This window comes from Microcebus murinus, chromosome 1 (assembly GCF_040939455.1).
Source record: "Microcebus murinus isolate Inina chromosome 1, M.murinus_Inina_mat1.0, whole genome shotgun sequence".
NCBI classification, from domain to species: Eukaryota; Metazoa; Chordata; class Mammalia; order Primates; family Cheirogaleidae; genus Microcebus; species Microcebus murinus.
In genome coordinates this window covers 50,240,077-50,528,434 of record NC_134104.1, presented here as the reverse complement: position 1 = coordinate 50,528,434, position 288,358 = coordinate 50,240,077, and the positions used below count along the sequence as shown (strand labels likewise).

Genomic DNA, 288,358 nt, shown 5'->3' with positions numbered 1-288,358 from the left:
CATGGCAAGTGCCTCACCCTGAAAAGAAGCATAATTCTGGATCAAGTGCAGGCTGCACCACCACAAAGTGACTACATCTAAAAACAGGACACAGGAACATAGCTTATATGATTGCTATGAGATATACATGAAAGTGCTTTGTCAACATCCACTATCAATTCATCTACAAAATCAGGACACCTCACAGGATTTCATATAGGCTTGTCAGTCTCTTCTAGGCTAGAGGTTGCATTAAAATTCATTTTATAGGAGTTTCTATAAAACCGCTCTTATGATAAATCAGAATGAGGCTTTCAATTCGAAGTCAGAATGAAAATATTTTAGTAATATTTAGTAAAAAAATATTAAGATAGTCAATGCAAGACTACCTCTACATGATTTTTTATATTTTGTATTTCTTTCTTATAATTCTAGATTCTGAGACATCCTCAGAATATTATTGTTCTTCCATCTGGAAATTCTATTTTCTCCCCTTCCCCCATTTTTAGGATCCATATGATTCATTTTTTATATTTTTTATATTTACTTAGGATACTTAAGTTACTTAATAGAGCAGGATAGTAATACCATATTCCCCTCATTGTTGTGGTAACATATTATAATAAAATTAAAAAGTTATTTAATATCAAAAATCCAAATTCTATAAACAGTTCTGCTAACAATTCTGCAAGCTGCAATTTTGTAATATTTTGTTAAAATAAGGAAATATTATGAACAAGAACCTATTTCATGGCTGTCAGAGGCTATATGACATGTATAAGTTATACCTACAAAATGAATTCAACTGAGTTTACAAAGTCCTACTGTTTCATTTCTTGACATGTCAGACCTCCAAGAGAACAAAGGTTAATAAGATACACTTTGGGCTCTTGGGAAAGTTTCAGTCCAGTGGAGGGGACAGATATACAAACATCTAATGTCAATGCAGAGAGCAGTGGCAGTCTCTGCACACACACCTGGTCTAATAAAACAGATCCAGGAAAGAAGGGATCCAAATTCAAATTAGCTTCTTCCAATGACTATTCCAGACTTCTTAAATGTCTGTTCCCAAGAAATTGCATTACACTTGGGCCCCCAAATTAGAAATGTTAATACCTTAGCAGAACACCATTATTTTCTTATGTGAAGTCTGAAACTGTGCTGGTCCCCTCTCCATTACAGATTACTACTGCCTATTCTCTATTTTAGCTTTCCATTGGCCTTCTCCTCTGGTTTAATATTGATGGGGTGCAGAAAACACTACCCCAAAGTATTAACTTGGGCATACTGAACATACCGAGTATTTTAACCTGAAGGAAATTGAGAAAACTACCATAGCAGGAAGGGTTCTCAAACCTTCTCCAGCACCCTCTCTCCCAAAGAGAACCAAAGAAACTGAAATTTACCTTTCCTCTCTTTCCCCTGAAGAAGGCCATAGAAATTACAATTCCCCTTTCCCCTTCTTCCCCTTTTCCCTTCTGCCCTGAGGCAGGCTGTAAAACCTAGAAAGATCAGTCTCTGAACTTTACCCTCCCTTCTCCCCTGAAGACCCTCATGTGATAGGTGTCCTGTCCTATACCCAGAAGGGAGAAATGTGACACAGAATGATCCGAAAAATCTGAACACACAAGCCTTGCTAAGTTCCCCGATTTATTACCATTAAGTTATACCCTTTTGTCCTCCAATCATACTTCTTCATCCTGTTCACCTGAGTTTCTCCTGAATCTTTGGACCTTTATTTTCTTATAAAGACTCCCAAGTCACATAAAACTTACATAAAATAAATTTGTATGCTTTCCTGTTGTTAATCTGTCTCTAATTAGAGTGGTCTCAGCCATGAAGCTTGTGATGAATGAGGAAAAGAAATATTTTTCCCCTACAGTATCTGGATTTATCATGATCTAAGTTTCCAGATAAGCTCTGGTTACTGATATTATCTCTCTGTGTCAGATTGAGGATTCTCCAGGCTTTAGAAGAGTGAACCAATCCCACCGGTGACTGAAACTATTCTTTTCTCTTCCTCCTGTGCATGCAGCTAAACTAGTTTCGCCACTATTTTTACAGTTATGTATGATCATCTGACTGCGTTCTGGTCAGTAGAATGTGAATGGAAATGATCTGCACCACTTCCAGACCGAATCCTTTAAAAACATCCCATGTGCAATCCTGCGTGCTGTGCTCTTCCATCTTCTGCAGACTGACGGCAAAACAAAGAAAATAAATAAAATAAATGTAAGGCAGAATGGAGGGAAATAGAATAAATTGGTTTTAAGTCTATGAACTTCATGTCATTAGACAAAATAACAATTTTGTTTAAGTTATTGCAATACATGTTAACAGGTAAAGAACATGTTTGTTGTTTAGCTGAAGGGATCTACAAAAATTTACATTTACATCAAGTAGTTGCCTTCAGGCTTAAAGCCAGAATTATACATTGTTACTTGAAATTACTAGTTAATGGTCAGAATAGTTAAGGGATTTAAAAACAAATTTTTTTTTCTCATTTTCTTTCTTAGTTCCATGAGGAATGGAAAAATACAAATTTAACTGCCTTCAGAGTCACCTTATAATTTCATCTGAGTTTTTGTGGCCACAAGGCATTCATTGTAATACCACTGAAATGATGTGAAGGAGAGCAGCTTCTGGTAATTGATGATTTTGTCAGGAATTTTTGGTTATATTTCTAATTCCACCACAGACTTATTAGATTACATTCAGTTAGGCAAGTTGCAGTTTGCTATGTCAGGCGGTTCTGTGGGATGGCATAGGCCTACTAACACTCTTTCAAAATACGTTTTTACTATGATGGGGAAACTACCGGGGACACTTTCAGGACCCAGAATATGTTTATGTGCCCTGTATTTTATCTTTATAGTTGCTGTCTTTCATCCTTTCTGAGTCTTCCAGCTGACTGTCTGTGCTAGATGCTACTCATCTGGCAGTTGTTTGCAGTGAGTTGAACAAGTGTGCAAAAATTCCCTGGCACAGTGGCATTTAATTTGTGTCATCTGTGATAGAAATATCACTATTATGTTAATATAAAGATATCCTTTCTAAAATGTCAAAATGTTTTCAGGCTTTACCAATTTTTAAGTATTACAAATGATGATGGCTCTCCTCTCAAGGGAGTTATTATTTCCCACTTTCTGTAAGAGATAGATACAGTCCATCTTAGGGCTTAAATATTTCAAATAATATGTGTAGAGAAAATAGCTTTAGGAGTTTTTAACATAAATCTAAAATACTTAACAAAAAATGAGTTGATTTTCGTTAGTATAGTGATGAGTATCCCCGCCTGTCACACGGGAGACCGGGGTTCGATTAAAAATAAAAACAATTTTTTTAAAGTATAAAAATTAAATAATAAAAGGAAAAAAAAATGAGCTGACAATGAGCAGTAGCAGACGCTGCCTTTGTCAAAGACAGCGATAGGATACCTAGCTTCCTTCCCTTAACTGCTCATTAGATTGCCAAAACCACAACTTCCATTGACTTGTTAATTAGTGGAGGCTTAAATGTTTAATTTTAACAATTTACTGCTTTTTTTTGCAATAACATTTTACTTTATCATTACATACCACAGCACAATTTCCTTTGAAAAGGCCTATAAAAGTAATTAAAGACAAAATATCCAGAATGCATATTTTTCATAACTTTACTAAGTGATGGGGGAGCACATAAGTAGAGGAAATTGATGATTTGAAGAAACAAAACAGATGGTAGAGCTCTATACACGTGCCAACACACTCCAGCCTGCAGTCTGTTCCAGATTTTGCTAAGGCCAGAAACACAGTGAAAGTAATACCAGGAGCTTGATCCAGCAGAAAAAGCCCGTAGTCCCCTTGGGTCTTTAAAATCAGGCTTCCTGGCTCCAACACAAGTAGCCCTATGTGTAGCAGTATTCCACGGAAGTGCTCTGTTTTCTGACCTTCTGGAAGATTGTATGTTAAAGCATATGGTCCTTTTCAAGGGGAGAAAAGAAAAATCCTCTCTAAACAACTGTCACGGAAATAGATGATATAGATAAATGGATATACAGAGACAATAGTTTTCTTTTCTTCTTGTATGTGACTATCATTTTTTTTTTTACTTTTTTGTAATTAAGAAGCACCTTCCTTTGTTTTTTATTACTATATGGTGGATGCCCTGCTAATCAATCTTTCATAGTTACAGGTGATTAAAATGAGAGTTCTGCTAACAGGTTCATCATCACCACTTCAATCTTCTAGGAAAAGCTTTGAAAGAACACTATCAGGACAGTAAGAATAGCAGGAAAGTGACCCAAAAGGAGAAAGTAAATCAAGGCAATTTTCCTTTGGCTTCTGGATATCCTTTTGGTTGCCAAGACGGTGGCAAATTAATAACTGAACAAGGATATCTCCTGTTCCTAACCAAGGTCGTTTTTGATTAGTGTTCCAATTAGTGCCTTGTGAGTAAAGTACACTTAAGTCATCAATAAAATGAATGTGGAATAAAAGTCAAGTGACAATGAATTTTAATATTTAAACTTTTGCTAAACATTAGTTATAATAGTAAAAATTTAGAAAGAAACTACATGTTCAACACCATGAGACCAGTAAAATAAAGGATGTTATTTTATACTGTGGAGTATTAGGCAGCCAAGGGAGTTATTGTATAGGAATATTAAATAAAATGGATATTTTAGTCCATTTTGTGCTGCTATAACAGAATACCTGAGACTGGGTGATTTATAAAGAACAGAAATTTATTTTCTCACAGTTCTAGAGGCTGGGAAATCCAAGATCAAGGTGCTGCCATTGGGAGAAGACCTCCTTGCTGGGTTCTCTGGAAGGAAGGAACACCATGTCCTCGCATGATGGAAAATGGAGGGTAAAGGGAGACAGACAGAGCAGGCAAACACCCTCCCTCAAGCCCTGTATAAATAATGACACTAATCTTCATCCCTAAACACTTCTCATTAGGCCTCACCTTTCAATGCTGTTGAATTGTGGATTAAGTTTCAACATGAGTTTCGAAGGGGACAAAAATATTTAAACCATGGCATTAGTAAAATACATATGATATGTATTAAGTGAAAGAAACCTAAGTCAATTTAGTATAAACTATTCTGACATTTCTCCATCTTACTTTCTAAGAACAGGCAATAGATTCAAATAATGATTTTAAATAACTATAACTTGAAATCGATCTTAGGAAGGAATGAAACAACAAATCTATTAAGGGGAAAAAATTTACTTTGTTTTTGAGATAGTTTTGCTCTGTCATCCAGGCTGGAATGCAATGAGATCATGATAGCTCACTGCAGCCTAACATTTGTGGGCTCAAACACTGCTCCCACCTTAGCCCCCCAAGTAGCTGGGACTACAGGTACATGCTACCATACTCAGCTAATTATTTTAAATTTTTTGTGGAGATGCAGTCTTGCTATGTTGCCAAGGCTGGTCTTAAACTCCTGGCCTTTCCTCCCTCGTCGGCCCCCCAAATTGCTGGGATTACAGGCATATCATGAAACAGTCTTCTTTTGATGGACAAGATTTTGAGGATGACAGGAGCAAAGGGAGCATTATAAAGGTGCTCATTGGGAGGGGAGGCTATGAGTCACAACTGGTTTTGTCAAATGGTAACTCAGTCAACCAAGCCTTCATGACTTCATCAAACAAATAATTATTTGTGGATCCAGCAGAAATCATGACACTCCCATAGGGGTAATGGACCCAGTACCCACCCATGGCCATACCATGTAGATAACCAGTCCATGGATGTGTCCCTGCATTGGAACCTAAGACCAAATTTGGGATATGGGTGATATATGCCTATAGAAATCTTTTCACTTGTCTGTACACATCACCTTAATAAATCAGTCTTTTCTGCTTTTCCACAGGCCTGGTGGAAAGTATACTTCATTTGGTCAAAATAAACAAGTAAGCTAGGAAAGTTTTGGATATATTAGTTCTTAAAATTCTCAATTTAATCCAGAAGCCATTTTACAACCCATACTATCTACTCTAATAGAATTTATATAATATAATGCATGATCAATTTAACATACTTATTTGAAAAATGAAGAAGCATCATTAGGATATATAAAATTATCAAGAATATGAGAGAAACTATACACAGTATGAAATACAGACTTTACTAATTTTTAAATTAGTCATGTCTGGCCACCTAGTCCCACCAAATCTTAAAGAGTATTTTCCTCCCTTTTCAGAAAATTGGACCTAAAAGGGATGAGAATCTTACATAAGGGATTAATTGCCCTGTCCTAGAACACAGAACAGGAGAGTCAAATAGATGCATTTATGTTTAGTAGCTCAGGATCAGAGTGAAAAATAATGTCTCCCTATTAGCTCACACTTCCTTATAATGAAAAAGTGCTCTTATTGATACCTTATAAAACATCAATAATTCATATCTCACTGCATAACATTACTTTGTTCAGATAATCAGGCCAATACCAAGCATAAACATTTACAAAAGGGAGTCTTCACTGTACACAGGCTGGAGTGAGAAAAAGATGAGAAAGAAAAGAAGAGGCATGAGACTTTTCTGGGAAGGGCAGGTCTATGGTAGGTGCCTGGTGTGAGAATTCGGAATACCAATAGGCAACCAACCAGAATACTCTGAGACTCTGAAGAGTGGAATATAGGTATAGGCTGCAAAGTGGAAGGGAAAAAAAGCCATTTCACTTTTTTTTCTTTACAGCCCAAGGCTAGCTTTCCACTGAACATAATCTTTAATCTTTGGCAAGCTATTAATACCAGGTGTCAAGTAACCACATTTATTAGGATCTGATCACAACAAGAACTCGTAGCAAACAAGGCCTATACTTTATTCATCTTTTTTAGCCCTGGCATGTAGTGCTAAGATAAGTCAAAGACAAACAAAGATGAATAAGATGGTAACTTCCTTCAAGAAACTTACTGCCAAAAAGGAGTCAATTAAACAAAGTAAAGTTGACAACAGGCATGTGTGCTACGCAGTGAAGGGATATACAAAAAAGAGTAGGAGAAATTGTTCAGTTTGCTTGGGGCAGGCAAATTCAAGAGAGACTTGAGTAGGTGATTTTGATGTTCATATTGGGAAGAAAAAGAGCTAAGAATATTCCAGACTAAAGGAGAAGTCATGTAAGCCAAAGCTATGGTCTTCCTTGGATCCACTTATACCTCCAGTTCTATCTCATTCAATTTCAACTCTCAACTACTAAAGCAATTTGTAAAGCGGTCTTACTCCAAAGATAAATGTTGGACATCCATTAGCATATCTATAATGCTTATTCAGCTCTATATTCATAAAGTATCTATCTATCAGATCAAGGCTTATACCATCAATTCACAAATACTATGGATATTTCTGGTATTATGGTCTCTCTTTCACAAGGAAGGGAAAATTAAGAATAAAATGTCCTCCTAGAGATTATAAAATGAGTCTATGACATCTTATGGTTCTCAGTTCAAGTCATGTTTCAACTTAGAAATTTCTTTATATTAAATTATAGATGGCTGTGGCAATAGATTTGCTGTCAGACTCAACGTTTGCGGACCTTAGTTGATGGCTGTTATTTCCTGGCTTTGAAGAGAACTTTATCAACAGTTATACAATCATGCCCAGCAATCTGGCAGGTACTCTACAACACTGATACTTTGAGGAATGGTGGTGACGTCCATTGGCAGACGGGTACTTTAAAGTCAAAAGAGTTTCTGTAAAAGTAACAAACACATTTGTAAGTATGGTGTCGTATGTTTGAAATTTTCTCCACATTCCCAAGTGTTCTTTGGGAACTTACAATATGTGAGTACACATCAAAACTTGTTTTAAAAAAGTCCAAATTAATCTATAAAATGACCTTCTTAAGTCAGTGACATATGAGGATAGAACAACTGTATGTTTGACTTTCTGAAACAGTCTTTGTAAAGTAGAAATCTCTCATTCAGTATGCACACATGATAGTGAAGGCAGCTGTTGTGAAGAGTTCTGTGATTCCATGCCAAACCTAGATGTTGAAGTGATAAGCGTATTTAGAATGTTAAATACTTGACTTTTTTTTTTGAGTACTTGCCTGTGCATGTTTCTAGTCTCTGCCTGGAGAAATCAGACATGCCCCTTAGGTAAAGAAAATGGGTGAAAAGTGAGTAAATAGACCCGGGTCCTTAACCTTTGCCCATCATGCCAGAAACTTGATATAGCTACAGGCTGCAAAAAATTGAAATCTTAGGTGCTTCACAAAAATTACTTTTTACTGAAATTTTTACATAAAGATATGATTTCCTTTAATTGTTAATATAGAGATCAAAAAGACCATTGAATTCAACCACCCATTAAATATGGTGGGAAACGGAAGCCCAAGAAATACTAAGTGGCAGGGCCAAACAGTCGGGATTGGAGACATTTGGATGCCAAATGTGCCAGGGACAGTCAGAAGTCATTTAGACCAGCCATTCACCACCAAGGATTCTATTTATTATTTTAAATGTTAGACCTGAAATTAAAAATAATTGCTTGACCCCAAAATCCTGTATGCATTATATAATAATTAATTTCTCATATTCTTCAAGGTTATATATATATAATCATATATTCATTCTTTTAACAAACATTTATCTAGTTCTTATTATATAAGTCAGGCATTATATTGCAAATAAAAAGCAACGTGGTCTCTGTCCTCGTGGAGCTTAAACACTTTAGATATAATGTAAGATAATTGTATCATATGCTATCATTCAGTTTCAATTTATAATAAATGCTATGAAAATAAAGAACAGATTTCCTCAAGGAATTTGAACTGGAATTGCAAAGATGAATAGTCAGATGGAGAGAAATTGGCTTGGGAGTGGGGATCCCTGGCAAAGGAAATGGCACGTACAGAGTTCTTGGCATGTTGGAGGCACTAAAGGGAGGGCAATGCAAGTGGAGAATGGAGTGTCAGGGACAGAGTGATGAGGTGAAATTTGAGAGGTAGTCAGGGTGGATCACATAAGGCCTTATAGGTGATACCAAGGAGTTAGAATTTCATTCTAAGTGCAAGGGGAAGCTTTTGAAGCATTTTTGGCAAGGATATTAACATGATTAAATTTATAATGTTAAAATGATTAGCATTTCTGATCAACATTTGATAATTACCTGGGTTAACACACAGAGTAAGTTACGATACGTGACAGCGAGAATTACAGACTCTAACTTGTGCTGTCTTGGTGCAGGATATTGCATAACTTCCAGAAATACAGAAGCCCAGCAGCCACAGCAGGAGACCAGGCAAATGCTGAGTTTTCATGAAGAAACCTTGAAAATTCACCATTCGTCTATTGATTCTTGACTTCCAACTTTGTACCCTTGTCACTCTGTTAACTTCCCTTCACTTCACACGTTTGCTCTCTCTCCAGCAACTAAGCTTTGCATTCCTTGTTTGGTTTTCAATCTCATCTCTCCCGTTTTCTGGTATTCTTTAACGCTTATGATTTTGACAGTCTTTAGCATAGAATAGAGCTAACATTTTATGCTTGTTGAAGGAATAAGTGGATGAATGAATATTAATAATAAGAACATGGACTTTGCTATCAACAAAGATGCCAATCATTGCATTGCCTAGTGGTGGGAAAATAAAAACTATAACTTAAGTATTCTTTGTTCACTGTCTCTGATTAACTAGAAGCATTAAGCAAAGTCTTTATATTAATAGTTCTGTCATTCTTTATTCAAAATCTTCATAGTCTTCATCCAATTGAAAATATCATTGCTCAGTAACTGGTTGTACAGCACTTTAAAATCAAACATGAAACATTGTAATGAGCCTATAATTGGATATTTTGTCCATTTCTTTAAGGGGTACTTTAGGGTCTGGTTTCTCCTTTGAGATTTTGATTTGACTTATGACCTCCCTCACTCTTGATTCGACTTTTCTTCCTGGCATAAAAAAAGCTGTCAAAATAGTCATACCATTAAAAGTGTCATGCAACCTAGCCAAGATAGTCTACTACTGTCTTGGAATACTTAAAATTGATGAATATTCATGTATCTGTTTTTCTGAGGTCATTTTAATTCCGTGTATTTGTGGTCTCCCTGCTGGAATTAATTTGACCTTGAGATAATGCACATTACCAGGAAAAGAACACATCTGACACATCTGAACGAGCTATGCTTTTTAAAACAAAAACACACACACACAAAGACCCAAGTTTGAGATGTTTCAGGGCACTATGTTTACTTTCCTAAATTATTGCTATGGCAAATTGACAATCTCATATTACAAACTAATATTTATCTCTAAAGGTCAGAATGGATGCCTGTCTATGTACTGAGCAGATAAAATTTGATGAAACTGTAGATCAGTGCAATTTATTATTTGCTGCCTCATATCCCTTGTTTGGCTCTCTCAGGATTACCTATTGCGTGCCTTCCTATGGGAAAATCTACACTGTAGTCGCTGTCTTAATCCTTTGGGACTGTGTTCTTTGTTATTTGTCACCACTGGATATGGTTTGGTTCAACAAATCCCCTAAGGTGTTACTGATATTGACTCAAAGCATGATCCTCTAGGAATATTTTACTAAGGGATTTGCAAAGAACTAGAAGTCATCGAGAAAGACACTAAGAAATATATCTTAATGGTGGCGTTTCAGATGGGGATTTGTCCTGGAGCTAACCTGGGTCTGAGTAAACCTTCCTTCCTAGTGCTCCTCAAATCAAATCACGTAAAGCTACTCTAGCATCCCAGCCCTGGGGAAGAGAATCAAGGTAAGCTGTCTCTTTCTTGTAGCACAATCATTATCAAAGTAGGGAAAATGTGAGATCTGAAATCAGATAGTTTCATTACCACGTTCTAAACGGCTGACTTAGTCTTCAAAGTGTATGCATGTGTGTCTAGGCTTTATGTAATATCGTACTTAATTATAGTTCTGCACATACTATCTGCATAATCTTCTTCAGGTTACTTATTCTCTATGAAACTCATTATCCTTTAAAATATGCCTAATAACACCATCCTTGATTTAACTTGAATTAATTTAAATAAAATATTTATAGCAACATGTACAGGGCTTGATACCTAGTAGGTAGTCAATAAATATTAGAATCCTTCATGGAATAAAAAGCAATTTAATTTATTTACCTTGTCTCCTTGAAATTAGCATAAGCAAAATTTTATATTTATAAATAAAATGCATAAACATAATTCATTTACAAACTGAAAACAAACTCATTGGTAGAATGTGTGGTATTGTTAAATTGATTTATTGACTTTCTTTAAACAATGCTCACCAACATAAAGAAAGAAATAACATTAAAAATCAGAAATATTTATGTATATTATAAACATATGTCAATTGAAGCTATAGTAGTAACAAAGAAATCATCAAAATTCAACCCAAAAATTGGTGTATAAAAATTTTCCACAGGTTTATAAAATTTTTCTGTAGGTATACAAATTTTCATCTTGAAAGTTGCTGCGGACTTTTATATACTAGATCTTCAGACAGATGAAGAAAATAAATTATTTTATGACAATCTATAAAAGAGAAACACCTTGCTTTCTCTCATCCATGACTAACACCAGGGACTGCTTCGCCAGATGCAGAAAGCAAATTGTCATGTATGTATTTTTTATCCCCACTTCAAGGAAGAAATCTACAATTAATGCCCTCTTTCACAACTTCCCTATCATTGACCTTCTATTTTCAGCTCAAACACTTCCAAGGCAAATTTCTTCTCACCTAGAGAAAATTGATGTCTCTGATGGTTTGTTTATTGTTTATAAACTATACCTTTGTTTATAGTTGTTATAAATTTGTTTATTGTGGTCAGCATAGTAACAGTGACAAACTGGAAATATTGAATAGAATATAAAGGTAGAGGTAACTGGGGCACAGCAAGGAACTTCCTATCACAGCCTGATATTTTAAAGTGTAGCAGAACCAGGACCTTGAATCGTCTGAACTGGTGGATTCCTCAATCCATATCAGCTGCTATAACCACTAAATTTAGGATCTGGCTCCACCAAGAAATAGGGAGACATTAGAGAGAAGTTTCCACACTCATCCTTAGTTTCTGTATGTTGTTTCCAGTGCTTTTTGCTGACTTAATAAGCTGGAGTGAAATTAACCTGGAACAAAATCTAAACCATCAACCTGTGATTCTTTAAGTTAATTAAAAATTCTAATAAATTTTGAGACTTAAGTGTATTTCTAACCTGTTTTTAAGCCTTAAATGAAAATTATAAAAATCAATAATTGCATTCAAACATTTATAACACAAGTTGCTAAAACTATGTAAGTGTGTAGGAAAGTGCAGAAAGTCATGAGAATAGAAAGAGGACAATTTTTGTGTTTCATGTGGGTTTTTGTTCATTTATGTATTCTCAGAAACTAGAACAATGTTTTTAGCACCAAGCAGGAGCTCAATAAATATTTGTTGACTAACCAATTGACTGAAGAAATTAACAAATAGTAAAAGCAGAACATACATAGTACTTTAAAAGAGGAGATATATGTGAGAATGTAGAGAATTCAGGTTTTATTATAGAAACAGTGGTCAAACACAGAATACTATGCAAAGGTATAGAGAAGTGACAAAATGCAGGGCTCTAATGGAAACATAGGAAATAATATCTAGAGAGGGAAGTCTCATCTCACAAATGAGGACAAATTGTATATAGTAGCCCCGCCCCCCCCTTATCCACAGGAAAAACATTCCAAGACCTACAGTGGATGTTTGAAACAGTGAATAGGACTAAACCCAATTGCCATCAATTGGAACACATTCTTATTCATCTTTTAACAACAAAAGTATTACTTTTTCCATCTTAACTAAGCACTTATCACACACCGTGGTCGTAACTCCTACAGTTTGAGGTGCAACAGCAAAACTAGCTTGAATTATTTTTCTTCTTCACAATTTCATGGAGAGAAGATTCGTTCTTATCATCGACCTTAGCAACCTCAACATACAACATTTTTCCTTTCCTTAAATCAAGAACTTTCCCTTTTTCACTTAAAGGAAGCCACTTTCCACCTTTGTTTTGGCATATACAAATTGCTAGCAGCAATACTCCTGTGCTTTAGGGCATCGTTAAGTAAAATGAGGGTTACTTAAACACAAGCACTGCATTGTGGATCTGATAACCAGGAGGGCCACCAAGTGAGTAAGGCGTGGGCAGTGTGTAAAGTGTGGAGACACTGGACAAAAGGGTGATTTACATCCCAGGTGGGCCGGAACAGAATGGTGCAAGATTTCATCAAACTACTCAGAATGACATGATTGAAAACTCATGAATTGATTGTTACTGGAATTTTCCATTTAATATTTTCAAACCACTATTGATTCCAGGTAATTGAAACTGTGGAAAGCAAAACCACAGATATAGGGAACATTGTAGAGTGTATTTGAGTAAAAGTGAAGATTAAGCAAAGGATGTTCACATAGAGCATAGTGGAAGGGCCTAAGGGAAAGGGAGGGCTGAACTTATACAAATGTGAATGTAGACAATCCCGTTTTGTCCTTGGAGAAAAACTTATTAATAACCAAGAAAAAGATTGTTAAGCTGGAAACTTAGTGATAGGGAGATGGAGGGGAAAAGAGAAGGAATGTATAAGAGTTTAACAGGCCACAATGTCCCATGAACCATGCCCGTGTTTCAAAGCTCCTAGGGGCTACAAATTGAAATATTTATAGGGGACAGTTAATAAGTGATTGGGGCCTAATGATAACATGGAAAGTATATACCCTTTTTAAGGCAGCAGCCAACACAGCTACTATTATTGTTTACCATGCAAGAAGAATGCACACCCAAAGAGAAGTCAACAATCTGGATTGTGTGTCAAATCTTCTAATTTTTAAATGTTGGAAACTGATTTAACTTTTATAAAATTTGTTTGTTTTGCATAGCAACATGAATTTATAAAACACAGAGAAAAAATAAATGGATGAGATTTACAACATAATAGTATTTATATAAGTTAAAAACACATTTAAATAAAAAAAATACAAAATATTCTATAAGGTTCCATGTACATTGAATGACATAAATCAAACACATTAAAGTCCTGCCTTGGTTACAGGAGACAAGTCTGACTATGAGAAATGAGAGGGAAATATTAGATTTTTTAAGAAAATCAAGATGAGTCCTACATGGATGCATGATGATAACATGGTATGGACTGAGAAATATGATTATCCAACTTACTATTCACAAGATTCAGAATAAAGGTACAAACAAACAAATGAAAATATGTTATTAGTTAACTTTGGTATGTGAGCCACCAGTTTGAAAATCCTTATCTGCATCTTGTTTCCCAGGAGCTGTCCCCAAATGTGGTTAGAAAATTGGAGAATTTTGAGGAAAATTGGCTAGTAGGATAGTTCAGAGGACATGGCTATGAGCATCAAGTTGCCTTTGCTGCTTCTGCTGCTATGTCATCTGTGAATGCTCCTTCTGATGGTTTTGTGCAATGGAAATGAAAGAGTGAGGAGCAAAAGACAAAGAAAATAGATATCAGGAGTAGCAGACTAAATCTGATCCTGATGACTCTCATCCAAAAATAAATACTTCACAGTACTCTATCTTCATGCAAATCATTTTTAAAGTTCTCTCCTTTATCTCATTAAACATTTATTGCAAACTCTTTTTGCACATATCTGGAGGACATAAGTGATGGTGTTGGGATCGCCACTTACTCCCAAGTACTAATGTCTTCTTTCATGTGAAGATATACCAGTTAACATGAAACTTTTGGCTTCTCTCTACCTTCTTAGTCACTCCTCTCCAAGAATTGGTGGTGCTATGTCTTTGGGAGGAACACAGGGCACAAAATGGCTCACCCTTTTTTCTCCTTTTTGCTTTAGAGGGAAGGCCTGCAGATTCCTGGCACTATCTATGCTTTGGTTGGTATGTTTGACTAATTCTGGACAGCTGCATGCACAAAAATCTACTTGCCTAGCATTAACACACCTGAAACCACATTTTCTAATAGTTATTACCAGTAGCAATAAACTTGATATTTTAATTTTCATCTGCCTTACTTTTTACTCAACTGATTCAGAGCACAAGTAGGGAAGAAGAGACCTATATATAAGGAAGACTTTTAAAACCAACAAGTGTAAATATTTCTAGAAAATGCTTTATTTAAGGTCAAGTGGCTTACATTGAATATTGTGCTTTATCAACTATTGTCAACCAAAATTTACCTACAGAGGAGATGAATATTACAGAACTTATGTCTTATTTCATTATATGACTTTTAAGAAAATATATAAATTGACTAAATTTTCAGGAAATTCTATATAGAATCATTATGCTAAAATATTTAAGGCATTTTTACTTAATTACTTTAAACTTTTAAAATTCTCAAATTGTGTACATCCTTACTGTATGCTTTTGAATTTATCATTCACAAATAACACTTCCATAAAATTGCTTGGTCATTAATTAATTAATTAATTAATTAATTCTTGCATTTAATTTACTATTTGAGCCAGGCATGTTGGCCCGTTATCCTAACATTCTGGGAGGCCGAGATGGGAGGACGCTTGAGGTCAGGAGTTTGAGACCAGCCTCAGCAAGAGCGAGACCTCATCTCTACTAAAAAATAAAAAAAAAGAAATCAATTAGCCAGCCAACTAAAAATAGAAAAATTTATCCAGGGGTGGTGGTGCGTGCCTATAGTCCCAGCTACTTGCAAGGCTGAGGCAGGAGGATGGCTTAAGCCCAGGATTTTGAGGTTGCTGTGAGCTAGGCTTACTCCATGGCATCCTAGTCCAGGCAACAGAGCGAGACTCTGTTTCAAAAATAAAATAAATAAAATAAAATAAAATAAATAAAATAAAATAAAATAAATAAAAAATAATTTGCTGTTTGTCAGTTTCAAGAATTATCCAACTTTAAAGCTGCAAAGCAATTGTACCAGTATCTATTTCAGCACACTTATTTTATAGATGACTTAATTTTGATTCAAGGAAATTTCCTGTCTATCCCAAGGCCACAGAGAATTAGTGGAAGAGCCAAGACAAGAATCCAGGATTTCTGATCTTGCTCCAGTGGTTTTTCTCCTTTATTACATTTCCTCCAAAAATGACCCAAAATTAATGGCTAGAATTTCTTAGTTTTATTCCAAGGGAAATATGTCTAGTCATGTATTCAACAAAGATAGATTGTGATACTAGTTTGTCTCTTATGTTCTACTTGGGATTCAAAGACAAATAAAACATAATTTTGACATCAAGAAATTCACAATCAACTAGAGGAGTATGTGAAACTAAGAATAGCTGGGGGAAAAATAATTATACCGGCATAGACTGTTTATAAAGTTGGCCCAAGAAATAAAATACCCACTCTGCTTAAATAGTCTAAGGAAAGTTCCAAAAGAAGGAGCCTCTTAAATTAAGTCTTGAAGCAGGAATTTCCCAGGGGTTTATGAAAGGTGTGACCTTTCCACAAAACATATTATAGACACTAGAAACTACTTGCTGGACCTTATTGTTTCTGCAATGGGGAGTGGCTGTTGATAAGACAGGTAAGGTATTAAAAATAGGTAAGGCCCACATTCCAGAGGCTTTATGCATACCAGGAAGTTGAGAGTTTATCCTGTAGATACTGAGGAACCATTTCTTCATGAAAACACTGTACCTATTTTTTAATTTTCTACCTCTAGAATAATCTCTTGAGGCATGCAGTCTCTTTTCCATCATTTAACAAACTTGAGGTCTAATGTTAATATAAGCATGATTCTGTGTATATTCATGAAAATATTATTTAAGATATGTATACAGAGATCTTGCTTCATATGAAAGAATTTGTATATGTAGTATAATTTCCAAGCCCTGCTTTATAAATTCAACACATGCTATTCATCAGTCTTCCTCTGTAAATTTGAACCCTCTAAAAGAACGTGGCTAAAAAGAAACCACACATATAGTTTTATTTTTTAAATATTAAAGCTAACATATTGCTATAAATGGACTTGTTCTCAGGATCATGATGAACCCAATATTTCAAAACTTTTAATCAAATTAATGATCATGAACAATGGTCATTTTACTTTTCCCTCAAAGTCTACATTAACCTTTTAAGTTAAGAGTGTGGTATGATTACTCCCTACGGCTAGTACTGTTTAGAATAGTAAATTTCTCTAAATGATATTTTATTCTTTTCACAGTTATTATTTAAATGATCATTCTCTCTAGCAGTGCTTCTGAAAATCAACTTTTATTGAATGATGAATGCAAATGATGAAATCCTAGATTGCAAATATAATTGTATTAAGTACATAGAAAACCAGCTGTAAATTTTTTTAAGTTGAATTAGTAAATGTTTATTCTAATCCTCATTAAAATAGACTTAATTCTTGTATTATTAAAAATTTAGATAATGGATTATGTTTAGTAGTTTTGAGATGCAATATAGCGTTAGTTAAGTTAACTTACTAATTATATGATTTTACTTAACATTACCTCAGTTTTTCATCCATAAAATGGTGAGAAAAAGTATGGCCTACCTCTTCAGCTTATTGTAAGTATGAAATTAGTTACTATATGTAAAGATCTTAGACTATGGTTATAAAATAAATGTCAGCTATAATTATTAGTCACATCTGAAAATCAAATTACCATTTGGAAGGGTGCATTACACTTATTACAAGTATTCCAAAAATATTCATTACATATATTTGGAATTATTAATATATTCCTCATCTGCAAACAAGTGTTAATCATTTATGTAATCATTCAAATTTATAACTAGCAACTTTACAGTGGAAAAGTATTATCTTTACAATTAACCTTAAATCTGTTGTATTATGAATGCTATAGTCTACTATATCATCAAATAAAATGGAAAGTCTCTTTTTGATGACCAATGCTCCCTCCCACAGAAATATGCACATATTTTATATATGCTTTTGCTGGTTAACACTAGGCAAAGGGAATATCGAGAAATATAACTATATAATAGATATTATAGAAAATGTAATAATGACATTTACCCTGGTCTAGGTTCAAGTGGTAATAAAAATCACCATATTTAGAACCTAGGAATTGAAGAGGTCTTTACAAACCAGGAAACAGAAACACAGTATTATAAAAAATATTTTTTCATGCAAAAATATATTAAGGTTGATAGGCGAACACCAGTTTAGAAAAATTGAAATGAAAATGGCAGATAAAAGACAGATAAAAAAAATCTGTAGTGCATAAAGAAATTTTGAATATGCTTACGAAAAGTTTAACAATCTAACAAATACAAAGGAAAAGGAAGTAAAATGTCAATTTGCAGGGAAGCAAATCCAAGGGACTGACAAACATGAAACTATATGTCTTTTGTGATGAGTGTGGGTGGCCAAGTACGCCCCTATATGTGTGTCTATGTGCAAGAGTGGGAAATGTGCGCAGCCCAGACAGCCCTCCTGTGGGTCTCTGCACACTTTCCATTAGTCCTGAGTACCTCACCAAGGGGGGTGTTTCCATGAACTCTTCCTAAGTGGTCTCCTTCACCATGAAGCCCTTTCTCAAAAGGGCTTAAGGGATGGAAATAATAGGATCAAGCAATAAGAAGAAAGGTAGAAAGAAAAAAAGGAAGAAAGAAGAAAGATAGAAAGGAAAGACCTTTTTACTCCATAAAATGAGGTGAAGATAGTGCTTCATGAAGTGAAACCATAGAAATTTATGAAGAAAATTTCCTCCAGTTCGCTCCAACCTAGGACAGAGGAGTAGTAGGATCTTTGGGTTCTGCTTCCTCTTGAGCCACTTGTTCTCATGGAAACAAGTTTTCTTGGTAGATTTAATGACCTTTTCTGTGACTGTGATATTAATTCTGCTATGATGTGTTTAGGTGTTCATTTTATATTCAGTATGCATTTTCAAATACTGCCTCTCCCAGATTCTCTTTTTCTAGAACTTATATTAGACATATACTGGAACTTCTCTTTCCATTTTCATTTCTTTTTCATATTTCCCATCTCCTTATGTTTTTGAGATTTGGTCTGAATCATCCTCAACTTTATATTCTAGTTCAGTAATTCTGTCTTCAGCTGTTTTAATCTATGGCTCACCCAGTTAGCGAATAATAGTAATAATACTAATTTGAATAAATGTTTTTATTTCTAAGTTTTCTAGGTAAGTCTTTTTCAAGTATTCCCATTTCTATTTTGTGGTTTCTATTCCTTCCTGTGTCTCTTTGAAGAATTTGAACATGCTTATTTTAAAGTCTTTTTTATATTTCTCTCCTTGTCTCATCTGTGTACTCATGGAATTATATTTTTGCATATGTTTTCTAATTATCATATGTACTTTCATTTGCAGAGAGAGTATGTTATAGCAGATACTTGTGCATGAGACCTAAAGGCTGCCCCAGTGGGACCACTTCGAAGTTGCCTCTGCCAGGAGCTTACAGAGATCACCAGTGTCAAACGAGGTTTTAAATTAGGTTAGGCTTTCACCAGTATGCAACATAAGTTCTGAGTTACAATTTCTCTTGAATGACTCTTTCCATGTTTGGGGACAGAGAGCTTTCATCAAGGGGACAATTCCCCTACTCTCATTCACAACCGGCAAAGCTCATTCTCAATCCTTGCCTTTTGCTACACAGACAGAGCTATTCCTATCTCCTGCATACTCTAGTCCAGGAACTGAAACCTAAGTCTCCATGCTGCTTGAGAAGCTGTTCACAATGTGATTTGTGAGAAGAGGGAAATATGACATATCTTCTGTCTGTGCCCTTACCCATTTCCACCCCAAATTCCAATATCTAGCAGGAAGTTAAGTGTGGGTGCTCTGGACTAATGAGAGTAGGCAAGATCCCTGTCTTAGAGAAACTGGAGCAGGTTATCAAAGCAGGAACTCAGACACAAAGAAATACAAAACAGGGCCTCTGGGCCTCTGTAACTGGAATTAGAACAGGTATGGTAGCTTATTGAAATTGTGAACTAAAATGACCTTCTGAATATGTATGAGAGTCTGAGGCAAGCTCACCAACAAGTGTAGGCTGAGTTTCCATAATTGTGAGTGGAGACTGAATGCAGAGTAAAAGAGCCAAGCAGGTGGTTTGTTACAGTGCTAACTGCCTTTGGATTAGTGTGTTTTGTTTCATTTAAGGAATGGAAAGAAGCATTGGGAATACTTGTGTAAATTTTTTCACATAATTCTTTGATAATATTTTATGAAATGCAACTTTATAATTCATTGCAATCTGAAAAGATCCAAACCTGTAGTTACAGAGTTCTGGAATGAGAGACTGGGATCAAAAAAAGACCCCAGTGAAAGAGAAGTTTTTTTTTTTCATGTCTTATGAATGATTTTAAAAGAAAAATAAAGCTGTATTATTTAATTATTTTCAGGAGAGAAGCCTCAATTCATAACGACTGTATTAAAAATAGATCAGTAGAGTGACATTAGCAAGACAGTGGAATAGGAGTTCTTCAGGTTCACTCCCTTCCACCAAAAGTCCCACTAGCAACTATCCACAGACAAGAATATCATCCTGAATATCTCAGACCGTGGGAGTGAGGCTGAAACATTTCCTTGGACTGCAGAACTGAGAAAAGCTGAATAGTTTCTTTGACTGTAGTACCCCTTGTCCCAAGCTGGCACAACACCACATGCAAAAAATATTCTCCTCTGGACTCACAGTTTCTACAATGGGAAAAGTGAGACGGAGGTGTACATTCTATTCCCTCACCATTCCAGAACCTCTGTAGGAGGCTCATTCTTGTCTCATCCCATAGGAAACATTGGGAGCACTGGCAGGGCTAGACCACCTGGGGTCAGTTAGAAACAAAGAACAGAGATGAGGCTCACAGAAACCAATGTGTGGATCTTGGTGGTTGCTCTGCATTCCAGCCAACAGAGGTGCAATACCAGAGGAACTAGCCAACAGCATCATGTTGTAGGAAACACAGTCAATAATTGTTTCAGGCTTAAATTCTTAGCCAGCTTCCGCACAGCCTGGGTGCTATATTCAGGTCTTTGCCAGGCCCTATAGAGGAGAAGCAAAGGGGCTAGACAGGCTTGAACCAGGAAGGCAAGCAGTGGCTCCACTTAGCCAAAAGATATATTCTTCTCAAGTGCATATGGAACATTCTCCAGGATAGACCACATGTTAGGGCACAAAGTGAGCCTCAGTAATTTTAAGATTGAAATTATATCAAGTATTTTTTCCAACCACAATGGTATGAAGTTGGAAATCAATAACAGGAAGAATTTCAAAAAATTTACAAATATATGGAAATTAAACAACATGCTCCTGAACAACCAATGGGTTAAGTAAATGTTAAATATGAATAAATTAAAACAGAAATTAAATATATATCTTGAGATAAATGAAAATGAAAACATAGCATACCAAAACTCATGGGATACAGGAAAAGCAGTTCTACAAAAAAACTTTATAGCAGTAAACATATCAAAAAAAAAAAAAAAGGCTGGCCGGGCGCTGTGGCTCACGCCTGTAATCCTAGCTCTTGGGAGGCCGAGGCGGGCGGATTGCTCAAGGTCAGGAGTTCAAAACCAGCCTGAGCAAGAGTGAGACCCCGTCTCTACTATAAATAGAAAGAAATTAATTGGCCAACTGATATATATATATAAAAAATTAGCCGGGCATGGTGGCGCATGCCTGTAGTCCCAGCTACTCGGGAGGCTGAGGCAGGAGGATCGCTTGAGCCCAGGAGTTTGAGGTTGCTGTGAGCTAGGCTGACGCCACGGCACTCACTCTAGCCTGACGCCACGGCACTCACTCTAGCCTGGACAACAAAGTAAGACTCTGTCTCAAAAAAAAAAAAAAAAAGGCTCAAATAAAACACCCTAACTTTATACCTCAAGAAATTAGAGAAGGAAGAACAAACCATGTCCAAAGTTAGCATAAGGAAGTAAATAATAAATATTAGGGCAAAAATAAATAAAACAGAGACTAGAAAAACAAAACAAAGGATCAATAAAACTAAGAATTGGTTTTAAAAAGAAAAAAATTAACAAACCTTTAGCTAGACTAAGAAAAGAAGAGAGAAAACTCAAATAAAATCAAAATGAAAGAAGAGACCTGGCAATTGATACCCTAGAAATATTAATATGAATATCATAAGATACTAATATGAATAATTATATATCAATAAATTGAACAACCTAGAAGAAATTCACATATTCCTAGACAAATATAATCTACCAAGACTGAATCATAAACTAATAGAAATTCTGAACAGACCAATGATTAATAAGAGTGACTCAGTGATTAAAAAAAATATCCCATCAAAGAAAAGCCCAGGTACCTGATGTCTCTGTGACTAAATTCTACCAAACATTTAAAGAACAACTAATATCAATCCTTTTCAAATGCTTTCAAAAAATTGAAGAGGAAGGAAAACTCCCAAACTCTTTTGACAAGACCAGCATTACTTCGAGAGCAAAACCAGACAAAGACATTACAAGAAGAGAAAATTAAGGGCCAATATCCCTAATGAACACAGATGTAAAAATTCTCAACAAATACTAGCAAACCAAATTCAAGAACACATTAAAACGATCATCCATCATGATCAAGTAGGATTTATCCCTGGAATGTAAAGATGGTTCAACATACACAAATCAATAAATATCATATGTCACATTAACAGAATGAAGGACAAAAATCTATATAACTATGTCATTAGATGTAGAAAAAGAATTTTACAAAATTCAACACTATTTTATGATTAAAAAAATTCTTCCATATTATGTATAGAAGGCATGTACTTCAACAATAAAGGCAAATTCTGAGAAGCACACAGCTAACATTGTGCTTAACAGTGAAAAATTGAAAGTCTTTCCTCTAAGATCTGGAGTAAGAGGAGGATACCCATTCTTGCCACTTCTATTCAACATAGTTTTGGAAGTATTTACCAGAGCAATTAGGCAAAAGCAAGAAATTAAAGGCATCTAAATTGGAAAGGAAGAATTATCACTGTTTGATGATTACATGATCTTTTATATACAAAACTCTACAGATGCCACTAAAACACTATTATAACTAATAAACAAATATGGTAAAGTTGCAGTATACAAAATCTACATATAAAAATCAGTTGCATTTTTGTACACTAACAACAGACTATTTGAAAAAGAAATGAACAGAACAATCCCATTCACAATAGCTACTAACAAAACAAAATATGTAGGAATAAATTTAACCAAGGAGGTAAAAGACTTATACACTGAAAACTATAAAACATCAATGAAATAAATTGAAGAGAGATATTTTATGTTCATGCATTGGAATAATTAATATTGTTAAAATGTCCATACTACCCAAAGTACTATTACAGATTTGATGTAATTTCCATCAAAATTCCAACATCATTTTTCATAGAAATAGAAAAAACAATTATAAAATTTATATTGAACCACAAAAAAACCCAAATAGCCAAGGCAATCACGAGCAAAAAGAAGAAAGCTGGAGATGTCACACTACCTGATTTTAAACTATACTATAAAACTATAGTAATTAAAACAACATGGGATTAGCCAAAAAGTAGACACATTGATGAGTGAAACAAAACAGAGACCAGTAATGAACCCATACATGTACATTCGATTGATTTTCCACAAATGAGCTAAGAATAAACAATGGGAAAATGACAATCTCTTCAATAAATGATGTTGAGAAAACTGGATTTCCACATGCAGAAGAATGAATTTGTGATGTTATCTCACACTATCTACAAAAATAAACTTTAAATGGATTTAAAACTTAAACATAAGACCAGAAGCTATAAAACTACTAGAAGAAATGAGGGGGAAAACTATATGAAATTGGTCTGGACCATGATTTTTTTCCATTTGACCCTAAAACATAGGCAACAAAAGCAAACATAGACAAATGAGATTACATCAAACTAAAAAGCTTCTGCATAGCAAAGGAAAAACTTAACAGCATGCAGAGACAGAGACAATCAACAGACTGGGAGAAAATACTTGCCAGACATACATATAATAAGGAATTAATATAAAAAAATACAAGAAACTCAAACAACTCAATAGCAAGGAAATACAGCAATTAAAAATTGGGAAGTCACCATACAATCGCACAAATAAAAGCTGTATGTCAAGAGGTTTTTGCCTATCTGTTTATATTCTTCATGAATCAAACCTGCCTGAGGTGTAAGGTCGTATGTTAGGTCACATCTACATGACCTAATACTACTGCCTTCAAGGAACTTATATATTGAGGAGTCAAGACATAAACCAGAGAAGATTAATTAATAATATAAGACAATATGTGGTAGATAATAAATGGCCTGAGTCTGGGATTAATTCAGAGAAGCAGAGAATACTGTTTCTTTACTTGTTATAGAGTTGTAAGAGGACTTGACCCTATAAATAAAATTTAGTGTTGTTTCATAGCTTTAGGTTACAGATCCAAATTTCAAGAATTTTATTTACTACTTTAAAATATATAATAGTTATACTACCAACAGTTGACAGGTGGAATACCACTCACCTAATCTGAAATGTAAAGCATGGGTTAGACTGGACATTCACTATAGACCATATATTTCCACTGACTTTTTAAAATGAAAACTCTATCAAACTAAACATAATAACATTTCACTGAATCAGTTATTCTTTATCAAACAAGACCTGTAATGAATGGTTAAGGTTCCTGTTAATATCTTTCTCAATAATCTTTTTATTTTAAAATATTCATTTCTAAATATCATACTACACACTTCTAAGAGCAATCTATTTGTAGGAAATTATTTTTCTAATTCTCTTCACCATGAATTCAATTAAGTAATTACATCTTACTTGTAGCTAATAAACAGCCATGTCATTTCCAGATAACCCACAACCAAAATCCCTTGATGTTTTGCTGATCTGCTTGCTTTGGGTACTTCAATGTACTCAAAAGTAAAAATTCTGATATACATTATTTCTGAAATAAACTGACACATGTTTAAATGCTCCTCTCTATGACCCTTCTTTTCTCTTTATTAGTAGTCAAAGTCATAATGGTTAACCTTTATTGAAGACTTACTGTATATTATCAATATTATCTCTTTAAATCCCCACAATAAATGTGAGTTCAATGCTATTACCATCACCTCCATGTTGCAGATAAGAAAATGCAGGTGTAGAAAGGTTAACCAACTTGCTTAGGGGCACACAATTCATAAGTAGAAAAACCAGCCTTTAAAGCCAATCAGCCTAACTTCAGAGCTCAAGTTTTCACTGTTATGTGACACTATACATGAAAGAGAAAGACAGATGGAAAAGACTGAGAATATAAACCCAAGATAACTTGGTCTTCTCCAAAGAGAAGGTACTTATTGTATTTTCTTAAAAGTCTAAAAAGAAGTCTAAAAGTATTTCTCCTCTGCTATTTTCCTACCTAGATTAATCTACAAACATAGGCTAACAGCATTTGAATATTATAGCACCATTTATAGTAATATTTAGCATCAATTTAGCCAACACAAAAGATACACCTTAATTTATCAGGTTTTCAGTGCTCCTACTTTCCCCCTCACCTTCCCCCTCTGCAATTCAATAAGATTAATATTAATGAAGGAGAAGTCTGAGAGTTCCATGCCGAAAGAGAATAAACAATGAATGGGGAAGGAAGAGAAAGGCAGTAGCCATTGGAGCGTGGGTTGTGGAGAGAGTTTGTTTGTTTGTTTGTTTGTTTGTTTGTTTGTTTGTTTGTTTGTTTTTAGGTTTGGAAAGAGGAAGAAGAGAGATACCGGAGGATATTTACAATATTGGGGGGAAGAGAGAGAGAGAATTCTAGGATGGGTTAGTCTATGATATCTAAAGAATTCTGCATCTCAACTCAACCCTCTATTTTGTTACAAATTTTGATGAACTTCATTGAAAATTGACTTTCTTTTCTTCTTTCTCTCTTGCTCTCTCTCTCTCTCTCTCTCTCTCTCACACACACACACACACACACACACACACACACACACTTACATCAGAGTAGTGCTGGTATTTCTTATTTCTTCTGAAGGCTTAACCAAGCAGAACATGGATATCTTTATCTGTGTTACTCTTTCAAAGTTCCTTAACTAAGTATGGAGTTAGTTCTACAACCATGTTTTGTGAAACAACCTGTATCTCTTAAACAAATAAGAAAAAACTAAGACTTTTTTCAACTTTGTGAATGGCACCTTTAACCTAATTTCCCAACAAATACTGTGACTTTTGTTTTTCCTTCTTCACAAACTTCCTATAATCTTAGGTGAATCTCTTAAGAACACACACCACCTGTCTTTGTATTTACTTTAAAAGCAATACTTTTTTTTCTTTTTTACTAAAACAAATTAGATTCAAACTAATGAGAGACAAGCACCCAGAGACATAAGATTACTATAAATGCTGGATAGTATTATGGTCTTGGTCAAATTATGCCTTAGATAGTCATGTTGCATTCAACAATTTTTCTTTAGTTCTAATCCCTGGCCAAAACCTCCTATCGTTTTAGGCCCCTTGCTTGTTTAGTTCCATCTTTTCCTAACAATTTTGATTTCCCTATTCCCTCTCCCCAATCAGCTCCCATTTTCTCTTAGGCTCTCGGGCCTCTGCTAGAATCTCTGCTGTCTTTACTTATCTCCACCTGTATATCTCATTATTTAAATAACTCTTAGTTTATATGCTTCTTCCTCTGCTACCCTCACTCAGAAAACCAAACTGGTATTAATGCTAAAATATGTCTTCTATGGTCGTATACTCCTGGGCATTGAGCAGCTATGCAGAAACCACCAACCCTAGCAAACTGTGGTCATATTTAGTACACAGTGTTGAAGCTCAGCTGGCTCCTCTGTACCAACAGTTACTGTTTTCATTTGTCCTTGGCCATTTCCCTCTTCCATTCCTGTCCAGGTCCTGATCTCTCTTCTTAAATTCCCTGACCAATTCCCATAACCTTCTTTTTCAGCAGAGGACCAATTGCATTGATATTACTGAAGCCTTCAAATATCATCCATCTCAACTACCAGGCTACAAATCTGTTGATATACAAACCCAAGCTCTTTTTCTTTTCCATGGTAACTAAGAATTCATCTCATATGCTCTAAACCAGGGGTAGGGAACCTGTGGCCTTGGGGCCACGTGTGGCCTTCTAGATCCTCGAATGAGGCCTTTGGACTGAATCCAAATTTTACAGAACAAATCCTTTTAATAAAAAGTTTTCTTCTGTGAAGTTTGGATTCAGTCGAGGGGCTGTTAAACCTTTGCCTCCTGATTCCTCTGGAATTTTGCTGTTGTTTTACCATAACTTACCTCTACATTTCCAACCACTCCCTCTCAACTTGCTGTTACCTCTGAATCCATAAATATGCTCAAGTCTTTTATTTATTTATTTATTTTATTTATTTTTTGAGACAGAGCCTTGCTTTGTTGCCCAGGCTAGAGTGTGTGCCGTGGCGTCAGCCTAGCCCACAGTAACCTCAAACTCCTGGGTTCAAGCAATCCTACTGCCTCAGCCTCCCAAGTAGCTGGGACTACAGGCATGCGCCACCATGCCCGGCTAATTTTTTCTATATATATATTAGTTGGCCAATTAATTTCCTTCTATTTGTAGTAGAAACGGGGTCTTGCTCTTGCTCAGGCTGGTTTTGAACTCCTGACTTCAAGCAATCCGCCTGCCTCGGCCTCCCAGAGTGCTAGGATTACAGGCGTGAGCCACCACGCCCGGCCCAAATCTTTTACATTATAAACAAACAAGCAAATTTTTCTTTAATGCAATGTCTCCAAGAACCATCTAATCTTCCTCCGTTCCTATCCAAACTTCTCAAAACATTAGTTTATACTTCTATCTCTACTTTGTCATCCATGTAATCATTTCTCACACATTATAATAAGGATTCTTCCCTATTGCAGCTCTAGAAAAATCACTCACTAAGACACCAATGACTTCTTTATCCTCTATCTATAGGTGAATATATTCTTTACCATTCTGAACTTTTCTGTTGCAATCAAAATTGATAATTGTGCTGTCCATATTTCTAGAAACAAATAGAGACACATAAAACTTCCTACCTAGCAGGCTTTATTGACACTTCATTCTCTAGTCCAAATTTCCTTACATCTTCTAGCCAATCCCATTCTGTCTTTTTATTGGGCTTTCCTCCTCTTGTCAATTAAAACTGTTTCCAAAGACTGTTTTGGTAGGGCATTGATCTCATTCCATAGACTTTCACTGGGAGATCTCGGCCTACTCATTATTTTAACTATTAATACCAACTATTCAAACAATTTCTGAATTGATACTATATACCAGTGTCTGCCAAATACCTTCATTTGGATGATCTAAAGCCCTCCCTAAAATTAAAATGACTCAACTTCAGCTCATTCTCTTCTTTCTAATCCTACTTTTCTGGAATCTTTTATATAAGTTGTGGCTCTCCCATCTACTTTGTCACCCATACTATAAATATTTATTATTATTTTTACTTATCCTCTCATCCTTACCTTTTCTAATTTAATAAACATCCTGTTGATATGATCACCAAAACATTTCTCAGATCTGTCTAGTCCCCTTCTCTTCTCCTAGAACTGCCCAAATTCTTGACATATGTCATCTTTAAAATGGATTATTACAACTGCATCCTAATCAGCTTCAAGCTAACCCCCACAAATTCATTCTATATATGGCTATACCTGCCATAGTAGATGTAGATGTATAATTCTTCAACGTATCCCCCTTACTTATAAGAAGGTCAATATCCCAAACATGACATCCCAGGTCCTCTAAAATCTGGCTTCTATACATCCCTCTAGTAATTCAGTAGTATTATTTGATCTTTTATTTTATGCTTTAGCAACATTAGTGAAGTGCCCTAGATGCCATTTGTCTGTACGTCCCTCAACCTCTATTCCTGGTCTCAAATGTCTACCATTATCTGGCCAATTGCTGCTCATCAATTAAGAAACTTCCTTTAGGAAGATTCCCCTCTTATATTCCCCGTCATCCTGAATCCAACTCAGAGTCTTCTCACAAGTTTTCACTCAGTGTACTCACTTTGCTGTGCTTATCTCCTCATTGGACCATGCCATTTTGAGAGCAATGACCATACCTTTTCATCAGCCTTTCATAATGCATAATATACTCTCAATAAATATTTGCAAAAATGAATGAATGAGTAAATGAATTCTACCAAGAACAATTTTGAAGTACCAAATTTAACCTAAAAATTCTTCTATGAGTATCTTTCTCAAAATCTAGCTGCTACTATATATTTTTGAGGGAAATATCAATATTGGGCTTTCTCCTACTGATGATCATCAAAGTTCATTTTAATAATGTTGAGAGCCCTTATGCTTTCTTTCTAGGAAATCTCCTTGTCACAACATCTGGCAATATAAAATCAGTGACCAAATTGTCTTTTAATTGAAATAACATATGATAAAAATACTCAAGTAATCTATAAGGTCACTAGCCCACTGTAGCTTCCTTCTGTACCCAGCTTCTTATAGAAGAAACAATGTCTGATTCTTACTGTTTATTTTCTTAATTTCCTCTGCCCAATAGTTAGATGGTATATGGACTATTTTAGAGATAATGAAGGAAAGCAAAGAATCAGAAACATTGAAAACAACTTATGAATAATCTCTGGGATGAGTTTACATATTAGATGTGACATGGGAGGATACCCTACTACAAAGCTAATATGGGTAAATCCGGACCATTCATTTCAGTGACAAAACCTTGGATATCTCACATCCTGTGAAACAAAAGGCACATCAGCCAAGAAATCCTTTAATGAAACAAATAATGATTGGTAGTAACAGAACCTGAATTTAAAGATAAATTATGTACTTTGAGTAATGCCAAGGTAAGAGATCCAAAATCAACAAAAATATATTACTTGAATTTATTAGCTGAAGTGAGTGTAAACTCTCAATTCTAATTTCACACATTGGAAGACTCTAGCATCAATGGCAGAAGCACCACTCGCTATCAAGTGGCTCATAATATTTTAAGTAATTAAAATACTGTATTGTATACAGAAATGCAAACTAAATTTTGTATTAACACACATCTCCAAAAATGAGCTCTTACATTCCATTTTATTTATTGCTTTAAAATGGAAAACTGCCTCTAAATTCAAAAATATATGTAAAATGTAATAACATAACAAAAATAAGTAAGAAGGGTGGACCCAATTTCATCAAAACTTCAGTTACAAAAATTATTTCTATGCATTATATAGTAACACTTTCTGGAACTTGACAGAGTCTAAGAAATAAGTTTGAGACAGAATATTCTAGGACTGAAGGATTATTATTGTCACTCTAACCAGGTAACTCTTAAAACATCCTGTATCCTTATTCCAAGTGTGGAGATCTTTAAGGGATCCAGGCATTTGAGTACCTTGAACTTTCAGTGGCATTTAGAACTTCTCTCAGAAGGAACTGGGGTGGTGACTTTCATGTTCGAATGTTTCCAAAGGCTTTCATAATGTCATATGATAAGAGCTCAACAAATCCTTGCAGCAACAGCTTTCCAGCAGCTGGCCTCTGCTTTACAACATTCAAGTACATGAGACCTTAGTCATTAAAAGCCTCTCAATATTTACCAACCACTAATTTCTTTCTATATTTTTCCTTCCAAGTGAATTCCAATATCCTAGGACACCTATTGTCCTTTACTGCTCCACAATGACTTTTTTCTGTTATCAAGAGTTATTAGTGAGGATTTGGCTTTTATCATGAAAGAATAAGGCAGGCAGAGTTACTAGGAGGAGTCCTAACAGTATAATCAAGTCCGATTAATGGGCAGGGTTTCCTGGTGGATTTCTAAAAGAATGTAAGCAAAGAACAGTTTACTCAAGAGATAAATTGAACATTTTACTCTAAAAGTTTACTCTGAATATTGATTGTTTGAAAATTTACATTTTCTCCTATATTTTTGCCAGTTAAAAACCAGCCACACCTTTGTTTAATATTAATATAACTAGAATAAAACAATATTAAAAATATTTATAAAGGTTGACAGTTTTAGAAAAACACAAATACAGGTGTCATAGTGTCATGATAATTGTTTTAAGTTGGAGCAAATTACTGTAAAATGAACTGTTTTCAGTAGCTTTTAACATGACAAATTTTAGATCCAAAATCTCTCTAATGAATTATTTTATAGGATTAAAACCTTTCTGGAAAAGATTATGATGCCTTTAAATTTGACAAAGGAAAATAAAATGTTTGTCAGCAAGTACTTCTGACCTTTTAAGGCTTCGGGAAGTGTGTGGAGGTAAGCGCTTTCCTGGAGTGTCACAGTCTCTGAGGATAAAAAGGGATCCAGTTGCCAAATGACGTTCTAATTCCCATGGTTGGGCCTGTTGTCTGGAAAAAGAGTCATGCTGCCTTTAGTAATTCCAGTGTTGCTTCCTCTTCCTGTAAATGAAAGGTGCGGGAGTGGGGAACATTCATTCACAAAAAAGGAATAGAAACATGTATCCCGTGGGAAGGAGCCATTTATAGAACTGTCTAAAAATATGTTTTTGGACAGGTCAGATGATATTTTGCAATGTTCCTGTGATGACCATTAAGTGTGCACACTGGCTTTGAACATGTGTTCATTTCTGAAACAGGAGTCATTTTGAAGTACTAGGAAAATGGGGTTGCCAATGAGATAAATGGTTATATGGCTAATTTTTGTATCTAATTCAAACTGGCTCCCCCAAGCAGAACTTATGGATATCTGTGAAATTAAAAAAATGTAATAGTCTACTTAGGATTCCTTACTGATGACATTATCCTCATAATATAGCATTACAAGTTATAGTCTTTTTAATTTAGTATATAATTTTATGACCTATTTAATAAGTCATAAAAGTAACTGGCCAAGGGAAAACTGAGACATTGCAGGACAAATTCAGGTCGTAGATCGGGCACAGTTGACTAGAAAAGTGATCATTCCTGGACTCTGCTTGCTGATTTGGGGCATCAAGAGTTTTTCATCACAGTTAATAGGGTCTATTTTAGAATGGGCACAGGATGGAGCATATAAGGGACACAGACTGTAGACACGAGCTCTGGTTTCCACATCCCTACTCCCCATCGCATACATACTATATGATCTCAGAACAAACTTTTAATCTTCTTAAACCTCAGCTTCAAAACTGAGTAAGAATTGAGTAATTTGTAAGACGTTTTTTGGCTCTAGATTTTTTTTTTTTTTTTTTTTTTGAGACAGAGTCTCACTTTGTTGCCCAGGCTAGAGTGAGTGCCGTGGCGTCAGCCTAGCTCACAGCAACCTCAAACTCCTGGGCTCGAGCGATCCTTCTGCCTCAGCCTCCCGGGTAGCTGGGCCTACAGGCATGCGCCACCATGCCCGGCTAATTTTTTATATATATATCAGTTGGCCAATTAATTTCTTTGTATTTATAGTAGAGACGGGGTCTCACTCTTGCTCAGGCTGGTTTTGAACTCCTGACCTTGAGCAATCCGCCCGCCTCGGCCTCCCAAGAGCTAGGATTACAGGCGTGAGCCACAGCGCCCGGCCGGGCTCTAGATTTTGATTTCACGGTTTATTATCTTTGGCTCTCTCTGTTATGAAGGAAGACTGATTTTTGCTTGTGTTCTAGATTAAAGATGTTCATGTTCATTCAGTTTAATATTCCAACTGAAAATTAACCAGTTTTGTTTTCTAAAAGTGTTCATTAGACTTTTTGGCTAGCCTATATTTTTATGCCTATATTTTTATACATGATAAATCATGCCCCATCTTTCAGAGAAAAGCTGCATCTAGCTTAAGGGTCAAAATAAAAAGGGCTGAGGACTCACTCTCCCTGAGATGATGCTCACCTGGGAAGCTGCTTCCTCTCTTGGGCGGGGTCAGATCATTCTACCTCTTTAATACCTTATTACTTTAGCCTCCCCACGACCATCTCACTATATATGTGACTCTATGTGCTTTTATTTATTGAAATGTTGGTACAATTTAAGGTGATAACTAAACAAAAGGAAAGAAAAACTGAAGTTGTACTGTAAGTAGTATCTGCTCAGTTTCCAAAAGGAAAGCACAACAAGAATTGAGTTCTTCGTAAGGGAGTCCAACCCTAGGCACCTCCCTAGGCACTTCCTCAGCTTACCTTCCTCTCCACCCCCACAATTAAATTAATGGCAAGCTCTTCTAGTGCTTCCTTTTCCAAAACGTCTTGGCTAATATTCATAATTTCTTTTCAACAAATTTTAGTTCTATTTTCTGAATATATTCTCCTTCCATAGCACATTTTTCCCAAATATGAGTCAGACATTCTGGATTCTTGAAGAGGAAAAATTTTATTCACATGATGAAGAAATGTAAACTAACTTTTGGAATGACCCTTTCTTCAGATGAAGGGGGAAAATAAATGACCTCATCTCCAATTTAAGGTCCTTATCTTTATCCTAAATCAGAAAAGTGAAGTGAGGATCATGTTCAGATGGAGAGATATTATCCTGTCTTTTTTCATTTTCCTGGTCACGTGGAGGTGTCTAGCCTATGCAAAGGAAGGAGGAGATGTGACAAGAAAGTAGGTCAAGGAAAGAAGAGCTTAGTAAAATCCAGCTTTAGAAATAAAACACAGGAGCCAACTTAACCACCATATAAGCAGGGCCAAGTCTTGATTGCAACGTCAACCACAGACAGTAACTTTGCTGGAATGTCTAAGGGTTTCCAGTGGTCTGGTGGTGAGAGACTCAAGTTGTGCCTAAATTTTGCCAGCTCTGATTTCTGTTTTTTGAGTAGGTTTCTTGGGGATAGAATCTAAGTTTCCTATTTCTATGGATTATCTCCTACTAATTCACTGAAGTAACCCCTAAGTACAGTCCGGTTCCAACATTTAATAGCTCTGGCACCTGAGTAGCCAAAAGATTGCTTTACCACATATAAATATATTCATTTATGAGGTTTATTAAGTGCCATTTGGATTTAAGAGTGTTATTCTCCCTAACACAGACAAATTCTATACCAATTTGGAAATAAACAGAAAGGCTAGATGTAGAAAAAATAAATTACTAATTTATATCTGTGAAATTAAAAAAAACTAGATAAAACTAGACTAGAAATTTTCTATTGTGCTTGAGACAAAAATGAGTTTCTTCATATGTCCAGGCACTGGGACTTACATTTTGTAGATAGCTGGGCCTGCAAAGCACGCACATTCTCCACTAGCTGCCTCACATGCAGCTGCACACAGAAAGCTCAGGACTCTTGGGAGGCCGAGGCGGGCGGATTGCTCAAGGTCAGGAGTTCAAAACCAGCCTGAGCAAGAGTGAGACCCCGTCTCTACTATAAATAGAAAGAAATTAATTGGCCAACTGATATATATATAAAAAATTAGCCGGGCATGGTGGCACATGCCTGTAGTCCCAGCTACTCGGGAGGCTGAGGCAGAAGGATCGCTCGAGCCCAGGAGTTTGAGGTTGCTGTGAGCTAGGCTGACGCCACGGCACTCACTCTAGCCTGGGCAACAAAGCGAGACTCTGTCTCAAAAAAAAAAAAAAAAAGAAAGCTCAGGAGGAATGGCCACACACATGCCCAATAACTTTGAACATATTGATGTTGGCCATTAGAATAAAAAGATGCAAATCAATTTAAGTCATATTCTCTCTATCATACCAATCATACAAATCACTCTTCTTTCCAAAGAAAGAAGCATGTAAGAAGCCAGACAAAGGGAAATGGTCTCTTTGTAAACTTTCTGGAGTATGTAAGTATCTGTTTTATGAACAAAGTAAAATATGGGAAGAGGGATAGGATGGTTTCCCTTACAATCATAAGAAAGCTAGTAACTTTTAGCAGATTAACCTGAATTTATACCATGAACTGAATATTAATTTTTCAAAAATCAGTGATTGTAAAATGTAGATCCTACCTAATCATTGAAAAAGTGCTTCTATTTTCTTTTTTCAGAGCTTATGGCAAATTCATTCCTTTTTTTTATTCCATAAACCTAAAGTTCTTATTTTGTAACAGATACTAGGGATACAATAGGCCCTTGGAGAAAGCAAGATACTTGAGGAAAGAAACAAGTGAGTAAACAGCTTCAATGTACTATGGACAATGTAGCAACAGAGGAGAATGATTGGGGGGTGGGCTTCACAAAGGTAGTGATGCTTATGAAAAAACTCAAAAGATGAATCGGAGTTGAATGGACAGGCAAAGGGAGGGGAAAGCTTTCTAGGCAGAGACAGCAACATGTCTAAAAGTGTGGGAAAGTGGTTTTACTTCAGGGAGCTATAGGTAAAAAGTGTGGTTTGCCTGGAATTTAAGGGACATGGGAAAGGTAGATTTCTTTATCTGCCTCAATTATTATTGTGCCATTTCCTTCTTAGGACAGAACTTCAATCACTCATTGGACCCCCTTTCCCCTTCTGGATCAAGACAATAACACAAAAGGAGCCATATTTTTCTTTAATGGCTGCCTTCTACTTTCACAAAAAGGGAAGTATATTCTAAGGCCATGTTTTATTTCTTTGTAGACTTTTCCTTAATGGCCAACTCAGGGAGAAAAAATTTCTTATATGTTTATATTTTATTGTGCTCAGAGGGTAAGCCCAACTTTTCCCATGTGTATATTTTAAATTATTTACTGTCGGGCCTATTCCTTGGGAATATTTTTAAAAAGTTTTTGCCTAAAACTCTTGTTTGCTCAACTACTCTGTAAATTCCATGAAACTATAAGAGAAGTTATCTCATCAGGAAAACATAGGTAATAAATGTACTATGCCTGAGAATCCAGAATATATATAGAAAACAGTACAAAATTTGGTCATGGAAAATTAGGCAAGTGTCAGCTGAATAAGAGCCTTGAACTCTTCATAAAGAAGTAATTTGGAGGAAGTAATAAGATCATATCTGTATCTTAAGAACATCTGTGGGGGTGGACTTTAAGGAGAAAAACTGAAAACATAGCGACATTATTAAACTGCTGCAATATTCATGGGAATAAATTATCAAAACTCTAAGACAGGGTTAATGGGGAATAAAGGGAGTGGATTTAAGAGATGTTTGGAGGTCAGTTTGACAGGATGACATTTCAAGAAACAGAGAAATTAAGGGAAATGAAGGGTAGAGTTTTCTGCTGAGATCAGAAACACAGCAGAGAAAAGGACTTGATGGGGCAATGAGTGGGAATAAAACTGACTTTAATTTTAAACATTTTTTTAGCATGAGGGCTCTACAGGACAATCAAATCACAATTCTTTTAGGGAGAAAATGTTTTCAAAGCTAATAAAAAAGGCACTGTAGAAGCAGATCTGATTTTTAAAAAACCAACAAAATTACTTTAGAAGTAGAACTGCTATATCAAGTATATTTGGTGTGCAAATGTTCTTTTTTTGTTGTTTTGTTTTCAGACAGTGTGATTATAAGTCAGTCATTTATGTTGTTTTCTATAATCTTACTAACATGTTACTTTTAGCCCACATTGAGGCAACTTAGCATAGACTAAAGACCAATGAAAGATGAAAATCAAAAACATGATTTTTTAAAAGGCTAAAGTCAGAAAATAAAACAAAAAAAATTCTTAGCAGAAAGATGGACTATTTCAGTCAAATATCCTCTGCTTCTCTCTCATTTGTTTACTCAGTGCCAGGCATATTTTTATTCTGTCAGGTCTTAGGTCATGTTCCCAACAAAGCATTGTTTTTTTGACACTTTAACATATATTCCACAATGAAATAAAGTTTGCCTTTAGTTAAGATCCATCTTCTTTTTGTAGACTTTAAGACTTTAAATAATAGAATAGAAATGTGTTCTTAAACATATAAATGCCAAAAATGGCCAATCTCTTAAGATTTTGTGAATAGTCTACTTCCATTGGCTATTATCAAGAATTATTTGAGAATTACTCAGAATATTAAATTGCAATTATCTACATAACTAAAGATGAGGTTTTAAAATGCTATATTTTTCTTCAGGGGATTAAAAATAAGCAACTGAATGCTCTTTACATCTCTCTTGATTCATGTAGTCAAGGTCATCAATTGCTATAGGGAAGCTATTCACATCCAGTAAACATTGCATTTCTGAAAGTAATAAAATTGTATTCACAGTTTTTTTCAAATCAGGCAGATTTCATTTTACAGATGATATTCCCAGGAGATCTCTTTTTTTGGTGGCACAAGAGAAGATGAGTTAAAGTTTATCTAAATGCCCAATAGTCTAAGAAACAGAAAGTAAATAAAGTCTGGCTATACAATATGGAATTCTAACAAAGCTTCAAATTCCTAGATAATACCTCAAGACAGGAGAAATGTTTGCACTGAGAGAATAGATGAATTTTATATATTATTCCCTAAGACAGCATTGTAGTCTCTTATACTCAATTTTTGTAAGTATGTTGTGTGTTGAAAATGGGCAAATAACTTAACCTTAATTTATAGGTTCAATATAAAATAATTACTAGGATATCTCAAAACAATCATTTGCCAAAGAAGTAAGTATTGCATTAAAATAATACCATTTTTAAGACATATGGGGTGATACATTTATTTAAGTCGGTTTTAATAATATTAATAATACATAATAATATCTAGTAAAAATATCAACCAGAAGAAAGCACATTAAATAAAAATTAAGACCTCCTTCCATCCAGCTATCCAGTACCCATTTTCCACAGCCTCCCCAGCTTCTCCTTCCCAATCTGCCAAGAAGAAATTACTCTTTTTGGTTATCAGGTTTTAGTATATTTTATTGAAAAAGTCCTCTAGTGTAAATGTGATCTCTTTACCTATCTACCTAACCATTTATATATCTATATCATTTTCAACACAAATATGAATCCATCATAATCCTATTCTGCAGTTTAATTTTGTTTTCACCTAATACGTCTTCAATATTGTCTCATATTAATGAATAAAGAACTACTTTTCTCTTTTCTATACTGTAAGTATGGTATTTCATTGTATGAATGAACCATAATTTTAGAAATAGCTTTTTCATAAATATTATACAAGTTTGGTTAGAAACCGATTTAGTTTTTAAAGGCTCAAGAGTAGAAAATTCTACTTGCTGTCAGGTCAGTTTCAATTCTATTTCACTTCTCTGAAGAATTTGATATACAAAGGAAGAGTTCCCCCTACCACCCCACCCCCCAAAATGTAGGAGTCTCAGATACTCTGCTCTCCCTCAGAGAGTTTTAATCTTGAGAATACAAACTCACAAAACACTTAGATCCTTGACATGATAAATTGAAAATGTCTACATAATTATAGACGGCTATCTCCTCCATCTTAACACTTAACCTGTACCTTCAAAGTGTTTTATGTTGAACATGTATTAATTCAATACTTAGTTTTTATAAAATTAATGATAAAATAAAGAACTTCAAGAGGACTTGCAAGGTCAGGGAAAATTCTTGGTCAGAGGAAGTTCCTGTATCTGACTGTAGGCCTCTGTTGCTTAATAGAATGGGATTCTTGAGTCAGGACGGAAGTGAATTCCTGGGATAAATAGTCTGTGGGAATTTCTTGTATCCTTCTCAGATTCTTATTTGGAGACCATCAGCGGAAATTATTTACTGTGATAGAACTTAGGGGGAGAATTGATCTCAAACATTTACTCAGTTCCTGGGCTTGTATGTCATGAATCCACAAAGTCAACACCTATTATCAGAACTCACAAACCAATGTAAACAGCAGAGTGTAGAGTCCTGCTCTTCCCCAGCCACCTCTCAGCAGCCCCACAGGCTGCTTCTTCAAGATACATCTTGGTGTAAAAAACAGGCCCCTCTTCTACTTTAAAAAAACTCGGGATTCTCTGTGGTACTTCGTGTTTCTAAGACAATGCCTTTCATTTAGGTTTTCCTCTTTGCTCAGAGACTTTATAATTGAACTGAATTTCACTGAAAATATTACCATAACTTTAGAGTGTGGGACTCTTATTTTAAAGGATTACAGATGGAGAAAAAGAATTTGGTGTATCTGCAAATCACTTCTTTTGAAAGAAAAGAATATCCCTAATTAGATTCCATATAACTGGTGCTTAAAATGTGTCCCATATCCAATAATATAGCATTCCTTAAACTCCATGTTTAAGGAATAAACAGGATATTAGAAATGATTCAGCCTGGGATTCCTCACCTGTTAATTCTACTGAACTCCAATGCATCTCTATCTTGCAGTAAAGGCATACTGAAATCAAAGACTATTGTCCTTTTCCAAGTCTGGACCTGCCTCCAGTACTTTGTGTCCACAGTTCTTCTGCTATGTATAGGAGGTTCTCTTGATGTCCACCACTTGATCGATCTAGAATTATCTGCAGCACTTCCCCACCCACTGGGCTAAACGGCCTGATATCAATGAGCATATTATGTTCATGGGAGCATGCTATACCCATTAGGTATTAATAGTATGCATTGGGCTACCTGCGTATGGGACAGTTCTGTGAGGCAGCATTGGTAGCTAAATGAGTTTGCCCAGCTCTTTCCCCATTTTAAAGATTAGTCTTTGGTAACTGCTTTCATAACAGTTTGCATTGTTCCAGTTATAGAATGTTTCTGAATCTACCTGAGTTCACCAAAATTGTATTTGAGGAAATTCTTCATAACAACTAAGTTTTTCTTTTCTGGCTGGGCAGTCATAACCTGGGCTGGCAGTATTACAGTTGATGAAGCCACGTTCTCTACAAAGCTTTTCTTGAGCCCCTAGGACAAGGACTGACTGCCTCTAATCTTTCTGCATAATATCTTCTATTTATGCCAATAAGTGCTTATCACATGATATTGTAATTGACTGTTAAAAATTGTGTCCTATTTACCATCATAGTTCAGTGTCTAACACTGTGTTTGGCATGCAAATGTATGCAAAAGTATGCAAAAGTGCTCCATACATACATATTTGCCAAAAGAGTACATGAATGAAATTGCAGCTGAAGGAGAAAGAACAATCATAGAGAGGGATACGTGAATAGCAGAGAGCAATAGAGATATGGCATAATCACCACAGATACTTTTTTAAAAGTATGTTTGTGTTAGAAGTTAGTCTGACACATAACCATGAGGAAACCTTTGCAAACCTTCCCATATATGGCAATATGATAAGTGGTAGTGAGTGAGATAGAGTGTGAACCAGAGAACAGGATAATTTTTGAGAGAAAATGTGTTATAAATAACAGTTGGGAAAGGAATATAAATGTACTTTATCACAGATTGTTTCCTAGGCATTAACATGCAAGATGGCAAAATGATATTAAAAGAATATCTAATCCTATGTACCATGTGTGTTTATGTGTGTGTTTCTTTTTGAAGTAATAGCTTTAATGGAAAAAGTATGACACAATGTTAGCTGGAAACTGATAATGCAAAAATGCATAAATGATACAAACAACACCACAACCAAAGGAAAAAAATATATGGGGTAAAATAGAAGGAAAACAACTAAAATATTAATGAAGAATGTGTTTAGTGAAAGATTTATGGGGGACATCTTTTTAACTTTTTAGTATTTTTCAAAATCTTATTTAATAAGTATACATTGCCTTAATCACAAAGCTTCTATCCTTTTCTTGCATAGATTGATTTAATGAACGTAAGAATGTAGTTCCCATAGCAACTGGACAGGTTGCAGATCTGTTTCCCTGAATAAACAACATTAACCATTAACTCTTTCAACACAATAGGGCAGTGAAACTCATCTTAAAAGAATTGTTAGTGCCAAAACCAAACGTGTCACCATGTCCTTAAAATAAGTACTAATTATTTTTATAAATTTTTTGAATGTTTTAAGACACTTGAAGACAGAGATTTGCATTTTTTTATTTCCTTATGACAAATGTCTCCAAGAAGTGTGAGCACCCAAACACGTTGAACAAGAGTCTTTATCTAGCCTTTTCATCTACAAATGCAAAACCATGCAGACATACACATAAATGTGTAATGCAGACACACAAATGGCTAGTGTCATATACAAATCCAGAGCTAGTTTTGAAAAAAGAGAAAGTATATTAATGAGGTTTACTTGGATTTACTTAAGTAAATAAACTATAGAAGCTCTATACCCATATTCTGAATAGGGAACAGAAGGAAGATTAAACAATACATCTGTAGAATATTTATATGTATATGTATGAAAAATATATATATTCTCATACATCTGTATGCCTTTGCATTCAAAGATCTAAATGTATCATAAAATATATCAGATTAATTCTTTCCCTACTTTCATTAAAAATAGTAGAGGCACTAATATTTCTGGTACTATCACAACTTTTACAGTTTAAATTGTATACATTTTACTTTTGAGAATGGAGTTATATTAATAGAAGCTATAAAATCAAATTATAAATATTTGTATAATAAAATAGCTACTATCTCTGGTCTTAATATCATAACTAAACTCACAGATCATCTCATTTCAGGCAAATGTCAATTGAAAGATAGTTCAACTTATGTTAAGAGGATACTGCTCACCCACACAATTACTAGAACATTCTTTTTTTAAATTAGTTTTTAAATTGTAAATTTTCTTATGACCATCATTTGCAAAAAAAAAAAAAAAAAATCTTAAATTATAATAGCTTCTATAATGCATCCCCTGGCTTCAATAATTAAGTTCCAAACCCACAGAAATTAATTGGGTCTTATGAGAGAACTTCATAGAAGTTATTTTTTTTCAAAATATAGAAGAAATAATATAATGAGGTTAAAATTTATGTTTGAGAAAATTAGAAAATATGTGAATATCAGTATATCATAACCAACCCATACAAAAATCAGAATTTTACTTTTATGTGGTAAATATGATATGAATTTTATTAAATCACTTTTATAAAACATTGGATGATTAACAACAAATTAACTACTAAATTCTAGTTTCTTAACATTATAGAAGTTTCTTTCTTACTCATGTAACAATCTGATTCTGATGTTAATTGTCCCTATGTAAGTGACTTTTCTCCCTGTGATGATTCAAGGACCCAGGGTTCTTCCACTTTATGCCACTTCATCTCTTAAGGTCTTGGATACAGTATGTATCACTGGCACTCAACCTTCCACAAACAACAAACCACACAGCCCATAGATTGCAAGAGGAGCTGGGAAATGTAATTGCTAGCTAAATCCACTTCCCAGCAAAAACTCAATACCACAGAAGGAAAACAAAAATTTTTTGGATACCTCATCATATACCTCCCTAGCAATGCTAATAATCTTTTATTAATATTTGCTTACTTTGTGCCGGACATTATTTGATGTGATCAATATACATAAATTAACAACCATATGGAATAAGAAATGTTTTATAGCTATCAGGTCCAGAATATTATTAAGAAAAGGATATAAATTAAATCTTACTCCAATTTTTCATAAGATATAATAAATTTCAGTTACATAAAATACCAAATGTAATGTGTATGTAAACATAGATCACAGAATAAAGATTTTATTTAAAAAAAAATAATATTGGATGTACCATGAAGCAATACCCCAGGCTTCTTTTACAGTCAATCCAACTTTTTTCATATAAAAATTTATTTATTGATTAGTAAATGTTTTTAAATACTGCTCTTAATACAAATACTAGAAATTCAATTGCTATGTCACATGTTTCTATCATGTGAGGAGATCATTATCAAACTAAGTGAAAAGTCAATTTTCTCTATATGCCAGTACTTCTGATTTGATAATTTTAACCTAGGGATATTGACAACTTCTATCACTCTGCTTTAGATTTGAGCAAACTAGCATCGAGTTTACTATCAACTTGATGAATTAACAGCCTAATTTTGAACCGTCAAATATTGTTCTTTTAGAATCACTAAAAATTGCCAAAATTGCTGAAATTATAATTTATGACAGACTAGTTGGAGGATACTTAGAATACACGTATATTATTTCTTTTCCATTTCACATTGTCACCTTTCATTCTGTAATTGATCTTAGCAGTCAAGTAATTAAACGTCAATGTTTATAATATTTGTAATTTTATAGAGCTTTGAATCAGTTGGGTTGTATTTGGTTATATTCAACACAGAACACAATCTTAGAGGGGCTGAATCAGATAGGTTGCCCATGTTTCTACTAGAACAAGTTGTCTGGGTAGCATCTAGACTGGGGCAGCAGCTTCATGATGTTATCAGTTCTCCAGGCTCCTCTTTTTCTGCCCTCACTATCTTAAACATGTAGTCTTTTGCCCTCATGGTTGTATGATTGATTTTATTCTTGCTAGCCATTATATCTATGTTCCAGACAGAAAACATTGGAAAATGCAAATGGCAAAAGTGCTTTGTCTTAGAAAGTTTTTACTCTTTTAATTACGAAGGAACACATTACCAAAGCCTTTCTCCTACATCCCACTGCCTAGTATTGGGTCCCATAGCCACTTGTAGCTGCAAGGGAGTCTGCTTTTAGCTGGACACATTGTTGCCTCAAAGGAAAATCAAAGTTCTCTAAGAAAAAAAGTGTTAAACTAGCAGTCCTGTATTTCATTTCTTAAGAACCACATCTAATTTAACAACTTTTTAAAAAAATTTTACTTTTAAGTAATGATAAAAGCATGCAGCCAAACTTTCCTGAATGAGAATAATTTATTCTCTTGACATGTTTCAGACTTTTTCAAATATACTATGAAGTTACCCTCTAAGATAGCATATGTTTTACAGAAATAATTTTATTGCCATTTTTAAACTTTTTCCTGAAAGAGATAATTTCACTCAGATAGCACTTTGATCCATTAAAAGTTCTGGCCCAGTGAAAACTTAACTTTGATTTCTTAGTAAGTTATTATGTCAATCCTGAAGTGGTTTTATTGCTTTAAATAGTATTTTCAAGTTTTATCAAAATGTTTTGGTAGGTTATATATTTTAGACTATATGTTTTAGAGACTTGCTATGTTGTGAATGCTGATGTTCACTATGTGTTCAAATGTTCATGAAATAGTAAATTAGCATTAAAATAAAAAAATGCATATTATTTTATAATTGCAATTTTATTTTAAATTATATCTTTTTTTGCCTTCTTTTTTCCTACTTTATTTCAGAAATTAAGGAAAAACAAGTTAGTCTCACATTTCATAGAACCATCATGATTATATTATCAAAAGATACAAGTATAGATTCTACTGTGAAAATCTGGAAAACAATACTGGTTGAAGATGTTTCTGGAATATATACTGAAATTTAAGAAGATGCAACTTTGAGATAATCCCTATATTAGAGTATATGCCAAAGCAGTCTTATTATCTTAGCTAATTGAGACCTCAATACACACACAGTAAGCTCAGCCTAATAACCTCTCATATGTGATCAAGAAGCTGGTGCTTCACCTCACTCACCTCTATATTCTTGAGTTAGTCTTTAAGAATGTTTCCTTGAGCAAATACAAAAAATAAAATGGGAAAATAGAATTTATTGGATCAATAAGAGGTATGGTTCCTTTTTTGGGTTATCATTGAGAATTATTTCTTCCTCAAAAGTATACGAATTGGCATTAATTAGCTTCAGGTAAAACCTCAGGAAATACTACTGCAATTATTTTTAATTCATGTTTAATTATTCTTAAAAAATAGGAAAAAGTTGTGTTTTCATAGATTAACAGCTTGTTTTCAGATTTGATTTTTTGTAGATGCTCTCAGAGATTTTTACTGATAGCCAATATTTAATATTCTTTATTAGCTTGGATAAGAATTCTAGAACTATGAGAACATTGGTTATTTCAGTCAACTTAAATTCTCCTTGGTTTATACTGAATATCAATTATTGTGCCTATCTATATAGATAAAAATGTGTACTTGTTATTGTTAGCTAGTTTTCTGACTTCTATTTACATGGACATCATAGAAAGATATTCATACCATTTATTAAGTGTTTTTAATATATCAATTTGTACGAGTTAAGTACATGGATTATCTCATTTAATCCTCATGTCAGTATCATGCAGTACCCTTTTCCAGCTTAAGTAACCAAGGATAAGAGAATTAAAACGACTTGAGCAAAGCCACAGCCTACAAGGAGCAGAGTTAATATTTAAGTACAAGCAGAAAATCAATAAAATTTACATCCAATCAATTGAATTTAATAATAATACTTACATGATGCCAAGAAAGGTGAGTGACAAGAGATGTGGACAATGATTTATAAATGATCTCCATCTTGCTGATATATGAGCTGTTTTGTGAAAGTTTTGTTTAATCTTGAGCTGGTGTCAAGTGGAGAAAAAAAAATAAAGACTTAAAGGGATTGATTATGATAGGGAGAAGAGTGCTTGGTGTTTTAATCATAAAGATAAGTGAGATAATACTATCTCCAATGATTTTTTAGATTTTAATCAAACTTTACATTGAGATGCTTAGATTCTAAGAAAAATCAGGGAAATGTGCATGATAAAAATTGTGTGGCAGGTATGAATGTTCATAAGTATAGATCAATAGGTTTTCTTAATCAGGTGACATTGGGAGTGCTGTCTGGATTCTGGAGGCAGGGTAGGACAAGACGAATAGGAAGTAACATAAGGAGGATCTGTATCAATTTTACAAGCTAAAGAAAAATTGTTTTATTTGCTGATTCTCAGAAATTCAGATATTATCCTAGGAAGTTTTAAGAATAGTCCTAAAACATAAATAATTTGAAAGTAGCCTTGGGGCCTATAATGTGTCTACATGGGATAGGGGGAGTTTTAGGCAACAAGTAGTTGTTTCAGAGTTCTTCATCTTAAGTAGCAGCTTAAGCTGGTATTGAGGCAGCTTGTCTGCCAATAATTTTCATTGCAGACCTTAGCCTGGGGAAACATTTAATTTTGTGAGACTTTGGGTTGTTTACCCTTGTCACCAAGAAAGAGAAAAACCGAAAGCTTTGTGCCTTGGGTTGTTTGCCCAGACTAGGAACTATGACATTAAGCTCAATCCCCTTTTGACTTGAACTGCCTCATCTCTGACTTCTAGTCCTCCAAGTTGTGATTTATTGATCTGTGAACATCATAGCATGACCAGTAAAATACAAAACACACATAAGCAGAAAGACTAGAGACTGAGTTCACATTTTCTATGTGTAGAAAAATAAAGGAGACTCTCAAGAATGTATGCTAAAATACTTTTCCAACATGACTTAAAATGTTTTATTTTTCTATTTTTAGGCAATTTGACAGGAAGTTAAAGTATTATAAACAGAAGTACAACAACTAGGAAAAAAGTCAACATAAAGCAAGAAGTATGAAAAAAATGTTTGAGTTCTGCATTAGAAATGACTGGGTTATTTTGCTTGGAAACTCCAGTTTATATTGAATTAAAGGATTAACTAATGAGGAATAATTAGATTTATTTAAAATTGAGTTCCTATAATTAATTTAGTTCATTTAACAATTTTTCATAAGGTTTTCTTTGTATATTGCTTATGAGGTCAGAATAATAGAGTTCAATATGGCTGTGTTGTCCAGTGTGGTAGCCATTAGCCACGTGTAGCAATTAAATTTGAATTTGAATTAAGTAAAATTAATTACAATTTAAGACACAGTTCCCCAATAGCATTAGCCACCTTTCAACCAAATGTGGCTAGTTACTATCTTATTGGAGAGCCAAGAAGAGAGATCATTTCCATTATTGCTGAAAGTCCAATTGGACTAGAATAGTGAAAATAGCATGAGCTCTAACAGCATAGATGAACCTTGTTTTATTATATCATCAACTATGACACTTACATGAAAATTAATTTATTGGTGCCACAATTTCAATTTTTAATATACAGGAAACATTTTCTGCTTCATGTAATTGTTAAGATTAAATGCTGTGATAATCATAGGTCTGGAAAGCCCAGTTGAGGAAGTCTGCATTGTGGGAGGGTTTAGAAGCATGGCTCTGGAAGCAGAAAAGCCTGAGTTTGAATACAAATCTACTATTTACTAGCTGTGCAATTTGGGCAAACTACTTAATTGTCTAAACATAAATTCCTATAGATTGAGATAATAACCACTACCACATAGAGGTGTTGTAAGACTTAAAGGCTTATCTGAAAAAATTCAAGTAAAATACTTTACATAGTGCATGGTACCCATGCACTATGTAAAGTGCATGGGTACAAACTAAGGTTTTCAAACTTCAAAACTTTTCAAACCTTAAAACTTTCAAAACCTTTCAAACTAAGGTTTTCAAAATGTAAGTTACCTATCATACCCAAGTCAAATTTGTATATTATAAAATAACTTTCATAAATTCCATAAACTAAAAAATAGACACTGCAAAATGCTCCCAAATATAGAAATAAAAATAATAGTAATAATTGTCATTGCTGTTATATTAAAGAAGGAAGTATTCCAATAATTCAATTTGGCCATTACTTTTATAAAACAAAGCCTTTTTCTCAACATTTTACTGATCATCAGTGCTTTAAATGACTTAAATAAGTTACCTTAGTGCCTTTACCTGAGGAGAAATTAATAAATGTGAAATTAACATTAAAATAAACAATAGAATAAAATTTCTTTATTTTAATTTCATTTTTAAGTGAATGAATGTGCCCCTTGCCAAATACTAAGGCATCTTAAGAAATAATAGATTGTTTCCATTCTACACCTCAATTTTGAGAGATGACAGTCAAATCTAGGTTCTATAACTATAAGAGTTAAATTTTAAAATGGTGCAAAGATGGAATTATTTTATTTTTAAACACTTCCATATAAGAACATTAAATCTACTATACAGAAAGGCCTTCAATGGTTTTAAACTCTGGAAAAGCCAAAACTTAAAAAGAAAAGATTTTCATGCATTGGTTGGTTTGTGGTTTTACCACCATATGTGTAGACTCTTTCGAGATGGTATTTAAACTTTATACTTTATACTTTGACGTTCTCATTTTAATCTATAAATCTTTTATACTGTGTGCACTTCATTAACCATACTGAAATGTGTGTGTGCATATGGCTTAAAGCAATGAACTATATAAAAGACATTTAAGGGTAAAAAATAAAAAAACAAAACTGAATATCTGCTTAGAAAAAAAATTATAATACTTATGTGGATTATGTAGAAAGAATACTTAAAATGGAAGATAAAGCTACTTTATTACATAGAAGTGTCTTACTAGAAAATAGGTGCAAATCACTAGGTAGAATATAATTGATAAAAATACTACTTTTTGCTTTAAGGTTAGGATATTTTTCAGAAAAGAAGGAAACATCTGATGTGTTAAGCAATTCAAAGTTACAGTTTCTAGGCTGACTACCACGGAAATGAATACTACAGTAAGTTGTCCTGGTTTAAGATGTCAAGAACACCCATATTTATCATCCTCAAGAAACAGTTGAAAGATAATTTTTTTTTATTTCGGCATATTATGGGGGTACAGATTTTAAGGTTTCAATAAATGCCCTTTCCCCCTGAAAGATAATTATTGTAGTAAAAGCTGCTTAAAGTTTTCTTGGCCTATTATTTTCATCCCCCTCTGCATGTGGCTCTCCAAATTTCCTAGCACCATTTATTGAACATTGGATTTTTTACCCAGTGTATGTTTTTGTCTGCCTTGTCAAAGATCAGTTGGTTGCAGGTATATGGTTTTATTTCTGTGTTCTCTATCCTCTTCCCTTGATCTATATGTCTACGTCTACACCAGTCCCGTGCTGCTTTGGTTACTATAGCCTTGCAGAATAATTTGAAGACACATAATATGATGCCCCAATATTTCTTCTTTTTGCTTAGGACTACTTGGGATATTCAGGCTCTTTTTTGGTTCCATATGAAATTTAGGATTGTTTTTTCTAATTCTGTGAGAAATTACATAGTTACTTTGACAGGGATTGCATTGAATGTGTAGATTGCTCTGAGCAGTATGGACATTTTAACAGTATTGGTTCTTCCGATTCATGGGCATGGGATGTTTTTCTATTTGTTTGTGTCATCGATGATTACTTTACAGTGTTTTTATAGTCCACTTTGTAGAGATTTTTCACCTCCTTGGTTAAGTATATTCCTGAGTATTTTTTATTTTTCAGCTATTGTAAATGGTATTGAGTTATTGATTTCTCAGGTTGACTGCTATTATTTGATTTCTTTGATTTATTTATTATTTGATTTCTCAGGTTGACTGTTATTATGTGTAAAAATGCTACTGATTCGTATACATTAATTTTGTAACCAGAGACTTACTGAATTTATTTTCAATTCTAGGAGTCTTTTGGAAGAATATTTAGGCTTTTCTAGATATAAGACCATATCATTGGCAAACAGGGATAGTTTCACTTCCTCTTTTCCTATATAGATGTCCTTTACTTCTTTCTTTTGACTGATTGCTCTGGCTAGGATTTCTAGTAAGTACTACGTTGAATAGAAGTGGCAAGAGTGGCCATCCTTGGCTTGTTCCAGTTCTTAAAGGGAATCCTTTCAACTTTATGCCATTCAGTATGATATTGGCGGTGGGTTTGTCATATATGGCTGTTGTTAGTTTGAGATATGTTTCTTCCATGCCTAGTTTGTTAAGGGTTTTTATTATGAAGGGTGATGGATTTTATCAAATGCTTTTTATGCAACAAGTGAGATGATCATATGGTTCACATTTTTAATTCTGTTTATGTGGTGAATTACATTTATTGATTTGCCTATGTCAAACCATCCTTGAAGCTATGGGATGAAACCCACTTGATTGTGGTGAATTTTTTTATGGGCTGCTGAATTTGATTTGCTAGTGTTTTGTTGAGAATTTTTGCTTCTGTGTTCATGAGGGATATTGTTCTTTAGTTTTCTTTTTATGTTGTGTTTTTTCATGGCTTTGGTATTAGTGTGATACTGGCTTCATAGAATAGGTTAGGGAGAATTCCCTCCTTCTCCAAGTTATAGAAAACTTTCAGCAGGATAGATACTAGTTCTTTGTAGGTCTGGTAGAATTTGGTTATGAATCCATCTGGTTTGGGGCTTTTTTGGGGGGGGAGGTTTTTATTGGTTTGTTCAGGATTTCTATTCCTTCCTGATTCAAGCTTGGAAGGTTATGTGTTTCCAAAAATGTATCCATTTCCTCTAGATTATGTAATTTGTGTGCATAGTGGTATTTGTAATAGCTTTGGGTGATCTTTTGTATTTCTGTGTTATCAGTTTAATGTCTTCTTTTCCATTTCTGATTGAGTTTATTTGAATCCTCTCTCTTCTTTTCTTGGTTAATCTAGCTAGTGCTCTGTTGATTTTGTTTATCTTTTCAGAAATAAAATCGTTTATCTTTTTTGGTTTCAATTTCATTTAGTTCTGCTCTAATTTTTGTTTTTCTTGTCTTCTGCTGGCTTTGTGTCTGCTTGTTCTTGTTTTTCTAGTTTCCTGAGGTGAGACATCAGATTATTAATTTGTTATCTATCTGTCTTTTTGATGTAGGCATTTAGTGCTGTGAACTTCCCTCTTATTACTGCTTTTACTATATTCCAGGGATTTTGGTAGCTTGTGTTACCATTGTCATTCAATTCAAAATTTTTTTTATTTCCATCTTGTTTTAATCATTGATCCAAAGATCATTTAGCAGCAGATTGCTTAACTTCTACATATTTGTATAGTTTTGAGAGTTTCTTTTGAAATTGATTTCTAGTTTTATTCTACTGTGATCTGAGAAGATACATGGTATGATTTCAGTTTTTTAAAAATTTGCTAAGTACTAATTTTTAACAATTGTTTATGCTCCTTGCTCTCAGATCATAATTAAAATCTTACTCTTATCATTTTGTCTGTTTTGAAGAGATGTAAATAAGACAGACTTCATAAATCTTTATTTTTTGGCTGTCTTTTCAAAAATGATACAGAAAAACTGAAAGGAAAACATAAAATACATAAGAAAATATTTATCCTTCATAGACTAAAGCTGCATAGGAGAAATAAAGAAAGAAATAAAGCAATTCATTAAATATAACCATTTATTGAACATCATTTATGTCCAAAGCTCTGTCATTAAACATTGTACTCTATACACTGATAAATAAGAAAGAGTCCTGGACTGTAAGAAGATAGTCTAGAAAAGGAAATAAGACATGAATTCAAGCTACTACAGGGTGAAAAGTTTTGTAGGGGTTCATTGGAGGGAGATATGTCTGTGTGGAAAAATCAGGAAAGACTGCAGAGGAAGTAGAATTTGTGTTTAAAGGACAAGAAGCTATAGGGAGAAATTATTACAGATAAACTTCTGGAAGTGGTAAATACAAGGCATGCATTTGGTACACAAAATATTTCAGTTTGATTGGTATATAGGATGTGAAATTGAGACTTCAATAAAAATGAGTACTTCTAGTGCTTCTAGGGGTAGTGCTTCCCTCATAAAAATGACTCTTTTTTGGGAAGAGGGGACAGAGTCTCACTCTCTTGCCTGGCCTAGAGTGCCATGGTGTCAGCTTAGATCATAGCAACCTCAAACTCCTGGGCTCAAGCAATCCTCCTGCCTCAGCCTCCTGAGCATCTGGGACAGTAGGCACACACCACCACGCCCAGATAATTTTTCTATTTTTAGTAGAGATGGGGGTTTCACTCTTGCTAAGGCTGGTCTTGAACTCCTGACCTCAAGGAATCCCCCTACCCTGGCCTCCAAGAGTGCTAGGATTATAGGCACGAGCCAATGTTCCCAGCCTCACTAAAATGCCTCTTAAATTAAAATCTGAAATACAAGTAAAGAGAGTCACATAGAAAAAGAGGGCAGGAAAAGACCTTCCAAAACAGAGGTTGTATGAGTGCTATAAAAACAACCACCATCACCACCACAGTACCTGTGGAAAGAAGAAGGAAGATGGCTGTGTAAGAAATGGAAAAGTGGTCATGTGGCTAAAGTAGAGGGTGAGGAAAGTGGAGGTGTGATCCTAGACAAGAGAGGCAAGAAAGAGTTAGACCATGCAGGTCCTTATAGTTGCTGTTAAAGGGTCTATTACCCAAAGAGCAATAGGATATTGAAAAATTTTAAGCATAAAATTATCATAATCAGAGGATGAAGTGGTAATATAGACTAGTGTGGTGGGAAACAGGGGGAAAGTGAACCTGTTTAAGAATATTTCAGAGAGAGAAGACGATTGGAAATTGTACATTAGAGAGAAGGAAGGGCCAGGGTAACTTCTATATTTCTGTATTGCTCAATGGGATAAATGAGATGGGCATCCGTGGAAAGGGTCCACAAGCTATGAGCTGAGTTTTAGACATATGCAATTAAGGTACCAAGAATATTTCCAAATAGACATATCCATAGCTATAAAAATGAAAAATAGATATTTCTGAGGTTGGTAAAAGGTAAAGATAAAGACATGAAAGTCATTGCAGGAAAGCAATAGTTGAAGCCATTAGAACAGATGAAGCACTAAAGCAGAATACAGAATGAGATGAGGGAGATCAAAGACAGAACTTTAAGAGATATCCACATGAGAAAACAGAAGGAAGACATTCCTGAGAAGCCGGCAGGGAAGGAATAATTGCAGAGATAGAAGTAGAATCTGAATAATGAAGCACCTTAAAGTTTTACGAAGACTTAATTGCCCATATTATTTATGTTCAATACCTGTTACTTATTTAATGATATAAACAGCATCGAGATGTACAAACATTGTCTTCAGTTGTCTTCTAGACTTCCTCTCCTACCACTGTTTCACTCACACACACACACACACACACACACACACACACTTCCCCACTATGTTAGGGAACTATGAGTTAAATGGTTTTAAAAGTTATTTTTTATTATCCTCAATAATAGGTATGTATTTAGATCAAGAGTTTCATGCTATATTCTATGGAGAGCTAAAAAATAGAAATATGAGAATTATCTCTAGCATCAAGTGTCAAGAAACTATAGCATTGTTTGTCTGAGGTTAACTGGTTGAGATATTGTGGCATGGAGCCAGTTTAATTCAACAATGGATGGTAGCAGCAACATAACAACAAAGTTGCTGGGCTTACACAAAAACTATAAAAGGATATTTGCTGTATTGTTCTTGCCCTTGGAATGCTCCTTCCTTCCTTTCCTGTTTTGTTGCTGCAATAGGATGTCAGCTTAAATTTACTGTCATTATTGTCACTTGGCCAATGAATATTATGAAATGTGGTAGGCATTTAATGTTATATGAGTCCACGAGCAGGCAATCTGAAGTCTAACTCCTCTAGAGAGCTTATCTGATTGGCTGAATGTTCTTGGAATACAAATGTGGCAGCGAAGTTTTTCTTTTTTCCCTCCAAGTGAAGTGAACGTTTCAGAATTGCTTTGTATCTCACATAAAAGTTATGGACTTTAAGAAATACAATTTGCTTTCTCACAATTTTTCAAAATTAGTCTACAGATTTAGATAGCTTCCTGAAATTCCATGGGAATTTTTCTAAAAATAGTGGCAACAAAGATCTACTTTCATAGGAAACAAGTGCATGATAGAGTTTCTTAACATCAGCACTATTGACATTTTAGACAAGATCATTCTGTGTTGTGAAGGTTTGTCTTGTGCATTGTAGATATTTAGCAGCATCCCTGGCTTCTCTCCTCTAGCTGCTAGTAGTACTCCCCACTTGCACAAGAAGCGATAATCAAAGGTTTCTCCAGACATTGCCAGATGTCCTTTGGGGAGCAAAATCACCCTGGTTGAGAACCACTGGCCTAAGAGAAGTGCCTTAATAGAAAGCAAAAATGAATAGAATTTGTAAAATGTGTACACACACACAAACAAACACAGAGAGACACACACACATTGTAATCATGATTTAAATTTCCCTTTATAGTTTCTGTCATTATGTAATATAATTGTACCTAAAGAATAAATGCAAGTCCTCCGCCCGTGCCCGGGGAGTCTGTTCATGTCTACTAATCAGAGTCCACAAATTTTATGCTCAGATCCTGTCCGGACTGCCCCACCCTCAGCTTCCTAGTCTTTGAAAACACTAAGAATAATGTTCCTGCATCAGTTTTTACTAGAGCCAATCACCTGTCATGCCTAGCACAGGGATCGTGCCAAAATTGCCCTTAGCCCCAATAATCGCGAAGTGCAGCACATCTTTAAGGAGACGGGAGGAGGGGGTGAAAGCTCGTGAACTCAAGGAGCACAAGGCACATCCCGGGTGTTGACTGGGCTCCGAGGAGCGACCGCATCGTCACTGGTGGGGCGGACCGTGATGCCTATGTCTGGAGTCAGAAAGATGGTATCTGGAAGCCAACCCTGGTGACCCTGAGAATTAATAGCACAGCCACTTTTGTGAAGTGGTCCCCACTGAAGAACAAAGTTGCTGTGGGAAGTGGGGCACGACTCATTTGTGTTTGTTACTTCGAGTCTGAAAATGACTGGTGGGTAAGCAAGCACATGAAAAAGCCGATTCGCTCCGCAGTGCTCAGCTTGGATTGGCATCCCAAAAGAGTTTTGCTGGCAGCAGGATCACGTGACTTCAAACGCAGAGCGTTTTCTGCAAGTACTGAAGAAGTGGATGAAGAGCCAGCAGAACACCCTGGGGCAGCAAGATGCCTTTTGGTGGGGTGATGTCGGAGTTTGGGGGCAGTGGCGCAGGCGGCTGGGTCCACGGGGTCAGCTTCTCTGCCGGTGGAGCCGCCGGCCTGGGTCAGGCACCACAGCGCTGTATCGGTTGCTGATGCCTCCAAAAGTGCGCAGGTCTCAACTCTGAAAACAGAGTTCCTGCTGCTCCTGAGTGTATCGTTTGTCTCGGAGAATAGCGTTGTGGCTGCTGGCCATGACTGCTGCCCAATGCACTTTAGTGGCAATGACCATGGCTGCTTGACCTTTGTCTCCGAGTTATACAGTCCAAGACAGAGCTTCCAGCAGCATGTCTGCCAGGGACATTTCCGCAGCGTGGACAGGAGGGCCACGACCGAGGACCACAATGCAGCCTGGGAGACGCTGAGCCAGATTAGCATCACTCAAGTGTTTATTTATGATGTGAACAAGCAAGATTGTCGCAAATTTTGCGCTACCGGCGTCCATGGAGCCATGACAATTTGGGATTTCAAGACCTGAGAGTCTTCTACCCAGGGCCTCCCGATAGCGTGAAGCTGAGCGAGCCTCTGCCATCCAGCATGGCAAACAGTGTGGGTGACTGTAGCCCTGCCATTGGATGGGTGAGGAAAGCCGGTCCCTAGGGAACACTGAAAACACATATCGTGCAAATAGTGTGTGGTTTTGTTTGTATACAATTGGTGAAGTGTTGGTTTTTTAAAAGCAGCGGTAATTTTTTTTTTTTTTTTTTTGCCATTCTTGACCAAGGCGTCTCTTTAGTTTATTATAGAAAATTGTCACACTAATGTAAAGGTAAGGGTGAAGGAGATATGTAAATTGTCCATTAGGAAAAAAAAAAAAAGAATAAAGGTAACCTTTTAAATAGTAAAATCATCTACTTATAATAACAATTTTCTAATCTTTCTTAACCTAATGAAAAATTAGATAAACTCTCTGAAGTGGTGTTTTAAATTTTCTGTAGTATTTTCAATTTTGTATACCAGTTTTATTCATTTATTTTTTCACCCATTCATTCAATAAGTATTTCCCTCCATGCTGCAGGCATTAGGTTCTGAGAATAAAATAATGCATGAAATAAGCAAGGTTGCTGCTGCTCTATTATGGTTTCAATACTAATGAAGGAAAACACAGTGCACAAATAACATTCTGTTAGGCACAGTACCCATACAGTTTGATGTGACTAAGCATGGATTGACAAACAACATTGACCTGTTTTTGCAAATAAAGTTTTATCCGAACACAGCCACACTGATTTACATATCTGTCTATTGCTACTTTCCTGCTGCAACACCAAGATCAATTAGCTTGATGGAAAACATGTGGCCTTACCAAGCCTAAAATATTTGCTATCTAGAACTTTATAATAAAAGTGTGTAGACTTCTGTAGTACAGTAAGATTGGGTGGGTAACTTTTGATCAAGTAATTGGAGAACAACATTCTGCAAAGATGACATCTGAACTGATAGCTAACTAGAATGAATCAGGCTTGAGAACATGAAGGGGAAGAGTAGACAAAGGAGAAGCTGGAACAAAACCCCTATGGCAAGAACAAGCTGATGTGGCTGAGAAATAGGAATGGTCAAAGATGAGATATGAAGGATGCGGGCCAGATCATGTTGGGCTTAGTAGGTAATACTAGAGATGAGGGCTTTTACTTCAAGTGAGATAGGAAGCTGAGTAAGATTTGAAAGTTTTGTGTGATGTGACATAAGTTACATTTTATCATGAATAATATGGCTGTTCTGCTGAGAATGGGATATAAGAAGTCAAGGGAGAACAATTAGGAGGCTAATAGTCAAGCCAAGAGACAATGATCACTTGGGCTAAACTCTTGATACTAAAGTTGGAGAGAGAGAAGGAATTTTAGATAAAATTTGGAAGTAGAATTTACATGATTTGTCATTAAGTAGATGAGAAAGATAAAGAAAAAAAACAAAATCAAGAATAAATCCTAGAGTTTTGTCTTAAGTATTTTCATGGTTTGCAATGCTGTTTACTGATATGGGGGTCATACAGGAGGAACTGGGTTTGAGAGTTTATGATATCAGAAGTTCTGTTTTGGTTCTATTAAACATCCATGTGGAAATGTCAAGTAGACATTTTAGGTGCATGATCCTGGAGTTTCAGGGAGAAGTCAGAGTTGGAGTTAAATATTTAGAATGGATCTATAAATGGTATTTAAGCCCATGAGAGAAGATGAGGTCATTTTGGGCTGGGTGCAGTGGCTCATGCCTGTAATCCTAGCACTCTGGGAGACCAAGGCGGGAGAATCACTCAAGGTCAGGAGTTCTAAACCAGCCTGAGCAAGAGTGAGACCCTGTCTCTAATAAAAATAGAAAGAAATGAACTGGCCAACTAAAAATATATAGAAAAAATTAGCCAGGCATGGTGGTGCATGCCTGTAGTCCCAGCTACTTGGGGGACTAGTCAGGAGGATCAGGAGGATTAGGAGTCAAGAGGATTGCTTGAGCCCAGGGGTTTGAGGTTGCTGTGAGCTAGGTTGATACTCCGGCACTCTAGCCCAGACAATAGAGTGAGACTCTGTTTCAAAAAAAAGAAAAAACAAAAGATGAGGTCATTTAAAGAGATGCCAGGAGAGTAGGTCAATTCCACATTTAGTGCTCAACTCTAAGAGAAGGATTCAGCAGAAGACAACAAGAAGGAGTACTAGTCAAGACATAGTAAAACTAAGAAACTGTGTTTTCTTGGAATTGTCATTTGGTGAACAGAATACTCCATTATCTTGTGAGACCAACTGTTTATGATCCCACTTTACAAGAAACTGAGAGTTAATGAAATTGGGCAACTAACTAAAGGTACAAATCAGTAGAGTGAGGACTAAATTCAGATCTTCTTATTCATCTAACATAAAGAGCTCTTCTAATTATCTGAGGTAGACACACTTGGTTTATGTCTAGTTAGCATCTCTTTGAGGAACTATCTCCTCACTTCATTGTCACTCCATGTGGCTGGAGTGAAGCCCCCTAAGCAGACCTTCAATCTTATGGCTCCAGTAACTGTTTGAGGGATGAATTAATATACAAGCCAAGCTAACCAGCCTTCCTCAGGAGTTTCTTTGAAGTGTTGGGTAGGAGACTCTTTTCATAGGGATAATAAGCCGTGAAAATGAAGAAAGCCTAGAACTGCCCGTGATTAACTTGCTACCACAAGGGGAGAGGCTGCTTAAAAATAGGACCAACATTCAGGCAACGTGGTAGTTGTGGGGGCACCTGGAAACCCAACTGGGCCTGGATAAAAGCACAACTCCCCACAACCCACTCCCGCTCCATTATTTTACTTATGCTGGTACTTATGCTGGGTACTTTTACCACTTGAACCCTCCACATTTCTAGCACAATACCTTGTCTTGTTTATCTGTGTAAACCAGCATACTTCCATTTGTATATAAAAGGTGCTCCATAAATATTCATTAAATAAAATTCAAAAGTGAATATTTAATAATAACATGCCCTGATTTAAAATTAAACCGTATTTAAGATACTGTTAGATAAACTTTTATTTAAGATAAAAGATAAATTTAAAAGATGAACTTTTATTTAAGATAAAAGTATTAAAGGATCTTACAAATTTTTCCTCCTATCACTACTCAAAAACATTTAGTTTTCCGAGAAAAATAATTTCAACCAAGATTGTTGATCTTTTCAAAATACTTAGAGAAGTAAATCATTTAACTATTTTTTTTTTAAATAATTAAAGACCTCTCTCTTACTTTTTCCTCTCCCCTTTATTTTCACAGTTTGGGGAATAGACAAATGAATATTTCAGGAACATGTTCTCCTGGTGGTTTCAGTTGCCTTTCTGTCTCAAGGCTAGAGTATACTATCACATTTACCTTCTTATTACTCTTGCTGCTCTTTGAGTCCCAACTTGATAAATGCATCTTCAGTCTAAGTGCTTAGAATAATTCCTGTGGTATCCCTAAATTGCAAATATACTTTGAAACTCATAAAAACTCAGCTAAAGTAATTAATGACTATTGATATAATCAATGTTGCCATTACTATTATAATTTTTCTCCTCCTGAAAATTCTGTTTCTTTAAACCTGAATTGATATTTTTTGTGAGTGAAGATAATTATTAATAAAAGTACTAGTCTTCCATTGTGTGGGGGGAAAATAGGATTTTCAACTAATCCTCATTTCATTGTAACTGGAATGACATATCTGACTTTTATATTCAACTGTAAATATAATGTTGGTGTTGTTTTCTTTTTCTTTCTGAAATTGACACCGTTACCTGTTTTATTACCAAAGGCAAAGTAATACACTATTTTCTGGGACTACCTTAAGTACAAAGTTAGTAAAATTTTAGCACTCTGATCTTTACTTTTAAGCGCCAACCTCCAAAGTCTGTAACTATTATGATTCTACCTACCACACTCTCTACACCTGTAATGTCTTTAATCAGAAATTGTAATGAATTTGGTTTGTGGCTATAAACAAAGTGTGCTCCACTGAAATGTATGACCACCAATATCTATCATTAACTTTAGTCACTAAATAATTTATTTCCTCTGCTGCTGTGTCTTTTCTCCTTCATCAAAAGTTATTATTTCAAGTTATATTTGTACTTTGTCTGGTCTAATCTGATCCAGCTTTGTTTTTTATATGTCCAGTTATTAATCAAATTTACACGGATATAAAAGTTTCCTTTACTCTCAGCATCCCTCCCCAATTTTTTTTCACTATTTGGATCAAGGTAGCATTAACTGAACATTTATTTTCACACCTTGTGCTTTAATGACTATACTTAACTCCTATTTCTATGTGGATTTTTATGATACAAGCATCACTGAGGTCTCTTTGGAATAAATTCCATCCAGTTTAGTCCATTTCATATTTCAAGTAAACATTTTTGGTTTCACAGTACTAAGCTTCCTTATCAAGTTAAGAATTATATATTAAAAGCTGCTATGTAAGAAAGAATACAAACCTAAAATATATGAGCATAAGAATATTCTCCTCAAATCCCAATTCAGCATGTCCCTTCAATTATGTGTTGTATATGTTGTAAAACTTCCTCTCTTGAATTTCTATTCCTTATTAAAGCTTAACTTTTGATGACACCTCAAGAAAAATATTGAGCCATTCTTAATAGGCTTGCCCATTTCAGGCATTAGCTAAATGTCATCTAATGGCTTGTGTTGTATAAATGTCAAATTTAATCAGTAGGAGAAATTATCTTAAGTGGATTTGAAGACTCTTCCTTTGATTATAGTGAAGAGATCCTTTAAGGTGGACTTGACAAACTTTCTTAGATTTTGGTCTGCTACTATGGTAAGCGGTCCTATACATCTGCAGTCCCCAATCCTCAGGCCACAGACGGGTACCAGTTGGGTCCGTGGCCAGTTACAACCAGACTGCACAGCAGAAGGTGAGTGGAGGTTGAGTAAGCAAAGCTTCATCTGTGTTTATAACCGTTCCCCATCACTGGCATCACTGCCTGAACTCTGCCTCCTGTCAGATCAGTGGTAGCATTAGATTCTTCATTATGGTGAGTTATATAATTATTTTATTACATATTACAATGTAATAATAGAAATAAAATGCACAATAAATTTAATGCGCTTGAATCATCCTAAAATCATCCCCAACCCCCGTCCATGGAAAACTTGTCTTCCACGAAGCTGGTCCCTGGTACTGGAAAGGTTGAGGACTGCTGCTATATATCACTAGGGTGTGTGTGTGTGTGTGTATGTGTGTGTGCCTGTTTTAACTAATGAGTGATGAGAAAGTTACAATTAATGACTTTATTTAAGCAATCAACAAGATGGGTAAAAAAATTAACTGTGTAGTATTTTAGATGAAATACACTTGAGCTTAAACAAATAAATGAGCCAATATACCACATTGGTGGCATAGACATCTGCCTTAATAAACTTGGTAAAATGACCAAGTCCACATATGCCCTATAATGAGACTGTATCTGCAAGAGTATTCATATCTGACCATCATATGTTAAGAGAGCAAATTAGAGTGCTGCCGGAGAAGAAACTCCAAAATGTGAAGAGATAGAAAGAAAATAACTTGAAGACTAGTTTAAGAAACTAATGTATTCTTTAGTAGAAGGTACGGTGAAGTATCATATTAATAATTTATCCTAAAGAATAGAAGGCACAGTAAACTATATCTTGTCATATTAATACACTATGAAGAGGCTGGGCATGGTGGCTCACATCTGTAATCCTTATATTCAGGGAGGCTAAGGCAGAAGGATTGCTTTAGGCCAGGAGTTTGAGACTGGCCTGAGCAAGAGAAAGATCCTGTTTCTACTAAAAATAGAAAAATTAGCTGAGTGTGGTAGTGTATGCCGGTAGTCCAAGCTGCTTGGGAGGCTGAGACAGGAGAATTGCTTCTTCCCAGGAGGTTGCAGTGAGCCTCGATGACACCACTGCACTCTAGTCTGGGTGACAGATCAATACACACACACACACACACACACACTATGAAGAGTTTTCTGCAAAAAGGAAGATTGCATTTTTCCTTATGGCCGCAAGGTGCAGAACTGAGGTCCCTGAAGTATATCCCAGTACATAGAGTTTGCCTTTTGTAAGGAACAGCTTTCTTCTCATAGTCAGAAATACCCAAATGAGAAGGGAATATTCTCTTAGTATATTTAAGCAAAGGCTGTTGTATCACAAACTGGAATTGTATTTGGAGTTGAATCCAGGGATTCTCTATCCTATTTCCCCATCTATCTCAAAGTGATGGTTATTCAACCAGATATTATTAAATATTGTGATATAGAAGGCAGTGAATCTCTATGAAAAAGATTTCTTTATGATTTAATATGGTCTCCAAACTAGGTGTATAAAAATCAACTCATTATAATGTGAATTCTGTTCCTTTCTTTACTTCCCTATTTTTATCAAAGATATGTATATATATACATACACACACACATATATATACACACATATGTAGATAAATATGTTATTTTTACTTGCTTTTTAGACCATATTCAATTAGAATATGGTCACGATTCTCCTTCTTTAAAAAAGTGTGTCTGATACCCATTCTTTTAATTTCCTTTTACCACATTATTCCAGACCCTAAACTGCTCAAACCTAAGTCAGGTCTCTAGCTTCTTAATGAGAGCTCTTATTACTAGTATCTTCATTTCCATATTTTCTTAGGTATTCTGCCATACTAATAATGTGTCCCTCAAATACTGATTTTACTTTATGTTTCCCCTCTTTGGTAATCTTTAAAATTCCCTTTGACTACAGAATTGGTACAAACTCCCTATTATAAAATTCAAAACTTCCCATGATTTACTTTTTACCTCAACTTTTAACCCTCCTCTCTGAACTTATATCTTCTTTACTCAGTATTCTCGAAGGTCTGGCTTACCTATCTCTTGCTAAAGTTAAATGCTCATTTTGTTCTTATGTTTTAGGGGGCACTGCAATTATATGTTTGTGTTAAGTGTTGAAATAGACTAGTAGCACTCACTTTGCAGTGTGTATGAGAGAAACTCCAGACACATAACGTAGCTGTGTTCATTTGTTACCAATAATGTGGTTTAATTGTGCATATGTAATCACAATTCCACAACAACATTTATTTCCTACAACATTAGACCCTTGAAAAATATGTGGCAATTCGCTTTCAATATTCCTAGGTGGGAGGAAATCCTTCTATTAGGTGCTTTAAGGCTGAAGAAACAGAGGACAAGCTATCCACAAAAGAATTTAGAAAAGAAGCTTGCTTGGAGGCTTGATAAGTCAAGGTAGCAACTCAGTTTATTTTTTGCTCTGCTAAGGAATAGCTAATTTCATGCAAGAATTACCTTACACCTGACCCAGAGCAAACATTCTGGCTATTCTTTATATACATTGAAGCAACAGAATTGTTTCATGCTTTAAAAACCAAGTAAGGAAGAACATGAGAAAAAGAAATGAGACTTGTATGGTACTGAACAATTTTGCTTTTCTTTTTCATTTTGGTAGATTTATTTGTTACTGGAAAAAAAAAAGGCTGTCAAGATATTTAGCAACTAGGAAAAATTGAAGTTATTATTTTCCTCAAGAATTTTTGTAAATATTTTTTTCTAATGTTCCTTTAGGAAATTGACTAACTTTAGCAGATGGTAGTTAGATATCTCTGTCTCTGTCTCTATCTCTCTCTCTCTGCTGTTGACATTCAACACAATCTACTCATTTATCATTTTATGTATATTTTTTTAAAAAATCAGTGTTCACGATTTTGATGGCCTTCTCAGCAATCTTCTTGTGATCTGTACGAGTAAGATGAAAATTGAAAATAGATCATTTAGAGAGCAGATGTAGGGAAAGGAGGAGAGTAGGAAATCAATTGTTTCATTGCCCTAGTCTTTTCCCAAGGCTGATTTCAAAATTGCTGCCTTTTATTTTCAAATTCATTTTTCTTCATGTTCAGATGTAACTTAGCTGGTAAGAAAGACTTTGATCTATGTTTCATAGGTAAGAATTAATATTATTCATATGAATACTTCTTCTCACTCTGTAGAAAATAAAAGCTGCACATATCTCCTGACCTCATCCTGCCTCTTGTCTTTGCCTGCTGGTCATGAAATTTTATATATATATGTATATATATATATATATATATATATATATATATATATATATATTTCTTTTCTTTTCTTATTGAGACAGACCGTTGCTCTGTTGGCTGGGATAGAGTATAGTGGCATCATCATAGCTCTCTGCAACCTTGAACTCCTAGGCTCAAGGGATTCTCCTGTCTCAGCCTCCAGAGTAGCTGGGACTACAGGTGAGTGCCACCATTCCCAGCTCATATTTTCCTATTTTTTGTAGAGATGAGGTCTTGCTCTTTTTCAGGCTGGTCTTGAACTCCTGGCCTCAAGTGATCCTCCCGCCTTGACCTCCCTGTGTGCTAGGATTACAGGCATGGGCCACTTTACCCACCCATGAAATAATATTTTAAAACTATATCTGTTTCTTTCTCAATACCAAAGATTAAATAGCAATATAAAGCCTTATTTTATTTTTAATTATTAGGGATACATAATAGTTGTATATCTTTATAGGGTACATATGAGGTTTTGATACAGGATCTTCCCTTTTAATATTGGAAATAGACATTTTCTCCTAGTCAACAGGTGAAACACAAAAACAAGACATGACAAAAATAAAAAATATATAAGAGGACTAAGTGACTCCTGTTAGAGAGGTGTTTGGTTGGGTGGGGGTGCACATAATCAAAATTATCAATCCTACCCAAGCCTAACACTGGCATAAAACATTACTTTTTATGAAGTAATGTTTTTTAATGAAGTAATGAAGTAATCAAGAAGTAATGAAGACATCCTGCTATTCTTGAGTAAAATGTTAACTATTATATTTGTGGAAAGATAATATGTCAAGCTCATATACCTATCATTGTGAGAAAATTTGTCATAATTTTTCAACAGTCAATTGGAGTATAGAGGATGAGGACAGAGAGAGAACAGGAGCTTGCCTAAAAAAAGGTAACACAATCTGAGTAAAATGTGTACAGTGTGGGTGAGCTGACATTAAACAGCATAGAGAGGTAAGTCGTAGAAACTCGAACTTGGTTAAGTAAAGCATGCATGGTCAGATGGGCTTGTTCAGATTTGTGTCTCTAAACATAGAAAGGTACAGTAAAATATATATATATGGTATTTGTAATTTTATGTTATTGTAATAACACTGTCCATAGTTAACAAAAATGGCAGTATGTGGCACATGACTATGTGTGCATGTATTGCTCTTTCTTACTAACAGAGGTCTCCTTTTTTTCCATTCTCATAGGACGAGACGCTCTTTAATCTCTTTCTTTCTAAATTCTCTCTCAATATATACACTCATGCTTAAATTTCTCTCATTCCAAGATTTTGCCTTCCTCTGTCCCTACCTGACCTGCATTTATGCTATAGGTACTGTCTAAATACTCTTCTCCATGCTTATGCAGATATCTTAAAAGACTGATCTCTACATTGTCATGTTTCACTTGTCCTATTCTTTTCAACCCACTTTTCAGTTGACATTGTTCCCACTAAGGTCACAAATGATCTCCCAGTTATTAACTCCTATAGATGTTTTGTAATCATTTTTTAAATTTTTTTATTTCAGCATATTACAGGGGTTCATTAAATATTCAGGTTACATATATTGTTTTTGCCTCACCCAAGTCAGAGCTTCAAGCGTGTCCATCCCCCATTACTGTGTATGTACCCATCCTCCTCCTCCCATCTGCCCAACCCCCGATGAATGTTATTACTATATGTGCACTTAAGTTTTAATCATTTAATGCCAATTTGATGGTGAGTACATGTGGTGCTTGTTTTTCCATTTTGTGATACTTCACTTAGTAGAATAGACTCCAGCTCTATCCAGGATAATACAAGAGGTGTTAGATCACCATTGTTTTCTGTGGCTGAGTAGAACTCCACTATATATAGACATCATATTTTCTTAATCAACTCATATATTGATGGGCACTTGGGTTGACTCCACATTTTTGCAATTGTGAATTGTGCTGCTACAAACATGCTAATGCATATATCTTTTTTATAGAACATCTTTTTTTTCCTTTGGGTGGATGTCCAGTGATGGGATTGCTGAGTCAAATGGTAGTTCTACTTGTAGCTCTTTGAGGTATATCCATATTGCTTTTCACAGAGGTTGCACTAGTTCGCAGTTCCACTACCAGTGTATGGGTGTTCCTATCTCTCTGCATCCATGCCAACATTTATCATTTTGGGACTTTTTGATAAAGGCCATTCTCACTGGAGATATGTGATATCTCACTGTGGTTTTGATTTGCATTTCCCTGATGATTAGAGATGTTGCACATTTTTCATATGTTTCTTGGTCATCAGTCTATCTTCTTTTGAAAAGTTTCTGTTCATGTCCTTTGCCCACTTTTTGATTAGAGTTGTTTGATTTTTTTCTTGCTGGTTTTCCTGAGTTCTGTATAGATTCTAGCTATCAGCCCTTTATTAGATGTATAACATGCAAATATGTTCTCCCATTCTGTAGGTTGCCTGTTTGGTCTCATAATAGTTTCCTTGGCTGTGCAGAAGCTTTTTAAAAACTGGACCCCTCTCTTGAATTTAAAACGGTTGCTTGTTCCGTGGAAATAATGATACTGGAAACTTCCTTAGTTTCCAATATACCATACTCAACTGGTTTCTTTTAGTAATCCTCTATTTTGTCCTCTGTCTTTTGGTGATCCTTTTTCTTCTGCTTTTCTCTGAATGTTGGTCCTTAGGATTCAACTCTCAACTCATTGTTCTTAGGGAAGGGAGATCTTCATGGCTCAATAACTCTCAGGTATCACTCAATCGTCAATGTTACCAAAACCTATGATTATTTATATCTAATCATCTAAAGTGTACTTCTGTGTTTCCATAGATGCATTACATTTTCCATTTTCAAAATTGAATTCATTCTCCCCTTTCCTGAAATAGATTGTTCTTTGATATTCTCTATTCCAGTTGTTGAGGCTTTTACTAAGTAATTAAAACTAGCATATTGGCAGTCATTCTTGATTCCTTTGTCTTCTGCATGTCTCTTATTCCTGTAATTATCAGTGACTACTAAATTAACTAATCAGTGGTTCTCAGCCTCAGGTGCTAACTAGGATCACCTGAAGAGCTTTAAAAATATCTTAGATCAATTAAAACAGAATCTCTGGGAATAGGACCCTGTTATTCTAATATGCAGAAAGAATCAGAAACAACTTTTCTCAGTATTTCTCAAATATGTCATTTGTTTTTTTACCTCTACTATCACTGCCCCATCTCAGGTCCTCATCATCACTTAATACATATCTCTTAATTGGTCACTCTGCCTACAGTGTTATTCATTTCCAATCCACTATCAACATGGCCGTCAGGGTGAACATTCTCAAATATTAATGTTAGACTATCATCTTCCTTGCCTCTTTTGTTTCTATATACTTCCCTCCCACCCTCACTGGGCTTAAAATTCTTCAGTGTGTTCCCATGAAAAAGGATCCAATCCAAGTACTTTAATCGGGCACATGAAGCCCTATTTTAACTTACTCATCACTTGCCTACTTTTTGCCTCTTGTTTGCCATTCTATACTTGCCACAAAATGGAATTGTTTATTCTCTATTCATATATGGATGTTTTATTTCTTTTATGCCTTTGCTCATGAGCTCTCCTTTGACTAGAACAACCTTCTTGTGATTGACTATTAATACTACTTATCTTATATGTCTTGACTTAGTAACCGCTTTCTCCAAACTGGGTCGGGTGCCTTTCTTCCATTTCTCTTAATGATCTCTGGCTATGGAAATCACTGCTTTTACCACTTGAGTTTAAAATGATCTCTTTATGTTCCTGCTTTCTCTTTGGGAATAATGAACAGTGCTTAATCATCTTTGTATTTTCTGATGTTCAGCATAATACTTAGTACATTTTAGATGCTCAAAAGGGCTTATTAAATAAATGAATATGAGAGCAGTTAGAAATCCTAGCTGATTAAAAAATACAGATGACTAATAAAGTTAGTCTCTTAAAACAATAAAAGGATTTTGATCATATTTGTACATTGAGAATGGGAACTTGAAAATCAGTAGGGAAGACTTTCTGTAAATTTAGAATATCTTAGATCTCTATTAGCATTGTTAGAGTTACTTTTGGAGGTAATTTTCTTCTTCTGATTTATATAATACATTTATTTGGGATCGTTGTGCTCTTAATTTGGCTTTTTGAGTAGAAAGATAAATATATAACTGGCCTCTGTTAATATCAGTCTGCTTAACAGTTGATTTCTCACACAATTACATCATACTTATATTACAAATTAATCTCTGGTTAATTTGGGATCATTACCTGTATCTTTTAGGGTCCAATAACTGGATATATTTGCCAATTTCCAGATCTGGCTAAATGAGTGATGTGATCAGTGCCATGATCCTCTTTAGCTTTAAAATTTCTGAATTTATATTTTTTAATGGAAAAATAAAAATTATATTTTCTATTAGTTTAGTATAAATCAAAATGCATGGGGAGTGTAGAAAAATTATGATAAATTCTTTCAAGTTTTATATTTTTCACACAAAATCTTGAGGGAAAAGAAACTTGTCCATATTTTTCTGAATCAAGGCTTGTTAGGGAAACATGAAAAATGCACTGTGAAATACGAAGAATGTTATGGGGATATGAAGGAATATAGAACTGGGACAAAGTAGTAGGTTTACTCCCAGTTTTCCAAGTAGCTAGATTTAGTACTTTGGTATAAACCCTCTTTATTACAAAGAACAACTACCAAATAAATCATTTTCTGGAAAAGAACTAATTTGTAATCAACTGTCTAGGAAAGAATACCACAAAGAAGTGATTTCTGAAGCTTTCATTTATTTTTCAGCAATGTGACTGTTTAATTTGAAATGAACTTGGGAAAATCTATTAGATAAGTTGTTTCCTTAATTTTGCCCATTCTAGACTCTGTGATACTGATTGTTCAGGATTACTGAGCATATGTGCGTAATGAGAACTGTACATAATTTACTATAAATACTTACATACAATAAACAATAAAGGATATATGTGTCTAGTAATAGCAGATGCTAGTTTCTGCTCACTAAGGAAATGATTATAACTTTCAATAAACATGGTTAAGGGAATGATGTTAAGATTACATATGTGTGTGCATATATATATATATATATGCACATTTATACTTTGGATTTCAACTGAATATTTCAAATATTCACTGTCTCAGACAACTTGCAATGGGATCTCTACAGCTTTAAGAAGTTAATTATTAATCATAAATTTAATTCTTAGGATCTGATCATTGTGGTAGGATTTGCCAGTTTCTTGCTACATCTGTTCACCCTTTTCTCTTTAGAAACAAACCAGATTTTTTAGTTGGTTATATTGCTGCCCATAATAAAAAGCATATTGCCTTCCAGATTTTGCAGCTAAATTTGGCTATGGGACTAAGTTCTGATCTTGAGCTGTTTAAGGGAAATATTTGTGGGAGTTCTCTGAAGATTGCTTAAAGGAAACTCAGTCAGGTGGAAGTTCTGTTTGCCCTACCTTTTCTCTTAGCTTTTAGCCTAAAAATCAGTGATAACAGCTGGAGTGCCAACAGCCATCATGGAACATGAGTTGACCCTGAGGGTGGGAAGCAAGATGCCTGGATTGCACATAAGAAATAAAGGAACTTGAGTGCTTGAGAAAATTGTGGAGCCACTGTATTTACCTGTAACTCCTACCTTCAGACTTTTTCTATTTGTGAGAGAAAAGGGGTTTGTATCTTATTTAAGTCATTGTTATTTTTGTTATTGTTGTTAAGCAAGAATTCTAGTGGAACTAAAAGTAGAACTTGGAACCTGGCTATATCCGATGAGCCTATGGATCAGCATTCCTCACTATCAACTATTACTATCTGCTGTTAAAGATGGATGAGAATGTATTTCTCTAAACAAGGAATGACTTAAGCCCACATATGGCTAATTAATATTGTCCTTATTTCTTTCTATCCTGTGAATTTGTGTCCATGTTCTCTCTGGAGATCGCCATTTCAGGTTGTGGTATTCTATTTTTATGGTAGGATGGGCATTATATGTCCATATGGTAGGAAAAATAAAATCTTGTTTGGAATTGTGAATCAAGTGAATTCTCCTTTGTGCATAGACAGGAACCGTGTTAAATTTCCCATGTAAGATTGTTAAACAGTCAATTCATTCATTCAACAAATATTTTTGAGCCATTATGGGTTGAGTAAGTCATGAGAGGCCTTTGTTATTTAGTCAACTCATGTCCAACATCACAGGGTTCGTTTGAGAATTTGGGGAAAGTAAAAAAGAGGAAGAAAAATTGAGCCAAATGACAAGTCTAAATATTTTTTCCTAAACAACTGTCTTTTAAAAATTTTTTCTGTATTTAAAGACAGGACTATAACCTGCATTTTCCCAAATGGCACCAGGCTGTTAGTACACATATTAATGTCAAATATTAAGGCTCAAATTATAAGGGTCCACAGCTGCCTCTACAAAATTTCTTAAATGCTCTTGCCACAAAGTCTCCTACTCTTTTTTGGGAGACCTAGGGGAAGCGTTTCACATATGTATATGGCCAGTTAGCTAGTTTGCTCAGATTATTCACCTACTGGTAGCTCTGGTGCTTGCAAAATCTAAAGGTAGAAGTCCCACCATTCTCTTCTATGTCAGGACCTTCCAGAACACTACTATTTCAATAGGAGGCCATATGAATATTCTCTCTAGGTTATAAATCCTCACACTGCCAAATGATGCTGCATCCACTTTAAAATGCACCATGCTGGAGACTGACTTGTTCTATAGAAATGAGGAGACTATTTCTCTAGCCAATTCTGTCAGCTTAATGTACTACTGCTTACATCCTGAGTATCACAGAGTCTCTTATAAAAACATTTCTTTGTGCTCTTATTCATAGCCCTGCATCAGGTATCTTCTATTGTGCTCTTTCTCTTGTATCTCCATTGGAGGCACCCAGGGAATGAAGTTTTATCCCAGCAGTTCTTTATTCTCCCATGCACATTAACTCATTTTAATAATTGGCAGGGAGGGCTACTGCTCTATCAGTTTATCAGACATAAGCAAACCCTGAATCCTAGTTTGAGCTCAGCTGGGATCCTTGCTTCACAAGAACTTGACATGGCCTCTAGGTTGCTTTGATAACAGAGCTAGTTGAGAATAAAGCTATAATTTATTGATAAAATATACATACATATACATAAACATACATACACACACACAGTTATCCCCTTTTATCCATAGGGGATACATTACAAACCTCCAGTGGCTGTCTGAAACCACAGATAGTACCAAACTCAGGATACACCATGTTTTTTCCTATACATTAGTACCGATGATAAAGTTTAATTTATAGTTCAAATTTAAAGTTAATTTAATATCAGGCACTTAATAAGTTATTAAGTTATATAAAAATAACTAATAAAATGGAAAAATTATAATATACTGTAATAAAAGTTATGTGAATGTGATCTCTCCTTCTCTCTCTCAAAATATTTTGTTGTACTGTACTCACCTATTTTCAAATCATAGTTGACCAGGGATACCTGGAACCAAGGAAAGCAAGACCGTGGATAGGGGGGACTACTATATCTCACATATGTATACATATATGTATAACCATATACCACAAAACTTGTAACTCATATTAACATGCTTATACCATAGTCAGTGCCATTTTCTCATTAAGTCATCTCTTTCAGTTGCAAAACACAGTACTAAAGGAATGGCACATGCAATAACATGTATTTTACTTATTCTGTGCTTATGAAAATTTGAATGAGTAATATATTCAGTTATAATGTTCCCTTAAGCCACTGTTTTGCTACATGCTGGAAAACCTTCCATACATAGTTCTGATACTTTTTGGATTTATTTTAAAGGTGACCCAGTTAGTTTTTCTCTTTTGTAGTCTCTCCCTATAGTAAATGTAGCTACTATGACAATGAGTAAAAGAAATATGGATGGGTAGAGGAGAGATAGAGAAGCCAGTACTTATGCAGATAAACACGATATGAAAACAAGGATCTGCTCTTAAATTATTTACATAGAAATAATAACAAGGAAACAAAATGACTTCCTGAAGCACATTTATCTCCTGACTGGTTGCAAAGAACACATTTTATTTGTTTTTTTAAAATGAAAATCTTAACCATCTAAATTTAGGGCTGTGAAGCATGTTTATAACAACTCAGGAGCCCTCAACAGTAATAATCACAGTACTAAAATGCTTACTTTCTAGAAAGTGGTTAGAACCACTCAAAAACATTTTATCAGAGTAACTGGTTAGAGATATATTAGAAACATACATTTTTAAAATGATGCAAAATATCATGATGTCTGAGAAGTCCAAGTTTATAAACTGTATTCAACACCATCAACTGTAGTGGAAAGAAAGTTTCAAAGCGTGAAAATCCAGAGCAATTGTTAGTAGCATGAGTGGTAGGATTGAAGTAAATAGAAAGAAATGGAAGGCATTTGCTTAATCTATGATCTTGTTGAAAGAAGGGTCCCAGCACAGTAGCTTTTTCCTTTTAAGACTAGCCAGATGTAGGCCCTTTTAAGGGCATAAAGAATGGAGCCACAGAAAGAGATTAAAAATGTTGGGAGAGAATGGCAGAATACAATAAGGTTTTTAAAACGGAGAGACATCTATGTAGAGTAAAGGTGACTCAGGCAAAATACAAAAGCTGTTTCCTTCTCAGTCATTTATGCAAAAACTTGTACTAAATAAAAAGGTGCAAGGCATATATTAGCAATTCCTATTATCTAGTACTTTTATTGACCTGGCATGATTAGCAGAAACTATTTAGGCAGAATTGTCAACTATATGCTTTTTCATCAGCCTGATGTTTGATCTGCAAGCCCTCTAAAACTAATAGCAAAAGTGAAACACTCAGAAATTTAGGAAGTTTTAGTTGGCAATCAGGTGTTAGCCTACTCTGTGAGGTTTATTCTTCATCTTGGAAGCTAGGTGGCTGTTGCTCTTTTTCGATAGCCGCCAAGGAGCAAAGTCTTAGACCTGTTTGGCTGCTGTCGTGCCTAGAAGAGTTTGGCAGCCCTAGGGAGATGAATTTCTTCAGCGTTGGATCCACCCAGAGCCGAGAAGCAACACCCTCCCAGCCACTACTCTGTTGCTATGAAACAAAAGACTAGGGAGGTGAGCGAAGCAGGAAGTCCCGCCTATTAGCCCCTGTCGGCTTTGGCTCCCGCACCCGACGCTCACGCCCACCTGCCACCCCTTATTGGTTAGCTCCCCAGTGCTTTGCATCCCTTCTTCCATTTCCTTTCCCTTTTCCACTTTCGTTCCCGGGCGAGTCCAGGCCCTTCATTTCCTTCTGAGTACCTTTCCATTCGTACGTGCGACGAGCGGGCCTTCCTTTGGGGCCATTGTGTACTGTGGAGGACGTGGACAGGGTGGTAGCGCGGCAGACGGGCGCCTCCCGCCCATTGGCTCCGCCCGCTGTCGGGCTGTGCGCGGGCGCGCGGGATTGGCCGAAGGGCGCGCGGCCCCGCCCTCGGTCCCGCCCCGTGCTGGGTCTCTGTGTATGTTGCTGGGGTGGGGTGTCCAGTGAGTGCTGCTGCGGCGTCCCGCGGCCTCCCCGAGAGTCGGGAGGGAGGGGAGAGCGGGTGTGGATTTGTCCTGACGGTAATTGTTGCGTCTCCACGTCTCGGCGGCCTGCACTCTGGGTCGCTCCTTATTCGGGACCGTGCTATCACAGCGATTACACACTCCCCGCCCCGGCTACCCACACACCCTCGGCTGCGTGCGTGTAGAGTCGGACCCGCGCTCGCGCGTGTCTCCGGACCGCTACGGCGCCGAGAGGCAAGGAGGGAAGGGGGCGCCGGGGAGGCTCGGCACTTCCCACCGGCTCTGGGGCCCAGGGGCAGCCAGGCGCGGACCACGGAGGGCTAGGGCAGAGCCCCGGCTTTCAGCGGCCGTGCCTGCCGCCGTCCAGTTTGAAGTGGGGCATTTAAAGACCGGAACCCGGGCAGGCTGGGGCAGGAGGAGGAAGGAGCGCCGGAGACGGGCGGCTGCGATCGCAGACGGCGGGAGGCGCGTCCACCCGGGCGCCGATCCCCCAGCGCCCGAGGCGGACGGGGCTGCGGGCGCCGGAGCAGCCGGGGGATACTTTGTCCTCTCTGCGTTCACCTTCCTCCCCAGCTGAGGTCCGAGAGAGGCAGGGCCCTGAGCGGGCAAGGGGCACAGACGTCCTGAAACAAAGCTTTGGGTGAGACTAGAGGCGAGGACTGAGAGAAGTGAACTCTCTTCTCCTTTCTGTGCCGGCTCTTGTCAGTTTCTAACCCGGTCTTTTGAAACGGGCTATTTGTTTGTTGTTTTATTTGGCTCTTGAGAATAACTACTCACCGCGTTGGCTTAAAGAACTGTGTGTTTGTGTGTCTGTACTTGGAGGTTTTAATGGGAGAAATCCAAGTCCTACGCCTTTGTTGACAACAGACAGACCTGTCCCTTATGCTTGTGTAGAATAATCTTTACGTTTATATAACTTGGAGAAATCTGGCAGGGTGAAATGAGGGCTTTTGAACGCGGCTCTCAAAACGTATGTCTTCTAGGGGCTTCAGTTCTAGTATTTTGAAGTGGGATTTAGGCAGAAGGGGCAGAACATTTGATGTGTTCTTGGAGGAAACCTATTGAAGTTTTTTTTGTTGGTGTTGTGAGTTGGGTATTAGTTTAGCCTTAGCTACTTGAAACATGACGAGGATGCATCTTTAACTCTCAGTATTCTAAAAGCAATTCTAGGGCCATAGCGCCTAAACCTACAGTGTGTAAAGATTGAGAGTGTAAATTCACAAGCTTATGGAAAAGTTGAATCTGGGCCCCTTGGTTTTGTTCATATTGTTGGAGAGGGATGTAGTGGTTGCAAGTTAACTTGTTTGGTTTTCTTGTGAGTAAATATTTTCATAACCAACTTTTTTTTTAATCTGCCTTTCAAAGAACTAAGATTCCAGATGGCAAACTCTATGAATGGCAGAAACCCTGGTGGTCGAGGAGGAAACCCCCGAAAAGGTCGTATTTTGGGTATTATTGATGCTATTCAGGATGCAGTTGGACCCCCTAAGCAAGCTGCAGCAGATCGCAGGACTGTGGAGAAAACTTGGAAACTTATGGATAAAGTGGTAAGTTCTGACTGTGCATGTATGTAGCTCTTTTCACCTTGGATCTGGTTTCTCCAGATTTACTTATAATATTAATAATTGTTATAGCAACAATATTTTAATTTGTTTTGATCACTTTTCTACCATTCTGTGTGTTTTGAAAAGTTGGATTCAGAGCAAAATCTTTTTATTTTTTATTTTTTACCTTTTGCCCTTCTTACTCTTGAAGGTTCAGAGTTCCTCTATATGACTCAGTATGCAAAGTTTTTACCATTGGCTGCTTTTTGTTGATATATGGCCATAGTATGTTTGGAAGTGTTTGTTCTGTCTTATATGAGGTTGTGTTGCTTTTAGATAACAAAAGAGTACAAACAAGTTATTTAAGAAAAGTTTCTAATGGACCACTCATGACAACCAGATGTGTCTGATACTGAAAATATTTACTGAGGAAAGAACCAGGTTAGTCCTTAGGTGAGGAAGCAGTGAGTTGAGAGAGTTTCCATTTTCATCTTTGAGAAATCATGTTCATTAAGAAACTTTTTTGTTATTAATGGTAGAGTTACAGTTTCTTTCATCTATTCCATTTTGAAACAGGAAACCTTTTGATTGCACATTGTTTATTGTGAAAGGAAAATATATGTTGGGGGTGGTGGGACTGAGTGTATGAGAAACCTCTGTGGTTTTATCATGTTGGTTTCAGATGAACTATAATTTCTCAAGAAGAAATCAAGATGGATGTCAGTATCCAAAGAAGTACAGTTAAAAGGTCTACTTGAATACTTTGTACTTCATATAATACTCAGAAAAGTACAGCTGTCAGTATCCTATCTTACTAAGTAGGATTATGAAATCAATTTGATGAAGAGGAAGTTTGCTGCTTTGCAAAAATTACTGATTTTTGCTTTTGAAGCAGTAGCACTCATCAAAATGTTTATTTTGGTAAATGTTTATAGCACCGTATGGCAGTATTTCTTAGATATCTGGGGCTACTTATAAATTTAGTTGAAGTAGGACTCTTTTTATTGTTATAACTGCAGAAATGGAGGTTTAAGGAAATATTTCTTTGTAGGCATGTGCCAAAGCCTCCATGAAGTCATGTGGTAGCATTCCCCTTTACTTTGGTTTGTTACTCTGTACAAATACTGGCTACAAAAAGCCACCATGAGTAGTAGTAGTAGTACAGGAGGGTGAGGAGATTTACTTTATCTTCATGTATCCTTATGGAAATTACACATAGATAGATGAATGATGGGCTTGTCATTCTACTGCTGGTGTTGCTAAAAGAGAGCCAGAATAGTTTTGCCAGATAAATATCCTTAGTTTTGGTCTTCAGTGTGACCTATTTAAGCTTCTGCCAATTTATTCAAATTGTTATATTAAAGTGCTCCAGACAGAATGATGTCATAGTGTCAGAACATTGCAACTTGCTGCTTGGGGTCAGGTTTTGATTTTAGCATTGGTTACTTAAGAATAAGGAATATGCAGTTGGAAAAATAGCATATATTTGGCAAGCACAATACTTGCTCTCTTTGCTTTTCTAAAGGGGATGCATTTGAAGGTCACTCCCATTGCCTAAATCATTAGTTGGGGGTAAGAGAAGGAATTCTATGTTTTCTTTTATCTGTTATATAAGTGGGCAACTGATGGATCAGATTCTATAGGGGAGCTGCCCCTCCCACCTCCCTTCTTTGAGTGGTCAAAAGTTGTACATTTGTGAGGGTTAGAACATCAGATCAAAAAGATTTATATAAGGAAGTGGTAAGCTGTAGTTACCATATAGTCATTATTTTTGAAACATTAAAAACTGGTGTGCATAATTTTTGTGTATAACTGATTGTTAACGTAAGTTTTATCCACTTTTAATTATTTCACCATGAGTTATGGTAAAGTAGATGGTTATTTCATAATTAAGTATCTGCTATTGTTTATTTTATTAACCCTTTTGTGGGTTTGGGTTTAGCCTCTCTAATTGAGAAACTTGACTCACATGGAAATCTATTATCCAAAGTCTCTACTTAGTGGGATGTGGGTGTGGGTATTGGCAAAGGTGCATTGCTATGGCTTTCCCTGCTTGTCTTCATTGTTTGTCTAAGATGAAAATGATTGTGTTCATTTGTGGAGGTATCCATGGGCTTTGTGGAGAGAAGTTGCATAAAATATTATACAAGAATTCAGTGTATTTATTTTTACTCTATCACACAATAATATAATAAAAAGGCATTGACAATTACTAATTTGCCATATATTTTATTTAAGTGTGTAGTTCAGAAATATTCCCCACTTGTGTTTATCTTTTCTTATTTGTCAGTGGTGAAGGAAGTGGCTCATAATATCAACATTGTCCTGATGATTACATCAGGAACTTTATTATTAGTCCCAAAGTTAATCTCTTGACTTATTACCTAACTGTTTTTAAAATAACTTCAATAGAATGAGTTTAGCTTATGAATAACAGAAAATAGCAACTTTCAAGTCTAATTGGTAGTTATATAAAAGGCAGGGTGAAGTATATATTTGTTATTTTTTCCTTATGAAGGCTCTTCACAAGAGCAGATCTTAGAAGTATAAATATGAACACAAGCTTTTCAAGTTTAGTGTGTCTCAGCTACCTACAAAGTAAAATAACTTGTTTTATAGGGAACAATGAAACAGTCTTTGGCTGTAGGGGAAATATCTAGTAAGTGTGTAGTTGTACCATTTCTTGGCCTCTAGAATTTAAAATGGTCAACCCAGAGATTCCAGTTTCAACTAATTGTTCTGTTTTCAGAGGGCAGGCATTCTCTCCAAGGTCACTGAGAATATGAGAAAGTTATTGCCCAGTTGCGTTCCTTTTAAGATGTAGAGTGTTTTATAATAGAACATCAGTAACACAGAGTTAGCATGGTATATGTATTAAGAAAAGAAATAGTAGCATATCTAAAAGCTTCCCATTTAGACAGATATTGTAGCCTTAGCTCTGTGTTTCAGTGTAGGTCAATAGCTGATCAGATGCCTATTTGATATAGTGACAGAACTATTACTCATGAATACATATCTAGGTTCACATACACCCAAAATGAAATTTGGGTTCCAAAGCTATTAAAGAGACAGAGTTTCTTAAACACTCAATGAACATTTATTGAGTGTCTACAATGTTCCTACTGAGCACTTATTATGGGAATGCAAAGCTAGATAAGACATGGTCCTGCCTTCAACTTGTCAAGGAACTCAGAGAATAGCATCAGAGCCAAGCATATAAATGGATAATTGCCATGTAGTATGGAAAGGGCTGTTACAGACCTACACAAAATACAGTGGGAGCAGAGTAGAGAACATTCACCTTGTTTTTCTGGCCACTCTTCAGACAGTTTTCTGTCTGGATTCTGCTGGCCATTGCCTTTTAGGAACAGCATTATTGGCTCTTGTTGGAAATGCTGAGGTGAGGGTAAGGAAATGATTGCTAATCAGTATGGTTGGAATGATTATTTATTAATGTGAGGTTCCTGAGTGTGGTTTTCACGAGAGTCTTAGCCAGGTGATGGAAAATAGAGAAACAATTTTCCATCTAAGAGATGCTAAATGTACTGAGCACACATAGATAATCAGGAAATTAGAAAATAATTAATTGATGCTAAACAGCAAAGGAAGTTGAGTACCTGCCTATGTTTTGTCTTGCTGTCCTTGTCATTTATTTGCAGTTACATTACTGAAAGAATTTTAAAAGCATTTTGGAAAGTGATGATGCCAAACAACCTTTTTTCTGCCTTTTATCCTCTGTACATTTAATACATCTGTCAAGCTTGAAATATAATTCATTCTCCATCTTTTTTATTTAATTGTGACCATAATGTATTTTAAAGTTTGTCAATCAAAGATGTTTGGATTATATTCAGGCATATTTTTTAAAGAGCAAGTATTCTTTTCTATGTTGAATTCCTCATACCTCTGAAAAATATTCTGTGTGAAGTAAGACTTAGGTTTTGGATGCCTATTTTTTGTGTTTGTTGGTTTTGAGACTCTCACTTTCCTACAGCCTTGAAACGGAATATCATTTATTTGAATTATTCTTCTTCACATATTTCCTTTTCACTATTGAAGTTGTTCTATCTTAGCAGAATCATGGGCCAAGTAGACTTGGATAGAGGATAATAACACATGAAATGTCTGGACAATTTTGTTTAGTAGTGAGTTAGATTTTGAATTTGTGTTAAGATAAATGAAGTGACCCCCAAGTTTGCTACTTGTGAATTCTAGGAAAAGCTATGATAAAGTACAAGATTTAAAGGAATACTATCAACAGTTACTTTGGTTTATCCCTGTGATATAAGCTATACATAGAACAGAAGGCTTCATCAGTTAGTAATCTTTAAAATTTTACAAAATTTTTACCATTCAGATTTTGAATCCACTTCTTCCTTTCTTTCAAAAGTTGTTTTTATGTTGTCTGTTGATTTCATAATTCATTTATTAAACCCCAACTATGAAAAGACAGACATTTATAAATAACTATGCCACACAGTAGAATGTAATAACTGCTGTATGATGGTATAAATAAAGTTCTGTGAACGTAGTATGTGGAGGAGGTAAATGTTACTAGGGATGAAAAATTGGTATAGAATTAAGCATAGAGCAGGTACTTACTATTTAAGTGTTCTTTGAGGGTGGTTTTCATTCCGGTGAGGTAGAAGACACATAAGGCTGAAGGAATGATGGGAACTTGCTAAGTGAGAGAAGGTAAATTAGAGGAACATAATAGAGGATTTAACTGCTCTGTCAAGGAATCTGGACTTTATTTGGTAGGCAAATAACCATTGAAGGCTCTTAAGCAGGAATAGGAAAAGTCAAGGCTATGTTTTGGTAGAATATTCTCTTGACTCCATGAAGGTTTGATAATGAGAAAAAAAAATTAAAAACAAGAATAATGATCAACAGACATTAAAATAGTCTGGGCAAGAAATAATAGAGAGTTGGCCTAGAGAATTGGCAGTAGGTACAAGAAATGTTGGTTCAGATGTGGAAGGCATTTTGGAGGTAAAATCTACAGGTCTTGGCAACCCTTCTGAGTTACAGGATACCCTTCTGAGTTACAGGATAAAAGAGAAGGTGCAGTGAAAGTGACTCTTGAGGTTTTCAGCCTAGTTGACTCTGAAGGCAGTGATGCCCTTAATGAGATAAGAAACATAGGAAAGAAAAGAGGAAGTATGGGGGTTGGTTTTTTGACCATGTTAAATTTGACATGCCAGAGTGAAATCCATTTTGAAATCAGAAAATTGAGTGTGCAGTTCAAGAGAGAAGTTGAAATGAGAGATATATATTTCATAGGTATGTTCATAAAAGCAACATTTCAAACTATAGAACTGTGGTAGATTTCCAGTATTGAGTCAGAGAAAGGGAGAATCAATATTTTTGTGGTGTGAGGGTTGTAATTAGGTGGTGGAGAAGGAAAGAGAATCCTACAAAGAACAGTTGTGAAAAAGGTAAAAAAATAATTAAGGTACAGTGACTTCCTAAGTAGAAACACCTTCAAGATGAAGGCATTTTGAAGTTCTGATAAAACTAATTTCAAGTTCAAGTGGAGAAAACCATATAGGGTGAAAATTTAAGATGTCGTTGAATTGCATGGTTCGAGTCTTTGTTGACCTTTACAGAGTAGTTTCACTTGCAGAGTGGGGCTAAATTAAAATAAGTATGTGGATTATTTAAAAATTGTTCTATAACTGTGGCAACTAATGAAAAGGAAGAAAGTTATGATAGCATGAGGGTTTGAACAGAATTTAAATGCCTGTGTGTGAATGTCTGTGTGTAATAGGAGGGGTTCAGAGATTAATGGGAATGGGTGTGGGTAGGGAATGATTTAAGATGTAAAAGAAGAAATAATTGAGAAAGTGGCATTAGCTTACATTGTGGGAGTGAAAGACTAGGAACAAGCATAATAGAAGGGTTAACTTTGGTGGATAATGTACCTTCTACTTGCAGAAAGGGGAAATGAGGAAATAAGAAATTTTGAGGGAATTTGTAAACTTTATGTTTGGTTGTCAGGAAGTGATTTAAGGCATAATATTTATATAATTTAAAGCCATGTTTTAAAATTTTATACTATAGAATAAAGAATATATATTTTAACCAGTCTTTTAGCAATTAAGTGGGTAAATAAGTAAAAAATCAAAATGGAAATCAGTTCTCATCTTTACTATTAAGATCATCTTAAACACATGCTGTGACTTAAATGATGCCACAGTGTTATTTTTATGCACACTGTTTGGGCATATATTTAAACTTTGTTTTTTAAAAATGTATTTGTGGGTTGCTAAATTTTTCCTAGTAATGAAAGAAGCATTTTGAAAATATCCAACTAAATTTTATAGCTTTTTAACATCAGTATTAAATAATTGTTATAATCACTCACATTATTTTACAATAGCAATAAAAAAGTAGTTATTAATGTTCTGTTAAAGAATTGGGTATTTTAGCCCTACATCTTTTCCTGAAAGTCTCTTGGTTTTGAAGAAAGTAAAGAATTTTGTGTCAGCTGACAAGAGTACTGACCTGGGTTTAGCCCTATTTCCTGCTGTCTTGAACAGAACATTCCAGAGTTTTTAAGGGTTTTAGGTAGCATGAATAACTTTATGAGCTAAAAGAACTTTGAAAAGTCATGATGTCTAACAAAATGGTCAGTGCCCTTGGTCTAATTTTTATGCCTTTGTAAAACCTGCAGAGATTTTCCCTTGTGATAAAATACAAAATATGGAAGGAGAAGAAATACTGAAAAAAGAAGTGAGTACAGACTATGTGCCACGCACTGTGCAGAGCATTTTTATATTTCCTCTTCTGAGAATTATAATACCCTGAGAGGTTTCCAGAAGAAGAAATCTGCATAAGGTTGTAAAGCTACTAGGTGGCAGGGCCAGATCCTAGGTTTGCTTAATTCTAATGCATATGTTCATATAGTATGAAGAGAGTCAAGCACACTGCTCCATGGAATACTATGATGCTTCCTGTTTCCATAGGAAATATATTAAAAGGGTATTTCCCCACTACCACACTTGATACTGTTATTATCAAATTATTCTCCAAACTTCATACTCATTTTTAGGCAGGTTTATTCAAGATAATATAGATATCCTATTTGTAATATGTATTTCTGAGAGGTTCTTCCTAACTTTGGTCTTCTCCTTCTATTCCTCTTTCCTGCTATCAAACTTTGTTTTCTGCATATATTATATGGAAGGCTCTATATTAGGTAATGGAGATAGACCAGTGAGGAAGACAGATATGTTTTCCACTTTTAAGAAAATTCTATTCTCATTGAGAAGAAAGATATTGAACAGATAAATACACAATTGATATCTTAATTACAACTGGTTGATTCTTTTTTTTTTTTTTTTTTTTTTGAGACAGAGTCTCGCTTTGTTGCCCAGGCTAGAGTGAGTGCCATGGCGTCAGCCTACCTCACAGCAACCTCAAACTCCTGGACTCAAGTGATCCTCCTGCCTCAGCCTCCCAAGTAGCTGGGACCACAGGCATGCTCCAGTGTGCCTGGATAATTTTTTCTATATACACTAGTTGGCCAATTAATTTCTTTCTATTTATAGTCGAGTCTCACTCTTGGTTAGGCTGGTTTCGAACTCCTGATCTCGAGCAATTCCCCCACCTTGACCTCCCAGAGTGCTAGGATTACAGGCCGGCCACAACTGGTTGATTCTTTAATGATGCTGCTTCTTCTTCTTTTTTTTTAATCTTTTGACATGGGGTCTTGCTATGTTGCCCAGGCTGGATTCAAACTCCTCGGCTGAATCAGTCCTCCTGCCTCAGCTTTCTGGGGAGCTAGGACTACAGGTGCACACTACCATGCCTGGATTCCTTTAATAGTGTTTCTTATATCATTCTTAAAAGATACCTTCATTGAAAACCATAAAGAAACTGGTAATTTTCTTCAATTCCTACTATAACTAATATATAGACTCATGACCAAATTTATGTGCTTTGTTTTGCCCAGTTAATATGCTATGTAGAAGGACTGCTGTATTTTTATCCTTTTTACATTTTATACTTTATAGCTTTTTATACCTTTACATATTTAATTATTTGCTGAATTAAAATGGAAAGACCCCAAAGAACTCTTATGTGCTTTTTATTATAATAACATGTACTTCTATGTAACTGCACTAAGAAACCTCTTCTAACATTTATAGGAGGAGGATAGGGGTTTCTATGCCATCTTTAGAAAATGAGATATTTCATTTGTGAGTACATGACTTGATTCAGTATAACTGAATGCTTCATGAAGTGAGGTGTGTTTTATAATGAAGTCTGTTACAGTATAAGTACAGTTCCTTACTGTTGGAATTTTCATTGCTTCAGTAGAATTTCCTTCATATGTTTCAAGGGCTGGTTTGAACCTTGTTTGCAAGGAATATGTTAGCTGACCTCTTTATTACCTTTTGGCTGGACATCTTAATTAAGGTACAGTTGGAAAACTCTTTAAATGTGAGAGTGTTCCCAGAATAATTAATGACTTTGAGAATTCATATAGTAGCAGTAAATCCTATTTTTATTTTTGTGCCTTTGCTGTGATAGGGCTGAATGTATATTAATATATATAACTACATTATTATGTATTTATACGTAGTGTTTATATTATATATTTTTATTTTTGTGAAACAATACAGACTACATGTACAGACAACATCTCCTTAAAAATCTTTAATACATTTAAACAAATACAAGAGTCAGTTGTGTGTTAGTATGGAAAGAATGCCTGATTCTTAAGTCCAGGTATCAGGGTTCTGAGCAGTAACATTAGCTAGGTTCTCTTTCTGTGTTTTAGTATTGTCATGTCAAAACAAGGGAGTTGGTCTCCATGATTTCCAAATCCTTCAAGTCAATGATTTAATGGAATTTCAGCCTAATTCCAGTAATAAATGTTTTACCTTTTAGTTCAAAAGAAAAGAGTAATATTGCTAATGAACCGATTCTTTTATGTGCCAATCTGTGCCCTAAAAAGTTAATCATTGTATAATGTGACTACAGATTTGCTCTTTGTGAAAGCTCTTCTGTGCTGGCACCAACTTTCATTCAAGGGAGCGATTTAGATATTTCTGTAAGAGGTGTAAGGCATGTGAATCTGAACTTGAACCTTGTGGTGAGTTTGATTTTCTCCTTAATATACTGCTTTTAGAAAAGCAATTTTTCTTTCCCTGGCTTTTGCAGTTCCTTGCACATAGCAGGCACTCAATAAATATTTATTGAATGGAATTGAATTTGACCTGCTTAGAAGTCATAGTCCTGATGTAGGGTTATTCATTTTCAGTGGGAGCTGTCATAAATCAACCGGGTTTAATAGTAATCCAACTGATGAACTGCACACTCAGCGGCTTATAGTAGTTCAGTATTGTAGGTTGCACTTTCCCAGGTGCAAATTTAGAAAACAGTGTAGCAGCCTACAGGGCCTTAATGAACTGACTGCAGCCTATTTCAGATCTCCTGTACCACTCACTCATAGCTTTCCTATGCTCCCACCTTTTAGAATAACTGCATTTACTCTTAACATGCTGTATTTTCTGGTGCCTCTTAAGCCTTTGCACAATCTTTTGCCTGCCCTAGAACATTCCTTTTGTGAATTTTAGGTATATGCTTTTCTTGACACTTATGTGGATGTGAGTGAGCTGCTGCTTTGCTCCTGTAGCACTTTGTGCTCTCCTACATCATGGCACTAAATTCTCCTGTAATTCTTTCTTAAGCCACCAATCTTTCCCAGGAGACAACTCCTTGAGGGCAGATCTGTGATTTATTCCTTTCTGTGTTCCCTAGGGCCTGAAACAACGTCTGACACATGAATGTTTGTCGAATTAATAAATGGGTCCTGAAGTTCATGTAAATTTGCAAATGGAATAATATAAAAATGTAAATGAGTTTAGCATGGATCATTAATTATATGCCTAATTCTAATTAAATTGTGATATAGTTAGAAAGAAGATTACCCTGAGATTCAGAGGATTCAGGCCCTTGTGTTAGATTAATGATTTTTTAAATAGTCCTTTAATCTTTGTAGTTCTTAGTTTTTTTAATCTGGAAATGAATGGATTGGATGGGATCTTTGCTAAGATCCCTTAGAGGAAGAATTACATTGTTCCTGAGTTAATTATAGAGAACTAGGTCTCTTCAGCCAGGCTCCTTGAGTCAGGAAGTATGTTCTTCTAGTCATCTGTAATTTCCTGGCACTAAGCTCAGTACCTGGTGTATAGTATTATAGTTAGTCAAACAATTTTACCTGACAAAGCAATAAATTCTCACATGAAATTATAATTTTGAAAAAAGCAAATTAGGCAAAGGTCAGGTAGAGAATAGAAAATTAAATTTTTGTAAAACTTAAAATTATCTATGAAATAGCAGTTATTTGAAATGTCTGAAAAGAGTACATGGGAGAATTTTTTTTATTTTATCAGTTAAAAAATTCACCAGTGAAAGAAATGAATTTGAAGCTTCCTGGTCCCCTAATTTGCAAGTTAATAATTTATCAATCTGTGATATGTTATACCAAGTTTTATGTTGCTGAAATTAAACTGTGTCTGCTATATGATGTTGGCGGCCAATATTCTTGAAATTTATACATACTGTGGTAGTATCTTTGGTTTAATGTATTGAAAAAACAATACAATACTATGTCAGCCAGAATTTGTTAAATCATTGGCATATTTGGTACTTAATCTTTAGGGTTGAATGAGCTTTTCTGATTATATCAATGTATTACAAACATAAAAAAGGTATACAAAAGCTTTATCAGCCCTTTTAACCATACTTTTGTAAATATTTGGTATTATTTAATAAATTAGATGCCATCTTCCCTTTCTAAGAAATTTCTTGGAGATGAAAATAATATTATTTCATTTAAATTAACCCTATACCTTTGGGTTATTAATTTGAATACTTCATACATATAAGGCACAATTGTGAGAATAAGGTTATAATAATACAATCAAATTATTTGTGTAAAAATTATATATCAACCAATTCCTCCATTTACTAGACTAGTTTTGGCTCTGTACATCCACAATTTGATTCTCTTTCATTGCCCACATATACTTCCAGTCTTGAGTACCATCAGACAATTACCAGATTTGAATTGGACCTTATTGATCCTGTGGTAGGCTAGTTAGCATTATTGGCACTTAAAGTATTCCTGAAACCATTCTTTTTAAAAATTTTCTTAAAATTAAAAATAATTATTGTATATATTTGAGGTATACAACATGATATTTTGATATATACACTTGCATAGTAAAATGGTTACTATAATCAAACAAATTAACATATCTGTCACCTCTCATAATTACCTTTTTGTTGTGGTAAGAATACTTAAATTTCATTCTCTTATCAGATTTTCAGTATACAGTGCAATATATTTTAACTGTAGTCTTCATGCTGTCTATTAGAGCTCCGGACTTATCAGCCTGCATAACTGCAAATTTGTACACTTTGACCTACTTCTCTCCATTTCCTCCCCCTCCCTGCCCTGGTAACTACCATTCTTCTTCCTATTTCTATTTATTTGATTATTATTATTTTTTGTAGATTCTGCATATAAGTGAATTCATGTAGTATATTTCTGTGCCTGGCTTATTTCACTTTTACTGGGACTGTTGACAATAGTTAAACTATTTACAGAAGTGATAGTGAAGGGAAGGCATACTGGGAAAAGACAGAAATTTTAACCAATTTTGTTTAAAATATCTTGATCTTGAAAATATTACCAAAAAAAGTGTAATTATAGACTTAGAAGAGGCCCATGCATCCAGGGGATCCAGAAGCTTATGCTTCCTTAGCTTCTTGGTAAATCTGCCTTTTTGTGTAAATTTAGCCTTTTGTAAGAGTGCTGTACTGTTATGTTTTGTATGCTCTCATTCAATTACCAATGATTTTATTTTAAAAATTATTTATTTGGAGGGTTCATTATACCCTGTTTGGAAGGTAAGAACTCAATAGGCTTAATTACTCTGGGCTAAATCACATTAACATGTAGATGTGAATATGGTAGTTGAAAGTACTACCTTTTCTTGCTGGCAAAAGGTATCTTTAGTTATGTGGGGAGCCCTGAATACCCCAGTAGTTGGGTGGCACCTGATGGAATGACTGGACCGTTATGTAACACATGTTTATAGGCGTGGTAGACAATATGGGAGGTGGAAAAAAACCCGTTTGGACCTGACACCCATTTACTACTTAATAACTTGGTTATTAAAATTGCACCTCTTTTTTCTTAATTCTCTTCAGGGTTCAGGAACAGTACACCAAAACATTAATTAAAATCTGTGAGAGAGCTTTAGCTAGAAGTTCAGTGTAGGAAAATAATGTTTAAATGGTAGACATTGGTTGCTAACAGAAAACGCTCATTTCCTCATTTTTATTTTAAAAAAAAGACTGTCAGTGATATACAGTGGTTAGTACACTGTCGTTCTGTTAAACTATGCACAATGAGATATTGTAGAAGAATTAAAACTTAAAGGGGTGAAAGGATATAAAAAGACTGAATGGGAGGAACAAAGAAAAAGATTTAATTGTTTTAAGACAAATGTATTTGCCAGTTCTTGGTAAATTGGAGATAATAGTTTAATATTATAATTTATATTATGGAAAATGAAGAAATAGGAGATAGTTCTATTAATTTCTCATTTTCATGTGAAAGAAAATATTATGACTTATATAAAAATACTTTCTTATTGTCTTTTTTAGGTGAGACTGTGCCAAAATCCCAAACTTCAGTTGAAAAATAGCCCACCATATATACTTGATATTTTACCTGATACATATCAACATTTGCGACTTATATTGAGTAAATATGATGACAACCAGAAACTTGCTCAACTCAGTGAGAATGAATATTTTAAAATCTACATTGATAGTCTAATGAAAAAGTCTAAACGGGCAATAAGACTCTTTAAAGAAGGCAAGGAAAGGATGTATGAAGAACAGTCACAGGACAGGTAAGTGTATTTCAGATCTTTTTTCTTAGTGTTAAGTCCATTTATTTTGCTTTTTGCTGCACAGTTAACATAAATGTTACTGTGTAATTGTTTTGGGGAAAATGCCATTCCCTTTGTGTACAATCCTGTGTTGTTGAACAATGAGGATGCATTCTGAGAAATGTCTCTTTAGATGATATCATCACTGTGGGAACATCAGAAAGTGTACCTACACAAGCCTAGGTGGTATAGCCTACCATGCACCTACGCTATGTGGTATAGTCTATTGCTCCCAGGTTAGAAACCTGTACAGCATGTTACTGTACTGAGTACTGTAGGCAATTGAACACAGTGGTATTTGTCTATGTAAACATAGAAAAGGTACAGTAAAAATATGGTATAAAAATATAAAATGTATAAAATGGTATACCTTGTCTAGGATACTTAACATGAATGGAGCTTGCAGGACTGGAAGTTGCTCTGGGTGATTCAGTGAGTGAGAGGTGACTGAATGTGGAGGCCTAGGCTCTTACTGTACACTACTGTAGACTTTATAAACACTGTACACTTAGGCTACACTAAATTTATGAAAAAATTTTTCTTTCTGCAATAGTAAATTAACCTTAGCTTATGGTCACTTTATAAACTTTTAATTTTTTTTAACTGTCTTACTGTTTTGTAATAATGCTTAGCTTGAAACATGCATTGTATGGCTGAACAAAAATATTTCCTTTAAACTCTTTTCTATTTTTAATTTTTTTTAACTTTTAAACTTTTTTGTTTAAAATTAAGACACACACACACACACATTAGCCTAAGCTTAAACAGAATGAGTATCATTGGTACAGTGGTCTTCTACCTCAACATCTTGTCCTATTGGAGGGTCTTCAGGGGAAGTAACAGGCATGGAGCTATCATCTTCTGATAGCAATGCCTTCTTTTCAAATACTTCCTAAAGGACCTTCTGGAGGCTGTTTTAAAGTTACATTCTTTTTTAAATAAGTAGAAGGAGTACTCAAATAACAATAAAAAGTATAGTATATACATATTATACTTACTATATAATACAATACATACATAAACCAGTAACGAAGTCTTTTATTATCATTATCATGTATTATGTACTGTCCATAATTGTATGTGCTGTACTTTTATGTGGTTGGCAGCCTAGTAGATTGTTTACACAGACATCACCACAAATTCATGAGTAATGCATTATAAGAGCTGAAACATCACTAGGCCATAGGAGGTTTTCAGCTCCATTATAATCTTATGGGACCACCATCTGTGTACTGGCTGTTGGTCACTGAAATGTCATTATGCTGTACGACTGTATTTGTTTTTAACATTACTTAATAGTTTTACATAAGTTTATTTATGATAATAGCAAGTTCATGAGACAGTATTCTTACTTTTTTGGTAGACTTTATTTTTAGAGCAGTTTTAGGTTTACAGAAAAATTATTCAGAAAGTGCAGAGTCTCCATAAATCCCCTCTTCCTTACAGTTTGTCCTGTTCACATCTTGCATTACTGTGGTATATTTCTTACAGTTGGTGAACCAATATCAATATATTATTATTAAACGAAGTTGGGTTCACTCTTCGTGTTGTATTGTTCTATGGTTCATAAATGCATCATGTCATTTATTTACCATTATTACAGTACCGAATAAAATAGTTTCAGTGCTCTAAAAATGCCTTCTTCTCCACTTATTCATCACCCCCCTCTCCCTGAACTCTGAACTGCTGCTGAACCTCTGCCTCTATAGTTTTGTCTTCCTCACAATATTGTATAGTTGGGCTCATGCAATATGTAACTTCTCAGACTGGATCTTTTACTTAACAATATGCATTTATGCATATATTTATTTAAATATATGCATTATAACAAAGGCATACATGCATTTTCCTCCATGTCTTTTCATAGCTTGTTAACTCATTTCTGTATGCTACTTTATGATAGCCATTGTTCGAATTGCCTCTCATGTATTGAAGAACATTTTGGTTGCTTCCAAGTTTTGGCAATTATGTATACAGTTGTTACAAATATTTGTATGCAGGTTTTCCTGTTGACTTGAGGTTTCAGCTCTTTTGAGTAACTACCTACCAATTGTACAGAATGCTTATGTTTAGCTTTGTAAGAACCTCCTAGACTATATTCCAAAGTAGCTGTACCATCTTGCATTCCCACCAGCAATGAATGAGAGTTCCTAGTGCTCCACATCCACGCTACCATTTGGTATTGGAGACAGTGTCTTTAAGATATAATTTGATTGAATTTGTGCTTGTGATAGATGTGGGTGGGAGATATAGCTTCAATCTCTGTATTTTGATGTAAGTGAGAAATTGGACTGGGGTGACAAAGATGGAAGTGACATCAAATAAATCCTCATTTTATAGTCAGAGTCTTTATTTAGGGACTCCTTGTTAGAATTTGTTTGGCTATTTTGATGTTAATTTTCATGAGCTATCTTAAAAAAATAAGGAAAATGATAGAGTTTTCTATTTCTGGGAATATTTTAAATATATCTAAAATACAAACTAATAGTGATAGTCTATTTAAATTTTTGAATTAGAAAACCAATATTAATTAAAATATATAATATCTTAACATATTAGTTTAATTTTAGTTGAAGACACTTAACCTCCCTGGATTTTAGTTTTATTACATCTAGTAAAACCTCTAATATTTCTTTCAGGTCAGAAAAACTAGCTTCATTTAGTCTACTATAGCACAAGGATGTATAATAGAAAATTTAGTTATCTAGATATGTGGACTCTAAAGTTGTCTGTAAATACTGGCCAAGGAAATATGAAGAACATATAAAACAATCAAATTTAAACATAGAAAAACTATCTGCCATATGTAACATGGCATATATGTTTATGCATCTATAATTTGCTCTCTAAATTAGTGATGAACTCCATATTCTCATAAAAGTCTAACCATCAATTACTAAGGCTCATCACTTAATATTCTTGGACCACAATTTGCGCATCTTGAGGGTGGTGAATCTTCCAGTTGCCTTTTAGCTTCAAAGTTCTAACACTCTTCAGGACTACCAAAGAGAATTTGAATTGCCACATGGTACCTCAAGTAAGGTAGAGGAATATCATAGTAATTACTTATTCTTGCAGATTTTTCAAGAATGGGTAGTGTTTGGGGAAGCCAGATGTCTATGTTAATTTTTTATTTCCCACTTTGTATTTCTGCCATTGACTTAATAAAAATAAGTTGTTTTATAAATATCTTTGTAATTCTTTTTCAAATTTTAGTAGTCATGAAATCCTTCCTGATCCATCTGAGTCATCCATTAAATTTTACTTTTTAGGTTGTTAGGACATCGATGAGATGTGTAATTTTTTGGTCTAGGAATTTGAATGGATGTAGTGTTTTAATTGGTTGTAATAATATATGATATGGTAAATTTATAATCCACTTTTACATCTTCCGTGGAAACTTGAAACATTTTTTGACTTAGTACATGTCTTATAATGACCATCTTATTTGTGCATTTTGATATTTTTTCATTTTTATGTGGAAGCATTTCATGGGGCACTTTAAAATTTTGGTTGATTGTGTATAAATTTCCATAGATCTCATGCTGCTGACTTATCATGATGAAGACATTCTGTAAATTTTTTGTATTCTTGTCTGTGTTTTAAGTGTGCAAGTGAATTTTTTTCACTGCCCTAAATTCAATCCTAAGAAAAAAATTATTATTAATAGTCTCTGTGCTGGTATAGCATATCTCTAATTGTATTTTCATGTCATCCTTGTTGATGGTGTTCTGTGGTCAGCTGTGTTTATGCAAAACTTAGATTTGATAAATATCTAATCATAATTCATAATGATGCTACATTCTTGGTTTATCATAACAAGGACACAAAGTTTTGAATTATGTTTTTTCTGCTAGTGATATATTTGTACACATTCACTTCTAGGTTCCCTTAGGATTCCAAATGCAAACTGAATCTAAAATGTGCTGTTGTACATGAGACTCTGAGACATTTTTCTCTACAGAACATCAAAGAATTTTTATGGCATGTTCTCCTGGTAGCTAGCCAACAGTATACTGTGTAGTAAAATGACTCTACCTAGCATGTATAACACACTGGTTCTTGGGAATATTATAAATTCTTAGAACAATCTTTTCTTTTATTCTATAAATCGTTCACTAGGGACATTATTAGTATTACTAAGCTAAAAATGAAGGACAGTAATAATAGTAACAGTAATTTGGAGGTCATTGACTAAATCAGTATTTAGTGATTCCCCAAGTGATTCTGTACTTTCTTGAAGAAAGTGGTGCTGGATGAATACATGAATCAAAATGTTTATTTTAATGATCCTGCATCTCTGTTGTATCAACAATAAACTTTTCTGTTGATTCATTTTAAATATTAATATATGGGTAAATAGGAAAATAAAATCAGGTGTAATTTCTGAACTGCCTCTATTTTAATTGATTGCTAAAGAATGAGTAGCCAGAATTTTTAATGCAATTTTATATCAGTGTAATATAAATATAATAATAAACAGAAAAATAAATTAAATAAATGAATGGCACTCAATATATTTTCTAGTGACCTAGGTTCTGTGTAGAGGAAAGAGGGAGACATTATAGTTAGATGAATGTATTTGCTACTGAAATGGATATTTAGGGCATAGTGAAAGCCTCTTTTGCCTTTAGAGTGGGCAGAGTAATGATTTCTGGTGGAGGAAAGGCATGAGCAGGCTGCGTGCCTCCCCTGACTGTTCTAAGAAACCTCCTCTCTTGTATCACTTTTCCCAAGTTTTTTTCTTTTTTTTCTACACACAGTTGAACCTCGCACTGAGTTGGTGCCTCACTAGCTGGATTTCTAAACCATTCTGAGCTGGCATTTCTGGGAAGAGTAATCCAGTGATTTCTGGCAGGCATAAAGTTTACATGTGTGTGTGTATGTGGGGAGAAGGGAGTAAGGAACATGTGAAGTCTGTAGTTTGAAGCACAGAGAAAAGGAGAAACTTTAAATTTCTTAAAGTTTGCTTAAAATTTTAGTGGCAAAAGTCAAAATGGATGGGAAGGTAGTTATTGCTGACATATATATGATTTACAAGAGACACTTTTCTTCTGTGATTTGACTGGCAGTTTCATCAATTGAACCTTTTAATAGTAAATTTTATTCTTTAATAGTAAATTTTATTCTTTCCGCTGAAAAGTATGCATAATCTGCTGCTCTTCAAGGTCTTGTGTTGGATGCTCTGCATTTTAGACACTCATAGATGATGGCCTAAGGACTTTCAGATTTTCCCTATTTTAGAGCTGCTTGAGTGAGCTGCCAGGGTGCTACAACCCATTTTCTCCTCCCACACTCTGCTAGACAACCACTGAAACAAAACCAAAAGTCAACCTAGGTGGAAAAAATAGCTCTGCCTTTGATAAACTGTGAAGAAGATAAAAGCTTTAAGAAAATTCATGCCAAAGCGGAAAACATAGATGTTGTCTTATTATTAAAGTCATTTCAGAGCCTCAGGACCATTTCTTATATACCACTGTTGTAGAAAACAAATCAGTTTCTTGACAAAATAGTGTGTGTGTGTGTGTGTGTGTGTGTGTGTGATGTGGGGAGTGTTTACTACATGTTTTGTATGAAAATATTCATACAAATTAAGATTTAGTAAAAAAGTATTTTGGCATAGAGAAATTTATTGTTGAAGAGGTAAGCCTTTTTAAAAAATTCTTCAGAAGCATCAGGCAAAAAACCTTTTTTTCCATTGACTACTTGGCTGAATAAAGAAAAATATATAATCTGCTGTGTTAATAACTTGCCTTTGTTTTTAAAGGACTACAGATCACTCTGCTTGCTGTTTATACCTATGTTGTAATTTATAAAATAGTGTACCCAAAACATTTTGGTACTGATATATTACAGAACCGTGGTTAAGTTAAAAGTTGAATAAAAAACAATAGATACAACAATAACAAGAGCAATAACAAAACACAAAGCTAAATACAAACCTTCTTTAAAAAAAAAAACCTTCTTGCTTTCCTCATGTTACCATGTGACATCATTGCTTTGAGAAAAGAATAATGTATTAATGTAGTATTAATTCAAATGTAGTATTAATTTAAATGCTTAAATTTGTATAAATTCAAATACATGTTAATTATATGGTCATTGAAGTAGTTTTAAAATTCCTCATGGGTTTTCAGTTCACCATATAAAAAGATTGATCTGTATGAATAATTTGGGCTTTAAAAGAAGTAACTACTGGATCTCATAGGTTAATGGCCTTGTTTATAATGCTACCATATTTTAAATACCATATTTAAATACCATATTTTCTCATAGACAGCTTTATATATTGTGAGAAGAAAATGAAGAAAAGTGCTGTTTAACTTAGTACAGAAACGTGAAACCAAGAAATCTTACGGTCTGATGCCTTTTCTTCTCCCAGTGTTCTTTGTAACTTTGGTTGGCTTCCTGACTCCAATCTACATTTTTCAGTTTTTAAATTATTTTCTGGCTGTTCATAATGTTTTCACCTCAGATGTTCAATATCATAAAATAAAGATTCAGCTGTTTTAGACTAAATACTAGCTACCTAAGTCTATTAAGTAATTTTTCAAATTCAGTAGTAGTTTCTAGTAAAAATATTGTTTTGTTATTATAATAATCATTTGCAAGAGAATTAATCTTAGGGAGGTTTGTCTTTCTTTTTTTTTTTTTTTTTTTTTTTTTGAGACAGAGTCTCACTTTGTTGTCCAGGCTAGAGTGAGTGCCGTGGCGTCAGCCTAGCTCACAGCAACCTCAAACTCCTGGGCTTGAGTGATCCTTCTGCCTCAGCCTCCCGAGTAGCTGGGACTACAGGCATGCGCCACCATGCCCAGCTAATTTTTTTTTTTATATATATATCAGTTGGCCAATTAATTTCTTTCTATTTATAGTAGAGACGGGGTCTCGCTTTTGCTCAGGCTGGTTTTGAACTCCTGACCTTGAGCAATCCGCCCGCCTCGGCCTCCCAAGAGCTAGGATTACAGGCGTGAGCCACAGCGCCCGGCCTGTCTTTCTTTTATAAATAAATTTGACTGTATCGAATGTCTTCCATTCTATGAAATATATATTTAATGATGCATGAAAGAGAATGGTTTCTATTCATTTAGAAAATAATTTTACATTTTAAAAATTAATCTTCCTGCTTTTTTGTTTACTAATGGTGAAGATTGCAATTATTTTGAGTTTCATGAGGACAAGGGATAAATTGCAAGTAGAAAATATGATTTCTAAATAAATCAAAATAGGCTACTAATTTCTTTTGAATATAAGTATTTTGATATAAACATAGTTCCTCTTTAAATTTTTTCTGTGTTTGTATTCTAGACATTTTTCCTTTTACATGGAAAACTAAAAGAATTAAAACATTAATTTTTGATATTTCAAAATAATCATTTTTAACTTGTATCAAGAAGACAAATAATAGCAGTCAATCTTCTTATGTAGAAACATGTTTGCCAGGTAGGAAAGGGAATTTTCTTTAAAACACTTGAAAATATTCCTGAGATTGAGTTATCACAAATGAATAAAAAGTTTATTTAGTATTGATAAAAATGTTTATATGTGTATTTCAAGGATCTGAGAAATGCGAATAGATTTTTCTAATGTTTGGGAATAAAGGGGCTCATTTCTTTAACACACCATGAAAGTAGAGGCCACAACAAAGTTATTTAGACAAATGTTCTCAAAGTTAAACAAAGGGAGTCTGTTAGAGTGGGCAGGTGAGAGCTTGCAGAATCTTTGACTGTTAAGGACTTTATGGCCCTGTGTATTTGGCTAACTGCACCCCTGCTGCTTAGCTACCTAGATACAATATAATTTTCTTGTTAATTTTTGTTTAAGTAAAAAGTGAAAAGGGTTTTTCCCCCCAGTAATTTCCTCTTCTATGTGTTTTCAAAATACAAAAGAAATCAAAATTATTCAGATGCAATTGAAAATGAATTCCACTATTTTTTAAATTTTAATAAAGTATTGACATATAATTCATTTATTTGCTATTTATTTTACTTATGTACTTTTTAAAAACCCTATGTTAATACCATTCAGCCCCTAACTTCTGGTTTATTAGTAATTAAAATTTATTGTAACTTACTTTAATTTCTTCCATGTCAGATTATATACTGTCAGATTATATACTATATGCACATGATATTTTGATTTTAAAATTGGGGAATTTTCTCCACAGATTAGAATTTATTAAATGTTTATACATTTCTGAGAATGATAACCATTATATTTTATAAGACAGTAAGCAAAATCACAAGCTTCAAGTGAACTTGGCTTTATGGTTGAATACCTTTTACATTTTTCAGTCTTAGGTAACTTATTAAATTTGATGTTTTCCTTTCAATAAATATCTGGCGACATTAAAATTTGATAATTAAAATCCAGAAGCACTCCAGAAGGAATGCTGTTTTTTAGTTTCAGAATAATAATACTCCTACAAAGAAGGTTGATGAATGATGTCTTTCAAGTGGCAGATTTGTTATTTAGTTAGAGAAAGCTTCTTTGGCAGTTTCTTACAAAACGAAATTAAAGTCTGTTTATAAAACAGAGAAGCTGAAGTGATAATCTTATAGCCTGAGGAGTGTTTGGAAGTCTAGCCCAAGAAGAGTCTTATTTTTCAGCGATTTAACAAAGAAGTGAAGTTTCCAGGAATCCAAACAGATTAACATTCAGCGCTAATTGGGTAGGGTGTAAAATAGTACTTGTGTCTGACTGTTTTGAAGTAAAGTACTAAGTATTCAGTTTTCTAAATCTGTTTTTAATATTAATCTTTTGTCTCTTCAAACTCATTAAACATGAGTTCTTGTTTGACTCTATATATTGTTTATACATGTGCTAATTATACCAGGACACACATAAGAAGTCATTAGGAAAAGTGCCCTTTATAGATTAAAATAATAAGAGGGACAGGGCTATCTTGTTTCGTAGAGCCGTTGAGGAACAGATTAAACTGAATGATGATTTATATGTATTATTGAAATGTATTACTTTGAACATCTGATCTTATAATTAAAATGTACCACTTTTACATGTAATCACAAATGTATGACTGTATTAGTTTCCTTGGCCTGTCTTGCTCCTTCTGAACCCTTTAGGATAGAATGCTTCTATGTCTCTTTCAGTTTTTGGTAGCCTCAGGCATTCTTTGGCTTGTGGCAGCATAACTTCAATTTCTGCCTCTGTCATCACATGCTGTTTTCCTTTGTATGTGTATTCATGTCCAGATTTCTCTCTTGTAAGGACACTAGTGATTTTGGATCGGGGCCTGCCTTAATGACCCCATCTTATTAACTTCATTATATCTGCAAAGACATTATTTTCAAATAAGTCACATTCACAGGTAGGGTTGAGGTTAGATAGAACTTCAACATATCTTTTAAGGGTACACAATTCAGTCCATAACAGTCACCAGATTTGGCAGTCTACATTTATGCTGAAGGAGGGGAAGAAAATTAAAACTGAAAGTGTGAAAAACTTGGCTTAATAGAATATAAAACCAAACAAAATTACTTAAAATTACTCTTTGGAAAGGTCTGCAGCTCAAACAATTTTTGTAATTTTTTCTCAGGTGTGTAATAATATGTATGGTGGATTTGTTAATTGTTATGCATAGATTGAAAAACATGGTGAATTCTGTATGCACCAATAAGAAATTTTCATATATGTTGACAAAGACAAATTTATAAATACCTTGTTATGACATTTTTACTGATTTTAATGTATAAAATACCATCTCCTGTTAGAAATCATTAATAATATATATATGTATATTTAATTAAAATTTATAATATTAGTAGCCTTGATTTTCCCTTAAGAATCCCTGTTTCATTCTTTCATTTTGTGATAAACTCTGGAGGATTAATGAAAATATTTAATCATGACTTACATCATCATTAAATCTGTTTATAAGGTTTTCTCTATTGCAGATAAAAAGAGGTGGGAAGTGTTTTCCATGTTGGTAGCATAGAGAAGGTGACACCATATTCACATTCTGTCTTTAATATTAAAATATAAAGTATTATAATGAGTATCATTTCAAATCAAATTTGGGGAAATCAATTTAAGGATTTTAGTTTAAAAAAGAGTAAATGATTGTTTCTGAAAGTGGTATGTTGAATGGTTTTAAACCAGGGGTTGGCAAACTGTACAGAGCCAGATAGTATTAATAAATATTTTAGATTTTGCCAGATGGTCTCTGGCAACTAGTCAACCCTGTCTCTGTAGTAGGAACGTAGATGTAGACAGTCTATAAATTAATAGACATGACTGTGTTGTGATAAAACTTTATGTGTAAAAACATGTGCCAGACTAAATTTGGCCTATGAGCAGTAGTTTACCAACCCTTGGCAAAGTATTAATCTAATTTTTGGACAATAAAAATTTAAAAGTGTTTAATCAACACAGATTGAATATATAAGTTGTATCAGTCAGGAATATATTTGGCTAAAAGTAACAATATGCACCTAACAGTTGTTTGCATATATATAGATATATATTTTTCAAAAATGCTGGCAGAGACCCAGGCTCTTTTTGGCTTTGTAATCCACTTCCTTAGTATATTGGGTTTTGTCCTCATTCTGTTCCCTTCATAGTTGTGGAATTCTCGTTGCAGTACCATATTGTTTAAGACTGTAAGACAGAGGGAAGGGGAAGGGCAGCACCACAGATATCTGTTTTCTTTTTTTTCTGGGATCAAAAAGCTGACCCAGGGCCTTTCCACCCACTTGCTTCCTCCAGCAGATTTCTCTTAGGCCTTATTAGGTCACTGGGTCATCCGTGATTACAAAAGTGACTGGTATATTGAAAATTTTCTATTTTGCCCTCTATAGTAAAAGGAAGGCAAAGGAGAAAAGGGAGTGTGAAAGGGTGTTTAGTTAGTCTATAGTAACTGTCAAAAGAGATGGCCAGCTATCCACAGATACAATTTATTTATATCTTGTGTTGTAACTTGGCTTTAAGGCTTATCTCTTTAAAAATATTTTGTCAAGAACTGTGAAGAGTTTGAAGCTAATTTACCACTCTTTTATAGATATTAGAAGAGAGGACAATCTTCAGTTAGGAAAAAAAGGACTGTTTATTATTAGTCAAAGTAGTAATAGTGTCAGTCGGGGTACCATCACCTGAGCCAGGTTGCCAATCCCCAGTTCCTGCAGGGCTGTTTAAAGGCCAGGAGACTCCTGCACATGTAGTGGCTTTCGTTACAGATGAACCTCAAGCTTACCAGTAAACCTACCTGACCTTTGCTCTGGAAGGAGACATTATCTTGATTGTACTGGATAATAAACCACTCTTTTTCCAGAGGGAGACACTATCTCTATCATCTAAGGCTGTTTGCTATACAGATGTTCCTAAAAGGATAGTCCCAAACTAAGGCAGTCAGTATATGGTTGCCCCAAGACATGAAAAAATATGAGAAACCCATAGAAGATTTTCTTCCAAAACATGTATGCTCAGTTCTTTCTTAGAAACCATAATTGTGTCCTCAGGATTTTTTTTTTCTTTTTTTTTTTTTTTTTTTTGAGACAGAGTCTCGCTTTGTTGCCCAGGCTAGAGTGAGTGCCGTGGCGTCAGCCTAGCTCACAGCAACCTCAGACTCCTGGGCTCGAGCGATCCTTCTGCCTCAGCCTCCCTGGTAGCTGGGACTACAGGCATGTGCCACCATGCCCGGCTAATTTTTTTATATATATATCAGTTGGCCAATTGATTTCTTTCTATTTATAGTAGAGACGGGGTCTCGCTCTTGCTCAGGCTGGTTTTGAACTCCTGACCTTGAGCAATCCGCCCGCCTCGGCCTCCCAAGAGCTAGGATTACAGGCGTGAGCCACAGCGCCCGGCCTGTCCTCAGGATTTTGAGGGGTACGTAAGAGTAAGGATTATTATGATGCTATTTTGAATTGCTAATAAACTCAAAATCTTTGGTTCTGCCATTCTAATATATATAAATAAATTATGTATGTCTGTGATATATCTAATATATATATTAGAAATCTCACATATATATGAAATAATGTGATATACAGAACAGTAATGTAAACTTTTTAGTGTAGACTTCTAAAATTCTTGTTGGCATCTTAGAAAAGAAAATACTTAGAAGGAACAAATATACTAAGACTGATTCATCTCAAGCTTGTTATCTTTTAAAGGAGAAGATAATGAAAACAATTTCTTTTTTTTTTTTTTTTTTTTTTTTTTTTCATTGAGTAATACCTCATTCTCTTTTAAAATTTGACTACTGTAATGTGAGGTTTAGACCCAAATAATTGGTCTTAGTAGGTAAGGAAGATTGAAATTATATGTTATAAGGATGATATTATTTATCTTTGTCGTCAGTGTTTGTACCCCAGAGGTGAGTTCCAGGTAGTCCAATTCCATTTTCTATGTGGATAAGCTAAATTGATTGGACATGACTTGACAGAGGGTATATACAGTTGTCTGTGATATATTTCTAAATGATGTCTCATTATCACTTGGCTTGTCTGAGCCTGCAGCTGTTGGCATGTGAAGGGTATTAGCATTGTAAGGCCTTTTTCAACTTTGTTTCAGGAGGACTCATTTGAACAATTAGCACATTTTATGGTTATGAAAATGAGCTGTTTTCTCCTCTTCATTAAGCCAAAATTAATATTGTATGTCATTTGGTCAGTCAGTGTAACTTTTTTTTTGTTTTGTTTTTGCAAGGCAACTTGTATTCATTAGTTCAATTCAGGAGGACTATTTATTTAAAGCTTTGTTTATCAAATATACCTTTTCCTGTAAATCTCTCTGTGTATGAGAAAGAGAAATGTGGCCTGTGACTTTTTGAGCTTTGAATTTGCCTACATGAACAAAGTTTTTTCTTTTTACTTTTATGAAAATAAGAAAGGCTATCTAATTTTTTTCCTTAAATATGTTAATGAAAAGAAAATATTAGCTCATTTTACAGATGCTGAAAACACTTGAATTTTTGTTCTAAAGGTTTTTTTTTTTTAATGGGATATACTGATTTTCTATGATCACAGCAACATGTGGAGCTGTCAAGTTTTTTCTTTTTCCAGAAATTTCAGAAAACTTTAATTTGACTAGAGATTTCCATACTAGTCAGCCAGGTTTCATTTATCTGATTAAAATAGGTTTGCATGGATGCAAGTCCTAAATAAACAAGTTCTCCTTACCAAATTTTGTGTATTTTCTTTCTGCATAATTCTGATTTTAGTTTGTTCTTCTTACAAATGCATATGGAAAAATTGTTTTTATAAAGCAACTGAAGTCAATTTATCTCCACTGTATTAGCACTTGGTATACTATAGCCTGTGGGCCAAATCTAGCCTGTGCTGCTTTCTGAAAGTAAATTTTCAGTGGCACAGAGCCAAGCCCGCTCATTAACTTATTGTCTATAGCTGCAATGGCAGGGGTAGGTAGTTCCACAGAGACTATATGGTTTGCAAAGCTGAAAATATTTACTGTCTGGGCGTTTTTTGAAAAAATTTGCTTATTCTTGCACTGTTGATATAATCTTCCACAGCAGTCTTAGAAACTTGGCATTTTTAAACTTAAATATTTTCTTCTTTTTGCTGTTTTCTTCTCGCCTCTATATTTACCAGTGATACTTTATGAATTATTGACCATTGTGATCTTCTAAAGGCAATAGAATTATATAGTCAACAATTATATAGTCAGCAGTTGATAGCTAAGGCCTATTAGACTAACATTTACTGTCTCATGTCAGTATTCTGACATATAAAATAATTTTAAAATATAATAAATTTAAATCTTTTCTTAGGGTTTTTGTTTTGTTTTTTTAATAGAGACAGGGTCTTGCTTTGTAGTCCAGGCTGAAGTGCAGTGGTGTGAACATGGTTCACTGCAGCTTCAAACTCCTAGGCACAAGTGTTCTTCCTCCTTTCCCTTCCTGAGTTGCTGGAGTTACAGTCATTTCAGTCATTTGCCACCACGACTGGCTAATTCTTAATTTTTTTTTTTAGAGACAAGGTCTTGCTATGTTACTCAGGCTAGTCTTGAACTACTGGCCTCGAGCCATCCTTCCACCTCACCCTCTGAGTAGCTGGAATTAACAGGTGTGAGCCACCTCACTCAACTCTTTTTAAACACAAGTTGTGCCACTAATGTCTGAAAGGCATTTAATCTAGTGGCTTTCCTATATATTCCATGGAGCAGATGCATGCTTATCCTCTGCAATGATTAGTAGATACAGATTCCCAGACTTTATGTAATACCTACTGAATTTACCAGTTGGGATCTGTGCATTTATATTGCTAAATAGTGGTCTAGAAATTTCTGATACCTACTTTTAGAATCCTGATGAGCCAAATTATCTCTTCTTATGTATAAAGTTATCTAGGACCATGGAGGTGGCATGGGTGGGAATAGAATCCTGGAGCTGTTCAGAACTCCTTTCACTTTACTAAGTTTCCTTTATCTCCACTGTAGGAATCCACTCCCAGTCATAAGCCACTTGAAGAATCACCAAAAGGGATCAGTTTCTGAAAGGTCTTTAAAGGAGTTTTGATGGTGAAGATAGATCGAAATTCTCTTTTAATATTCTTTTTAGATTAGCCTAATCACTGTCCTTAGAATTTACTTTTGCATACCAGCCTTTTGTCCTGCCCTTTTCCTCTTACTTTCCTATTTCCTGTTTATGCAGATCCTCTTTCCTATTACTGGTTTAGCTAAAGCTTTCACTCTGCCCCCATGCCCATTTGTGGTTCAACATTTTCTGATCATCGTAGCGAAATGTCTTCTTTTCCTCTGACTGTAGCTTTTTATCAAGGTTTTCCATGTGGCAGTTAACAAACTATTGTCAAATACTGTTCACTTTTTAAACTGGTGATAAGACATGTCATTTTAAATGTCTCATTGTAAATGTTTTAAGAACAAAAATCACTTCCCTTATGTATCTCCCATGGTATCCAGAACAGTGCTTCATCTTGCAAACACTCATGATAATATATGATTATTTCTCTAGGATTACTGTAGGATTATTTGGAAATCCTGATTTATTCCTAGATTATGAGCTACTAGGGCCTGGAGAGAGGGGAAAAGCAAGATGTTACATTGAAAAGTGTTTAGCAAAGGGTCTAAAGGATAGCTTTTAGAATTTTTAGGTAAACTCTGAATATCAGCTTTTTCAGATTTGGCAATGAGTGTCAGAGATTTTAGAAGGAAGAAATGCTCATAAGCATAATAATACTGTTATTATTATAGAGCAATTATAGTAAGTCAACTCTTATTCTGTGTGTATACAAAATGTATTTAATGTAATAACATTCTTGAACAAAGTTCATGAAATTACTACAGTTTGGAAGTACTTCTTTAATGGAGCATCCTTGTAGCTAAACTACCCTCAGTACCTGTCAGATAAATCTCTAAAAAAATCCCAGCTGTGCCATTCTGCCTGCTCCCACAAACTACTCATAGTAATGAGGATATTTTATAGTTTTCCTATTGACTTATTAGTTCTGTATCTGAGTTCCTATGAATGTTTTCACTTCCTCTTATTCTTATTTTAACGTTTCTTCAAAGACTGTTTTTGTTTCTGTGCTCTGTTGTATTTATGACTCTGAATACACAGGACTTTTCAGCAACTGGGGAAACCTCCCCAAATCTATGCTTTCGACATGAATAGTCCAGTTTCATTTGATATGTGTTATTGACAGAAGTACTTCATCCTCTTTAGGACTTGCTTTGCAGTGGATGGTTGTTATCATCCAGGACTCATAAGGGGGTGCATAAATACATGTGCACAAATTTAAAAAAGGCTTGTTATGGGAATCATCTGTGTTCTTGTTGATGGAGTTCCTTGATACAAATAAAGATTTCCAAACTTAAAAATTAGTTTTCAAATTTTAGCTAAGCTTATTTCATACTTATATATTAGCTTAACTGCTATTTCTTTTTCTTTCCTTTTAAAGTAAAGGTCAGAGGATTGGACCTGTTATTCTTGCTATAAATGATGCTTTTTTTGTTTTGTTTTGTGGAGAACATATCAGCTCTGAAGGACATCTGAGGCACTTTGAATATACAGACAGGGCTTTTAAAGAGATTGCTGTTTTCTTACATTAACTGTTCAGACTTAGACTTGAAAGGAAAACAGAGGCATGTGTGTTCTCACTGTGTATTATCATTGCGCCCCCTCACATAGCTGTTAGGATTTGTCAGCAGTTTGTTTTGACTCACTAGACCAAGGTGGGGGTGGTTTTGTGTGTTTTTGTAACTTAACTAGTGTGGGATGTCAGTAATCTCAACTTTACCATTTTGGTTGGCTATAGTCCTTCACTGTGAGAAACAGTCACATTTGCCCTATTTTACAGGCCATATTTTTGGTAGTGAAACTTGACCTTAAATATTTGCCAAAGAGTTTTTTTTCTTTTTATAATTCTAGAGGTCAAAACCCAGCCCTCAAGATATATACTCTTTCTTGTTGCATATTGCCTCTATGATGTGTTCATGTTATTTCCCTAAATAATTTGGGAACCTTCTTCAGGTATCCTTTTCAATTTATGTAGGTAGTTCTAATTACACAATCAAATTTAACTTTATTTGTTATGGTGAGACTGGGGACACTCTGAAATCCACATTTTATTTCATGGAACGTAGTTCTAGAGATAGATAACCATGCTAGCTTATTTTGATCTGGAATGAGGAAGTCTTTGGTAGGTTTATGGGAAAGAGGAAGGGTCTTCTGGACTTGGTTGAGAGGATCTTTTGATTTCAGACTCTGCAAGAAAAATAAGGTGTCCTAGGCAGATCTGTTTGGACCTTTTTGCTGTTTCCTAAGAGAAATGACCTGCTGGGAGTTGTGTAACATGGTGGTCTTTCAAAGCTTTATAGATGAGACATAAAAGGCAAACAATGTTTACCTCTCATTACTCAACGTGACTGTTATATTGAAAGATCAGCGTAGATGTCTTATGTCCCAGATAACTTTCCATTTTCCAACTTTCCAACTTTCCCAGATAACTGTCCCAGATAACTATTCTTCACTTCCTGTATGATTTGTGTGGCATCATTCCTGCAGCAAGTCTAATTCTTCTTTGTATGCTTTTATTGTAAACTGTCATTTATGTGGGATTAGAATAACTGGAAAGCCTAAATAACTAGAATTCTTTTAGCATGTTTAGTACTTGACATTTAAGAGAGAGACAGCAGGTAAACAAGGTGAGAGTAGTACTACATTCTCAGACTATTGTAAGGAATTTTAATTAGATGTTATTTTAGGAAGTTTCCAATTCACTGCAAGTCATTGAAGCTTAGGCAGAAGCAGAATGTACTCCAAGTATATTAACGTATTAATAATCCACTGTACTTTGTTGATCTGGAGCTAGTAGGTTATATGTTTAAGAGTGTAAACATTATACTACTGTGGTCCCCAACCCCGGGGCTGCAGATCAGTGCTGGTCAGTGGCCTGTTAGGAACAGGACTGCACAGCAAGAGGTGAGTGATTGGCCCAGCAAGCCAAGTAAGCCAGAGAAGTTTCATTTGTATTTATAGCCATTCTTGTTCTCCTTCCAACCTCTCCCATCACCTCCTGAGCTCTGCATCCTGTCATTCTGCATTATAATGAGTTGTAAAATTATTTCATTATATATCACAATGTAATAATAATAGAAACAAAATGCACAGTAAATGTAATAATGTGTTTGAATCATCCCCCAAGCCCTGGTTCGTGGAAGAATTGTCTTCCATGAAACCCATCCCTGTTGCCAAAAAAGGTTGGGGACCTCTGTTTATTGGGTCTCAGCGTGCCTAAGTTTAAAATTGATTTTTTAAATTTAATTTTAAATCATACTATTTTAAATTTCTAGTTGGGGTTCAGAATCAAGTTGGTTAAGTTTTAAAAAATTTAAAAAAATTTCCTGATGTCTTACCCTCCTTTCCTTCCTACTAAACTTTTTCATTTTTCTTTATGGTGATTATTTCTAATTTCTCACTGCTTCACTGAACATTTCCTTCACTATGAGTTTGTAGTTTTATATATGGTTCAACATTCAATTCTTCAATTTTCATAAAAGGATTTCTATGAAATGTGACTTCAAAATTATTTTTTTCAAATTGAAACTGGTCTTTAGAACTATTCATGACATAGGAAAATACACTCATATTTTAAAGCTTTCTCAGGTTACTCTTTGTAAAATTGCATATTTCTTTTCCCCAGCAGAGATAATCTTGAAGAACTTTGAAAAGCATTTTTTTCTCATTATTAAAATAAAAATAAAGAGCCTTGAAAAATGGCTGGTGCTAATAGTTTATGGAGTTTAATAAGTGGTATGAGAAAAGCAGACTGTTCTTCTGTTGTAAAATGTTACATGATTTGTACACTTCATCAGCTCTGGGGTAGCATGTATTCATAGTTTAATAGATGAACAAAAAAGCTTCCAATGAAATGTCCCAGGGATTTTTTTCCCTTCAAAAATTGCAGCATTTCTGAAGAATATAGAGTACCTTGTGATATGGCAGTTGTAAAGTTAAGATTGAAAACCAATTTTCTTAAATTGATATAAACTTAGAGAAAATAACAATTATATTTGTGCTGCTTTAACCTCTTTTGTTGGTTTAAGTAGTAGTTACCATTGTTTAATTGAAACAATACCATCCACTGTTGTACAACTATAGTAGAAATAGTTTCTTGGATTCTTAAAAGCCCTGTATGTTAGGAGTTTTAAGAACTATTTGTCCAAATTAAGTCAGTAGGATAAAAGAAGTGTAGAATCCTGATATTCTTATTTAGATTAGCTATTCCCTATGTAATCTGTATTTTTATTTTCAGAGTTTAATTTAGTCCTTCATATTTTATTTTTGAATACTTGAACTCATTTTTATGTATAGTGGGGAAGATTTTTTTAGATTGTTTACTTTTCACAGTTCTTTATTTCTTTATTTTTAAATTGATAAAAGTTATATATTTATGGTGTACAACATGATATATGTTTTCATGTGGGATGGCTGAAATAAGCTGATTGACTTATTTATGACCTCATATAGTTATCATTTTTTTAGTGGTGAGAATACTTAAAATCTACACTTTTAGCAATTTTCAAATATGGAATATATTGTTGTTAACCAAAGTCACCTTGTTGTTCAATAGATCTCTTAAATTAACTTTACCTTGTTTCTCCTGTCCAGCTGAAATTTTGTATCCTTTGATCAATACCTCCCATTTCCAGCCTCCACTGCACCTCTATCCCCACACCCCTAGGAAATTTTGGTTGATACATTTTTTAAGGATATTGAGTTAATGAACTCTTTTGTATTTAAAGCAATATATTAATAGTAAAACAGAAAGGAGCTATTTAGAGGTTATTTTGATAAAGCAAGGTAATTCTAGATTTGGTAACCTTAAGGTCTAAAAAAATAGTTACTTTCAGTTTTTTAAAATTTTAATTGAAAGTTTTACTTAATTATCATGTTCTAATTCCTTTAGGATACTGGTCCTTAGTAATTGTTTACATGTCCCAGAGGAATCTGTTATGTAAAGTTTAAAATTTTCATTTAAAATTTATGCTGCTCTAAAATTTCAAGAAAGCTCTAAATTATTAAGTTATTTAAAAGAAGCATATTAAATCTTTGAAATTTATATAAATAATAATAATATTTGAATTATAAGGAAAATACGTAGGAATATGAGTCTTTTCAAATCAGAATTAAACTCATTTATGCCTATAATACCCCTAAATACTGAAAATAAATATTAACAGCTTTTCTTATTCAGAAAATGAAACCGATTGCAGGCAAAAAGAGAAAATACCCTACTGAGTATCACATTGAAAGCTAAACCAGTTGTAAAAAGTAAAAGTCACTAGTTTTTATCTTACATCAAAGTCTTTAGTTTATCTTTAGTTTTAACTGATCATGGAAATCAATAAGCCTGTCTCAGAGAAAGATATTTGGTCTGCTTTCACTATTTTGCCTGAGGCAGGATTCTGGAATGTTCTCCACAGCCATCATGCAGAATGAGTTTTAGTTATTTGCTGCAGAATGTGTTGTGTTATTTGCCAACCTCCAAATCCATTCTCCTTGTTCAAGATTATGTGCTTGAAATGAATGGAAACTGTGATGACTATAAATGAGAGAAGTAATAAGATAAAAATCATTATTTATTCATTGGAAGGTTTTATCATTTTATTTCTCCATCATCTGTCTTTCTAGCTGCATCTCAAGGCACTGTCTCTGAGATCTTCGTGCTCTAGCCACTCATCATTTTTCAGTTTTTTAGGCCTTTTGCACCCCTATGTCTGTAGCTTCATCTGCCTGAAATTTTTTTCATTTACTTAACTCTTGCTCCTCCTTCAGATCATACATTAAGTGTCAGTTCCTCAAAGAAGCCTCCTGACCTATCCTTCAAAATGCTTCCAAACATTATTTTCTCTCTTGATACTCTGTTCTTTCCAGAACCTGTCCCAATTTATATTTCTTTTTTTCCTTGAGCATTTTGCCACTGTGCCTACCTTAGTTCCTACACAGAGTAGGTGCTCAATAGGTATTGAAGGAATGAAGGATGGATATACATTCATCTAAAGCTACATCCTATTTAAGCAGCATCGTGGAATGTGGCTGATGTTATTAAATCTGTATGTGGTTGGGAGGTATTATTGGTTTGTTTTTTTTTGTTTTGCTTTTAGTTTTTTTTCTTTCTGGGAGTAGGAGGAGAAATTTAATAGTAATTAAACTGGAGAAATTTAATTAAAATTGGGTTTGTTAATCTGGTATGGTCCAGAGGTATTTCTTTTTACTCAGCTGGGGATTATATTTTTATATGACATTTTAGAAAAGATGAAAAGGGCCTTGCAGCCACATGCGTCATTCTTTTGCCTGCTGATCCATAATTAGAACCAGTGTCTAGAATCTGTTTTTGCAGAAAACTGAAACTCCAGAATTACAGGGGAAACCACTTTCCACATATTTAATTATTTGTTGTACAATACTGCTCAAAATTAGCATATTTAAAAGTTTTACTGAGAAGCAGTGTTTGTTTTATATTCTGATCCATGTTGTATTTTCTTTTGAATGCAAATTAAAGTAAAATTTCAAAATCCTTATAACAAAGGATTTTGCGCTATTGTGTAGTTTCTTGGTTGTAATTCTAAGTTAATGAATATATTATGAACATACTGTATACGAGTATCGTTTTATGATCCATATGTCTTTTCATTAAAAAGGTAACTAATATTCAGATATTACCTTATAGCTTCTTGAAAGAATTACCATCTGTTGCTTTATTATGGCAGTTTATTTTTATAACAATTCTTTAATGGTTCCTTATTTCCAGTTGTATCAATTTTAAACTATTTCACTAGCTCTTTGGCCTCAACCTACTTTTCCTAACCATTTCTTCTATTCTTACTCCATTATTTAATATTCTATACCATAGCATCCCTCGGTGTATCTTGGTTTATTTGATTCCCTTAACTGAAATAATTAAAAAAAAAATACCATGTTACTCTCTGCTTACTTTTGAATATTTAGCCTCACTTGTCTAATTTTAATTCCCAGATTGTGCTAATATAATTTCCACCTTGTTGTCTCTTCAAATTGCTTCCTCTTCCTGAAAAGTTTTTCCTTTGGTTCTTTACATTTTTTAGGGGAGGGATAAGGATCTAAGTATAAATATCACTCGTTAGGTGGATCTTCTTTGACCACTCTATCAAATAGGTCATCACAGTTGATATTTTGAATGTTTCCTGATGGTTTTTTCCTTTTGCCACTTATGTTATCCTTCTTTAAAGGTAGAATTGAAGTTCTTATTCTTGGAGTTCTTATTCTTTTGACTTATTTGTCAAAATATTGTAGTAATAGTTGGTGGAGTAGACACAGAGTTCTGGCTTGATCCTTCAGATGTCCATATCTATTTTAGGGGTGCTCAGGATCCACAAGACTCACAAAGGAGCACTTGAGCAGCACCTGGGGGTCTGGGAAGACTTTCAGCTGGGAAATGTATTTGAGCAATGCTTGAGCTCAGGTAGGAGTTAGTTATAGGCAGAGAAAGGATGTCATGGAAGATATTTTAAAGGAGTGGGAAGTACTAGTTCAGAAGTGTGCGAAAGTATACCGTGTTGGGTTCTGTGGTATTGGATAACTTGGCAGGGTAGGAATTGGGGGATTTTAGTTTCCCTTTTATACTTTTTCTCTTCTGCCTTTCTGACTTTTCAACCGTGAGTGTGGTTATATTTATGGTTTTGGGGGGGTGGGGCAGGGAGTATATATCAGAAGAAAATAAAACAAGAAAGGAAGTTGCTCTGACAGTGTGCTACACTATTTCATATTTAAATGACAGACTTTTATGTTTTGGATATTATATGTATGAGCTGTGTCTCATCCATTAAGTTCTAGTCATCTCGAAGTTTTGTGCTCCTGCTTCATAATTTTGGTGCTTCACATTTTTTATCTTTGAACTAGACCACATGCCATATGGTGGGCATTCAATTAACACTTGAGTGAATGAATTGATCAACTTTTAAGAACAGAGTTCGACTTTTAAATTTGGTGATTTTTGGTCATTATGCCCTAATTGATATTCTAGTAGACTTCTGCTTCATCTTAGATTACTCATGAGATAGATAAGCTTTCAATTACATGATGGTGTGTGTCTTACTTTGATACCTTATGATAGTTTTGTCTCTGAAATTATATAATCAAATATTTTACTATTTTATAACTTTAAACCTTAACCTTAGATTGCAGAATATGTATTTATTTATTTGAAACAAACTCTTAGAGACAGAGATTGCCTTTTCAGACAAACAAAAAATCTAATTTTCATCTGTCTCCTGTCTCTCACAGTTAAATCTGATTGATCTTTCTTATTATATGGTTCTTCATGAGATTGATCCTTTATCAGGGTTACCAACACTTCCTGTAACAGAAGAAAAACATTCAGATCCTTGTAGTGCTGAGTCAGGGGAAAGTATTACATGCAGCAGAGGAAAAATCTTTGGTAGGAAATATTGCTTCCTCTAGGTAATGAAGTGCAGGGATCTAAATGTCTGTCATATAAACAGTGGACAACCTTGTTAGGCAATTTTGGACACCTATTCAATGGCTTCATTTAGAATGTTTTTTTCTGTTATGATTCATGAAGATTTATAAGGTAATGATACCATAGACAGCCTTGCAAGTTATTTTGACTTTGATAGCAATGCATTATGGGTGCCAGGCCTCAGGGTAGGACAAGATAGAAAGTGCAATGAAACCGTACATTTTTCTCTGTTGTTTGCTTTCTTATTTGTTTCTTAACATATAAGCCATTAGACTTTCCCAGAGTAAGTGTCCTATTGGAAAGGGGAGCAAGTAAAGTCTACCTGATTGTTGAAGTCTGTGGATTTGTAGGTGTACTAATTACATACAGAATAAGATAACCCTTTAACTTAAAACAGTATTTGAAGATAGCACTTCAAATACTGTTATTCAGGATGTTATGCGTTAAATTTTCTGAAATAATAAATAATTTGCATTGCTTGTAATGGCTTTCAATAGCAGGAGTTTCTAATGCAGTGGGATGATCAACTAGAAATACGAAGAAATGTTTCCAAAATTATAATAATATATAATTTTCTTTTTAAAACTTTATGATATTCTAGACTAAGCGGTATGGCATTTTTAAATTAAAGGGAATGCTAATTAACATTGAAAGGCTTTTCTTTTTAGAAATTTGTGGCATCTTAAAGATAATTGGAAGACTTATGAAATGACATACACAGCTAGAAATTATTGTTATATAGTCTTGTTCCATGGAAGTAGAATAGAAAAGGGTAGAAAAATTTTATTTCAGAAGATCTTCTATACAGTAATGATAGTTGCAGTTTTGTGTGTTGGAGTTGATCTTCTGCCTTCACTATGACAAAACATCTTTATGGAAAGACAATGTTCATTACATTATTTCACCTGTGTGTTTAATACTAAGTGCTTATTTTGTGATAAGCTACAAAACCAGATTAGAAAAGTAACCTGCATTTCCTCAAGTAGGTATAGTTTAGGAACTATATACAAATGGTACTTTTAGATACTGTTTTTCATTACATTAGAGGATATTACAATGTTTCTTCAGTAGTCACTCCATAGGGGAAAGAAGATAAAATAGTTGATTGTTAATGAAATTGTTTTTTATATTCAGAAAGATGATAACTTAAAAAGAATTGTCACAAGTTGTACATGTTAAATTGTCTGGTATAGAAATAGGGCATAGAAGTTCCCTAGAAGCTTCTGTTCCATTGTGGTTGAAGTGTTTTCTCACCTTCTTGAACTATCTCATTGCTGCTGATGTAGGTGATATTTTGAAATGTCCCTAGAGAAAGTTGTATAAGACTTCCTTTGACCTTTGTGGAGTTAGCCTTAAGCTACCTTAGACCTGCTGATTCTTTTTAAAATCAAGTAGGTTGTATTCAAAAAAGAAAGTCTTTTTGTGAAAATACTTTAATTTATATTTTATATAGAATCATCTGTCTCATTCATAAGTTTATGACTCAAAGAAAGGTAGAGAGTATTTTGTCCCAGGGTCAATAGTAATATTTAAACTTCTTGGTGCATGTTTATTTTCTGTTCTATGCTCAAAAGAGTGTAGAACTAAAATGGGAAAAATAATTCATTTTGTTGTTATTAAAACTGTTGGTATTTCATATAATCCTATCTTTAAGGTATCTTGGCATCTATCTGAATATGTTTTCCTTTAAGGAAAGACAAAGTTTAAAAATCTAGCTTCTCATTTAGCTTAATCCAATTAAGTGAAGCGTCATTTACTATCTAATGAAAATCATTTTGTAGTTTCCTCTGACATCTGTATTAAAGATTGTTAATTGCCTCCAAAATTTATTTTGCCCCTTTCCTATCATAATATATTTCTCCATTTTTGTCCACCCATAGTAACGACAGTATTTCCTGGGCTCACATGGAGCTGATGTGGCTCAGTGAGTAAGTTTTGATGAATTGAATGAGAATGGAAGTGAGCTGTGCGGCTTCTAGGTCATGCCCTTAAAGGAAGGCCAGATACCCTCCTCTTCCCCTTTTTCCTGCTCCCTCCTGACTAGAATATAAAGAGAGTCATGAGTTATCTTAAGCCATGTGGAGAAGGTGATGGCATAGGGATAGCAGAACTTCAGGGGAGAAGGATCCTGAATATTTGACTATCTCGTAGACTGGAGCTATTACATTTTCAGTGAGAAGAAACTAAACATCAGTGTCAGCTAGTATCATTCTGTGTTTCTGTCATACTCAGCCAAAACTGTATGCTAAAATCCATCACTATGCTGACAATATTCATCATTGCTGCTCATTTTCTTGAGGCTAAGTTTCAAAGTTGCATAGTAATATGCGAAGGCAATTGTCATGTGAAATAAAGCTTTATTAACTACACTTTCCTTAGCTAATAGCAAATGCAGAATTTATACTAATAAGGTTCCTTAATATAAGGTTCCTTATATTGTTGTGATTTATATTACAGTTATTTGATATTAAACCATTTTGTGACTATCTCTAGCTCTGTTGAATTTTATGACCTCTGAAAGGTTAAACAGGTTAGTCCAGATTTCCTGTGTTTTAAATTTTTGTGTCTGCTCTATTCCACCTCCCTTTCTCTATCTTCTTCCTTTGTGTTTTTCCTGGCCCTTCTCCATTTGGCTGTTGTCTGGGCAAGTGCTGGTGCAGGCCTACCTGTCTAGTTCATCTGAGCTCATGGACCCTAATAGAGACCAGGTGCCTGGTGTTATGCCTGAACACACACACTGGTGAAATTCATTTATTTGCTTGGGGGAGTTTATGGGCTTCTAATGGATGGAAAAATACCCTATGCTTTGCAACCTTTTAGACTAAGTAATGCCACTTACCAGAAATTATGAATATTATGAGAACCAACTTCTGTGTGGGAGATGAGTACTAGGAAAAAAAAAGTTTCATAATGATGAATGAGAAATTTTCAGAAAGCATTGTTTGGTTCATCATTTTCAGTCCAAAAGGCAACTTACATCATCACTCTGGGGATAGGATATAGCGTCACTGAATGACAGGGTTTGGTCCCAAGTTATTTAGTTATGTTTCATTATATTGCAATGCTGTGTCATTGCCAGAATCACTGTAAACTATGGGTGAAACTCTAGGTGGGGAAATGTTGAAAGAAGGGCCATATTAAATTACAGGAACAATAAATGTCCTCTTGGTGTCCTTTCTAAGCTCTGTATTTGTGGCTGTGCCAAATTCCATCACTTTCTGCACGCATAACTGTAAGTGCATAAAAATACCAAGCATCTTGCATTTAAAAAAAAAAACAAACCCTAGGAATTAAACACATATAGTCTTCAGTTACATTTAAAATTCATTTAATATGTGAAATATGTGAATGGAAAAGTCAAGGGAACATTTCCATCCATCTCAATATAGAAAACACTCTAATACCACTGCCTCCATCTTCTGGTCTGGAAACAATATTGGAGTTCCCTGGGTGCACTGGAATCACATGTGCACCATTGCTCTTCTGTTTCTTTTCAAAACCTTTCCTGTGAAGGCTTTCACAATCTTCTGACTCCACTAGCAGATATATCCTTGTAGATGTCAGTGTAAATCTCTATAGTATGAAGATTTTTTGAGAGAATGAGAAAAGATGATAGGGTTAGATGAAGTTGAGAGCAAAATAAGGGAGGATTAAAGAATAAAGATTTGATCTCATAAAAGCTGTGAGGAACCCTTGTAGGTTCTTAAGCAGGGAAGTACCAGCATCTAAAATGCAAGTGAAAGCTTATTTTAATACAGTTTGTGTGATGATGGTAAAGACTGGAGAATGGAGTAGGACATTTGTTGGATTTTATACTGAACAGATACGGTATTTCCAGGTTAGCATGTCTTATTTAATATTTTATCTCTTTTTAATGGAGATCATGTATTATACTGCATTGCTACAAGGTTTTATTACTTTATGAATGACTTAATAGAGAGCATTTTATGTATGTAGTAAATGTGAGTGTGTTCATTTCTCTGGTCAAGGAGATAATGGATTTCTGTTGAGGTGTCTACTGGCCCATAGCTCTAAATGAGTTGTACAGTGAACTTGAGTCTCCATAAACAAAACTGGGGACATGTCATGCTGGAGCCATTTAGAAGCCCAAAGTGTTTGACTTTAAATTTCAGCATTTGGATTTATTGTTTAAGTACTTAATTAAAGCAATCTTCTCAAGAATTGAATCTTATTCAATTGATTTTATTTAATTTTTGGTAATTTGTGTGTTACTAAAATGCTCTCAAAGATACTGTTCAGATTTGAAATGAAATAAGTATGGAAATATTTGGATCTACTTGGTGATGTAGTACATTATTATATTGGAAAGTGAATGCTTAACATCAACCTGTGATGATAGTGACATCATACCTTTTTATATTAATGCCTTTTCATCTTTTCATCATGAAGAGTAAGTCAAGAACAGACAAAAAATTTCAACCAATGACAAAGCATTTAAAACAATTTAATGAGAAGTTATTTTTACTCTAAAAGCAGAGACAAGAGATACATGGCAGTAAGATCTGCTATTGTTAATTTTCCCTACTCTCAGATTTTTATTAATTCATTTATTTATTCATTGGTTCCTTCAGTGATTATTCATTGAACACCTACTCTATCCTGGCACTGTTCTAGTCACATAGTATAATTATGAGTTATTGAGCTTGATTCTTTTTCAATATGGATTAGAGAGTGGACATAAAATATCAGAAAAACTAAACAATCTTTACATTTTGCTTTATTTTCCTCCCATCCTTTTCCTCTTCCTTCTCTTCTCTTGTTTCCTCTTTCTATCCCAGCTCCTCCTTTCTCTCCCTGTCTCAGGGTTAGAGAAGACAAGGAGATGGGAATTTGGAGTGAACAATTGGTTTAAGGAACTGTTTTTCCACCATGGGTTTGATTCTTTGCACAATATCTGATAAGATGTTAGCTGTAAACTGTGAAACAGGGAAATGACGATCACTAGATTGATTCCTTCCTTCCACCATCATCTTTTGAGCACTCTCAATGTGCCAACCCTTTTGGAGGCACAAGGGATTTAGTGGTGAGCAACCCAGATGGAGCACAGTCCTCATAGAGTACATATTCTAGTGGAGGAGGCATATTGCAGTGAAATTAGCATATACAGAAATGGTATAATTTCAGCCAGTGATTAAGTTTTCATAAATAAGAGTGATCTTGGCTAAGAAGATAGAAAAGAAAAGATGCCTTTATAGCAGGTGTCCTCAAACTACCGCCTACAGGCCACATGCGGGCCACCTAGCACATTTATCCAGCCCTCTGGGTGTTTTTGCTGCTGCTGCCTGTCCTGCTTAGCAGCTGACTCGTCCGGGCTCACAGTGCACACTCTCCAACGGTCTGAGGGACAGTGAATTGGACCTCTGTTTAAAAAGTTTGAGGACCCCTGCTTTATAGTAATGTTCTGTTTTGGTCACACTCTAGGATTGTGTGCATGGCTATGTCATTTCCTAACACTTTGCAAGGAGTGGGGATATGTTTCTTTTTGTTGGTCTAAATCTAAATGAGAGAAGGCAGAAATGGCGAAATCTCACTCCCAGTGGATGGCATGAAGTGGAAGGATGTAGGAGACCAGACCCGTCTGCCCTGAATGCCCTTGCTGCCTCCTCGCTGTGCAGACAGCTTCTTCCTCCACGTTATCATTTCCAACTCCTGGAATCCCACAGTTGGTATTAAAATCCTATTTTAGGAAGTTATTGCATAAGCCAGTTGTGAATAGTAGTGATCTGTGTGATGGGCACAGGGAAGGGCACAAAGAAGAAAGGGGCCCAGAATGGGGAGATTGGAATTCACTAAAGATAGGCTGACTCTGCATCACAGATTTCCAGAGCCACGGCTGTGCTTGTTATATTCAGACCTCTTATGTGACAGTCATAGGTGGCATTTGGTTTAGGTCCCAGGTACATGTTCGTTAACTGAAGTCTCCTTGTTTGGATAGCGAAAAACGAGGTTGTGGTCCATTTTACAAGCATGAGCAGAGGAGGTGTTTGACATTTGAATATGAGTTCATGGTGACAGTTTTCATAAATAGTATGTCTTGCAAGGCCCCTCATGCCGGAAATTGTGAAGAAAGACTGCAGTAACCTGCCTTTCTCATTGTGCCGTACTTCACATCAATCCTGAAAGAGTGAGCAGAGCTACAGAGTAAGCTCTGCTGGATTTGATAACCTGCAAATCTGGATTTTGGGGAATGCTGAGGATACAGGAAGAAAACACCTTAAGTTTAGATTTAAGTTTTGGATTCCCCTATTAACTGTCTGATTCTCAGGAGGACTGATAATTGGGAGAAGAGTTATGAAAGCAGAGGAATTTTAGAGAACCTATGAGTTCAAAAGGTAAAGCAGGAAAGATGAAAATGTAGGGGAAAATGTAACAGCCTGTTTGGATTTTTTTTTAAAAGAAGAAAGTAGAACACAATGGGAGATCCAGAGTCAGCTCTTTAGAATTAGTAGTAGAGCTGAGATTTGAGGGCACATTGACGGAAGAGAGCAATGGAGACATTACAAGAATGGAAGCTCAAGGGAGCCCTATAGGTGCTTTTTACTTTGGGCAGAGGAGAATTTCTGGGTACAGAGTTCAGGGAATCCTAGCAACTAAGAGCTCAGCACAAGAGATTAGTTGCAACTTGAAATAAAGAGGCTAATTTTGGGCCAGAGAGAAAAGCATCCTCATGTCAAAATTGCTGAGGTGCATGGCTCAGACCTCGCTTGGCTAGGAAGTGTAACCTAGTAGGAAGGCAAGAGTCTGTTATCAAAAGGTGCAGGTGACTGAATCAGGGGAGATTTGGAGTACAGTGATTGATTTGGAAGTACATTAAGTTAATGGAGTAAGGTGAAATCCCATGCGTTCCTTAAACTGATTACTCCGAACTCAGTATTCTCTCAAAATGTTGTAAAAATAGTTTGTGTATCTGAAAATGTCTATGTCGAGCTGCTATGGGCCTGAAGGAGGACAGACTGAGCAAGAGAAAGGCAAATCCTGGTGGTTCAATGTGAAGGGGGAGCTCTCCTCACCCTTTGTCTAAGTCCTGTGAGTGGAGGGTCTCCAAAAGAAGTGGAGATGAGATCAGGCCAGGGAGCCTTCTGTTTTAGGGCTGCCCCGTTCTGTGTGGTTTTGTTTGTCAGTGGCACTGATCCTAGCCAGAAACAGCTGTTTGAGTGAAGTTCAAACTTGCCATCTATTTTCAGTAGAAGCAGGAAGAATGTCAGAGGCGATGTTTGAGTTGTAGGGCCTTTTATAGAAGCCTAAGATAAAGCTGTTTAGACCTTCTGTCCTCTATCATTTCACTTATCAAATTCAAGCACAGCCTTTTAATTTCAACACACTTAACTGCTGGGGATGAATAGGACATTGAACGGATTCTATAAACAAGTACTTTACTAAGCTGTAAACAGGAACAGAAGCAACGCATGCAAAGATAGCATGTCAGCAAGGCGGGGAGTCTGATGAGAGGGGCAAGGTTCCAGTGCTTTTTCTACTCCAATGTGGAGAAGCAACTGTGTTTTCTTTGATTTAAGGAGCAGTGAAGTTATAAATAGTAGAAAATACTGGTGTACGTAAAGGCCACTATTCTGGTACTGTAGACAGTGCTACTGGGTGAAATGCAAATAATATATGTTGATTAAACAAATGTTGCTTTTTAAGAAACTATACTTTCTTTAAGAAACTATACTTTCTTGTATAGTTGGAGAAGCAGAAAAAATGACATAGAATTGCTTGGATCCTAAGAATAACAGAGGAAACTGAAGACAATTTTTATGGGAGGCTTATTTTCCCATCCATATCTAAAAAGGTCCTAGTGTTATCCTTTCACTCTATTTTGATTCAATTTGTTTAGTTTGGCTCCCAGTGTGCCTGGGCAGATACTAACCTCCCAGCAATTGTAACTGAGGGAGAGCATTATTTTAGTTCACTTTCAAAGGGAGGAGATCCAATTCACAGTGCCAAAAATAGATAGTACCTGTTAGTTCTAGAATTGACCAACTTTGGAAAGACAGAATCCTTGCTATTAGAGCACTCATCCTTAAGAATAGGACTTGAGCTATTTAGAGGTGTTAGAGGACTAGAAGGTCTGAGAATGCTTAAGGCACTTTCTCTTTCCCATTCAGCCAGCTTTTCTTGAGCAGTTTTCCTGTGCCTCTTGCATTTAGAGATACTTAGGCATGTTATCCCATTCAAAAGTGTAATTTGTTCATAAATAAGTTAAATGCTGTGACTGTGTGTGTACAGGCATACCATATATATTCATATATAATTACAGATGACTACAATATAATTGTAAATAAGTATATAAATTATAATTTGTAGTGGTAAGTGACAGAGAATTGGTTAAACAAATTGTATGTGTATACAATAAAACATTTCCATTTATAAATATAATAAACCATATCTATATGTGGTGGTATGGAACAAGCATAAAGAAAATTTAACAAGGTGCAGAAAGGTATGTTTAATGTGGTAACACTGAGGCAAATAGGGAAATACAAAGACAGGCTTTCACATCAGTTTGTTTCTATTTAGGCTATGAGAAGAAGTGAGAAAGGATGAAACCATGACCTCGGACTTGAGAAGCTGTGTTTCTTCCTCTTAGATAAGAGGGAAGAAGAAGTTGGGTAAAGAAAATTAGGTGAGGAGGAAAGGAAAGGAAATCAATGAACACAACTTCTGTTTTTGGTTTCATAAACATTTCAGTATCTGGGAATCTTTAGAAAGCCAAGGTCACAGGTTGGATGAATGTAGTACTTTCTTGTATGATAAAGGAGGAGAGCACAAATGCACGCTTGGCATTAGCACTTCCAAAATGCCTTGATCTTTGTAGTCAGGTTTTTTTTTTCTACCTGCCCTGCAAAGTTGTTATTGTGTTTTTTTCTTTTTTTCAGTAATAATGTTTGTGTGAGTTTGTAACCTTATTGTGAAATGTTAACATCGTGTCAATAGTCTGGTTTTTGTGATGGGATACTGCCTATTTTAGGACTAGGCAGAGCTTACTGATTAGGCTATTTGTTCTGGCACTTGACTTTTAGGAAGGTGAATGTGTAAACCTTGGAACTGTTTAGCATTTAAAAATTTATGGATCTCTTAGGCAGATGTGTCACTGTTTGAATAGCTGGTTATATGTTTCTGACCTTTAAGGGACTAGGATTATAGAATAATGTTAGAAATCTAAATTATTTTTGTGTGGTTGCAAGTATTTTGTGTTTGTATGTAAGGGGCGGAACAAGTACCTACTTCAATTGTCTTCATCTTGTGAAATTCATAAAATAGAAACAATGCAATGTTTGCTTCTTACTTGGTATTTGTATAAAAAATGCAAGTGTTGGGGATCATGTATTTTGATGAATCTACTAATTTGACTTTCAGAGAAACTTTATACTCTAATTTAAATATTTATATTTACTTTTCAAGTGGTTTTCATAATGGTTCATTATATTTAGCTGATACATGAAGCTAGCTTCAAGTCAAGTTTTATGTAACATTTTGCCAATTACGCTTGAAGCATAATAGAGTTATTGTATAACAAACTACACATAAGTAGAAGGATTTCTGTTTTACAGATTGTCAGGTACAGTTGTGAAGTTAAGTCAGAGTTGAGGTGAAATAAAATTTTTCCACTATAGTTTTGCTCATTGCCAGCAATTTTCTCTGAGTAATTTTTTTGCAAGTTAATAGCACAGGGCAAATGGCTCACCTTTCTAAATCCTAAATCTCTAGACTTTAATTTTTCTAAATCCTATACTTCATAAAATACTAAAGGCTTTGTTGTAGTACAGTAGGTTAAAATAGCTGTATACTCTGTTAGTAATAATTTGCATAAAGCTAACCTTCACAATCATCTGTTATTCTAAACTTCTGTAGGCTTTTTGTATCTTAATTTATTGGTTGAAGAATTCTTACTGCTTCTCTTAGGTTTAGAATTGTTTAGACAGAGTATTTGCATTAAATTCAGTGGTAATATATACTTGCATTTATGATATATTATCAAAAGTGATGAAAATCATGATTTTTTGGATGGTAAGTTTATTTTGAATTTAAAACTTATTTGTTGCCTTAATTTCAAAAATGTCAGTGCAGTTTTTGGCATTTTTATTGATGTTGAAAAGCTATGTAATCATTGTGCTTTATTTTTCAATTGCTCTAGTATTTTCCATAGGTTATACTATTAACATGAACTCATTTCATTACCTTTTTAATGTCTTTCCAGTTGCCTTAACTGCATTATAAACACCTGGAAGATTTTATGTCTCAAGACTTCCTACCAGTGGTGGAAATATCTCAATAAATGTTGACTGTTGACAATGATGAACCATTAAAACTAATAGCTTATTTAGTAAATGGAATCATCATGGAATGGAAAGTTTTTATTTTTAAGTCCAGAATTCTATTTTACAAGATTAGGCCTGTAAATGCATTTTATTATTATTAATTTATTAGTTTAAATCCTTTGGAATAATTGTCAAAGGTTTCTTTAGGGTAAGTTTTCATTAATTCTGATGAAATTAGAACTAGTGAAAAAACACTTTAATATTATTGTATATTTGAAATAGCCACTTTAGTATTATTGTGACATATTTAAAGGAAAGCACATGCATTTCTGGAAACCAGAATTTTAAATAAGAGATAATATAATTAAATCTTAAAAGATAATTTATTTTTGCAAATGTATTTTGTCTGAGGAAACAAGTTTCAGCATAATGATTTAAAATGATAAATTGAAAGATATAAAACTTAATAATACAAATAAGGTTTTTCTGGTTGTGCCAGTGTACCTTGCTTTATATTCATGTATATAATACCCCAGATACTCAAAATGCTTATTAAATACCAGCATCTTTCTCAGATCAAACTGAAAACTTGTAGTAGTCACTTTACTGCTTGTCTTTTTTACCAAACTAGTGTTATACAGAACTCATTTTTCCTAATGCGTTCTGTTATTTTTTAGATTTGGGCTTTGGGATGTTACAGTATTCATAACTTGCTCCACTAAGGGTTCCTTTGACCTTATTGTTCAGCTCAGCCACTTGGGCTCTGCTGCACCTCTCACTGCTTTTTTAGAATATTTACCTCTCTGATTTCCAGTAACATTCTCTATCTTGGTTCTTTTCTTCTAAACCACTCCATCTACATTCCTCTTGTTGGATTCTCTTCCTCCTAAATGCCAGTATTCTCCAAGGCTGCTGCTCCTGTTAGTGTATTCAAGCTTCAAGTCATTCGTGGCTACTCATTCTTTTCTTCTTTTTACCCTATTCAGTTAGCACTGAGTTCTATGGATTCTTCTCTCCCTTAAAAATAATCTTTGCTGCTCTTCCTTGTCCTGTATTCTTACAGCTGTCTTGTTTCAGTCTTCCCTCACTCATGTCAAGATTACTGTTAATGGCTGGCCTCATAGTATCTTGCTCTTCCATTGTGCTAAAGCTAGACAAGTCTTCTTTAACACTTTAATCCCACTGTAGGCATTTTCTTTCCTTGGAGAAGATTATCTTCTTTGTAATCTGGTTTACTTCACATATCCCATCTCATTTCTTACTATTCCAGACTTGTCTGCGTCTCATTTTCATTCGTACATTATCCTAAAACCATGTCATGCTAATTCTTGTCTCTATGCTTTTGGTCATGATTTTTCTTCCCACTCATCTGGAATTATTCATCCTATCCACCCAGTTGCTGTTCCAGCTTTTCCAGAGGCTTAGGCCTTACTGAATTTTCCTTTTTCTGAACTTGTTTTAGCATTGATACCCATGTATGTCAGAGTATACTTTGTTTTACATTACTTAGAATTTGAGAGACTTATTATTTCGGTTGAAATGTAGGTTTCTTTGGCAGAGACCATATATTTTTTGTCATTCATTACAGTAGTGCTAGGCCCAAATTTTGGTGCTGAATAAACTTGATGATTGATTAAGTGGCACCCCTCTCCCAATATCCAAGAACACACAAAGTAGAATTCTGTTTATGCACGATTTAATCCTGTAGTTACTTCTATAAGATACTGTATTTTGCTTTACTTTTTTGTTGATAACTTTCTGGAGCGCTTTTATTATGTAAAAACGTACATTTTAGCTAAGGGATTAATGAAAAGTATTTGTGAGAGTTCCATTAATGCACCCGTGACCTTAGGCATACCCAAGAACTTAACATAGCAAAATCAAACATTTGAAGAGAGACTTAAGTGCTAAGTATGAAGATTAGGCAAACTTGCTTAGTAGTTGTCTAAATGGTTTAGAAAAAAATAAGTTGGCAGATTTGTTTCAAGTGTTTTGGGAGCAGCCAACTTGCTGATTTTTTTTTTAAATTAATAAAGGCAGTCAATTTATTAATTTACATTAATTTTATAGTTTTGCAAAGTGGAAAACAAGATTAAATCAGATGACACCATGTAATCTTTGAAAGTTTCATTGCAACTGATAAAAGTTGGCATTGATATTCCATTATAATATAAAGTCATTAACAGCCTTTCTTCTGTGTTTTTTGCATATTATCCTTTGAACAGGATGGATGCTTTTATCTCTCCTTTTACTATACCACTCTGAGGAAACAAAGATATTTTTATCATCCATGCAATAAAGATGTACGTGCCTACAGATGTCTAAAGCACTCTCCCTAGATTTATAGCTCAGTTTGCACTGAAGGAGTTTTCAAATTAGGGAAATAATGTAAGTATACAAAAGACAGTGTCATTTTGCATATAAGTGTGCTGGGAAGTGCTTTTATAGATGTATAAACAAAGAACTCCCGAAGAGGGAGATATTTCTTATGCCAGACTGGGCTGATCACAGTGGCCGAGCTAGCATTTGAATCCATCTTCAGAAATAGTTGGGATATTAGTGAGCTGAGGATGGGAGACGGAGGGGACTGTGTTGTGCAAGACACAGGGGCAGGAGATATAAGCTGTGCAGTTGGGGGGGATGGGGTAGAAACTTTGGCTCTGGAGGTGAGTGAGATCTTAAAGGTATCTGAATCTTAAACTATAGAATTGTCTTATATTCATTAGCACATGAATAAATGAAGAAAAGTGATATGAGAGGTGTGTTTATGAAGATTTGATATCACTGTCTAGGATAAATTGGAGTTTGATGAAATTGGTAATGGGATACTCCTAAAGAAGCTATTGTAATAATATAAATAAGAAACAATTGAAGCCCAAACTTAAGTTAGTGGCAGTGGGAATGGAAAAGAAGGAATGGGTGGGCATAAGAGTCATTTTGAAGAGTCAGTAAAACTTGGTGCCACATTCATGTATGTTTCCATGACTATATTTAGTTTTTTTTTTTTCACTATATCTTCCTTAGGAAAGATGTTCCAGACTTTGCTAGGTAAAGTTAGTTCCTTTGCGTAGCCCTTGGCACAGTTGCAGTGTTACTTTTGTTTACATGATAGTTTGATTCCTGCTTTTCCTTTACTGATCTGTAAATTTTGTGATGACTGTGATGTGTGTAGATCAGTTTTTATTCACTGTTGTGCCCACAGGGACTAGCATAGTCACTGAGACATAATAGGTGCTCAGTATTTGTTGGATGAATGGATGGATTTAAGAAACTATCTTTGCTGAGATCTGCAGTGTAGTCTTTTAATATTTATAACTAGCCAGTCATATTTGTCAGTTTCTACATTCACCTATTTGTCCTCTTTTACACTATTTGCCACAGGCAGCAAAGCAGTAATGTGGATATTACTGGTAGGTTTAAGTCTTCGAACGGTAAATTAAAACAACAAACAGGCCAGTTGCGATGGTTCATACCTGTATTCCTAGTACTCTGGGAAGCTAAGGTTAAAGGATCACTTGAGGCCAGGAGTTTAAAACCAGCCTAAGCAATAGAGAGACCCTGTTTCTGCAAAAAATAGAAAAATTAGTTGGGCGTGGTGGTGCGTGCCTGTAGTCCCAGCTACTCAGGAGGTTGAGGCAGGATGATGTTGCAGTGAGCTATGATGATGTCATTGCACTCTAGAGACACTGTCTCAAAACAAAAACAAAAACGAGCAAACAAAAAGACCTAATAAACAAGTTTAGGAAGGGAAGTGGAAGAAAGGGAAGGAGAACCAAGTATTTCAAAAAAAGGAAATGATTTTACAAGGTTGTAGAATTTCAGAGCTTGATGGAATGCTGGGATTTATCTAGGGAAATCTCTTTTGTTTTTTAAACTTTTTATTTTGAAACTTTACCCCCTCAGTGTTAACGTCTATAGCACAATATCAGTAGCGGGAAGTTAACATTGGCACCATCCACAAGCTCGTTCAGATTTCTCCAGTTAATGCAGTGGTCCCCAACCTTTTTGGCACCAGGGACTGGTTTCATGGAAGACAATTTTTCCATGGACTGGGGGCAGGGGGAATTGTTTCTGGATGATTCAAGGGCATTGCATTTATTGTGCAGTCAAACCTCTCTGCTAAGGATAATCTGTATTTGTAGCCTCTTCCCGGCGCTAGCATCACTACCTCAGGTCCACCTCAGATCATCAATCCTTAGATTCTCATAATAAGTGTGCAACCTAGATGCACTAGGCATGTTCAGTGTACACTAGGGTTTCCCACTACTGTGAGAATCTAATGCCCCTGCTGATCTGACCAAAGGCAGAGCTCATGTGGTGATGCTGCCAGTGAGCGATGGGATGGGGTACAACTGCAAATGGAGAGGAAACTTGGCTCTCTTCACAGCTGCTCACCTCCTGCTGTGTGGCCCAGTTCCTAACAGGCCACAGACCATTGCTGGTCTATAGCTGGGGCTTGGGGACTGCAGAGTTAATGCATGCACTGATTTGAGAGTATATCTGCCAATCATTTCTAAGATGAGAAAATAGAAGTTTATAGACTTGCTTTAATGACCTATTCAAGGTCACCATGGCCATGAGGCGAAAAATTTGATTTTTAAACTGCATTTTGTTATCTGCCTACCAGGCATGAGTTCTATCAAAGAATTATACTAGTATCAGGGATTGTTCATTAGCATTAGTGCCAGAGTTAGACTAATCTTCCTGTATTGAAAGATATTAACTATGCCTCTTAGCCAACTGTGTTTATAGTGACTCAAAAATTTAGCTTTATCAACTTGGATCTATGTCAAAAATCAGAATTAAAGCCCTGCTTTTGTTTTTGCCCAGCAGGAGTCCTCTGCTATTCAGGGAAAGGCCTAATTAAGATTTCCTGAAACTGCTCTTTAGTCACTTGGATTAAAATAAAAAAGAAATATTTTAAATCACATACATATCTGCTAATGCTTTTCTTCTAGTATCTAATTGCTTTGATAATAAAAAGTAGTAATAAAAGTGGAGACTTAATGGATTTTCAACATGTGGTTTCTGAACTTTACATGTTAAAGAATATATGTACTTAGTGCATAAGTCGTGTTTTAAGCTTATACCTATAAAGTACTTAGGGTATAAAATTGATCAGGAGGCAACCTTATTTAGTATTTCCTGGAAGTATCGGGCCTTTACTCTGAACAAGAAGTACAGAGAAATTAATATAGAGTTTGAGTTGATATTGGAATTTGATGTAAAAGATCGGACTTCTTCCTGTGCTGCAAATAAGTCTATTTAATCCTTTCTACATTTTATGATATAGAGACCAATGGTTTAAAACTATAAATTATGTTTTGGTTGGGTTGATTGGGTTAGTAAAGTTTTCTAGCATATGACATGACCAGTGTAGTATGTAGGCTTCCTCTGATTTTTAATTATGAAGTTTTAGAAATAAAGTTAGGAGGATTGGCTGTTTTTCTTCTAACTGCTTTAAATTTTAACTGTGCAATAGCTTCTAATTTGTTTTTGTAATTTCACTAAGTTATACTAGTTGGTAGGCTGTGGAATACAGCTTTTTAAATGTGCGATTCATAGTAATTCAGAATAAAATAAATATTAAACTGCTTTAAATAAATATAATTCACAAAAAATAACTCCAGATGTTTTAATTTTTTACATGGAAAGTATTTTTTTTAAGATTTCAGGCTAAGAAACTTTTATTTTAGTAATAGAGCATGCTATAGTGAATACAATTGGAAATGTAATTAATTTCATTGAGTAAAATGAGGGCAGAACATTTCCTAATAGAAAAGCTCTTTGAATTGGCACTGTTTCCAGACCAATTGATTTTAAGGGGGCATAAATCCGTAGCAGAACCAGTTCAACTTAAATTTGTAGAGCTCCTAACAAGAGTTTAAAGCAGGTCTCCGGGTGTATGCTTTCTGTACTTGGTGAAAGCATTAGCTTATGTTTCATCTTGAAGTCAGTAGAAATTTTTAAAGTTTCTTTCTTTTTTCATCTAATATCTATAAATGTGTTTCTTTAGGAATTTTAGGCTTCCTATTTTTGGTATGCTAACTTATGCTTAGTCGTTAGGGAGTGCTGATTTCCCTGTTTCTGAGTGTCCCGTCTTTGTTTCTCGCTGACTCCCTTTGCTTCAGAAGCATGATATGGTACATTAAAACCACATGTGTAGTTTACCATCGCTTTGTTTTTCTACATACCATTAAACAGTGTATGTGACCTTTGCACCAAGTGAGCCCTCAGCTGTTTGAGTAAGTAGATAACCAACCAGGATTTGCAAAGGAAAACAATAAGAACAGTGTTTGGCAGTTTGCTGGGCCAGCCTGGGATTTATACAGATTTCTGTCTCCCAGTTTTTGAGTTTATGACTTCAGTGACCGTACATAAGAATGAGCATAATGCAGATCTTTTATTAGACACATTTGGTTTAAAAAAAAGCAAGATGGTGGTGAGGTTATTTTTTTGCTTGTTATTCTTAACAGACTATATTTATGTTTAAAAAAATTAGAAAAAGTCTATAAAGGTGCTATTTGTAGGGTCTCAGTGGCTCTGTGGCAGGAGCATCCTACTTAGCTGGTTGTATGGCTTCCTGCTAACCCTCTGTTAGGTTTTAGGCTTCCTAAGAAGTCAAATGACTGTTGACACAATTTTCAAGTAGAGAAATTTCATTCATATTCTGTTGAACTATATTAGTAATCTTCTATGGTTAAACTCAAATATGGGGTATATTTGTTTCCTGAGCTCCTTGTAGAACAAGTACATGCCTGTATACCTAATTCATTTTTAACTACTTTTGATTTTAACAGAGTGTAATGAAACCAAAGTTACCTTTTAAAGATTGTTTTATGTATGTATTTGTTTTCATTTATCTCTCCATTTATTAGTTCATCCAAGTATCTTTCTATACATTCAGTGCTGTATCACCATTGTCTTTTAATATAAGTATGCATTGGCAGCTAGCTGAACTCAATAAATATGAGATGAATGAATGACTTAATGTACATGGGTTATTTTGTTTTTTCATTTAAGCAGCTGTCAGCATTGATTCTGATCTTATAATGTAAAAGTTATAGTTATGTTACTTATTATATTACTTAATATTAGGAATTTTTCTTAATTTACTTTCAATGCTCTTTGCATTTGCCCTGAAATTATTTTTTTAATTGCTGCAGGAATGCATTTGCATCAATAGTTACTAGTTAAGATAAACAAAGTAAAGCAACCAAATGAACAAACATTTTTTTTCTGAAATATTGGCAATGGGTAATATCTATTAATGCTATTCTCTCATTTATTGTACTTTAACCTGAATATATATTATTGTTGGTGGCTCAAAGGGTGAGATTTAAATAATATATTTTGTTATATTTAACTATGAACAGGTATTATATATTTACTATGTAGAAAGCATGTGGAACAAAACAAAAGAAATAGAAACCATGACTCCTGCCTTCAAGAAATTTAAGAATGTATTATAGTTGGATAAATACAGCATAATGGCATTGCAACTGGCATAATGTTTATATTATGAAAATATAGAATTTGCTCTAATGGGATCTCAGGTGAATAAATACTTGGACAACTTATCTCTAAAATAAAGACTGCAAACCAAATACACATGGATCCTTAGAGAAACAAATAACTAAAGTATGTGGGAAAGGGTATGACATAAGGTTGATAGGAGGAGCATAAAATGAGTGATTTAGGTCAAAGGTGTTTTATAGTTTTAATATTACACACAGGATGCCTACATGTACTTTTCTTTTTAAGGATTTTTAGATAGTTTAACAAAAACACCATTTACATGAAAAATAGAATAACTTTGTAGTAGGTCAGAAAATTAACAGTATTTTTCGTTAAAAATTTGTATGGAAGACACTTTTCCTCTTGGTTTTATAAGGCTCAGTTGAAGAAAGATGTTAGTACTGAAGCTTAAATATCTAAGCTTGCCAAACAGCCAAAGGATCAACAATATCTTTTAGGAAAAGTTGTGTAAACATAGGGTTCCATCTTAGTGGCTTGTTTTCTAATTTTATTACATAGAGCAGTGACATATTTATTACGTGCACAGTGATAGTATAGTGATTGAGTACTGATTGAGGCATCTGGAGATCTCAGTTGTCTTCCTGGTTCTGTTTCCAACTAGTTGTATGAGATAAAGCAAGTCTCCTGGGCCTCTTTACCTATCCAATAATTCATGGACTTACGCCACATCATCTCTAAGGTTCTTTCCAGCTCTGTATTCTATATTGATGTATTAGATTCTACTTCAAAAATAATAATTCTAAATAATCTGTGTACTAACTCACAGTATAATCTTGAGAAGGATCCTTGTTTTGGTTTTTTTCTTTAAAGTAAATAAGAGTTTTTTTGGGGTGGTAAATTCTTGGTATGTTTTGTGCAATATATGTATGTATGTATGTATAACACACGTATATATGTCTGTGTGTATATATAAATAAAATTTTATCCTTCTGTGATGAAATTGTATTTTCTCTTAATTGTGTTTCTCTGAACATAAGATTTACTTCACAGATAAAATTATGTATTGAACTATTAAAAATGCTTGTTGGACACATCAAATTCTCAGGATTCTTTTCAAGATTATATTGCTAGTTAGTATAATAATTGAATTGCTGATCATAGAAAATAGCTCTATCTCATAATTTTTTGAGGAAAAGTAGAATCTTTAGGAAAATAAGTGGTTAATCTTTCTTCAGAATTTTATCTGGTAATATTCCAGTGATACCTGTTTGTATCAATAGAAATTTACTTTAAAAGTTAAAACTTATACAGAAATGGTATTCTACTGGATGTATGTATGATGCACTATTCTAGGTACTAATTGACTTAAATATTTAGTTTGGTGTTAGTCAAAACTAACTCATTGCTATAGTTAGTGAGTCAGCCTAAAAGAATCTTGTTCCTGAACAGCTCAGTAACAGTGGCCTAGCAATTCATATGGTTCCAATTTTAGGTTTGTAATGAAAATGAGTTGCTTAAAATTTTTTTTTTAAAGTTTTGGAAGCAACAATGAATGTTTTACACAAATCAGCCTAATTTAAATTACTTTAACTCTAGTAAATTAAAATAGCCTTTTCTATGCATTCTGTATTATTGACCAATATTTTAACAGCTTTCATATATTTTTCCCCACATCTCTTGTTTTAGAAATTTCTGCCCATTGATTTGACACTTAAAAATAAAAGTAACCTGGTATAACACATGCTACTTCCTGTGGCATATCTGTGTTGAGTTGCTTTTCAGCCAACTATTTGTCAAAGCTTAGTGAGGGGTTAAGACTCAGCATGTCTTTGTGACCTTTAAAAAGAATTATCTACTTGCTATAATAGATAGGGATCTCATGTTTATTATCTCTGTGTTGGTTTTTCTCTTTTTGGAGAAGTATTAATGTCAATTCACTAAACCATATAAGTAAAGTAACCACTTCTACATTTGTTTTGAAGTTGTGGTGTTACATGTATTGGGTTTCATCCACGGTTCCTATGGAGTTTCATAACTCCCATAGTCCTTGTTATAATGTTAGGCACTTTAGGTCTCAGGATATAGAATCTCTCTTTCTCTTTCTCCTGTCTTCCTTTCACCTGTCCAATGTGGGACTTTAATCTGATTGTGGGTCAAAAGACCCTCATTCCAGAGCAGGTCCTGTTCCATATCCTGAAGGGAAGAATGCTACACAGTGAGGCCAGGAAGAATCTGGACAGATAGGCCTTGCTGGGTTTTGACCATGTGCTTTTTGTCCAGTCACATTATTACTTGGTTGTCGATGATGCCTATGTAATGAAGCCTCCATGAAAACCCAAGAGGACTGAGTTCAGAGAGCTTCTGGATAGTTGAACATAAGAAGGTTCCTGGAGGGTGCTGCACCCAGGGAGGCTGGAGAGTATAGAAACTCGGTGCCCCTACCCTATGTCCCTACCCTCATCCTATGCATCTGTATCCTTTGTAATATCCATTATAATAACCAGTAAACTTAAGTAAATGTTTTCCGGAGTTCTGTTAGCTGCTTCAGCGTATTAATCAAACCCAAAGAGGGAGGGAGTCATGGGAACCCCAGTTTGAAGCTGCTCCATTGGAAGCCCCAGAGGCCCTGGCTTGTGACTAGTGTTTGGGGGTGGGGTGTCTTGGGGACAGAGCCCTCACCCTGTGGGATCTGATATTATCTTCGGGTAGATAGTGTTGTAATGCAATTAGAGGACACCCAACTGGTGCCCATTGCTTGGTGTGTATGTGGAAAAACCCTACATCTGGTCACAGAAGTCCTCTTCCGTGTCGATTACTGTAAAGTTTAGAGGAAAGCACAATGTGGGAAGTGTTTTTCCCAAAGCAGAAGTGGAGTTTTATGAACATTTGAGAATATAGGCAGCTTCTCACTGAGGACTATTTGTTGTACTGAAATTTCATTTGAGTGGTATGTATATGGTTATGTTTGTTGAGAACTTTCTAGACATAAGCTATTTACCTGAATGTATATATAATAGAATTTTATTCATTGATTTAACATATGTTATATGTAATGCCACTTTAAAATGGGAATTAAAAATATCTCTGAATTTCTGAGTTTTTACACCCAGAAGCAATTTCATTCATCATGTACTTTATTTAGCAAACATTTCCCCTGTTGCGTACCTGCTGAATGCAGACCATGGGAATAGGTATCTTGGGAACATAGTGGTTCATGTGACCTGCTTCCTATCCTTAAGAATCATTTTTTTCTGTTTTTGTTCCTTTTTTATCCTCCCTTTGTTTCTTTGTTTTAGTCTTTTTTCTTAAGAATCATGCAGCAGAGACAGATATGTGAATATAGTTCAAGAGAAGAAAAAAATTATTGCCATATTATTGATAATAGTAAAGTGATACGGGGTTTCAGAGAGTAGAGTGATTAATTCCAATTTTGGAGACTAGAGATAGCTTCACTAGGAGATGAGTGGGATTTTAATAAACACCCGTGTGAGAGAAGGGTATATGAAGCAATAGCATGTGTAAAGATAGGGGGTTTTTTAAATGTAACTGGCAGTCAAGGGAATAACATACAGTTGTAGGAGAAGTTGGGTCATATGTTTTGAGGAGCGATGTAATAAGAAATGTGGCTGGAATTTTCAGTTCAGGGTAGAGAGAATGGCTGTTGTGCTCAGAAATGCAAACTTTTTAAAATTTAGATACCATTGGCATTTATGGCAGTAGGTAAGTGAAGTGATATGACCTGTGCTTCAGAAAGATAATCTGGCGGATTATGGAAAATGTATCAGAGTTGATAGATTAGAGGCAGGGGAATGAATATGTGGCTGTGGCTGTTGTTTGGCTGAGAGGTGGTGAGGTTGACCTCTGGAACAGTAATTAGTGCAGTGGTAGATATGGAAGTTAATGTTCAGTGAGGAAGAGGAGATGATATATATAGTGTTGTTTGTTTATTTATTTTTGATGGTTGGTATGGAAAAGTTTTAGAAATGGGATGCTCTCACTACAGAGTGAAGATAAAAGGAAGACGATTTTTCACTAAGGGACTATCTAAGTGGATTCAAGGATCATTAAAGAGGAAATAACTAAAGAGAAATAGAAATGAAGCAATATATATAACAGAAGGTAGGAGCTGATGAGTTCAAAGGACCACACTGTCCATGAGAACTATAATGTAAGCACATGCAATTTGAAATTATCTAGTAGCTATATTAAAGTAAAAGCAAATGAAATTAATATTTTTTTTTTTTTTTTTTTTTGAGACAGAGTCTCGCTTTGTTGCCCAGGCTAGAGTGAGTGCCGTGGCGTCCTAGCTCACAGCAACCTCAAACTCCTGGGCTCGAGCGATCCTTCTGCCTCAGCCTCCCTGGTAGCTGGGACTACAGGCATGTGCCACCATGCCCGGCTAATTTTTTATATATATATCAGTTGGCCAATTGATTTCTTTCTATTTATAGTAGAGACGGGGTCTCGCTCTTGCTCAGGCTGGTTTTGAACTCCTGACCTTGAGCAATCCGCCCGCCTCGGCCTCCCAAGAGCTAGGATTACAGGTGTGAGCCACAGCGCCCGGCCTGAAATTAATATTAATAATATATTTTATTTAACCTAAAATATCTAAAATATTATAATTTCAACATGTTATAATTACAAAATTCTTAGTTAAATATTTTATTTTTTTATACTAAGTATTTAAAATTCAGTGTGTATTTGCACTTACAGCACATCTCAATTCAATCTAACTACATTTGAATTGCTGAGTAGCACATGTGCCTAGTGACCACCTTTTGGGCAGTTCAGGTTTAGGAAGTCAATTTTTTTTAAGTCATCTACAACTTTTTTTTTTTTTTTTTTTTTTTTTTTTGAGACAGAGTCTCACTTTGTTGCCCAGGCTAGAGTGAGTGCCGTGGCGTCAGCCTAGCTCACAGCAACCTCAAACTCCTGGGCTCGAGCGATCCTTCTGCCTCAGCCTCCCGGGTAGCTGGGACTACAGGCATGCGCCACCATGCCCGGCTAATTTTTTATATATATATCAGTTGGCCAATTAATTTCTTTGTATTTATAGTAGAGACGGGGTCTCACTCTTGCTCAGGCTGGTTTTGAACTCCTGACCTTGAGCAATCCGCCCGCCTCGGCCTCCCAAGAGCTAGGATTACAGGCGTGAGCCACAGCGCCCGGCCTACAACTTTTTTTATTAAAACTGTTCAAAGAAATGTACTCCCTCAGCATTACCCTAAAGAGCACTCCTGCAATTGAATGTCTGGCTATTTTCATTAACAGTTCCTAGTTTTAAATATTTTTAAGCTAAATATATTTGAGGGAAAATGTAATAATAAAAATTATAGTGAAAAGGTAAGTGACCTCTTCAAGGGATATAGCAAATTTAAGTTCATTCCATTAAAGAATAGTATCTTAATGAATAATTCCATTATACTTAAAGAATATATTCTTTTAATAGCTTTGTTATATTAATCAACTTCCAAATTATCTTAATTTGATTTTCTACTAAGAATGGACTGCCACTACTCTCCACCAGTTGGAATAATAGAACAAATAATTAAAACTATCACTTCAAAGAATTCTAGGGCACAAATGAGCCACAACTGACCCTACGCTCTGCCCTTCGTTTCAGTTTGAGGAAGGTGGAAGGCATGAACAGAGTGCTTTGAGGCAGCCTCCTTTTTACTGATCTCTGAATCTAGATGAGGCGGTCCACTCCATGAAAGTTAACTCTGAATGTCTTTATGGCAACCTTGACACCTTGAAAGAAATTTAATACCAAATAGCAGTTATTGTGGAGAATGTGAGACATACAAAGGTAAATCAGTACAGGCTTGGAAAATAAATGACAGAGCTCATAAATTCACAGGCTGTCTTCTCAAATACTGAGCCTAAAGAAATAAATAGAGGTTCCATAATTATTCTACAAATTGTGTATTCTGCATCTCTTGGGTAATTATCACAACTAAAAATTACACATTACAATAATCACAACTAGAAAATTACCTGGAATTGCTTGCTCAGTGAATATTTTTCAGTAACCAAAATTTGTACATAAAATGACTATGCATGAGAGCTATTTATAATGGAGTGCTTGTTAGTATTGGCTGGTGTAAAGACTTCACTGATTTCTCTAATTTAATTTTCATCAACACTACAGGTTTAAATTGTACCTGCCTTAGTATCTAAGCCAAGGAGTTATCCTACTCTTAGAATAAAGTAGTTAAACTGCACTGATGAAATGGAACACTATCAAAATACATATATACATACATATATATAAGTAAATTCTAAGAATATATTAACTTCATTCATATGTTAATCATCCCCTTGCTAACAATAAAATTTTTTCCATTATTAAATGAAAATATAAATGTCTTCTAAATATTTTAGGGAATACTAATTTAATAGTAGAATCCACTGATGATTATGAAATGTCTGAGCTGCTTCAATAATAGTTGGATCCAATTGAGGGTGTGTCTAGGGGTGCCAGCTATACATAATCCACTACTCTTCTTATAAGCTTCGCTCCCTAATCATAGGGGCAAATAAATGATTTTTATGGGTAGGTGCTTTTAAGATTTAAACATTTTTGTCATATTTTGGTTGGCTGTGAGTCCCTTGGAAACCCTGTGGGACTTGCATTGCCATGAGCATTAGTGTCTGGGACTTTAATTTGATCTTTGGCACTCATGCAACTTTCACTTATGTTTTCAGTTGGCAACTCTGGAGAGCACTAGTTCCTAACCTCTTTCGGCTCATAGACTCATAGACTCTCCCTAGCAGAGACCTCTGAATTCTTTTTATCAGAAAAAATGTACATAAGCACATGAACAATTTTGCCTAAGGCCAAGAAGGAATTAGTGAGACTAAGAAGCAAACTGGGAACTGTTCCCCCTGGAGAGGACTGGATGGAAGAAGGGACACTGATGCCTGAAACAGCATCACCTGTTTAGGTAACTGCAAATCCTATGTGTGAAAGTTGCAGTAAGGAATGAGGTTAGAGGCAGGGGTCAAATAATGCAGAAGAGCAAGGGTCTGATCTGAAGTATGGTGTGGGTGTGAGTGTGTCCCTGATGTATTGTAGATTTATGCCACATTAGGGGCTTACTTACAATATTATCTTAAAAATTATTAAGGTGATTCAGCTAATTACTTTTGGCAAATTGATTTTTTTATCATTTCCAGTTTAAATATATACACTTTAAATTCCATGTGTGAAGGAGGCTGTTCCTAGTCCTTCTTAGAATCCAGGCAGTATCCTCATCTTCCCCTCGCATACGTTGGATCTTTCAGGACTTTTCTGAGGTTACAGCTCAAAGTGTCATGTTTACAGAGGTGCTGTCCTGAGCTTGTCACCATTTCTAAAGTACATTTTATAGTTAATCCGGTTGTCCTTAATTCTTACCCCAAGGAGTTTTAGCACACCTTGTTGTTTTTAGCAGGAGGTTAGTGGTAGTAGCACAGTTGTTCCTTGCCCGTGGCAAAATGATAACAAATTACAAAGAAGTCTTTAAAATGGGCAATGCTCTCCGTGTTTTAGGAAGTGCCTTCCTTAGCTGTTCACTGTACCACACAGAGTGAAGGAAGAAGACCATTTCATGTAAATGAATGCAGTGATGTGGTTAAGCACATCAAAGTTCTTTGTAAAATGAAAATTAAAATTGTTCAGACCTGTCGTAATGCTTACTTAAAAGTCTAAATGGCTAATTTGACTAGCCATTTGTTAGAGGATTGCTCATTTTAACCTTTGAGTTCATTATGCTTTAAGTAGCTAAACATATTTTAAATAATATGTAATACATTAAAATATTAAAAATATGATGTGCTTTCTCATTAAAAATGCTATCTTTTACCACTTTAATAAGTAGGGTATTTAACATAGTGATTAAGTATCATTTTAGTCTTCTATACCTAGATTTTACAAGCTATTAAAGTTATAGACCATTTATCTGTTAATAATGGCTGCTGCTTCTTTTCATCCTATTTTCCTGAGTGCTTTAACGGTTATTTTTATTAATAAGCCAATGTTTTAGCCCCAAAGCGAGGGCAAATTATCTCTAAAATTTGGCATTCAACCTGCTCAAGTCATGAATGGTTAAAAAAATTTTGTGAAATATTTGTTCATCAAATATTCAAGAAATGTATTTTAAATCTCTTCCCAGGAATTAAACAAAAAAAACAAAAAACATGCTGAGGTAGTTCTGTCTCTCTCTGTCTCTCTGTCTCTCTCTCTGTCTCTCTCTCTCTCTCTCTCTCTCTCTCTCTCTCTCTCTCTCTGTCTTTCCAAATAATCGTATGAATGAAATGAGTCAAACTTGTTTTTTTTGACGAAGTATGCATTGGACTGTCTTTCATAATTTGTTTGTTTTTATGTTTATTAACTAATTTGATTTGTGCTGTAGTTTGATAAAACCCGTTATGTCTTTGTTCTTTTTCCCCCACTATGATGATATACTACAGTTGTATTTTCTTAGTCAGATCATGGCAGGGATGTATTCTAGACTCATCTGCAGGTGTTCTTGGAATATTGTTGACTCACAGGATTGGGGTTGGTGGTTTTATATATATTTTGTTTATCTACAAATTTTTCTAGATTATTGTCAACAAACTGTAGCAGTTCTAGATTATTGTCAACAAACTGTAGCCAGAAAAAAGCTTGTCATTTAAGGAATTCTAAAGTTAGTTTTTCTGTCAAACATGTGAGTCTTGACAGTGATTCCCAATCATGGTGATACATGAGAAGCTTTTAAAGCAACACCATATTTTGATACCTCTGAGGCTCTGATTGATGAGGGCTGGGTGGAGCCCTGGCAGGCTCTACAAGCTCCTCAGGTGATTCTGATGTGAAACCCACCTTGGGATTCACTGCATGTTAGAAGGCATCTTCCTATTCAGTGGTTTTCAACATTGGCTGCCCATTGGAATCACTTGAGGAGCTTAAACACCTTGGATATCTGTGTCCTGCCCCCAGAGATTTTTTTTTTTTTTTAGTTGCTCTAGGATATTGCCTGCACATGGAGATTTTATAAAATAGCCAGGTGTTTGTAACATGCAGGCGGAATTTGAGAAACACTGATCACCCACTTCTTTTTTACAGATGAGGAATCTGAGACACAAACCAAACAGATTAAGTGACTTGTCCCAGATCCACAGATAGACACAGAATTCTGATCTTCAGACTTATTGTCAAATGTTTTTACAAGGGCATGTTTCCCATATTTTTGTGAAAGTGTGAGTTTTGGTATGTCAGAAGTATACATAAAATTATGTCCTTGGCTGCTAAGTTCAGAAAATAACAAATATCTTCTCTAACACTGGAAATATGAAAGGTCATCATTGAGATTCAGTCATTACCTTCATTATGATATAAGAGAAAATAGGAGCTAGAATTTGGAAACATTCATGTATCCTGTAACTTGCCCACAGTCTCTGGAAGTAAATCAAGCTGAGAAATAAACCAACTGAAATTTTGTATTAAATCAGGCTAAGAAGTAACCCAACTGAAATTTTGTTAGGCCAGGTTAAAACTGTCACTATTTCTATAGCAAGAATTATATGAATGTTCATGTTTATAACATGGGAACATGGGTCTTCTCTAGGAGAAGGTTGCATAGGCTTCTAGTTGGAGTTACAACTATAGTGTACATTACAAAGTGAACTTTATTGATAGCATTAATAGAAAAAGTAGAAATTAAAGCAGTGCTTTAGGAATATAATTTTCAGAATGTCAGAAAAGGGGAAGTATTGAGAAAATATTATATGCTAACTATACAGTCTTATATATTTAGGAAACAAATGTGTATTTGGTACTGTTCGGGCAGAGGAAGGGGGTGTAAAGTAGTTGTTATCCTTCTGCCCACATGTCATTACTTCCCCAAACCCACACGGTCGACCAACCCCATCTGTGGTTTCCCCTCTAGTCCCATAACACCAGTACCTTGCCTTACTTATTATACTTATTAACTTTCTGTACTCTTCAGCCTCACATCTTCATGGACATAGGATGTGTTTAAGAAGCATTTGTCGAATTAATTAAATAGACTGTAAACTCTTAGGGCAATTGTTTACAAATGTGATCTGTAGATCAGCAGAATCATCATCAGCAGCAGCAACAACATCTACTGGGAACTTGTTGGAAAGGCAAATTCTCAGACACCACCCCTGAATTACTGAATGAGAAACTGGAGGTGGAGCCAAATTATCAGGTTTTAAAAAGCCTTCTAGATTTTCTGATGCTCACAATCGTAACATGAAAATTGCCACACATTTTTGCATTCTCTAGCAGAACTTGGCATGAAGAATAAGACACCAACACATATAAAGTAATCATAGATGCCAGGTACTGTGCTAGGTGCTTTTACAGATACTATTGCAGTGTGTAACACTTTGCATCAGCTTGCTTTCGCCACAAAGTGAACCTAGTTACTTAAAATGACTCTTTGGGTTGGCCAGTTGGTTTCTGTGCTCTGGGCTGCTCAGCTGTGGCTGAGTTGGCCTAAGATGGCCTGACTCTTTGAATCTGGGGCCTCTGCTGAAGGGCTGGAGCTTCTCTCTGTGTGTCCCTCTTTCCTCCATGTGTCTTTCTTCGGGAGGACAGCCTGAGCCCGTTCACATGATTGCATGAGGGTTCCTGGCAGCAAGAGAGAGAGGGAACCCCACAGTGCATGGGAGTTTTACAACCTCTGCTTCTGTTGTACTTCCTAAGGGCTCAATGTCCTAAGCGAGTTACATGACCAGGCCTCCATTCAAGGGGTGGAACAATAGACCCCACATCTTGGAAGGTGGAAGAAACAAAGGTACATGCATACAGGCCTGCGAGGAATTTGTAGCTATTTTGTAATTTATTCAGTAAATATTTAATGATGGAATACAACTTGTTTATTCCTCACAGAATATTAATGGCCTAAGGGTGCAAGATAGATATCCTTTGAGAACAAAAAGGATATTTTATGAGAATTACCATTCTGATTATTTGTCAGCACCTGTGGTTTTTATCGTGGAGAACTGTTCCATTCCTGTTTTCTGCAGAAATAAGGTCTTTGGTGATACCATTTTTTAAAAAAAAATGTGTGGGTCTATAACACAAATGATACAGTAAGTAACAGGTTCATATTTTGAGATGCTTCACCATAGCATATTTCTGTTCTTTTAAAAATATATGTATGTTTATTTGGGAGTCTTGGTGTGGGAGTCTTCCTTGAAGTAGATTATCAGTTGAAAAAATAGCCTTAAGGCCGGGCGCAGTGGCTCATGCCTGTAATCCTAGCACTCTGGGAGGCCGAGGCGGGCAGATTGCTCGAGGTCAGGAGTTCGAAACCAGCCTGAGCAAGAGTGAGACCCCCGTCTCTACTAAAAATAGAAAGAAATTAATTGGCCAACTAATATATATAGAAAAAATTAGCCAGGCATGGTGGTGCATGCCTGTAGTCCCAGCTACTTGGGAGGCTGAGGCAGGAGGATTGCTTGAGCCTAGGAGATTGAGGTTGCTGTGAGCTAGACTGACACCACGGCACTCACTCTAGCCTGGGCAACAAAGCGAGACTTTGTTTCAAAAAAAAAAAAAAAAAAGAAAAAGAAAAAAGAAAAAATAGCCTTAAGTTCATACACATCTGATTCCAAGTAAAGTGTGAGTGTGTGGGGGTGCATGTATGTGTGTGTGTGTGTGTGTGTGTGTGTTGGGGGCTGGGGTAGAGGTAATTGGTGTAGACACCAATTAAAGGTACATAATAAAACCCCAGGAACTAGGAGAATATTCTTTCATGATATATCCACCTTGCACCTGAAAACTGAATGTTTAAAAATATATTTTATTCTTTTTTGGATTTTAGTGTGAATATATCCTCATTGTAGACATTTTGGAAATATATAAGTACAGACAAAAATAAAATAAAAATCATTTCTATATAATCTTATCACCCAGAGATAACGTAGCACAAGTGTTATTTCTGAATCAAATGCTGAAATGCCTTTTTATTGCTTGTTATATATCTTGTTATGCAAGTTCTATTAATTGTTGTTGGACTAGTCTATATATTAATATAAAAGATACTAAAAGGAACTTCATGAGGCAACTATTGCTGCATCTGTTTAACAAATGGTACTAATTATGCCTATTCATGTAGTTAGTAAAAATGTGAAGACAGCTTTTCCATGCTCAAATATTCTCTTATATAACTTCTACCTAAAATATCCTTGTTTGCTTTTTCCTGACCTTTGTTTTGTTTGTTAATTTGTTTGTTTTTGTGAATGCCCTCTTAGTGTTTTTCCTTTTTTCCTCATTTTCTCAATTTCTCAATTTTTTTGTTCTTTTCCATTTATCATGTGTTCCTTTCTCCATGTCTATCTTTATTACTCTATTCCTTTTTTATGTTTCATTTTTCCATCTAGACACTTTGTTAGATCTTGAAAGATTAGCAACTAATTATCGCCCTTGAGATCTTGAGATCTCATCTTTTTCCAGTATTGATATTTGTTTTAAAAGGAACCAAGACCCTTTACTGTGAAGAGTCCAACCTAATCAACTTTTGGCTTTCTCTGTGATACCCTGTCATCCCAAACAACAACAGTAGCAGCAACGTAAATGTATCCCCAAATGCCTGAGCCCCTCTGGCACACACATATAGGGCAGGTAGTTAGGAGTTTTGACATGCAGGCTGCAGCTTTTCATTGAAATCTTGTGTGTTTGCATAAATTCATGCCACTGAAAATAAGCAGTAAGGGGGGAAAAAAAGGGTAGGTCTTCAGTTTTAAAAGAGGAAGTCTCCTTCCCCCACCTTAATCTCAATCTTTAACATCTGGTTGACTACAGATAGGGGAAAAGAAAACAGACTTAAATCTCCATTCAGCTTGTCTTAACCCCAAACAGTTTGATCTCTGATAACATTTCTATTTTTATTGTGGTCTGTAGGGTCAGATGTTTGTGTTAATGATTTGTAACGGGAGATCTGAAGGCTGTGCCTAATGCCTTGTATTTCTCTGAGTGGCTATAATGTAACATGCCACATTTCAAAATCTCTAGATAGGGTTAGATTTAATCATTCTTTTATGAAAACTTAAAAAAACAAGTTATTGCTAGACCTCATGTGTTTCTGTCTTAGAGACAAAATAAACAAAAACCTTGAATTCATCAACTGATGGCATTTATTTTATTTTAAAATTTTGATGTATTTAAATTTTTGAGTGGATAATAAATTCACATGGTTGGAATTCGAACATCCCTGTGGAATACCTGTGTTTTTTAAAAACTCCATTATTTAAAAAAAAATTTTAACTAGGTCTTTACATCTCTTTGTTCAATATAATAATTTTAAAGTGGCATTGTTGAGGAATAGATATATTTTATAATTTGCGGAGATCATTCTGTATGTTAGTTTATCTTTTACAAAAACTGTGTGCCTGCTTCTGATAATGTATTTCAACTTAAAATTTGAAAAATGAATTGGTCTGGATCTGCTCTTCAGATGGCTCCTGAGCACAGCTCAGTAACCAGCCCTTGCAGTGCTTTTACACTGTGATGGGTATAACCAGGGGAAACCGCCTTGCTCTCGAGCTTGAATACATTAATGAAGAGGATAGAGCTTCCACTTTCCATTAGTCTTCTTTCTGCTTTAATGTGCAGAATTAGAGGGTGCCCATGGAAGAGACATCCCTACCCAAGAAAGTCAAATTGTGCTGATGTCTGAATCAAATTCCAAATTTGAACTAAATTTCAAACTTAGGTCTAATTTTACTTATATTGTTTTATATACTTATATTAGAAACTTACAAGCATTTTATTGGAAAACTAAATTTTTATTGAAACCCAGAGTTTATTATTTCAAGTTGGTAGTTAGATTTTTCAATGGGAGGAAGTTGAATTAAAAAAAAGAAAAGTAGTATTTTGTTATGCATAATGCAGGTTGAAAAAAAGTGATGAGCCAGTTTTCTTTCTGATGATAGCCTCAGCTTATGGATTTTAACAATTTCACATTTGGGAGGCAAACTTTGACAGAAAAGTAGGCAGTAGGGAGGTACATTTCCTGAGATCATAGCTTGTGTTTCAAAGAGTTAATGTTAAGAAAGAAGCAGAAGTTTTTCTCCTTCTTTCCCCAGAAAATGGGAGAAATGTGAACATATACACTCAATACATATCTGTCACATAATTATGAATTTACATCCATAATATGTGATTAGCTACATTTAATCTAAATATTTCTTAGGTAAATAAAATCATATACACTTTTGTGTCTAGTTTCTTTTGTTCAACATTATGATTATAAGATTCATTCTTATTGCTGCCTATCATTGCAGTGCGTTCATTTTCATTACTGTTTAGTATTCTATTTTGTTAACTTTTCACAATTTATTTGTTCTTCTATTGAGGGATATTTTTTTTTTTTTTGAGACAGTGTCTCACTTTGCCCAGGCTAGAATGAGTGCCATGGCATCAGCCTAGCTCACAGCAACCTCAAACTCCTGGGTTCAAGTGATCCTACTGCCTCAGCCTCCCGAGTAGCTGGGACTACAGGCATGCGCCACCATGCCCGGCTAGTTTTTTCTATATATATATTAGTTGGCCAATTAATTTCTTTCTATTTATAGTAGAGACAGGGTCTCACTCTTGCTCAGGCTGGTTTTGAACTCCTGACCTTGAGCAATCCGCCCGCCTCGGCCTCCCAGAGTGCTAGGATTACAGGCGTGAGCCACCGCACCCGGCCGAGGGATATTTATTTTGAATAATATTGCTATGAAGGTTCTCATGCATGTGTTTTGCTGCATATATGCATGCATTTCTGATGGAAATATAGACTAAGATTGCTGGATTGTGGGGTATGTATATATTCCATTTTAGTAGAAAACATGTATATTTTTAACATTTTCATATATTTTAACATATTTTCATATATTTATGTGATATCTGTTCTAAACTTTTTGGTCATTTTAAAAATGAGTTATGGCTTATTAATTGGTCAGCCCACAAGAAAGTCTTGCCTATTTATATTGGGGGCAAAATGATAGCGTATGTATACTTTCAATATAACTTGCAGTTCAAAGACTAAATTCTAGATTCTAATTGGTCTATGACATTGGGCCTGTCACAACCTTTTAGAGTTTGCAATTTCATTTCTATAAATTAGATGATAGAAACATCACAACTCTGTGATGATTTTGAAATGTCCTAAAAGACTGATATGGAAGTATGCTTTTGTATGTATCTGCTAACTCAAGGGGAACAAAGCTACCCAGTTAGGTTAATGTCTGATGATATCATTTTTATAATAATTCAGTAGTATTGGGATATGCAGAAATCCTATTTGGTTTTTTCAGTAAGCAAGCATAATTGACTTTTTATAATAGGCTAGTTCACATAAAACCCCATTGTATCCAATCTTATTTTTAATGTTGGCTGTGTATATTTTAATTTCTTTCTTTTCATGGCCATTTCCATAAATAAATTGTAGTTGGAAGTCAGTTTCAGAGTTGGAAAAATGAGCTAATATTTCATTATTTCATAGGTGAATAATAACTAGTTATTTGTAAGCCATATTTAATTCAGTTTTGTGAAAAGCTTCTTGTTCACTTTTTGTTTCATTTCTTTTTCAAAGTTTCTATTGTGTGCTTAGCTCAATTCTTCACCTGTGATTAGAAGCACTGGATGTGCTGCAGAGTAGAACTGCTACACTCTGCATGACTCTGTGAATTGCTCCTGACAGGAGTTCCTTGGTACCCATCTGTAGCCTGGAACTGGAAGTGATAGCAGGCATTTTAATATGTCTTTCATGATGAAGTTAAATTTATCCAATTAAAGACATACTTTTTTTCCCTGAGATTTCTGTCTTTGTTCTTGTTATGTGAAAATGTTACTTAATGACAAGTAGATTAAAGGTTTTGTGTTAATGCCATTATTGGTGAAAAAATAGCAGTCCTATGTCAGTTTCACCTATTTTTTAAAAAAAATTTCAGCATCTTTTAAGTAAAAGCATTTGGAAACCAGAGGTTTATAAAATACCTTCCTCCATTGTTCTTTTGTATTGAAAAGACTTGCTTCTCTGCATCACAGTTTTTCAGAGCCCCTTGGTTAATTTTACCCTTGATTTATTTTTATGACACGCCAGCTTTTCAGGGAGTGTTGGCTATACTTCTGTGATCTGCCAAGAGATCTACCTTTCCCTTTCCTTCTCTTAGGAACTAGAATATAGCAACATCTTCGTTAGGATTCTGCAGCTACTCCTTTCAAACTACACCACTCCCTGACCTTGTTCTAACCTGTGCTGTTGCATTCAACACCACATCACAGGCTGCACCAAGATATTTCTCTCTTTGAGTAGAGGTTCTCATGTCAAAATAAGATACCAGGACTTGACTGACATTTTCCAAGGATATTTATGCTCATAGGATATGCTGGGAGACCGTGATTACTCTTTAATTATTAAGTTACAAGGAGATATATAGCAGTGGGAAAAATCAGTTCTGGAGGAGAAGGCACCTTAGTGGTAGTGTATTTGGGGAAGATTATTTTTGTGTTTCTTTGCTTGCAGGCCCTTTTTTTCTCCCACCTCCTTTGCTGATCCAAGGATAGAGCCAGACATATTAAATGGATTGCTTACATTTAGGAATCTCAAAGGTTAATGGTGATTGATGGAGATTAGTGAAGGGATAACTAATTTGCTTCTTTCTCACATTAGGCATGGGTGAACCACACTTAGACTGAACTACTAGTGTCTTCCATTTACTGTATTGAGGGAAAGTAGGGAAACAGCAGCCCTCTCTCTGACTTCTGGCAATATGTTGACCCATCAGAAGAATTTAATTTTTCTCTCAGGGTAGAAATGTAGGAGTGAACTGGGGTGTGGTGATGGGGGTATTATGAGTCTGATGTTGATATTTGCAAATATGAAAAGTATACTCTGTCCCAGAACTGGACCATCAATAACTAGGGGTGAGTTATTGAGCAAGAGGAACCACAAATGAAAGTACCATAAGTAGGTGCCTTTGAGTTCTCACCTGAAAGAGAAGCTAAATCTCTCTAAAACAACGATGTTTCAGCCCAGTAGTGACATTAGCAGGCTCCCAGCACAACGGCAGTGTCACGAGAGGGACTGATAGATATGTGGTTTGAAATAATGGAGTGGAATCTCTTTCACAAATCTTTAGATCTGCAGGTTGCTTTAGATGAAATTTTACCTAGAGGAAGAACAATGAAAAGTAAAGAATCTTTTGGGGTACCTACTAAACTAGACTAAACATGAATTTGAATCACCTAGGGGTCTTACTAAACTATATATTCTGATTGAGCAGTTCTGTGGTGGGGCCTGAATTTCTGCATTATTAACTAGCTCTGAGGTGCAGTCTATGCTGCTGCTCTAAGGACCAAATTTTTTTAGTATCATTGTTAGGAACTAATTTAAATAAGTAATATCACACATATTTCTGTATGTTTAGTTTTTCCTTCTTTATACTTCAGCATGAAGGTACTGTAAACAATGAAGAAGTATTTTTCCCTGTGATATACATACTATTTAGCTGTATTATGGGAAGAAAAGTGATTAAAAATAGATATTAATAGCATCCAAAGTAAACCCACCAACCAACATACTGGAAATTCATTCTGATCACAAACCAAATACAGGGCTACACATTGCTATTTACAGACGTCTCCATATGGTACCATATTCACATGTGTGTGACACCAAACAGATGTCTGGAAAACAGATTTTTGTGACAGATTTTGACACAGGAAATATATCCATGCTCCATAAAACTTAATGGAAAAATGTAATGCTTAACTACAGTCCATTTTTAAAAAACAGATTGTAATATCTTCCGCAGAATTGGGCAAGGTTTGAGGAGTCTCCCGATCCAGGGAATTACGTAAGGGAATGTCAGCTGGTGGCATGGCATTTGATTGGTTGTTGATAATGTGTGCTTTGGATTTGCCATATTCAGCTCAGTATTCTATTTTAGATCATGAAAAAAGGATACATTCCTTTACTCCACTAAATATTTATCTGGTGAATCATTTTTGGAAGTGAGGGAAATACTGTGGTATTTTGAAATGGAAAGACATATTTTCATAAGTGCATGAGCAATGTGATCTCTGAGTCTGTTTCGCGTGGTAATACACCAGGGGCTGAGAGTCTGCCAAAGTAGAACATCTGCTTCTAAGACCTAGACTTCTGGTTCATTCCTCTCTGTGTACTATTGTTTTCTTTTGCTTGTTTGCTCAGGTTGTTAAGTCTAGATTATATTTTATCAAAAAGGTCCCCAACCTTTTTGGCACCAGCAAATGGTTTCATGGAAGATAATTTTCCCATGGACTCGGGTGGGCAGGGGGACGGTTTCATGTGGTTTAAGCACATTAGCTTTATGGTACAGTCAAATCTCTCTGCTAATGATAATCTGTATTTGCAGCCGCTCCCCAGTGCTAGCATCACCGCCTCAGCTCCACCTCAGATCATCAGGCATTAGATTCTCATAAGGCACGCGTATCCTAGATCCCTTGCATGTGAAGTTTACTGTAGGCTGCTCTGAGAATCTCATGACACCAGTGATCTGACAGGAGGTGGATCTTATGTGGTGATGCATGTGCTGGGGAGTGACTGTAAATAGAGGTGAAGTTTCACTGACTCACCTGCTGCTCACCTTCTGCTGTGCGGCCCAGTGCCTAAGAGGCCATGGACAGGTATCGATTTGTGGTCTGGGGGCTGGGGACTGCAGTTATCAAGGACACAGGGAAGGAGCACTCAGAATTCTTCTATTATCTTACAACAGAGAAATCTGCAACATATCTTTTCAATTTGAATAAAGATCCAAGAGTTCCTAATTATTAAATTATGCTTTATGGTACATTTTATTAAAAATGTTCTTCTCCTTTGAGATCCCCACCCATGTAGTTCTCCCTGGTGGGACCATGGTTGCGTATGTGGACCTTTGCATCCTGTGAGCAGCACAGGTAGAGGGGAGGCCTGTGCTGGTGGTATGGGCAGCCTGGATGGGGTGGCAGTGTAATATCTATGACATGTTCCTGCTATCCCTGTCAGCTTCATCCTGAATGCACATCACTTCTGACCCTGCAGTCTGTCATACTGCCAGATTGATCTATACCTCCATGCCTCCCTCTACCAGGCTTATTACTTTTATCTGGCATGGTCTTCTGCTTTGCTCTGTTTCTCTTAACCCTTTCTAAGAGGTCCACAGTTGAGCACTTTTCTCCCTTTAGCTCCTGTGTTTCACAGGCACCATCAGTGTACCTCAACTATAGTGTTATGCTGTCTGGAATTGTGTGTTTTTATATCTATGTACCCACTAGACTATAGAGTGTTGGATGGCAGGGACTAAACAGGTCTTTATCTTATATTTCCATTGCCTAGTATAGTGGCAGATTTTAGCAGGTCCTCAGAAAATATTCATTGAGTGAATAAACTTTAGTAAAGTCACTGAAACTCCATATATGTAGATCACAATTTCCATGCATATAGAAAATTCTGAAATTAGGGAAAACTGACATTTGTGTAAGCAAGCTAAACTTTTAGACAGAGAAGCAATGATCTATATCATGAGTAAGATAAGTGGGAAAATGAAAAGATTAACTGATACTGCTTTACAGCCAGATCTTTGTGGATTATTTGTAGCCTTTTTTTCTCTCTCTTTTAATATGTAATTCCTTGTGAAATACTTAATTCAGCAGGAAATAATTAACTAAGCAAGAAATTAAATGTTTCTACATTACTACACAATCTTCCCATCCTGATGTTTAACAGAAATATTACAAATTTTTTGTAATTTTTAAGTATTTTGATTTTCCTATTTTTGTTAAGTTTTAAATGATCCAGGAGAGGAATAACAGTTAATTTTGGTGCTTACCATATAAATTAAGTCCTGCAAGTCTTAGGTATAGCAATGCATCTATTGAACAACCACTTCACTAAAAATGTTTACGTGAGTAGACAGGTATAATGCTCTGATTAGCAGTATTTTTAAATATCTTCTCAAAATTATTATAATGATGGTTCAGGTATAGCTGGGAACCAAAAGAATTATGCTAAAAATATCAATGTGTATCTTTAATATCGGTAAGTCAGGGATTACTAATAATGCTTGACTTTTAAACAGAGACCCCATTGAATGGACCTAGACAAGCCAACATCCAGGATGATTTCTTATCTAGACATGTGTCAAATCTAGTTATGTTAAATTGTCTTCAGAAAACTCATGATTTAAGTGGCACCTCAATTAAAATATATTGCTGTAATATCTATAAACATCTTATGTCTTTGCTTACATTTTACTGATGTATAATGTCAGGGGTTCTCTACCTCTGAGAACTTAAAACTTGCAGAAATTAAGTCTGTTGTCTTGTCAGTAGAAATCAGTGGATTAGCTTAATGCTATTTTCACAGTTCAGTTCATTGTGTAGTTATCTAAGTAAATGTGTTTGGGGAATTAATTGCATTAAATTCCTTCTGATCTAAATCTGCGTAGGCTGGTTTCCAAATAGGATAATCCAGATTTCTTCTAAAAAGCTTTCTTGGTTGGTTTGTTTTCACATCAGAGAAAATATAGCACATGTAAAAATTATAGTTTCTAATGTAAAAATACTTTGTTCGGTAGGAATAAAAGTTTTAAATGATGCTTGTTTTAAATGATACTTTATACACAGGTTATTTACTTACTCATATTCTCAGAGTGAAAAGTGCCCTGTCTTTTCAACTGCTAGTATTGAATATGATGATAATAATAATAAGTTGGTAACACTATTAAATATTAATAATAATGAACATTTATCAAATACTGTGTATTAGTTTCCTAAGTCAACTATCTATTGCTGTATGGCAAACCACCCCAAAACTTAGTGGCTTCATTTAACAACAATTATCATTTGTCAGAGTTTTGTGGATTGACTGGATGGTTCTTCTGCTTTATATGAAGTTGGTTGAGGTGCTAGTTCAGCTGGAAGGGCCAGTGGCCTCATTGACAAATCTAACATTGGTTCTGCCTTGTAACTGAGGACTCACTTTGATCTTTCTATAGGATTGCTTGGACTTCCTCACAGTATGGCAGTTAAATGTTAAAAGAGCACTTTTAAAGAGGCAGAGGCAGAAACTGCAGATCTTGTAATGTATAGAAATGACATTATGAGATAATGTCATTTCTACAGCTTTCTCTTGAGTAATACATGTCACAGGCTTGTTCAGCAAAAGGGGAGGGAAGGGAAATAGACTCTACCTCCTATTTGGAAGAATGACAAATATTTTTGGCCATCTTTAATCCTATATAAATCCTATGAGATAAATACTATTCTAATTCATATTTTAAGGATCAGGAAACTAAGGCTTAGAGAGATTAAGTTGGTGTCCAAGGTCATCTAGCTTAGGTCCAGTTTTGCCTCTAGGGCTGGATCTGTGAACCATTGTAATATACACCTTCAGTGGTTTAGGCAAATTAAATATATTTCTACTTCAAAGCCAATATCTGAGGATGGTCTTATTGATATGGGGGATTATTCCATTTGCAATCAGACTGAGACTGTAAACATGGATCATTTTATTGAAATGGTATCATGTGGTAAAAATATCAGTTTCTCCAAATTTGGATATTTTTGGATTGTTGGGTGAGATGAAAGGGAAAATTTTTAGAACTGATATTATTCTGTGCCTACTACATGTATTAGCACACTTCCTTACCAAGAACAAATAAGTAAAATCAGCTTTTTAAACCATATGGTTCCCAATGGGCGTATTCTGTTCTACTACAGTTTACAGTTTTCATATGGTTTCAGTACTGTAGTGTTTACTAGTCATTAACATGAAACACAGATTTTAAATTTCCTCTTTTTGATTATTTCTGCTGCTTTGTGGTTTTCTTTGTTTTGAGAGCCAGTGTTATTCATGGATTTTCCTTTGTTGGAAAAAGAAAAAAAAATTTCAGAGATGCCTATGATGGTAAAGAAGAAAATAAAAATCAAGGCTTCCAAAATACTGATGAAAGTTTTCATATTTACTGTAATTTTAATTTTCTATGTTGGGTTCTTGACATCCTGACTTTTACTGAGGAAAGTCTAAGTTGAAATTGTTATATATAGCATGTTGTATTTTCATATTAGCTGGTAGTTGTGAAAAGGATTTATAGTTTTTGCTTAAAGTATATAGACTTTTTAGTTCCAGAGCTATCTAGTCTCTTGCTGACTTGAATAAAAGTGGTAATAACCTCATAGAGTGTTATAGGGCCTTATAATTTAGGTACTACCACCCCCTCCTTTTATAAAGGAAGAAGCTTTGGATAAGAGAAACTTTCACTCTTGTTCATGTCATGGAGTAGTGCAACACTCAGAACTGTGTTTAGAATCCCAGAACACCAGCACCATATTTTCTTTCACTATATCCCAGTGTTTCTTTAATAAGTCTCATTATTAGAAATGTGGACATCACTTATCCAAGAAGATCGTATTACCACCGCTCAGCTGTAGAACAAGTTTAACTTTTTCTAGTTTATGAAAGTCTTAAGCCTCTTTAAAATATTTAGTTGTTGTTATATTCAGAAAGACTTTTATAGTGGTCTAAGGAAATTGTACTGCTAAGAACTGGTAGATGATTACAGCCATGTTTTTTTAGGATACTTTACTTTTTCATGTTTTATTTTGAAACAAAAAAAGCTACTCAGTGTAGTCTTACTGCTTTAATGAGACAACATTTCTCTGTGAAGCCATCAATATCTAAATCAGTGTCCTTCTCTTGAACTGTTCTTATACATACATGTCATATATCTGGTTAATGGGAAAAATGTGGTTAATTGTATCATCTGCTCTCATGTAGCTATACATTTCTTTTATGATGTATGACCAAGAATACACACGATGTGCTTATTTATCTATATATTTATCATGGGCTTTCTTGGTCCTAAGAATATTTAATTTGAATTATGTTTTTTAGGAGATTGTTTTAAAGGGAGTATCACCAACTAGATTTAAGGATCCAGACCCCTATATTGTTTGAACCATCTTTCGACCATGGGCTTAAGTGTTTGAGCTTTGCATTCTGTGCTTTTTATTTTTAAAATATGGAATTATAATTAATAGTCCCTCTTTTAGTGAAGGATGTGGATGAAAACTAGTGTACCATTTGTCAATGTACTGTGAAGGAAGGACTAATAATTTTTTAAAATTGGGAATCAGTGTGCAAGTGGTTTGGGTTGAGTGTACCAGAGATCCCTTTTCTATTTGAAAGTCGAAACAGCCTGGTTACCAGGGCCCTTCCCAGGGTTGAGGACATTGCAGTGGGTCTGGAAGTTTATTCACTTTTCTATAGGTACATTTCAGGTTTGCCTAAAAACATCAATATAATTAATAGTTTTTCGATGACATTTTTGTTTCTTGTTGAAAATAGGGCAATTTATAGAATTAAAAAAAGAGAGAGAGAAACCATTTATCATAATACTACTACCCAGAAGTGACTACTGATAATGTCTTTTTGTGTACATCCTCTATTTTTCCCTATTTATACATTATCTTTAAAGTGATGCTAACCTTCTAACAGAACTAAAATTGTACTGGTCATACTATTTATTATCCTGCTTTTTTCACTTCACGCTTTCATTTCCTTCCCTAACACCACACCCTACCCCCAACACAATGTCACGATGTGGTATGTGTATCAGATTATGCCTAAAATGAAAATTGCTTGGCAAATTTGCACTTTTTTTTTTCATATTTTCTTCAACCATTTGAATGGAGGTAATTTTAACCCCTCATTGTTTTAGTTTTCTTCTGTTAGTATTGTACAAGATAAACCCCAGAGAGATGGCCTATCTCTTTCTTCCTTCTGTGGTCCATTTGTCTTTTGCTTGTCCCATTCCTAGAGAACAGTGTTGAAGTGAGGCAGAGGTATCAATAAGGGAAATTACCAGAACCAAAAGAAGGAAGGAATTATCAGGGAACAGTTAGTGTGGTGGGAAACTGTGTTATGCTTCCTCAAAAAGTATGACAAATATGTTCTGTTTACTTGAGTTTCTGGAAACTGCACATGAGGGATATAGCATTAATTTCCTTTGTCTTGCTGGTATTCTATTTTACCATTCAGGAAGAAAGAAAAAAAAATGATAGGCTGAGAAAAGAATAGATTTGAAGGCTCACAGAGCAAAGATTTGTTTTTTCTAATTTAAAGTAGAACTCCAGAGTTTTTATTTTCTATTAAGGTGGCTTTTTTGTAAAAGCCAAATTTGATACAGAAGTCGTATGAGAAATGGTAGAAAGGTACGTCGGTTTCATGGATGGTAGAAATCTTTAAAGAAAATACTATTTTAGGAGAATTCCTAACTATATGCTATTGAGTAAAAATAGAACAAAAGCTTTCCTTGATATGTCAAAAGTAATAAAAATGGTGGGGTAGGGAATGGAACAAGTAGAAGATGATTATGAATTTTCCTACTGGGTTTGAGGAGGGAATTGGAAAAAAACTGACCAATTATCTAATTTTTGATTCATGTATTTAAAATTAAGGTGGAGGATCAGAAACAATAAATAAGAACTAATTGACATTATTCAGATTGCTATTGGAAATTACAAATAACAAAAATGTGAATCTAGATTTTTTTTAAAAATTTGCTGCTGTTTCAAGGTCAAATTTGTTTTGTTTGTTCATGAGACTCTTCTTTTATCACATAACCCTAGGTCATAAAATTATAGTTTTCATATTTAATGTTTCTTTTCCAAACAAAACAAAGTTCTTCTATGTTATGGTTGTTACTTTCCATTTAGTTTACAGAACTTTCATTGTATTTTATCTCAAAGGAATGAAAGAATGGATTTTTTTCTTTTCTGTCTCAAGAAATAAACTGGTCTATATTTTTAAGATTTATTTTACAAAAGGGTACTTGTTACAGATTAGGTTTAATCAAAAAAAGTCCAATATTAAGACAAAGGACTTTTCTTTATTAAAGTAGATGTTAAGATTTTAAACCAGATGAAAGTATGAGTGATCATATCATAATGTAGTAGGTTTTCATATTCAATTTCCTAGGTAAAACTGCCTGTTGAAACCATCAAAGAGATGTTTTAAATCCTACTTTGGCATTGCTGCAAAGTTGAAATAATTGGCTTTAAAATAATTTGGGACCCTATATTGAATATTGAGATAAGGTTTATTATGGTCCTTCTTTTCATGCATACTGCTGTTGTAGTCTTAGGCGATTTCAAAATCGTACTGTATTTAACCCTGGAGCTATCTAATTCTTGGCGTATTTCACCTTCACTCTATTATAGATACCCATGTGGGGCCTGCTGCATTTTGGTCAGAACCAAATTCTTCACTCCAGAATTCTTAAACTCTCCCTCTTTCTCTCTCTCTCTTTCTCTTTCTCACTCTGTCTCCTCTCTCCCTCTCTCCCTTTCTGATTGCCACCTTTGTTCCGCTTTTATCTCAGCTTTATTCCCACTATGTTGTTCTTTACCTTTGGAAATCTCTAAGCCCCTTAAATTCATTAAGAGTAGTATTTTATCATCTTCTTCTTTGTGTCATCAGTGCCTAGAACAGGCCTGGCACATAATAGGTACTTAGTAAAGATTTGCAGAATAATGACTGAGTGGTTATATCAAATACTTGTTCATTTTTTGCTGTTTGTGGAATTATGAGAGGCTACCATGAGGACTGACGATTTTAATAAGAATAGGAATGATGATTCTTACCTTATTAAGATTGCAATTAGTTTAGTGGATGATAGCATTATATTGGAAAAAGAAAAAAAGATGACTGTAATAAATATTTATAATTCTAAACTAAAGTAGTAAATAGAATTAATAATAATAACCAATAACATTTGTGGAAGATTTAAAAAATTCGATGTGTAAGCCTCTTAGCTACATGTCTTACTTCTTTCAACAACTCAGTGACACAGATATTTTTATTTAAAATTTTTAGAGAGGGGGAAAGTGATTTAGAGAGGTTAAATAACTTGTTCTAGACTTATCAGCAGAGTAAGGATATGAACCCAGTGCTATGGAACTTAAGGTCCAAACCCTTTAATATAGGATACTTGAAAAATTAAGCAGAATATCTCATGGGAACTTCTCAAGGGATGCTACATTTCAACATGATAGTTATATTATTTTATGCTTGAGTTATGTTTAAATAAGGCATTTGTGAATTATCCTTTAAAACTATTTATTTTAGAAGGTAAATTATATTTTCCCTATAAATAGCATTCTTATTTTGAGGGATAGCCTCTTGCTTTTAACTGAACATTGTAGATAACATGTTTCATGAGAAAACTACAGAGAGATCAAAGTATGCACAAGATGCACGTCTCCAAAATTTTGGGCTTGGCTCCCTAACCGTGCTAGTGACGCATGATGTATTCTTTAATAAAGGAAATGTTAAGGCTTTCCTTTGATTACCTATTTCAGTGCAGTTTTTTGACTGGCTTAGTTTACTAAATTTCTTTTTAAGTGAGCAGTTCAATATTCAGGAAGTAAAATGGAGTGCTTTGAAAAATTGTACTTCCACCTGTGTTTCAGGTTAGATTGTTTCTGGGCACACTCCTGACTTCTTTTATGATTTCAGGTAAACTCTGAGTCTCTATTGTTATTTGGACTTTTAATGTCTGCTTTGTACTCCTCTTAGGGGTATTGAAAATGTTAAAGCATTTGGGCAGGGGGATTGTGTAAGGATCTATTTTTAAGACTTTTCAGAACTCATCTTAATAATAGTCTCTATTCCCATGAGGGAAAAATGAAAGGCAAGTCTTACATCAGCCTATTCTGATCACTTACTGAGGAATCACAGTGTTCCCAAGGTCATAAACAGTGAGAAGTAACTCTCTAAACCCATGTTGGAGGGCACTACGTCAGAAACACAGTGAAAATTACTCTTTAACTGGACGTGATTCTCATTTTAAATGCGGCTGTTTATATTCTTTTATGAACTGCCTTTCTTTTTATGTTGAATTTGTTTCACCTTGTAAAGATTAAGAAGAGCACGTTCTAGCTTTTAAGTGTGAGAATTGGATTATTAATAGTTTTTGGATAAAAATCATCTCTGAGGATTAGATTATTAATAGTTTTTGGATAAACCATTTCTTCTACCAAAAGCAGAACATTCTCACAGACTTTGGCTCTCAGTGAAAAATAAAGTGTCATTTAAAGTTTTTCACTAATTCAACATTTAAAGCTTTTTATTTCCTTCTTGATTTATGACACAGCTGTTTCTGAATGGAGAAAATGCAAGAACTTCACAAAATCTAATTAGATTATGTTCTTTGTGTGTCTCCCACATGTAGTGGAGGCTACTAATCAAACCTTGATATTTTTCTATTCATTTTTTTGAATTTAATTCAAGAAAAGATGGCTATAATTAGGGTGCATTTCTGCTACCACACAGTGTTATAATAATCTCTTCATGTCATTTAATTTCTTAATATATGATCAATTCATTAGTAGCACTGTGCTGTCTGACATCAAACCTTATGTACCTCTGTGTGCTTATGCTCTTGGCTGTACCTTCTAAACTACTAAGACTTGTTCATAAACAATGGAGCTCCATCATTCTAACAGTCATTATGCTAGTTCACTCTAGTTGAACTCCACCTTCTACTTTAATCCGAAATATGTAATTTGACTTTTGGAGAAATTGATGCATACTATTTTAAAGCAATACAATATAGATGACTAAATCCAGGATAAAAGAGATACTTTGTTGTTTAGGTGATATTCTTGACATTGTGGATGCATTTCACATTTCTCTCTCTGTCTTTCTCTTTTTTAAAATGTAGCTAGCATTCCTTTTCCATGCCCTCCACTTTGTTTTTACTCCTTCTTCCTTTCTTATTCAAGACTCCTCTAATATTAGCATTTTTAGTAGTTTGCCCAATATTGATATCTAATTTTTATTACCTGGTATTTCAAAATACTTTTCTTCTGAGACTATTATAAACAAAATTCCATGCAAAACGGACTAATAAATGGCTCACCTGATATGGTTAATGGAAGATATGTGGTTTTGAGTAGCTTCTCTTAAAAGTGAAAGAATCAGTGTTGAAAAATTCCGTGTAAAATTAATTAAAATTATAAGATTATTGAGTCTTTTCTTTGTGGACTAACATTTATTTATTTGTGGTTTGTTTGAGTTTTAATGACAGAAATGTATTTTCAATTAGTAAGCATCAAATTCTTTATTAAGCAGTGATTATTTTTGGTCTTATGACTATGAGAAATCAGGTGAGCATAAGGAAAATTGACTAAGTATGGAAAAATTACATAAAAGAAAAATCATTTCATCTACAAAGATGTATGATTTTTGCTTTTCTTTCCCCTATGTCTAGATGATTAGAGATGATTGTATCTTGGATTTCCCCCCCAAAATTGGAGGCTCTTTAAAAAAATAGATATCTAAGGATACAGAGTATAGTGGGGAATTAAAGAAATCACTTACTACATAGAAAAAATAGTAAACAAAAAGAAATCACAGAATCACATAAAAAATTCTGTTTGGTATAGTAACACATTTAAATGATGTTAAATAGCTGGTATAGATTGCATCCTCTATAAATCAATCTTTTTAATAATGAGTGTCCAAAATGATCATTTACATATATGTAGTTTTTGAGTGTATAAATATTAATATAATATATACACACACACACACATTCTGGTATATGTGAAACATAAGGTAACATGAAACTGATGCATTCAAATATTCCTAATATGAGTTTGAGTGTTTTCAAGACTAAAGGCAAAATACATTTTTTCATGGCCTTAGTTTATGCAAAAAAATCAAATGAAAATGTGGTGATCAACTTGCAGGAGCAAGAAAATGGAACTGTATACACATTTTATGATTAAAAAGTAGTTAGTTATGTAGGTACTATTGGCTATTAGAGCTTCTAGGCTATAAATTATAATATGTTACTGTTTTGGTTTTAAATTTTAGTGTCTACATAGCCAGTGGATCAGATGTCCAAGCTGGGTAATCATTGGCATTGTGCTTCAGCTTTTAGATCTAACAAGTAAAAATGAAAAACATTTGGATATGAAAATAAAACAACAACAAAGAAACAAGGGGATGGAATACAGCCAATTCATAAAATGAGGAACAGTTGGTTTACCCTAATTATAGCCATCTTTATTTTTCTTTATTCTTCTGTATGTATCAATTGTAAGTTTGGTGGAAAATAAAACCTTTAGCTCAATTATATAAATAAATTTATTGCAGATTTCCTAAAGTGACTTTTTATTTTCCTTAAAACTCAAATCTTAAAAGTCGGTTGTAGTTTGTATTGACCACAAGACTTTCCTTTGATATGGTATAACAGTTCATTTTTCATTTTTTAAGACTGAATATCTCATACCTACCATCATCTAAATGAGAAAGTATAGATGATAAAAGCAGGTCAATATAAAAAATTCAATTAATTAAGAGAAATTTTACACAGGAATTAGGTTGAGGTGTGCAAAAGTATGGCTGAATCTAAGAAAATGATAGAATGTTTATGTATAACCATAATACATTTTCAGATTGTTTATTGTTGCAGATCAAGCACTAAAATAAGACCTAAGTTCTGACTTTCATTTTTCATAGATGTTATCATGGATAGCATAGGTTATGGCAGTAAGTGACTCACTTTGTAATGGAGATAAACTTATTGATATTATAGAATACTTCATACTTTATTATTTTCTCCTTGTTACTACTTTTATGACTTTTTATCATGAATATATTTATTCTAAATTCATCTTACATGGGAAATTATATGTTTCTTTTGTAAATATTTTAGAAAGAATGATGCCTGTTGACTTTATTGACAGGTGCAGAATACATGATCTCTTTGGGAACAAACATGGGATTTTGATTGTTATTTGAGAGTCATTAACCATAGATACATGAGTAAATGTGGGACAAAGTCCTACAACTTTCAGTGACAAAGGCCTGTTGCTATATTATATGGTTTTATATGTTATAAATTTGATAGCTTTCTCCGTGTTAATTTTCCTCTATATTTTCTTTGAGCTGAAAAAACAGTTGCCTCCACCTCACCTCCCAACAGACACACACATAAAAGTTGAAGCTTCAAAATGGAAATACATATAGTATGTATCTATTGAACTCCGGTCATTCTAAGTAAACAGGAATATAAAAAAAACATGGTCAGTTTAAAACTGAAAAATTCTTTAGTATTTTGTATTTCAATTGCTTGTTTGCTATGCAACACTAGCAAAGTTTTGGACTGATTCACAGCATAATGCGGCAAACTTAAGAAATGGTAGGAAAGATTATAGGTGATTGATCGTATTATTTTTAAGTATGAAGCATGTTTTAAATCATGTTTTTAATCATATCAGAACCCCCAGAACTTAACATAGAAATTAGGATAGTGATGATACTTGCATCTCCATTCTTAACCATTTTTTTCTATACTTTCGCAATTGTTTTCTCCTAATGCAGAGATTTCATCAAGCCCTTAGTCTTTTGCAGTTTATTTATTTATTTATTTATTTTTACTTTCATTTTATCATATTATGGGGGTACAGATATTGTTAGGGTTACATATATTGCCCCTACCATTCTTTCCCCGCCCCCTTGATGTTTAATGTTTACCAAAACATCAAGCGTGTCCTACCCCCAGGTGGTGCACTTAGTCTTTTGAAACCATTTTGACTCCCCATTCCTTATAGCAGTACCTCTTAATGAGAGGAGCACATTAGAATTGCCCAGGGAGCTTCTATAATGTGCACATATCTAGAAGGTATCATTAGAAAAATCTGTATTTTAGGTAGGAGTGGCAAATATATTTGACAAAAACTTTGCCCATTGATTCAGATGCCTCCTTATGTCATATCCCAACCAGACTTTGTCACCCTGTCTCATGTGCTTTCCTCCTGCTACTGTCTGTTCTGCTTTAACTGCGCCAAACATAAGTATTAGACAAATACTTAGTTCTATTTCTTGCCTACAAACGTTTGTACATTGCTGTTTCTTTTGCCTAGAATACCTTTTTCTTCCCTTTCGTCCCTCTCTCTCCAATACATGTCATTCAGCTGTCAAACAATGACTTGCCTACCTAGATTCTCCTCTAATGGTAAATCTTCACTTACTCCTCCAGGTAGAAATAGTCAATCTGTCTTTTGTGTTTAGGATTTATTTTTGACTATAATATTTTCAAGTGTCCATCTGTCCCATTAAACTATAAGCTCAGTGATACCATGTAATTGATCTTCTTCTTCTTTATGTTAAATGGATACATCAATGAATAATAAAGTGAAAGCTTATTAAGAATTTAAATGTACGTTATTTTTATGAACATTGTTTTTAGGGGCATCATTAAGTTGAGATTCATGATCAAACACCAAGACCTACATTGATACATACCTAATATTATTTGTCTTAATATGTATTCCCATTAAAACTATGTGCGTATTGATACTTATTTTTCCTCTTTGTTTTTTTCCCTTGTGTCTGCAGACGGAATCTCACAAAACTGTCCCTTATCTTCAGTCACATGCTGGCAGAAATCAAAGCTATCTTTCCCAATGGTCAGTTCCAGGGAGATAACTTTCGTATCACAAAAGCAGATGCTGCTGAATTCTGGAGAAAGTTTTTTGGAGACAAGTAAGTAAAAGTCAGTTTTGTAGTTTAGATCCATCTTTCAATGGTTACCTAGTCCTGCCTCCAGTTGCATATGGTGTAGAATAGATTTTACTTGAGTATTTTGAAATGTATATGAGTGTTTTTGATAAACGTTTTGATTGGTAGATTTTGGTGACACCACCAAAAGGGTGTCTTAATAATGAAATAGTTTTTTTAATTATTATAAAATAATATCAGATTAGACAGTGTTATTTAACTAATTGAGCATTCATTGAGTTAGTTTGCTCTAGGTAGCAGAAATATATAAGGTATTGTCTTTGTATGAGAAGGTCATAACTTCTTGTGAATTTACATCTAACACATATATACAGTATAAAAGGTAGAAAGGAATAGATTCTTTAAAAATGGCATAAATAAATTGCTCTGATACTTTAGAGAGAACAGTTGCTTCGAGATTGGACTAATCAGGGACTGCCTCCTAGAGAATGTGGTGTGTTACGCTTAGTTAAGATTTGAAATTGAGGAAAAAGAAGGCCCTAGAACCCTGATCTACCCTTTCTTTGATTTATTGTACAGAAAGTATACAGGTGTGAATATGATATAGAAGATAATATTATCACAGAGTTGTAGTACAGCACAAAGTAGCTGGATAAAGTTGTTTTCTATTAGGTACTTCCTACTCAGCTACAAATTATGGTAAGCTCAGTAAATAGATAATAGGAATTGAATGTCTAAAGTCAGCATAATTTATATAAAACTTGCAAAACTTTTGCCAAATGTCTCAGTAAGATGACTAAGAACTGAGCATCAGGAGACAAGCGGTTTCCTCAATAACCTTTTTTTTTTTTTTTTTTTTTTTTGAGACAGAGTCTCACTTTCTTGCCCTGGCTAGAGTGAGTGCCGTGGCGTCAGCCTAGCTCACAGCAACCTCAAACTCCTAGGCTCAAGTCATCCTCCTGCCTCAGCCTCCCAAGTAGCTGGGACTACAGGCATGTGCCACCATGCCCGGCTAATTATTTGTATATATATTTTTAGTTGGTCAATTAATTTCTTTCTATTTTTAGTAGAGACGGGGTCTCGCTCAGGCTGGTTTCGAACTCCCAACCTCGAGCAATCCGCCCGCCTCGGCCTCCCAGAGTGCTAGGATTACAGGTGTGAGCCACCACACCTGGCTCTCAATAATCTTTTAAGGATCTCTTTTAATGAGAGTGAACCCTCACAATGTCTAGAATATAGGCAAGACCCTGGCTGAATAGTAAGGAGGAAAAGTGATTACTTACACATGGATTATTGTTTAATCCTATATTAAAGGTCTATATTTATTCCTTAACTGATGAAATTAGACATATAAAATGTTGGTATACACTTTACATTTTAGTACTTTGATAATGGTGAACTGTAATATTGATTTTTCTCTTCTTGTTTACAAAGTGCTGTTTTTATCTAGAGCTACCACCAAGATTAAGATATAATTACATAGAGTAATACACATTTTATTAAATACACAATTTTTGGCTTTAAAAATATTGAAGCCTATTTTCCACATCTTATACTAAAATGTATTCTGAATTATTTCTAGGCATTAACGGAGAAAATACCATTATTGCAATTAACACAGACATTTTGTGTTCTAGAAATCTAGCTATTTGTAATATTCCTATTCACAAATGTGGTGGAATTTTTAACAAAAGGTTTATTGTCATCTGTATTAAAATAATAGTAGAGAGTATACTAATTAAATATTTGTAGAAAGCAGAAGGTCTTGCTAAGTTCAGGATGTAAGAACTGAGGGGGTTTCCTGCAGTTGCAGTTCATGTATTAACACTGTAAGCATAGTACAAACAGTTAGTAACCTTCAAAATAAACTTTCTCTGAAAGTTTAAAAAAATATATAGGACAAATTGTTTGTGGTATTTCTTTTTGAAAACTGAAAATTCTGGTGGGTTATAAAATTGTTTACTTGTCATAAGGTCAGTAAAAAATGGAAAGATTGTTCACATGTTTTTTAAGAGAGGAGTTTACTTTGCTGGCACTTTAAACCACAGAGAATTATACATTTGAGACATCTTTATTTTCCTTTATTTATAACCACAGACATCAAGGGACTGAAATTTCTGTTCAACTGCTACATGAGTGAAATCACTACTATATCAAATGGGGAATTCTTGAAATACTGATTAAGTACTCTCCCTGCCTACCAAATCCTTTTGCCTTTGCCTCCTGTTTTCACTGAATTGAGAAAGTTGCTTAATTTGTCTTTAACATTTTTATTTTGTGAATAATAGCCAAATTTCAAGCTACTTCTGGAATGTATCCATATTTTTATAGTCATCAAAATTAATGATTCTTTTATTAGATAATTGGAGAAACTATATTCTTCTTGGTTTTCACCTCATAGTTCCATAGTATTATATTGAATGAATGCATACATGTATAGTGTAATCCTTTCAAAAGCTTAGATTATTTTATTTTCATTATGCTCTAATACTAGTTTGTATTTTCCTAAAACTTAGTTCTCCTATGGCAGTATGCCTGTCATCTATCCTGCTACACATTGAGGCCATGTGAGAATGCTTTCATTTAACCTAGCCGGTACCTTTAAACTTGAAAACAGCTTTAAATAGAACCATTTAATCCATTCATGAGGGCAAAGCTTTCAGGACCTGATCACCTCTTAAAGTCTCACTATCTTAATATAGTCACAATGATGATTAAATTTCAACATGAGTTTTGGAGGGAGCAGTCCAACCATAGCACTGTCCTTTTTGAATTTATGTTGGTACCACCTCTCTGCTGAGGGCCCAAGCCCAGCAACTGAGAGACTCTGCCTGCCTTGAGGCCCAAAAGGAGCCATAACACAACATGTACCATGGCCAGCTGGTTGGGAAATTCTGCATTTGTTCAGTGTTTATGAAAATTATTTTAATATTTTAACAGTTTAATCCTGCTCTTGCTTTCTTAGCCTGTTGACCAGGATATTGTAGAAATATGTAGGAAAAGAAAAATAACGTTAATTGAATAAATGTATCTAAGTACTTTCTGCAAAATGAAACCAATAGCAAACTATATCTCCATGCTCTGGAATAGTAGTTTATAATCTAGAAACTAAGCATGAAGCTCAAAAAATGTATTACTGGCTGTTTAAAAAAAAAGAACATGAATGTGACTGGACTCTTGAGTAGCTGTCATTTTTCTCAGCAAGTCAGGTGGCACCTCCTGGGCCACTCATGCTATGTACTTCTTGACATTAAGGAGAGTTAGACATACATTTTTCAAACCAACTATAATTCAGCAAGAATCAGGGATTCTAACTCTTGAATATTCTTTTTTTTTTTTTTTTTTTTTTTTTTTGAGACAGAGTCTCACTCTGTTGCCCTACTAGAGTGAGTGCCATGGCGTCAGCCTAGCTCACAGCAACCTCAAATTCCTGGGCTCAAGCAATCCTCCTGCCTCAGCCTCCCGAGTAGCTGGGACTACAGGCATATGCCACCATGCCCGGCTAATTTTTTCTGTATGTATTACTTGGCCAATTAATTTCTTCCTATTTATAGTAGAGACGGGGGTCTCGCTCTTGCTCAGGCTGGTTTCAAACTCCTGACCTCCAGCAATCCGCCCGCCTCGGCCTCCCAGAGTGCTAGGATTACAGGCGTACCGCGCCCGGCCTAACTCTTGAATATTCTTATGCATCCTCTCCTCCCCATACTTAGTTTGGTTCAAGTTCTCATCTTCAAGTTGAAGTTAAAAACTCTTGCCTGGATTATTGCAATAGCCTTCTGATTGGTCTCCCTATCTGTTATAACAGCCTGTCCAATTGTTCTTCTTAGTGAGACCAGTTAGCTCTCTAAAAAGTAGAATTAATTATTCCAATCTTTTGCTTGAAGTTCTTCCATAATATTGGATTCAAAGTCTAAAACCTCATTAAAATGACAAGCTTTAGGAAGTGTTTTTTCTAGCTTAATTTTTTATACTCAGCTCATCTCCAAAGGAATAAACTCCCAACACTCATGTTTCCTAATGTAATGAGGAACACTTAATACTCATGTTTATCATTTTCCACTCCTTGGTATCTTTGTTTCCCTGTATACCCTAGTGCTTGGATAGCCAGTCACCCATGCCCTACCCAGGGTTACCACTTTGGAAACTTTTATTGACTATACTTATCTAAAGTGAATATCCCTACTCTGTGCTGCCATGTACCTGGGCTCACATCTATCATCCTAGATTACAATGAATTGCTGACATGTCCCCATTTCCCAATTGACAGATTTCTAATAGGTTAGAAAGTTTCTTCGAAGGCAGAGGCTATGTCTTACTTATTCATGTATTTCCTGTAATGTGAAGCACTAACAGTTGTTAACAGACTATGTGAATAATCAATGGATGAATAATGTCTATCCTCTGTTCTCATTTTGCAATGACTTTATTATCTACAAATTGTTCTTTTTAAATTATCATTTAATACAGTTCTACTCCATGGACCCTCTCTTCTCTATTTTCTTCTGTCTCAGAATTTTGACACCTTTCTTCAAGTCCAGTTCTGAAGTCCCTTTTTGTGGATTTTTCTTAGTCATATACACCCCTCCACATCGTCAATGTTAATGACTCCATTGTTTTCCTGTTATATTTTAGACTCATGTGTGTTATAGAATGTATGTTTACAATGGGGGTCTTTCCTGTTTGATTGTAAGGCTCCTCAATGACTTTTTATCTAAGAATTAGTGAAAACAGATATATGTATTAGAATTATTATATGTCATTTTCTGTGTTCAGTGCCTTCAGTTATGCTAATTCCATTTTCAATATAATAAATGTAAACAGTTCTTCAAATGATTATTGAATGAATCCTTTGAATACTGTATGTATGTATTATAGACAGTATTTGTTGGTTGAATGCATGATACATGATGTAATTTTTCTACCATTTAGGCACTCTTTTTCTCCACTTATGCCTTCTTCTTCTGTCAAGTTGGTTTATTTGGCTGTTCTATGACATGTCTGCAATTATGGGTTCCTATGTCTTTGCTCACATTGCTCCTTCCACGTAAAAATTTTTATAATCTTGGCATAAGAATTTTTACTGATACTTCAAAGTCCATCTTGCTTATGATTTTGCCCTATTGTTATTATAGATGTCTTCTTAAACTCCTCTAAACTCTGGCTTCTCTTCTGCATTTCCTATTTTTATCGTTACATTAAAATTATTTGTCTAGTTATCACATTTCCCATTAGATTATAAGCTCCATGGTCAGGCTTATTTAGCTCTGTAGTAGCTCAGTACAATGCATAGACTTTCAGGAACTACTGTACATTTAATTCAGATGTGTTGAGAAGCAGAAGAGCGTGCATGAGCATGTGAGATGGAGAGATAAAGAGGCAGAGTTTGCTTGCTTGCTTATTATAATTGGGAGACAGCACGTTTAGTGTTAGGCATTCAGGCTCTCTAACCAGGTTGTCTGTACAGGTTCCAACTACAACCTTTACTAGCTTTGTGACTTTGGGGAAGCTCCTGGGTTTCTCTATCTATCTGTTTCCTCACTTATAAAATGTGGATAATACTAATAATACCTACTATCTAGGATTATTGTGAAAGTAAAAAAGGCACTTAAAACTATGTCTGGCACATTATAAGTGCTCTGTGTTACAGAATAATTAATCAATTTAAACTTTTAATCTTTCTCCAAATGCCATCAGTATATTTATTGTTACTTCCACAGTTAATATAATTAATATTTGCCTTTGTATGATGGAGTTTCCACATGCCCTAACAATCTAAAAGCAAAAAAAAAAAAAAAAGAAGAAAATATTTTATTATTATGTGTATCTATAGATAAAAGATAGGGTTGAAGATAAGAAACTATCTTCCTTACCATAGAGAAAAATAATCTATTTATAACTCAATTTATTGCCTTTACCTTTGATTTCCGGGGGAAGTGGTATGGGCCTTCTTTGGTTTCATATATTTTTCTTTCACTTTTAATAAGAAACACAGATAAATGACTTATTTACCTTTCCAGTGAGTGAGATAACATATTCTAGCATTTTACTAGATTGATTTTCCCATTAGTTAAAGAAAAAAGAGCTCAACTGTATTTAATTAAAAGAGGGGGTACACAGTAGAAATTACGGGCTTTTTACAATGAAACTGTATGACAAGTACTCTAGAAAGAAAGAAAAAAAGAACTAAAATAGGACTTAACTAATTGTAGTTAATATTTCTTCTAGTTATCCACCTCCCATTGTTGCCTGTTTAAAAAAATCTAAGTATCTTTATGTCAGTAAGGAAAATAAAACCTTGCATATTTATTGGAGGCATATTTAGTTCAACTCACTGTAACAAGACCCTAGATAGAAAGAACAAATAAGATCTCAAATTATAACTTTCTACCTATAAGTGATATGTATTCAGTTGGGGAAGACAGGGTATACAAAGATGATAAATACTTTAAATTAGTTCTGTACCATTAGAAAATTGCCTCAGGAATATCACAAATGGTCGATTTTACTAGTACATTGTCATGGTGCTCTTGAGTGACCAGGATTGCCAATGAGCAGCACTTTATTTTGAAAGAAATCTTTTTTCTATGAACAGTAGGTCTCAACAGTGAGTTTCAAATATTCAATAATTCAGGCTTTGTTTTTCGATGTATACAACACAGCCATAATAGATTTAGCATAAGTTTTAGGCCATTGGATTTTCAGAATGGTAAATGAGCATTGGGTTCAGCTTAAAGTTACCAGCTTCATTTGTCCCAAACAAGAGTCCGCTTGTCCTTTGAAGCTTTGAAGCCAGGCTTTGACTTCTCTTCTCTAGGTATGAAAATGCTAGATAGCATCTGTCATCTTATGGCTGTATCCTTTTTCTACATTGAAAATCTGTTGCCACCTTCCTCCATTATTTTAGCTAGATCTTCTGGATAACTTGCAGCTTCTCCATCACCTTTCACTTTTATTAATATGTTGTGGAGACTGCTTCTTTCTTTAAACCTCATAAACCAACCCCTGCCAGCCTTAAACTTTTTTCCTGCAGCTTCCTTACTTCTGTCAGCCTTCAGAGGATTGAAGACAGTTAAGGCCTTGCTCTAGAGTAGGTTTTGGCTTAAAGGAATGTCGTGACTGGTTTGATCTTCTATCCATACTATTAAAACTTTCTTTGTATCAGCAATAAGGCTATTTCATTTTCTTATCATTCATGTGTTCACTAGGGTAACACTTTTCATTTCCTTCAAGAACTCTTCCTTTGCATTCACAACTTGGCAATCTTTTTGTTGCACAAAGCCTAGCTTTCTGCCAGTCTCAGCTTTTGACCTTCCTTCCTCACTAAGCTTAATCATTTCTAGCTTTTAAAGTGAGAGACATGTGATTCTTCCTTTCATTAAAACACTTAGAGGGCATGTTAGGATTATTAATTGGCCTAATTAATTTATCATTGCTGTGTCTTTGGGGATAGAGAGCCCCAAGGAGATGGAGAGAAGGGGAAATGGCCAGTCAGTAGAGAAGTCAGATCACATACAATATTTATACATCAAGTTTGCTGTTTAACACGGACATGATTTATAATGCGCCAAAATAATTTCAATAGTAACATCAAATATCACAGATCACTGTAAAAGATATAATAACACTGAATATTTGAGATATAGTGAGAATGAGCAAAATGTAACTTAGAGACATGACATCAGCGTGTGCTGTTGGAAAAATGGCACCAACAGACTTGTTAAATGCAGGATTGCCACAAACTTTCAATTTGTAAAATACTCAGTATCCACAATAAAGCACAATAAAATGAAGTGCAATAAAATGAGGTATGACTGTAGTTATTTACTAGAGTGATCAGAGGAGTGCTCAGCATCTAGGGAGAAGTTGGTATTTTGTATACATTGTACACATATTTATAAGGAGCCTTCCAGTCTATTCAGTGGGGAATGCCATGACTGTGACTGAAGTGTTATGGTGTCTGCTGTAGTTCAAAAGGAAGTTTTGCAGTAACTTCAAACATTAAATAAATGCATTCATGTTTTTCTTATTTTGTTTTTCCTTACTCTCTTTACTCTGAATCCCTCAATAAGTGACATTAACCTAAGTTAAATCATCATAATTTAGGTCCTGGTTCTCATCCTTGAAACTTGATTTATTTAGAACCAAGAGTATGTTTAGAGAGTAGACACAAATTAAATAAACTGACAAACTTATCTAGAACACCGAATAATAGTTTTATTAACTTACAGTGATTAATGCCACAATCCATCAGTTGAGAATGCTTACATCACTATAGATAAATCATACGTGTGGCCATATTATATGCAGAAGATTCCTTGGTGAACATGTAATCCAAATAAGGGATAATGGTTTATGATCCACAATAGAGACTCCAGTTCTTTGAAAATCCTGTCCATTTCTGGCCCTTTGGACTTCTGTTTTCCAAATGCAGAGTTGCACTATTAAAACTCTTTTCTTTGAAACCCTGACAATGGGGAAGCATTGATAAGTTTATGTAGGGAAGTGGTCACATTGATGTGATAGGTGTCTTGCTACGGTATGATAATGAATTTGAACAGCAGTCTCAACCCATTTGATTGTACAGGCATATTTATTGCCCATTATAAAAGATTTGGACTCCTTAAGTTCTAGGTTCTAGGTTCTATTCCACTAATAAAATTCACAGTGTATACTGATGTCACCTGGCCTTCTTTGCTTCCTCTTAGGGGAATTAGTGTTCAGGGAAATAAGTATAAGAAAGTCCTGTTACTCTGGCCACTGTTCTTGCTGTAACAAAGTCCTTTGATTTTGACTCAGAAACCTGGTGTCCTCTTCCACTTTACATAAAACTGTGATAGGTGAACTTGTTAGTTTGCAAGTAGGGTGGAATCTCAAAGTGCAGTTCTTTGGGATCATGTTCTGTTGGTAGAAAAAATATGACTCAATAGCAAAGTAAATAAAACTTTTTAAAGTCAATGTGCAGGGATTTGTTTTTCATAAGTAGACTGCTAATAATAGGCTCCTTATTTTAAAATTTGATTATTAATAAGAAACACAATAATTATTTTCCCTCTATAGTTTTGTTTTGCTTTGTTATTCCTCAATAACAAAAGAATTATTCAAAACATCATCGGTAGTTTCTCTTATTAAAAGAAATTTTTGGTAGATCTAAGCCCAGCAGGATATACACAGTTTCTCCTGTCAGAGTTTTAGAAGTGTTGTTGAAAGTTATTTCTTTTGTCGCAAATTATCTCATACCTCTAGGGGGCTTTGCCCATTGCTTCTTAACTTTATTGACCTATGTTGAGAGATTTATGAGGAATTTTGTTTTATTACTGGCTTTTGTTGTTTGTTTGTAAGGCTGAGCTCCTATTACTAAAGAGAAGATCATTTCAAAGCCTTACTTAAGCCCCTCAGTGGCAGGACTTTCTAATTTTAGAATATATAATTTTCTAATTTTATTTAATCTGACCGTAGCAGATCAAAGGCGTCTTGCCTTGACCCATGAGCTATTGTATTGCATGAACTTACCAAATATTACTGAACTTTCAGAGAAAATATACTGAAGAAAATTTGTGCTTTAGAAAGAAAAGAACAAATATTCCTTAAGACCAGAATCTTTCTGTTCTATGGTCAGTGGCTTCTAAATAGAAAAATTTCAAAATTATATATTTTATGGATTGTGCTTACAGCTCATTTTCCAATTTCTTTCCACTAATAAACTTTATTTTCAAAGTTAGAAAACAAATATAATTCAGTGCAAAGTAATTTCAGGTCTACAGTAAGTTTATTATTTATTATGTCCAAAGATTAGGATGTAAGACCAGAAGTTAAAAAGCATCAAATCTATCACATGACTGAAGTTATTGAGAAAATGAGGAATAATACTAAAGAAACTATTTCCTTTGTTCCTACAGTCTTATAAAAAATGTTATGATTCTAGATTTAGGTTTCAGAATATGGAAATGAGAATGATACTTGTCCACTGTACATAGAAATGATACTTATCTATACTATAGACAAAATGTTACGAGCTTTTTGACAAAGGAAAAAGAGATTTATCACAAATACCCAATACCTGTATCTTTCTCTGAATATCAGGAATTTTCATTTATGAGGAAGAATGGTTAGATCTAATTATAACTATCCTTGATAACCATGGTTACCAACATATCAAAGATGCCTTTTTGTAAGGCAGCTATCTGACCAGAGTAGTTTTGATAATGCTTTTTCTATGGTCTGTTGGAAAACATTTGTTTTTCCATTATTGATGGAATAGCAAGCATAGTAACAGTCTGAAAAGAATTTATTTTCAAATCATTTGAGAAATTGAGTCATTACAAAAAATGATTGGATTTAAGGAATAGCTATATACAAATGTCAATGAACTTAGCAATCAGAATGTTAATTTTTGTATCTATAATAAAAATCAAAACATATCATATATCTTATGAATATCCTATTATCCTCTGAACAAAGCTACCCCTCAGTGTAAAAGTACTGACACTAAACATACTTTTGCTGATCAAGGTCAATTTTCTGAAACAATTTACATAAAAATAAAAATAGAGATGGGTTACTATAGATATAACAGATTTTTTTTTGTTTAAGATCAAGATAACAGTAGATATCCCTCAGCAGAATGGATTTCAAGCCACCACCACTGTGAAAAAACAACCAACAACAAAACAAATATGTTGATTTCCTTGTTTGTATTATAGCAGTTACTTTGTCCATTCCCACATTTCTTTCTTTTTTTAATTTTAGATTTTTAACATAATATTTTTGTAAAGTTTAACATATAATTAAAGTTCAATGTACATAGAGAAAAGTACAAAAATAATAAATATGAGGTGACATATTTTTATAATGTGAACGTACTAACGTAAATGCTACCCAAATAAGGGAGCTTATTGCCTGCATCTTGGAAGATTCCTCCTGCCAAACCCCCAGGAAGTCCCATCCAGTCACTGCCTGCACACAGTGGTTCTGACATGTAGCGCCATAGAATCATGCGTAGTTGAAATTTTACACATTATACTCTTTAAAAAAAAATAATTGACTTCTTTTACTCTTTGTTATGTGTATGAAATTCAACTCTGCACTTGCATGTAACAGTACTTTGTTCATTCTCTTTGTTCCATTCTGTAGCTATAGCACAGTTTACCTGTTCATTTTGTCGTTGTTGGGCATTGAAGTCGTCTTCTTTTGGATTATTATCAGTAGTGCTGCTATGGACTTTTCTTGTACATTTTTAAACATATCTATACATTCTGTTGAGTGTACACACACACACACACAATTCTTGGCTCCTAGTTTATGTAATGTGTTACCTTTTTACCTTTAGTAGACCTCCAAAGTGTTTTGCAAAGTCATACCAATTTGATCACCTATGAGCAATGCCTAAAGGTTTCTGTTGCTCCTTACCCTTGTCAACACTTTATAAAGTCATTTATCTTTCTTATTAATAAGTCATTCCTTTGGGGTTACATAGGATTTAATTATATTTTTAATTTACATTTCATAATGACTATAAGATTGGGTACATATTTGTATATTCATTGAGCATTTTGATTTATTGGGTTTGTGAAAATTGCCCAATTATTATTAAGTTGTTTGTTCTTATTTATTCTTTGAAGTTTTAATGTTATAGATATAAATCTTTTAATGATTATACATATATAAATAATTGTTCCCAATATGTGGTTTTCTTTTTCAGTTTGTTAATGGTATCTTTTCATGAACACAGCTTTTTAATTTATATTTTTCCTTTCTGCCTTGAGCATTTGGCTTCTGTTTAAATTTTTTGCCAGCTCCAAAATAAAGTAATATTCTCTTATGTTTCTTTTAAAAATATTTATTGTTTTATCTTTCGTATTTAGGTCTAAGATATACTTAAAATTGATTTTTAGGTGTGGTCAATATACAATTTTTTCATATGTGTGTCCATTTGACCCAGTAGTGTTTATTGAAAACAGTATTTTTTTTCACTGCTACTTATATATAATTGATCTTATCTATCCAGTGTTTATATCCAGGTGCATTTGTTTCTAAAGTTTAAGTTTTGTTACATTTGTCTGTTTGTCTATCATGTACCAGTGACATACTGTCTTAATTAATGTAAAGAGTGAAAGCTTATAAATATTGTTCTTAGATTGTCTTGTTTGTTCTTGGCTCTGGACATTTCCCTATAAAGTTTAGAATCAGTTTATCAATTTATACTACAAAAATACCTCCTGGGATATTTGATTGGTGTTGTATTAAATCTTTAGATCAATTTGGGAAGAATTGACATCTTTATGTTTGCCAGTCCATTAAAATGTTATAACCCTTTGTTTTTGTCTTTTATGTAAAGACATAAACAGACTGTGTGTGTGTGTGGTTAGGGTTAGGGTTTTCCTCATCTTTTGTTAGCTTTATTCCTATTTATTTGGTATTTACAGATGGCATTGTAAAAATCAAATGGTTAAAAATTTTGTTTTATAGTTACGTATTGCTTATGTATAGAAATGCAGTTGATTTTGTATATCAGTTTGATATTCAGCAACCATGTTCAAGTCTTTTATTACTTCTTATAGTTTAATCTGGAATTTTTTTTTTTGTATTTTCTGCATATAAAGCTATGTCATAGGCAAACACTATTTTAGTTTTTGTTTTTAATTGAAACTTTTATGATCATATACTTTTTAGTCTTAGAATATTTTTTATTCCTTTAATCTATTAGAGCATATTAGAAATATGAAAAGAGTTAAAATCATGAACAAATCCAGAAAATAAAAAATTTTAAAATCACTTATACTCCTTCCATAATCCAGTTATTATTGGTTAAAATTTGTGAAGCTATCTCCAGATTTTATAGATAGTTTTGAACATTGGATTATAAAAGACATATTTGGAAAAATTCTATTCCCACTTAATAATATGCCATGGACAATTTTACATGACAACAAATATTGTTCTGCACACAAAATGTTACTAGTGAATGTATTTGTTTTTAAGTTTTTGCTATTATAAACAGCATTGCATTTAAGAGACATGTGCATGGGTCTTTGATTGCTGTATATTTCTTGGAAATAATTTCCTTAAATTTCTAGAAGTAGACCTTCTGGGTCAAAATGTATAGCCTTTTGAAACTTGTTGCCACGTTGCCTTCTGGATGTGCTGTGTAAATTGTCCTTCACACCAGACGTATATAAATGTTCTTGCATCCAAATACTTTAGCCTTTGTTGGTATTCACATCTCTGTTATATAGAAATGTTTCTTGTTTTTCATATTAGTTAAAAATAAAACCTATAGCCTTTTATGAACTAGTGGTTTCATAAAAATGTTTTTTTTGTATCAATCTCCTAACATTTTCTATCCTCTATTCTTTTTACTTTTGTCTTAAATTCATAGGATTTTCAAATTAAAATATCTGACACACTCCTCCGCATGTACACAGTAGGAAACAAGCCTGGAAGATTGAGTGACTTGTCAGTTGCTAACCTGCTGATATTTTTTTAGTTTTATTTTCCAGCATCTTATTGATCTTAGTTTATTTGAAGGGATACTCTGTTTCTCAAGATCTTTAAAGATAATTACTCTTATTTTTTGGTAGACAGACTAGGACCCACTATCTAATAACAGAATTATAATATAGTTTTATCTGTTAACATTCTTATCATTCATGATATATGAACAGAACTATCACTTCTTTTAAAAAAGTTATCAGTAGATTTCTATGTAGGAGAATGGTAGTAATTCATCAATAAATGGCTAAAGATCCTGAAATTATATTATTATTACAGGTGCATATCTATCCATTGGTCTTGTATTCCACTTTTTGTAGATTAATAGTTACTTGTGCTTTTCAGTGTATTATAAAACTAATTCAAATTGCAAGTAAAGTAGTTTGTAATTGCAAAGATCAAATAGAACAGATTAAAATTAAATTTTTTTTGAGACAGAGTCTCACTTTGTTGCCTAGGCTAGAGTGAGTGCCATGGCGTCAGCCTAGCTCACAGCAACCTCAAACTCCTGGCTCAAGCAATCCTTCTGCCTCAGCCTCCCAAGTAGCTGGGACTACAGGCATGCGCCACCATGCCCGGCTAATTTTTTCTATATATATTAGTTGGCCAATTAATTTCTTTCTATTTATAGTAGAGACGGGGTCTCGCTCTTGCTCAGGCTGGTTTCGAACTCCTGACCTCGAGCAATCCGCCCGCCTCGGCCTCCCAGAGAGCTAGGATTACAGGCGTGAGCCACCGCGCCTGGCCAAATTAAATTTTTTGATTGGTGGGAACTCAGGGCTTATTAGCTCTTTTATGTTCTATTCCTTTTCTTTTTCTTCCCCTTTCTTTTTCCTAGGCCTCTGCCAGTGCACTGAAGTTTCTACATGTTTGTAAAACAATTTGCCATTAATGTTTTCTCTCACTTCATCTCTAAAGGAAGAGGTAGTAGAAACCACCACTGTCTTGTTGCTGAAGTTTGATTAAAGGTGTGAAAATTTGTACTCTCCCAGTCCCCTTCCTCCCATGTACCTCAGAAAAGTCTGTGGTATGCACTTACATCCCCTTTAGAAAGTTTAAATCCTTGGTGCAATGGTTTTAGAACAATCTATATTTTGTTTTTAAAGATGTCTTTGTACTCTATTCTAGTCTTCATTCATTAAACCCCCTTCTCACTACCATTCCCCCCCCCCCACCTTCTACATATGGGATGTATTTTACTGAGGTAATGAAAGGAGGGGTTTCTGTTGTACAAACGTTTGTATATGAAAAATAATGCCTTAGCTTCTTCATTCTTGTCACTGCCCTCAATTAAGGTTTGGTGAATGCCTGTCTGGACTTTAGGTTTATCACAAGTAAACTGATAAGGGTCATTTATACAAGTACTGTGGGAATATAGCTTGTCCCTTTGTAAATTGTTATTCTGAAGTAGTATGTTAGACAGAAATTTGTAGAAGTTCATGCATTTTGTATAATGTGCTCAGAGAAATCACTGGATACCCAGAAACATTGTGAGCTGAATTTACTTTAAATACAGGATTAAGATAATTTTTTATGGTAATAGATATGGAAGGTGTCTATTTGGCTATTTTTTTTTACTTTGTATACTTTATATACAACATAAATACTGTAGGTTTCTATTTGGTCACTTTATGTTTTATACTTTACATACAAAAAAATGCTTAACTTTTCTATACAAAAAATGAAAACTTCACTGTTCTTAAATCAGTAGTTTTTTTATTACATTTTTTTCACTCTGAGTATGATGACTCATGTCCTTCATGCATGTTGAATATTTGAAACTTTGGTTTAGAAAAGAAAAGCATGCTTCTTACCCACTGCTTTCTTGGTAACTATAATGAAGCTGGACATAATTGCATATTTATATTTAAGTATAAGTCAGTAGATTTCTAATATTCTTAAAAGTTTTCCTTTTTTTCTTTTTTGTTAAACAGCAGTATTTTGTTAACCTTAATCAGACCCTGACATGTGTTTCTTCTAAATGGCATCTGATGTGGCGTCTCTCCTCAGTTCTCTGTGGTTTCCTGTTTTTTTCATACATAGAGAAAAGCCCTTTGAGTATTAAGCCTCATATTTTTCTTCTTTTAATGGTACATTAAACCTAAACTCTCTTATAAATAAATACAGCATAGTATTGTAAGCCTATCTCACCATTCATTTGTGCCACTTCCAACAGACTCCTCTGAAATTCCTCCAGCTCTTACTGTGTGTCCGCCAACTAGCCTCTCCTCATATATCCCCTTCTGGATTCTTTAGCATTACAGATCTTACTTGTACCCTGAACGTGGTGTATTCTTCAAAAACAGAGATGGTGATATCTTTTATTTCTATAGTTTTAATTCTCCAGTAGTGCTTTGCTTTAGCAGTGAATAGAGGCAGTAGATTAGTGACTCTCAAAGTGTTCCCCAGACCAGTAGCTCAGCAGTACCTAAGAACTTGTTAGAGCTGTAAATTCTCAGGCTCCACCCCATTGCTACTGGATCAGAATATCTTGTGTTGAGGTCAGCAGTCTCTGTGTGAATAAGCCCTTCAGATGATTCAGATGCATGCTAAAGTTTGACAACCAGTGCTATAGATAATTACTGAATGAATATTAAAATTGAAACTTTATGATGATGTTTCATTGAGAAGATTGGTATAGGATGGGGCCAGGCAGTATTTAGTTTATTCTACCTTAGTCTTATTTCTCAGGAGACACTGGTAAAGAAAAGCCTGAGATTTAAATATTTGTTATCTTATAACAAATATTATAAGGTAACAAATGGAAGGGTATCTATAGCCCTTTTGCTATTGTATTGTGAAAAGCTACAGTTTACATTTTTAAAAATATGAATACTTTCTTCTGTCTAATCAGGAATAGACGTCTAACATTATGAAAAGAAGAAGAATGAACTAAGAAATGCATACTGGATGTTGCTAATTTTCAGGGCGGGAAAGAATGTGGGTGGGTGTTGGAATCTGGTCAGGTGGGATATAGATTTGGAGAGGACTTTTCCCTGGGTATGGTTTTATGTTCTTTTAAGTTTTTGAATGATGTAAATGCATTACCTATTAAAATATTGGTATATGATATTTAATAAAATAAATTAATGAAGGGGTATTGGAGTTTACATAATAAATTGCTGTAAGTTAACTATTGTGATTGGTTAAAAAAATTAGAATTTCCTTTTGCGTTAATATTAAAGGTTAGGTAACGTGCTTTTCACCTCTGCAGAAAGCATGAGGGTGGTGGCAGAAATGTCTTGATGACTTTCCACCTTAACCTTGAAATGGTGGATACACATTACCCTTTTGTGCAGTGAATAATAAAGGATCTCTACTATTATATGGACCCATCTTTTGTAACTATTTTAAGAAAATAGAGGAGAATTTAATCTTGATTCATGGTTAAAAAACCCTAAATGTATACAAAGATGAAGAGGTGATGACACATAGGGCTTTAACCAAATGCCTTCTTTCAGATATTTTCCTAGAGATGTCTTGATAGGCAAGGGCTGTTTGAGAGAAAAATTAATTTAGGTTTTTGTCATATTCTTAGCAAATGCAAAATAATCAAGTTAGCAGAACCCAATACATATGTTCTGAATTATGAACAATATTATCAACTATTTGTCTTTTAATACAGATATAATTATATTAATTTTATGATTGAATTGTACTCTTTCAATGGACGGTATGTCTTAAATGACACTTGATTCAATTACTCATTTTTTTCCCCTTGCACAGAACTATCGTACCATGGAAAGTATTCAGACAGTGCCTTCATGAAGTCCATCAAATTAGCTCTGGCCTGGAAGCAATGGCTCTAAAATCAACAATTGATTTAACTTGCAATGATTACATTTCAGTTTTTGAATTTGATATTTTTACCAGGCTATTTCAGGTAAGCTTATACTTGCTTAGACTATCCATTCCTTCCTTCCCTCCCTCTCCCATTGCTCTCTCCTTCACTTTTTCTTTTGCCAACCTCCCATGCCTGCCTGCCTTCCCCCCCTTCTCTCTTTCTCTCTCTTCCTCTCTCTCTTTCATTTTCCCTCTCTCCGTCCCTCTGTTTCTCACGCACATACACACAATCATTGGGAAAATAGTCTCATTCTTGGTAGCCTATAATTTTATTGGTGTGTTCGGTCATTGCTATAAGTGTAGAGTGAGCCATTTGGCTTTAGTTTGGAGTATCAGGTGTTGTAAACCTGATGGCTACTTGTTAGCTTTAGAGGATTCATGCAAAAGAGCTTTGTTTTAAACTCCCTGTTTAGTGTTTCACTTTACTTTGTTGGTCAGTCAGCCCAGTGACTGATAGAATAGCAACATTTACAGGTGGGCATTTGCCAGAGTTTTATCTAAGTGTCTCTCACTTTGCCTTCTGCATTCCTCAGGTGAGAAGGGAAATCATAAGCATAGAAATAGCAAACTGTTCTGTGTAGGAGTATACTGTAGTTTATACTCTTTTATATTTGCTTTGCTCATTCAGCTATATGCAATGAACATTTTTCCATGTAAATAAATATTCCTCATCAATGATTTTGAATTTTCATTTCCTATATTATGTTACGTCAAAACAGTATGTCAGTATTTAACAAAGTTTTATTTGGAAAATTTAGATTTTTTTCATCATTATTTCTAATGTAAAGAAATTTTAGGTGAATATTCTTATTCTGTTCATTGATTTTTTTTTTTTTGTAATCAGTCCTCCATAATTGTTTTCACATAGCTATGCAGAAAAAGGTATATATGGATGCTATCATTTTTTTGCATGTTTTAATGGAATTACTAATGAAGATTTGAAATTTGTGTCTTGAATTTGACTCTGCCACTAAAATGTTTATCATCTTTGGGATTCAATTTAAGTATTCAAAAAATGAGAGTCCTGCTTAAAATTGTTATGATTCTATTAATAGAAATTATATAATAAATGAGGTGAATTGGTCAGAAACTAGTCTTATTTATATTCTGATATACTTCTTTATTATTTTAATCTGAAGTAAGATTTATTCTCTAGGAAACCAACTTTCAACAAATGTTAGAGTACAATGTTGGTTTCATGTTTTCCATATTATGTGAATTTCACTTCTCTGATTTATGATTCTGTTTAGCACTAGCTGGCAAGGATTGGGTGACTGATTCATGTAAGAAAACAACATTGCATGGGATTAACTTTTAATTTATGAGAGAACCTGTTAATAGAAGACAGATTAACTCCTGTCAGCAATACATGTAGGATAAATTTTTTATATAATTTCAAAATCATAATTCTACCTTGTCAATAGGGTAAGAAATTAAATAAATTACTACTGAAAATGTGCTTTTGCTTATTTTAAATTTATAGTAATTGCATGGTTATTCATTGGTAAATATTGGTTGTCAATTTTTTTTTTTAAGATTTTTGAGATACAGTTTAGAAAAAAAGTTGTTATTTGATACTGGTCATTTTAATGGAACCTCTCCTTTCTTTAAAATTCTCTGACAATTTTTCACGATAAATATTTATTTAACATGATACAAAGACATTCTAAATAATAAGAGCTTTGCTTCTTTACCTTGTGAAGGAAGTGAGTAGAAGTAATTTTCATACATTAAATGTAACTACTCATTCTGGGAAGTATTTGTGGTGAGCCTGGATCACTTTTTAGTGTGGGTATTAAATGCTAGAATGCCTCAGAGTTATGTATTAACAGTATAAAGGCAACTTAATATTGGTTAAATACTTATCTAAACTGCTACTTAATATGTGCACATATTTTCTTATAAGCTGTTTTATTTTAAAACATTGTAAGTAACCTTAATACTCTAAGGTATGTATATCTTAGTTATGTTCACTAGGATGGGAGAAGTTAAGGGATCTATTTATATAGAAGTTTTAGATAATAAAAAACCAAACTCTTATCTGCTCCAAAGAATGCCTAATCTCTTTTAAAACACATGATTATAGAAGTAGCTGAGGAACTCTCATTAACCCCTATATATTTCTGAGTTTTTTTACTTCCTTTGATTTCTATACTCATAAATAAAATACTCTGAATATAATCATACATGTGCCTTAAAACATGATAAAATTGGTCCTGTGCATAGAAAGGTAGATGTTGTAACTTTTATTTTTATACAACCCTTAAAATTGAATAATTTTCTTAAATGTATTATATTCATTAAATTCTTATATTTATTCTATATGAAAAATGTAAGTTTTGTTAATGCTGTGACTGATGAACATATATTCTGCTATAGCCATGATATTGGTGGTTAATTAGCAATGAATTCTTCTAGCTCTACATTATTGGGGGTAGGGTACTTAACAGAGTGGGATCTGAAAGTGGGTAAGGTGCACTCTCAGGTTTTAAGGACTGAAGTAGAAAAACTAGCATAACCATTTGAGGAAGGAGTCAGCAGAGGCCAGGAGATGAAATTGAGAATTGCAGAAGGAATGAGAGAAGAAAGTTCGCTTTTCCTTAGCCTTCATCTTTGTAGTCAGGCAGAACTTGAACAAATGCTGGGGATTCATTTGAGGGATCTTGTTATGGTCACCTTCATTGTTTCTTCTTTCCTCTTCTTTTCTCTGCCTTTATCCTTCTCTCATAAAGTTATTTGGAGATGTTGGGATCAGTAGGTACTAAGCTCTTGGAATGGGAATGTAGGGATTTTGTTTTTGTTTCTTTTTCCTGGTGCTGCTGCTCTCCTTTTCCTCCTATTTCCAACTGGTAGAGAAGATGAGGTTGTTGAGCAAAGGAACACTAAATTTGAAGGGTGGCTGGAAAAGGAAAGAGTTTTTTGAGAGAATATGCTAGTGACTATGGAATATATAGCACCAATGGAATAAGGAGGAAAATCAAAGAGAAGGGAAGTCATCAGTTATACCAATGAACTATAGAGGGCATCTGGATAGACCAGTCAAGGACCCTCTTCCAACTTAAGTTGTATGTTACCTCTTCTTTAAAATAGGAGCATTTGGTGGGCCAGGTGCAGTGGCTCATGCCTGTAGTCCTAGCATTCTGGGAGGCTGAAGCAAGAGGATTGCTTGAGCTCAGGAGTTTGAGAGCAGCCTGAGCAAGAGTGAGACTCTATCTCTACTAAAAATAGAAAAAAATTAGCCAGGTGTGGTGGCACATGCCTGTAGTTCCAGCTACATGGGAGGCTGAGGTAGGAGGATCGCTTGAGCCCAGAAGTTTGAGGTTGCAATGAGATATGAGAAAGCCCCACTGTATTCTTGCAGGGTGACAGAGTGAGACTCTGTCTCAAACAAACAAATGAAAATAATAGCATTTGGGAGAATGGAGGGAGTTGTCTCTTTTATTCACTTTTGTCATTAATTTCTGCAGTGCTTTAAACATCTCCAAATAAGTGTTCTTATGTGTAAAAAAAATGTTCTTTTTATCTAAAAAACAAATTTCAAAAATAATTCTTATTCTCCAGAGCACTTTGTTTTGCCTTCTTTAAGTCATTAGTTGCCTAAATACTTTAAAAAGAAAAAAACACGTAAGTACCACGTGTTTCTGACTGTTTCGAGTGGGTTGCATTCACGAGAAAAACAGTACACACACTCATTCTATTGCATAAATATTTTTGCAATTACAAATTGGCCCTCTGGATTATGTACTAAGAAATAGTTGCTAAATACTGTAGCAGTTGGCTCAAAACTACAATTTCTTTTCTATTTTTTTAATTTGTATTTTGATCTGTGCATTGGCTTTCTATAAAGTTCTGCATTTTTTTCATAACTCTTCCATTAATTTATGTGGACTTTAATGGAAGTGACCCAAATATTTGTTTGATCGTTATTCCATCCTTATCCTTTATAGATGGGGAAGTAGAATAAAACAAAACAAAACCCAGTGTCTAGAATAGCAGTTATTTCACAGTTTTTTTTAACATATGCTGATATTTTTCCAAGTATTTTTTTATGCAATTTGTAGTCCTGCCTTAAGATGAAAATTAAAAACATGCGTTTGTTTTCTCAAGTACCATAGACAGAACTTCTCCCTCATAATAGTAGTCTCTACAGCCCCTTTTTTATCCAATTAGGTATTTTAGTGTGATGGGGAAATACCCTGAAGACTTTTCTTGTTATGTCAAAAAGGCTAAAAAACACTATTACTAAATCATTCCTTCCCTTGTTATCCTCATCTTAAGGGATATAATCCTTGAAGAATTCCGCCTTGTAAATTTGAAACTTGCTTAACAATAATGAGAAACAAGTCTCAAAGCAAACAAAAGCAGGAACTCTCTGTCTTAAATAATCATATCTAGGATGACTATTTCAACAGCTTTAACTTGGCAACATGAAATACCTTTTTTTTTCTTTTATGTAGAAGATTCAAGTTAATAATCTGGCACATCAGATAGAGTATGCTGCCAATTCCTTGGAATAAATGTAGCTTTAGCCTTAAAAATATTGCAGAGATGATTCATCCACACTCTCAAGTAAAGTTGTCTATCACTGACTGCCTTTTTCTTTCTTGCCATGGTAACTGGAGGAACAAGTAATCACATTAAAAAGAGAATGATACATTGGTAAAAACTTAAGTATTTTTGTGAAATGCTTTTTATATAACTCATTTTTTTATCATATGCCTTTTTTGAATTCTATAATTGTTTAAGGATAAGCCAGATGTGAGTACAGTAGTATGTTACCATGGAAGGAACTCTCTCCAGCCTTTTAGACAAGTCACCATTGAGAGGACGTGTTCAACAATAATTAGTCCTGACTGGTTGCTATGTATCTGACTCTGTGCATGGGTCCTGGTGTCCCATCAGTGAGCAAGACAGGCATGTTCCTTATCACTCAAGTACCATAGTATGGTTTCTTATTCTATAAAATGAAGCAGTAGCGAACAAAATGGACACACAGAGAGGTGTGAGGAATGTGACAAGAGGTAACAGTTTTAAATAGGATGATCGCAGGTAGCCTTGTTGAAGAAGTGACAGTTGAAGGAAGGAATGACATGGATAGTTGAGGGAAGAAAATTCAGGTAAAGAAATCAACAAATACAAAGGCTCTGAGGTGGGAGAGGGCTTGTGTGTTTAAGACAAAAGCAAAGAGGCCAGTGTGGCTGGAGAAGAGGCAGGAAGTGGGAGAGTTATAGCATACAGGGACAAAAAGGGAACTGGGGATCAAACTCTGTAAACCCTCTGGCCCATGCATGAGAACTTTGGCTTTTATTCAAACTTAGGAGGTTTTGCACAAAAGAGTTATGTGACTTATGTTTGAAAGTGATCACAAGTGCTGTAGTGAGGAAAGACTGTGTAGAGAAAAGACTTTGTGAGTTTCTTTTTGCTCTCTGTGTTCTATTCCTAAAAGGCTGTTTTCTGCCTAATCATATTTCTCCAAAAGAGATGAAATTATTGCCTGTCTGCTATCAGGTAACAAAGGTTGGCCTAAACCATGTAAGCTCAGATTAACTTAAAAAATATCCAAGAGAATTTCATTAAGTCTATTAAATGACAAGTTGGTACGTAATCGATAGTTGATATAATATCTTTTAATATATTTATATTTTTAGCCATGGGGCTCTATTTTACGGAATTGGAATTTCTTAGCTGTGACGCATCCGGGTTACATGGCATTCCTTACATATGATGAAGTTAAAGCAAGACTTCAGAAATACAGCACCAAACCCGGAAGGTAAGACTCTTTTAGCAGCAATATCATGGAATATATTTAAAGATGAAAAATCTTCTATGGTTCTTTCCTAAGTAAATCTATAACCCACTAGGAATATGGATTGGTTGTGGGTGGAAAAGCTAGTAGACTAAAATGGTGCTTCTTAATGGAGTCCTTTAAATTGATACCTTGTACTTGCTCTGAAACTTAGTGTTCATAAAGTGAAAGGGGATGTGTTCCCTTTCTGTTTTCATGATACCTGTGTTAGTGGACAAAATTTATGTATATATTTGAATACTTGAATATTGTGCTAAAAACAAAATAAATAGAACAGTTTAATGTTCATTATTTTAGGATATTTTTAAAGACATTCAATTAGGCTCTGTGATAAATACATACAAGCATGTATAAATGCATATAAACATATATAAATGTATATAAGTAAATAAACATATATAAACCCACTGTTACAATCCAGACCAATTTCACATCCTCAGAAATGGCTTCCATAATATCTCATGCTTCTTTGCAGCCTCAGAATTAATATTTTATTTTCCAGATCATGAATGTGAGTGAGACTCAGAGAGGATGATTGCTTGATCAGCCTCTATGGTTTTAAACAAGAAATTACACCTTATTAATGGTAAATCTGCAATCAGAAAATGTATCTTCCCTGTTTTGGTATATTTTCCGCAATGTCCCATCAATGTCTTTAAAAATATCCATCTAGAAACATGTCTATAGAGTCCTCACATTTTAGTAGGAAATGCCATTCCAATGTCCATTAGTTTACTGATTTTTGTATAGAGATTATTTAATTTTTGGAACAAATTTGGTTGTTTTTTTTTAAGTCTACCTTTTTCTTCCAGTATCATTTTTATTTCATTTGTAGTGCATATGATGTTTGTCCTTTAATGATATTTTCTTAATTATAAGCCAGTGATGTTTTTTTTTTCTCTGCCATAATAAAAATCTCTACCTTTTTTCTTCTTTAGGAATTTATATCATATATAAAAAGGAGGTAGTAAGTGCAGAAAACAGTTTATCTCCTGTTGACATCTTCTGTTTAAGTTAAGGAGAGTTAGTTCTCATTGTGACCATGAAAGCAGGTCAGATACTTTGCATGTTGATTAGTAGTTTAGGCAAATCATTTTGTTTCATTTGAGAATCTCTCATGACCAGATTTTTCCATAATTTTACTCTCTTGATTGGTATCATATATACTATCTTTCTTGCTCCCGGGCTATGATTTGAAAAATGTTATGTGGTTTGGAATCATGCAGTCAAGTAATTTAATTGCAAGTTATTTGGGAAATTATCTTGTCCAATCCTATAAAAATAATAAGGAAACTGAGGCCTTTTTTGTTTTCTTGTTCAACATCATGGAGACCTTGAAATGTTGGGATTAAAAGCCAAGTCTCATCACCATTTTGAATAGTTCTCTTAGTAAAAAAAAAAAAAAATACTGCCCTCTGATTAAGAACATTTAACATAGATCTACTAGTATTTACTTAAAATGCATCATGAGATATACATTATGTATAGCTTTTTTATATGTCAATCATATCTTAAAAGAATAGGGCACTACTCTCTGAAAGAATATCTTCCATTCCTTCCTAACTTGCCCTGCAACAATTTTTTGTGCTAAATTTTAGATAAAGATGAACTGAATAGTATATAGTAATTTGTCATATGTAAAGTATGATGTGAGTATTTAAAATATGTTTAGGAAACCATATTTAATGAACATATCAAATAATTTTGATAAATATTTGCTTTATAGAATATCTGTGTTTAACTGGTCCTTTCTCTTAAAAAGTTTATTTCATGTCTTTGGCTTCATGACAAGGAAAATAATTGGATTTATTACAAGGACATTTGGGTTCCTCAGGTTGTGCTTTATTGGGGATCTAACTAACAAAACATTAGTTACCTGATGAAGTTAATTATACTGGAGAATTTAGGCGAAATATCCATTGGATATTGGATTACTTTTAGTATTAAAGAGTAACCTTGAGGCTGGGCATGATAGCTAATGCCTGTAATCCTAACACTTTTGGAGTCTCATATGAAAAGATCGTTTGAGACTAGGAATTTGAGACCAGCCTGAGCAACATAACGAGACCCGATCTCTACAAAAAGTAGAAAAATTAGCCAGGCATGGTGATGTGTGCCTGTTGTCCCAACTACTTGGGAGGCGGAGGCAGAAAGACTGCTTGAGCTCAGGAATTTGAGGTTGCAGTAGGCTATGATGACTCTATTGCACTCTGGCCTGGGCAACAGAGCCAGATCCTGTCTCAAAAAAAAGTGACCCTGAACCCTAAGTCACCCTGTCAACATGAAACAGATTCATCTGATTATGTTGTGTGTGCCATTTAAGAAAGCAAGGTACTAAAAGTAAAGCAAAAATTCACCACAAGAGGTTGGGTAGCTATCAGCAAAAGGGTTATCAGCAAATGGTGTAAAAATGTGCAAATGAAATGGAAGAGGAAAAAAGGGCATGAGAGGGAGAAATTGTTCTGAAAAGCCATATTGTAGCTCTTTCTAAATTTTTTTTTATTGCTATCTGTTATCTCTGTGAATTGATTGAACTTCCTCTATAATAATCAGTTTTAGAAACACCATCCTAAAACAGTGTTTAAAGCAACAAAAAAAGGATGTTAATTAAAACTGAGCAATTTCACATGTATTTCAGTATTTACTAGATTGTTAGTATATGTATAAATATGGGATTACTTTTAAAATTACTAACAATTTAGATTTGTAACTATTTTCTTCATTTTAATATACTCTAAATTCTGATGAGATCCATAGTACACACTGATCTTTTAAGATTTCTACTTGACTCTTTGTTTGAAAGAATTTTATCATATTAATTTGTTAATGTAATAGTTTAATAATGAACTTCTGAATTATAATTTATAGTGACTTTCTATTACTTTTAGTACTTCTCATAACATCACAGCCGTAAGTCTATGTGGAATTATTTTATCTGATTGTGATTAATGATGCCAAGAATTAACAAGTTGATATCCCATTTTCAGACTCTCTAGGGAAATGTGTTTTAGACTTCCCTGAAAAGTCCTTTTCAGAGGTTCTATCACCAATATTAAATTAATAATATTTTTAAATCATACTTTTTTCCTTTCTTTAAAGAACTAATTTTCTTGAAAGGTGAAATCACATGCACTACTAAATATACATATTAAGTCCAGTGGTTGCATATCCATTGAATATGCTAAATTATATCTTATAAATTTACAGTCTTTGGTTCATCAATAACTAAAATATATTAAGAGATACGTGTTTCTGCCACATACATATAGCAGCTAGGGTACTAAAATATAGCCAACTGTATTAGTCAATGTGTAAATTGACTTACTTTTAATCTGCTTAATGGGTTATAAAATCCAGAAATTCATATCATGATATCATGATTAAATGCAGTACACTTAGAAGTGATCGAAAGTGAAATAAGTAAATGAACAAATAAGTGATAATGATAATTTAAAAGCAAATCAATGTCTCCTTTCATTAGAGATTAATTTTAAGAGACTCATCTTTCATTTGATTTTGATTTTTAAACTATCTTGATTTCCTATTGCAAGGTATTGAATTTGACATTGTTGAATGGCAACCATTTAGTTTATCTTTAAAATGATCTACTTTACTTTCTCATTAATATAGTTCAACTCTTTTGAATATTCATTTAAAGATGAATGGCTGAAATGCTTGAAAGAAAAAGTATTATTTTTAAATAAGTTATTTAACAACTATAAATGTTTGCTTTTAATATTTAAATTACAAAGTAATATGTTGAATTCCATACTAGAAACTCAATTTTTTTGAGTAAACAAATTAAATTTAAATTTTCTCCTATTTATTTTATTTTTACTTGCCAAAAATAATTCATCATAGCCATTTTATACCAACAGCACTTTCATACTTAACACTCCTGATGCGATGTGATGGTAATAAATCACTTGCTAGTTTATAACTTCATTTATCTTCTCATATAACTGGAGATATTTAAATGAAAAGAAATTATCAGAGTTTCTCTTAGAAATCAAGAAATGACAAAGTGAGTGGTGTTACAAACAACTTAAAAGAATATCAGGAATATTTAATTATTAGGAATTCTAAACGATTCTGTTTTTTTTTTTTCTTTAATGAAACCTAACGATTGTCTAGTAGTTGGCTTATATTTTGAATGTAATTAAACATAATTTTCTTATGTTTGCAGCTATATTTTCCGGTTAAGTTGCACTCGACTGGGACAGTGGGCCATTGGCTACGTCACCGGGGATGGCAATATCTTACAGACCATACCTCATAACAAGCCCTTGTTTCAAGCCCTGATTGATGGCAGCAGGGAAGGGTTGTAAGTATGAGAAACAGGAGTCAGGGTAGTTGTGATTCACAAATCTGAAAAATAGAGACTGCTTTGTGCTGGAGAGCATGGATGGTGAGCCTGGTGACCTGGCTGTTTTCTTTTTATCTTGAGACTGAGAAATAATGGATGCTCTTTAGTTTTTATTATTCAAATCTTTAAATAGTCATCTTAAGCTAACTTAATTATTTGAATCTAACCATATGTTATTGCAAATAAATTCCCACTTCAAATTTCAATGTTTATATCTTTCATAGGAAAAGAGATTGATACTTAAAAGTAGTTTTAAAATAGATGTAAAACTTTGTATATATTAAGAAAAAAATCTTTAAAATAGTTGACTTTTGATTTCTCAAATTGGTAGCTTTACTTTTTTTATTTTGACTGGTAGTGCCAGATTTCTTTTTTTTTTCCTTCTTTTTTCTTCTTACATCCCTTCCTTTCCTTGTCTCTTCATAGACCTTTTATTTACACTAATAATGACTCCATATACACCAAAATTGTATATTAATAGCTAAGTTCAGTTTACCTCAAGCTGTTCTTTTTTAAAATATAAAAATAAATAAGTTCTCCTTGTTTGTGTTTTTGACTGATAATGACCTCCCGCCCCCAACACACACACACACAGTTTGGACAGCCTGTTAGGCCACTTTGTAGTAAACGTACCTGGTTCTCATTCATTTTAGTCACATGCCATTCCCTTCATCCTCTCCTCGCATTCTCGGTGTTAATTTATCACTTTGCCTTTTCTTGCCCTCTGCCTTGCTGAGTAACTTAGAGATGTATGGATCCAACTTGCAGCATTGATTGTGATAGAAACCTAGCAAGCGAAAGTCTACCAGAGTTAACAAAGAACAAATGATGATTTAAGTTTTACCTTTTGCAAAGTAATTACAAAAAAAAAAAGTGATAGTATCTATGTGAAGAAAAAGAATGCATTTTTTTAAAGCTATGAACTTTATAGGAATTGTGTGGCAAATTATGGTTCTAAATGTGTATTTCTCTTTTTTCTTCTGTTTCTCATAAATTTGCTATTCTCAGTTATGTTTATTTTCCCTCTAATGCATCAAAGATTCATATTTGTAGCTTTTGCTTTACCATGATTGCAGGTTTTTATTTTTTAAAATAAAACATTGAAGTTTCAGTGTATAAGTACAGAGTATGAGAGGGCAAATCTATAGATGGAGTAATTTTGATATAGCTTGTATTATTATCATGCCTTCCATCTGTTTTTCAAAAATGAGTTAAAAAGGAACATATTTTAATAATGTAATCAGTTGAGCAAAGCCTCAAAACTCCTGTACAAATTAACTGTTAACATTACCCAAACACACACAGAAGCATATTCAGAGGGATTTGGCTAGTTGAATTTGAACTCTAATGATATATTAGGATAAAATAGGTTTTATTAATATTTTAATTAGATAATGTTTTAAATAAGATTGGTAAAAACATAGGATATTATGTGCGCTAGCTAACATCAGAGTCTACTATCTGTCCTTATAGTTAATCCAATATTAGATGGCATAGGTTTTATAGAAGTTTATCTTGATAACCATCCAAGATTCTTTACTCCTTTAGTGGTATTGAAAGGGGATTATCAGATATATTCTGGTAGTTCTGAGGACAAAAATTATCAAATTGCCCCTGATAGGTTAAATAGAACTTTTTAACCTTTACTCTGGCTCTTTTATTGTCATCTTTATAATCTTTCATTTCTGAATTCTTCCTAGAATTTCTACATATTTTTAAGGTGGAATGAACAGTGTTATCTAATTTTAAATAACCAATTTAGAGTATGTAAAGCGAATTCCTCATCAGCTTTTACTTATAATTTCTCATTTAATATTTTTGTAGAATTTGTACCCCTCTCTAATGATACTCTCCATTTGTATTATATTAAAATGTAGTTAACTCCATTTTCTATATTTAAAAATAAATCATCTCATTGATCTGTCCCTTACCATATGAGAATGACCTGTCCTGGGTTCATTTTTCTGGTTTTCCTGGGTAAATTCTAACACTTATTAACATGTTTGTAGACTCTTCATTTAAGGATAATTTTTTTGTTATTTTACAGAATAGTTTTTCCCTTTAAAATATTCACTACTATTATATTCTTATTTTTTCATTCTAGTCATCTAGCATATAGAGATATTAAACAGAATTATCCACAATTTAATAAATTGATGAAATCCAGCTGGACCAGTATCACTTATTTTTTAATCAAAAATAGCTATTACCAACACAGTAGACTTTATTTTTAATGGATTTCTGAGTAACAAGTGAAAACTCAAATTAAACACAACAATATGGCATTATTACTCTTAGTTCAAGTTTCAGTTTTCTCTGATAATAGAACCTTAGTATATATAGACCATTCTGTGTTTATAACTTTATAGTAAAGTCAGTGAAACATGACTTCTATTGACTTCTATTGTAATGATTTCTAATTTTTTAAACATGCGTGCATGTGTGTGTATGCATGTGTGCACATGTGTATGTATTATGGAGAGTGAAAGGTGAGTCAGAAGATGTTGGGAAACTAAAAACAGGAACAGGAACACCTCAGAAGTATTTGAATAACTTGTGGCCTTTAATTCTATTTTTCTCTCTTTGGTATTAAGTGTGGTGTAAAATGATCCAGTTAACTATCAGTGCTTCTGAGAAACACATAATAATTGCAAATAGGTATATATTCATAGTGTTTTGAAATAGAATATAATTGACCAGTAAAATAAATTTTTAACTTATATAAGAGACATATATTAATGGTTGCTTAGTGGCTGAGTCCATATTTATCATGTGTTTCTTACATGAAAATGATTTCTACATTTTAAATGTCTTAAGATAACATATTATGGAACAGTGATACAATTATTGATATGTTACATAAAAATTAAACATCAAAATATATGTTTAGATATAAAATAATTCAGTTAAATAGTCATAAGTGCAATTAAAGCTTATATATTTAAGGTAATAAAGTTTTTGTTTAAATTCAGTTATCTTTATCCTGATGGGAGAAGTTATAATCCTGATTTAACTGGATTATGTGAACCTACACCCCATGATCATATAAAAGTTACACAGGTAAGGAAAATTTCTGGAAAAGTATAATTAATAAGTATCTGTAATACCTTTAAAATAAATATGATTTTCTACTTATACCTAAAATCATGCACGGATATTTAATACAAAAGATACTTAAGCAATTCTAAGTATGTTTGAAAAGAAATTACCTTTGAAAATTCCTGGATAAAAATTTCTGCTGTTAATATTCTTATTTACAATATAGTATTGGCACTTATATTAGGGAGATAAATGGATAAATCCATAGGTAGATGCATAAATGTGAGGGAAAGAGAATCATAATTTAGAAAACTATAAAAAACGATTACAGTATTATATGCTGTAGCTTTTAGAGTCAAATGGGTAATTGAAGCCTATTAAAGGTAATAATTACATTTTTCTAAATCCATTGTTGTCAGCCTCATAGATTATGAGTGAGAATGGAAGTTGATAAAGGCTTTCTTGAGGGTAATATTTAATAATTATAAAAATCTAAATGAAAACATCTTTTTGTTCTAGATTCCATATATGTAAAGTCCATACATATATATATATAGTGTTGTGTGTGTGTGTATATATTTATATATATATTTCATTCACACATGCCCATGAAGACGTTTAAACAGGATATTCATTATAAAAATTTTCGTAAAAGTGAAAAATTTACAAAATACCTAGTTGTTCAATAGTAAATTACAAGTAAAACACACCACAGTGTACTCATACTGTATTGTGTGACGTCATCAACCAGAGGGAGGTAGCTCTACATACATGGGAACTTGTGCATTGTACTTTTAAAAAATTCCAGTTATGGAATGCATAATTATGTAACATTTCATTTTGTTAAGTTACATTATATAAGTTCAATTTCTGTAAACAAAAGAAATTACCATATATGAACATGAAAGTATACTTTTAAAAAATGAAAATAAAAGAACACTAAGTGGTAAGAGGGTTTAACTGAGGGAAGTGACAAGGATTGAGGTTTTTTTTTTTTTTTTTTTTGAGACAGAGTCTCACTTTTGTTGCCCAGGCTAGAGTGAGTGCCGTGGCGTCAGCCTAGCTCACAGCAACCTCAAACTCCTGGGCTCAAGCGATCCTCCTGCCTCAGCCTCCCAAGTAGCTGGGACTACAAGCATGTACCACCATGCCCGGCTAATTTTTTTTTTTTTGTATATATATTTTTAGTTGGTCAATTAATTTCTTTCTATTTTTAGTAGAGACGGGGTCTCGCTCAGGATGGTTTCGAACTCCCAACCTTGAGCAATCCGCCTGCCTCGGCCTCCCAGAGTGCTAGGATTACAGGCGTGAGCCACCGCGCCCGGCCAAGGATTGAGGTTTTAGAGAGAGGATGAAGGGAGACCTTGAATATTTTATTTGACATAAATGTAATTTTAAAATACTTTATATTTTAGATATACTGATACTTTCTATAATAAATAAAATCTAAGGGAAAACACCAAACCAGAGAGAAGTTATAAAGTTTTTTGAAAGACAATAGATACTGATTTACTTTATTTGTAATTCTCTAGGTTTCAGTCCCTGCAGTCTTTATATTATTATGTGAAACATACTTGTTGACGCATATACAACTTATAGATAGCTTTTTAAACTTAATATATGGCCAGGCATGGTGGCTCACACCTATGATCCTAGCACTTTGGGAGACTGAGGCAAGAGGATCACTTGAGCCCAGGAATTCGAGGTTGCCCTGAGCTGTGATCACATTACAGCACTCCAACCTGGGTGACAGAGCAAGACCTTGTTTCTTTAAATAAATAAAATAAATTAGTAAATCTATGATTGCTATTCAAAGAAAATTATGCAGTGCTTCTGTATTTTCTAATGTGTAAAAAGGATACTCATGAAAGACAGTTCCTGTTTATAAAACCATTTAAAAAAATAAATCTTCAGAAGTAGTATCATCTCCTTAAGTTACTCATAAATATTCTTATCCCTTAGGTTATATTAGTTTTACATCTGTGATTTTTGGCATATTGTAATTTTTTTATAATTGCAAATTTGTTCTTTGAATAGTCATAACCATAATCAATTCTAATCTATTATTTCAGGGACATCAACAATTTATAATTTATTTTGGATTACATTAGAGTTATTTCTTTTCAATCTAGATCCATTCTCTCTTGTCTTTTTCTTTAATTTCCCTAAAAATTATATATTGACACATACATACATCATTGTAGACACAATATGTATTTATATACATATGTATGTTTAAGCATGTATATGTATGTGTATCTATGTATGTATATGTACATATATATTTTTTACCAGGATTGTGATATCTTTAGTAGATTATTAACTTAATATTGTTATTTATTTATCCTACTTGAGGCCATACACATTGTAGACACTTACTTGGCTAAAATGTTGCTTTATGCAAATTTTGATTTCAAAATCTTTCTTTGTATCTCTCAGTGCTTTTTTAATATTTTCTTTACGTTTACCAATCTGTTTATATCTTCTTTGTCACACAGATCTTTTCAATATTTTATCACTGAGAATTATACTATGCCAAATGTTGTAAGCTAAAAACCCTAGTAAATCAAGAGGATGAAGTTTAATAAAACAATTTTTGGTTACTGAAGTAATTAGTTTTCTTGACAGTGTTAGATAGGAAAAGAGTATGCACTTCTGATTCTGAGACTTAATTTAGAGTTGAAGAAAACGATTTAAACTTACTGAGCCTCAGATATTTTTTCTTAAGTTCAATATACATCTTCTTAGGCTTGAAGATTACATGAAATAGTGTGGACCACGGCTTTTCCATGCAGGAAAGGCTTGGAAAATGTTTGTTGCTTTTCTTCCATTTTGGAATTTCTAAGGATACCAAAGAAATAAAATTTAGTGTTTAGCCAAAACTATATATATATATATATTTTAATTTGACAGTGAAGTTAAGTGAGCATGTAGCATTTACCAAAAAGATAAAATGATTTAAAATTATTGCCATCTTAAAGCCACGGGTTTTGTCGTTTGAATGACTGTGACTGTTGAAGCAAGTCCCTTCCTAAATGATCTGTAACAGAACATTAAATAATCTGAATTATTAAAAAGCTTATAAAATAGCTTATGAAAGTTCAAACATTTTTAAAATGAATATTGTAGAATAAATTGTGATTATGAATTTAAACCATGTCTTAAATGTTAACATAATTCTGATATGATCACTGTGAAATACTTACTGTACATCATTATTTTTGGAAAAATTCAGTATTAACAATTTTTGCTGGAAATACATTAATATTGTGTCTTTTTTCTCAAATTTCAGGAACAATATGAATTATATTGTGAAATGGGCTCTACTTTTCAGCTCTGTAAAATTTGTGCAGAAAATGACAAAGATGTCAAGATTGAGCCTTGTGGGCATTTGATGTGCACCTCTTGCCTTACAGCATGGCAGGTATAGGCTTGGTTTCATTAGCAATATGGATGTCTTCCTTATATACCTTATAATTATTTCTCCTTTTAGTTTTTTCCATCTTAGCTATTTAGGAAGTAATACTGATAAAGTCCTTTATTTGAAATGGTTGTTTTAAAAAAAAACTAACTTTTAGGTTTCTTTATATAATTTGATTTTATATTATGTTTTGCATTTTGTTTCTTTTGCATATATAACTTAATTTTATGATACTAGTTATAAGTAGTTATTGTATAGTACCATGGATTTCAGGATGTTTACTTATAGATAAGACCAACTAAACATATTTATACGGTTTATTATAGGTTATAATCTGAAGTCAGATTCTGAAGCCAAGTTCATTTACTAGATAAATCATAAGTTGATGTTTTTCAGGCAAACCTCTTTTCTCCTGAGGAGATGTTCCTTTCTCGCATATGTCTATGGTTGCTCTGTAGGGCTAAAATAGGAGTATCAGACAAGAAATGTCTCTCAAATACTTAAAGTTCCCACAGAAACAGGCATTAAAATTTCCAATTTATAGAAGCAGAATCTCAGGCCAACTGCCTTCTCATCTGTATGTAGGCATTCAATAAATATAAATTGATTTGATGATTTATAATAAGGCCTAGAGAATAACTGGTTTCCCCAGGGCTTTCTTATATTTCTTTACTATAATAAAGGTTAAGGATTTTAAATGGGATCTTTGGATAGATTTCCAGTTTTGAATATTTGGAGGATTCATGGGATATTTTGATCTAGCCATTTTGCAAATGCTCTGTTCATCAGTCATATCGAAACTGGAAATAGGTTGATTGAATATATAGTTGACATCCCTGCCCTGTTCCTGAGCCTTCTCAGTCCTTGATCTTCTCTGTCTAACCCTGCACCTCTGTGTGATCTGAGGAAGGATGGGTCTAGGGGTTGATGGAAGGGGGCTGATAGACTCAGAGGGGCATTGATGCCTGTTGAACAAATTACTTGGTAATAAAATGTAAAGAGTTTTACGTTCTGTAATATTATTAAAAGGGCCTACTTCTTCCTTTGTGGATATTTAAAAAAAACAGATGAAGAAAAAGAGGAAGAACTAGGAAATGAATTATACTTGTTTTATATTTTCAAAGGTCTTCCCGAGCACTCAGACATCTTTGCTACGTCAGAAAAAGTGTTTAAAATCTCTATGCTTTCTACTTCAACATGCGTTTGGTTTACATATTACTTTAGGTTTTTCTTGATATCCTTGCCCTTGTTTCCTTTTATCCATTCATGGTGTTGGTGAATTTTGTATAGTATAGGGAGTTGGAAGAAATCATTCTCCACATATAGGCACTTGATTGCTATTTAAGTTGACAATAATAGTTCTGAAAACCTAGCAGGTGTCTTTTATAAAATGACTTTCAATGAATTTAGATATGTTGATAGAAGAAAAAATGATTGCAAGAATGTTTCAAATGTATCAGTAGGAGGTTTTATGGAGATATTGTTGACTCAGTGACAAACTGACTTGGATGGGACTATGTAGAGCTGATTGACCTGATACCCATTGAGTATTTCAGGATAAGCATTAAACTGACAAAGAGGCCAAATTGTGTTTGTCATGTAGATTGACTCATGCCTTCAGAGTGGTTCTCACAGGTAAGAAGAAATCAAAAGCTTTGCATTTCTCTCTAAAGAAAACCAAAATTTTAGTCTGGTGCAAACTCTTAGTATTCTCTGCCTCAATGCACAGCATATGATTAAGGTTAATATATGAAATGTCTGATTTCCTTAAGTATTAAGTCTGACAGTTGATATCCCTGACGTTTCACTTTGACACTTCTTTTTTTATTTTCATTGTGAAGGTACATCCCCAGTCTTTCAAACACATATTTTGGCTTATGATTATCTTTCAAAACTTTTTTAGAGCAATTTTTGTGAAACCATAGATAAGTCAAGAATTTATGTTATTTTTAAAATATGAGTTCTGTTGTGAAACTAATGCAACACAGAAAGCTCGAAATATCAATGAAATGTTTGGGAAAGATGTGGCTAATGAACACGTAGTACCTTGATGTTTTGAGAAGTTCCGTTATGGTGATTTTCACCTTGAAAATGAGCCATGTGGGTGAACTGAGACCAAGGTGGATAATGATAAGCTGAAAGCTGTAGTGGAAGCAAACCCATCTCAACCTACACATGAATGAGCAGCAAGGTTTGATATTACTATTCCAACAGTATTGGACCATTTGAAACAAATTGGCAAAGTAAAGAAGCTGAGTAGATGATTCCACAGAAATTAAACGAGCATCACAAGAGAAATTGTCTTGAAGCTTTCCTTTCTTTGTTGTCACAATATAAAGGTGAACCATTTCTACACTATATTGTTCATTACCTGTGAGGAAAGATTGATTCTTTTTGACAGTCTCAAGTGTTCAGCACAATGGTTGGATAAAGATGAAGTGCCGAAACAGTGCAAAACCAAATATTCATCAGGAAAAGCTAATGGTGTCTGTTTGGTGGTCCAGTGCTGGGATTTTCCACTACAGCTTCAGGAAGCTTTGTCAATTGATTACAGTGGATATCTACTGCAACCAGTTGGATTAAATGATGAGGATGCTTGTGATTAAGCAGCTGAAATTGGTCAATAGAGATAAGCCAATCCTCTTGTAAGACAACACTCCACCACATGTCTCACAAAAAAATGCTGCTTAAACTACAAAGGCTCGACTTGGAAACTCTCTGTCATACACCATATTCACCAGCCCTTGCACCAAATGACTACCACTTCTGGGCTTTGGGCCACTTCTTGCAAGGAAAAATATTCAATTCTCAACAAGCTGTGGAAAAATGCCTTTCACAGTTTCATGGCCACTGACTCTCCAGCCTTCTTTGCTGCTGGCATAAACAATTTACCATTAAGATGGCAAAACTGTGTCAATAGTTTAGGTGCATAGTTGGATTAATTGTACTGTTTCTATTTTGAGATATAATAAACTACAATTGTGATTTGAAATCAGACATTTCATATTTAATGACCTAATATTTCATCAGTTTTTCTTGGTGCTCCAATCTTAGAGTATACACACACATACATGTTGCAGGACTTCACATCTTTAACTTGATAGTGTAATTAATATTTGGAGGTTAAGAAACTCTTGTTAATTTGGCAGAAACCTTTGATTAGTAAAATGTATTGTTTAAAGCATCATACCAAATAGTTGTTTACCTTTTTTGGCCCAGGTGAGTAAAGAAAGTATGGCTAAAAATAAAACAAGAAAAATTTTATTAACTTTCTCTATACTTATTGAAAGAAACCTTATTTATTTATTCTTTCATTCATTCATACAGACAGAGTGATGGACAGACAACCCTCAGGGCCAGTAGTGTTTACAGTAATTCTTTACTTAAAGTTGTGAATAGATTCTTGGAAACTGACTTTTAAGTGAAATGACATGTCATAGAAACTTAACTCTTGTTTATATCAATCAGCCTGTGGTAAAATTGGTTTCATTATATAGTATGTTATTTCACTTAAAGTGACAGTTTCTAACAACCTACCAAGGATATTAATTGAGGAATTACTGTATTTTATTTATCAAGTTTGTAAACTGTTTGCAATCGGTCCATTATGGACAAAAGGCATAGGAATATTTCCCTATTATCATTGCCGTATCATTAATACTTTGTCCTTACATCACCACAACTTGTATGTATATTACTCTGCATTCTTCAGATGGTGTAGTTTGTGTTGCTAATTGCTAATCAGTTCCTTGATTTACTTCATGGTTATTTATATTGATCTAATGGCCTTCTGAGAAGATACGTTCAAAAATATTTGTAAATTATTAACATTTACTATTCCTCTTTTTTACTCTGAAGCTCTTCTCAGTTTTAATTTTAGAAATTGAGGAAGTGCATAAATGTCAAGCACTCAAAACAATGTTTGGGTAAAATTTTAGGAGAAGCTATATGAGAGTAATAACAAAGTGGCAGTTTACAAAGTAAAGTAGTAGTAAAAAATGACAAATTCAAAGTCTTCAGAAGATTGAAATAAAAATGAAATTAAATTGCATTTATGTCACCAGTGAATAATGTATTAGCCTAACCTAACCATAGAATTTTGCATATAAGTTAATGAAAAATATGCAAAGACTTTATTTCAGTATTATTTTTGAATGTTCCCCACATAAAGGAGTTTATCATTAATGAATATTCTCCAGATACTAATATTTTGTGTATGTCTCTGTAAACTCTTACTGCATTATATTAATATTATAAATATTTATATATTTATCGATTTCTCTTTTAAAATATGGATTACCTATTTTAGAATACCTCCCTGCTAGCATAATATCTATACATTGGAAGTTCCTCAGTCAATACTTCTATGTAAAGGAAAAAGAATAGGTCTAAGATTACATCAAATAAAAAGACAATATTGTAGATCAGTTGAAAAGCCTTAAAATGTCTTAGTCCTATCCATGTTTTTCTCAGAAATATCTGTGATTTTTTAATCAGGTATCAAAGTGTCAAAGACTTTTTATCATGCTTAGTAGCTGAGAATGAACCCTAAGAATTCTAAGCCGTACATCTACATCCATTTGCTCCATTCAGTAACTATGGTGTGATTTCCTTAACTTTTCACATTCTGATTTTTTCCACTTAGCTTTGAACCATGTTATTTTGCTTTTGTTATTTGCAGTACTACCGGCACTAACCCAGAGTCAGACCAGGTTTCTCTTTATTGCTCTTTTAAACCAGAAAACATGCATAGTGATCCCTGGTTCAAATTTTCTCCACCCCTAAAGGAAGTTGTTTTAGGGTAAGATTTGAGAATTCTAAATTAATATTCCATAGTCTCTGTGTCTCAATGGAAGTTTCAGGTTTGAACATTTTTACTTTTGAATAACACGGATACTTCTACATATAGGTTTCACATTGTAGTGCTTCCTGCCAACCAGTAGATGTGTTTTGGGAACTTTCATATTCTTTTATAAACAGCAATGTTTGGTGAATCTTTAAACATGTTATTGCAAAATGCCTCTGGTATTTAATAAAAATAAATGTTTTACAAAATTAATGTAGTTAAAACACAGAAAACATTAGATATATAAAATCCTCACATGTGTAACTTTACTTAGGTGGTCACTGGACTTAACTTGGTTGATAGTGAATATGTGAATGAAAAGAACAGAATTATAAAACATTTCATAGCTCTGTAACATATTGTCAAACACTTGTATCTAAGCTTATAGATGTGATGAGATATATTCTGAGTATATCTTTTTTAACTTTTTCCTTATTCAAAAGTGATAGATAACTATTTTCCATATTTTCTGCCTTAAACACAGCGTTTTTATTTTGTATGCTTAAGTTTTCAAGCTTAATTGTGCACAAAGATAATTTGTTATCTTGCTTCCCCTTACTGGTTTTTGGTGAAAGCAAACCTGGATTATCTCAACTATCATTCTTCAAGATCTTAAATCCATTAATGTATTCATTTATTTAGGAAATGTTACTTGGACAGCTGTTGTGTCCCAAACTCTATACTAATCTCTGAACTAAGGAGAACACTAAGACACAATCCCTAGCCTTGAGAAGTTAAAAGTAAACCTGAATATTTTATTGAGGGGCATGATATTAATAGTTACTTGAAATGAGTATCCTGTTATCCTTCAAATTTAATTATGTATGCTAGACATTTTTTTGTTACTTTCTATTTCTTTGGTTGGACATGCTGATGTGAAAATGATTTTAGAGGCTGCATGTCTGCCAAGAAACTATGATAAATCAGTCAGAGTCTAATAGGAAACATTAAACCCTGACCATAAATCATAATGTGTTCAGCATTTTTAGCAAAAGTCATTCCACACCAACTTTTCCTTACATTTGATGCCCTACTTTGGTTTAATTGAAATTCATTAGGGACTTAAATTTTATGTAATTAACAGAAAACTTAAGAAATTTAGGGTAGCAGTGTCAGTTAGTTGTTACAGGCTGCAAGTGGTTACTCTTTAATTGGTGTCATAATGGTCTATTAGTCATGTCTCCAAAGAGGTGTCAGATGCTTTTTTCTCCTTCTGAAACATCTGTGTTATTTAATATATTAAATAAGCAAGCAAAGTTTGCACAGAATACTAAATAAGATGAATAATCACCTTTCTAGAAGCATTCTTTGAAGCGGTGTTACTCTGAGTGCAGCATTTCTCTTAACAATAAAATAGGTGAGGGATTGTCTTTTACTTCCACATGTTAATGGGATAAGAACAAAATATCTTCTCAACCCTGAACTTCTCCACATATTCCTTTTTGTAGTAGTGCATTATATAGCATTGATGCTGCAGTGTTACCACATGAGATGTAAAGTAGTGAATTGTTTTCATTCTGTGTTCTTTCTAGCAGTGTAGAAAATGGCATCTGAGCTCCTGAATGGCACAAACTCTAAACTGTATTTTTGAAATCTTCCTTCCAAAATAAAAATGGATATCTTTGTCAATTGGTAATGAATGCAGCGTGTTTTGAACTACTACGAAGGAATTTAAGTCAATTAAAAATAAAATTAATTTTCCTGTGATTATTCTTCCAGCATATTTCTGAAATGATTTAAATTCACAAAAAAGTCAGTAGATGAAAATCAATAAGGTGTGATTTTAATATGACATGATCAAAGAGATTTATAGATATTCCATAGAGAGAGAGTATTGTTGGGAAAAACATGTAGTTATCTAAGAGAGGTGAGCAACAAACTCAACTGATCACATTTAAGGCAATGAGAAATAATCTTTTATTTTGTCTTCCTTCAAAGATAACCAGCCTTCAGAGTTCTAGCTTCAGTGAAATAACTTTAGTACTACAAATAAGAAAATAATGTTTGCCTTTAAGAATGTTTTAAATTGGTACTTCTGTCTTTAAGTACATATTATCTCTTTTTGTGTAAACAGGATAAGATGTTGGGACTTAACCTTTCATGTTGGGAATAATGCAGAAGCTGCTAGAGTTGTCCAGAAATGTTGCAATGATATCATGAACTAGAATCCTAGAGTGTTGCACTAGGAATGAAAAGAAGGCGACAGATATGAGAAAGTAAAGTCTTGTAGAGAAAGTGATTAACTCTTGAGTCCAGTGACTAAATTAAGCTGCTCATTGTATTGTGATGTGCGTAGACAATAACAGATGTTAACACTTCAGAAAAATTTTCTTCTTACTCTGACATGAACCTTGTATAGGTGTTTATTAGTTGACCCCATTAAATAGATAAACTCACAAAATTCATGCATTAAAATTTCAAATTGAATTCAAGCAACAAATATTTAAAAGAAAAAGCTCTTACTATGTAAAACTATATCCCCAGGAATACTATAATTACTTAGACAAGTTTTATATCCTATTAAAGAGCTGAAACTTTTCAATTAGAGCAAACTGAACATTCACTGATTATAGTAGTTCTTTAATTTTGAAACTTGTATTAGAGCAGAATGGTTTAAGTTTTTTCCATTTATGAATTAGTAACAAAAAGCAATTTTTAAACTGTATTTGAACTTAGTTTATGAATCTGAGATTGAGGAATAACTACATCCTGATACTATAGTGTGGTTTGAAATGATTAGGCTCTTGAAACAGACCACCTTGTTGTGATTTCCTATTTAGTACTGTTTATCTGTGTGACCTCCTTCAAAATATGTAAACCCTCTATTTTCTTATTAGTAAAATGAGAACAATAATTGTATCTACCTCATAGGATTAAATTAGTTAATATTAGTGCTTACAACAGTGCCTGGGATTTTAGCTATTACTATCATTAATAATATAATAAATACTAGCTTTGAATTAATTTATTTCATCTAATCTTAGGGACATCTTTGTCCCTTAAAATGTGCGTTATTTCATTATTCTCTGCAAATAAGATGCATTGAATTGTCCAGTGTCACACAATTAGAGTTGGTGGACGTGGAAGTCCAATCCACATATTCTAGTTCAGAATATCTGTGTTCATTTCTGATGCATTGTGCATGTTTTTATGAGCCTCCCAAATCAAAACTAGAAGACACTGGTTTTCCCTTGTCCATCATAAAAAAAAAACACACCAGAATCAAAGATCTTTCCCACTCTGGGGCATTTCATCAAAAATTACTTTAACTATCCTCCTTCATTCATTCATTCATTCAACCAAAAGTTATTGAGATTCTGTGGGAGATACTGTGCTCTGGAAATGCTTAATATGACCCCAGCCTATTATTGGTATATTTATTTATTTGTTTATCTATTATATATCTATAATATATATTCCAAATATAATTGCCATGTTAAAAAATTGTGCCAACTTCTAAGATACATGAAATACAGCAAGGCAATGTAAATTATAATATTTACATAATAAATAATATAATATATTATTTACATAAGAAATAATAATATAATAATAAATTATTAATAAATGAAAAATTATACACACATACACATACATACAGTAAAAATATAAAATATATTCCAGATGAGATTTATGAGGTCCTATATATTCCTGGGGGCCCCCAATGTATATTGTATATGTGGGAAGGCATAGAGTGATTGACCTTAAGTTAAAGTATGTCTCTAATAATGAATTCTGAAAAAAAATTATTTATATATATATATATACATACACACACATATACCATGCTTACCTCAAAATTATTTAAAAGAAAGTATTTTAAGATATGATATGTCCATCTTAGCAATATTTGAACAAAATATAGAAGGTGATTGATAAATCATGGTGGTGATGATGATGATAATGAGGTAATACTATGTTTATTTAGATTTTTACATTGGGTTTTTATGGGGAATGGGATGCTTGTTAAATGAAGGTTAAAATTTTTCTATTTTTGTCATTGTTCATTTATTTTGAGTTTACCTAAAGTTATATGTAATATCATGTAACTTGTATTAATAGTTGAGATGTGAGTCTGAATTATTTTACTGTATCATGAACATTTTACATAGTTAAGTTTCAGCTGTGTGGTATTCACTGATAACTTCTGTATCCTTTGCTTTGAAAATATTTCTTACTTGAGGAAGTGAAACCTACTGAGTCAATTAGAAGAGATGGAGTCCTGAGTTCTTCCTCTTAACATTCACAGAAAGGAAAAATGTTGGGGATTAGAAAAGGAGTTATTTATGGTCATTGTTCTTCATTAAAACATATTCTTTGATCTTGCACTAAATAACATTAAGAAACGTTATTGTAATTATTGAGGCACAATCCTGATGAGTTATATGTCTGTTGAAGTCATTCTTCATTTTATTCAATCAACCATCTGACATAATCTAGGGCAGAGTAACAAAAGTTGCATTTGAGACTTTATGGTTAAACTGAATTTGTATATGGCAGCAGTCCATTTATAACTAAAGAGTGATGGATGAAATCATATTAGAGAAAGTACCACTAAAGAGGCACAGTCAGTGTGATCTATGTTTGCAAATCGAAATGAATGTTCATTGCAGCTGTTTTGTTGATCTGGCAAGTAACATAAACTCTCAACAACAGATAAAGCTGAACAGAAAATACCTTTTGTGACGTCTTCTCTTACAACAGCTACTCTAACATATATCAGTAATTTGTATAATGTTAAATTTTCAGGTATGAGGGACAGAGAAAAATCTAAATTCAGTTTTGAGTTAACTGTTTGCCAGTCTTACTGTACTATCAAGACCTTATTGTTACTTTTCACTTCCTCCCCCTTCCAAACTCAATCTTTTCAGTTACGCCTTAAGAGAAAATGGGTCATAGGAACTAGAAGTCATTCTTAACCAAAGTAACATGTAAACTGATCATGGAGGTTCTAAGAGAAACCTCTGTAGCCTCATAGAGTAGCTTACACATCCTAGCCACTGCACTCCAAAATAATACAACTTTCATGATTTAGATTGAGTAGAATAATTTTTAGTTAGGATAATTGTATTATAGTTAGGTCTTTAAAGATTTTCTGTTTTCAGTTATACATACTAAAATATTTACAGATGAATTTATGTAATATGTAAGAGGTGCTTCAATATATTACAAGGGTAGAGAGAGCAAATGAAAGTATAGATTAAACTGGATTGGGTGTGAATTGATGTTGAAGTTTGATGATAGAAGCATAGAAATGAGTTATACTTTTTCCTCTAATTTTGTATATATTTGAAATATTCTATAATAGTTTTTTAAATGCATGAGTAGATGAAGTATCCACTTAGAGCTCAGAGTACTGCTTTTCATACTTCATGCATTAAAGACAGAGAATATCAGGTCTTTCACAGTTTGTTCTTATATAATAGAACTACCTTTTTGAAATTGTATTATGTAGATCTGTAAGAAAATTCTATAGATATATGATATGGTTCCCTTTTGACACATATAAGAATCAGACTTTTTCCTAGATGATAACATATATTGAATATACTTTTAAATTTAATATTCTTGTTATCAAAAGATAGGAAATTTAACTTTTCTTAAATATTTACTCATGTGTTAAAAAATATCAATGTGGGGATGTTATTGAAAATAGAACAATTAAGTCTTAGCCTTATCATCTGTGAAATGATAGAGCAAATAATATTTGAGGTGTCTTTAAACCCACCCAGACCTGATAGTAAATATTAGAGAATTCTGTATTGATATATTCTTTATAATCTGGATATGTAGTATTTCTTTACACTACCTTTGTCAATCTGAGTGAAGCTTCGAAAGAATAAACTACCTATCAAGGAATCTGCCACAAAGTAGATGCTTAGTAATTGTCTAGTGAGAGAAGAGTGAGAGAATTAGTCCATCACTGATCCAAGGTCCACTGTGAGGCATGTAGATCACTAATTTACCATTAAACCAAGTGGATCGTATAGTCCTGAGTTAAGTACTGAATGATTTTTTAAAATGTATGAGTTTTCTGCATTCCTTATTTCATCTCTAAAATGGTGCTAATTCATCCCATTTCGCCCTTAAAATGATGATATGATTTTGACTGTTTTTAAAATAACATGCTACTAAAGTCAGAGAATGGTGCAAAAACAAAAATACGGTGATGGCTCTCATATACCATCTGTGTCTAGAAGGCAATGTTATTTTCAGGGTGAGAAAATAGTCTTATGGTCTTTCCCTACCAATGGTGAATTTTTAATGTAATTCGTTTTGAGAAATGAACTTGAGATAATTAGAACAAAACCTCTAATAATTACTAGCAAATACATTTCCAGCCCAAAAGTATTTGCACAAATCTTTTTGTAGTATCTAGTTTGAAAGCAAAATAACAGGCAAAAACTTAATATCTCATGGAGTATTATATTCCAAATGATCTGTATCAAAATGACAAGCTTTCAGGACAGATGATAGTTTCTGAATATAAATTTACATACTTTACTTTTTCCTACTAATTGTATATAAATCAAGATTTTTAAATATGGAGGCAATTAAAACAGAAATATTTAGCCATAGTTAAATATGCACAGGAACTTTTCCAAAATGGGTTTTGAAATGGATTGTTCTCATTGATACTACTGCTTTATTTATTATGAATTTTTACCAAAATGAACTTTTTATAGAATGTTTAATTAGCACTGCTGTCTTTTCGTAAAGAAGAATGTGATTCACTTTCCATTTTTCTCCTTTACTCTAAAGCTTTGATAAATTTGAATTACAAGTTAGCACTGAGGAAAATAAAGAGGTTCTTTTTGTTTGGCAAAAGAAAAAATAACTTTTTTAAAGAAATTTTTCTTCTTCGTAAATTTGAAATATTGAACATTTACATAATTTGTTGGCTTCTTGTTCTACTCTTGGTACCTCTTCAAGACAGATTGTCCCCTACCTCCTACCCCAAAGCCTCTTTTTATAGTTGTAGAACATTGGTACTTCTCAGTACTGTTTGTTTAGGATAAAAACTAATCAGTGCATTTCCTGTGTTTCCCTAGGAGTCAGATGGCCAGGGCTGCCCCTTCTGTCGTTGTGAAATAAAAGGAACTGAGCCCATCATCGTGGACCCCTTTGACCCAAGGGATGAAGGCTCTAGGTGCTGCAGCATCATTGACCCCTTTGGCATGCCGATGCTTGATTTGGATGATGACGATGATCGTGAAGAATCCTTGATGATGAATCGGTTGGCAAATGTTCGAAAGGTAAAGCTAGAAAACGTGAGTTTAGTTAGAATGTTGTGAGGACGTGAAAAAAGAAATGATGCTGTCACAAATGGAATATTTGGTTTGGAAAAACACACACACACACACACGTTAGCCTAGGCCTGCACAGGGTCAAGATCATCAATATAATTTCCTTCCACCTCCACGTCTTGTCCCACTGGAAGGTCTTTGGGGCAGTAACACACCTGTAGTTGTCATCTCCTATAATAGCAATGCCATCTTCTAGAATACCTCCTAATGGACCTGCCTGAGGCTGTTTTACAGTTATCTTTTTCTTTGTAAGTAGATGGAGTACACTCTAAAATAACAATAAAAGGTATAGTATAGTAAATACATAAGTCAGTAACATAGTCATGTAAATACATAGCCAGTAGCAGTACATCACTGTATGTACTATACATCACTGTATGCGCTATACGTTTATGCAACTAGCAGTGCAGTTTATTTATACCAGCATCACACATACGTGTAAGACATGCGTGGCCCTACAACATTACAGTGGCTATGATGTCTTAGGCAACAGGAATTTTGTAATCTTATGGCAACACTATCATATATGCAGTCTGTCACCAAAATGTCATTATGTGGGACATGAGTGTAATGTTGACAGGCTGATAAAATTATAGATGAAAATAGGACTAGACTCTATCCAAGGTATTCTCACTGGCTTTAAAATTCATAATGAGAGGTGATTAAAGTATTTGGGTAGAATTAAACGTCAGCTAATAGTGGCAGTAACAAATCTGTGGAGAAAAAATTAAGAAAGGGGATTATTAAATTTGGAAATAGTAAAACTGAACTTGACTAAAAATATTCTTTGTTGAAGTGTAGAAGTATCTGACAGAATTATTTTCTTGTTTTAATATTTTTCATTTCAAAATATTAATTAAGGGGCTATAAGTATTTTTGTTAAAAAGGTATCTTGTATAATGCTAAAGTCAGGGATTTGGGTATGTCCATCAGCAGAATAGTGTTCATTGTACCCAATAGGTAAGTTTTTGTCCCACACCCTCCAGCCCTCTCCTCTTCTTGGTTTCTCGTGTCATATATATTTCTTTGTGCCCATGAGTACCCGTCTATTAGCTCCCACTTATTAGTGAGAACATATGGTGTTTGGTTTTCCATTTCTGAGATACTTTACTTAGGATAATGGTCTCCAGTTCCATCCAAGTTGCTGTGAAAGACATTATTTCACTCCTTTTTATGGCTGAGTAGTACTCTATGGTATATGTACACCACATTTTCTTTATCCACTCTTGAATTGAAGGACACTTAGGTTGATTCCTCTTCTTTTCTATTGTGAATTGTGCTGAGATATTCATTGAGTGCAGGTGTCTTTTTTATAAAACGACTTCATTTCCTTTGGGAAGATACTGAGCAGTGGGATTGCTGGATTTAATGGTAGGTCTATGTTTATTTCTTTGAGGAATCGCCATACTCTTTTCCATAGAGGTCATACTAATTTGCAATCCCAACAGCAGTGCAGTGTTCCTTTCTCTCTGCATTCATGCCAGCATCTATTGTTATTTGATGTTTTAATAGTGGCCATTCTGATAAGGGTAAGGTGGTATGTCATTGTAGGTATAATTCCCGTTTTCTTGAAAATTAGTGATATTGAGCATATTTTCATCTGTTTGTTGGCCATTTGTCTATCTCTTTTAGAAAAGAATTCTGTTTGTGTCTTTTGCCCACTTTTGATGGAGTTGTTTGTTTTTTCCTTGCTGGTTTGTCTGAGTTCTTTGTAGATTCTGAACATCTGTCCTTTCTTGGATGTAGAGTTTGTGAATATTGTCTCCCATTCTGTAGATTGTCTGTTTACTCTGTTGCTTATTTCCTTTGCCGTGCAGAAGCTTTTTAATTTAATTATCCCACTTTAAAATTTTTTTGTTGCTATATTTGTCTTTGAGCAATGTCTGAAAGAGTTTTTAGGTATACCCTGCTCTGCTGAGGCAGCCAGGCAAGCAGTACCAGAGAGGGCTGGCAGGCAGGGTGCTCAGACTCTGAGCACCTTTGGTCTACTACAGGCTTTTAAGAGGAAAGGTGTAAGCTCCACTTTCTGTGGAAGCCTTAGTGTAGTGGACGTGCCAACAGACGTGAAGCAGCCGCTCCTGAGAGTCTTGGCTCAGTCATCCCTTGGCACACCCATGCCAACTCAAGTGGGACCTTGTACCTCGCAGTAGTGGGGGGGGAGGGGAGGAGGAGAAGAAAAGTCTGAATGGAGGAGAGCTGGCACTCCGGTCCGCTTTGTCTTTCTCCCCAGAAGGCAGCCCACCTGAAATGTCTAAGCTCTGGGATCAAATAGTTCCCCCGGTACCCACTGGCTACTGTGGCCATTGCAGTCTGGGGAGACATTGAGAAATATTTGTGTGGGACCAATGACACGAAAACTGAAGGGCTGAAGCACCCTGGGGAGGACAAAGGCACTCCATGGGTGGCGATGCAGCATGGCACCTGCCAGCTCAACTTCAGTGTGTGGTGACTGGGAGTGACCCTTGAAGGCTGGCTGTCCGGCACTTTGTCTTCAAGAAGCTCCCAGTTTACTCGCAGCAGTAGCTTTTGGGGTTGTAAGGATATAGAAGTTCTCCAGCAGCTCAAGAGCCTGCTGACTACCAGAGGTGTGAGGGAATGAGAAACAAAACCTCCACCTACCCTTTCCACAGGACTCCAAGTTTCTTGGGGGTTGATCTCTGCTGATATCTTGTTCCTTCTTGTTCTGCTTTGTAACTTCTTCCGGTGGATCTCCAGTAGATTCTGGCACTTTTCACTCTGAATTACACCTGAGCTATGTTTTTTTCATCTAAAACTTTTACTTATTTCTGGGACAATCTGGTGACCGATGTCTCTGGTCAGTTATCTTGGCCTACCCTCCTCAGAATTACTTTCTTAATAGGAAGTCCATTGTGCTGTTTGGCCTCTAAGAGGTCACATAAGATTTACCTTTGTGAATTTACTATAGTTGGGGTTTGCTAATCAATACTGTTAACTCAGAAAATTGACCTTGTCAGTTCAATGAGAAGGGATGCTAATCCCTAGTTGGAGTTTATATAACCGACTTTGCAAAAAAACTAATCAATGAACCAGAATGCCAGTTGATTAATTTGCAAACCAGAAATATAGTGGTCAAGAGGGCTGGACAAAGGTATCAGGCTATTCTGTGTTTAAATAGATGTATGAAGTTCAGATTACATTCCGAAATGTTGTGGTCTCAAAATCAGTGACATGGGATTCAGTAGTATGAAAGGGTCTCTAAATATGCAGCCACTTTTCCTCCTGACTCAGGTGGACATGGCTGATCAGTCATGGCACTCCTCCCCACTGCGTTCACACTCGGCCTACCTAGCCTTTCAACACGGCCCTAAAGATCATCCTCTATGATTCATTAGGATTTGTCAGGTAACATGAAACCTATTTGCCTTTCAGGTGGGGTGATAATAATGTGTAATGGTATCATATTTTATTCGCCATATGCATCTGTCTCTGTAGTAGCAAATCACTTGGTGCTAGGAACTAGATGAGGCATTTCTTTTGAGTTATCCCTTCTTTGGGGCTGTGTCTGAGTTTCCCTCTTGGAAAACTCCTGCATTTTCTTTGTTCCAGTGTTCCATGCTGACCAGACATTCCCTTAAGATTTTTTTCCATACAAATATTACATATGAAGAGATACTAATGTCACCAATGGCTATTTCCAAATTTTTCTTTTGTCTGGAGTGATTTTTAATTTTTACCACATGGTTTTTCATAAATTTCATAATTTATCTATCTTAGAAACTATACTTGATTTCACCCTTTAATTCCCACAACTATATTCAGTTTTTATTAAGGTTATTATTAGGTTATTAAGTATAAAATGCCCGATTTTCTTAAGTACTAAGTTTGACAGTTGATATCTCTGACATTTCACTTTGACACTTTCTGTTTTATTTTTATTTTAAAGGTAAATTCTTAGTCTTTCAAATGCATGTTTTGGTTTGTGATTATCTTTCAATTTTTTTTTAGAGCAATTTTTGTGAAACTGCGGATAAGTCAAAAACTCATGTTATTTTCAAATGTGAGTTCTGTTGTGGAAGCATTGCAGTGCAGACAGCTTGAAATATCAGTGAAGTGTTTGGGAAGGATGTGGCTAATGAACACAGTACATAGATAGTTTGAGAAGTTCCATTCTGGTGATTTTAATCTTGAAAATAAGCCATGTTGGTGACTTGAAACCAAGGTTGATAATGATGAACTGAAAGCTGTAGTGGAAGCTAATCCATCTCAACCTACGCATGAATTAGTGGCAAGGTTTGACATTACTATTCCAACAATATTGGACTATTTGAAACAAATCGGCAAATTAAGGAAGCTAGATAGATGGGTACTGCATGAATTAAAAGAGTATCACAAAAGAAATTGTCTCAAAGCTTGCCTTTCTTTGCTGTCATGACTAAAAGCCCAACCATTTCTATGCCATATTGTTATGTGTGATGAAAAATGGATTCTTTCTGACAATCGCAAGCATTCAGCACAATGGTTGGATAAAGATGAAGTACCAAAACACAATCCAAAACCAAATATTCATTTAAAAAAAGCTAAGGATGTCTGTTTGGTGGTCCAGTGCTGGTATTATTCACTACAGCTTCATCAAACCTTGTCAATCCATTACAGTGGATGTCTACTGCAACCAATTGAATTAAATGATGAGGATGCTTGCGATTAAGCAGCTGAGATTGGTCAATAGAGACAGGCTAATCCTCTTAGCCTGGACCACATGTCACACAACCAACTAGTTTTAACTTTAGGAAAACCTGGAATAAAGCACCAATTCTGCTACAGCATAGTACTGGGATCCTAGCCAAGATATTTAACCTCTTTGTCTGTCACTTTCTTGCTTTGTAAAACAGGAAAATAATAGTAGCTTCTCCATTGGGTGTTTTATGATCAAATGGAGCAGCATCAGGTTACGGAAATCATAAATGTTTACTCTTTTATTACCAATGTTAATTAAAATTAATAAATACTATAACAAATATTCTAGTATACATTCAATAATCTGACCTAATGAAAATCATATCATCACCATGCATGTCCAAAAGCTTCATATGGGTAGTTGGAGATATTGCTGTGCAGAGACATAATTTTGAATTGTAGCTCTAAATCTATCAATTCAATCAAGTCACATGACTAATCTGAGCCTCATTTCCTCATCTGGAAAGTGAGAAGAATGATACCTCCCCAAGGTGTTGGGAAAATAAAATAAATTATTAATATTGGTTTTATTGAATTATGGCCTTTTTTCCTGCAAACTAAAGATGATTTTGCTTTTTAAATTGTACCTAGTTAAATTAATATATAAGTACCTACAAAATTTCCTTGATTTTATATCTTGTCCTGTAAAATAAAAAATATTTACTATCTGGCCCTTTAAGGAAAAATTTGCAGTCCCAGGTCAAGGGGTTAGCATTTAAAGAATGTTTATTGAATGCATGGATAATAGGGAATGACAGAAAAGAATTTGATATACATACAGCAGCTCAAGTAGTTCACTTGACCTGGTGGTAATGTTTTCTAGCTGTGAGAAAGGCATTTCAATGTTTTTTAATAAATGGGTTTTGTTCTTTCAATGATCCCTGTCAGGGGGTAGGGCTTGGACTTAAATGTAATTCTTTCAAGAATTTTGTGTACCTTACTGCTTGAGAAAAAAATAGTATTTGCCTTCTAAGAGTTTGGGAAAAGTAGTGGTCTCAGCCTGCTTTCTGTTAAGTTGAAGCTTGAGCCTCTTTTTAGTAGTGGCCTTGGCGATTGAAAGGAAACACTGTTAACACAAAGTGAGTAGAGAATGCTCCAAGGTTACTGGGGTGGTTCCCTCTGATCTTTTCACCTACTCCTGAGACCATGCATGTTTCGTGTTTCCTGGCACACTTGTGAGCTTTCTGTGAAGGGAGAGGAGAGATTTCTACATTGATCTCTCTGTCATTTATCCACAAGGAGAAGAATGATGTTCGCAGGTATTATTGTACCAGAAAATCATAATTCAGTGGCTCATTTGACAGTAAACAGCATCATTTAATATACAGTCAGCATATACTTTCCTATGGTAGTTAGATATTTTAGAAATATAAGGAAGTTGTAATTATTTGTTTTTAAGTTGAATCATATTTCAGTTAAGTATCTTTATGTCCACTGATCTGCCTCTAGTCAGTTAAACAGAATGTGGATTTTATAGCATTGCATAAATCTCTGCCACTTAACTTTCAATAAAATATAAATTTTGGTATAGAAAGAAGCATCAATTCTTTCTGAATAATTGGGGAAAATATTGCTACCACATTATGTTCCTATAGTACTTTATATGTACTTCTTTTTCAGAAGTTACACTGAATTGTTTTGTTTTATTCAGAGGATTGTTTTCCTTAGAAGAAAACACTTAAGTGCAGGCACAATGCCTTATTTATTTTTATGTTCCCTAGCACCTAAATGCAGTCAGTAAATATCTACTAAATGAACTAATAAATGCACACATGGAGACACATGCACACACATGCACACATGTTCCTTGAGGGCAATGACGTGATCTTATGTATCTTTTTATCTTCATTCCAATCTGAAGACTATATGTGTGTGTGTATACATGTACATATGTATAAATAACGTATCAAGGTAATAGGTTTTATCCAGTTTTGTCTTAAAAGAGCAGTTATAAACAAATATCTCATAGTTACTTTGACACAATAGTTCTTCTACCTGAATTTTCTTTCTCTCTGACTTTTTAATCATTCTGTTGCCTTATTTAGTCATTCACTCACTCATTTATTTTTAAAACATTTCTTTCTCGCAACTCCAAGAATGATCATCAGTTATTGTCCAGAGCAGAATGATTTGATTTTTTTAACCTTTCAAATAGTCATCTCATCTTTCTTTTGTGAGTGGGTTGATGACTATATTGTGAAATTGTTTCTGCCTCTCTTAAGCATATTGCATTCTTTAATTGAGTCATGCTTCCATTGTAGCCTAGAGGTCTGAGTTGATCATATATTCCTATTACCATGGCAATATCCCACAGCTGGAGTTTATAAATATTAACATACAGAATGTACAGAATACAGAATATTAACATATAGAACGTACATGAGCTGTCAGAGGCAGTCCAGGGTGGGATTGGTAAGATCAGAGCCTTTTCTCTGACTTTAATCAGATCGGAGCTAAAAAAAAAAAAAAAATTGCTATCTGTTACTACTCAGAGATTTGCTTCATTTTGCCAAAGGTATAAGAGAAGTCTTAACAAATTTTAGCAGTTATATTAATGAAACATATTAATCACTAGATGTATAAAATTACCCACAAAAAATTTGCATACAAATAAAAATGTTGAAAGAACCTAGTGAATGAACCTAGATTAATCCCTATGATCTTAAACATTATATTTTCTTAAAACAATATTTAAAATCTTCATGGCCATATTAAAACAAAAATGGGTGTGACCAGAGGTAAAGGGAATTGTTCTTCTTTTATCTTTTTTACAGGTTCTCCTAATTTTGCCCTAATCAATTAAAATATACATTGCTAATTAAAAAGCAGTATGTCATCTAATAATTGCTTTTCCTAATAATAAATGCAAGGAAAGGCTCTGTAGTATTCCTGATCCTAAGGAGAGGACTTTATATGCAGATCGCAGTGTTTATGCAGTTATTTTTAGGAGATTGGTGCTTTTTTATGTTTTTTATTTAAATCTCAACCACAGGGCTACAGTCCATGTGGGAGCAGTAAGGACGAAAATTAAAACAAAAGTGAAATATGAAAATAAAACTAGACAATCAAAATATATAATGTGATTCTCAACTAGGTGCAGTTCTGCCTTTGAGGGTATTCAGAAATATATGGGGACAATTTTGGTTTCCACAATGGTTGAGGGGTGAGGGATACTGTTGGCATTGTGTGGACAGAGCCAGAGAAACTAAACATCCTGCAACCCTTGGGATGGCCTCACACAAGAAGTTATTCTGACCATGGTGTCAGTAGTCCTTACCTCTCCCCTCGTGTGACACTTAGGTAGACATGAACCTTAGGTGTGAAACTATTAGAATTCTAGAGGAAAACATTGGAAATACTCTTCTAGACATTAGCCTAAGCAAAGAATTTATGAAGAAGACTCCAAAGGCAATCACAGTATCAACAAAAATAAATAAATGGGACCTGATCAAATTAAAAAGCTTCTGCACAGCCAAAGAAACTGTCAAGAGAGCAATATTATTTTTTATATGTAGTGTTATTTAAGACTCCTGAAATATTCTGTACTTCTAATAATTAAATATCAGTATTTAAGATATCTATGGAAGTTTTTTTTGGTTTTTTTTTAGATATTGCTATCTATCATTCCATTTGGGAAGAATTAGATGCCAAAACTATATTGGTTTAGCAAGCAGTTAGCTGTATTTTTTAATTAAATTTACCTTTATATAGTTATAATTTCATTGCATGACTACATTAAAAAATTTGCTATTAAATCATATTTCATGTTTGAAACTCATAGAAAATGCAAAGTTACCAACGTGTCTGCGGAAATACTATTTTAAAGGTTAAAAAATAGAGATATGCTTACAGGGTTCTTATTTTCTGTGTGAGTAAATTGAAATGATTAAGTATTCTCTGAAGTAGAGTAAAGAACTACAGCAGCGATCCCCAACCTTTTTGGCACCAGGAACTAGTTTCTTGAAAGGCAGTTTTTCCATGGACTAGGGTAAGGACATGGGGGAGGGGGTGTGCGCAGAGCTCAGACTGTAATGTGCAGCCCAGTTCCTAACAGGCCATGGTGATGCACAGCCCAGTTCCTCATGGGCCATGCACTGGTACTGGCCGTGGCCCAGGGATTGGGGACCACAGAACTACAGTAATCAAATAGCAATTGCTTGTTCAAACCAACTTTGCCTGGTATTTTGGAAGCAATAAAGATTTCACATGAAGGCATTTTTTCAGTGACTGAAATTTATTCCTTTAATTCCCAGAACGTTCTTGTTTCTCTGCCATTTTTATGGAAATATTTCTGAATTATATGTCACCCTTCCCTGCCTTCTCAAAATTGGCTATGCAGCTGAGTGAACCAAAGGGCATGAGAAGCCACTATAATCAACACAACATAGTTCTGTAAGCTTACATTTTGCTAGAAGATTTAAGGGTAGGTTGCATGAAGAGGGGGGAACCATAAATTTAAATTAAAATCACATGTATATTTGCATCAGGATGCAAAATTCATGTAAACCTTTAAAGTACAATAAGGTTATGGAGGCTGAGCACAGGCCATGAGATCACGTCCCTTCCGTAAGAGGTACTTCATGGAGAAACAGTATTGCTCTATGTTAACAATGTTTAATATTTTAATAGAGCAGTGCCCTTGGGGTTATTCCCCAGTGTGACTGTATTACTTTAGAGTATGCTCTTTTGGCAATTTTGTTGACCACCTTCCTGCCAAACCTCAAAGAGAAATCAACTCTTACTTTAGTCAATATTTTGCGGTATATAAGTTTTCAGTGCTTCTAATTTGTAATATCTGAAAATTTCTGGAAGTTAGTAGTGGAACATAGGCAATAATTCAACCTTTAAATTAGTGAACTTTATTTTACACACAGAATAAATATCCATATTCTTAAGAAAGGTATCAAGGTTACCTACATTCTGTTCCTATAAGAAAAAAATGCAACAGAATTTTCTCCTCCTACTTAGAGAACTTTTCTGTTTCCTTCTGAGTTTCTCTCTAAATTCTTATAGGTTTAGGCTTCTGGAAATGCAGCTGTGGATAAGCAGGAAGTTACTGTATTGCTCTTTTGCAACATTCTTTATATAATCTTTTGTTTATTATCTAAAAGGGACCAATGGTAGAGGTATTCCAAAAAAGATAGCATAAGTCATTTATACGAAAACTATAAATTATATATGAATTGTTTATATTTAGTAAGTTTGAATGTAAATATAAACATTTCTCTAGAGTATACCTTTTGAATAATATTCTATATAGGCTACTATTGTCAATACTTTTTATTTTTTTAAGTTCACAAATTAAGATGAGAAAATAAGATCCAAGAGAATAATAGTAGCAAGTAAAATATACTTAGAATATTGTATTATATATGATAAAAGTTTCATTCATTAATTTCCATGCATTTAGGTTAAAACATTGACTCTCTGAGTCCTCCTCATCATCCTTATTATAATATGTGTATCTACCTTGTTCAGATATGGAAATTCATTAAGTAAAAATCTTGTTGAAGTATTATAAAATTGACTTTGATTATCTCTGGGATGGTCAGAACTTTCATCTTATTAGTAATTGAAGAGGTTTCCTCTCATCCTGTTTTTATCATAGCCTGACTGTACTTGAAGTTTTTACCAAATGTTTTGCCATTTCCATAATAATGGATCTCATTAAAGCTTTTATGAAATCACTCTTTAGAGGTGTGGATACAATGAAGAGTGACTGAAATAGAATGAGTCCCCAATTATTATTGGTAATTGCTGAGTGCTGAGATGGGCTTTTGACTACTTTACTTTCTGAGCTCTTTCTGTCAGGATTTTCTGTTAAAATTGCCAATGTGGATTTCTCTATTCTTTATGGTAGTCATTAGCATGCCATTTTAAGTGCTAAAGAATTCTGTAAATTTTTTCAAAGAAATAAAGAATATTTATTCATTTCCAGAAGCAAAGAAAAATTGTTGAGTGTGTAGACATAAAAGACTCTAATGTGGTCTTTAAATTTCTAGAATGACAGGATTCCAGTTTGTAAAAGATGTACTCATCAGCTACCAGTATTCAAGAATTTAAGAGAAATAGTTAGGCAAATATACTGGTGTGATGATAATATAGGAAGGGATCAAGGTAGGCCAGCCTTTGGACTTTGAAAGGAGCTGAAACAAAAAAATACAATTCATTCTAAAGTTCTGGAAGCAGGTACACTACTAGAAAAATGTGAAAATTACCTAAAATCAAGATAGAGTGGAATTATACTACTCAGTATCCTATAATTTGGTGTTTCCAATCTTTCCAAATTTTGCAATTACCTCTATATAAATGATTTTGGATACTGTGCAATAAATTCTGCACAGTTAATTCTGTATCCACATTCTATTTCCTCTACTGTATTAATTTTTCCATAATTTTCTTATATTTCTTTGTCCTAACTTAAGACTGGACAGAGAAACATGAAGCTGTGATAAAGAAAGGAACTCATTCAAACAGTGGCAAAAAGGACGTGTTCCTTTTTTTAGTTACTCATTAGCAGATGAAAACTGGAATAGCAGAAATGAAATCTGTACTATGAAAATATTAGAAAACAAATTAAACTGGGAAAAAATAGTAGCAGCAGTCATAACAGATAGAGGTTCACTATCTTAGTATATAAAGAGCACATTTAAACCAATAAGGAGGAAATAATAAAAGGATATGATGATAGATACAGGGACAAAGAACACAAAAAGCCAGTGACCCAAAGAGGAAATACACATGTCCAAGAAATATTGCAATTTTTTTCTAAGTATTTGTCAAATGCAGGCAAATTTAAACATTGATATGGGCCTGTAAGAGGCCAAACAAGTATCAAAGTAAACAAAAATGTGCTTTTGAGTTTTACGTAATGGTACTTATCACACATGACTACTGGAAGAATAAATTGGTTTTACTGTCTAGACAGCAAATGAGTCTTAAGAATGTTTATAAACTTTGTCCCAGTCTATTATCTTATGCTAAAAAAATTCTGTGATTCTTTCTTTAAAATTAAAATATATGTGGTTAAAGATTTCTTTATGATACTACTTGATAATAGAGAAAACTTGAAAACAGCATAAATATTCATTATAAGGGAATGGTTATGCAAATGCTGATACATCCATATAATGCACCCTGTAATATTATGTGTGTGAAGAATGTTTAATGTCAGATAAAATTCTTTTGTTGTAATTCTAACTAATGTATAGTAGATTCAACATTGTATATGTGATTAGGAACTATACATGTGTTTTTCAAAAATATCTTTATATTTTCCCATGATTTCAAAATCTACTATAGTGAAATTACATAATGAAAAAAGAAATAATGAAAATTATTTGAAATAATGAAATCAAATAATAAAATTATTTGAAATAATGAAATAATGAAAAAAGAAATAATGAAAAAAGAAAAAGTGAAATGAACAAACAATTGAAAAGACACAGAGAGAGAAAGCCCAAACCAGTAAAAGTCATTTGTTATGGCACTTTGGCTACATGCGTATCCCTAAACTTTATGAACCTACCCTGATTCCCAAACTACTTTTCTTCTTATTATTTATTTCTATTTTTAAGACACTTTTTATGTTAAGAAGAAAAAATAAATTTGAATTAAATTCAGTTTTAAATTTGTTTTTCTAATGATGAGTGTTAATAACAGCAAATAATCCAAGAGACATTTCTATTTGCCTTTTTAATGCATTATAAAACTTAATTTCGGAATTTGGTTAGATATTTGATTTTGTTACTATTGCTTTGTTTAAGCCTGATAGTGATAGGATGTCTAAGATAGAATAAACAATAACAAGAACAGGGCATTTTGTTTAAAGATATATTTGATGGAATTTTCTTTTGATAGTGAAGATCAGCAAGCTTTGAATGGTACTTTGGAGATATAATAAATTGCATTCTGTCCCTTCTACATCACAGCAGTCCATCTTGCTAACTGTATCATCCAAATATAATAAAAACTAAATATTTTATAAAGCATCATTAGTTGTCTGGGCGTGATGGCTCACGCCTGTAATCCTAGCACTCTGGGAGGCTGAGGCGGGAGGATTGTTCAAGGTTAGGAGTTTGAGACCAGCCTGAGCAAGAGAACTCGTCTCTACTAAAAATAGAAATAAATTAATTGGCAAACTAAAAATATATAAAAAAAATTAGCTGGGCATGGTAGTGCATGCCTGTCATCCCAGCTACTAGGGAGACTGGAGCAGAAGGATTCCTTGAGCCCAGGAGTTTGAGGTTGCTATGAGCTAGGCTGATGCCAGGGCATTCTAGCTTGGGCAACAGAATGAGACTGTGTCTCAAAAAAAAAGAAAAAAAAAAGATATTAGTCATTAAAGAAATGCAAATTATTTAATTTCATTAACCTATAATGATCTTATCAGGTGGGTTAAATTTATTCTATAATCTGCAGTTAACAATACCCATAGGTGGTGATTTTTCTAAGACTACGTAGCATTTTAATATTTTAGTTGAAATTTAAATATAAGAAATCTGTATTTGAAGTCAGGTTATGCATTTATTTATATGTTTATTAAAAAAAAAAAACTTGTTCTTCATAATATTGAACTATACATTAGAGCTTAGTTTTATAGTTAGCCACACTTGAAATTCATATTTTCTGATAAAAAGTATCTCTATCAACAAAATACCTTATCTGTTATTATTTGGAATTTAAACAAATGCTTTCCTATACTTCTAACCAAGGTGTTTTATACTTAGGTATTCAACCTGCATTTATGTACAAGATAGAGGTGGTAATGATTAAGAGGAATACTGAACAAATCAGTAAGGAATGATTGAGTTAGCATAGTTGACATTCTTAGAATTTAAACTTGAGACAGCAGATTGGTTTCATGTTTGTTGTTTATTGTTATTATTGCTTATCTCTAACAACTCCCTGTATCACCTGTCAGAAGTAGAAAAACATAATTGGCCTAAGTGATTTTAGAATGAGGATTAGAATCATGGAAGAAGAAGACCAGGAGAAGCTTGGAGGGATATTACTGATTATGGAGTCAACTTAGGGGATAATATAAACTACTAGACTAAAGATGAGTTGCTGCATCTCTTAGTCAGGTCCCAGCTTTAGAGGCATTTATTTTACCTGAGGACTAACCTTACAGGGACAAGTTCTGTTACTCTAGAATTCGAAGTCTTTTAAATTAGCAATAAAAATGCAAATATCATATAGAGACAGTGTTGTAGTTTAAAGGAGAAATAATTCCAATCTACATTCAATTGATCTATTTTGTTTCTTTATTTTCAGTTGGAAAAAAGAACAAACTTTATCCTTTTCTTTAAAATGAACTGATAAATTTTGATGTCATGAATTTTTAATATCTCATCCAAAAACTTAATTATGGACTAGATTGCGCAATATTGTGCTAGATTTCCTTCCTCCTTAGACTTTCAAGTAGGAAGGAAAGAAAAATACAATTTGTGATTACTCAAATAAATTGAAAGTGACCTTTTATGGGGAAATTACCTACTAAAAATGTTTGCAAATTTTCGTAATTTGAATTCTACCAGCAATAGAAGTTAATGCAAAGGTTCAGTACCCTAGTTCCAAAATGGTTCATAGAAATAGCAAAAGGTTCAACAAAGAATTAATGCTATCAAAAAGGCATTGTTAAATTATCTATTCTTATATGAGAATTTTACTATACTTTAGGGGAATTCAGGAAAACAAATGATTTATGGTGAATTTAGTCTATATAATCAATAAAGATGAAATGATGTTTGTTCCTGCACATACTCTTTACAAAACCTTCTAACTAAGCCACTTAGAGATATTGTAATGCTTCAAAATGAATTAACTCTCCAGGAGGACAGTATGTAATCACCTTCAGAACACAATATGAATTGTGCTAAGCAAGGTCTGGTTACAATTACATTCACAAGGCTACAAGAGAGGCTGCTTGTCTAGAACTATGTAAAAGTTCAAGGTTATTACTTCACCACACATATTAGTTCAAATGTCTGTTCTAAGGATTTTCACTGTACCCTTTCAGTATCTAACAAGCTCTTCATCCATTTCAAATGAAATCCACCCCACTATTTAAACATGCTAGGAATTTGGTAACTACTTAAATAGTAGTTAGTAATTAATCCAGTCCAGGTTGAAAGTCAAGTTCTGACAGTGATGATGGGCTTTTGGCTCTGTCAGAATTCTGTGTCCTGTTGCAGGTAATGAGGGAAACAGGAAAATATTTTCAGAAGAAAAGCACTTGGAGGACCATAGGTCTTGTTCACCAGTGTTTGTAATGTATGCCACCAACCCTGAAAACTGTACCTGCAAGTAATTAAACAAATGAAGTGCTATGCATTCTGTGTGCGTGTGTATATGTGTGTGTGTGTGTATATATATATATATGTATGTATATATATCTTTATATATACAAAGATCAACAAAACATTTTTAGCAGATACCAGTTTTGCTATTTCTCAGAGAATGTAATTTATCTAATGGGAATGATGGAGAATTAGATGTCCTGTGACATCTCCTGACAGTACTGCCATTCTGGGATGCAAGTAGCTTTACAGGAGGAATTCTTTCTGATCTGTCTGATGACTTTTGGATTGGTTTTGCTCTAGAACATTTAAATTCATGACCCTGTGAGCCTCCACAAATTTTGGGGTAGAATTGTTATTTTGTTAAGAATCATGGGTGCACTAAAATCAGTTTATGACTATACAGATTCTATTTTTTTCTCCTTCAAGTTAGTAGCAATTGAAAAAATTTTCAACTTATAATAAGCTAAGAGATATGAAGAAACATGAAATTACTAAAAATAAAAGGTTCTAAATATTGTCATGTAAATTCGTGTTTAAATTTGTTGAACTCTTTCAAGTTATTTGGCATCTAGTGAGAGAGTTGAAGACTTTGTAATTTTGCAACATCGTGTCAATATTAGGCATAACTTGGATGTGGTCTAGAAGCTACTTAACCACTCATTTAGTTTTAAAAAAGCTTTACAAAGACCACAACTCCCCAGTCATTAAGTTAGGTTAGGCAGTGACTTCCTTGCAAAGAGTACATATGGGAAAGAGGAGAGAAAAGGAAGAAACTTTATGTTGAAGAAACCTAAAAAAATACCTCAGCCAGGTAATTCAGATGAACATCAACAGTGAGGAATCATGTTGATAACATAAGTCTGTGACAGGATATGGTCAAAAAGATGCTTTATTTCCATGGTCCTCCTCCCCAAAACTTTTAAGCCCGTGCTAATCATTAAAAAATCATCAGACAAATCCCAATAAAGGGGCATTTTTTAAAATATCTCTGGAAAACAGTCAAGGTCATCAAAAACAATGAGTAACTGAGAAACTGTCAGAGCCAAGAGGAAAGTAAGGAGACATAATGGCTGAAACTAATGTAATACCCTGCATAGGATGCCAGAGCAGAAAAGGACTTTAGTTTTTCTTAGGTAAAAACTAAGAAAATGCTGAATAAAATATGAACTTTTGATAATTAAGAAAAGGCCTTACACAATGTAACAAAGTATGAATGTGAACACAAATCTATTATCCTTACTTAGATAAAGGCAGACTGGCTAAATTTTTCTCAGTGTTGCTAGAGTTCAGATTAAATTGCCAGGTGATAACATCAACTATTCTTATAAAGGTGAGTAATGTTGGGGAGGAAATGGCTTAAGAACAAGCTTAAAACTTTATAAATACTAGCATTCAGAAACAGATAAATATCAAAAGCATGATAGATTATTGTAGTAGATTATAAAAATTAAGCCTAAATCTTCAAAGAGCTAGTAACTTATGCTTGAAAAGGAAACTGCCTAGTATTTCAGAGCAGAACACTTTTTATTTTAGTAAGCCTGTTTGATTAACTATATCGATTTTATAAGAAATAGCAATCACATTATACCATATTAAAACACACAGGCCCAGCGCGGTGGCTCACGCCTGTAATCCTAGTACTCTAGGAGGCCAAGGTAGGAGGATCACTCAAGGTCAGGAGTTTGAAACCAGCCTGAGCAAGAGTGAGACCCCGTCTCTACTAAAAATAGAAAGAAATTAATTGGCAAACTAAACTATATAGAAAAAATTAGCTGGGCATGGTGGTCCATGCCTGTAGTCCCAGCTACTCGGGAGGCTGAGGCAGAAGGATTGATTGAGCCCAGGAGTTTGAGGTTGCTATGAACTAGGCTGATGCTATGGCACTCTAGCCTGGGCAACAGAGTGAGATTCTGTCTCAAAAAAAATAAAATAAAAAAATAAAAAGAAAAGAAAAGAAAACACAGATTCACAGAGACACATGCACACACACACACACACACACACACACACACACACACACACACACACACACTTCCAAAATAGAAGTGTTGTATAGGTACAAATGAAAGTACTTGTTACTGGTTTTTTGATGCTATTTCATCTACCAAACAGGATAGAAAATTTGTAGTAGAATAGAAACTTAATCATTTTTAGCAGTAGTACAGATATCTAACATTTAGTTAATTGTTTTTAACGAAAAATGTTTAACGTGAGGATTTCTTTTCTATGTGAAAGCTTAAGAAAAGAATAGTTGGGCTTACACCTGATTTATTTTAAGTGTACAATTATTTTTAAAAACCCCTTCTGATTTAATTGATTTGCAGTAAAATTAACTATGCACTAGATGCATATTTTGTTTTGAACAAAGCAATTTCTAAGTTTTAAAATCTACAAAGTTCTAAGAAAATTTTATAGTATAGATAACCAAGAGCAATGTGCATTATAGCATTGCATCTTTATGATTTTAGCATAAAATATGGATGAGTTTCTTGAAAAATCTCTGCATTTGATTTCTTTACACTTTTGCTATTTTTATTTTCCTAGGCCCTTTCTGTTAATATATAAGAGAAACCCATCGATCTATTCTTTTCATAATACTAGCCTTGAGGGACAGCGTGAGCTGTTTGCATCTATTAATCAAAGTAAACTAAGAGAGTTTATTTTAACAAATATACAATGATAGATACTTTCTTCAAACCAGGTATCTTCCTTAAGTACTAAAAGGTATACACTCTATACATTGAATTAATAGCAGCATATTTCTGTCTTTCTGTTCCAGTGCACTGACAGACAGAACTCTCCAGTCACATCACCAGGATCCTCTCCCCTTGCCCAGAGAAGAAAGCCACAGCCGGACGCTCTCCAGATCCCACATCTAAGCCTGCCACCAGTACCTCCTCGCCTGGATCTAATTCAGAAAGGCATAGTTCGATCTCCCTGTGGCAGCCCAACTGGTTCACCAAAGGTAAATCAATTTTATTAGAAATACGGATAATAATTTTATTCGACAATTATTGATTGCTCAGGTTCTTTGAAATTCCATTACTCATGTTTTTTGTGCTCTTAATTGTTTATGAACAACTTTAATGGGTTTCTCATTGTGTTTATGGTGAGCCCATGATCATATTCCTTGCTTTATTATTATAAAAGTTACATATATTGAAGAGAGACAGCATATCTGTGTGGCTCCCTGATTTGCTAAAATAAATAGAGTAAGAATAGTTATTCTGAAAAGTGGATTTAAAATGTCATTATATGCATTAAAATAATTTGCATGCTGTTACTAAATGATATTTTACACTCATTTTTATGGTGCCATGACAAGAAAAATGTGATGGGAGTAAATTTGCATAAGAGCTTAAAGTGTGATAAATTATCACCCATGCTTCAAGGTGACTCAGAAGAGGGAATTATATGTACTTTATATACCTGAAGGAATTAATTACAGTGGATTACAACATTTGCAGAGTAATTATATTACTATTTGATATTAAAGGAATAATTCTAACTCTTTAAATTTAAGTCTACACTTTTAGTCTGTGTGAATTTTTTTCTAAATTTGATAATTAGGACATATTTCCCTTTATTAAAAATATCATATTTAAAAATTACTTTTATTCAGTAATATGTTTTATAGTTTAAAATTTACTGGAAGCACAATGTTTTTAGTAATATTTGATTTTCCTACATTATAGTTAACTTACTTGTAAGATCATTTGAAGACTCATTAGAATGTTACTTAGAATTATATAAACACAAAAGATTCCTTTTTTATATTTTCTAATATTAAAATCATTCATCAGATAAACTATGTGAATAAAATCCAAAGCCAAGACAGATACACATTTAATTCAGGAGTATATCTATACCTTTATGTTTCCATGTAAGAATCAGACTGATTCTTTTTCATTTTAAGAATTCAAGAGAAAAGAAATTCTATAAATAATACTGCTCTGTTATTTGTGTTTTTTCACTACTGTGGTACTAACTGTTAAGATAGAGAACCAGAGCAAATTTACCCATATCATTTACTCTTATATTGCAGTGATAGAAGCAAAAATAATTTTTAAAAAAGCTTTTAATCTTACAGAAACATTATAAATCAAATTGCTCCCTAAAGAAACTAAGACAATTGCACCAACTTTGATAGATTTGTCCTATGTCTCCTAAATTATAGAAATGTATAAATAAATTAATTATTGACATTATTTTAATGTTAATCAAAGTCATAATATAATTTTGATCTTGTACTTTTTCTATTTAATTTCTATACTATAACATTGGCATTTACATATTTATTTCTACAAAAAATCTTAATGAAATGTATTTATGTGAGTTTTTCATTACTTTTGAAAATTTCATTAACTAGTGATAAAAAGAAATTTATTAAAAGATTGCATAGGAATCTAATAAAGCTTTATTATGGCGTAGAACATAGAAGCATTAATATACTAGTCTGGAAGTCATTTCAGTGCATGGTACAACTTTTAAGGATTATTATTTTTTCTTTTTGTGTTTCTTTAGTCTTCTCCCTGCATGGTGAGAAAACAAGATAAACCACTTCCAGCACCACCTCCTCCCTTAAGAGATCCTCCTCCCCCTCCGCCTGAAAGACCTCCCCCGATCCCACCTGACAACAGACTGAGTCGACACTTCCATCCTATGGAAAGTGTGCCTTCCAGAGACCAGCCAATGCCTCTTGAAGCCTGGTGCCCTCGGGATGTGTTTGGGACTAATCAGTTGGTGGGATGTCGACTCCTAGGGGATGGCTCTCCAAAGCCTGGAATCACAGCAAGTTCAAATGTAAATGGGAGGCACAGTAGAATGGGCTCTGATCCAGTGCTTCTGCGGAAACACAGACGCCATGATTTGCCTCTAGAAGGAGCAAAGGTAAGAAGTATGCAAAGCAGAAGCTAAAGAATCCGCTCACAAACTCTTCTGATAGTAGGTAACATGCAAGATTGGGCAGGTTTTATTGTTGTTGTTTTGTTTTTTGCATCTTCCTTGCAGGTCTTTAGTTATCTCTAAGTTATAAATAATCAGAAGCTCATTAAAACTTGAACTCGAAAGAAGTCAGGAAGAAGGTTCTAAGTAATGATTTAATTTTAATGTCAAAACACTAGATAATTTGCCAGAGATTTATTTCACCTTCCTTATTTCATTTGCCAAAAATTTACCCTATTAATAACTTGGTGGTGGTATAATCAGTACTGTCTATTTTTAAAACTCTCCTAGTTCTATCCAATTAAAAATTATATAATTATACATGTCTTAAATCAGTTGTTGGAATTAGTTGTTGTTGCCTAGGACAGTATACTTTAGGCAGCCAGGTAAAATGAACTTCTCACACACTTGAAAACACCAAACCTAGTTCACTCTTACAAAGAATGCTCTTCCCTGGTTAAACTGAGAAATCTCACACTTGTTGATTTCTAACTTGAAGGATGTTACCACTGTCATTTATATGTCCAGGAAAGAGTTTATGTGTACAGGGACCTGAAGAGACATCAGCGCAAATCATTGAGTTTAGAACTCTTGGTAGTGCTTGGCAGAGATGTACTGTAATATTTTCCAGTATTTGCTTCCATGATTTTTTGGCTCTAAGATCAGATCATCACCATCTTTCCTCTACTGAAGGAGGCTTTGGCACCTTTGAAGATTGTCATATTAAAGTGATTCCCATCTCTATAGATCTTAAAGTGTTATTTAGGGGAGTTGTCTATTCCTTCAAAATAATGATTCAAAGTTGGTGAGTTAACCTTATAAACATATTCAGGGAATGAGGAAGAAATGTGAGATGTACTCAAGTCCTCTGTGTGTGCGTGTGTGTGTGTGTGTGTGTGTTCACACAGGTATGGTGATAATGAAAACTTTGTAGAGCAATATTTAACGTCATGCAATTTTAGGGTAGACAGAATATTAAGGGTCAAAACTCTTCTAGTGCAGCATTCAAAACAAAGTGACTCACCTTAGTACTTTCAGTCTCATGTATTATAAATCTGAAGATCTGTAATTTCATTAAGATCATCTAAATATGATGTAAACATAAGAGAAAGCACGTATATGCAATTTTATAATGTTCTCTGAAATGGAGAGCTTATCTGCAAAAAATTTTTTACAACTCTTTTTTTAGTGATTTCTTTTTCATATGTAATCACACTTGTCTTGGGGAAAATGTTAGAACAAGCTCTACTGTGAACTGTCTGGTAAATTTATTCTCTGAATAAACTTCAAAAATACTTAAAATATAATAATTATCATTACCAATGAGGACCTCTCATTTCAGATTTTATGTTATATAGTTTTAGCACTAATATAAATTTGCCCTCCTAAGCCCTAAAAACACTAGCTATTAATTTTTATGGGATATTATAGTTTCAAACATTGGGGGTCACATATTATTAGGTTGTAGGTATGAGATTTTTTTATTAAGTATATGGGTATGAAATGTCAATAATGAGTTCAGTTATGAAAATTCCTTCAAATGTCTCTATGTGAACTTTCATGTTTGATACAGATCAATATACAAGAGAACACTGAGTTGATTACAACATTTATCTCTTACTGAAAGTTGGATTTTAATCTTGTTTAATTTTATACAAATCATACTCATTAAGATGTTTAATGTCTAATCTCATATATTGTGAGTATTAATATTAAAGTGTTTACACTCTCAAAGATAATTTCATGTTACAGCTAACATTGGTATTTCAACCAAAGGTAGAAATCTTAGGTAGAATCTAATATTTCTAATCTTAGGTTCTACTTAGTGTGTAGTTTTGTTTCATGGTGTCTTATCATAGGAACAAAGGATGTGAAGATTTAGATATTTCGAGGCTGATTTATTGTTTTCACAAAACCCATCAATCCCTCTAAATATACTCTTTTGTCAACTAGTAATTGCCATTTAGGTTTAATCATTTTCTTTAGAGGTGATGCTTCAAATTAAATATCATCTTCGGGTTTTAGAGATAAGGAAACTTAGATAAGTACTATAAATTTAAATAAAAATGTACATATGGAATGCCAAAAGGGGAATTTATAAATCTAAACACCCTGCAAATGGATGAGTCATTGTTTGTCCTCTGTTCTTGAGCCAGATCCCATCATCCATAAGAATGATCTGCCCTTTTTCTTCATATCATAACTAGATAGATGGTAAGGGATATGAAAATAAATTAAATTAAATAAATATAAATTAAATAAATAATAAATCTCTAATTACTTCATTTGCTAATAGTCCAGAGCTCTGAGGGAAACAATCTTCTAAATCATAGTTAAAATGAAGTATAAGAATTTTCTGTGGCATTCATTTATACCATTTTCTCTTTCCCGCCCACCTAGCATAATCAAATGTTAGCTTAGGTAATACTTTAATTTTAATATTAACCTATAAGCTGAGAATTATTAGGTATATTTATCTTGTTTTATTGATAAGATTTCTTTCCTATAGCACTGTTTCTATTCTCTGAAATTCTTAGATTCTAGCCACATTATAAAGCTGTTTTTAATAAATATCTTGTTGGCTAGATATTTATTGTTTTGGTTATCTCAGATAAAAATATTTGCACCAAAATATTAGAAACTTGAAATTTATCTACTTATTTCTAGATATTCACTTTGTACCCAGCTGTCAATATTTGTTCCCCTTGAGAGATTAAAAATACCTCTATGTGTTATGTGATAAAAACTATCTTTAGTCATGTTAATTACAATGATATTGTTCTAAAATGACTCTGTGTATAGTAATATTTTGAAGATATTGCTAAATAAACACATCAAATGATCCCCCTTCTTGAGACTGTGACTTTTTGCACTCTTAGTGGAGAAGCACATGTTTATGTGAATGACCTTAAACTTTCTGTACATTTCAGGGGCTTTCTTTCAAAAAAACAGTATACATTGGTTTCATTTGCAGTCTAATGTTGAAGAACAAAATATACGAATATTTTTGGGATAGTGTATGGTATTTGTGTAGGAATGGGACAAGGTTTGTGTTTAGGGTTTTTAAAAAATTTATACAAGTTTTTTAAAATTGTGCTAAGATTTTCACATTATTTTGTTTTCTCTGTTATTTCAAGGGTCCCTTCAATTTTTAGACAATATCTGAATCATATGAAAACATTTCAGACTTCCAGATTAGAATTAGATGATACCTTATACAACCCAGATTATACCTCCTCTGCAAATTTAAACTTCCACTAATATATTCTTATTCCTTCAGCCTAATTCAGCTATATATGTGAGTACCTAGGATGTTGAAGACACTGGGGAACACAAAGATGAGTAAAACACAGGCTAGTGAAGATGAGACAGGTATGTGATTAACTAAGAGATAAGGCATATGAGAAGCATCCAGAAAATATGTGGGATCCCCAGGAAGAAAAAAAAAATTCTGAGATGTAGTATACAAAAACGACTAAAAAAAGCTTCATGCAAGAGGTTCACTGGCTATAGACATTAAAAGATTGGCAGCTGTTATTTTTGTAGGCATGACAGAAAGGAATAGCATGGAGGTGGGACAATGTATATAGTGATATATGTAGTCACTTTGGGATGGTGTATAGGGCATATAGGCAGTTGATATAAGACTGATAATGTAGATTGAAATCAATTATGGAGTTTCGAATTCTACACCAAGTTATAATTTAGTAGGCAGGATAGAGCTTTTAAAGTTTTTTTGTTTTTGTTTTGGCAGAAGAATGATAGGATCAGAATGGTGCATTGAAAAAATGTAAGTTGGTAGCATTTTCAATGGAATTGTGATAGATTTGGGACAGTGAGCTAGGAAGGCAGAGGACAAAAATATATTTCTTAGTTGAGAAGTTGATGATGTTTCAGTGTGAATTGCTTCAGTTGATACTGTCAGTCTATACATTTAAAGAACTTTAGTTTTCTACCATTTGCAAACAGGTTTTTTAGATTTCTAGAGAACATAAAATATTTATTTTTAGCTCAAAAAGTTGTGATTTATTGCACTCAGAGGAATAAATCATTTAGTGATAGCTAAAATGATTTCTGGTCTAATGAAATGGTGCAAGTGGGAACACAGAATTCAGAAAGATGTAAATGTCCTCCAACCACTATCAAGAAATATCACCTTAGATGAAAAGAAATATGAACATCACTCTAGTATCTGCATATTTAGGTCCTTTGCTTTTGCACACTTGTGTAACTTCTGTTAATGAAGAAAGAACTATACAGAATTCCATGTTTGGTATTAGGCTTATTATTATATTAACTCTCAGTACATATTTTAGAACAGTTTGTGGGAAGATGAGCCATTAAGCATATTGCATATGTTTGCTAAGAGTAGTTCAATAATCTAATGAGTTTCTTCCATCTGTACCTAAAGGAAGTAATTTCATTGGCTAATGCTTTTATTAATAAGATCATCTAAGCCATCAGTAGTCAGTATTCATTCATGTATGTAAAGCCCCGTAAGGAATGTACTATAAAATAATAAAGAAATAAAAAAGTTTTGTCCTAAAAGAGGTTCAGTGTGGCATGAATTCTCCTCCATGGAACATAACTACACAGAACATGAGCAAAATATCATTAGATTCCAAGCACCAAATAAATGGTTCAGAAAAGACACTGAAGCATTTCAGTAGCAGGAGAAATCATTTAGTCACTGTGTATCAATAACAGTGTTTCTAAAGCAGTTAGAGAAAGTTCTGTTTGCAGTTTAAAGCATATTAATGGATTTTTTCATAAAATTAGGGAACAAATCACTTAATTTTCTGAGGTATTACCTTCCTAAAAAATAAGTTACCTTATTAACTGTACTTTATGTTTTTACTAGTGATAGACATTATTGCCTGCATGACTTGTCTTCATGAAATTTAATGGTGGTACATAAAAATATTGTGTAAGCTCTGTTAATATATTCATTCTCTCATTTACCTAATGTGCAAGATGAAAGCATTTTCAATATCAATAAATGAGTGTGTTGATATTCTTTTACAGATATGTTCACAATGTTCTGATTATAAAATTATGGTCAGTTTATTGTTTATTAGAGCCAGTACAACTGAAACTATTATTCCCATATCTCTCTTTTATTTTATCATTGCTGACGTTTTATTAAGTATCTATCTATGTTGGATGCTTTGCCCTAAAAGAATAAAGTTTTGCATATAAAATCCACATTACATTTTCCAGAATGAATTTTAAATGTATTTGTGACAGAAACATTAAGGAGATATGATTGAGGAAGTCTTATATACCTATTCCAGCAGCATGCAAAGAACTCCAAATAATAATGACTTTAAATGCTCAGTATCACAATGAGCATTTGTGGTTTGATACTTGTATTTATCAGTCAAAAGGTATTTTTTTATGTGAAAGGGTTCATTGACCTTTACAATGATTAATATCTATTAGGAAATTTCTTCTCTCTAGCAAAGTTCAAAAAACTTTGCCTTATTCTCTTATTTGGCTCATAGTCAAAAGCCTATGATAAAATCATTTCCTTTAAAGTATATTTTGTCATGGTGTACCTACAGTACATTCAATCTAAGGAGGGGATACATGAAAAAGAGAAATTGGAGCTAAAGCATGGGACATAAATTTTAGAGTGAAACTTTAATGCTATAAAATTTGAAATATAAGCATTGATATATTTCAAATGTTTTATTTAAACTTATTTCTTTCTTATTTTAGGTTGATAAGTAAGGGTATGGCCTTTCAGTTTTGAGTTCTAAATCTTCAACACCATTTAGAAACAGGAAGGGAAAGTAATTGGTATTAATTACCTTGACTGAATTGTCTATCAATATTCAAGTTACATTAGATCCTTTTGGCTCCACCGTCTTTCTGTCTTTTAAATATGGATTAATAAGAGTTTGCAAAAAAGCTCCATGATAAAAATCCAATGATTACATACAGGCCTTAAAATATGTTTAACTTTTTCTTGTGAATATGTCTTTGGAAAGTTATCCTCTCATTTTTCCCGTTCTAAGTTGCTCTAATTTCAAGTGATTGGAGAAGCAAAGAGCAGTTCTGACAGTTCCTGTGTAGTTGACTGAGAAACGTGGAAATCAAAATTTTGTAATTCTCAGTAATCGAACACTGGCTGTCAGTGATACCTTAGGAGCAAGTTAACAATTGTGGTTTGTGGTGCTCACAAACTGACAATTAGGTTTAAATTTGCCTGTACTTTGAAAACCAGAACAGGTCTCCAGTTATCATTAGTGTTGAAGCTTCAACTCTGAAAGACCAAAGGCATTTCTGATTATACTTGTGTACTGTTTTATCAGGAAGTTTAAGAATGTTCTGGTAAGCCTGAAGAGAGATAATTCAGAAGACTTTCATTTGGAAGGAATTGAAATAAGAATTGCAGCAGTGCTGCTTTTTTCCTTATAGAAAGTGCTAAGTTTTCAATAAAAAATCATCACAGTTGATGAATTTTACTACCTTTTATCTAGCTATATCTAATTTATATAAATTACAATATTACCTCTCAATTATGCTTATGAATCATGTTGTATCATATTTCTCCCCCTATAACCTGGTACTACTTTGGGTGATGGTGAATCATTATCACTATGGTGATACTGACTCCTACATAAATTATAGGACATTTCACTTGTTTGAAAATACTGAACCTATATATTCTCTTCAAAACTAGGTTTTCTAAGCATTACTGTTGTTTTAAGGTCCTCCAAAATCTAAATTCTTGGAAACTAAACGTTTGATTTACTTTCAGGTCTTTTCCAATGGTCACCTTGGAAGTGAAGAATATGATGTTCCTCCCCGGCTATCTCCTCCTCCTCCAGTTACCACCCTTCTCCCTAGCATAAAGTGAGTTTTGTTCAATTTGTAGATCGCTTGTCCATGCAGAAAGATATGGTAAAAACTGATTTTGAACTTCTCAGTACAGAAACCTGCAGGATGAATAAAAAGGCATCAATAAAAAACATTCCAACTGGATTTATAAAGTGCCAGAAATAAGAATCCTTTCTAATCCTTTGCTAGTAACCACAGGTTCTATGAGACTTATTTAAACTCTTGATATTCCACATAGAACTACAGGGAGAGAAAGCTAAGTATTTCTTCGAAGAAGTGGGTAGATTAACATAATGAGCTCTCCCATCCAATTTACCTTTCTTCATCAGAAGTATTGCATTTTATCCCAACTACCCGGGTTGACATCATAAAATAATCTTTGGTTCCTCCAGTTTTTCCATTTCTCAGTCCATTCAGGCACTAAATACTGCAGATTATTCTTTTGGAGTTTTCACATTCAGCTAACCTTCCCCATTGCCCTAACTTTGCCTCAGAGCTGGACAACTGAAATAGTCTTTTACCTGATCATCTGATGTGATCTCAGAATTAGTATCAATGGATTTAAAGTTAGAAAAATGTGATAACCTGGGTGTTTCACTTGAAAAATGAGGATACAGAGGTACACTGGACAGTTACGTTTTCTCTGCCCAAGTTAAACCAGGATGAAACCAAGCATCCCAATTTGCATTTCTTACTCTTTATATGATGTCAGACTGCCTTCCTTTCCTCCAGTATGTTTTGTTCACTGCAGCTGAGTTCATTGAATTTAAATTCTGCCTTTCCTGGGTCACTTTCCCACTCCAAAACAAGCATCATTTCCTTTTTTCAACTCAATGAACTCTGTACTCTTCTGCTAGCTAAAATTCTACAGAATTTTAGCCATCTAGAATATTTTTCAGTGATTCCTAATAGTTACCCTGTAATTTTATCTGGATTTTTTTTTCTGGCTTTGTGAGATTGTTACACTCTTCCTTCCTATGTTCCACTGTTTCAGACCATTTATCCTAAAGGTCCATGTCTTAGGCTCTATTTCTTTATGAAATCTCTGACTTCTTCAGTTGTAATGATTAAGGCTGATTTGCATTCCTCTTCCTGTAGTTTCTTTTCTACACATTTAATTATATACTCAACCAATACTGTTTTCTGATTTTAATGTGGCTCTCCCAATTAAAAACATTATATAAAGTTTTGAGGACAAATCCTTATCTGTATTCTTTGATTCTCCCATAACACCTATATTTGATGTATAGTAAGCACATGGAGAATACCTGATTGCTTGTTTGATTTTAATTTTATTTGCTAAGGTCCTTATTTCCAATTGAAAGTCTTAGAGCTTCTTCATTCCTTTCTCTGCAGATCATTGAACTCCCACTATGCATATGAATGAAAAAGAAGCATAAGCTAAATCCCAGCCCCCAAGAAATATGCAGTCTGCTTTAGAAAATAAAATTAACATATATCAAATCACTAGAGAACACTGTGCACTAAATTTATAATAATAAATTGTTTTAAATGAGTTTGGAGGAAAGGCTTACCATAGACAAGAATATTTCGTAGCAGATACGGAAATTTTCTGAGTCATGGAGGATGGACATGATTGGAAAAGGCAGTGCATGAGAAAAAGCAAGGGTGTGAAACTTGACATTGTTCACGGGTCAGTGGGAAATCCAGCTAACCAAACCATTCTCTAGTGGGAACTTTTCTTGGAACTGCCAGTTATTTAGCAGACATAGGAGTTGGAAGCAATTACACATATTCTGTGTAGTAGGCTTGAAAGCAGTGACAGCATATGATGCTGATATTCTAGCCCTGCATGAACTCTGCATATATGTGTATGTAACAAGATGTCAAAGCTCAATTACCTCTGATAATTCAGAGAACATTAGAAAATGAAGTAAATGAAATTTTGCTAATTAGAGATTAAGTTTTTACATTCTGTTTATTAAATTAATATTCATAAGCGGGCTGAGAGGTAGAGGTTGTGGCTTCCTTCATATGTATTTAACATTAAGTACCTGCTTCTCCTGTGAATACAGAAAAAATAACAAATTCATAGTAAAATGTATTTTACTGATATTTTTCTAATACCTCAATTTGTAAATGCATCTAACATTAGCCCTGTGGTTATACTTTCTTCATATTTACTCTTGATTTTCTCCACAGAAATAGTACAGTTGTTTTACTTAACTAGAGAAATATTTTAACAATGCATGCTCAAGAGTAAATTAGCTTTCTAGTTTGCATGCTGCAGGTTAGCCATAGTTAACAACACAAGTGTGAGCTTTTAATGACACATTTATCTCTCTAGTTTATTTTTTGTTTCTGGCTCTATAGGTAACAATTGTTCATTGTAGAAAATATGCAAAGTATGTGAAAGAAAGAAAACAATAAGACAAATACATAAATGTAGGCATACACATCACCAAAATATCAAAATACAGTTTTAACATTTTGACTTTTTTCATGTTGGTTTTTTTACATCATTTGGATTATATTATAGAGATAATTTCATGACCTTCTTTGCCACTTAATATTATAATAAGTATTTTTCTTAATTATTTATGCACTGTGTTTTTTATAAAACCAGCATAGGGTTCTCATGTGAACAGTAGAATAAAGTCAGATTGGGTTCTAAACCTGACTCCAACATTAAGTAATTTGTCTTATTTTGAACAAGGGAACTTCTCTGGGCCTCATTTTCTCCATCTGATAAATGACATTATCAATTTAACTTAAATGATCTCCAAAATCCTTTTGAGCTTCAACTTTTTAGTTTTTATGCAATATGTTTTTTGCAGGTCACTCATGGTGTTAAGTTATGTATGAAATTTTGCAGCCTGAATGTTCATCTATAGTCAGGTGATCACATTTGCTGAAATCATTTGGATTACTGCTTTGGTTGATGATGATGGTGATTGGTCTACATTGGCCTCATTAATGAGTGTATAGTTAGAATACAATGAGTATATACTCCTGGCTCTCCAGAGTCTTAGAACAGTGATTTTAGCAAAATGTCATTCATTGAATTAAGGGTGTTGATCATGCAAGTATCCATTTCCATGTTTGACTCTTAGTGCATGTTTTAAAATTAGGCCAAAACAAAATTATAAATTGCTATCTAACGTTAACTTTTGTAGTTCTCACAAATATTGAAAACTCTATTGTTAAATAAAAATGTCAAAGCTAACATTTACGTTTAAATCTATATTATGTTGTTATAAATATTTATTGAAGTGTAATTGTTCAATATGATATTGTTACTCTGATTCCCATTTACCTGATGTTAGAGGCTACTCGGTGATAGTATTTTCTTTCTTGCTATGTGACTTTTATTGTATAAATTATCTTGAGACCTAGAAGAGTATAGAATTTATTTCTAAAAAACATACTGTTGTAAAAGTAAGCTGAAATTGTGATTGTTTGTATAGATATACTTATTTTTTCTGAAATAGTGGTTTTTCTATTACAAATGGTTTCGATTTAATAATTAACATTGAAACTTAGCTATAAATATGAAATTTTAATAAATGCTTGAAACATTGGGTAATTATTTTTTAGAAGGAGAATAAAATAATCCTCTGGAATATTTTTACTTTATAGTTGAAACTATTTACTAAATTATATTCACTTTGAAATAATTAGATTTTTCAAAATCAAACTAAATGAAATTCTAACCAGTTAAGAAAATATTTATTTTACTTGGCACACTATGTTGGCAAATAAACAGAGGCTTTATTACAAGTAATAATGGAGTAATTGCTTCCAGGTAAAATAATGTTTGGAATGCTGAGGAATGTCTTTTTTTAGAAGAATATTTTCTTGTGCTTTGTCTTTTAGACATGGACCTTTTGTACTTTCAACATATAAAACTTATGCTTTCAATATCCATGAACCAATATTACTTGGTTTGTATTTTTATAAGAAAAGTTTTTTGTTGTTGGAGGTGGTATTGTTGATTATTTATACATTTTTCTAACTAGATAAGGTGCTTAGGTTTTAAATTCTCAGTGACCAGGGAATCCAAATTTTACCTAACTGTCGTATTTTCATTTAGTTGCTGTAAGACTAGAGGTTCAGTGTGAATAAGATAAATTCCTTGTCTTCTTTGGAATTTATTCTCTGCTTAGGAAGGACAGAAAGTAAACAAATAGCTATGTTATACAGTGTCAGCTAGTGGTATGTGCTAGGAAGAAAAATAAGCATGGAAGGGAATAAATAATGACAGATTTATACTTTATATGAGGTCATTAGGATATTATCTGAAAGGATAATTGAACAGAAACCTGAAAGAAGTAAAGGAGCAAGCCATGAGGTTATTCGTGTGAAGTGCATGGAAGCTGGACAGAACACAAGTGCAAGACAACTTTAAATAGATTTCTCCAATTTACAAAGTAGTCAGCGATAATGCATATAATTAAAGCTTATCTTAAAACTTGAAAGCATACCACACTTACTTTTTTTGATGTCATGAAAGAACCTTCAAAATTAGCATGCATATCATAAAACTCATTCTACTATTTGGGGGAAATGATTTATTTCTGGCACTTGTATAATAATCATTTCAAATATGGCTATGTTTTGTTTTACCTATTCTCTGGCCTCTGATTTCTTTGAGTTAGGCATTTTTCCAATTAGGATTGGGACAGTATAACACCAGAAAAAATGAAAAAATGTACATGCAAGCTCTAAAGATTATATTTTAATAAAATTTTTTATAGCATTGCCTTCAGATATTATTAAATGAGAGATTCTTATGTGTAGAAAACAAGCAAAATGATGTATCACATTTAAAATGCTCTTCTAGACTATAAAAGTTTCCTACAAATGATTGATTTCTTTCCCTTACCAAGTTGGCCATTTGTTTCTCTAATAACCACTCGTTATTGTTGTCTAAAAGCTTATAAGTGCTCAACTATACACATTCCATGCCAGGATTTGGTTGACTTAAAGTCTACCCTTAAACGTTTTGCAACATAAGACAAATAGAAGAGACAATGTAGGTGAATCTGTACAAAACACAGCATCAATGAATGAATATATGTGAAGTATCCATAACAGAAAAGATTAACTAAAGTTCTAAGAAAACTACTGAATTTGTGGGGCAATGTCACCTGAATTTCATATGTAGAAAATAAAGATGGATATTTCTACTTTGCTTTTTTTTACTGGGAAAATTGGTGGCGTTATTGAGGCATCATAAATTGCTCAAATGAAGGAAGGAAGAAAAGCAGGGGTGATGTCTGAGGTATAAGTTATAAAGGGTTAGAGCTAACAGGGTATTCAGAAGGTCAGCTTTCTTAAAATATACCTTTCACACCAAGAATATAGAATGCTCTACAGGAATGCATTTGTGAGCCTTCAGTTTCAAGATGTAAAAGTCACTGACTAAGTACAGCATTGCAAAATGTTCCCCTGTGCTGGCCTAAAAATTTACCATTTTCTTGGTTTGTTTCAAGCATGCACATGTATAAAATGAATGTGTTTCTCACTGAAGGTTCAAATAACTTAATGCACAGTGAATTTAACAAAATATGCAGGTTGGGGAGAGGGTAGCTGTGCATCTTTGAGAGTGTATGTCCCTGTGCATTACCAGTGTCTTAACTCAGGAATGACAGCCACAGTGCAGAACACTCTGAATGTAGAGTGAAAATATAAAGGGAATGCAGTAATGGGTGTAAATGGTAGGATGGTTTACTTGGCAGCTTTATTTAACTGTGAACCAGCTAAAATACAATTTGTTCTACTTCATTCCTCTGATACCCTAAAGATTTCCCATAAGTTAAATCAATGACTAAAAATTGTCTCGTGTTCCATAAGTTAAATTTTTTCTACTGCCAAAAGTAATGTATACATGAATAGATAAGTATAATTTTAAATCCAATTATTTTACCACTATTTATTATCAAGTAAAATTGAACCTGCTTTTTGAATGAGTTTGTAGAAAAAAAATCCACATCTAATTACAAAAGAGTGATATTAAATTAAGGTTTGCCTTTTGGTTTTTTAGATACAACTTATCATATTTATATCTTCTATTTTTTGTGATAGAAATTGCTTTTATTTTTTTCTTATAGAGCTGGATAAGATGGGTTTTTCATTAAAAATATGTAATATTGGATAAAATACACTGAAATATCATAAATTGGCTTATTTTTAATCTAATTAGAATATTATACTGGTTGAGAAGTTTACATTAAAAGATAAAAATAAACCTGAATCTTTAATACTTTATTAAAATGATAATAAAGGACATGTAAGTATTTTTTCATATTTAGATACAAAGCATCACTTGAAGACTTCTTTTCACTTCTGTATCTGTCACTAAAACCCATTTAAACTAACAATCTATACTACATTCTCTATCATTGAAGGTAAAAATTAGCCGCAACAGGTATGATTTCAAAAACTGTCTATTTTTGACTGATAATGAAGTGCTTCTTCACAAACGTAAATCTTTGGAATAACCTATAGCAGATAGATCTTAGAACATTACTGACATTGATGTGGTTGTTGAATATTTAATCAAAAAATTATTTTTATATAGTATATGCTTGAGTTCAATAGAAAAAATATTTATTATGAATGAATCTGTATTAGGGCTTAGAAAGGATGTACAGCATATATTTCTCATTTCATTTGGTAGTAGAACCCATTCTGGTCCTTGAGTTAGCGAAATTGATGTCAGTGTTTACAAGAATTTATGAAAATGTAACGTTTTAAATCCCTGCTCCAATGCCATCAAATCACCATTTTGCAGTTTATATACTTACCTGCCTTCAGTAGGAAAGTAAATCTTTTAAGAATAAATTATAGTAGATGGTAACCCTTAGATTATTAATAAGGTTCTTAGCTTGTACTCTGGGCAGTGACATCATACCTTCAGTAAGTATATCACTGTGCTTTCATCTCCCCATAAACTGTCATGTGAATTCAAAGGTCGCTCAAATAAATAAGAATTTAAATATTAGTATAGAAAAATTTTTCCAAGAGGGGTAAAAATACACTTTTGAAAAATCTTAGGAGAAATTTTCCTTTGGTCTCTAAACTTCCTAGAAACTTAGATAATATGGTTGAAACTTGAAAACCTTTAAGTTTTTCAAAGTGTCATCTTGTAATGAGCACAAAGAAAAGCCCCTAAAATTGTTTCCATTCTAACTAATAAGAAGAAATCCAAAGGAAAGTTCAGACTGACGGCTTCATGTACCAAAGGCCTCTTGCTCCCTCTACAGAAGGTGTTTCAAAATTGCAGTCACTTTAGATTTTTTTATTTTTTGATGAAATATATTTCTCATGAATTTCATGATGATTAACAAAAGGATTTGGATCCATATGTATTTCCAGTGTCTTCCAAACTAGTTGTTTGTCCTAAAGTTGCTCACATGGGACTTGTACATTTCTACTTTGGCATTTTTCATTGGCATCAACAAGGGTTAAATTCCAGTAGCAACAACTGTAAAAAGCAGTAGGTTTTTGTGTGCCTGTTTTTTGGGGTTCATTTTGTTGTTTATCTACCCTGACAGATAAGTAAAATGCTTACTTTTTTGTACATCAGGTGATTGTTTTATTCATTTTAATTCATTCATTTTAATTCTCTTTTATTTAGCCAGGTAATTTATGCCATAAAAATAATGTATTGTACTTCAAAGATTTAACAATACGTGTTCTCATTTTCTGCTTCTAATTATTCATTTTTAGTTCTTAGTTGTGGGGGAAAAAAGTCTAACGACTTGAATTATGATTTTATAAGAATTAAGTTTCATTGAATTAAAGTTTAATAAATAAATGAATAAGATATATGTTTAACTATAAATAATACTCACAACAGACAAAACATTTGACCCTTCTGTAAAGACTTCATTAATATATTATATATAAAACTACTACATATCTATTTTTAACATTATACTTTACCCATTTAAATTAGAATAACATGTTAGTATTTTAATAGCTTTGGTTTGAATAATTTTATGCATTTTGTCTTACAACTCCAATACTTTTTTATTTTATTTGACAGGTTACTAGTTTTTCTTGTTGTGCCATTTAAAATTATAAGGATGAAAATTTTTTTATTCAATCAAAAGTCTCAACAAAAGATCGAAAATCCTTTTCATTTGTGTTTAATATAAAAGTAGCTCCTCTGATGTCACCCTGTAATTGAAAAATGAACATATTCTTTGACTTAAGTATGTCATATCAGACTTGCCTGTTCAGAATATTATGCTAAAACTAGATTGGATTTTTTTTCCCCTGATAGGTGTACTGGTCCATTAGCAAATTGTCTTTCAGAGAAAACAAGAGACCCAGTAGAGGAAGATGATGATGAATATAAGATTCCTTCATCCCATCCTGTTTCCCTAAATTCACAACCATCTCATTGTCATAATGTAAAACCTCCTGTTCGGTAAGAATATGGGCAGCTTTTTACCACTTTACGTTTGCATAAGCATTGTCATTTGTGATGTTTGTTTTTAAGCAGTTGAATCAAGTCTATTTATTTAGAAATCCTTGGTTTCCCTCTCAAAGCCTTTTGTTCCCATATACCATTTTTTGCATTACTTTGAGAGAAAACTAAAAGATACAGATTTCCCATTAAGCAGGATATCATTTGATTAAATTAGTTGGCTAGTAAATGTAATGGAATATTTTATTGCCCTCTCCTAAAGAAAAATATACTCTCATAAAATTTTGCTATACATTACATATACTGGTGATTAATTTATGTATTTTCAATAAGCTGTTTTAATGCATTTCATCAGTTCTAAGCACATATAAAAAATTAATGATTAGAAACAAAGGTATATGGCATCCTCTTTTAGAATTGCTTTCATGATGGAAGATTAGTGTAATTTATATTCATTTCCCTTCTTGATGTGCTTTGTACTTCCATTCAGATCTTGAAGAAGTGAAAAAAAATACCTAAAGTTATTTCCCTTAACTTAATTAAGTACTATTTTGCCTTTCCTTGGATCAAATAAGAATGTGAGGAATAGTGGGAAGTTTTTTCTTTGTTTGTTTATTCTCACTGTAATGAGGAAGTCCTGGGTCTTTAAATGGAAACCCCATTGAGATATGTGAGTTATAATGGATTGTTTGTATTGAAATATTAGTTTGGCTTTAAGCATGATTCTGTATATATAATTGAATTATTAAACTGGAATGATATTTCTTTTTTTTTTCCTCTAACACATACGAAGTACTCAGTAACCAAATCTCAGCTTCATAACTTACTTTCTGGGCTACAGTTTCCTTTGTGTAACTGTGCTTCTTAGAACTGTGCTTGGCACACAGACTAGGGCTCACCTACTGCTGGTGGCCTTGCAGTCCACATGTCTCCATTGACTGAGAGGAGAGCTGGGGAGCACTTCAGTCATCTTCATGTGCCATTTTCTTTTTAGATGAAAATTTAAAAAAAAAATGTAATGCCTTTCTTCAAGTATCACTGAGATAGAAAATGCAGTACTTGGAAAAGAGAAGCAAATCTTCATTTTAATCAGAAGTCTTAATAAGTTAACATAGTTAAAATAACACTCTAAAGAATTATTGCCCAGGATTATTAACAGTCTGTCATCCAGGACTTTATTTTTTAAAGCAAGAACCAGTGCAATTCTTGCTAATTGCTAGTGTTTAAGATATTTGTTGATGAAATAGTATCATTAATAAGGCAAAGAAATAACTGGGAAGCACTTTGATATATCAGAAGAACCAAGTGGCTATTGATCTGTTAAAGAAGAAGTTATTTCTTCTTATCAAATATAAATTATTCCAATTTTCAGTTCCTTTGGCTCTTACAAAATGTGTAATAATTTTTAAAAATTGAAATAAAAGGTTTTTTGGTCTCTTTGGGAATCTAATTTTTGTCCTTGCTGGATAAGTGAGGAGTATAATTGTAATATGTTAAATTTTAATTGTTATATCCTATTGGATGAGATTTTTGGTGGCAGAGCTCCCAAATCCTGAAAATAAATTTGAATTATAACCATCATTACCATCTTTCTGCTGTTACAACGAGGTAATAAATGTTGATAATCCCTAAACTTAATTGGAGTGAATTCTTTATTTAATTTGTTCTTGAAAGCTGATGGATGAAGTATCTTCTTATGTCCTCTCCAAAGTACTCTTTAAGCTTAACACTTCCTTTCCCTATGTATTTCTCCCCCACTTTGAAACATCAGGAGAAGTAAATTGTCAATATGTGGAAAAGTGAAACAGTAAATGAATAATTCAATTCAGTTTCAGTAAAAAATCCATCATTATTACGAAGATTCAATGCATGATAACTATTTTTAAATGAACCATCTCTGGCCCCTTAAAGAGAAGTGGCCTCCAGAGAGAATAGAAATGAATTTCAAATGAAGTACTTCTGCAGTATCTATTCAAATATCCAAGTCTCCTTCATTATGTATGTACTTTTACTTTGCTCTAAGAATTCAGAGTAAATTAGAGAAAAGTAAAATGTAAACTCTGCTTTCTGTAGTTATTTGTTAGTTAATTGTTACACAGCTATTTGCTGAAGGCAAAATATGCTTCTTCTCTTCTCTTCCTGCTGCTATCTTGCCATGCCCCAATTTTATTTATTGTGTTCATCTTATGCTTCCAAAGTATTAATACCAATAATTCAAACATACTGTCTAGTGTATAGTGCCCTTTCACACACAGAGATTAAAATACTGTACTTGTAGTGTGCTCAAGGACTTTGCTAATGTCACTTTCTACAGTGTCAGAAGGCTAGAGTTTTGTTCTTGGCAGTGGTGAAAATAGTACCACAGGGTTTAGGTCTTTGAATATTCCTGTCAGAATTTCAATGGAATTACTGAAAGTTGAATAATTTTTCTTCTTTTATGGATTCTAGTTTATTTTTTATTACAAGGAAAGCTTAAGTTACAGAAACAAAAATATTAAATGTCCTTGACAAATAATGAAGTCATTGGTACTGTTATGTATTTTTTTTTCTTGGCACATACTTCTTTGTTACTTCAAAAACTTGACCAGGTATTATTGAACTCTTTCAAAGAGATATGTTAATTTCACATGAGTTTTTAGGATTTCAACAGTTTTTGTGGCCCTGGTAATTCTTGGTTTTAGTTTTAAAAGGGAAGAGACTATTTGTCTTCCATGGAATATTTATTTCTGCTTTTTTTTTTTTTTTTGAGACAGTGTCTCATTCTTTTTTTTTTTTTTTCCCTGAGACAGAGTCTCAGGCTAGAGTGAGTGCCGTGGTATCAGCCTAGCTCACAGCAACCTCAGACTCCTGGGCTCAAGTGATCCTCCTGCCTCAGCCTCTGGAATAGCTGGGACTACAGGCATGTGCCACCATGCCCAGCTGATTTTTTCTATATATATTAGTTGGCCAATTAGTTTCTTTCTATTTATAGTAAAGACGGGGTATCGCTCTTGCTCAGGCTGGTTTCAAACTCCTGACCTCAAGCAATCCCCCCGCCTCGGCCTCCCAGAGGTGCTAGGATTACAGGCGTAGAGCCACCATGCCTACTTCTCCTTTTTAAAATAGGGATAAAGTATTTAGATAATACTGCTGGTACTTTTTCCAGAAAAAGGAAATGAAATATGTTTATTTTCTAACTTTGTTAAATAAGGAAGTATGCTAGTTCCCTTTACTTCCCAAATGACTTTTAAATGGAAAGTAATTATCCTTATATGATTTTATTCTTTGTTTTCTGCTTTAGGTCTTGTGATAATGGTCATTGTATACTGAATGGAACACATGGTACGTCTTCAGAGATGAAAAAATCAAATCTTCCTGAATTAGGCATATGTTTAAAGGGTATGTATAGAATATATTCTCCTTTGTGATCTATATCTTAATGGTCAGAATTTAAAGGCAAAATTCCATGCCATTGTTGTACTGAAAATACATTAAGGTTTTGTGTTATCCTCTAGGAGATGTTTTTGATTCAGCCTCTGATCCAGTGCCATTACCACCTGCCAGGCCTCCAACTCGGGACAATCCAAAGCATGGTTCTTCACTCAACAGGACGCCCTCTGATTATGATCTTCTCATCCCTCCATTAGGTTGAAACCTTTAAAAAAATTTTAAGCAAACTACCCCTGCTTCTTCTCTCAATATCAGAATTAATCAGAATTCAGAGTTCAAAGTAATGCAGACTCACTGGATTATGAATTTGCCTGAAATTAGAATGAGTTCTCCAGGTGATGGTGGCTCCCAAGTACATGTGACCATTTCTCCATTTAGATGATTAAAGTAATAGTGTAAATAGCTGGCCATCAGATGGGAATTTATCAAGTTATATCCTGCATGCTAAATGCAGTCTTAAAACACATGAGAGCATTGTTCATTCCCCTAGGCCCTTGTATTCTCATAGTTTTGAAGTGATGATTTGAAGTGTTAATTGAGATTTTCTTGAACTATAATAATTCTTAATAAATGGGAATGTACTTTTTTTTCAGCATGAAATGACCCAGTTCCACTTATGCTAATTAAATTATGGAAAATTATAGTATTGATATGTGGAGAACTGAGTATAAGTGCTATTTTATTCTAACCGTTACAACTATAACACATTCAAAAGGATCTCAATTTGCTTGTTTCAAATGATGATATGCAAAAACATCCTAATGTGTGTTTGTGTGTATACACATGGGAAGGTACACATAAGTGTGTATGTATGTTGAAATTGCCTATGTCACTATTAATTTCATTAATTCTAGTCAGGAAGCTTCTCACCCTATTTTTAGAGGAAGACAATTAGAATCTTCATATACCTTAAGGCTTTGTAATAACAAGTAACCCTGACATAAAATAACGTATAATGGAGGTCCATTTATAAACTTTTCTGAATTGGCTGTTAGGGCTCCAGAAATGTGGAATGAACCTTTCTATTTTCTCACAAATACAATTGACTGGTGTTTACAATTACACAATTGCAGTGTCTTTTGCTACTGTTCTCTTTGTAGTTCAGGGCTCTATTCTTCTCTACATTAATTATAAAACCCTCCTAACTTCTTTACCTCCAGTCTTTCTCTCCCTTCCACTTTTTCCTGTATATCAGTTCTTGATATATTACCCAGATCTTCATTACCTGGATCAGCATTGTCCAGTAGAACCATTTGTGGTGATGTAAAGGATCTATATGTTTGTATATGGTTAAGTGTAAGTATGGAACTGGGTTTTTGTTAAGATAAATTTAAATAGCTTTATGTGGATGTGTGACCACTTTATTGAGCAATGCAGATAGGTGTTCCAACCTATAGTTTTAACTCAGCCTCCCTCTAGGTCTTCTTGTGCATCTCATTCTTTGTTCATACCATCCACTCTGCTTGGAAGACCCCATCCTTGCATTTGTTAAATAAATTCTTGAGCCCCCTGATATCCTAGGACTTTTCTATTCTTTAACACTTCTCTGAATGCCAGTCGTCTACATTTCTCTTCCCTCTTCCAGTGTATATAACTGTCTTATGGGACTAATCAATCCCTTTCACCTGTTTTTCATGCCTATTTGTGAACCTTTTTTAGCTCTTCTAATGGAATCTAAGTTCCTTGAGTCAGGGCCTTATGATTTTGATCTTTATATCATGTGTGTGCCTCACATGGTACCTGATATTTAAGAGCTGTAAAAGGATTTGAATAAATATGAGAGTATAGCAGGTCATTGAAGGTTGGAATGATAGCAATGCTCTCTCTCCTCTATCTTCAAATATTTCAAATTAGAAAAAAATAATGATTAGAGAAAATATTCTGCACATTTTTCGCAGGCAAATTCAGTGAATGGTAAAATCATTTTTCTTTAATATGCTTGTATGTTTGTCATTCCACTTAAATACATATGAATTTTCATTATTAAAATATGTGGGTATTTATATGTACCCTGTCTCATTCACAAAATGTTTGAGATAGCTTACAAAAATACATACTATGTTATTATTTTATTTTTTTACAGAATCAAGGTAAAGGAAAATATGAGTAGAATAGTAAGGTGTTACAGTGTAAAAATGAGTAGACATAAAAGCATACTGTAATATTCTACAGTTAATAAAGCTTGGAAATATACAAATGTAAGTAGCTTTGGGGACCACAAAAAGTGGTCTGTATTTAACTATTCTTCTTTAGCAGCATTAGATAAGTAGAAAAAAATACCATATTCCTCTGCTGTAGATGCATTTTTCATATATGTTGACAGTAAATCAAACATGTGGAACATTGGTTTAAATGAATTAAAATTCAGTGGAATGAACTGTATAGGATAATCTAAACTATTTGATGACATTAAATCATACATACATGGTGTGATTTTCTCAGTAGAGGCTGCAAACTCTTGTAGTTACATGTAAAATTCTGTTTTGATGGTGTGACTGACACTTTTTTGTCAAACCTCTAGTGTCCTAATATTACAAAGGTTACAAGTGAACCATAAGCTGTTTCATAACCTGTAATGCTTCTTTTTATAAAAGGCCTGGGAGACAGAAAAAGTTCACATGGGTGTGTTTGTATGTATGTGTGTGTTTCTCTCCAAACATTCCCACAAAATAGTTAGATCCCATTATCAAAGCCGGTGAACTGCTGGATAAACTCTGCAAGCGGAATTCTTTATAAGCAGCAAAAGAAAATTGATCATTACTTTTGCTTGATACTGTGTGTTTTGATTAATGAAGTTCTGTTGTTGATATCAGCCTTTCTTTAAATGCAGGTGAAGATGCTTTTGATGCCCTCCCTCCGTCCCTCCCACCTCCCCCACCTCCCGCACGGCATAGTCTCATCGAGCATTCAAAACCTCCTGGCTCTAGTAGCCGGCCATCCTCAGGACAGGACCTTTTTCTTCTTCCTTCAGGTAGGAGGGAAAAACCAAAGAAAACTATGCAATTAAAGCAAAAATATTCCTAAGATCATAGTGATCATGTAAACATTAGTGATTAATTAGCTGTCTACCTCCCTAGCACAACAACCTTGGGGTGGTGAGAGTAGCAGTTGGTGGGTTTGTCAATTGACTGGTTTAATGCTAAAACGATTACAAAGATAGCAAGAGCAGTAAGGAATCACAGAATTTAGAAATTATGCTATACAGATGAGCCAGTCCAAATAACACCTTTCTGTTACAAAAGGCATCTATGAGAACCAGAACAGCTAAGCGATTGGGCTAATAGTACTGGGGAGGTGTTTCAGAATCAATCTCCTGATTCCCAATGCGATTTCTTTTTTCTTCATAATAAGTTTTAAAAATTTTACTAGATATGACTTAGTGTCGTATCTAGTGTCATATCTATCTTTACTAGATATGACTTAGTGTCATAAATTTATTCAAAACATAAGATTTTGGTAAGTTATATTCTTATAACATGAACAAATTTTTCTGAAATACCTGCATTTTATTGTTTTGTTGATATTTTTATTTTTAATGCCTCAATGTATCTACTGACAAATTATTGGTCTTTGAGGAAAAACTAATATAAACTAATTTTTTACATTAATTTCCTTTTAAATTTCTGAAGAGGAGAGTAAAAATAAAAATTAAGAGACTTAATAAACCATCTGTTGCATTAGTTAGAAATGAAAAAGAAAATATATTCAGTTATGTTGAATCTGCTGATATTAACAGTTCCAGTCTGTCCTGTTAGTGATACTGTACATAGAAACATTTGCCTCTGAGACTTGGTTTGGTAAATATAGGATAAAGAGGTTTTTTTTTTAACAACTTCCTTACATTTCTATATGAGATAAAACAGTTTGTCATTTAGCCACCTATATGCCTCAGTGAAAACTTAGAAATCTTAACCATTATCATTTCCCTCAGTTGATTATGAATCACCTTCAGCATTCATTGTTCTGGTTTTTTTTCACTTACTTTGAAAATTTAGAAAGTTTGAAGATACAAGTTAAGATACAAGTTATATATATATATATAACACACATATATATATATATATATATGTACAGCTTTACTTTCTAAAAGTGGTTTATATATTTTTTAGGAATAATTGTCAGGGTTTTTTAAATTAGTAAATATTGATTTAGCCATCTGCCATTTCACCCCCTCTTTTAGCTGCCTCCTGCCTTCATGGAGCTTATGAATTCACTGAATACTAACAGTCAAAGGACAAGTGTCATAACCCCTTGTGATCCAAGAAGAAATAGGGATAACTGCTTAGGCATTTATTTATCTATCTACATATAAACACTGATGCATTTTGCTAATTTATTTACTTAAATTTGTTGAAATTTTTGTTTTATACTTTAACATGAATTTTTTAAAAATGAATCATTCTAAATCTTAGTTATTTAAACTTCTAAACACTAAATTAATATAGTTTCTGGCCAGATTCCTGCAATGTACCTATCATCACCTTTTTTGTATATATATAACTTAAGCTCCAATAGATGAAACCTCAATGTAGTGAGTTCTTATAAAATTAAGTCAAACTTTCCAAGAGCTGAAAGAGAAAATTTTGCACAAATACACCTTTTGCCTAGTTTTTTCAAAAGAATTGTGAAATGTTTTAGTTCTTTACTTATCATAAGTATATTATTTATTGCCCTTTATATAAATCTTCCTTTAAAAAAATCCTCTCAGGATTAATTGGCAAAAGCAATTACTACTTCAAAATGAAAATTCCCCCTTTATTAGGTAAAATGAGAGTAGTATAAACTGTTTTATTTCATTTATAGATTTGTTTATAATGCTTTTGCTTTGCTGCCAGGCAGTTCAACAATACTTATCCTTAACCTAGAGTGTATATTATTATATAATAATAATATTGTAGAGCATGAAGGTTCCTTTTAGCTTATAAATAATCATTTAAATATCATTTTGCAAAGTGCATAATACATTTTATTTTCTAGAAAAATAAAGAAGATGCAAAACAGCAATTTTTCATCCAAGAATAGAACTTCATGAAAGGGCATGCTATAAATGCTAAAGTTTAACTCAGGATATTTAGTACCATAAAAGGTGACTGCTAAATTTAAACAAACTTTGTGAGCATTTAAGTGCTATTGTTTTCACTCTTCAGTGTGTTAAATTTTGGTCCAGTGTAATGATAAATCTTTTCTAAGCATTATTGAGATTTGGTTTCCTTGAGGAAATAATAAATTATGCCTAACTAAAGAGAAATAACAGGTGTCTTAGAAAAAGAGGTTGTATTCTCTCATGATATAATATTAAATAGCTAATCAAATCCATTTCTTTATTCCAGCATTCAGTGCCCTGCACAGTTGAGTCAGATTCAGCTTTTCAGCTTCATAGCCCATTGACTTCTCTGTAGTAGTGACTATGAAAGGGTAGTGTTCTGTGCTTCTGCAGAGCAGCCTCAGGATTCCTGTAGGATCTAGGGAGGGAAGCCAAGCAAGGGCACAGCTCTGGTTCTTCTTTTCATCTGCTTTCTATTTTAGGCTTTCATGTAAGATTTCCTTTGGCAAAATAGTAATGTCTACAGCTGTACACGAGCCATCTATTTTGGACAGGCCAATCATATCTTAACAAAACCTGGAGTCTTCAACAAAAGCTTTACATTTTCCTGTCTCCAAACCACGGCTAGTGCTAATGTATATGTGATTCTTTTCCAAATTACAAAAAAGCACTTCCTTTGTGCTGGTGGGTTGAAATAGGCACCCCTCCCTTCACTTCATGCCAGGGCCGGTGCTCAAGGAACAAAGTGAAGGCTATCTTTAAGTCCCGCTCATAGCCATAACTGGGTGTCTTTGTGCAGTGCACAAAATACACAGCATTTTTGGCATCCCTTACACCACCTTTCTTTTGCTGTTTTTCTAACCTGGAATCTCTTTTGAATTGCTTATCCAATCTTAAAGTCACAGTTCAACTCTGAAAGCTAGCAAAATGTAGCTTATTAAAGATGAATGGAAGTTTTACTCTTGGATTCAGAAATGCAATTGTGTAAGTAAAATATGAAGAAAATCTGTATCATTGGCATTACTGAAGACGTTTTAGGGTTTTTTGTTGACTACAACCTTTATGAAGCACTGTCAGGGTGTGGCTACCAAGGGAGCTCATGCCATGTGGGGCTTGCACTCACAGAGTTCAAAACAGAGAAGGAGTGAAGTTCTCCACAGTGCTCAGCTCTCATGGAGACCACTGTGTTCAGGTGTTGAAGATTAATAGGCTAGAGCAGCAGTTCTCAAATTGTGGTCTCCAGATTAGCAGCACTAGCAACTCCTAGGAATTTGCTTTAAAATGAAATTCAGGACTTACTAAATCAAACATTCTGGGAGTAGGATCCAGTGATCATGAGCCTTCTTGGTGATTTTGATGCATGATCAAGTTTGAGAAACTGGACTCAGGTATTCTCAAAGAAATGTAGCCCAGATGAAAAAGGAAATTCATAGCACTCCAAGTAAATTACAGTGGATTAAAAGAACTGAGGATGTGTAGCCCAAAGAAACCTTCAATATATATTAGAATTGTCTTCAGTTAGGGTATTTGTGAAAGAAGGGGTATATGTCTTCTAAGTTTCCTCAGAAGGTAGAAGTAAGACCAATGAGAAAAGTTAAGAATAAAAATTTCATTCATTCTATGAAGTTTCCCAAATTATTAAGGATTGTTCTACCTCAAGGAATAGGGACTTCTTTAACACTTGGAGGATTTAATCAGTGGCTAGATCAGTATATATTGAAGATTTCAGGATCATAAGTTAAAGAGTGTGGGCAGCAAAGAGGGAAGAACTTTGTTTTACCTGCATGGCTCTTCAAACCCCTTCCAGAAATTAGCTTCTGCACTGGCTTATTCTTTTAAAATTTAGGGGATAAATGATAAATTTTCCAGGTGGTTTATGGATGGCCAGAGAGGGAATGGGCCATTTTTTTTAACTGTTTAATTTTATTTGCCTCTTTTTCTACACTGGAGCAAAAGTTTGAAACTATTTAAAATAGTGGGAAAAGAAGAAGAAAAAATATTCCATACCACCTTCTCCAAAAGATAACCATTGATAAGTGTCCTTTCTTTTTTTGTCTATAAGTGTGTAAGTTCATATTTATGTAAAATTTATTTCACATAGAATGTGCTATCTATAATGTTTTTCCACTAACTATGCTATGAGCATTATTCATGCTGTAAAATATTCTCATCCATTTTTTTGATTGGTGTGTATTTTCTCCCTTCTTTTTTAGTTAGCAAACCCTTTTCCCCCAGTCTAGTCTTAGTATTTTATAACCTCTAAAATAAGTATTAAATTTTCAATTTTACATTACCGTATTGTAAATCACAGGAGGTAGTACTTTACTTTTTAGAACAGATTAATCCCAGTGTGTATATTCATTTATTTCTCAAACATTTATTACTGTATAAATGATACATTGGCTAATTTCAACCCATATGTTTTAATTCTAAATGTGGATATAAAATTTTACTTTAATTAGTTTTTGAAAAATTTATTTTAAAAAAGCTTTATTGCTTTTCAGAATTTCCTTATCAGGAGACAGTTGGTAATTATTGTGTTCTGCATAGTAATTGTGCTGTGCATAATGCCGTTCCATTTGAAGCACGAATGCCTCCAACTTTATAACTTGCTACAGAGAATCCAGTTTACCCTGTACCTTACCAACACCCAACTTAGCAGGAAGCAAGGGAGAACATGACAGTGATTCAGAATAGAACTATAAATAGGTATAGTTTTGCTATTTATGGTAATATGTTTGTATATCCAGTGAAACACAATAGTTGAATGGAGCAGTATAATACAGTGGTATATTGTGTAGTCTATCATTTTATGGCTCTGAAATGTATCCAGAATTTACTTTTTAGCTTTATCTAAATAGATGATTAGAAATAGTGTGTTTCTGACAAACCTATAAATTACAAAGAAATAAACACATGTATGTATTATAAAAGACAGTCTTTCCTCTCACTGAATGTTATACCAGGAGCATTTAGAGTGCACAGGAACCTAAAGTAAATTTTATTGAATATTTAAATCCGAATCTTTCGGGGAATTTCAAAATTTATCTAGAAGTTACCATGTTTGGTTCCTTTGGTTTCTCTACCAAACCAAAAGATCAACATTTGTTGCATGGAATATGATTTATCTTCTCATTCTTTGTAAAAATGTTTCAGCACTACTAATGAGGCTGGACCATTGACTCTTCAGATATTGAGAGCCCAAAATCTAAAAGTTAATTAATCTTGAAATTAATGAAAACAAGTAAAGTAGACTTGCCTAAGTCAAAAAGTACCCAGCAAAGCTGGTGATAATTATTGTACTCCAAAAACGGAGAAAATAAATAATTAATGGTTTTGAATCAATCCTGCCTTATATTATCTAGTCAAAAATTAGTATACAATAGGCAATTTTTAGCCATTGTATTTTCTTCTTAAATAATCAAATTCTTATGCCAAACTCATGGAACTTTAAACAGTGAAAATCAGACCACCTTTCATCTTTATAATTTGTGTTTTGTGTTATCAATTTAAGTTTCATGTTAGCAATTCAGATTTCACTGATTTTGAAATTATGAACAATGTAAATCTGTGCAGATTTACTTTTGGTAGTTAAAAGTAAATATTTGTTAGCTGCAGACTATTTTCCAAACAGTGTGCTATGTACTATATTTGAGTTAGGAGATGTAATTCAAACAATACATAAGACAAGATCCCAGCCCTCGGAAGAATTGATGTTACCTTCAGAGATACTGACAACATAAAAGAAGGTAGTATAAGAGGAAAAAACAGAGGAGCCGAAGGTGAAAGTGATAGCTACATAAATTATTAGTGAACCAAAGATTATAGAAGTAAGATTCATCTACTTAAAAAAGGAATCAATTTTTAAGAATTTAAACCTGTATACTACTAATTTTAAATCAGTTGGGTTTGTGGTCTTAGTGGTTTGATATAACAATACTAATAAAATCTCTTTTTCTCCCTTTAGTTCCAGTTAGTAAATATCATTGGAAGTAATAAAATAATTTTTAATGTTTCTGTAATTCATATGTTTCACTACTTCAGATGTCCCCTCACTGCCAAAGTGGTAGCCAAAAAATCACATTTCTCTGAATATTTGATCGTTAATGTCAGTAATAGCATACTTTTTTAACAATTGAATTTACTATTTAATGAAACAACAATAATGATTTTTGTCATAGAATGTTCAATACAGTACTATTACTGTAAGTACCTTATATGTACAGAAGATATGACATACATAAATTCATTTAATCTTCACAAATCCTAAATTTCATGTCTGTTTTACAGATTTTATCTGCCTAATGCTTAGAGAGATTAAGTGATTTAATAATACTCTGATGGGCAAAATCCAAACCCATCTTTTTTTATTTTACTTTAGAACAGTTTCCATTCATTGTATAGGATAGATTGAGACAGAAAATAAAATTTAGAAGCTGTTTTTATCATCAACAATCTTACAACTAAATAAGCGATCTGTAAAATAAAATAAAATCAGTAGTTGTTATCTAAAAATAAATGAGAAGAGCATATTTTGGAAATGATGAATAAATTATAAAATGTGTAGTTTTTATAGATAAGAAAGTGGTTAATATAAATCCCAAATTGAGTTTTCTAATTTTTGAAAGCTATAATCTTCATAAAAAGTTTCTAGAATTTTTTTTCTTTAGCCAATCGACAGAGATCATCCTTTTAATTAAAAAATTATTTTTATTTTTAAGATCCCTTTTTTGATCCAGCAAGTGGCCAAGTTCCTTTGCCTCCTGCTAGGAGATTACCGGGTGAAAATGTCAAATCCAACAGAACATCACAGGACTATGATCAGCTTCCTTCATCTTCAGGTGAGTTGGCTAATGATAGTAATAATAACACCTTATGGCTATATGGTGCTTTTCACTTTTCAGAGCACCTTCTTATTCATTGTATAGTTCAATGAGCACTATCTGCCTAAGAAGTTATTTTTATCATCTTTGCATTTTGCTTATAAAGCTTATATTATGAGAGAAAGGCCTACAATACTGTCTCATGGAAAAGAAAAAAAATCAGTCTTAATATTATCTTAGATCAGTTTGTAAAACCACATTTTTATTCAAAATTTATTCATTCTCTTTCATTTTGCCTTATCAAATTTGGGAAATGGGAAAAATCTTCTTGTACATGGAAATGCTATTGTCTCTTACTTCACTTCTCCATTGAGGCAGAAATCTCTTTAGAGTTAATACTGGCACCAAACTATTCATTTTCATAGCTCACTGAGGGCTACTGTGCAGTGCTCCAGTGCCAGCCACCAAGTAGAACAATGATGTACCATTTTAGAAGCTCAAGTCACACTCATGACCATTAATAAGGAAATGCTGCATCTTTCTTTGTTTCTGCAGGAGCCTTCCCTGACCACTATATCTGAATAGCTCCCCCTGTCTTCTGCAGCCACTTTCCATCCTCTTTTGCTTTTTCTTCACAGCACCTGTCACTACCTAAAATTCTATCATTCATTCGTTTTCTTGATTGTTGCTTATTTGTCTGTTTCATCTGGTAGAGTATTAACACTTTGAAGATAAACGTTTGCTTCACTGCTGGTCTTCACCAATTGAGGCTGTTATAACAGAATAACATAGACACGGTGGCCTAAACAACAAACATTTATTTCTCACAGTTCTTGAGGCTAAGGAGTCTAAGATCAAGGTGCCTCTTGAGGGCTTCCTTCCTGGTTCATAAACCGTTTCATGAGGGCGGCACACCTAAATACCTCTAAAAGGCCTCACCTGCAAATAAATACTATCCAAATGGGAATTAGGTTTTAACATGCAAATTGGGGATGAGGGTGGGGCAGGAACATTCAGTCCATAGCATTGCTATATCCCAAGTGTCTAGGACAGTGCCCAGCACATTTTTTTTAGATGCATAGATAGGTGATGGATGAAAGGATGGATGGATGGATGAGTATATGAGTGGGTAGATGGGTGAAAGAAAGGAGGGAAGTATTGCTGATATCTGTGTTAAACTGAATGCACCTATTTTATGAGCAGTATTTTTGTCTCATATTTGTAAACAAAAGCTTTTATTATATGCATTTTTGTCTTATTTCAAGGTTTTTGTTTTTAAGCTCAAACCTCAGTACACATAAGACGTATTAATAATAATAGTCATGTGTTCTGTAACTTCTGAATCAAGATAATGAATGAGCTGTTTTGAGATTTTTCAACATGGTAGTTCTTATGTACTCTGTAACATGCAGGAGAGATGCCAAAGTTATATAATTCTATAGTTTTGTAAGTTTTAACACTTGCATATAACTCAGGAAGGCACAGAAAGTCTTAACCTTTTCAAATTTTGGTCCGTGTTCTCTTACTAGTTTGCTTCTAGTCATTTGCTTCTAGTCTAGTTTGCTTCAAGGTTTTAGATACATGCTGTAGTTATAGTCAAAGAATTTGATGACAAAAACGTGAAAATCAAGAAAGAGAGACAATATCTGACAACCTCTATATAACACAAGGAAGCAAATTCTTTAAGGAAATAGCATTAAAATAGAACTTTAGAAAAAGTGCCATGACGGATTTAAAATAATATATTTAATACCACCAACTCTGGATTAAAAGAAACATACTCAAGTAATGGGAAGAATTTTGGCCAAAACATACTGTTTTCATAGCTTCCTTACAGTTTGCTCCATAATATGTTGTGAGTGTTGTAGAACCCAGAGGAACATCATTCACTTAAATGATTTCAAGCAGTATGAATTCCAATTAGCATTACACTAGAAATGTCAGGAAAAACTTAGAGTCGCAAACCTTGCTGAAATATCCCTAAATAGCCATTTACCAGAAACCTGAACTGGCTTTTACTTTAAGTTATAAAATAGTCCTGATTATTACTCAGAGGGCTTCAGCTAGCTGTAACATCAAATATTTCAATCTACTCCCTAAACTGTCTTTAAAAACACAAACCACAGAAAATAAGATACTTTTTTACCAACAGATGTTTGTTCAGATGCAGCTCACAGGGCTAGCTGTCTGTCCACTAGTTTATTTCACGCCAGCAGAGAGACTGGACTTGCCTTCTGGGTTAGGTCTTTCCATCAAAACTTGAGACTGAATGCTTATGTGCCCTCAAGATTCCAATAGCCCTTATTTTCTCTTTTTATTAAGGCCTTTTTAAGATGACTGAATGAGGATTCTGGTATGATTGCTGCATGTTATAAATTCAATTTCTTTTATCTGTTATGGCTATCTAAATAATTGATAGTAACTTATTTATGGATAAGCTTTCTGTGAAAAGAATATTTCTAAGACTTCAAAACTGTAGTTTCATTGATTCGAAAATATCTTCCTTGTCCTCTTATCTGAAAAGGATGTCTACACGTGCATGTATGTCTATATGTACAAAGAGCCTTCCACATATTTTATTCCAAAAGGAAAATATTTTATAATTTTCTTAAAGTTTTGTAAATGTAACAGTTGATATTTAATCATATAAATATGTCCTGAGGATAGTTGGAAATAAGAGGATTTTACCAGCTTGTGTTAAATTCACATACACCTGTATATGGGGCAAACATTTTTGGTAATCTGCTTATTTCTTTAAATGGGTATATTATTCACATGGGGCTCATGTATATACTAACTGTGTGTGAGTTTTTATGTGTCTTCCACTTTGCTTTTCTCTTGTACGAAATACTGTGCTACAGTTTAAATGCCATTCGTAGAAATCTTATAATGCTTGTGCTGATGAAGTGCAGCATTAGCTCTTAAGACTTTCCATATTCTTAGCATTTAGAAGGCAGTTTAAGGTAACACTTGAAAACAATGCTAAAATTTTAGAACACCTTGTATTAAATGTGGTTTCAGCCAGTGAGAGGCCTTATTGCCAAATATGCTGGCAAAATAAAGAAGATCTTATTATAAAAGGAATTAACTCCAATACTACTTTTCCTTTACTAGATTAAAGGAAAATTGGTAGAATATTGAATGGATTTTATATTAAGACCAAATGTTCTATAGTTATGTCCATTAAGATCTCAATTGGAAATCAAGGTTTCACTTCACATGGGATTAGGATTTTATGGTAAATGATTTTAAGATTTTGTTTTGTGTTTCACCTTAGGAAATCACAGTGTTGTTGAGTTTTACCATACTTCAACTACTTGAAATGCTGCTTCTTACATAAACTTCAGTTTTAAAACCACAGAACCTGGAGTCTTTTTCCTTACAAATCTAACACCAACGTAGTTCTCTTAAAACCATTTTCTGGATGTATTATAAATGTTATATTTTTCTAATTATATCTATATATTGAACTTTTATAACTCTATAGTTGTATAATATATAAAAATATAAATGTATTTTTACTATATAATACAGGTATAGATACAATTTTATTCCTCACAACCACCCTGAAAATAGGTACTATTAATGTCAATTTATAGAAGAAAATAAGACATAGCAGTTTAGTTATTTACCCAAAGTGACACACCTAGTAAATGTCAGTCTGATAGGATTTGAATCAATTCTGTCTTTCTCAGCAAGCTATTTGCACATTTTATTTTTGTATTTGTTAATAAAGTTTATGTTATCAGGAGCCAAGCCAAAATTAAATTAGAAAAAAAAATCATACATGCATCTAACAGTGATTGGTAAACCGTGTTTGGAGATGCCCAATGATAAAATCAAGACAGTAGTAAAGGAATAGTATTGACAAAGGAATAGAAGGTAATAGAAATGGTAAAACTATACTAGAGATTTCAAAACTGGTATTCTTAGGCAAGCCACTAACTAGATGCTTCATTTACTTTTCACATTAGCAAAATCAGACTTTGTTTCTCAGTCTTAGAATATTGAGCAGCTCAGGGTCTGCAAAACTAGCAGAGAGGATCTGAGGCCATTTTATTGGTAGTGGTGGTGATTTTTCTAATTATGAAAGTAGTGCGTGCACGTTGGAAAATAAAGTGGAATTGCAGAATCAACCAGAGAAAGAAATCACACAGAACCCTATCATCAATAGGGAACATTATTGCCATTTTGAGTACTTCTCATGTTTTGTCTATGTACATTTTCATATAGTTAAGATCATATTAAATGTGTCAATTCTGTCTCAATTCCATTTAGTACAGTATAATAAGTATCTTAGTACATCAATTTTTTTAAATAAATCTTTTAAATTACTGTATGATAGTCCATCATATTATGTATTATCAAACACTATTTTAGTATTTAAAATCTAACAGAAACTGACTATATGCAAGAAAACTAACACGTTAAATGCTTTTGCTATTGTCTAGAAATATAAAAGCTTGGTATGACAGTTATTGTTGAACAGGACTTAATATAACAAATAGAAAATGGGAAAATGTATTCATCAATACAATAGCATTTGCTTATTAGATACATCTTTCAAAATAAGGACAAAAACCACCAAACTTTAGATGATGAGGGAAATAATGAGGGAAATAACTTTAGATGATGAGGGCCTTCTTTTGGAAATACTATCAACTCCTATATATGTATTAATAGATTATGTAGACATACTGCAGTGTGTCTCACTTTTAAATATATATATATATAATATATATATATATATAATATATATATATTCTGTCTAAATCGCCTTTTAGATATTTGTTCTTTCCTGATTGCTCCCTGTTCCCTGCAACAGTGAAAGCTTAATACTACAGATATGTTTTATATGTCTATGTATTATAGCTCGTTGGAGGGCCACAAACCATTTTAGCATCTAAGATTATTATTTTTAATTCCATAATAATCAGTTTTTGCCCCCTTCTAGGATGCATAACCTAGAGTAATTACTCTAGATAATATTCCAACCATGTTTTCATCAGGCTAATTTTCATGCTATCCAGGACTCACTGCTCTTTTATATGCTTACAAAATGAAAAGTAAATCAAGATTTACTCCTAAAGCAAGGCTTCTCAAATGTTTCTTCCTAAAGAAGGGTTAACTCTAAATATAGCCCAAGGACTGGCAAGTTAGCTAAAAGTGGACAACCACATGCAGAAAATTGATTCAAAATCTGTCTTATCTTAAAAATTCATGCAAACTTTGTATCTCCTTTGCCTATCTGTATTCATTTTAATATTTGAAAATATTGATGTCTTCACATCCTTGAGTAAAGTCAGTACTCCAGAATATGTATGTACCATATCTTATAGTTTCCACATGTTCTTGCATTATTTTGATACTGTTGTAATTGCTCATAAAAGTTCAAAAATACCATGAGCATGGACAGCAGCACTAGAATAAACACATCTTCTTCCAAAATAAATGTTTTTAAGGAAGACATTTAGTAGGTACAGAAATCCTCATAGGGCTGATAAAATTTATAGTCATTCCAATGCATGCCAAAACTGCAATATAATAACTTTTGGAGAACCATGAGATAGTTTCATTTTCTGTTTCATTGCTTCCTTCCACTACCCTACACATTCTAAAGTGCTAAAAAGTGAATGAAAATGAAAACCTGGTGTATCCTACTTTTAGATATTGTGAAAAAGAACAAGTAGGGAAAGTGAAGGCTGCCTCTGAGCTTTGGGAAAGCTGGATAGAAAGAGGGATTGGTTTTAAGCAATTTGCTTTAATGGTTAGCATGGAAAAGACCTGATCCCCCCCCCCTTTTAACAGTTTCCACTATTAGTTCAGGCTGTAACAGATCTTGCTTTTTAATATTTTGCTTAAATGCCTTGTGTAGGATCAGGCTCTCACAAAAAATTTTGTGTTTTTACCTCTTTCTCTGACATTTATGTTAATTCATAGTAATTACTGTTGTATAGCATTTGAGTATAGCAGTTATCATTATGGCTGTGAATTCATTGTCCTTTTCTTTCTGATAGTCTCCTCAGTATATATACTGTGAATTACACTAATTTTCATACTACCCAAGGAGGGATAAATAATACCTATAAAAATAGATATACAAAAGTAAATTTGGAGAATGAGAATTGGTAAAGTAAATTGCTTAGCCCAAGATCATGCAAAATCTTAATGGCCAAATTGAGATGCATCTGACCAACCTCAAGTCTCTGTGTGATATTCATAATCTACATCTAGAAAAGTCTCTTTTGTAGCTATCAGTTACCTGGTACATAGCTCCACTATCAAATTAAAATGTCAACTATAAAATTAAGATATATTCAATTGAATAAATATTTAACCATTAAGTAGAAATTTATAACAGGTGATGAGAAGTTATAACATAGATTACAATTTATGTCTAATTGTAGGCTCTGATACATAATACAATTTAACTTCTGAGCATTTGTGAGATTCTGAAAAGATGTCGGCACTGTTTTGGGGAAATAGATTTTGATTTATGGTAACGAGAACTAGGATTAAATGAATTGGAATATGTGAGTTTGGATTTAAAAAGGAAAATCTATGAATTCAGAAAATAAATCTTTGCTGCAAGAGGATGTTTTTTCTTTCTTTGATAAAAATCTCTTCAAACTCTAATGATTTTTCCTAGAGGCTTTTTGAAATCGTTTTCTCCAGCTAATATTTCAAATGTTTTGTATGTGCAAAAAATACCTGTTCCTGGATCAACGATAATTTCCCTGCCTAACTAGATAGAGTTTTTATTTAATCTCAGTGTGTATGTGTGTGTGTGTATGTGTGTATTTTTTTCCTTCTGACTTAGGTTTTCTGAATTATGTTCACTACTTACTTTTTCCAAGCAAAGAATAGCTTTCTCTTAAATAAAATTAGTTATCTAAAGATTCGATTGCATTTTGTCCACGTTAATTATAGAAGCCTTGCAGAGTAGATAGGTTCTTGTTTTTTTATGCTGATGTTAGGTACCATCTTTTTTAGTGTTATCTATGAAGATCAATATATATATATATATGTTTATTCTAAATGTTCTAAATCTTAAGACTTATTACCAATTATACTATTTATTAGATGCTGCCATAGTATCTAATCCACTTTTCTTGTGTACATAACTGTTCTTTCAAACATGCATGATATTCATGTGACCTTCTTAGAATTCTAGACAGAAACAAAATAACAATATTAGAAATCTCTTAGAAAATTACCAATAGAATACAAAGTATTTATACTTGTATTATAGTCTAGGTACATTTGGTAATTGATGAGAGTAAAAGAAAGTTTGCTAGAATTCCTAATAGTTATTGAAAATGATTAAAAGCAAAGTATAATCTATCTACCCCTATATGACATAATGAAAATACTTAATAGAAAAATAAATGGAACTTAAAGATACACTAAGAAATGTAATTTAGCAGACAATAATAATTCGAGGTATTTAATTACAGATGTAAGAAATAGTACAGACAATTGTAGGAACTAGAAATTGTGTGTTCTTATATAAGAGCATCCTATAATATGCAGTGTCTACAACTATAATATTTTTAAAAATTGGACATTATCCAATAAGAAAGGAAAAATTAAAAATAAGACTATCATCATATTTAATGTAGAAACAAATATTTTTATCCTACAAGCTTTTATTTTATGTGTTTTATTGATATTTCTAGAATTGTGAGTAGGATAATGTTTTTAACATACTGTCTTCTCATGGAAAAATATCAAGCTTTAAAAAGGAAAAATGAAATAATGAATCAGATGTTTAATTATTTAAATTTTATCATTATTGAAAAGATCAGCTTGCAATATCTCCTGAAGTTATTGGGGTAGTGAGGGGAGGGCAGAGGGAGGACTGGGCGTGAGATATTTGGCTTTTATCTTCACTTCACCATTCACTTAACTTTGATCTTGGATATATCATTTGGCATTTATCAATGGTCTAGAAAAAAGATATTAAATAGATATTGTTTTGATTGTCCTACATCCATAAATGGGTTTCATAACATAAAGTTGACATTTTTTATTTTCATCTTTTTTTTCCTTTTTTTTTGGTTTAGGCTTTTGAAATAAAGTGATATGTAGATAGAGACATGTGAAAATGCATGATGAAAGTACCCTGTCCAGTTAGCTAGCCCATGTGCTGGAGACTTGCGTGAGATGGTGGCTTATAAATAATTTTCTATTCACAGGCACCAGTGTTATTGTTTTAACTCTGATAAACTATCATCATCAGAGGACTGATCTAGAAACCAATTCTTCACTCATGTTTCTTCTAGGTTTGCTTTTTCTCAAACAAAACTTCCTACATTGGAATCTAGATAAAGTGTTGCACCAAGCACCAAGTTTACTTCTGTTCAACCTGTTAACTAACAGTAGAATCAGAGCATCTACTATTAATATTTTCCTTTTTCTTTTTTATTCTCCTAGCATTAGTAAGGCACCAGTTATTAACTTGCAAAATCAGATCTTTTTTTTTTTTAGAACAGTTCTGCTCTATATGGGTAGCATAGATCTGTTGGGGATGCTCTAACATGAGTATCTATGAGCTTATAAAGATACTTTGCTCTGGTAGAAACCTCCCAAGATTGTCCCTCAGGAGGATGATCAGCCAGAGTCTGTGCTGTAGTAAATGATGAACTGTATTGCTAACCCAAGTGAAAGCCTTCCCTTTTTAGACATTTGTTTTGGCTTTTTTTTTCTGGCTGTATATTTTTTACTTCATATGGCTTAAAGAGTAAAATTGTGGAATTGGGGATTAAATGTGTTAATTTCTCAGTGGAACTATCAACACAGTCAACACAATCTATCTTAATTTTCTAATGTTCAAAATGAGGCTAATACTACCTATCCCCCAATAGTATGAAAAAATGGAGAAACAAAAGTCTATTTGGAAAGAGGATGAGAAATAGTAATTTAATAGAAAATAATGAGGTAATACTATTATGTTATAATGTATTTATTTTTATCTCACTGTTTAAATGATATATCTCTCTTTAAAAATCTACACAGATGGTTCACAAGCACCAGCCCGACCCCCTAAACCACGACCCCGCAGGACTGCACCAGAAATTCACCACAGAAAACCCCATGGGCCTGAGGCAGCATTGGAAAATGTAGATGCAAAAATTGCAAAACTCATGGGAGAGGGTTATGCCTTTGAAGAGGTGAAGAGAGCCTTAGAGATAGCCCAGAATAATGTCGAAGTGGCCCGGAGCATCCTCCGAGAGTTTGCCTTCCCTCCTCCTGTCTCCCCACGTCTAAATCTATAGCAGCGAGAACGGTAAACACCTACATGGGAAGCAGTCGACACCTATCCCAGGAGTGTGGACATGGGAGAATTGAGATGGATTCAAGAGAGAAGGTGTCTCCTCATGTAGCATCTTGGAGGGGGCCTTGGGAGTGCAGCTTCTCAGAAGGAGGCGGCTGCTTGCTCAGGATGTCGACAGCTGTGGCTTCCTTGTTTTTGCTAGCCATACTTTTAAATCAGGGTTGAACTGACAAAAATAATTTAAAGACGTTTACTTCCCTTGAACTTTGAATCTGTGAAATGCTTTTCCTTGTTTACAAGTTGGCAAAAGTTGCAGTTTGTTTTTGTTTTTAGTTTAGTTTTGGTTTTTTTGATACCTGTACTGTGTTCTTGACGGACCCTTTGTAGCGTGGTCAGGTCTGCTGTAACATTTCCCACCAACTCTCTTGCTGTCCACATCAACAGCTAAATCACTTATTCATTTTGGTCTCTACTATCCACACCCTCTACCCAGGTCCAGTTCCATTTCTCTCATTCACAAGATGCTTTAAAAGGTTCTGATTTTCAGTTTATCAAACTAATGCAAAAGAAGTATGTGTTCTGCACTACTGATTTTTTCCTTTGGAAACTATCACTATTGAGAGATGGGGAAAACCTGAATGTATAAAGCATTTTATTTGTCAATAAACTGCCTTTTATAAGGGGTTTTCACATAATATCAAGGAGCTTCCCTGTAAGTTTTTTGACCTTTAATCTTCTGTATTCTTATCTCTGTCATGTCAGGGGTATCATGACTCTGTAAAAATCTAAAATATCAGAAAGCAACTACTGCAGATGTGAAAAATACACTTGCACAAGACAGTGCCATCCTGAAGTTATATAATGACTTCCCCTAATATTTATGCCTGTATTACTTTGATGCATACTGAATAAGTGGACCATCTCCCTAAAATATATTAATAATTTTCAGATAAAATTATGCCCATACTTTTCCCAAAGTGGAATTAGAGTTCATTTCCTATTTGAGGGATTACACTCTGGTTCCTAAGAGATGTGCAAACCAGTTCATATTGCAGTGGAAACATTAAATCTTTGATGCACTGTTAAGTACTAATGCTACTGTGGCAATGTTTTTGCAAAGTTCTTGGTAATTTTCTTTCTCCAATCAAAGTTCGTATGTAATTTGTAGATTCTCTCATTGCCCCACATTGCTCCATAACACCAGGTGAAAGACATTAATATAGTTTTGCCTTTTTTTGCAAAATGATAGTTGGCTCTTCAGAAACTGTGTTATTCTGATCTGTAAGTATTTATTTGGTATCTAGGATGTGCTTGGCACTATTAGGCACTGTGTTTTTAAAGCACAAACTTTTGCAAGCTGATTCCAACATACTGTTTTATTTTTCTTTATCTGAATTTTTGATGGCAAGTGTCTCTCTGATGGCAAAGCCTAGAAGGTTTTCACCAGAGCTTCAGAATTTTTTAGCAATTTTTTTTTTTAATATTCCTAATGAGAAGTCAGTGGAGAATTGAGACAAATCCATTTCTGTATAAATGCTCAAACCCACAGGTTTTCTACATATGGACTAATTGTAGGTTTGTGCATGTGTTTCCACTTGTCCTTTTCAAACTTCACACCCAGTGTTGTGTAAAAAGATGCATCAGATAGTGAGCATGTCTGTAAGATTCAAAAGGACAAGACTGATCATCTTTGTAGATCTGATGGAAATTAATGTGCTACAGTACTTCCGTAGCCAACCAAGTTGACCCTGGGAGGGAACTAATACATTTCTTTGCAAAGTGACACATGCCCTTTTTTGACAGTCTGTCTTTCATGTCATGAGCTGGTACTTGAGGAGTCAGAGGGATGGTTTGTGCTTTTGTGTGAATTTCTTCAGGTGATTCTGAGCTGGTTATGTTCCTGGAGGGGAATTTCTAATTTGCCTTAGTTGTTCTTCCCATGAGTAGATATGTGAGTACAGTTTTTTACACTTTTAAAAATTCCATTGGCTAATTTTCCATTGCTTTATGAACTCCAACTTGTGCCATCCTAATTTTTCACTTAACAGTTTCAGTTGTCACATTGGAATCACACTGTACATTTTGGCCTTTTTATGACTTCCTGATCATAAGTACAGTCTATAAACCAAAAGTTGCCACTTAATTGTGGTAATGTTTTTATAATATTCTTAATAGATTAGGGGATGATATAAAATTGAAATGTTAGCAAACATAGTACATGCTCATTCAGTTTTCAAATAATATCTGAAAATTTCCACTGAGAATGAAAAAAGAAAAGACTGGTGATGATGCAGCAAATTTGGACCTGAAATTTGGGGGAAAAATCTGTTTTGCAATGAAAACTTGCTGGTTGGTCTTCACCAATATTTCTCTGCATCTTGTACTCAATAGCAGCCATTAGTTTTGTCATTAAAAGAAATTAATCAAAAACTCTTACAGAGGGAAACTTTCTTTCAAACACTGTCATGAAAAACCCATTGCTACCTATTACCTAGAAAATCAAACTCAAAAAGAATTTTTTGAGGAAATAATTAAACCAAAATATCTTTTCATTATAAAAATAGACTACCTGTTACTGTTTGGAAATGATCCAGACTTTGTTTTACTGTGATCCAAAAAGTTAGACATTCCTTTCATTTGTGAAGACTTGGTAATATAATTATTTTTTAAGCCAGCATTTCATATATAATCCATAAAATTAAAATAAATCATGGCCATTATTAACCTTTCTCTCTCTACCCAAACATGTCTGGATATAGAAGGACTTAACCTCAATGGTATTATAGTAAATTTATCTCCATCGTGTTTTCCCTTGATGTTTGGTAAATCCTAGCCAAATTTTCTAGAATTGAATCAAAGCAGTTTATGCTTAACTTGAACTTCCTTCCACAAATATGACCTTCAACTCTTCCCTATCCATTTCCCCCTGCCCACATGCAAATAGTCTTAATAATAGAGCCCTAATTGCAACTTCAAAGGGCCCCATTTATTAACTCAGCATTTCATATACCAAGAATACTTGCAAAGATTTCTTCATAATGTGAATTTTTCATTTTTTTGTTCCAGAAACATTTCCTACAGTTTGGACATTATGTTTCCTCTCAGATTTTCAACTTGAAGCTTTAATTTGCACTGAATTATCTAATCTGGTTAAAATCTTAATTTCTCTTTTCAGCTAATAGATTTGGAAGCAAACTACAGTCTGTTTTAAATAATAAGCACTGCCTGTTGACCTGGAATTTTAGTGATTCTGGGGAAATTTTCCAGAAAATGACAGCAATAGAGTGAAGGGTTTTTTTCCCCCCAATTACTATTTTATTGTTTTTTAAATGCCTTTTTCAAACTTGTATAATGTGGCAAAATAGTTATGTGTTTAATTAATTTATATTTTATTCATTCTTTTTCAATTCTGGTTATTATGTAGCCTCAAGTATTTTATCTGTTCTTTTAAAGTATTTTATAAAATGAATGTTAACAAAATGCAGAGTTGGTACTTTATTCTTCAGATGAACACAAAAAAAATTCTTCCAGAGCATTTCTATGTTGTAATTTTTCTTTATGTTAAGAAAAAGACATTTGATTTAAGAGCTAATTAGACAAAGTGGTGCAAGATACCTATCTTAGATAATTTAGTTATTAAATACCAAAACTATATCATTTTAAGATAGTCTGCTATCTTAAAGCAGTTTAAGATAAACTGCTCCTATATCACAGAACTGAAAGTTATTTTAAGGTTCCAACTAAGAAATACCGTATCTGGGAAAGGCTGAAGGACTTCAGGGTGACATCCTACATAGCTGATAATTCCTGATCAACATTAACATCCATTCTTTAAACTCTTGATTTTTCTAGTCACTTGTTACTGGTAAGTATATAGCGGGGAAAGAACAGAGATAAAACATGTTAATAATTGCTTCTATATCAAGAATAATAGCAGAATGTGAAATTAATGCAAAGTCCCATGCATAGTAATAATTATTTTTCCCTGGAAGCACATACAATGAAATGAGAGCTACACATAAGCAAGTAATTCCAACACAATAAATGCTGTGTACAGTTATGACATCGTACTGGCAATACAGGTAGATGATAGTGCTTGAGAACTAATTCTTGGGCCCTTTTGTGTGCTTGAACTTAGTAGTATTGAAGCATTTAATCCTTGTAACAACCCTACTTCTATTAGGACTGTAGAAAGAAAGTTGGCAATGACAAATTTCCTATGGAAAATTTGAGAGGTCATAAGGCTAAGTAGCGCTTTACAACTAGGATAAGTGCAGGTGATAGCACATTGTTATTAATGCAAAGGTGAGTAGTAGTGGGGCCTGGGAAACACAGAAAGAGACTATGTTGGTTCCTGAAGGTAAGGGACTGTGCAAGCTACTCTGGGATCCTGGGAGCCATAGAATTAGGAACTACCGACTAGACATCACAGATGAGAGTAACCATAAAAAGGAATAGCAGCCTGTGAACCCAAGCAATTAGGGTGTGCCCAGCAGGAATTGCTACATCAATTGACAATCAGGCAATAGGCTGAAAGGAAATCTAATTTTCGTACCTCTATGTCCCTCTTTTGGGGGGCTTTTCAAGGGAAACTTGGGAAATTATTCTTAATCATCTCTTTTTGCTTCCTTTTCATCCCTACTGCCACTACCCTTTTTGGATCTGAATTATGACTCCTCTAAAATTTTAAATAGCCTCTGATTGGACTTCATGACTCTTGAAAACTAGAGTGGTGTCTCTGAAATTCAAATCCAGTGTTACTTCTCTATGTAAAACATTTTACGGCTCCATGGTAGGGATGCCATCTGTACCTCCTTTTACCTGTCTCCCACCACAGCCCTTCTAAGCTCCTGCTGAACTTGTAATTGTCCAAATATGCTCCGTGTCTCTGTACATGCTAGTTCTTCTGAATATTCCTTTTCCTTTGTCCACATTGGCCAACTCCTAGTTATTCTTCAAAATCCAGCTCAAGCATTGCCTCTGTGAAGAATTTTCCATCTTATCCTATAATCGAGTTGACTATGCCATCTTTTATGTCTCACACAGTGCCAATATTATAACCCTTACCATGTGGTTTTGCAATTACTTCACATGACATCCCAACTAGACTGAACTTCTTTAGTAGAGGAAGTACTTCTAATTTATGTCTGCATCCCAACCTCCTAATTTAGAGCCCAGCACATAATGTACAATAAAATGTTTCAAATAAGTGAGTGATTGCATGGCAGAACAGAAATGTAGCTGAACTTCTCCAGGTTGCAGTACTCTAGTTGCAGTCTTGCGTAGCCAACGCGCAAGAAACAGTGGAAACAGTCTTGAGTTCTAGTCCCAGCTCTGCCAGTAGCTACTTGTGTAAAAATACATCTCTTTCCTTTGATCTTATTTTCTTTACTCATGGCCTAGAAGATATATAAAATGTGATTGCATTAGATGCCTTAGTTTTCATTTACTGGATGGGGAGCAAAAATTAGTAATTACAAAAATATCAGATTCACAGAGTAAAAGCAAAAAGATTTAAAAACTTGATAAAGTTCCAAACGTTTTAAAATCAACTTCAGAGGCTCAGAGAATTCTTCATAAAGACGTCATGATGAGTGTGTCTATTCAAGAGATTACTTCTCGCAAACTTCCACGGTAAAGTAATAATGGTTAAGAGTGCAGGCTCTGGAGCCAGATTGCCTAGGATTAATTCCCACCTCTGCCGGTTCCAAGCTGTGTGCCCTTAGGAAAGTGTTGTGACCTCTGCGTTTTAGCTGCCTCATCTGCAAAATGGGAATACCGACCACACCTATGGTAAAGGTTTGATAAGGGGACTCGAGTGAATATAGATAAAGAACTTAGAACAATACCAAGTGCTTAATAAAGGCCCAATAAATGACAGCTCTCATTACCATGTGCCCTAACCCAGGGAACATAAGCCACACTCCTTCTCCCAGAATCCACAGAGTAGTCAGCAAAAAGAAGCATGTCTGATCTGTCCTGTTACTTCACATAGCAAAGGGTTGCTCTGGCTGTCTTTAAACAAAAGTGGCACATGCTGTTCTGATAAACTGAGGAAGTTTGAAACCTTGAAGGGTAATGGGTTACATATCTTGCTAGCCATTTGTAGAATTGAGTTTTTAGCATAGAACCTTTGCTGCCACCATGTACCCTTCCTATGCCTGCTACTCAAAGCTCTATGCAAATTAAGTTAGAGATAAAGACTATGAGTTGCTGTGACTGCCAAGGCCAGTCTGGGTTCCTTGAGAGCTATTTTCTTCCTCATTGACCATCACCTAAACCCAATATTCAGAAACTTTCTATGTTATTAATAGATGAAAGGACTTCTTTTGTTTGTTTAAAATCTAGTTCAGGTATAAAATTTATTTCATCTTTTGGGTAGAGAAAAGTGGCATAATGAATGGGTCCCTTTAGTTCTCTCATTCCAAATGCAACAGGATGTTGGGGGGAATTTTCTTTTTTTCCCTAGAATGAGGCTAACACCCAAAGCCAAAAACAACAGACACTAAGTTCCTCCACATCCTAAAAACCCATCTAGACCTGGTCTATAGGACTCATTAAAAGGTTGGTGGCAGGAACCCCTCTCCTGCAACCCCCAGGGTATATAAGCAGAAGAGGATGGATTTTTGAGGGTTGACCTGGGAGACATGAGTGAATACTGAAAATGTTATGCACTGGGTCTCTCTATCTAGGTAATGATAGTTCCAAGAAAGCCAGTTACACATATATTTTGGAACTTGTATTTTATTCTATTGGATGTCTACACAGTGAACTTAGTGATCTGCCATCTATGAATACTTGAGCAGAGTTAAACAAAACTCTAGAGAGGAGTGAGCAGTGAATTATCTGACAAGCATCCCCACCCCACCCCATCCACACTAGGAGTGTGAGGATACATCATATTCCCATGAAACAAGCAGACCCTTGTCGAGGCAGCTGAGCTTGAACCATTCTGACAGGGCTCAAGAAGGCCATCTGCCAGGCACAATAGCCCAAGCAGCAAAAGACTTTTTGGGGTGTACAACACTGGACCAGGCACAAAGGAGTCAGCCAGTGGATATCTGATGTGTCAGACAGTAACTCAGTTGAGTGGCCTCCCAAAGAACACGCACATGAGCTTGATGGCAAAGTCCACATTTGGGAAATTAACAGGCGAAATCAAAAATCAAGGATACACTACTATAACACTTGCAAAGTAAAAAGAATTTTGCTCACTTTTCTTAAATTCTTCCCCTGCCCCAAGCCTAAAGAAGCAGAAACATAAGAGTGAAGAGAAGCAGTAGGAAAGAGCAGATCTTGCTCCTTCTCTGCTCCTAAGCCCTGAGGTTAAGGTCTGGCCAAGACCGGGAGACAGTGGACAGGCCAGACTTCCTTATTTAGTCATGCAGGTGACTAAATAAGGAAGGAGAGACTCAATAGTCAAAGGCAGTGATTAGAGAAAAAACATCCACCTACCATGTTGGCAGCCCATCAGCTTCAAAGTGCTCTGTAAACTAGTTAATGAAAAAGAGCATTGCATTTCAAGTGGACTTCAATGATTTCCTTATCTTAAAAAAAATGTTCCAAGTCAGATAGCCATCACTAGAGGGATGGTCTCTGGGAAGACGGTGTGAGCTGGACAGATCCATTTTGTTTCTCTGGAAATACCTCCTGCCTGGCAAGCTCAGTCGTGGAGCTACAAACTGTGGCAAAGCCTCACCACACTCTCTTGAGCAGAAACCCTCCCCTCTGTCACCCAGCAGTGCAGGGGCCAGTCTCATCCTCAACTCTCCCTTCTCTGTAGGCATTTCTTTCCCATCAGGATACTATTCAGATCTCATTTATTAGCTTGTTTATGAAGCAAATATGGGGTGCATGAAATAAAACATCTGGCAGCAACTTTTCCTAGAACATCAGTGACTTTCCTGAAACTACTCTCAAAAGGAACTGTATGTTTCCCTAAAGAACCGTTCCAATACAACGTTCAAACTATCTTTGCAGAACATTAAACTTAACCACAAGTGCCTAGGCCCTAGGCTATTAAGACATGAATCAAAAAGAGCAGTACCAAGGCACTTATTTGTATAAATGTTTAAACAAGAGTGATGCACAATGCCTATTTATCTGGAATTTCTTGCAAAATAAGGGAGAATAGATGGGCTAAAGCAAGACTAATATATCTCTACTGGGCATTTTAATCAGTGCTAACATACTTAAATATTTATGTAGCACTTTGGGCTTGGGAAAGTTTTATATTTCATTTTCAAAGTTGTATTTCTCAGAACTCTTATGAAGTAGGTACATTATATTTGATATCTTCCCTTTGCACATAGAATTTATAATCCAGAGAACATAAATAATTTTCCCTGTGTCACTCAACAATTAGCAAGAGCTAGAATTATAATGTATTAATTAGTCCCACCCCACACATTAGATATTAATAGTAGACCTAAAAGTAATGAGACAAGGTCTAAGCAATCCTTCTGTAGGAAAAAATGGAATTTGAAATGAATAAATGACTTTTCAGTTATTATGATTTTCACGTATGGCAGCAGGAATGAGCCAGAAAGATAAGTACATGTTCACTTATTGACCGGTTATTTTTTTTTTTTTTTAGAGGATGGTTTGTTAATTGGTCAGCATTATCCTGTGGAGTAAACAGAATCATGTAGTTGACACTGAATTACACACTGCAAATTTTGCAAAGTTAATCAGCAAATTTAAACTGTAGATGAGTTAAGCAATCTGCATTTCAAAGTGGTTATGGGTCTTTCTAGCTAGCTAATTTCAATGTGTATAAATACTTATTTTTTATTAACTTACTGTGTTTATTAGAAAGAGGAAAAGAAAAATTATGTTACAGCTGGCCATTTTTCAGTAAAAGTGCTATAATTACTTGATTCAGTAAAAAGCTATTAAATAGGTAAGGGGAACAAATGAATATTCTCACAGGTTAAATCAAAAAGCATCTGTTTCATTTGTGACGCTTCCATGTATAGGTATAGAAGTACTTCGGCAGCCGTGCTATTAATCTCTGAGATGCTATAAACTTGTCATGGTAAGGACACTGCAAATTCAGCTTGAATATACTTTTCTTTTCACATTAATGGCATGTAAGGACACTTATGCTTCTCATCATCACTTCAGCACCTTGAGGAGACCAATGTTCTTGTTCTCCTTTTAAAGGACCATTACCACTTCAGCATGTGACCTGTCAATCCTTTGTGATATTAACCCCTAAATTAAATCACTTGGAGTTGAAGATGGCAACAAGAGCACTTAGTTCCCTTTTAAGATCACACTTTCATTCCACCTGGAAAATTCAGAAGCGTGTTGATTAAAATCAGTTCAGATATTGATAAAGAGATTCAAGCTTCATTTTCCTCAGAAGAATGGCCAGTGTACTTGGTAAAACATCAAGGAGAAAATGCTAACTCACAGAATAGATCTAGCAGTGCTCAATGCTGTGGTTAATTTTGTGGTTTTTAGCTAAGGTAAACTCTAGTGTACTCAGATCGTACATCATGCCCAAATTTCTTCACCTAGAAAGAAGAGTTGCTTTATGCCTTGGGATATTGTCAAAATCTGCAGTTGAATTTAAAAGACATTAAATGACTGGCTTCACTGATGTTCTTCACATGTTTTAAAAGATGTATTCTTGGAGGTGGATCAAGATGGCGGACGAGAAACACCGCCAGACAGAGTGTCTCTGCAGAAAAGACAGATTCTAGCAGAAAATAGAAAAAAGAAGCAAGAAGACGAGCATACAGCAGACGAGGGCCAGAAGGAGGGGTACCTGAGACCCCGGGAGACTCCACGGGAGGAGGCTGTGGAGGAGAACTGGAGGCTGAGACCGCCGGAGCAGCCTGGACACCAGAGGCAAGGGTAGGTGGATTTGCCGTTTCACCTCCCCTGCATTTGGGACTGCTGATGGGCTTCCGGTGAGTGGAGAGATCTGCGGACACCAGCCCAGAGACGGCCACCTCCAGCTAGCGGTGAGCCTGTAGCAGACGGCACCAGGCTCCCAACTCCCTCGGGGCACCTCCGTGTGCACAGACCCGAGCTGCGCAGCAGGCGCCATATTGCCACCTTCTCCCCTCCGCCAACCCTACACGTGGTTGCCCAGAGAGACAATATAACCATCAGCCGGAGGCACCTCCAGGGAACGGGACCTTCCCATTTGGGACCCTACAGCTGACTAAGGGGAATTCAGACTGTGAGCTCCCTATCTGCCAGCCCTCCCAGGTGCTGCTGGCATGGTGTTCCCAGGAGAACGGTGCACACTCAGAGGCTGAGAGACATAGACCCAGCTTGGGCTCCCTGTGGGTGAATTGGGACCAGAACTCCTCTCCTTGGTGGGGATACAGTTTGAACTCTGGGGCCCAGAGGTCAGACCTGCAGACCAGATCCTGTGCACCAAGGTCTTGCATTGCCCGGGGCACAGAAAGGATATACCTGAACAGCCTACTGAGGTGTGTGTGCCTTCAGGGGCAGATCAGTGTCCTAGAGGGCAACCCTCTTCCCAAAAGGAGGCCATACGCCCAGCCTAGGTGGCCTTCCTGCGCAGGGAACCTCCCCGCTGGCATCACAGTCCAGGGAGGCCTAGTGGCATGTGGTCTGGCCTGCTGGCAGAGGCTGAGGAAAGAAGCAAGGCCCACTCCAGACTGCAAGTCTCAGACAGCCCCACCCTCACACGCAGATTTTGGCTGAGCAGGACCATTCCAGCCCCTCACTGACAGCTTTTCCTGGAAGCAGAGAACAGAACTTTGACCCCTGCTAACAGCATTGATGGTGTCTAACGGCAGGCTTACCCAACCCAGCTCCGCCCAGAACAAGAGCTGATAACAGGACACAAAATCAACAGCATAGCCTGTTTCTCTAAGCAAGTGCCACCTACTGACAGGGACGGCATCCTGCACAGCATTTTCGCAGCAACCACTGACTCAATATACAGGGAGTGGTCCAATATCACCCACAGACACCACCTAACGGCTCAGAAACTAAACAAGGCATGTGAATATCCAAACAAAAACCTAAAGGAAAGAAACAACAACTGATCGGGAAGAAATCAGCGAAGGAACTCAGGAAATATGAAGAACCAAACAGAAAACACACCCCCAAAGAGGAGCACCAGCCCCCTAGAAATGGACACCAACCAAAATCAGGCAACCAAAATGACAGAAGACGAATTTCGTATGTGGATCATAAGAACACTCACCGAGCTGCAACAACAACTCAATAACCAACACAAAGAAACCACAAAAAGCCTCCAGGACCTAGAACAAAAGTTCACTAAAGAAATAGACACAATGAAGAAAAGTTTAACTGAACTCCTGGAAATGAAGAATCAATTCAAGGAACTACAAAATACAGTGGAAAGTCTCAAGAACAGGGTAGATCAAACAGAAGAAATAATCTCAGAGATTGAAGATAACATCCTCCAACTAAATAAAACCGTCACAGAGATACAGCAGAGAAACAAGAGAAAAGAGCAAAGGCTACAAGAGATGTGGGATTATGTGAAGAAACCTAATGTGAGGGTCATAGGGTTACCAGAAGGGGAAGAAGACATCACTCAAGGGTTGGACAAGCTATTTGAAGATATAATAGAGGAAAATTTCCCAGGCCTTGCTCAAAATCTTGATATACAAGTTCAAGAAGCTCAGAGGACCCCTGGGAGATTCAATGCAAACAGGAAGACGTCACGACATGCAGACATCAGACTCACCAAAATATCAACTACAGAGGCCCTTCTAAGAGCTGTAAGATGAAAGAAGCAAGTAACATACAAGGGAAAGCCAATTCAAATAACACCAGACTTCTCTACTGAGACTTTACAAGCAAGGAGAGACTGGGGCCCCATTCTCACTCTTCTCAAACAAAACAATGCCCAGCCTAGAATCTTATTCCCTGCAAAACTAAGCTTCATATATTAAGGAGAAATAAAGACATTCTCAGACAAGCAAAGTCTCAGAGAATTCACCAAGACAAGACCAGCCCTACAAGAAGTACTCAAAACAGTGTTACACACGGAACAGCATAATAAAAACTCACGAATATAAAAACAACCAAAACCCAAAGATTAAAGGCCAGATAATACAATGGCTCAAGAGAGAAATCAAAGCAACAACATCCAACCCAACAGAATGAACAGTAATCTACCTTACCTATCAGTTTTCTCAATAAATGTGAATGGCTTAAACTCTCCACTAAAGAGACATAGGCTGGCTGAATGGATAAGAAAATACAGGCCAAGTATATTCTGTCTTCAGGAAACACATCTAACCTGCAAGGATGCATATAGACTAAAACTAAAAGGGTAGAGATCAGTATTCTAGGCAAGTGGAAGCCAAAAGAAGGCTGGCGTGGTAGTTCTAATTTCAGACGATTTAGTTTTTAAACCAACAAAAGTAGTGAAAGACAAAGAGGGTCATTATATAATGGTGAAGGGCACACTTCAACAAGAAGAGATAACAATTTTAAATATATATGCACCCAACTTAGGTGCACCCAGTTTCATAAAGCAAACTATACTGGATCTAAGCAAATGGATTAATAGCAACTCCATAATCACCGGAGATTTCAACACCCCACTGACGGCACAAGACAGATCCTCCAAACAGAAAATTAATAAAGAAATAATGGAGTTAAACAAAACCCTGGAACAATTGAGTCTGACTGACATTTACAGGACATTCTACCCAAAATCCACTGAATATATGTTCGTTCTTCTCATCAGCTCATGGGACATTCTCTAAGATTGACCATATCCTAGGACACAAAGTAAATCTCAAGGCCGGGCGCGGTGGCTCACGCCTGTAATCCTAGCACTCTGGGAGGCCGAGGCGGGCGGATTGCTCGAGGTTGGGAGTTCGAAACCATCCTGAGCGAGACCCCGTCTCTACTAAAAATAGAAAGAAATTAATTGACCAACTAAAAATATATATACAAAAAATTAGCCGGGCATGGTGGCGCATGCCTGTAGTCCCAGCTACTTGGGAGGCTGAGGCAGGAGGATCGCTTGAGCCCAGGAGTTTGAGGTTGCTGTGAGCTAGGCTGACGCCATGGCACTCACTGTAGCCTGGGCAACAAAAGTGAGACTCTGTCTCAAAAAAAAAAAAAAAAAAAAAAAAAAAACACAAAGTAAATCTCAAGAAATTTAAAAAAATAGAAATCATACCATGTATCTTCTCAGATCACAGTGGAATAAAAGTAGAAATCAACCCTAACAGAAACTCACATTTCTACACAAAAACGTGGAAATTAAACAACCTCCTACTAAATGATTACTTCATAAATGAAGAAATCAAGACAGAAATAAAAAAATTCTATGAAGAAAATGACAATGGAGAGACAAGTTATCAACTCCTCTGGGACACAGCTAAAGCAGTTCTGAGAGGAAAGTTTATCTCCATAAATGCCTATAACCAAAAGAGAAAAAGATCACAAATAGACAATCTAATGAAACGACTCAAAGATCTGGAAAAAGAAGAACAGACCAACCCCAAACCCAGCAGAAGAAGTGAAATCAACAAGATCAAATCAGAACTAAATGAAATTGAAAACAGGAAAGCTATTCAGGAGATTAATAAAACAAAAAGTTGGTTCTTTGAAAAAATAAACAAAATTGACACGCCATTGGCTAAGCTAACAAAAAGCAGAAAAGAGAAATCTCTAATAAGCTCCATCAGGAACAAAAAAGGAGATATCACAACGGATCCCAAAGAGATTCAGGATATAATTTATGAATACTACAAAAATCTTTATGCACACAAACTGGAAAATGTGGAGGAAATGGACAAATTTATAGAAACACACAGCCTCCCTAGGCTCAACCAGGAAGAAATAGATTCCCTGAACAGACCAATCTCAACAGCTGAAATAGAAACAGCAATTAAAAATCTCCCTAAAAAGAAAAGTCCCGGTCCTGATGGCTTCACACCCGAAGTTTACCAAACTTACAAAGAAGAACTAGTACCTATCTTGCAGAAACTATTCCACAACATTGAGAAGAACGGAAACCTCCCCGACACCTTTTATGAAGCGAATATTACTCTGATACCAAAACCAGGAAAGGATGCAACAAAAAAAGAAAACTACAGACCAATATCCCTAATGAAGATAGATGCAAAAATTTTCAACAAAATCTTGGCTAACCGAATCCAGACACTTATCAAACAAATAATCCATCACGACCAAGTGGGCTTCATCCCAGGGATGCAGGGATGGTTCAACATACGTAAATCTATAAATGCAATTCACCACATAAACAGAAGCAAAAACAAAGACCACATGATTTTTTCAATAGATGCAGAAAAAGCTTTTGACAAAATTCAACACCCTTTCATGATACGAACACTTAAGAAAATAGATATAGAAGGGACATACCTAAAAATGATACAAGCCATATATGACAGACCCATAGCCAACATCATACTGAATGGAGAAAAATTGAAATCATTCCCACTTAGAACTGGAACCAGACAAGGCTGCCCACTTTCTCCACTTCTGTTCAACATAGTGCTGGAAGTCTTGGCTACAACAATCAGAAAGGAAAATGGAATTAAATGTATCCAAATAGGGGCAGAAGAGATCAAACTTTCACTGTTTGCTGATGATGTGATATTATATCTAGAAAACCCCAAAGATTCAACCAAGAAACTCCTGGAACTGATCAATGAATTTAGTAAAGTCTCAGGATACAAAATCAATACACAGAAATCAGAGGCATTCATATACGCCAACAACAATCTAATTGAGAACCAAATCAAAGACTCAATTCCCTTCACAATAGCAACAAAGAAATTAAAGTACCTAGGAATATACTTAACCAAGGATGTAAAAGACCTCTACAGGGAGAACTATGAAACACTGAGGAAGGAAATAGCAGAGGATGTAAACAGATGGAAATCCATACCATGCTCGTCGATCGGCAGACTCAACATCATTAAAATGTCTATACTACCCAAACTGATCTACAGATTCAATGCAATACCTATTAAAATCCCATCAGCATTCTTCACAGATATAGAAAAAATAATTTTATGCTTAGTATGGAACAAAAGAAGACCCTGAATATCAAGAGCAATTCTAGGCAACAAAAAAAAAAAAATGGGAGGCATTAATATGCCAGATATCCAACTATACTACAAAGCTGTAGTAATTAAATCAATATGGTATTGGCACAAAAATAGGAATATGGACCAGTGGAAGAGATGTGAGAATCCTGATATAAAACCATCCTCATATAGCCATCTCATCTTTGACAAAGCAGACAAAAACATACGCTGGGGAAAAGAATCCCTTTTCAATAAATGGTGCTGGGAAAACTGGATAGCCACCTGTAGAAGGTTAAAACAGGACCCACACCTTTCACCTCTCACAAAAATCAACTCATGCTGGATAACAGACTTTAATCTCAGGTATGAAACCATTAGAATTCTAGAGGAAAATGTTGGAAACACTCTCCTAGATATTGGCCTAGGCAAAGAGTTTATGAAGAAGTCCCCAAAGGCAATCAAAGCAGCAACAAAAATAAATAAATGGGACATGATCAAACTACAAAGCTTCTGCACAGCCAAAGAAATAGTCATGAATGTAAATAGACAACCTACAGAATGGGAGAAAATTTTTGCATCCTATGCATCGATAAGGCACTGATAACTAGAATATACTTAGAACTCACGAAAATCAGCAAGAAAAAAATCAAATAACCCTATTAAAAAGTGGGCAAAGGACTTGAACAGAAACTTCTCTAAAGAAGACAGAAGAATGGCCAACAAACATATGAAAAAATGCTCAACATCTCTAATCATCAGGTAAATGCAAATCAAAACCACAATGAGATATCACTTAACTCCAGTGAGAATGGCCTTTATCAAAAAGTCTCCAAACAATAAATGCTGGCGTGGTTGCAGAGAGAGAGGAACACTCCTACACTGCTGGTGGGCCTGCAAACTAGTTCAACCTCTGTGGAAAGCAATATGGAGATACCTTAAAGTGATACAAGTGAATCTACCACTTGATCCAGCAATCCCATTACTAGGCATCTACCCAAAAGATCCAATGACACTCTACAAAAAGGACACCTGCACTCGAATGTTTATAGCAGCACAATTCATAATTCCAAGGCTGTGGAAACAACCCAAGTGCCCATCAATCCAAGAATGGATTAATAAAATGTGGTATATGTATACCATGGAGTACTATTCAGCTCTAAGAAACAATGGTGATATAGCACATCTTATATTTTCCTGGTTAGAGCTCGAACCCATACTATTAAGTGAAATTTCCCAAGAATGGAAAAATAAGCACCACATATACTCACCAGCAAATTGGTATTAACTGAACACCTAAGTGATCACATAGGTACTACAGTAATAGGGTATTGGGCAGGTGGGAGGGGGGAGGGGGGCGGGTATATACATATATAATGAGTGAGATATGCACCATCTGGGGGATGGTCATGCTGGAGACTCAGACTTGTGGGGGGAGGGGGGAATGGGCATTTATTGAAACCTTAAAATCTGTACCCCCATAATATGCCGAAATTAAAAAAAAAAATGTATTCTTAAATCCATTACATTGTTTACAAAGATTAGGAACCAGAACTCTCTTTTAACTCAACACTCTTTCCAGGCTCCTTTTACCCAACTTCCCTTAATATACTGCTTCCACATATAATTTCATCTCATCCAAGTTCTTAGAGGGAAGTTCTAAAAACTTCGTTGTCTTAATGAGAAGAGCCCCAGAAAAAGTCTGTGGTCTGTAACATCGTTTACCTGTAACTCCAGAAGCATATAGTCCATGATCTCTTTCTACTATTAGGTTCGTTGTCACACACAGACATATTTTTGTTATGTTACAAGAGTACCCAAAATTTTGGTCCTGTTCAAAAATGTTTATGTATGTTTAGACACAGTTAAGTTTCCCTCAGGTTAAAATATATAGACTGGCTACCTATCCTTCAAATGGTGTCAGAGAGTGTTCACACTTTAGCTCAAACTATGGGAACAACATGATGCCACTGGCAGTCCCATTCCCTGTTGAGGGCCCCAAAGGCAATTGTTTCCCTCAAATATATCTACCTGAGGGACACACTGTCTAGTGAAATGGAATGTATGCATTAGCCCAACAAAACTCCACACTAAGAAACTTTTTTGACAAACTTTAATATTATTAAAGACAAAGCACTATAAATTATCTCTTCATTAATTTTTAGATTAATTAACTGTGTGTGTGTGTGTGTGTGTGTGTGTGTGTTGGCAGTGGGGCTATATAGTCTGAAATTGGTTTAACGGAAAAATCCTCTGCAATTCTAGTTCTGTCATCATTGATGATTCTTCCCAGTGATGGCAAGAAAGATATTAATAATTGAATTCTTTGTGACCTAGTTTCCTTATCTATAAGGAAAAACAGCAGTACTGCCACTCAGTTATTTAAAAGAACTTGGGAAACACTAATAAGCATAATCTTGAAAGGTTCTGAAGAAATTACTCAAAACTAATTAATAATATATTGAAAGATCCATGGTTTGACCACTGTGAATGAGTGTTCTAGTGTATGGTTAGCGCTTCTGTCTTTAAGTGAGGCATTTTTGGAAAGACAGTCACTTGTTCATTTGAGGCACCCCCCCCCCAATTAATCAGCACACAGCAAATCTGCTCTTTAGTCAGTGTTAAAATTATGGCAGCCTGCTGCGCCTGCCGTCTTGACACAGCAATTACAGTGCTAGAACAAGACATTATTATCAATCACTAGATGCTAAACCAGTGACAACCCCCCAAAAGGGAGTAAATCAGAGAAAATGGAAGAAAAAGTAAATCAGAGGAAATGGAAGAAAAAGACAGGGAGACAACTGCGCTGAGTGGAAGGAAGAAAGGATTCCAGCAAGAAACAGAGATAAAACAAAGCTCTGGAGTAGAATAAAGATATTAAAAGGACAAAAAATACAGCACCAAATATCCACTGTTGGATCACATTTTATTGTCAACAGGCACGTTTGGCAGATTTAACATATTTGATTAGCATCAATAAATAAACCAGAGCTTTGGAAGTGGGATGTGAGCCTGCAATTTATTTTCCACTATTAGAGAGGTGTGAGGCAAGAGTAGGACAAGTTTCAGGGGAAAAAATGTAAAATAGGACAAGGTCATTCTGGAAGATTTACCCTTTGCATTTAATTCAACACACACTTATTAAATGTCTATTTAGTGTCCTAAGTCATATAGGATAATGGAAATGAGACATAGTTCTCACCTAATGAGTTCAGGGGCTGGGAGTATAGTGGGAAACAGTCATAACTAGTCAGAATGGAAGGAATCACAAATCTGATTACAGCTTCTACCCTGTTGCTGACACTTAGCCTACTAGATGAGTGCTCGCTGGGTACCTGGCCCCATCTGCACCCTTTATGCTAGAGATTCTTTTAACCCTACTTTTTGTCAATACCCTAGGCTCTGAAATTTCCTTTTTTTTTTTTTTTTTTTTTTTGAGACAGAGTCTCGCTTTCTTGCCTAGGCTAGAGTGAGTGCTGTGGCGTCAGCCTAGCTCACAGCAACCTCAAACTCCTGGGCTTTAAGCAATCCTACTGCCTCAGCCTCCCGAGTTGCTGGGACTACAGGCACGAGCCACCATGCCCGGCTAATTTTTTATATATATATATATATTAGATGGCCAATTAATTTCTTTCTATTTTTATAGTAGAGACGGGGTCTCGCTCAGGCTGGTTTTGAACTCCTGACCTTGAGCAATCCGCCCGCCTCGGCCTCCCAGAGTGCTAGGATTACAAGCGTGAGCCACCTCGCCCGGCCTGAAATTTCCTTTTAATGTTCACGTCCAAGAACTTTCCTGGCAATGTCTGCAGAACCCTTGTTCTCTGCTAGCTAACTACTAGCTATCACGAAATCTGTAATCAATGTAACCTAGGAATTCAACACATGGACTGTGGAGTCTAATGGCATGTAGTGAAGTTACTGGGCTGCATCTCTAGCTAAAATAAACTGTGTAATGAATGTTACCTAGGGATTAAGCATATGGACTTTGGACTCAGATGGCTTTTAGCTAAATTACTAAGCTGTATCTTAATACCTTTATGATCTTTGATGAGTTCCTCATCCTAAGTATTATCTATAAAATAAGGATAATTATTGTATTTACTCAATAATGCGGAACATTTTAAATGAATACACAATTAGCACTTTTTTTCATCTTTTTTTTATTTCAGCATATCATGGGGGTACAAATGTTAAGGTTATGTATATTGCCCATGACCCCCCTTGAGTCAGAGCTTCAAGCGGGACCATCCCCCAGACGTTGCACATCTCATTATGTTTGTATATACCCATCCACTCCTCACCCCTCCCACCTGCCCGACACCCCATAAAGGTTATTCCTATGTGTCCACTTAGGAGTTGATCTGTTAATACCAATTTGCTGGTGAGTACATGTGGTGCTTGTTTTTCCATTCTTGATATACTTCACTTAATAGAATGGGTTCCAGCTCTATCCAGGAAAATACAAGAGGTGCTATATCACCATTGCTTCTTAAAACTGAATATTACTCCATGGTATACATATACCACATTTTATTAATCCACTCATGTATTGATGGGCACTTGGGTTGTTTCCACAACTTTGCAATTGTGAATTGTGCTGCTGTAAACATTTGAGCGCAGGTGTCTTTTTCATAAAGTGACTTTTGATCTTTTGAGTAAAAGTTGCTATTTTCTATTTTGGGGTTTGTATTGGCTTGTCAGAGCTGTCATGAGAAAATACCACAGACTGGTGGGCTTAAATATCAAAATTTATTTTCTCCCAGTTCTATAGGCTGGAAATCCAAGATCAAGGTGCCAGCAGAATTTTTTGTCCTAAGGCCTCTCTCTTTGGCTTGCTAATGGCCACTTTTCTCACTGCCTCTTCAAAAGGTCTTCTGCCAATCCACGAGCATGGTATGGATTTCCATCTGTTTACATCCTCTGCTATTTCTTTCCTCAGTGTTTCATAGTTCTCCCTGTAGAGGTCTTTTACCTCCTTGGTTAAGTATATTCCTAGGTACTTTAATTTCTTTGTTGCTATTGTGAAGGGTATTGAGTCTTTAATTTGGTTCTCAATTTGATTGTTGTTGGCGTATACGAATGCCTCTGATTTCTGTGTATTGATTTTGTATCCTGAGACTTTACTAAATTCATTGATCAGTTCCAGGAGTTTCCTGGTTGAATCTTCGGGGTTTTCTAAATATAATATCATATCATCAGCAAACAGTGAAAGTTTGATCTCTTCTGCCCCTATTTGGATACCTTTAATTCCACTTTCCGGTCTGATTGCTGTAGCCAGGACTTCCAGTACTATGTTGAATAGAAGTGGAGATAGTAGGCAGCCTTGTCTGGTTCCAGTTCTAAGTGGGAATGCTGTCAGTTTTTCCCCATTCAGTATGATGTTGGCTATGGGTCTGTCATAAATCGCTGGTATCATTTTTAGGTATGTCCCTTCTATGCCTATTTTCTTGAGTGTTCGTATCATGAAAGGGTGTTGAATTTTGTCAAAAGCTTTTTCTGCATCTATTGAAAAAATCATGTGGTCTTTGTTTTTGCTTCTGTTTATGTGGTGAATTCAGACTCAACATCATTAAAATGTCTATACTACCCAAACTGATCTACAGATTCAATGCAATACCTATTAAAATCCCATCAGCATTCTTCACAGATATAGAAAAAATAATTTTATGCTTTGTATGGAACCAAAGAAGACCCCGAATATCAAGAGCAATTCTAGGCAACAAAAAAAAAAATGGGAGGTATTACTATGCCAGATATCAAACTATACTACAAAGCTGTTGTAATTAAAACAATCTGGTATTGGCACAAAAATAGGATTATTGACCAGTGGAACAGATGTGAGAATCCTGATATAAAACCATCCTCATATAGCCATCTCATCTTTGACAAAGCAGACAAAAACATACGCTGGGGAAAAGAATCCCTTTTCAATAAATGGTGCTGGGAAAACTGGATAGCCACCTGTAGAAGGTTAAAACAGGACCCACACCTTTCACCTCTCACAAAAATCAACTCATGCTGGATAACAGACTTAAATCTCAGGTATGAAACCATTAGAATTCTAGAGGAAAATGTTGGAAACACTCTCCTAGATATTGGCCTAGGCAAAGAGTTTATGAAGAAGTCCCCAAAGGCAATCAAAGCAGCAACAAAAATAAATAAATGGGACATGATCAAACTACAAAGCTTCTGCACAGCCAAAGAAACGGTCATGAAAGTAAACAGACAACCTACAGAATGGGAGAAAATTTTTGCATCCTACGTATCCGATAAAGGGCTGATAACTAGAATATACTTAGAACTAACGAAAATCAGCAAGAAAAAATCAAATAACCCTATTAAAAAGTGGGCAAAGGACTTGAACAGAAACTTTTCTAAAGAAGACAGAAGAATGGCCAACAAACATATGAAAAAATGCTCATCATCTCTAATCATCAGGGAAATGCAAATCAAAACCACAATGAGATATCACTTAACTCCAGTGAGAATGGCCTTTATCAAAAAGTCTCCAAATAACAAATGCTAGCGTGGATGTAGAGAGAGAGGAACACTCCTACACTGCTGGTGGGACTGCAAACTAGTTCAACCTCTGTGGAAAGCAATATGGAGATACCTTAAAGCGATACAAGTGAATCTACCATTTGATCCAGCAATCCCATTGCTGGGCATCTACCCAAATGATCCAATGACACTCTACAAAAAAGACACCTGCACTCGAATATTTATAGCAGCACAATTCATAATCACAAGGCTGCAGAAACAGCCCAAGTGCCCATCAATCCAAGAATGGATTAATAAAATGTGGTATATGTATACCATGGAGTACTATTCAGCTCTAAGAAACAATGGTGACATAGCACATCTTATATTTTCCTGGTTAGAGCTGGAACCCATATTACTAAGTAAAGTATCCCAAGAATGGAAAAACAAGAACCAGATATATTCTCCAGCAAACTGGTATTAACTGAGTAGCACCTAAGTGGACACATAGGTACTACAGTAATAGGGTATTGGGGGGAGGGGGCGGGGGAGCGGGTATATACATACATAACGAGTGATATGCGCACCATCTGGGGGATGGTCATGCTGGAGACTCAGACTTGTGGGGGGAGGGGGGAAAGGGCATTTATTGAAACCTTAAAATCTGTACCCCCATAATATGCCAAAATAAAAAAAAAAAACAAAAAAACGGTCTTCTGTGAAAAACACCCTTGGTGTCTTTATGTGTCCAAATTTCCTCCTGTTATAAGAATATGAGTCACATTGGATCAAAGGTAATTCACATCACTGCATTTAACCTTAATTACCTCTTTAAATGCCCTTTCTCTAACTACAGTCACATCTAGGGTACTAGGGGTTAAGATTTCAACATACAAATTTGGGTGGGATGTGGTTCAGCTCATAACATGAGTATAACATACTTACAGTAATATAAATTTTGCACACACACTCACAGAAATCCACACTCACCCTTGTGTGACTACCACATAGAAGATGGTGTTGAAACTCTTCCTATACCCCAAACACTCCATCATATGCTTTCCGATTGAATACTATCTTCTCTTCCAGAATTAACCACTATTTTGACTTCTATCTTGAGAGATAAACTAGGCCTATTTTTGAACTTCATATAATTGAAATTATATAATGTATATTCTTTTGTGTCTGGCTTCTTTTAGTCAATAATATATCTATTAAGATTCATTCATATAGTTCCACGTAATGGTAGTTTGTTCTCTTTAATTCCTATGTATGAATATATCATAATTTGTTTATTCATTCACACAAGGAAGGGCATTTGGGCTGTTTCCTGCTTACGACTATTGGGAATAACTCTGCTATGAAAGCTCTTATACATGTTTCTGGGTGAACATATGCATTCATTTCTTTCCAGTGGAGTAGGTTATTTAGAGGTATATTGGTTAATTTCCAAACAAATAATATTTTCTAGGTATCTTTTTGTTATTTATTTCCATTTTAATTTCAGTTTAGTCAGAGAACATACTCTGTATTCTTTCAATACTTTGGAATTTGTTGAGATTCACTTTGATGTCAGTGTATGGTCTATGTTTGTAAATATTCCATGTGCACTTGAAAAAAGATGTCCATTCTACAATTGTGTTTTCTGTTTTTCTCCTTTTCTTATTTTCAAATTCTAGGGCTAGCTAGATGTTGGTTAGCAGTATTATGTACTTGGTGGGGCACATGTACTCTGTAGGTCATGAGGATTTTAGGACATGTTATTTGAAGTAGGATTAATGGCAGCATCCCAGGTTTACTGAATCACAATCTCAAATTATTTTCACCAAGCTCTAAAAATGTTTCTGATATAACGCTAGGATTATAAACTGCTGTTTTATACCAGGAATTAAATTATTATTCCTTCATTTGCACAGTGACCTTCAAAAACTGAATACAAAACACCTCAGCCTATTCAACCTCAGTGAGGTTAATATATTCCTCCAAAATTTTAAAATTAAATAGATAATTCTAAAGAGAGCAAAGAGTTAGAAAATCTTTCTTGATCATTGTGGAGCTCATATTTATATGTCATTCATAGGAGAAGCAATTTTCAATTTTGATTCTTTCACAATAAAAATAACATAGAATTTCTGGTCAGCCAATATGATTGTCTATGGAACACAAACATTTCCTCCTTCAGTAGATAAAGATCCTGAATACAATAAAACAGAAGTAATTTTGAATTCATAACAGAACTAGCAAGAAAGAAAAGAAAGTCTCAAGGTGCAAGAAACAAATAGTAAACTAAAAACTAGTGTAATAAACATGTGAACTTATGTTGTGGCTGCCCAAGAGGCTGTTATTGTTTTGAATCATGGAAAAGCTTGTTTTATAAAGCTCATGCAAACAAAGTAGATAAGGCCCTGGGCTCATGCAAAGTAGAACACTAAGACTCCTAAGTAAAACTAGGAATCTCGAAGGGCTAAAAACTCAGGAAAGGGCAGATTAGGAAAAAGCCTGTGGATAAATACAGGGAATTGAAAAGAAAGCTCACCAGTCTCTACCTATACTCTAGATAGACAACAAATATCTCTTGAAACTTTGAAGAGCTGAGTTATGAAAATCTTGCCTATTTAGATATTAAAATTATAATAATTTAGAGTTCCAGGACCTTTAAGTCAATCAATTCATCAAAAGTGCTTCATGACCATTAATACCACCCTAATTCCTGACAGAACCATTAAATTTCACAATCCAGACCATCCATCCTTTGCACAGCCAACAAAGCCCCATTTTGTATAAAAAATATTGCAAAACACATGAGGAAAAATACACCAGGATCAAGATTCAGAGGTACAGCAAACATATTATATTACAATAAATATAATAACATATTATATTACAATAATATAAAAGAGATCATATTAATATAAACAAGAATTTAATTGATAGAATATAATCTGAAAGTAACATAAAATAAATATGGATAATATAATTATTGATGCAAGGAACAAAACTCTATATAGGTGCAAAAATATTAATAAAAAAATTTAAATAGGGACCAAATAAAATATCTAGAAATACAGATTAAGCAATAAGATAGATTTGAGGAAAGTAAACCAGAATGCAAAAAATATGACAGAATAAGAGACATAGGAGATATTAATATAATTAAAAGGCCCAATGTAAGATGAAAAGAATTCCAGATGGAGAAAATAGATTTGTGGAAAGCCAGAGCTCAAACCTAAGTGTGTGAGAATGGGATAGAAATAGTGAAGCGAAGGAAGTCTTAAATGTGAGAAGCATGAAAATGCCAAAGAAGGATAAATAAAAGTAATTCATATTTACATACATCATAGCAAAATTAACAGAGGCCATGAGAAAGAGTTTAAAAACAAATGGAACAGAATGATAGATCACATACAAATGAGTAAGAGGACTGATAGAAATTTTCTGAACAGTGGAATTCTTCCAGTGGTGAAGACAACAAAAACAAAACTTAACCTCCTGATATACATATACAGAAGACTAGGCCTGATGTTTGAAAAAAGTTGAAATTATGTTTGAAAAATAACTGTTTTCAGACATTAGGCAACAGATGGTTTCCAGTCTGTGGACAGATGAAAGTGGAAACTAAATGCGTGTGGTAGTCTCATGAAGTTGATGAGTTGGCAATCATTGTTAAAGGAGACAAATGCAGATGAAATCTTCCCAGAAAAAGAGAGAAATATGCATAAAATATGTCCCAGATATCTTTATTGACTTCTTCTTAAGTGTTTGCTAAGAACTATGTGACCTATGCAC

The 288,358-nt window shown here is 34.4% G+C and overlaps 1 protein-coding gene and 1 pseudogene across 3 annotated transcripts; both read left to right on the top strand.

The window, feature by feature from the left end:
- Positions 1 to 53,731: 53,731 nt before the first annotated feature.
- On the top strand, positions 53,732 to 54,797 carry LOC105878045 (actin-related protein 2/3 complex subunit 1A pseudogene; annotated as a pseudogene).
- Positions 54,798 to 72,340: 17,543 nt separating this feature from the next.
- On the top strand, positions 72,341 to 263,919 carry CBLB (Cbl proto-oncogene B). Of its 3 annotated transcripts, none has more exons than XM_012777172.2 (19): positions 72,341 to 72,456; positions 73,765 to 73,946; positions 86,634 to 86,884; positions 159,056 to 159,202; positions 176,393 to 176,549; positions 182,158 to 182,279; positions 186,502 to 186,639; positions 189,654 to 189,741; positions 193,013 to 193,144; positions 205,040 to 205,243; positions 223,073 to 223,258; positions 224,818 to 225,183; positions 232,004 to 232,098; positions 240,338 to 240,484; positions 243,765 to 243,862; positions 243,979 to 244,110; positions 246,744 to 246,884; positions 253,679 to 253,798; positions 262,799 to 263,919. In XM_012777172.2, the coding sequence occupies exons 2-19, from the start codon at positions 73,779 to 73,781 to the stop codon at positions 263,056 to 263,058; spliced, it is 2,952 nt and encodes a 983-aa protein (XP_012632626.1). In that variant the 5' UTR covers positions 72,341 to 72,456; positions 73,765 to 73,778; the 3' UTR covers positions 263,059 to 263,919. The 3 variants fall into 3 exon arrangements, with proteins under 3 accessions (XP_012632626.1, XP_012632627.1, XP_012632628.1); XM_012777173.2 differs by lacking the exon at positions 72,341 to 72,456 and adding an exon at positions 72,465 to 72,633; XM_012777174.3 differs by lacking the exon at positions 72,341 to 72,456 and adding an exon at positions 72,675 to 73,039.
- Positions 263,920 to 288,358: the final 24,439 nt, after the last annotated feature.

Bases quoted from the DNA above. Each gene is read 5' to 3' on its own strand.
- CBLB (XM_012777172.2), top strand. From the start codon at position 73,779: ATGGCAAACTCTATGAATGGCAGAAACCCTGGTGGTCGAGGAGGAAAC. The intron at 189,742-193,012 runs GTAAGGAAAATT...CTCAAATTTCAG, and splicing joins ATCATATAAAAGTTACACAG to GAACAATATGAATTATATTG. The intron at 193,145-205,039 runs GTATAGGCTTGG...GTGTTTCCCTAG, and splicing joins CTTGCCTTACAGCATGGCAG to GAGTCAGATGGCCAGGGCTG.